Here is a 288,358-nt window from a genome sequence, read left to right as displayed (position 1 = left end):
TTTGCCTCTATAGAGCTAGAAAATATCAATTCTCATCGGCGATGCGTGAGTCACATGAAGCGGAGCAGAAGACACTAAATTCCACGTCCATAAAACAAATTTTAAATCAATACAATGTTTGAGACAAAAGAACAATATGAAAATTCAATGAATTGAAATTTACATACAATATAACATTCGAGACAAAAGAAAAATCTAAAAATTTAGAGAAATGAAATTAAGATATTGTGAAAAATTAACATATTGCAGAGAATAAATACAACTGGGGGCTAAAATTTTTGTATTAGAGGGCAATGGTTCCATCATCACAAAGGAAATAATAGTGTATATAAATTGCACAATACGAATCAATGGTTTCTAGGCTACAAAATACAGCCTAACACACAATGTACACTAAGGTTTCTGGGATTTCAGGAGGCAACACCATGTGTAGAGGTGTGGGACAACACATGTGACTTCTTCGTTCAAGTGAGCCTTGGGCTTTTCCTCATTTCCTTTGAATTAGTACTAGATCATGGAGCCACACATCAAAATTATCAAATAACTATAACTAAACAATCACCATTCATTGTCATTAAGGAAGAAGGAATCATACTTCTTACACTTCTTCTTACCGGCCTCCATAAATGACTTTAGAGGGCAATCCAAATCATCATCTCTAGCATTGCTATCTTCCTCTCTATCATTTTCAAGATGCTAATCTATCAAATATATCAATGAGAAGCAACAAAACCAAGGTTTCATTGTGCAAGAAAGTACACTTAGACATTATTACATCGTGAAATTGTCGTGGCTCCAACAAAGAGGCCTTTCCTCTACTAGGTGACCTTTTAGTACTCAAATGGCTTTATCTCCATTTCCAGCCTTTGAAATGGGAGTTGTATTTATAGGGATCCCTAATGCTTGGTCCTCATATACAAAAGCTGCTTCCTTTTGAATGTCCTTTAAGACCTCATTGATGTGTGACTTCATGGCACAAAGAATAGATGCAGCTTGGGAGAAGTGGGAATCTACCAACAGCAAAGCATTTACATGTGTATATAAGATCATGTCAAAAGTTCAAGGTGAGTGTTTTACTTATGTTACCTTTTGTAAGATAATCTTTTTCCACATGAACCACCTCTTCACTTGTAGACTCCCATGCATCACACTCTAGGAGCAAACAAGTGTCCCCCATGTGGCAAAGTACCCCGAAGCAATACAGATGATAGACATGCTTGCAAGGGAGCATGCATAGACTTATCAAATTGTTGTCTTTAAAAAAATCTATACCAAATGCCAAGAACTCTGAGATCAAAATGTTAAGGTAGGAGGTAGATTGTGTAACATCGAGCATGGAAAATGAGACCTAGAAATTAGGCAAGGAGAGATCTCATATGTGAGCCAAAAATCCAAGTGAATCTAAGCTTTATGGAGCATTAGCTCTCATTGGTTCACCTACACCTACAAGAAAGAAGTATCATTAGTAGATTACAATTCTACAAGACATGGAAATTGAAAGAAAATCGAAGAAATCATGGTTTTAAATAGATGACATTTTGCAGGATAGTAGAAAACTTACCTATGTTTGGTTGACATGTCTCTTAATGTCTTCATCACCAATCTCTTACGTGATTACATTATATGTGTCCCTATTACTATCAATCTATCTTGAAAACGTTCTCCACCTTGCCCACATTTGATATGTTTCTGTGGTTATGAATGTTCACCTTGGGACCATGCAAGAATTCCTCGTCATCGATGGTTGCTCTCGATTGTAGCCATAGTCACTTTTTGCCTTCCAAGTTCGTTTTCTTTTGTGACAAGTTGATTTCATCCTTAGTAAAAATTTCCCATGCAATGTGCTACTTTTCCTAAATAGTCTTTCCTTTTTGCTCTCCAAACTTGACAACAACACCTCTTGCAAATGCTATATCGGGCTCCCAATTAATGGCATTTGCACATGATTGTACAATGTCTTCACTTAGCTCTTCAAGTCATCTTGAATCAAGCAAGCCTTCACCGAATCTTTGTTACTATAACCTTCTTTGAAGACACTCAATCATAGGTCTAAGGGCACATCATGATCAGAAAGATTGTGTGGGTTCAAGCCAGCTCAAGCCATATGCACTGTGACATTTTTCTTTTGTAGTACAAAAGACCACTCAAGAGTTGACATGCCTTGTGCTTGGTGCATCGAGTCTTCATTTATTTCTAATTTTATTGCATGGGCTATGTATGATAACAAGGAGCACTGAGGCTATAAATAGAGTAGAAGAAGATGGAGTAGGGAAGTTGAGTAGAAGTAATATTGCATGCAAGTACTTTCCAATGCATGTGAAGAAGAATGTGCTTGGTTAGGAGCCACATCACTAATAGCCTTTGGAAAAGAAAGCTCACATCTTGTAGGGAGATGATTGAGGACATGCAAGACCTGTCGAGGGAGCCACCATTTCGAAATTGATTAACTTGGGCCACACCACTACTTTGACGTGGCAATGCATGAAGCTTCAATTTTCTTTCTTTTCAAATTTAGAATATTTTTATTATCAAATCATTTTAGTATTTTTCGTGTAATGCCAATTATGTCCAATGACTATAGCACCCTAACTACATAGGTGGCAAAGTGTCCACCTAGCTGTAACATGCCGGTTTTCTAGGCATGTTTTTAGTGGTCCATCGAGAGATGAATCTAAGTGTCGCAACTCAGCACTCCCATGGAATGTTACGAGGTTTGTCGCCTAAGGTTTCTTGAGTCCACCTTGCAATGGAACATTCGTGGTCGGAACCCACTAGGATCAACCTGAAACTTGGGTCCCTAGTGGTCAAGGTCTCATGTCAGCATTCTAGCATCGCCGGCGCCTACACATCCTACTTTACGCAGGGATACCCAAGCCTAAGCAAAACCATGCCACACTTGGTTTAAAGACAATGGGAAACGAGAGGGATGCGTTGCTCAACCTCTCTGCTCGTAGGGCATAGTCCCATTCCAGTCCCCTAAAATGGCATGAATCAGGTTCTAACTTAATAATACCTAAAGGTCAAACAATGGTAAAACCTTGTGAGAAGCCTCCCAATTCTTTGGGACCACCTTGCCGTAGGACAGACCCATCGAGGGTTCCGCCCACCCGCTTCCCTCAATAAGCGTTCCTTAGTTATCTAATTAGGTCCTATCACATTTATGTATGACATTTTAAGTCTGCTTCCTTAATTAAGCCTTTTAGGGAACATGGTTTGTTTACGTAATTTATAGCACTAACACAAATATAGAGCAAGCAATCATTTTTTCAAACAAGTTCCCTAACTTATCTTCCAGTTAATCTTTGTCTTTTTCCCATACAAGAGAAATTATATATCCCTTCTGCCCTATAGAAGTAACTGGTCCAAATCACATGGCACCACAATTTCCATCCTTTATCTAGAATAGGATCTTCCATCGCCACATACGTTGGGGTCACGGCAGTCTTCAACTCCATTCCGGACTAGACAAGGGGTGTTTAGAGCTCCACCTAACCCACAAGCAGCCTAGGAGTGAGACACCATTTCTATGGTTGGCCTTTTCACCACTCGACCCTCGGCACGTGAATCGAGCAGTGCCCTTCTCAGGTTAATCTACGGTGTGATCTTGGAGATGATCCACCCATGCAAAATATCCTTTCCTTAATTAATTCATTTAAGAATCAAGCACAATTAAGGCAATTAGCCTAATATCATCTTCCAAGAAAACATTCATTTATCCTCATGGCAACTGGTCATCACAGACCCCTGCCATGAATTTACCATAAATCACAAGCACTTGGAATCATCATCCAGACAACAATCCAACAATCAGTTGAATGTAAAAGCATTTAGTGTGTTGTTCAATGAATCTTTTCCAAACATTGCAAGAATAGTCGCGATAATCTTTCCATCGCATATTTTCTCTCCCCCTTGGGGTCAAAGAGCAATTCTATGTAAAATTTACTTGACACTTCCTTCCTTTGGCTAGGGCATATGCTACAGATTCAAACATTGTACAAGATGTAATTCCTATCATTTCAATGCGACATAATCAATCTGGCAAGAGCATTTATGCCTCTTTTCTAAATGAGATTTATCTTTTAGCCTTTCCCTAGTGCAATACTATGTGGAACTTTTAACTTGGCCTTATCTTCCTTTCTCCCAAGGCAAGGAATGCGAGACAATTTTGTAGCTCCTGTACGATGCAAGACCATCTTTCAATGTTAAATAATTCCCAACTTTATTGTGAAAGTTGTACTCAATTTATGGTTTGGCAGCACAAGGTAAACTTTTTAACCATTATTTAATTGCAAAACCTTCATAGGAATGGATGCAAGAATTTAATGCAAGATCAATTCGTGTACCATCAATGTATATTTCGTATAATATTTTCCATGCATGTGCTATCTATGTGCATAACCCTCAAGGTAACCTTATATGCTCTTCATGCTACGTATGATTTTGTCACATAGCACTGGGATGCAATGACTATATTTTTGGGTACTAGGGTTTGTGCGAACCTCAATGTGCCATATGCATAAATCTATGCAAGGTCATGTATGGTTGTGGAAAGAATTATCCTATAATCCCCTATGAGTTCATTAACTATTGAAAAATAAATTTAGGCTAAATGAACTCATGTGCATACCAAAGTGATATAGCCTAGGCCTTAATGAATAGAGAAGATGGCAATTAGTACCTAGATATTCATATATGAATTATCCATACCCGATGTTGTATTCTTATTACCAATAATACCTTGGCTAGTGGCTCCATTGTTGAATGCGGGGTTACCATTGGTGCGTGTCTCCCTCCGTTTAGGGGCCATACTTTTGCCTTATAAATCTCTCTCTCTCTCTCTCTCTCTCTCTCTCTCTCTCTCTCTCTCTCTCTCTCTCTCTCTCTCTCTCTCTCTCTCTCTCTCTCTCTCTCTCTCTCTCTCTCTCTCTCTCTCTCTCTCTCTCTCTCTCTCATCAGAGAGATAGTGTGTCGAGGTGACTTTCCTCGATTGCGATGGGGGTTAAACTCACGGGGAAAAAAGGAGAAGAATAATGCGTGTGGTCACCCTCTAAGGAGGGGAAGGGAAGGAGACCTCTTGGATTATTCTTTCTCACACACACACACCCCCTCTCTGTCACCCTCTTTCTCTCTCTCCCTTTCTCTCTCTCCCTCTCTCCCTCTCTCTCTTTCTCTCTCTTTAGCGTGCTTGGGCATCAAGGCCCTCCTCCTCCTTACAATGGGGAGGGGGGGGAGAAAGTGGAGTGGTGATGTCGATGACCACCACCTATTCTACATGATGGTGGGGGGCTTTTTAGCCCTCCAGGAGGCCACGGGCCTCGATACGCCCAAGGGGGGGTGCTTGGCCACGTGGCCTTCCCCCCTCCATCATCGTCATCATCAACTTCATCTTCTACTTCAACTTTGTCAGTGTCATCAATGGCTTCGTCAGTGTCATCAATGACTTCCTCTTCCCTCATTAACTTCACTCCCCCTCCCTCGTCATTGGCCACTTCTTCTTCTTCCTCCTTTGACGTCGCCTACTTCCTCCCTCTGTCACCTATTTGGCAACAACAAGGGGGGAGGGTGATAAATTTTTTTCATTTTTCTTTAATTAAAAGGGGGGTGTTTCTACGTGAGGGGATATTACATTAGCATGCTTTCACCCTAGTACAATAGCAATTAGTAACTAGAAGTTGATGAGTAGGGATGAATGCTGCAACAAAAATGGCCTATACTTTGAAGGTCTTTTCCACTCTATGATAGAGGATGCATCCCAATTTCTATCAAAAAGGAAAAATATAATATTGAAGAAACTTTACTTGAAGTAAATTAGGTTCTATTTCCTTTTGATAAGGAGGAAAGTAAAGACTCTAATTGATGAAGAATAGGATAATAGTAATTTGGGTCAATTTCTTGCTATGGAGAAGGATGTGTAGATCCAAAAAATAAGAGGGAGAAGCTTGAATTCATGGACTAGAGGACAAAAAAATTGCCTTGTAGACAAAAAGGTTTCTTTAATGATGATGAGGGATATCCTTATGAACATGTAGAAGCCATGATTGACAACAAGCGATAGGTCCTCCAATCACAACTTTTGCTACCAATATTGTTAATTGTCCACCATGTACCACAATTTGATAGCCCACTTACACAAAATAGAGAGCTTCATACACAATAAGACAAGATAAAATAGAAGGAAATGCGAAAAGTAGAGCATGACACATATTGGGTATAATCTTTCTCCCATGCATTACATAAATTTATTAATTTTTATTGACCTTGTGCCCAAAATAGCATATTTCATCCATGCTTCATTCTCTTTTTGTGAAAGGCTCCTCTTTTCCTAATATATAAGCAACATCTAAAATCCTATACAATATCTTTGTCCTTAAGAATGATAACAATGCCCACATTAGAAGCATACAATAAATATGTTTAGCACTCCAAGTACACATATAATACATTATTATAAAAACACCAAATTTGATTATTTGAGCTTCATCGTGTGCTTCATAGTTTCCATGACTTTCTCCAATTCTTTCATTTAAATATATGTCGAACAATGATAGAAAATACATGAATCCTCCTAACATGCACCTTGCACAATGCGATCAGTGTTGTATATTCACACATGCAACAAGTCACCATTGTGTGGCAATTGAAAGAAAGTAAAATCCACATAAGATATAAAAAATTAAAGAATCAAGTCACCTTAAATCAATAATCAAATAAGTTAATAATCATAACATAGATTTTCATAAATTTATATATAAGTGTGAGTTATTAGATACCTCTCCCACCTTCGCTCAGAGTCACATGATACCTATAACAGTAACTTAGGTCATACTAGCTAGCTTGATCAATGCCAATGCAAGAAAATAAATAATGAAATAATGAAAATCTTGATAAGTGAAGTCAGCCAAATGGAGGTGTTGTGTGTAGAGCTGCAGCTACCTTGTCATCTCATCTTTTGAGGTAGACTTCATATATAAATCTATGTTATAATTATCAAGACAGGTATGGGGAAACCTCATCATATGGATAATGAATCTAGAACAACAAGAGGGAGAAAACATGAGAGACCATCTTAAAAGTCTACAGTATTTATAAGAGGATCAATGTTGGAGAAAGAACCAATCCCAAAGCCATCACAAAGGCTTTTATCAAGGGTATCTATAGCAACAAGTAGACCTTTCCAAGCACTTAGAGGGACATAAGAGCCATGACCATATTATCAATATATATAGTCCATGCATTGTCGAGGTGACCACTTGCCCTCCAAATGTCTTAAAGCATCCTAGATGTGCACAAAGTATAGATGCTTTAGACATGAGATCACTTATTTTTAGGCTCCAAGACGACTTCCTTACCCAACTCCTTATGCAAATCAAGGCTACTAACAACAAAATTCAATGTTATACTACCAATAGCCACAATAGTTGGCATTGCAAGTACGACTTAAGCACAAGTTAGCTACAAAAAGGGCTAAGACTAACCCATAGGACATCACAAGGCCACCATGCCACCCAATTGTCACATATCGTCCAAGTGATGCAACTTAGATTATATAAAGAAACCCAGCAAATAAGAGAAATATATCAATACCTACATCATGTTTGATGAAGAGGGCACTGCCATTCTAACTTCTCATGGACCATAGCCCAATTCTTGTGATAAGATTAGGACATGGAAAAGGAAGATTCAAGAGCCAACTATGTGAAACAATTGAGTATTGGAATTATGGATAACCTACACATGTGTTAAACAACTACCAAAACAAGCAATTTTTTTCCCAAGAAGATAAAGCTAATTAAAGATACAATGAGTGCAGCAATACTCACATGTATCAAGATTGTTATAAATGAAGGCAAGGCATCTAGTAGTAATGCATTTGGGTCTGCGAGGTCTAACATTTTGGTGAGAAACATCAACACTATAGGAATTGACCCCTACATCAAAGAAGTGGTAGCACCTACCTTTTTTAGGGTCAAACTCATAGATGCTTTCATTGACGAAAGTTTGGATTTCAATATTCCGACTTATGATGCATGCATCGAAATCAAACAATTGAAAATTGTACTCACAAATGCTACTATCAAATCATGTGGAGGATCCCCATACTCCCTTCTAGAGGGAGGTGCAAGATTCTCATGACTATACAAACTCAAAGCATATTGATAATGTTTTACATGCTTTCAAATCATGAAGATGTGGAAAAGGAAGTCCTACCCGAAAGAACTTTCAAGTGTGTGACCAAGCGTGACCAAATGTGATGTTGATTATGAAGCCCAATGTATACACTTGAGCCTACTAAGTGTCAAGATAATCATGACTTTTAGTAAGGGTAATCTTGCTTATCTCCAAGGAAAAGGTAAGAAAATGATTTTGGACTCAACCACAAACCCTAATAATTATGGTAAGTATTCAAATGATTGCTCAAGGCTTAAGAGGAGGAATGAAAACCACTCAATAAGACTCCTCTTTAGTAAGAAAGATAAAATTATCCAAATGGTTAAAAGCAATATAACTTCTCACAAGGATCCCTTAACTAATCATCAAACAAAACCACTAAGATTTTGTAGGAGATGAAAGCCTCACTAACATAAGTATTGAGTGATAGCTATGATGTTTCCCAAATGCCTACGACATACTCTGGGTTAATATGTGGGCAATCAATGAATTTGAAACCATCCACATAAGTACTTCCACTAATCACAACTAAAGCACCATCAAAAGCAATGAATAGAGAATTTAGAATAAAGCACAATTCAATATTGCCAAACGAGTTGAAAGAAGCATCAAAGCCAAACAAACCAAAAGAGGAGCCAAAGGTATATAAGAAACCATCAACTCTGTTATCTAGCTTGAGCTAACATGAAGCCTAGAAGGTGTATTAAAATTGAACAATTTGAGTTTGATTTTTAGTGTTATTTGGTTATCTATTAGAGGATATCTAACACTTTAGAATAATAGTTCAGTTTAATTGGTTAAATTAGTCAAATAGTTAAATAGTAACAAGGTAGGCCTAGCAACCTACTTAGTAAACATAAACAACATATATATAGACATGTGCAAGGTGAGTTCCCAAGTTATAATGGAAGTTCATGCCCCATCCACATGAAGATGTATTTCAATCTTATGATGATGGAGATAGACATATGTTATGCACCTCTATCTCTCCAACCCAATTTCAATAAAATTGTCTCCATCTTTGCTAGTTGCAATAGTTTCGATCTTAGGTTGCATCATTTATGCAAAAACTATGTTTTTATATGTTGTTTTATCTACAATGCAAAAAAATCCATACAAAGAGCATATATAAACACAAATTTAGATCTCTTTTATCATGAGAGGATGAAGGAAAACATGTTAAACTTATTCGCGTTAATACACATTTTTCATAGTATATTTTTCTTTTACACTCTTACAATCAATACAAACATGGAAATGTTGCATTTACATAATTGAAAATGCCATGTATGCACATTCAAGTCTTCAAATTTCCTACTAGATGCCATTCTACAATGTATTCAATAAATCCCTCAACTGGAGCCTACCACCATATCCCTAATGGTTCATAATCGATAAGATAGTTGTATGCATGAAGAATAGCTTTAGCATCTCAAATGTTTCCTTTGGAACTTTAATTGAAGCAAGCAAACATACGGTGCTTCTAATTGGATTTGTACGCAGTGAGCTACAAAATTTGTGTGGATTGTTTATGTTGTATTGTAAATATTTATTCATTAAACTAAATTTGACCTTCTCAAGCTTCACCCCTCTAAAACATCATTTTCATCTAATTTAATGGTAAAATGTAGTTTACCACCACATTCTTCCATAATCATGTTTTAACACATCACAATTACAACTTACACCTTATATAGATCCATACAATTTAGTTGATACTCTCCATGAACTTGACCTTTTAAGAATCCCTATCCTTGATTTCAAAGTTCCTGCACATGTAATATGCAAAAAATCTCCTCTCAACTCCAAAACCTTAGTATTTAGCATCTTTGATGTCTCTCAATTTTGATGGTCTTGGAAGAGGTACAACCCTACATTCTTTACTATATGAGCAAATCTACCTTTTACACCTTTGAACACCTTAGAGTAAGTGATTGTGCCAATGCCATGCCTATCATGTATATTTAGTACATCCCTAGCAAAGAGCTAATTTGAAACATCCTTCAAAATGGACTCCACAACCTTGTTCATTACACCCGAGGAATTCACTATATGTATACCCTCAATATCACGTACGTTCAAGGACTATTTATAAATATCCTTATCTGTAAAATTTCCCTTTAAAAAATATAACCCTTTTATATTCAATCTGTAAGTAAACCCTTTATATGGGACCCTTCTGTTTGTAAAAAATGTGTAAAAATGGTTTTAAAAATCCCTTATGTTGAACCCACTTGATATATTAATATTTATGATGACTGATCTCCCCAGGTCATTACATCTAGGAGGTTAGGATTATTTAAAGTGGATTCCATTAATTTTAGACTTCTCAAATAGTGTTTTCAAAATATGTTCCCAATGTTTGCAACTGGCATGACACAAACCTATGTTTTTAGTGAACATGGCCCCCATCATGAACTTGACTTCTTTGTAGTCTAGATAGCAATCCCTACACTTCGCACTCAATGCCACATTCATATTACTCAATTGCCCTTTTTCCACAAGCTTTGCTCTTCCCAATTCCCAAGCTCAACTAAGCACCCGCATGTTGCAACTTTTCTATGTGATATAATCTATGGATTATTACAAAAGTATTATGGAGATAAACCTCCTTAGCATGTCCTTTGACTTGCAGTTGTCCTTGTGTCGACAATTTGAACTCTCACACTTTAGATCGAGAGATAGTCTCTTTCGATGCACAGCTAACTCCCATTGACATGCAAAAATGGCTATCAATGATGAAGATATTGTGAATGTCTAATAAAATTGCATTTCAAGGTTTGATGCCACAAAACATGTTTTGATATATGCGTTTTTAAAGTTATTTAAAACTTTCGTTTGCTTAGATTGAGTGCTTGGGACATTGAGCATATACACTAGAAGACTACTTGGAATACAATAAAATAATATACCAACAATGTTGCATAGTACATGACATATGCATGAAAAAAACAAGATCATGACATGCATGATCCATGGTCCAAGCTTTTTTATTAAATTGAGATTATATTACAAAGATATACATTGTTCACCTTGTGTTTAATACATTCAAACCATTTTTAGAGTGTCCAAAATGGCTCACATAGTAAGGTTTGTGAACTAGGAAATGGAGGTGGTTGGTTGAGAATTTTGAATTATAATATGAACTCTTTCCTTGTCTACAACTAATAGACATCTCCAATCAAGCAAGCATTGAAGGGATGAGTAAATATCCTAGGTCTCATAATGTATCAGAAGAAAAACTAGGAGAAACAACATGTACATTCAAGGCATATCACTCTCTACAAGTATGTCTCCCTATTCATAGCATCATGAGGTTGGGGAGGTCATCGTGTGACTAGTTGCTACATGGAACTGCGCAGTGTAGTTGGTTGGCCTTGAGTTCTCAAGTCTTTTCATAGCGTTGTCATTAAGGAAAGCCCACGTGCTCTTGGTCCACCTGCAAGAGGTGCAATCACTTGAGATACAAGGGATGAAATTGATTACAAGTGGTTTTACTCAAATCAAGATTTTCTAAAACTTTAAAGGCTTCTTCACTTAGTTTCTCCTCATTTGGATTCTCTTCTCTTGGTTTGGTTTAAAGGAGACATACAAATCTTCATAAAGTGGAGAAAGAACTCACCAATCTTTATAGCTATTGAGCTTTTCAAGTTCGTCTTCCACTGATGGGAGTTCCTTGTAAGAGTCTTGGACATGCACCTATGGAGTGACAATGTAAGCAGCAAACAAGTTAGATTTGGATTTTGGATAAGGAAAGCACCATAAGGGAGGGTGATGCTATAGAATATAACTAGGAACAAGACCCTACACATGACTAAAAATAAGAAAGAAACACCATAAGTTCTCGGTCTTTTTCCACTCCAAGACACTCTTATGTTATTCTCATAGTAGTGGCAAGCCCTACAAGGGATCCACAATCAATATCATACACAGATGGTTACATTAGGGAGGGAGGACTAGAGGTGCCCCCTGGATGCTTTGCAACAAGATGAAGCTTGGTATGCAGTAGCTCCCTTGAAGAAACTCATAATATGTGGGAGTTGAAGACATGGGGGTTCATATGTATCGGGAAAGAGGGGCAGGGACAGATGCTCGACTTAGGAGTTGGGCTTACTGACTGATCTAAGTAGGGGTTCAATCCTGGATCTACATTGAGTTTAGTTACCGAGCTAAGTTGGGTTTAGCGACTGGGTTTATTTGATGTAAATTGAGTTAAGGTGATGAAGTGGGGGTTGATATGTATGGAGAAAGAGGGGGGGACGGAGAGGCGCTGCAGCTTAGAAGCTGGGCTTAGCGACCCCCAGATGTAAGTTGGGCTTACTGACTGATCTAAGTAGGGGTTCAATCCTGGATCTACATTAAGTTTAGTAACTGAGCAAGTTGGGTTTAGCGACTGGGTTTAATTGATGTAAATTGAGTTAAGGTGATGAAGTGGGGGTTGATATGTATATGGAGAAAGAGGGGGGGACGGAGAGGCGCTGCAGCTTAGAAGCTGGGCTTAGCGACCCCCCGATGTAAGTTGGGGTTTAATCCTTAATTCTGAAGTGGGGTTAGTTACTGAGTAATAATGATGGTCCTGCAAGACTGTGAATCGGATAATTAATTCCGATTGGTCTGTAATGATGGTTACCTCGTTGACAGGAGCAGTGTTGGGGATGAGATCTGCAGCTGCTCGGAGATGCTCCTCCTGCAAGAGGCGTCTCGCTTTCCAGAAGTTATCGATCTCTTCTTTGGTGAGGAACCTGGACCTTGAAAGCTCTGTCCACCATCAAACAGAACGAACAGTCAGGAAAGTAAATCAATCTGAGGAGAGAGAGAGAGAGAGAGAGAGCTAGCTAGCGCTTAGGAAGACATAGCCATGATTTATTTACTGTAAGACGTGGGCGTAGTACTGATATGATACAAGCAGCACCTGTACAACCCCCGTAGTAAACAACCGGGGCCTAATCGCAGCATCAATTCACGCACTAAGTAAATGAATTATCATGTGCGAGACAGGTTTTACAGTACCTGGCTTGTTGTTGAGTATCTCAGAATCCCAGCCTGCCATGAGGGAACCCATGTCTCTCTTCTTCTGCAGGGACCTTGTGTTATGCGAACAGAGAGGGAGAAATTAGAATAGGTGTGTCACTGTGGGTGAGAGCGCCTGGGGGAGTGAATGAGTGAGAGCGGCAGTATGCGCGTGAGGGACTTACACCCTGTCAATGCAAATTGGATTCTTTTATAGATGAGCAATAAATTAATCGGTATTAATTTATTTTTTAAGCATCCGTGCAAATTTGTTGCCTTTATATCGCTAACAGGATGATCTATCTACAAATGAATACCAAGGTAAAATTATTGCATTTCCTGTTAACAACCCCGCTAAAACCGCTCTCTTCCGGAAATCCGGTGCCCAGGCCCCTGTAGATCTTGTAGCACACCAGATTGCTGTTTTTCTAATCTAAAGACTCATCGAATAATCAGAACTTTGCCTGAGCTTATCATTATCAAATGATGGCTGTTTTGCCTTTGAACATTTAGATGCCAATAAAATAATGAACAGTACTCGACTGACAGCTCATAGAGCAGCGGCTGAGCCTTGAGGATGGGGGGGGCTGACGTGTCTCCTTGTGTCGTGGGATTATGGATATTAAAGTCAAAGGGAAGAAAAAGAAAGCTGTGGGCTCGTGTAGTTGATAATAGATATGTTGGATGAGATGCGAGATAGGTTTGATGAGCTGCCCCAAAGTTTGGGGTACATGTGTTGAATTGGATTATGGGTCCTACCCTTTGATTTTTTGTTACTTATTCCACATCATCTTAAATTGTGGAGCATGAGAAGGGAACCACCCCACCTCAAAAAGATGGGGAACAAAGCTTTTTATCAGTAAGCTTAATCCTAGGCACAATTCGAAACTACTACGTCAACTAGAAACAATACCTTACAAGCCATTTTCGAGCTTTAGGGTCGGAGGAATTGTCGAGGAGGTCAAGTAGCAACTAGTGGTAGGCATATTCTACTCAAGTCTCCTTAAGAAATTGATTTAGTGGTGTCTTTATGAAAGACCTCTTCCGATGTTGTTGCATGTCTTTTAATTTGAATTCTTTGTTCTTCTTTCATGCAAAGTTGTTTGAATCTTCTTTCATCTCTACATTCGCCTCCAAACTTCTTCTCTAACCATTTAGAGAGGACTAACTTTCACAAACAAGGATGGCCTAGCTCTCAATATTCCCGTGCAGCCTTAGGTATCTTAAATCATTCTCCATCATCAACCCGCAAAAATACTCTAGCTAAGCTTTGCAATGTTTCAAGCCGATGCCTTCTCTACTTTCTAGCAAAATAGGAAGTACATGGTGGATAAGATCAGGATGTGTTTTAGAATCACTATAATGGCAAGAAAACCAATTGAAGTCCTTTCCAAGTCTCCATTTTTTTCTTTACTCGGTTTAGCACCCTCTCCCATCTCTGTTTAACTATGGCATTAAAACCCATGGGTATGCCTAGGAGTCTTAAACATTTTGCCTTCTTCTATGACTTGGCATCCTTTAGCTAGTAACCATTGACAATAGGGTTGTAGTAGTGTCTTAATTCCAATTTTGCTAGGGTTCACTATTGATCTTGATGCTAAGAAAAATGTCTTAAGACAATCCCAAAAGAGGCATTAGGGTGGGATAATTGTGAATCGTATCGTTTCTACATCTACAAACTAGTTTAATATCTTCATTATTTGACAATTTGATTCCTTTTCATGACGTCCTTTAATCTTAGCCTCTAGGATCCAACTTAGTGGGCTAGCTAGCTACCTAAAGGGCATCCTTGTCTTATGGACTTGAGAAAAGGAAAGGGGTTTGATATTTCACCTTGACAGCAACACAAGCATTCACATTCCCAGACAAGAATATTCACTACTTGATGAATCTCTTCCCCAAACCCAAATCATGCAGTGATCAAAAGATAATCCCCCTATCTATCTTGTCATAGCCCTTATCAAACTTATTTTTTAAAAAATAAAGTCTTGGCTAGACTTTTGTGCATACTTCGATCCCTCCACTAATGGATTATGGAATCTAGAATAAACCTTCCCTTAATAAATCCTTCTTGCTCTTTCTAACACATCCACCTAAACGGTAGGACAATCTACAACCCTAGTTTGGCAAAGATTTTGTATGTTCTTGTGAGCCAAGTGATGGACCTTCATTTGGAAAAAATTCATTGGCATCTCTCTTATGGATATGGATTAGAAAGTCTATAACACATTCCTTGTAGAACATTTCCTACATAACTTGGAATAATCTCCATGTGATAAATCACTTTCCTCTCTACCCTTCAAGGGAGGGGATGCCACTATACCCTTTGTTGATATGATGAGCCAAGCAGCTTCACATCCTATCCATGTCCTATAGTATTGGCTACAATCATGCAACAAATGGGGTCATCATTTCACCACATTCAAGTAGGGTTCATAGACTTGCTAAAATCCTCATATGGAGCCAACGCTTAAATCAATTTGCACTTGCTTAACCCTATTGTCTAGCAACTTGTGTTGTCAATTTCTAAAGGTGTTAGATGGGAGCGCAACCCCAACTTTGTCATGTAAGAGCCAATGTGACCTTCTAATAGGATCTCCAAACTCTAGAAGGCATCAATCGTAACTTCTGGTAGAAGTGTCCAAATGAGGTGTGCCACATGTCAAAATGTAGCTCTTAAAGAGTAATTTGACCCTATGTAGGTGGCATAATTCTAAAAATTAGGAAAAATAAAAACTATTCTAAAACAATATGTTGTAAGGTCCCTATCTACACCATAATAATTGGCTCCATAATCAGTAAGCTTCATCCACCACCAATGTCTCCCTTAGGAAAGAAACTCATCTACTATGGAATCAAGTCCCCCAAGAAGCTTTCTCAAGTGGTGAACCTCTCCATTTGATCAAATATTCAATGATGGAACGAGATCGAAGCTTCTTCTCATGCTAACCTATGATAGCCTTTGGGATGTATTGAATAAGCCCTTCTTATCAATAGGTGGTAGCTCATCAATTGTATCAAAAGGATCACCATAGAAAGGCTCGAGCTGACTAACATAAAATATATTATGAATCTTAGTAGAAGAGGGTAGCTCCAATCTATATGCCAAGTCTCCAATGCGCTTCAGTATCCGATAGGGGCCATAAAATCTATGAGCAAGCTTGTTACTAGATCCATTTTTCAAAGTAGAGTACCGAGACTGGGGCACCTTCAACAAAACCAATTCTCCTTCTTGGAACTCTAAAGGTCACCTCTTCTCATTTGTATACATCTTCATTTGGTCTTGAGATTTTCTAATATTCATTTTGCATTGCTAAAGAAGGGTCTGCATTTTTTCTAATTATTCTTTCCCATGAGGATTGATTCTTTCATTAAACATGAATGTAGGTAAGGGCACCTTATAGCCGTACATAGCCTCAAAGGGTGATACTCCAATGCTAGCATGAGTGGAGTTATTGTAGGCAAACTCAGCCAAGTGTAACCAAGAATCCCATGAATTTTGGACATCATAACAGAAATGCCGAAGATAAGCCTCCAACCACTTATTTACCTTTTCTATATGTCCATCAGTCCTACAGATGATAGGCCATAGAAGGAGTCAATTTAGTGCCCATGGATGTGAATATTGTTTGCCAAAATTTACTCATGAACTTTGAATCTTTGTCATGAACAATCAACAGCGGTAATCCATACAATCTAAAATCCTTCTCCATGAATTAACTGGCCACTTAAGAAGCATTAAACTAGGTCTTGGTTGGAATGAAATGGGCTACCTTGGTGAGTCTATCAACCACCACATATATACTATTCCATTCCTTTTTTGTAGTAGGCAAGCCAGTAATGAAGTCCATGGTAGTGTGCGTCCATTTGCTTGTAGGAATGGGTAATGCCTACAACAAACCACCTGGCTTATTGTCCTTATTCTGTTGACAAGGCATACACTTCATGACGAAGTCTTTGACATCTTTCCACAAGCCTTTCTAATACAAGCTTTTGTTGATCCTATCATAGGTTTTGAAAACTCCAAGGTGTCCAGCTAGAGGCGAAGAATGCAAAGTTGAGCTCTTCATCCAAAAGATAAGCCTCCTGTAGTTCTTCAATCCAATCACTATGTAGCTCAGTCATTGCTGAAACTTCGCAAGCCCACATACGAGAAAGAGAATCAACCACTACATTGTCTTTTCCCCCTCATATGAGTGATGCCAAAATCATAATTTTGCAAAGTAGCTACCCACCTACACTGCTTAGGAGTCGAATTGGACTAAGCGAGGAAATACTTAAGGACCCTATGATCACTTTGAACTCTAAAGCGGCTACCATACAAATAATGGTGCCATTTCTTTATTGCATGCAAGATAGCCAACATCTCTTGGTTATAAACATTCATATAGCCATTTCCATATCTGTAAGCTTACAACTTTCAAAGGTAATCACTCCATGACCTTGCAACAAAATAGCCCCAATGCTTAGGCCACTAGCATCACACTGTATGATAAACTCCTTCGAAAAATCCGAGCATACTAGAATATGAGTAGAAGTAAGGAGTTCCTTTAACGAGTTGAAGCTACTATCTGCAAGAGCATCCCAAAATAAATCTTCCTTCTTCAAACTATCAATCAAACAAGTTGAAATAGCCGCATAATGCTTGATGAATCGGTGATAGAATAAAGGTAGACCAATAAATTCTCCAAGTGAAGTAGTGGTAGTAGGTGTTGGCCAATCTTTAATGCAATACACCTTCTTGGGTCAGCCTGTATCCCTTTTTCACTGACAATATGTCCCAAGTATTCCACTCTAGTCTACATGAAAAAGCATTTCTTCTCATTAGCAAATAGTATATGGTGTCTCAATACATCAAAAACCCTCCTCATGTGATGGTCCTGAAGGATCTTACTGTAAATCAGAATGTTATCAAAGAAGACCAAGACAAACCAAAAGAGGAAAGGCTACAAAATCTTGTTCATTAGACTCTGGAAGGTAGCTAGAGCAATTGTAAGCCCAAATGGCATCACTAGGAAATAATAGAGCCCTCGATCAGTCCTAAAGGCAATCTTGATCTCATCACCTCTTGCATGTGGATTTAATGATACCCTGATCTCAAGTCAATCTTCATAAAGAATCTAGCCCCCTTGAGCTCATCAAGCAAATCATCAATCCTAGGTATTGGATATGTGTTCTTCAGTGTGATCTTGTTAAGATCCCTATAGTCAATACACATCCTGAAAGATCTTTCTTTTTGACTAATAGGACCGGAGATGCATAAGGTGAATAACTAGGTTCAATGAATCCCATCTCAAGAAGCTCCTTGATTTGCTTGGCTAATTCTTCCTGCTCACACTTGGACAATCTGTAGGGTGGCTTATTGATTGGCTTTGAGTTGGGCTCCAAATCAATGGGGTGATCCACTGCTCTCTTGGGAGGCAATGAAGTAGGCACCTCAAACAAGTCCCTGTACTCTTTAAGAAGAGCTTTCAAAGATGGGTGACTTGCTGAATTTATGGATTAATCTTTATTTTTTTTATTGAAGTGCAAAACAAATATCTGTGAGTGCCTCTTGTACTCCTTTTTGAGTTGCTGAATGGTGATAAGCTGAAAATCTGATCTACTAGGAAATCCTTGTAAATGGATGAGCTGTCCATCAAAGATAAACTCCATATACAGCTATGAGAAATCCATAGTAATTTTTCCTAATGTCATTAACCAATCACAACTGAGTACAATATCTATGGGTCCCATTTCCAAGGTAATCAAGTTTACTTTTTCTTTAAAATTTTTTGCCAACTGTAAAGAAACCTATGGGCATATTTGTGTGCTAATTTCTTCTTCACCATTGGCCACTTAAACTCTTATGGGCTGCTATAAGTTAGTGGGAAGACAATTTAGCTTTTCCATAATGGAGTTATCACAAAACTGTGTGTACTGCCACTATCTATCAAAATGAACACAGTCTTCCCATGAATGTTACCCTTCATATGGAGTGTCTTAGGGCTCTTAAAACTTGTCCAAGTATCCATGGAAATGGAACAACTAGTAGAAGCAAGTGACGCAGCACCTGGGTCAAAAGGATCACTCCCACCTGGATCAAAGGAAAAGAGTTGATCGGATCATAAAAATACTCTTGCACAACTTCTTCCTCAAGATCATCATTTTCAGCATTAAGTGCAATTGCATTAGCCTCATCAATATCATCTTCAGAATCCTCAAAGACTAACATACTATGAACCTTGGCTTTTGTATTTTTGTATACACACTTTGTGGCATGATCAGGTGTATACTTTTCCCCACACTTGAAGCATAAGCCTTTTTCCTTTCTTTCTTTGTAGAGATCCATAGGAATAAACTTGGGATTCATATTGGCTAAAATAGATTTAGGCTTGCTGTCCCCCTTGTTTGAAGTCAACTCTAGGACTATTTCCTATCTTGAAATTGCTTTGAGGTCTTGAAGCATTGAATGGTGGATAAGTTGGCACTCTTTAAGCCCCCACTTGGCACATGATTGCTACCATAAACATTGCCAACTTGTCCTTGTTTGAAAACGATCCTTGGCTATCCATAACCGGGCTGAAATGAAGACTCTCTTCTATATTTCCTTCCATAGTGCTCTACAGGCTCAATAGCTTTGAAAAGAGTGGTAGGGTTTTGCACCATAACATCAATTGATAAGGATGGCTCTAAACCATACATATACTTGTGGAATTTAGCTTCATCACTGATGCTCTCTACATACATGGTAAGATTGAGGAATTGGTTGGTATACTCCCTTACACTTAGGCCTCTTTGCTCTAAACCATACCATCTTCGTGCCAATTTCTCTTTCTCAAGAGGAGAGATAAAGACCTCAGCCATGCGTGTCTTAAAAGCTTTCCAATTCTCTACAAGTATGTTTTCCTTTTTAATATACCTCCACGAAGTATGCGCAAATCTCTCCAAATGTAAGGAAGAAAAATGAATCTTCATATCATCAGTTCTAGAAAATATATCAAAGTAAGATTCCAATGTGGAAATACAATCCTCTAGATCAGATGGTGAAGATGATTGACCATTGAACTTGGCCAAGATGATCTTATCTTTCAACTCTCTTTCATGGAAGGATTGCTGTCCCAAAATAGACTGGTCATGAGTATTAGACATTGAGCCCCCAAAATGAGATGGAACTCTCCCAATAGGTGGCTGAGAACTAGTATGAAACCTTCTCGTTGGTAGAGGACCTCTAGGAAGCTGGTTATTCAATCCAAAAGCTTGGGAGTTGGCACCATTCAAACTGCCCAAATAGTCATCATGTCTTTGTGAAGTCTCACCTACTTCATATTAGCCATTTGGGATACTTGTTTGTCCAATGATTCCATTACCTTGACCATTTTGGTTAGGTGGTTGAAGTGGGACTGAGGGTTCACTGTTTGAATAAGCTTTCTCCTTTGCTTATTTGGATCCCATTTGCATTTGCATCCATTGGGAGAATTAAGCCATTATTTGAGTATTAGATTCTACTAGCTTGTTAATGGAAGCCTTTGTTTGGGTAGTTGAATCCACTAACTTCTCAATGGAAGACTTTGTTTGACTAGTAGACAAGACCATCTGCTTCACTCTTGATAATAGCTCCATATGACGTTGGGCATGCCTATTTTCATGTTCACACATGGTATTGTTAAGTGCACTGATTTCTCCATGTACTTTAGGCTCTTTAGAATTCTCTTGAGGTATATTATCCAACATAGAATCTTTGATTTGTTGAGCATACTCATCCTTGGCCTTATTTTTGCCTTTATGCCCTGCCATAATAGTGTAGTCCTACAATACCCTCTGTCGAAAAATTGGCTATAACTTGAGCTAGGAAGCTCTAGTTTCCAAACTTTTTGATTCAAATCGAAGCCAATGATTCCTTCTTTAAGATGAGCTAGTAGATCATAACAAGTTTAGGAAATGAAAATTTGTAATTCAATCTTTGAGTCTAAATTGTCCAGCGTTGCACCTTGTTTCAACCTGTAAATGCCCTTTTTCCACATATAAGGTAAAATGATGGTTCCAAATGGCTACCAAACCCTATCGGAGGCTGAATAGGACATATGGGCATCCTGTAGTACTTGTATCTATACTTCAATAATGAAGTTGGTACCTGTAAGGATGTGTAAATACCCTGTAGTGTCTTGTAAAGTCCTTGTTTTACCTTGTTTTGCTCTTGAAGGTACTTGAGTCTTTGAAGGCACTTCAATATTCAATTCTCCACTCATTGTACATGCGTGAGGGATAAAACGGCAAGATAGGCTCCGAATCACCGAGAGGTGGGCAAAGTTTCCCCCGGGTTGGTTGGTTGCACCCCTTCAGGATCTTCGATAGTGAGGGAGAGTCACCTCTCTTTTGTCCCACTATCTCCCTCAGCATCCACCTTTTTCCTCAATGAGCATATCAACATGGCAGTAGCATGTTGCTCTAATCAATCAGCATGAAATGCATTTCTGAAATATTCATTCAACCCCTTTCATGAAGTGCAATAGGATGGATTTTTTAAAAAATTGTATAGGAAGATGGTCTTACCAATGCAATTCAGTGACTCACTGATTGCTAGTGCTTACCCTTTTACAATATTTCAAGCTTGGGTAAAAGAAATCAATCAATCGATGGATTAGAGCGAGCAAACTTATCAATCAATAGGCTTAATTAATCGGATTAAACGTAATGCTAGAAATTTTAGTTTGAAGCCTCTAATTCACTGATGAGAATACATATGCATCAAGCAAGCATTGCATTACATAGATGGATTGATTCAAGCAATGGTTGGCTAAGATCTTATGGAAATTATTCAATTCTTTAATCTCTCAATCAAGTGGATTAAGCTCAACAAATGGATTAATGAGAGAGATTAAGAATTGAAGAAGAGTACATTTGGCATGGTTGATGATGACTTGATTAATCCCCAAATGCTTAATGAAGCCTCCAGTGGTCCAATGTTGCTAAAATAATCTTCAAGGCGTGTGTATTTAATGCTTGGGAGCAATCTTGAAGCTTCAGATGCTTAAGATTGAAGCACTAAACCCGTTTCCCTCAAATTTTAACTCCATGGAAGATCTTGAACTTCAATCTTTGAACATTTGTGCTTAATCCTTGCAATTTCTTCAAGAATCCTTATTGAAATGATCCCACATGCTGAAATGGTGAAGAATCTTCAAGAAATTGATGAGAATTAAAAGCTTGGGTTGAAGCTTTCATGGTTGCCATGGATTGCACTGTTAGGGTTGACAGGAAGGCTAAAGATTCAAAAATGGAATGCAATAATCTTAGGAGTTTGCTCAAGGATCTCACTTGCCAAAGGTCTAAAGTAGTATCAAGAGGTGAGGAATCAACATGTACAGTAGGGGGTAGGATGGAATCATCCCAAAAAATGCATTGCATTTTTCGAGGCTATTCCTAGGTCCATAGTTGAACTGTCCTATGGCAAATTGTTATCATATGGAAGATCTTGAAGGAAGGAAGCTATATCATGTGTTGCTTGGTCAAGAAGAACAGGGATTTGAGAGTTATGAAGAGATCTTGAGGTAGATTCCATGAAATTTATAGGAAGCTCTAAGAAAGGGAAAAGAGAACCCTCTCTTTTCAAAGTAACTATAGTTTCTTTTCTAACTAAGCCTGGTAAACTCCCATTTGACCTAGTTACCTTCAAATTGTTGAGGTATCGAGCTCCACTCGTGATATGCCAGGGTGACCGTTGTGCATTTATGTCACCGATTTGTCAGTTGCAGATGCGGTTGGTACACCACCCATGAATAATAGCTAGATGACAGCTATCCTTATCTACTCTAGTTCGTGGCTCAGTTAGTATGCCACCTTAGTTAGTTGAGTTTGGTTTGAGACCCATATATAGGGTTCTTCTATTTCTATGTACTAGAGTTCTTTTTGGCTTACACAACTAAGAAGAGGAAAACTGTTTTCAGCCTCCACCCTTGTGTGTATTCCCCCATTGTGCAAGCAAGAAAGCTACAAGTGAGACTCCTTCCTTCTCTCCCGCAATCTTGACATGGTATTAGAGCCTTGTTCGTGGTAAGGAGCTCAAGAAAGCAAGCCAAGCTCACGGTGTTCTGGTAAGAGGACTAGTGTTGCTTTCATTTTTCTGTTTTGGGAGCAAGTCTCTGCAGGTAGCACAGCCGGGAAGTGCAAGAGTGCATTGTCTCAGGTTGAGACGCCCTTCGCGGTGAAGCAAGAGGGCAGTATATGCTACGGGTAAGGGCTTTAGCCCTTGGTGACCCTGTTATTTTGATTTGAGGCCATTTCGAGGCCTGTTTTGGAGGCGCAAGTTTTTTGCACGCACTCAGAAAAAGGCTCTATTTTATGCTGTGTGACCACTGTTCTACAGGTCGGTGAAAAGTTACTATAGAAATTGCATCATATGCTTGTGCGCAGAGACATTGGGAGTTACAGAATCATCCTTGCTACCTGTTGATGCAAAATCGTCACTAGGAAGTGACTGTGTGGTCAAATACCACTTTCATCAGTTTTGCAGATTTGCCCTTGTGAGGCTGAAGCTGTGTTCTTTCCAGTGACAGAATTTTTTGCAAAGTTCTGTAATGGCGTATGATTCTCTTTCACAGATTGTCACTGAAAAGCTTGACAAAAACAACTTCCAAGCATGGAAGTTTAGAATGACGAATTTCCTTATGGGAAAAGGATATTGGGAATTTGTTGCAGGAAATGAAGAAGAACTAGTTCTTCCTTATGTTCCCAATCAACAGCAAATGCAGGCATTTAAAGCATGGCATGAGAGAGCCAGGAAAGTTATGTACTGGCTGTCTATCAGCATTTCAGACTCTATGATTGTGCATATTCAAGATGCAAGTACGCCAAAGGAGGCATGGGATACTTTGTCAAAAATGTATAGCACAAATACGCAAGCCAGGAAAATGCAGCTCAAGCGAGAGTTGCATAATGTGCAAAGAGAAAATATGAGCATCAATGACTACCACATGAAGGTGAAGAAGATTGCAGATGCACTTGTTTCCATTGGGTTGCCAGTGGAAGATGATGATTTAGTTTCTGTGACCTTGAATGGTCTAGGAAAGAATTATGCACAGTTTCGGACATCCATTTCACTTCGTGAAAGATTTCCTGATTTTGAGGAGTTGATTGCTCTTCTAATTTCTGAGGAGCAGAGAAATGGTGGTGCATCTTCTTCAGGAGGAACGTCAAAAGAAGTTGTCTTCTACTCAAATGCTGGAAGAGGTAGAGGCAAAGGTAGAGGAGGTTGATCTGGAGGCCATGGTAGAAATCAGAATATGCAGCAGACTCAAGAAAACCAGTCTTATGGAGGAGGACGTGGTAACTCTAGAGGCAGGGGGAGCCAAAGAGGTCGTGGTGGATAGCAAAGTGGCCAAAATGCAAACAGTAATGTTGAATGCTACTACTGTGGTAAAATGGGTCATATGGCTAAAGATCGCTATAAAAAGTAGAATGACATCATGAATGAAAATTTGCAACAAGGGAATTATGCATCTTCTAGTAGACAGGGTGATGACAGAAATGAGCATTTGTTTATGGTGCAGCACATGAACAATTCTGTGACAAGTGCAGAAGAAAGCAATGATGTATGGTATGTTGACTCAGTTGTATCAAACCACATGGCAGGTCATGCAGAATGGATGGAGGATGCAAGGAAAATGGAAAAACCAGGATTTGTGGAGACTGGTGATGATAGTGCACATCCTATTGTGCAGATTGGAAATATTCCTTTGTTTATGCAGGATAGGAAAAAGAAATACCTGTCGGATGTATTTCATGTTCCGAATATCACCAAGAACCTGGTTTCTGTTGGTCAAATGGTTGAGCAGGGCTTGCAGGTCAGATTTAATTCCCATGGATGCTTTGTTGAGGATATGAAAAATAAAGGTCGCTTGATAGCAAAAGGAAAGAAGAAGGGCAGAATGTTTACATTGGATGCAGACATGCCTGAATTGAGTGTAGCAATGTTTGCACATGGGACCGATGTAGTTGCAGATATTGATATCTGGCATAAACGCATTGGTCATGTTAATGTACAGCGACTTATATCAATGCAGGCCCAAAATATTGTTGCAGGATTGCCAAAATTCAAAGTTGCAGAAATGCATAAGGTATGTGAAGCCTGTCAGTTTGGAAAACAGGCAAGGAAACCATTTCCTAGACATATTCAAGAGAGTAAGAAGCCATTGGAATTAATCCACTCTGATGTGTCGACTACTAAAGCTGCATTTCTTGGAGGCTGTCATTATTTTGTCACTTTTATTGATGACTATAGTAGAAAAGTTTGGGTATATTTTATGAAAAAGAAAAGTGAAGTTTTTGGGCATTTCAAAACTCTTAAAGTTATGGTTGAAAAAGAAACAGGCCTGCAAATAAAATGCCTAAGGTCAGATGGAGGGGGAGAGTACCTCTCAAATGAGTTTGCAAGGTTCCTACAGGAGCATGGCATAAAGCAGCAATATTCATGCAGTCATATCCCACAACAAAATGGAATTGCAGAAAGGAAAAACAGGCATATTGGAGAGGTATCTCGTGCCATGCTCAATGAAAAAGACCTGCCAGATTTTTACTGGGCTGAGGCAGTTGCTACAACAGTCTGCATAATGAACATGACTCCCACTGCAGCAATACATGGTATGACTCCAGAGAAGAGGTATACTGGTAGGAAACCAGATATTTCTCATTTGAAAATTTTTGGTTGCATTGCCTATGTTCATGTGCCAAATGAGTTGAGATCCAAGTTGGATCCAAAAGCTGAGAAGTGCATCGTTATTGGTTACTCTTTGCAGGCAGAAAGAGTATAGATTCTATAACCCTTCTACTCGTAAGTTTACAGTGAGCAGAGATGTTGTTTTTGATGAGATGAGTAGCTGGTATAAACCAGTAAATGTGATTGATAATGTAGATGCAAAAAATGGTAATGTTGCACAGAATTCACAGCAGCAGTCACAAGATATTAGTGGACCTGGAGAGTCCTCTAGCAGTGGTTCATATTCTTCGCCATGGACAAGTAGATTGAGATCAAGAGAATCTTCTCAAAGCAATGCAGATAGTGGTATTCAAGTATCACGAAAAGGAAAAGAGAAGGTAGATCATCCCATGTTTGATGTGAATGCAGGTCACTCTTATGTGGATGGTGAATCCAGTGGCTCAGAACAGAGCATTGATGATGAGTTGGGTATTCCTTCTATTGTTACACCTGGAGTAAAGAAGACCATGGATGTTTTGAGAGCACCTGGGAGTGAACCTACTTTGCGCAAGTCTACCAGAGCTAGGTATCCTGTGGATAGGCTGAAATATGATGGATTTACAGCCATTCACTATACATATATAGTCAAAGTGATACAGGAACCAGAACCCACTTCTTTTGAGCAAGCCATGGGGAAAAAAAAATGGGAGAAAGCCATGGATGAAGAAATGGATGCCTTGGAAGCAAATGCTACATGGGAATTGGTACCTTTGCCTAAAGGTAAGAATGCAATTGGCTGTAAGTGGGTTTATAAGGTGAAGCACAATGCAGATGGTTCTGTGAACAGATGCAAGGCAAGATTGGTAGTCAAGGGGTATGCACAAACATATGGCATTGATTATGAAGAAACATTCAGTCCGATTGCAAGGATGGCAACCGTAAGAGCAGTCATTGCTATGACTGCATCAAAGGAATGGTCTTTACGTCAGATGGATGTAAAGAATTCCTTCTTGCATGGTGATTTGCAATAAGAGGTCTATATGGAGCAGCCACCAGGTTATGTGCATGCTGTTCATCCTGAGTTTGTTTGCAGGTTGAAGAAAGCCTTGTATGGCTTGAAGCAAGCACCTAGAGCATGGTCTAACAAGATAGGACAATATCTTGTCACTATTGGCTTTCAGATTTCCAATGAAAATTTTTCACTTTATGTGAGAAAAACAGAGAAAGGTATTATGCTACTTGTCATTTATGTTGATGATTTGATTATGACAGGTCACAGTGATGAAGATATCCTTCATGTGAAAATGCTATTGAAGCAAAAGTTTGAGATGAAGGATTTGGGAGAGCTGCGTTATTTCTTGGGCATTGAGGTGATTAGATCACCAAGTGGGATATGGCTCTTGCAGAGGTAGTATGGATTGGACATGCTGTCCAAATATGGGATGACAGGCTGTAAGCCTATTTCAGTTCCTTTGGAGCAGAATGTGAAGTTGAGCGCAGATGCAGGTGAGCTTCTCGAAGACCCTACTATGTACAGACGCATAGTAGGAAGTTTGATTTATATGACTATTACCAGGCCAGATTTGAGTTATGCTGTTGGATTGGTAAGTCAGTTTATGCAGGCTCCAAGGAAACCACATTTGGATGCGGTTAGACGCATACTCAGATATGTGAAGTCCACATTGCAGTATGGACTATTTTATGAGACTGGGGTTCAGATACAGTTGCATGGATACACTGATACTGATTGGGCTGGTAGTATTTCTAATAGACGATCTACTAGTGGATATGTGTTCTCTTTTGGGAGTCCTGCAGTCACTTAGAGCAGCAAGAAACAGCCTACAGTTGCCTTGTCGAGCATAGAGGCTGAGTACAAGGGTGCAGCAATGGCTGCATGTGAGGTAGCTTGGTTGCATAAGCTACTTTATGATATGCATCAGCCTACAGATGGGCCAGTTGTCATTTATTATGAGAACATGAGCAGTATACACTTGGCAAATAACCGAGTCTATCATGCTAGAACAAAGCACATTGAGGTGCATTATCACTATGTGCGGGAAAGGGTTTTACTAGGTCTTATTGATCTAGTTTATGTCAGCACAGAGGATTAGGTAGCTGGCATATTCACGAAGGCATTGGGTGCAGAGAAGCTGTGCAAGTTCAGAGACTTGCTTAGTGTGCAGGAATTGGGATTGAGCTCGAGGGGGAGTGTTGAGATATCGAGCTCCACTCGTGATATTGCAGATGTGGTTGGTACACCGCCCATGAATAATAGCTAGATGACAGCTATCCTTATCTACTCTAGTTTGTCGCTCAGTTAGTATGCCACCTTAGTTAGTTGAGTTTGGTTTGAGACCCATATATAGGGTTCTTCTATTTCTATGTACTGGAGTTCTTTTTTGCTTACACAACTAAGAAGAGGAAAACTGTTTTCAGCCTCCACCCTTGTGTGTATTCCCCCATTGTGCAAGCAAGAAAGCTACAAGTGAGACTCCTTCCTTCTCTCCCACAATCTTGACACAAATTGCATAAAAATTTGATGACAACTTTCTATTTTAGCCTTCCACCACCATATCTACCCTTGAAGATACTTGTCTAAAATTGGTTTTAATGGTGAAAATTTGGATTGAAATAGAAGGAAAAATGAATCAAAGACCAATGCTTTGATACCACTTGCCAAGAAGTGAACTGGAGAGAGAAAGAGGAGAGAGAAGATTGCATAAAAGAGAGAAGAAGTGCAAAAGAGAGTGACAAGGAGAGAGAAAGACTAGAATAGGTCAAACAAAGACATGAAAGAGAAAGAAGCCATTGAAGCTAAGAGCAAGGTGAAGAGGAGAAGGACAATAATGTATTAATGTGTCAAAAGATGAGAAAAATTACATGTCCCCTCCTTTTATACCAATGTCAATGTGATATGTCATCAATACTATTTACACACTAAATCCTTATTCTTCCCAGCTTCTTACACTCCTTGAGTAGGTAAGGACCAAAATAGTAATAGTAGGGATAAGACATGCTTTTAGAAGATAGGAGAAAGCAACAACAATCCTCTCAAGAAGCAAAATGAATCTTGAAAAAAAAAACTCAAAGCCTAAAAACAATTTCCATGATTAAGTCACTAAAGATGATGACATTCAACTTCAAGGGGTTAACTAACCCCTATAGAGCAAGAACTAAGAATGAATGAAGGCTAATTTGACATCCTCAAAATGTACTATATCTCTAAAAGATCAAAACTGTTGGAAATACTCTAGAAAATAATATTAAAGCAATTGATAGTAGTTATTAATGGTTTTATACTACACATAGTTGAAGAAACAAGGGTGAATCAATAGGCATTCATGGAAAATATAAAAGTCTTATCACCAAATCAATAGTTGGCATTAACAATTGTTGTGTATTTGAAATGGAAGAAAAAATTAGCTATTGTTTCTCACAACGTAATGGCCAAGATTCCTATACTTGGTCTCAGGTAAGTTACTCATGAATATATATATGCATCACGTGGATTCAAAATAAAGTATTTTTAAAATAGTATTGTTATACATTTTTTACATATAAAAAGGGTATAATATAAAGGGGTTACTTACAAATTGAATAGAAAAGGGTTTTGTTTTATTTTAAAAAAAGCATAGATAAAGATATTTATCAATAGGCCTTGAACGCACATGATGTAGAGGATATACATATAGTAACTTCCCCGATTACTTAGTCCTCTTTTCTGAACATGCATTGCCCCCAATGATCCTAGCTTGAGATTTTGACATGATCGAAGATACTAAAAAAAGGTAATAGAATAAGGGACAAGTCATCTTAGGTATAGAAAAAATAGATTGGCTGGACAATAAGACCTTCCAAAATTTATTGGATGTAAGCGAAAAAATTGGATTCCCTTTGATCAATAATAAAAAAGGCCTAGCGATAAGGAAGGCATGACTTGACAAGTTTTATGCATCTTTAGGTATGATCTCATTGTTTGTTAATGTAAGTAACAAGGTGTTTAAAGATAGTGTTTTATCCCAATCCAAATGTATCTTTCTTTGTAATATTTAATGTGAGTTACAAGTTGTTTAAAGATAGTGTCTTTCCCAATTCAAATGTATCCTTGTAGCCTAGATGTGATTCAAGTTGGTTGCTTTTGTATTGATTCTAGTCTTTTTTAAAACAAGTGTCAAGGAAGGATTTGGAAAGAGGCCTTTCATGGACCTAAATTTCCAACCCAATCATGGGTTGTAGTAGTTAACTTGAATGAACTATCTTAAAGGCATTGAAAAGGAATCAATGGACATAAGGAGAGGACTAAGAAACCAAACATACTCCTTGAGTATCAAAAGAGATTGAAAAAGGAAAGATATAATTCAAGAATAATGATGTAAATTAAAGCAAGAGTTGAGACAGATAGAGGAAGAGGAATAAAAAATAATAACCTCTTTGTTAGGGCATGGTGGGTTGGAAAGGTGTACAGACCCATGAAGAAGATGTTCTGCATTCTCAAAAAGAAAGAAGAAATGTATTGAATTCCCATCTTGACTAGGAAAGATGGAACTAAAGCCACTAACCATGTTGACAACTTAGCCATTACCAAAGAATTCAATGCTAACATTTTCTCCCCACCCTCAATCCAACCTCGAGTGGCCAACATGGCTAGAGTTGGGATTTCAAGTGTTAGAAACAAAGTAGTCCCCAAAGCAATGGTATACATTTTGGATGGGGAAATAGCCAAAAGAGAATTAATTGATGCAATTGGTAACCTAGCAATGGACAAAAGCTCGGGATTTAAATGGCCTTCCCAACGAGTTCTCCAAAAGACATGTTACATATAACAAGGAAATGTCAGATGTAATCCTATGGGAGTGCTTTAAGGTGAAGAGAACATGTACATTTTATACAAAAAGTAAAGAAATGCAAGAATGATAGTGGATTAATTCACCATAACATGGAATTTTTGAAACAAGGTGATGTAATTTGAAAGGGCCACCCTAAAGAGAGATTGTTTGGGTAATTGGGTAAGAAGTGAGAATGAAATTTTGGTTTGGTTAAGGAGTAAGACTTAATAAACTGAAACAAAATTTCTTCAAACAAGACACACATCAATATCACCTAATGATTAGATAACCTAGGCTCTAATCAATAATTTTTTTGGAAATAATGGTTGAAGTGTTCCATGTGAACATATTTATACATTTATATTTACACTATTTGCATTTGTTGTGCCCAAACACATCTTCATCTTGTATCAAAGCCTTCTCAACCTCCATACATGTCGGTAATAAATTTTCTTCTATTTGATGTCATCTTTTAATGTCCACTATTGTGTTCTCCTCACAACTCACTCCATAATCATTATCTACATGTTGTCTCATGATCACTTGTTTGCTACCTTCGATTTCTATTCATTCCTTTTCATCGACATTGTTGCTTAGTAAATTAGCATCTTGTTTCAGCTTTCAACTAGTAACTTCTTCTATGTAAGTAGATAAAGACAACAAATGCAAAGGGATCTACTGCCATCTAAACCTCTTCAGTAGTCAAGGTGAGTGTATCTACTCTAACGTGTAAATTCAAGTTTGTGACATAGAAAATGTCACATTTTGGAAAGTGCGTACTTTGTATTAAAGTTTGATATTTCACCAACTATTTTGATTTAGTCCAAAGTGCACATCGAAGTCTATCTTCATCTCTATCTCCAATTCTATCTTGTAAGCATGCTCTCAATGTGTTGTTTGCATTCCCAAATTTGACTCATTCTAAGAGGAAAATCTATTTCAAAGTTCCATTTTCAATATCTATCTTCAATTAAATTATAAGAGGGCATCTCTTTTTTAGAGTTCTATCTTCTTTAATCAACCTATGAATTAGTCTTTCAATAGGACATTTAGATCAACGGGCTCATCAACAAAAGTTATTTTGTAGTCTTAATTTTCTAGGCATTTTGCAAATGTCTTCTTCATGGAAAGGAGGAGTTCCACATCAAGAAAATTCAAGCAAGCTAATTGTTTCTCTTCTCCAACAAAATGACACAAAATTCAAGCATGGTTAGTTTGATTAGTAAAATAATATAAGCATAAGGGACCAACTCATTCCCTTTACAGCTTTATGGTACAAAATCTCATTGACACTAAATGCTTTTGGGGAATCTTCAAAGGCACTCCAGCTATTCCCCAAGGCCCACCACTCAACAATTAGCTAACTTTTACCTAGTGGGAAGCAAGAGACATTCAAGCCTTGGCTAGTTCAGAGGCTTATACTAGCTAGATCACCTTAAGGAGGCAGATGCATTGACTACCATCTCTATATGAGACCTACTAGAGGTAGGACATCTCTGTTTGTGCAATAGAGACAACTATCTATGAGGAAATATTCATAAAGAGAGAACTATTTGTTGCAATGATTTACCGAGTGCTTTACTCACACACACACACACACTCTCTCTCTCTCTCTCTCTCTCTCTCTCTCTCTCTCTCTCTCTCTCTCTCTCTCTCTCTCTCTCTCTCTCTCTCTCTCTCTCTCTCTCTCTCTCTCTCTCTCTCTCTCTCTCTCTCTCTCTCCACATGAACAATTCTCTCTATTGTGCAAATAACTCCTTTCACTCTCTCTCATTGTGGAGCCCCCTCAATGATAACAGTTACGTGAAGGATGTATACTTGAAAACATGCAATCATCAACCATTTGCAAAGGGAAAATATATTAGAGCCCCCAAAAAATAGAGCTCATTCACAATGACCTTTGGGACCCCATGTGAACACACACTCGCTCGCTATTTGTATTTTGTAAATCTTATTGATGATCATACTAGATATTATTGGGCATTTGGCTTGAGAGCCAAGTTTGATGTAACTCAAAGTATTCAATGTCTTTACAGTTATGATGGAAGGGTATTTGGCTTGAATCAAAAGTTGACATAACTTGAACATTCAAAGATTTTATAATCAGGGTGGAAAATGAATCTACAGAAATAATTAAAGTCTGTAAAATGGATAGGGAGAGTGAATATTTGTTAAAAATCTAGAAATTTTCCTTAAATTTAAGGGTATTAAGCATCAATGTAAAAATATAAAATTAGAACATCATGGACACAGCTTGATATATGATAAAACATAAGGGTACATCACATGAAATATGGTTGGAAGCTATTCAAATAGACAATGTTTGAGTAAAGCATAAAAAATGATCACTCCATTTGAACCATGATCTACTCCTAAACCAAACGTCAAATACCTTAGAGTGTTTGGATGTCTTGCTCATGCACATTTAAACTTCTCCTAGGCAACCCTAACATATAACACCTCTAGTGTGGAAGTATTCAAATGTGTGACATGTAATACTCCGAGGGGGAAATATAAGAAGTGTTGATTGAAGTGTTCCGTGTGAACATGTACATGAGCATACTTTAATTTACAAGTGTGTGTAGTGTTACCACACTACATGTTAATAGTGTTACCACCACTTTAATTTACACACGTGTGCAATGTTACCACATTGCATGTGAACACACTTTTCACAAGGTATTATTCTTAAGAAACTTGTTTCTCTAGAAATAGCAACATGTCTCTAGAAAAAGGGATAGTTGTAGGCACATGAAGAATTCTCTAGAAAGTAGTCAATATTTGTACCTTGCTTAAAGTTTATGAAAGGTCCTTTAAAGTGACATGTGTTCATTCATTCCATCTAATCAATTGAAGTGACATTTTATCATTGTCTCAAGACTCTCTCTCTCTCTCTCTCTCTCTCTCTCTCTCTCTCTCTCTCTCTCTCTCTCTCTCTCTCTCTCTCTCTCTCTCTCTCTCTCTCTCTCTCTCTCTCTCTCTCTCTCTCTCTCTCTCTCTGCATTTATTGTGCCTAAACACATATTTATATCATCCAAAACATGCAATTCCCGTTTCCATTGTTTGGTTCGATCTTCCAACATTCAGCATTAGGATTTTTCTTTTCATGTGTACTAAAGGCAAATAGCTAATTGGTCAAAGTACTTCATTTATGTGCTATGTATTCAAAAAAGGGGAAATTTTACTATGTAATGCATTTGTTTATTATGTTGTCCATGCTGCATTTATTGTGCCCAAACACATATTTATATCATCCAAAACATGCAATTCCCGTTTCCATTGTTTGGTTCGATCTTCCAACGTTAAGCATTAGGATTTTTCTTTTCATGTGTACTGAAGGCAAATAGCTAATTAGTCAAAGTACTTCATTTATGTGCTATGTATTCAAAAAAGGGGAAATTTTACTATGTAATGCATTTGTTTATTATGTTGTCCATGCTACATTTACTGTGCCCAAACACATATTTATATCATCCAACACATGCAATTACTGTTTTTTTTGTTTGGTTCTATCATCCAAAGTTGAGCATTAAGTTTTTCATTTTCATGTGTTGAAGGCAAATAGCTAATTGGTCAAAGTACTTTATTTATGTGTTATGTATTAAAAAAAGGGGAAATTTTACTATGTAATGCATTTGTTTATTATGTTGTCCATGCTACATTTACTGTGCCCAAACACATATTTATATCATCCAACACATGCAATTACCGTTTTTTTTGTTTGGTTCTATCATCCAAAGTTGAGCATTAAGTTTTTCCTTTTCATGTGTTGAAGGCAAATAGCTAATTGGTCAAAGTACTTTATTTATGTGTTATTTATTAAAAAAAGGGGCAAATTTACTATGTAATGCATTTGTTTATTATGTTCTCCATGCCAAAAAACTACCATGTAGCTCATTTATCTTCTACAGAACTAGTTTACTACTCATAGATCAAGGTAGTTCATTTATCTGGTATGTCTTTAAAATGGGTCAAACATCATGATAGACTATGCTAGTAAAAGTTCTCAACTTTCGAGCATAAACTAGTCAATCTATAGAATTCAAGACAGAAATTGGATGGTTGATATAAGAATGATGGATAAGTTGTGAGGTAGAGTAGAGGATAGATGGGTTAGAGTATGGAAGGCCATCAGTTTATTAAACCCCTAACCTTATGTACATATCTTTATATGTGAATCAAAAGATCAAAATAAAAATTTGAATGTATTGATTACTTTCATATTATGTAATTTAAACATGAACCAAAATTTTATGTTTGAATACCAAACCCAAGTAGTACCCATTAGAAAATCAATATCATAATCAAAACATTTGTCTTCAAAATGTATACACAATTGTATACATAAATCCTTGGGAAATTTTTAGGTCTATAATGCACCAAAGAACTAGACTATTTTCTTAAGCTTCCAATTTTAATGGAGAGAATGACATCATATATATATGTATGTCTAAGTGTTTATAAACATGTGATACACACATGCATGGATGCACATGCACATGCAACACAATGTGTAAGGAAAATAAGTTCATTACATACTTGAAGATAGTATGAATTCACCATTAGAAGTTGACACTCATAGCCACATCGTATATTGTGCCTATTCACAACAATTAGCCAAAGTAGAAATTCTTGTTGTGGACTCTCCTCATTGTAAGATTTGTTGAGCACCATATTTGTTATTTCATCTTGTTTAGTGGTAGCATTTTTTGCGAGCATTTAAGTCTTTGGCAAAGCCTTATCCAGTGCTGCTTGAAGTGATTGGGTCTTTGCTACATTCAACTTCAAAGCTTGCGAAAGTCATATATAGTTAGTTAAATCTTGTAAATTATTCTATAAATGCATGCATCATGTATATATGCACTCTAATGAGGGTAAGATTGTTCAAATATGTCCATCTAAGCCCTACTTCTAATACCATTAGTCAATTGTTTTAACACCACACATAAATTAGCATAAATTGTTTTAACACCACACATAAATTAGCATAGTTGGCTCACATGCCACATATATGTGAATGTTTTGAAATCATACTACTTATGCCTCTCCACTTTATGACCTCACATTCCAACCCCTCACACATTTTTCCCAATTCTGTACTCCTTGATATATCACTCATATAGATGGTTCATGGATCATCCACCCACAATGCAAAATATCAAAGTTCACACACTCAAGCTTGGCATGCAATTGCAATGTATTATAAAGTGCACAATACCTTTTCTCAAATGTGAGATCAATTGAATTTTGTGCATCAACATTTCTCATTTTAATGTTCAGAGGATCCCAATGAGAATATGTGTTTCTTTGGTTGGAAACTAGACCCCTAAGTAGCATGCTTTGGAAATTGTTAACTAGTTGGCTTATTCAAGGGTGCTGAAATTGAATAGGCATTTGAGCATAAGTTAAAACTCGAGACACCTTGTCAATCCTGTGTGTCACTTCAAACACCTAAATTATGTAGGATTATTACATGGAAAGGTCTAAAATATGTGGAAACTTGTTGGAAGTCACATCACCTTATGTGAAGAATATTGTTCTCAAAGTGAAATATATTGCATTATCTCATATTGTTTGCACTTTTCAAGTGGTCATATATGAAGGTGGTTGTACAACTCTTCTTGATTAATCTAATTAACTACTATAGTTTTGCTAGATAAGGTCATGTACATGCCTTTTATTGGCATTTTCTTTTTGTCTTAGCATTGCTATTGAGCTTGATGTTCAATAATAGGATCAAAATCAATAGCTTATGGTTCTCAAACTAATATGGAATGATGCAAATCATTATCTTACAATGCAAAATATAGTATCCAAATATCTAAAGAATAATTTGGTAAAAGATGTGGTCATTTATTTACTTTACCTTATGCACATACTTCTAACACCATGTCTCCCAATGCTTGCTTCAGGAACTCTTTTAGCCTCTTCAGTCACTTTGCAGACCTTTAAAATGATGTTTTCTCTTGCATCCCCTATTTCTATAATTTTAGAATGGGCTCATTATTTTGATACCTTTTGCACAAGTTTTTCCTTTAGAAGGAATATCCTTCTAGTTTGTGAACCATGCTTAAATCATTAATATCTCAACTTATTATGCATTACCTAGAAGACCATAAGAGTCTCCAACAAGGCAATGAGAACTACTTGGATATCTAAATGGAAACTTAGAGCTTAAAAATTTACCTTCAAATACAACCTACCATCCATGACTCATGTTTCCTGCATTTTTAGTATATCATTAATCAAGAAACTCAATTCAGCTTATTCTTGTCTACTAATGACATATATTTGTGCTTGATGTTGATGTTCATGGTCCTAACACATGTGGCAAAGTAGGATCACAAAAGGAGGATGTGCAATCTAATGTGAATCCTCAATTATATATTCTTTATCAAGTGGCTCTCCCATAGGAAACTCCCTTCATGATTACAAGATCCACTATTCACAACAACAACTAAGGGGTTGCCATCAATTTTTCTTTTTGTGAAGCAATGATAGTCATACAAATAATTTTGTAATTTTCAATGAAAAGCATACCAATGATAACCTTTTTGTATAGCAATGACAACCATAATAAAGTGATTTTATGATTTCCAAAATTATGGAAATTTTTTTTTCCCAATTTGCTTGAGATTTTTCATGACCTCTATCTATGATCTAGAATTCTTGGAGGGCCTAAAGATGACCTAGAACTGAGCCTAGTTCATATGGGATGTTTTGCAAACGAACAAGTTCTCTATAGCTAAACATGTGTAGTAATGTGATCTTGAAATCCAAGTTAATTGCAATTAAATTAACCCAACTACTAATCCCACATTTAAGAAATAAGAGGTTAAAATAGAGGTTTTATTATGATTATAAGATATAAGATATTGAAATTGTCACTTTTCCAATAGCTTTAATGTATGCATGCTTATAGCAAACCACATACAACATTTGACTAGTCTTTACACATAACCTAGGATGGATTTAGAGTTTCTAAAATAGGATTCTATGATATCATTCCCTAACTAGTGAATAAAACAATGTCATGGATTTAGAGTTGCTATTATGAACTTATATGATATACTTTACTAACTTTTCAATTAAACATTGTGTTGTGCATTTCATCCTCTATAGAGTTGCGCCTATCAACATGGTGGATATTAATCATCATGGTGCATTTCATCATCTATAAAGTTGTGCCTATCTACATGGTGGATATAAACCATGGTGGATATAACATGATGCAAGGTTGATGTTGAGTGCTGAAATTATTGTATTTTTAGCTATTTTTAATGGATTTTTGGATGGTTTTTGGTTAATATGAGGGTGTGTTGATTGAATTTGGATGACTTTAGAAGTGTTTTGGGATAGTTTGAGTATGTTTGGGAGAGTCACGATGGTTTTTGGTTGAGATATGATGTTCTAATAGGTTATGTGGTGAGTTTGTTTGGTTCTATTATGGTTTGTTTTGCCTTTGTTTTCTTTCTGTTGGTGAGGTTGGGATTGTAAATAAAAAATTTTAGTATTGATTGAGAATGTGTTGAATGGTTTTTGATGGTTTGAAATGGTTTTGGTTGATGCAGTATGGTTTTTATGCTTTTTGTTTACCCTTTGTTGAGCTTCTATTTTTGTTCTGTTTGCTCTGTGAATGTTCTGTGGGATGGATATTTAGTTTGGGAATTTTTTGTAATCTTGTAAGAGGAAGAATGCAAGCTCAAAATAGCTCGAAGAAGTAGCTGAAGAAGACTTGAAGTGAAGATATAGTGACAATGACAATAGTGAGCTCTCAAAAGACACTATAGTGGCTCTGGTGACTTTTCATATCAGACATATCTCTTGGGAGGCGTATCCATGACCAAGAGAGGTTTATTGAGGATTATTTATTGCAATTCCAATGTACTATTGAGTGAGGATATGTGGGAGAGAGATCAAGTGTGAGAGAGAGTCATTTCTATGCTGAAAACATTGTATCTATATAAGAGATTGAGAGAAGACTATGAGGATATTGAAGATGAATACTATGTGATGAGATTCCATTCAAAGTGGATAAATTTTTTGTGTTTTTGTGGTTCTTTGATGGATTCTAAGAAGAATATGAATAATGTGATCAATTTTGTTAAAGATAAAGCCATAGGAGATTCTTGCTATGATGCTGCGTGAAGATTTATTATGCTTGGTGTTTTTTTCCTATTGTGGTTATATAAAGGACGAAAACAAACTTATTGATGAATACAAGATAGATTTTCTTGGAGATGTAAAATACTCGTTTCCTTGGCATTATCTCGAGAGCTCCATATTTTGGTGCACAGAGCTAGGGAAACTGCCATTAACAAGCACCAACAAAGGTTGAAAATGGAAGAAGTGGCACTATTAAAGAGGGAGTAAAGCAATGGAAGATTGTAGAATCCCTGTTACTGTTGAAGAATTGAAGATCTTCATTTCCAAAGCCACTTTCTACAAGAAATACATTCCTCAATGGCGGAAGCATGTCACTATCTTGATGCAGGCTCTATGTGGCACACTGATCCCATTGTCTTCTGAAGCTACAAAAAGTTGTATCACTATGGCCAATTATTTTCCACAAATCTAAAAAGCGAAGTAGAAACATAGAGAATACCTATCCATGGGAGATTTGGCCTTTGTTGAAGAATTTCTAGACATCATCTAGTGGGAGATTGTGAAGAAGCTTCAAGAGTTGTGGTCAGTAGAAGTTCACAAGAACAAGAAGGAAAAGAGTTGGAATTTGTTCATGAATGCTCAACATCAAGATATGTGGGATGCTTACTACATTGACAACCTTTCATTTGTCCAATTGACAACCCACTAGAAGTTAGTAGACAGAGTGTTCTTCACAACCTATGCTATTGAAACCCTCTAAAGTTGGTATTATCAAGACAATGGCACTATGGTGATCCTCAGAAGAATAAATTTTGATACTTTTAGAACTGAATATCTTTCACTTTACAATGGAATGAAAGACAAATTCAGAGACATTGAAAAGAAGTAAGTAGAAGAAATGTTGGCAAGAGAGTCCTCTAGAGATTGAAGCCCTTTTGATTCTATTTTGTTGAGTATAGACAAACTAGGTGGATCTAACTCCCTAATGAATGACCCAATCAAGAGGCAAGCACCAATCAAGAGGCAAGCACCAGAACAAGTCAAGAGGTACATAAGAAGAGAGAGGCCAAAAATCAAAATCGAGAACAAGCAAGCAACAACAGAAGCCTCCTTTGACGCCCTTGCGACACTCTTTATAGAAGTCCCATGGCGACGCAACATCCCCTTCCTAGTCAGATCTGTCTCCTAGGAATATTGATAATAGGCTAGTGAATGTACTCATGCTGCCCATCTTTAAGGGAGAGTACAATGAAGACCCCGATCTTCATATAGTTGAGCTTATGGTAGCATGTGTAGCCAACAATGCCAAAACCCCTGAGCATTGGTTGGCAACATTCTCGCCACTTTCAAAGGTATGGTGTTTCAATGGTATGATAGACAAGCAACAAGAACTTTTGGCACATGGGATGACCTGAAGTTGGCTTTCCTCACTAAATTTGGGCACGAAGATTTTGAAGAGCGGATACCAGAGGAGTTCATGAACTTAAGTCAGTCCTCTAATGAACAAGTGAAAGCATATGCCTCTAAAATGCAATCCATACTAAAGAGATGCACCAACCATCACTTGGATGAAGGCATCCAGAATTGATTTTTTCTTAGAGGCCTACAACCAAAAGTTTATAAGTTTATGGAATTGAGAAGACAAATCAACCTGCAAGCTACAATGAAAGGTGCAAGACTATATGATGAAGTTGAAGCAAGGCTATCAATGGTCTCAAGAAGAGGAGTCTTACCTCTTCCCATGGCAAGAATGGTACATGTCCATGGGACCGTTCCCTACCCCTATGCTCAGATACACACAATATTGTAGTATAGTGCACCGAATCCACAATGGGGCCACATACAACAGTATCTCAAATGATGGTTCAACCAGAACAACAATGACCTCAAATAGTTCCCCCAATGGCAACTCAACAACAACATTGAAACCCTACAAACTAGGACCAACAACCACCAATCTAAATAGGAGCTTTGAATCAAATTAGAACAGAGGACCCTCTCGATCAACCCAACCGGTCTATGCAATTATTACAGAGACTTTCCAAAATCCTACTGCAAGTACCCCTACGAGAGAAATTTTGAAGGGCTATTTGTCCTATTCAATTGCAAGCATTAAGAAAGAGTTGATGGATGTGATTACAGAATAGTTGTAGACACTAAATGTGAATGCTACCAACATATCTAGTTCTATAGAAGGTGGAAGAGATGTGATGTGATCTAATACATGGAATAGAAAGTGCCATCAGGCGGGACATTTAGCCACCACTGAATGTACCCGAAAACCAACTATCCATGGAGCCTTTTGTTTGTAGTGTTATTAAAGGAAGAACCATACGGAGCATATATGCTCTATGAAGGAGATGCATGAAAGAAGAAAGAAATGTTCCCTCTTCCAAAATAGTGAAATACAATCTTCCAAAAGAGAAACATAACAGTACATGATAGAACAATGCAATATAGAGCACTCTAGTACTACAAAAGGATACAAAGATAGGACTAGAGGTCCAAGAGATAGAGGACATAGAAGTACCCCCAGTGATAGAAGAGGTGCATATGTTGCCATGGCTAGAAGAAAAAGGAAAGATAAACGTGGGTGTTTCCCCATTCCCTAGTCGCTTGGAGAAGCATGTGGATCCTATCAAAGAGTATGATTTGGTCAAAGACCTAAATAACTTCAAACTAAACCTAACATTTAGATAGTTGTCGATGTTGTCTGCCAGTTGTGCTGAAAGAAATTTAAAAGCATACTAACAAGAAGACATGGCCTAAGGATTGTTCCTACAACTACCACTAAGTCCAATAAAGCCCCAGAGCCTATGAGAGAAGTGGATGTGGGTAACCCCTTCCTAAATCCTAGTACCCCCAGAGATTGGTGTTTGGATTGAAGGATTTTTTATTGCAAATGCATTGATTGATAAAATCTCATTCATGAACATAATGATTGATGTGACAATGAAGGATCTAGGCATGCAAGGTATGTAGCCTACACAATGGACTTGTAGATCAAAGTAGAATTAAGCCCTTGGGTATTCTCCCATATGTAAAGATAACTCTCACAAGATAAGACTATTTGGTGGTAAAATCAAATTCCTACGGGACCTCATATCCTTTGCTTTTGGGAAGACCATGGCTTTTTTAAGCAAGAGCACAAATGGATTGGTTCAAGGGAACCCTAACCCTAGGTAGAATACCCAACAAGGTGGCAATCAAGTTGTATGGTTCACAAAAAGATAATGGATACACTTCAATTGAAGTTTTAAGAAACTCCTCCAACAACGTTACGAATGGTACATTAGGAGACAAAGAAGCTATCAAATAGATCTTTTCCAAGAAAATAGAGGCACAATCCCCATGACAGTGGGCATTGTAAGCCAACTTCCAAAAAAAGCAAAGTCCTTGTCGGTGGTGGGTGAATACCTGATACACCTGAAAGATAAATGAATTTTGAAATCACCTCTGACACTGAGATAGAGGCATGGGTGTACTGTTCTCCATGTTACATGGCCATAGTAGAGCTAGAGATAGTAGCAGAGCTAGAGGCAAAAGTAAAAGTAGAGGATACAATAGAGTTTGTTTTTCTCGTACAGAGCCCCTATAGAGGCAGAAATAGAGTTTGTAGAAGATGAGGATGAAAGTCAAGATGAAGAAAATGAAAGCAACATGGAAGAAGCTATACGATCATAGGAGAATACTAATGAGGATGAAGTCCTAGAAGTAGTTGAAGTTGAAGATCCCATGCTATTGGACAGAATGACTATATTACCCTTGGATTAGTAAATGAATCACATCATAAGTAAAATCTCCATAAGAAATAGATTAAGTAGAATAAGCCTTCCTTTAGTAGTGGCTATTGTTTCCCTAATCTCCCCTTCTCAAGAAAGGATGATGATGATGCACCTTGCCAACAAACATTAGCCCAACAACCCAAACAGAACTCAAATGGTTCATGTTATGTGACGTTCCTGGAGGCATCCTCAGAAGATGAGTCCTCGGGTCAAGAGAAAAGTAACCCTCCCATAAGATCTAAAATATCCATGATGCCATTTTAGCATCCCAAAGAGTCAACTGAGTCCCCATGATGGAAGAAAGAAGTTGCTTCTAGTGAAGCATTAGACGAGGAGGCCACTCCCTTAAAGGAGTCGGATCTATATCCAAAAGCAATCCATGAGACCTTCATCCATGAAGTGGAAGAGGTGAAAAGTAATTAACTTTTGTGGATACAAATAGTACTAAACATCACTTGAAGTTGGGTATCAGTCTTCTAGAGAAGGAGTTATTAGTCACCTACAAGATCTACCGAAGGAGAACTTGGATGTATTTACATGGTCGTATAAAGATTTAAAGGGGATTGATCCCATAGTATGTAAACATCACATCGACCTCAAACCAGATGCCAAAACTATGAGACAAAGACTGAGGCATATGAATTCAGATTACTCATCCCTGGTGAAAGCAGAATTGTTGAAGCTCCTTGAAGCTGAGTTTATTTATCTAGTGGCCAATAGTAAATGGGTTTCGTCCATCATGGTAGTATCCAAGAAGAATGGAAAGATATGAATATATGTGTAGACTTTCAAAATTTGAATTCCATGACAAGGAATGATCATTTCCCTATTTCTTTCATAGCTAGACATAGTGGATGGATATGAGCTCTATTATCTCTTGGATGGATTCAGTGGATACAACCAAGTATAGATTGCAGAAGAAGATCAATCCAAAACAACCTTTACAACAGAATGGGAACCTATGCTTATAGAGTGATGCCATTTGGGCTCTATAACACTCCTGCTATCTTTCAAAGAGTGATTATGGCCACATTCCAAAATCTCCTACATGTTTTTATTGAGGTATACATAGATGACTTCTGTGTCTATATTTATATTCGTGAGTATTGGGGACACTTGAAGCAGTACTTTGACAAATGTTGAGAGTATGGGATCTCTCTCAACCTTGATAAATGCGTCTTTGGAGTCTCTTTGGGAATTCTTCTAGGCCACATTGTCACTGCACAAGGAATAGCAACAAACCCCACAAAGATTGAGAAGATTGTAGCTCTAACCAAGCCAACCAACCTCAAATAGTTGAGGGGATTCCTTGGCCATGTGGGCTATTACAAATGGTTTATTGCACATTTTGCAACAAAGGCAACTCCCTTGCATAAGCTCCTGAGGAAAGATGTGGAGTTTATGTGGTCTGCTGATTGTGACGAAGCATTCAACGCTCTAAAGTAGTGTCTGATTGAAGCACCCATCCTACAACCTCTTGATTGGACAAAGAAATTACATGTGCACATTGATGCATCTATAGAAGGGTTAGGTGCAGTCTTATGTCAAAAAGGCTCCTCGAAGTTAGATCAACATATTTACTACGCAAGCTAAAAAGTAACTGATCGAGAAACGTAGTGACGGAGTTAGAATGTCTCACAATTGTGTTTGCCTTGAAAAAAATTTGACACTACCTACTATCAACGTACTTTAACTTTTATGTGGACCATGAGATATTGTCCTTTTCCTAATGAATAAGGAAGATCTGAAAGACCGAATGATAAGGTGGCTCCTTCTATTTCAGGAGTTTGATTTTGAAGTGGTTACCAAATATGGTCGCTTCAATGTCCTGGGTAATCATATGTCACATATCCTTCAAAGTGACAAAGAGGAGCAAGATGACCCAGACCTCCCTGATGATTTCCTCTTTTTGGTCAAAATAGTAACCCGATGGTATACAAATATAGCTAACCTCTTGGCCACTCAACATTATCCTCCTAGTATCTCCAGCCCCATGAGAATAAGAAGCTTCTATGAGAATTAGTCCCCCTACACCTTGTTAGATGGTGCTATTTACAAGAGAGACAAAGATGAAGTGTTGCAAAGATGTGTTGCAGGAGATGAGACTGGGATAGTGCTAAAAGCATGCCATGAAGAGTCATGTGGGGCGGCAGACACTTTGCAAGAGAAGCGACAGCTAGAAATGCCTTGCTCGTAGAATATTGGTGGCCTATATTACACAAAGATGCCTACGACTACCACAAACGTTGTGATGCTTGTCACCGGCGGATGGGAAAGCCTACCAAAACCAATGCTATGCCGCTACAACCCATCCTTCCCCTAATGCCATTTGAGAAATGGGGCACCAAATTCATCAGCCCCATCAATCCACCAACTAGAAGGAAGCAGAACAAATATATTTTGGTCTGTACAGATTAAGTAATCAAGTGGTGTGAGGGCAGAGCTCTCAAACGAGATGATGACAATAGTGTGGCCCTGTTTCTATACTTAAATATCATCACTTGCTTTGGTAGTCCCTTAGAGCTGGTAAGTGATAGAGGCACTCACTTTCTCAACAAGTTTTTTCAACAAGATTATGGAAGAACTAATGGAGCTTTACAAGATATGCCATGACAAGTTCACATCCTACTTTCCTAGAGCCAACAGCCAAGTCGAAGTTACCAATCACATCCTCTGCTCAATCTTGACAAGGACGATTACTCCATATCCTCGTGATTAGGATGATCAACTTACAGAGGCCCTCTGGGTATACAGAACCTCTTATAAGGCTGTTTGATGGACCTAAAAACGGGCCGGCACTGGCTCGTGCACTAGCCGGACCTCGTCACTATGCGCAAGACAACCCCCTCGGCCTCGCGGCCAGGAGCGTCTATCAAAATCTCTGCCTTCCTAAACATTGCGTTTGTAATACGTTGTAGTCCAACTGATCCTAACCCAATATTGCTCCTCAGAGGGAGTCCCTTTCACATAGCCAAAAGGCTCGAATCACATACACATGGGGTTCCTCCTACGGCTGAATGCCGTCAACCCTCTGCGACTCTCCTACACCTTGGGGATTGGCCCCTCGATGCGTCGCTCAACATTTAGACATTTCGCACAAACGTCACTCAAGGTACCAAATAAACGTATCCAGGAATGTACCATTGTCCTTACTTAATTTCCCCTTTAGGATCCCACGACTAGCCTACAGCATAGGAACCTCACACTCTCAACGGTGGGTCACAGGCCTACTGAAAACAATTGCTATGCATATCCAGGAGCTAACTCTGATACTTTTAATTTCCTCTAAATGATCATGCAAAGAGGTGGATGCCTAGTGCTCAAACATTTTAAAAACCAGCAGCGTGCAAGTGCAAAACATCTCTTTCATGCTTTTCTTTCTAACCGCTTTGTGCTTCGCTGCAACACCTAGCACCGAAGTGATCTTCGTGCTACTAGGTTTTAATTCTTATCATTATTATTCCGTCCTAGATGCAATGCATATAAAATCAGCAAATTATTCCTCATGCTCAGCGGCATTTAACCATTTTTTTTTTTCCACAACTCTACCCTTTCCCGTTGATAGTGCATCATTGCATTCATTTCTTTTAGGGTTTCCTTGTCATTTTATGTGGAGAGAGGAAGGAAACACGCACTAAAACATATAAACAAGGCTGAACTAAAGCATAACTTCATGCCCCAGCCTTGCTATACATCAACAAACATAAATCCTATTTTTCTATATTTTTCGTAGCCCCAAATGTATTTTTCCCCTATTTTTCATGGTGTTTTTATCATTTTTCCCCATTTTCTTCATTTTCTTGTATTTTTTAAATTGCTGAAAATTGAAACCAGTTTGTGGGCTGTGGCCCTTAGTTCATTTGCAACAAAATTGAAAGATTAGTTGATGTGTATCGACGGTTTTCCCCATTTATACGCCCAAAACCCTTGTTTTTCCCCATTTTCATTCATTTTCGGGTTTCTTGACATTATTTCGAGCCATGAAATGCATGTTTTTCATAATTTCTGTTTATAAACAGTAAGAACTCAGAAGAATCAGCAACATAATCAAATCTTAGTCCATATGAACGGCATTCCATCAATCAAAAGCATAAAACACTAAATTTTCTTTGTAATTTTTTTTGGTTTACCGCTTAAACGCGTGTTTCGGGTTTTGTGTCCATGGCTGTAGATTTGGAAAACAGCAACCCTTCATGTCCAGCAACATCACAAATCACCATTCTCAGCCCGTGTAGCAATCCGGTCCATGCCGGACAAGTCTCCATCATTCTTTCTTCATTGCTCCTTCCCACACATGAACTGCCTCTTAGAAGAGAGAGAGGGAGGAGAGAGAAAGACTAGAATCAGAAATTTCAAACCAGGCCACCATTCCACGGGCGAAGGGCGGCGATAGAGTCCACAGACAGGAGGGAATGAGGGGCAATCATCACTTGCAGGGGTTGTTTGCAGGCTGGAGATGAGATGATCAACATTGAGGGCGCATTTTTCGGATGTGATGGCGCCATCTCCTCCTCCTTTCTCTCACCACGATTTTGCATCTAACATTTCATGTGACTTTTAATCTTGGGCTCCCAAGAGTCACTTACTCATTTTGGCCAAACTTTGTCCACCTCTTCGCATCTTGACCGGTTTGTGGCCTTTCCCCCGTCTGGACTCAGAATCGAGCTCTGAAAAATCCTGGGCGTCCAGCTTAGCATCCCGCATTGGCCAGTAGCTTGTGTCAACCCGCACGACTGTCTGAAAAATTATGAAAAATCAACAAGTGTCGCTCGGGCGCCTTTAAAGCACTTTGGCGCTTAAAATCGTCCTAGATCGAGCCGCCGCCTTTGACGGTGAATATTTTTCCCTTGATCTTCATAATTTTTAGCTATTTTTAAGCACTTCCCGTCACCTAAATTCCGCTCTCATTGGCGACCACGGGATAGGGCGACTCAGCCCGTCGAATCCACGAACATATCTGCACATAAACAACCAAAGAAGCATCAAACTGATACAAAACAATTATCATCATAAAACTCAGCACAATGCTCCCCCTACCCCTGGACAGAACCAAGGCATGACATCCACAAGGAGTAGGCCTAGCATCATTTAATAGAAGATCCGAAGCGAGTTACTAACCAGCTGCTCCAACACAGCCAAACAAAAAACCTATCAAAGAGGTTGCCCTAAGTGGTAGTCTGAACTACTGACCAACGAAAGACAACACAACTAGGAGCTCCTACAAGGCGAGGACTCCTATAGCTTGAGCAAAGGATATTTTCTTTCAGTATATCTCTTCTTTGAGGGTTTTGATTGGATGAACATACTTGGGCATGTAAAAAGGAGGGAGCTGAGCGTAGTGACCCAAGGAGAACAGGGCATCGGTCTCAGGACTTGTCTCGGCACCCAAGAACCTACCAAGCCCTCGCAAGGCGACACTTAATCCTTTTCTAACGCTCACTTTTATTTTCGCTCCAACCTTCCTTGTTTTGATATTATTTTTCTAGCAAGAAGCCACCCCTAGGAAGACAAGGTATCGGCCCCGGGTCTGATTCGTCCCCAGGAACCTACCAGGCCTTCGCAAGGCAATGAGCAACGGCTTATATAGTTTCATTTTTTTTTCCTCTTCTTTGATAGGGGTTAGAACCCCTTTTTACACACCTTCGTATTCATATTCATCTTTTAGGATATTCAGGATTTCTTGGCATCATCATTATTATCGTCTAGCAGGCTTCTCTAACTGCCTCACTACTAACAAGAACTCCTAGAACGGCTGCCTAGCAGGTTAGCAGAACAGAGCCACTAGGACTTCCTTCTAAAACAGATCTTTCAATGTCTAACAATGTCTTTACAGGAGGCAATGACTACTCCGACCTCCCTCAAACATACGTAGCCTAAACCTGGGACTTCATGCCTTGGTCGCCGGTCCCCAACAAAAAGTATCCCCTCAACAAGTACAAATACACATATAACAGGAAAGAAAGGTACTCGTAAAGGAGAAATATCACCTGGAGTGGCCACAAGAAGCTTCCATCGCAGCAAAGGCTCCTCCAGGCTCCACCAAATTCCACGCACCACGAAACCTGTCCAGCACAACACTAAACAAAAACCCAATTAAACGCACCCGCACTAGACAGGGAAATGGCCCTCTTGGCCTAATGAAATCAGACATGACTTTGCTACAAAACTGAATCGGCCCTCTTGGCCTAATGAAATCAAACAATACTATGCAGAACATCCACCTGGAAACAACCATGATAGACATCAAAGCATACTATTCCCAGGGGAACAGAGGCTCGTAGCCCTAAACTAGGTGCATTAAATTATGACCTATCCCTCCTGCGTACATCGCAAGAGGTGTGCGCATCACATGTCGTCGAATCAGTCTGTGGGTCTGAGATAATAAAGGTAGACGAGTCTCGCTTACCCTCTGCATCACCCAAATCAACCATCGTCTGCCAAAGAGGGCATGTTCAGAGAGCATACCCCACAAACGACCAGGTCCTGTTTCACCATCAATAGATATATCGGGACAAGGGCCACAATTAAAGAAGAGGTCCTCTTCATACGCAAGATTAGCCAATGAATCGGCAAACTGATTCCAATTCCGTGGAATCAGCTGAAAAGACACTCTATCGAATTCGTCTAGCAGGGCTATGGCAGTATGATGGTACATACAAAGGATCGGGTTCCGTACCATGTACGTCCCATTGAGTTGATTTAAAACCAACTGAGAGTCCCCTTTCACCAACAACTGGCGGATACCACCCTTTTTTGCAATATTCAAACCCATAATCAGGGCTTTGTATTCTGCCATATTATTGGTAAAATTCACCCCAAGATAAGCAGCTAACTTCATGACAATGCGTCGTCGGGGGTCTCGGATGACAACTCCTACACTTCCTTTTTTGCATGCACCCCTGGACGCCCCATCAAAGTACAAGGTGTACGTCCATAAAGGGTTTACATATCCTGCCATCCTGAACTCTACTCGTAATTATGGTAATCGAAATTCAGCATATTCAACGGGTGGACTGTAGGCTCCATCCCTCCATCATCATTGAATTCAACAGGGATGCTCGTCAAAAGTTGTAGGCAGTGATGGCAGAAGACCTTGATTTCCCAAATAAATGTCCCGCCTTCTTGCTCCATCACCTTGTATCCTTTGCTCCACCAAATGAGCTTTCCCTGATGATACCTCTGTTCCAAATATGGGTGTTCTAAATAAGGGATCAGACGACCCATCAACCTCTATCACGATTTCCTTGCAGATGTTTGATCAATCTTGCCTAGACCTGCAAGGCAGTTATAGCATTAGTACAATCAGAAGTAATAAGGTTTAATCTTATTAAGATTAACCTTATTTTTAAATTCTATCCCCTCAAGGTCAGCTAACAACACTGTAGATTTATTCTTTCCTATCCTAACGATCTTATAGGGCCCATCCCATTTGGGTTCTAGCTTGCCTGGAAATAATTCACGTCGTGCATCATAATACAGAACAAGCTGTCCTTTCTTGAAGGTGTATTTCTTGGCTTTGAGGTCGTGTAGCTTCTTCATTCGGCGTTTCGCCACTTCTTGGTGCAATAAGCTCTGCAACTTAAGCTCATCTAAATGTGCCAGTGTCGTCAAGCGCTCAAAAAGAGCGTCTTCATCGCTCAAAGAATGATTGATGGCAAACCGAATAGTCGGCAGCTCAATCTCTAAAGGCAAGACACACTCCTCCCCATATACTAACTTGAACGGGGTATGGCCAGTGGCTCGTTTGAAAGTCGTATTATAGGCCCACACTGCCACGTATAACTTTTTATCCCAATCCCGTTTCTTTTCCGACACAATTTTGGACAGGATGCCCACAAGCTGCTTATTGGTACTTTCGACTTGCCCATTGGCTTGCGGATTATATGGGGTTGTCTTGTTATGCTTGATGTTCCACAACTCTGTCAAACCTTTGATCACCTTATTCAGGAAATGAGTTCCACGGTCCGACACTAATTCTTTCGGTGGACCAAACCGGCATATTATCTGCTCTAAAAGGAAACTAGCAGTTTCTTTAGCATCATCTTTCCTTGTTGCACGTGCTTCTGACCACTTTGTGAAGTAGTTAGTTGCTACGATGATGTATCGCTTTTGCGTAGTCGATGACGGAGTAATAGGACCCACAAAGTCTATTCCCCACTTCTCAAATGGAAGTATCGCCATAATAGGGGTGAGTGGTCGTTTCCTATTCTCTCGACTATCATGTCGTTGGCAAATATCGCATCGCTTAACATACGCAAACGCATCCTGGAAGATGGCAGGCCACCAATAACCTGCTCTTAAAGCCTTTTGTGCTGTAAGCCGTCCAGCAAAATGGCCACCGCAAGCAGAATCATGGCACTCTTCCAAAATGAATGGCACCTCGTCAGGCGTCACACATCGGCGATAGATATCATCAACCCCTTGCCGATATAATGTACCTGCGATCAAGGCAAACTTTAACGCTTGCTGCTTAATTTTCCTTTTCTCAGCCTTAGATAATTCGGATCCCGCCTCTCCTGTTGATAAATAATGCGTTATTGCAGCATACCAGGAGGGAATAGATGCCGTATCTATTTTAAATATCATCTCCATGTCACTACCTTCAGCCACAGATTCTTTCGGCTCCCCAAAGTCCACTAGACATTCCACGATGCCTTGCAACCTTGGTGGCTTACTCTTGATTTCATAATCAAATTCCTGCAAAGTGATTAACCACTTCGCTAGACGGTCAGGCGGCTGTAGCTTATTCATCAATAGTCGAAGTCCCTCCGCCTTCGTATAAAGCACGACTTTCTCATAGAGAATGTAGTGCCTGAATTTCTTGGTCCCAAAGACCATCGCTAGACACAATTTCTCCATGTAGGTGTAATTAATTTCGGATACCCCCAGCTTCCGACTAGCAAAAGCAATCGGGTGGTACCACTTCTCTTCCCAAATTTGGGCTAAACAGCAGCTGATACTATACATGGTAGCTGCTGAGAATATATAGAACACCTCACCTCTTTTAGGTGCTTTTAAAACGGGCGCTCTTGCTAGCTCTTGTTTCACGTCCTCGAATGCTACCTGGCAAGGGTCACCCCATACAAACGAACAGCTAAAGGACAATAAATTTGTAAGTGGCAACGTTCTTTCTGCTAAGGCGTTAATGAATCTACGGTAGTAACCAACCGAAGACAGAAAGCTATGAACTTCTTTCGGAGTGCGTGGTGGACCCATGGCAACTATAACTTTGACCTTCTCAGGGTCTGTCGCAATTCCTACCGAACTGACCACATGGCCTAGCAATAGCCCATAAGGTACTCCAAAAGCACACTTCCGTGGGTTTAGGGCGATGCAAAATTGTCTACAGCGCTCAAAGCATTTTCTCAAAATGATCAACTGCCTTTCTCTCACGGTGGCGGCCCCTAAGTCATCAATAAACACCCTCAACTCTTCAGGGGATATGTCACCGAATGTCTTATCAGCTGTTCGTTGCCACGAACCAGGTGCATTGCATAAACCAAAAGCCATCACGTGGTAAGCAAAAGTGCCAAATACAGTGATAAAAGTTGTTTTCAACTTGTCCTCTTCTGCAATTGCCATTTGGTTGTATCCTGCAAAGCAATCCATAAACGAATATATCTCCCTACCCGCTAATTGATCCAAAATCTGGTCAATAAATGGCAACGGGTAGTAGTCCTTAACTGTCTGCTTATTCAGCTCCCTAAAATCTACACATAAACGGATCTGATTATTCTTCTTCTTTCTAATCACAACTGGCGAACACCATTCCGTGTGTTGCACAGGAAAAATCAAACCCGCTTTTCGAAGCTTCTCTAACTCCTCAAACAGCCCGTCCCTCAATTCGAAAGGCATACGCCTTACTTTCTGCCGTACAGGACGACTGCCCTCTTTCAACGGAATTGTATGAACAGCAAGACTAGGAGGAATGCCTCTCAACTCATCATAACTCCAGGCAAAGATATCACGGAATTCTTGGATCAAGGCCACATAGTCCTCCCTTTCTGCTGTGCTGAGCATAGAGCCTAATTTGATGGGCCGCGAATCATCAAGCGTACCAAGGTCTAGCTCGATAACATCTGCATCTCTTATACGATCTTGGGCCTCTATCGGCTCGTTCAAAGTGATCTGATAGATGTCCTCCGTGGTGGATCCCTCTTTGGACTCATCGCTCGATGATGTCTCACTGCCAGATAAATCTTCTAATGTCTCCAATTCTGTAGAAGATAGAGGAGCTCTCTCACTCTGCGGGGACTCAGGATAAGCATCAACCACCACACGCTGGGCACCCCTGCCGAATATTAATCGACCGGCAGGTATATCCACTTGGCAATCCGCTTGCAAGATCCAAGGTCGTCCAAGTAATACTTGGTAACTTGGCCGCCCTGCAAAACGAATCACCCTAAAGTCCAACAGGCATTCTACATTTGCAACAGTGATATGGACCTTAGTAATGCAGCCTTCCGGCTGTCTCAAACTGTCATCTGCCATTCTGAGAATTGTGGAGGTATCTTTTTGGATCGCAAGGCCCAACCTTTCCATCAGTTCAGAACTCATAATGTTAACAGATGATCCTGTGTCGACAATGGCATAATCTACTAATATCCCATCGACATAGGCTGCAACCCTTGGGCAATGCTTCTCAGCATGCTCGAACCAGTCATCACCAACTCGCGCAATACCCAAAGGTTCTACAATATACCCGGTACGTAGGATCTTTCTAAATTCCTTACGTACTCCTGGGGAAAGCTTAATAAGCTGCAAAAGGTTCACATCCGGCTTGACTTCGCAAAGAGAGCCCGCCAAATCGAATTCATGATAGTTCGAAAGAGCTCGCTTTTCACGCCAAATCATCCGCTCTTTAGGTCGCTGAGCTGGCTTTATTGCCTCTTTCTTAACTTTCACCTTCTTCTTTGGTGCTTCCTTATCGGCTTTACTCTCTACGGGCTTCAAAGGTCCCCCTTCTAGGGCAGGATCCAAAACTTGCGTTCCTTTGTCGCCTTGTTTAGGGTTTCCGTCGACAGGCTTATCCATGTCGGCTTCTCTACCCTTTTTACCTCTTGTAAGGACAGCTCGTAGATTAGAGGTTTCAGCATCATTAACGCGTACAGCCTCAATCAAACTAACCCCACTACCACTTGGTAGCTCCTCCACTGTAGTCTTTGGTCGTTGAAGTATTTGTTTAGGCCCATTTTCTGGCTGGGAATCATTTCCTTGGGCACGATGATTAACAGGCCCTGGTTGCCGACTACCACGCTGGAGAGAACTGATCTTACTCCAGCAAGTAGCTGCTAGATGGCCAGATTTTCCACAAATATCGCACTTAACATTTGGGCAATTTCTTGGATAGTGCTGCCCGCCACACCATTTACAACTAAACCTCGACGGTGCACCCTCCTCCGGGTATCTACTTCCTATCAAATTTTGTTGTTTTTTAAGGAAGTTGACATCAACGGCTATTTGTCGATACTGCTCCGTAATCATGTCGGTATAATGCTTCATCATGTCCTTAACCTCGCCAAGAACATTGGAAGAACTCGACTCATAGCCTTGGTCATTACCATGTCGCTCCATCGGCCTAACAATTCGATTAGGCACAGGTTGTTGAGTCACAGGCATGGTATTAGGATTAACCGCCTGGCCTCCACCATTTGGAGCCATTTGACTGCCCGTCGGCATCGACATGCTAGGGGGAGCTGGTAATAAAGGGACATTCTGTATCATGTTCCCTCTCCCATTAGGGTTAGCCATCGCTATCCCTTGGCCACTACTGCCATTGGCTATTGCCATATTGTTTCCCAATACTAAACCCATGTTCGAATTGCCGCGAGAAGCATAGGCTGCTTGTAGTCGAGATTCCACCTCTTGTGCTCGTGTAATGGCAGTATCTATATCCCCCAAGGGGACACTACTCAACTGCAATTGGATGTTAAAGTCCAAACCATGTAGGAAATATTGCAATTGGGCAGCTGCGGGGATAGGAATAGAGGTGTCCAACTTACGGAAGACCTCTTTTATCTTCTTCGCATAAGCACGAATATCCTCGTGTGGATCTTGGCGGGTCACGTTGAGTACACGCAACCAATATTGCCCACCCCTTTCAGGGGCAAACTCCCTTCGAAAAGCTCCATAAAATGCATCAATGTTCAATATGGTTCCGGCTTCTAAACCATGATACCATATAGCAGCTCTTCCTTTGAGAGTCATGTTGAAGAACATCATTAAATGCCCTTCTTCTTGAATGCGACAGTTAAACATCAACTTTTGAAACTCCCTAATGTGGAGTTCCGCATCTTCCTCAACTAGCCCATTAAAAATGGGTAGCGGGTAACCTAGAGCCGGCAAATCTGTTGTTCCTGCTGGAATTGCAATAGGCTGTGCCATGACGAGGATTGGATTTGCACTAGGAATAGGGAACGGTGGGGTTACACCTCCCGCAATTGACGTGGACTGGCTTATGGAAGGAAGGGGAGCACTAGAGCTTCCACCTTCTCCTAACTTACTTCTTGTGGTCCTAAGACCACTAGATCCACTCCCTCGTAAGGGTTCAGCACCGCTACGCTTAGGGGAATATCTCCTAAAAATTTCAGCACGTCGCCTAGCTCTTTCGTCTCTTTCTTGCTTTTGGATTTCTGCTAGACGATGCTTATCAATAAATAACGGGTCAAGCTCAGTATCCTCTGGCATAAACTGCTAGTTGGTCCTTAAACAACCAGGATTCGAGAACCGCCACTTTTAAGCAGCTCCCGGCAGACGCACCACTGATGGACCTAAAAACGGGCCGGCACTGGCTCATGCACTAGCCGGACCTCGTCACTATGCGCAAGACAACCCCCTCGGCCTCGCGGCCAAGAGCGTCTATCAAAATCTCTGCCTTCCTAAACATTGCGTTTGTAATACGTTGTAGTCCAACTGATCCTAACCCAATATTGCTCCTCAGAGGGAGTCCCTTTCACATAGCCAAAAGGCTCGAATCACATACACATGGGGTTCCTCCTACGGCTGAATGCCGTCAACCCTCTGCGACTCTCCTACACCTTGGGGATTGGCCCCTCGATGCGTCGCTCAACATTTAGACATTTCGCACAAACGTCACTCAAGGTACCAAATAAACGTATCCAGGAATGTACCATTGTCCTTACTTAATTTCCCCTTTAGGATCCCACGACTAGCCTACAGCATAGGAACCTCACACTCTCAACGGTGGGTCACAGGCCTACTGAAAACAATTGCTATGCATATCCAGGAGCTAACTCTGATACTTTTAATTTCCTCTAAATGATCATGCAAAGAGGTGGATGCCTAGTGCTCAAACATTTTAAAAACCAGCAGCGTGCAAGTGCAAAACATCTCTTTCATGCTTTTCTTTCTAACCGCTTTGTGCTTCGCTGCAACACCTAGCACCGAAGTGATCTTCGTGCTACTAGGTTTTAATTCTTATCATTATTATTCCGTCCTAGATGCAATGCATATAAAATCAGCAAATTATTCCTCATGCTCAGCGGCATTTAACCATTTTTTTTTTCCACAACTCTACCCTTTCCCGTTGATAGTGCATCATTGCATTCATTTCTTTTAGGGTTTCCTTGTCATTTTATGTGGAGAGAGGAAGGAAACACGCACTAAAACATATAAACAAGGCTGAACTGAAGCATAACTTCATGCCCCAGCCTTGCTATACATCAACAAACATAAATCCTATTTTTCTATATTTTTCGTAGCCCCAAATGTATTTTTCCCCTATTTTTCATGGTGTTTTTATCATTTTTCCCCATTTTCTTCATTTTCTTGTATTTTTTAAATTGCTGAAAATTGAAACCAGTTTGTGGGCTGTGGCCCTTAGTTCATTTGCAACAAAATTGAAAGATTAGTTGATGTGTATCGACGGTTTTCCCCATTTATACGCCCAAAACCCTTGTTTTTCCCCATTTTCATTCATTTTCGGGTTTCTTGACATTATTTCGAGCCATGAAATGCATGTTTTTCATAATTTCTGTTTATAAACAGTAAGAACTCAGAAGAATCAGCAACATAATCAAATCTTAGTCCATATGAACGGCATTCCATCAATCAAAAGCATAAAACACTAAATTTTCTTTGTAATTTTTTTTGGTTTACCGCTTAAACGCGTGTTTCGGGTTTTGTGTCCATGGCTGTAGATTTGGAAAACAGCAACCCTTCATGTCCAGCAACATCACAAATCACCATTCTCAGCCCGTGTAGCAATCCGGTCCATGCCGGACAAGTCTCCATCATTCTTTCTTCATTGCTCCTTCCCACACATGAACTGCCTCTTAGAAGAGAGAGAGGGAGGAGAGAGAAAGACTAGAATCAGAAATTTCAAACCAGGCCACCATTCCACGGGCGAAGGGCGGCGATAGAGTCCACAGACAGGAGGGAATGAGGGGCAATCATCACTTGCAGGGGTTGTTTGCAGGCTGGAGATGAGATGATCAACATTGAGGGCGCATTTTTCGGATGTGATGGCGCCATCTCCTCCTCCTTTCTCTCACCACGATTTTGCATCTAACATTTCATGTGACTTTTAATCTTGGGCTCCCAAGAGTCACTTACTCATTTTGGCCAAACTTTGTCCACCTCTTCGCATCTTGACCGGTTTGTGGCCTTTCCCCCGTCCGGACTCAGAATCGAGCTCTGAAAAATCCTGGGCGTCCAGCTTAGCATCCCGCATTGGCCAGTAGCTTGTGTCAACCCGCACGACTGTCTGAAAAATTATGAAAAATCAACAAGTGTCGCTCGGGCGCCTTTAAAGCACTTTGGCGCTTAAAATCGTCCTAGATCGAGCCGCCGCCTTTGACGGTGAATATTTTTCCCTTGATCTTCATAATTTTTAGCTATTTTTAAGCACTTCCCGTCACCTAAATTCCGCTCTCACTGTTGTAGGACGACAGATGTCTTTCCAGGTGGTGTACATCATAGAAATAGTATTCCCTGTCGAGTTAGAGATATCCTCTTTGTTAGTGGCTATCACCAAACACTTGAAAGATAATGAGTCACTGCAGTGCCAACTTCTACACTTGGAATGTCTCAATGAAATATGATGAATGACCTTATAGTGTATGGAAGCCACCTATGCTCAATGAAAGGCTTACCATGACAACTTCTTCAAGCATAAGGAATTCAAAGAAGGTAACCTAGTCCTCACCTATGATTCATGCTTTGGTAAGTCCCTAGGAAAGCTCCAATACTATTGGATAGGCCCTTACAAGGCACTTACTGTCAACCCTAATGACTCGTTTAGATACAGGTTGTGGATGCCTCTAAAGATCCCTTCCTCATCAATAGCTATTGCCTAAAGAAGTACTTCTCTCCTTGGGGATCCAAACAATCACAACCGACACTTCCTCTCCCTTTTGAGACATCTCTCCTTCCTACTTCTTATGATGCTACTGATAACCATCATTCTTAGCTTGACGAGATGGCACCATTCTATTAGCCCCTCACCTCCACCTCTGCCTTCTATTCGATTACCTTCCTATTCAATTTGATTGAGGTGGCATAGATGGTTCTGATAAGTAATATTCTAGCCTAGTGAATTTTTAAAAAAGAAAAAAACAAAAAACAAAAACAAAATTCGGCTATGGGAGAAAAGGACTTCGGTCCCTATGATGCCGACCTATTTTTCCAGAAAATGTGGAAAGACCCTCAAAAGTAAGGAAAAAGAAAAAGAAAAAAAAAAGTGTTATGGGAGAAAATGAAGAAATTCCCTGCCATAACATGTCTCACTCCAAGAAAAAGTGGCAAACGTCCTTGGGCGGGAAGTTGGCTGCGGAAAAGGTGGTAACACCCTATAGTCCAGATCAGTTGATTCCTCAGTCGAGCTTCCAAGATCCAGTTCTGAAGCCACCTCCCTTGGTGGGCTGTGTCATGTGACTCTATGCAAGGCATCTATCTCAGCACAGATGACATGTTCCTATATTTCACCATTAGTTCTGATATGTCGGCTACCTCCCTCATAGGTATGCCTCTTCATCAATAGGTATAATTCGATATCCTCAACAAGACAACGATCTTCATCAACAACCCCTTGAGTGATGTGAGCTTTCATCCTAACAGGATAGGGATGTGAGTCTAGGATTCCCTATGTACTTATCAACAAAGAGTGAGACAGAGGGTAGAGTGAGTGACTAGTCCTTGCCCTTTAAATCCAAATGAGAGGTGAGGTGTGTGAATGGAGCATTGCATGCATGGGTTGGGCCTCTCAATATACAAAGCACGATCTGCTCTTATGCACGACACTATAAGGCTCCATGGCCTTCCTTCTTATATGTATGCCAGCACAGGGATGCACTGTTGCACCACCAATTGTGCACAAGGCATACAACCTTTACATAAGTGGCAGTTAGGGTTACATCAATGGGTGTTAAGAATCGATTTCCCTCCTATATTCATCAACAAAGTGTGAGATAGAAGGGGTTTGAGTATGACAGATTTTTCCTTCAATCCATTGAGGGGGTGAGATTCGAGGGATGTTATGACACTAGTGATTAGGCAAGTTTCATTTTCCCTATACACACTCAAGATGGGCCTCTGTCATCATCACAGAAGACATCACTCTATTTTGTGCACTGCACTATAAGGCTCCTTGGCCTTCCTTCTTGCACTTATGTTAGATGGGTTGGGACACACAAATGCACCATCAATTGTGCACGCTAGCATACTTCCTCTACATCATTTCCCTTGTCAATTTCTAAAACCAGCGTGAGATATGTGTTCCATTGCACTCCTCGCCGAGCAATGTGAGCCATGGGGGAGCGAACGATTGATCTATCATCCCTCTTCTCCCACTCCCTCCTCCTCCTCCTCCTCCTCCTCCTCCTCCTCCTCCTCCTTCCCTACTCCTCGCCTTCCCTCCTCCTCGCCCATGGGTGCTCCTCCATGCGAGGCTCATCCTCGCCTTCCCTACTCCTTGTCTTCCCTCCTCCTCGCCGTTGATGTTCCTCCACGTGGTGCTCCTCCTTGCCTTTCCTCCTCATCTTCCCTCCTTCCTCTCCTCTACCACCCCTTCCCACCCACTAGCCCTACCCTTCCTGCCACTCTTGCCACCAATGTCCATCCCTCGGCTACCTATTCTTACCCCCTGACCTAGACGCCTCCCTTCCCCACTCGACTATTCTTACCCCCCTACCCAGGTGCCTCCCTTCCCCACCCCACTCATGCCTAACCCCTACCCCTTTTACTCAGCCTCCACCCCCCACGCCTATCCCTTTTCACCCCCCTCCCCCAATTACAGTGTCCCAATCCTACTCTCCCTCCTTTCCCACCTGCCAGCCCCACCCCCAACCAGTTTGCCCCCCCTCCCCCCCCCCCAAAAAAAATCACCCCCACCTGCCCGTCCCTTTGTCCCCCCCTTAATTTGTCACCCTTTTAATTTAGTCTCCCATCCCCAAATTAGCATTTCCCCCTAATTTAGTCCCCCTTCCAAATTTGACCCTTTTCCCACCTCGTTATTTCGACCCTCCACCAAAATAAACAAACTGCAAAAATACAACCACACCCTTTTTAAAAAATCACAAATGAAAAAGAGCACTTTAAAAACATAAACACACTTAAACAAAAAAAAAAACAAAAGGGGAAAAAAACCATTACTCTCAAACTAAACCAGACACTCTTCTTGTTTTGAATTATGGGTATTAGCCATAGGGTTTTTTATGTTTTATCATTGTCCTAGATGGTTGATTCTTTGTGGTCAACTTGTTGCACTCTTGTTGTGGATTTTTTCTGGACGTGGGAGTCATACTGGTTCTTTTCTACCGTGCCATTGGACTTTGCAAGTGCCCCATACACATTATCAGGGTTCATTTTCTTTTCCCTTCTTCGCGTGCACCATAACATACATGTAATTTGTAAAGAAAATTAACTCGATCATTGCACCCACAAAATTAACAGAGTGCATCCCATAAAATTTTAAATTAAAATCAGTCGACCATTAACTTATCAAAGGAACCCCGACCGTTGTATGAGCACATGGCACAATAACCCACTTAATTTTGTAGATTAAAATTTACCTTTGATGTTCCACAATGCATACACATATACACTGTAGACACATTTAAATTGTAACTTCAATGAGCACTCTGCCATCACGCATGCATGTGCTTTGCACCAAACATCATCTAATTTGTAACAAGGAAGTGCATAAGTAGAGATCAAAGTTTAGTCTAATTCTGAGTGGGGTTGGGTTACGTAATTCGATTCACCATGCATTAATGGGTAATTTAATAATAAATTGCAAAGTACAATTTTCACCTATAAAAGGAATCCGTGTAGTTCTCAGCCACCCACATCACTACACTTTAGGATGATGACATAGGCTTACTACAAGGATGGGATTTATTAGTCCAATGGTAGTCTAATTAAGTCATATATATTGTCTATGGTTCTATCACGAGTCTGCTATGGTTTCTTTACTTTAGTCTGAGTCAGGGATACGATGTGACTTAATTATATTTTCTCTAGATTGCTTGATTATGGGGGATTAGGGTGCTTGTTTGTTCACATACCATGAAGTTTTTGGTCACATGTGTGCATAGGTCATGTTGAAATTTTTTTGTACGTTGTGGATTTCTTGGGGTTGTCTAGTTTAGTCTTATTAGGTCTTGTTCTTTTCCTTAAGTTTTCTATCTCAGTTGTGGTTTGTGTATTGGTGTTTTTCAAGAATTCCCTCCTTTATTTTCTTGGTTTTGTGTGTTTTTGCTTAAATAATCTGAATGGCACCCTTTGAACCTCCTACGCTTTTGATTTAGAATCTTTCCCTTCCGGTCCATGATTATTCTCTCTTGCTCGATGCTGATTGCATTGGTAAGACTGGTCTTCATCTTTTTGTGGCCTTGAAATTCCCTCTAGTGGATGCAAAGCTCTGTTACTCTTTTCTGGAGACTTATAGGAAGCTTTGGGGCTTGGTTTAAGCCATTGGTTCTGTTTATCCCTTGCTATTGTCAATGGGGCCATATTCCTACCTTTCGCAGCTTCCCCTGTGCCTAATGGTAACCATTTTATTATACACTGTAGAGATTGTTGCCTTGTTGCACAGGAGACCTCTACTCCTTTAGTAGCGAATAAGATTATCACTAGTTCAGGAGTATTTGTTGCACATATTTCCTCTCCCTTATGGAAGCAGCTATGCCAATTACTCCAGGATAGGCAAGCTTGCATCCAAGTGTTTGTCCATACAACTATTCATTGTGTCTATCAAAATCCTTGAGGGGATTAAGTTTAATCAGATAACCTTTTTGTCGACTAAATTGGATTAGCATTTTCAACGTGTAAAGAAGGGTCAGCTCAATACTATTTCCTATGGGGTTTTTCTATAGAAGATCATTCAATTTGGCACCTCCCCTAGGTGGCATTCCTGTGCCTGATCTTGTTCCACTTTCACAGTAGTCTCCTCCTATGCAACCCAATTCATATTTGGAAAATGTTCCTCTTGTCAGGATCATTCAAAAGAAGTGTTGCCACACAAGGTCCTTTTGATCGTGTCCATGTTCCATTGCCTATGGTATAGATTCCGATACCTGAGGTGTCTGGTGGCTCCCTTCCTTTGTTCCTTGCATGTCGTCCTAATTTGTTTGCAATAAACAAGAAGGTACACTAGATTCACAGATCCCTTCATCCCTCTAGACGTTGATTACTAGCACATTGTTTTCCTAGCTCATGTTGAATGTCCAAACTACAATGGAAATAGCTTGGACTTCATGTCTCCAGTCTGTCTATACAGGAGTTCCGTAACCTATCAATTGAGTAAGCATTAGAAGATTTGGCTTTAGAAAGGTTTTCCCTTAATGGCATCCATAAGAAAATGCAAGGAGCTACTATTGTAATGGATTCTCAAAAATCTACCATTAGAGATGTATTGGATACTCTTGGATTTGATAATGACATCCTCCATGGTGGCAGTTGACTCTATATGATTCTATGTGACAAGACCCGTATTTAATTGGCCTCTCATTCCTAGGTCCTAGGAGACTTCTTTAGCATGTTCAAACTCATAACAATTTGCTCGTGTGCATGCTCAATCTAAAGATACTTCTATACATCTTGTTGCACATTTCTGTCGGCATCTTGTCTTCATGCATCAATAGTCAAATTTGAGCACTCAGAAGATCATTCCAAATTTGACAATAAATCCTAATGAGGATGTGATTCCTGCTCAAATGGATGTGCTCTATTACTTTGCACAAGTGTTTCCTACCAAATTCATTATCTTGTTGGAATGGATATGTTGTCTGCAATTCCTTCAGAATATACCTCTTCATTTTGTGGATGAAAGCAAAACCCTATAATGTCTCAAACTTATCATGAAGTTTAAGAAGAAATATCTTCATCCTACATAGCAGTGGCGTAGTCTTTAGATGTACCATATTATTAATGAAAATTCTCCTTTTTTTAGCTCTCCATTTTTGGGGGTTGGTGCCATTCAAACTATATTTTGTTGTGTATTTGTGGGCGTTGTGTTCTATGTTATGTGATGTGTGTGGTGTATATATTATCCTTGTCATCACAAGTAGACGGTGAAGTTGTTGTTGACAAAGATTGAAGCTAAAGCTTATCAAAGTTGATTGGAGGTTGAAGTTAAAGATTGTCTGGATGATTGTGTGCTACAATGTAGAAAACTCTTATATCCTTTAATACTTTGTTTGGTTCTAGTTTAACTTTCTAAGGATTGATCTATACATGTTTTCCTTTCATCACTTTGTTTGCTAGATCTAGGTTCTTTTGAAGGTTGATGGGGTCTAGATTGGTTCGTGATTGATGATTAATCAATGATGAAGATAAAGTGATAAGCTAGTATTTTGATCTTCTATTCCCCTTTTCTAAGGTCACAAGGATGCGCCTTGATTAAGTGTGGGGATATATTGAGTGTTGGAATGACTATATTTTTAGCTGTTTTTTGTTGTTTTTGTATAGTTTTTAATTGATATGAGGATGTGTTGATTGAATTTGGATGACTCTAGAAGTGTTTTGGGATAATTTGAGTATGTTTTGGAGAGTCACAATGATTTTTTGTTAAGATATGATGTCTTGATAGGTTTTGTGACGAGCCTATTTGGTTCTATTATGGTTTGTTTTGCCTCTATTTTGATTTGTTTTCTTTCTACTGGTGAGGTTGGGATTGTGAATAAGTCTTTTGAGGATTGATTGATAATGTGTTGAATGGTTTTGGATGGTTTGAAATGGTTTTGGTTGACACCGTATGGTTTTTATGCTTTCTATTGACTCTCTGTTGAACTTTTGTTTCTGTTATATTTTTGTTATGTTTGCTCTATGAATGTTATGTGGGGTGGATATTTGGTTTTGAAATTTTTTATAATCTTGTAAGAGGAATAATGCAAGCTTAAAATAGCTCGAAGAAGTGGAAGAAGTAGTTGAAGAATACTTGAAGTGAAAACTATAGTGTGATAATGATAGTAGTGATCTCTCAAGGGACACTGTAGTGGCTCCAATGACTCTTCATATTAGACAAACCTCTTGGGAGGGATATCTACGACCAAGAGAGGGTTATTGATGATTATTGATTATAATTCCAATGTACTATTGAGTGAGAATATGTGTGAGAGAGATCAAGTGTGAGAGAGTCATTTCTATGTTGAAAACATTGTATCTATATGAGAGATTGAGAGAAGACTATGAAAATATTGAAGATGAATAGTATGTGAGGAAATTCCATTCAAAGGGAAGAATTCTTTTGTTTTTTTGTGGTTCTTTGATGGATTCTAAGAAGAATATGAATAATGCGATCAATTTTGTTAAAGGTAAAGCCATGACAGATTCTTGCTATGATGTTGACATATGAAGACTTATTGTGCTTGGTGTTCCTTTTCCTGTTGTGGTTATATAAAGGATGAATACGATCTTGTTGATGATTATAAGATAGATTTTCTTGGACCTATAAAATCCCTGTTTCCTTGGTATTCTCTTGAGAGCTCCATGTTTTGGTGCATAGCCCGTGAAACTATCATTAACAAGCACCAATAGAGGCTGAAAATGGAAGAAGTGGCACTGATAAAGAGGGAGAAAAGCAATGGAAGATTGTAGAATCCCTACTACTATTTTCCCTATCTTCAATTTACTTGTACACATGCTTAGTTTGAAGATACTTCTGTACATCTTACTACACATTTTTGTTGGCATCTTGCCTTCATGCATCAACAGTCAATTTTTGAACACTAGGAAGACCGTTCCAAATTTGACAATAAATCCTAATGAGGATGTGATTCTTACTCAGATGGATGTGCTCTATTACTTTCCACAAGTGTTTCCTACCAGATTCATTATCTTGTTGGAACAGGTGTGTTGTTTGCAATTCCTTTAGAATATACCTCTCCATTTTGTGGATGAAAGCAAAACCCTAGAATGTCTCAAGCGTAGCATGAAGTTTAAGAATAAATATCTTCATCTTGCATAGCAATGGTATAGTCTTTGGATGTACCATCTTTTTAATGAAAATTCTCATTTTTTTAGCTCTTCATTTTTGGGGGGTGGTGCCATTCACACTATATTTTGTTGTGTATTTGTGGGTGTTGTGTTCTATGTTCTGTGATGTGTGTGGTGATATAATATCCTTGTCACAAGGAGATGACGAAGTTGGTGTTGACGAAGATTGAAGTTGACGCTTATCAAAGCTGGTTGGAGATTGAAGTTAAAGATTGTCTAGATGACTCTATGCTACAATGCAAAAAACTTTTATATCCTTTACTAATTTGTTTGATTCTAGCTCGGGATTTCGGTTTAGCTTGGTAAGGATTGATCTATATTTTAAGGTGTTTTCCTTTTGTCACTTTGTTTGCTAGATCCATGTTCTTTTGAAGGTTGATGGGGTCTAGAATGGTTTGTGAATGTTGATTGATCGATAATGAAGATAAAGTGATGAGCTAGTATTTTGAGCTTCTATTATCCTTTTCTAAGGTCGCAAGGATGCTCCCTAATTAACTATGGGGATATGTTGACTATTGAAATAACTATACTTTTAGTAAATTTTTATTGATTTTTGAATGGTTTTTGGTTGATATGAGGCTGTGTTTATTAAATTTGGATGACTTTGGGCGTGTTTTGGGATAGTTCAAGTATGTTGGGGAGAGTCACGATGGTTTTTGGTTGAGATATGATGTTTTGTTAGGTTCTGTTAGATGAGTCTGTTTGGTTCTATTATGATTTGTCGTTTTGCATATGCTTTAATCAATTTTCTTTCTGTTGGTGAGATTGGGATTGTGAACAAGTCTTTTGAGGATTGATTAAGAATGTGTTGAATGGTTTTGGATGGTTTGAAATGGTTTTGGTTGACACCGTATGGTTTTTATGCTTTATGTTTTTCAGCTTATGTTCCTGTTTTGTTTTTGTTTTGTTTGCTCTATGAATGTTCTATGGGATGGATATTTAGTTTGGGAATGTTTTGTAATCTTGAAAGAGGAAGAATGCAAGCTCAAAATAGCTTGAAGAAGCAAACGAAGTAGCTAAATAAGACTTGAAGTGAAGACTACAGTGTGATTGTGACAGTAGTGAGCTCTGAAGGTACACTGTAGTGGCTCTGGTGACTCTTCATATTAGATATACCTCTTGGAAGGGGAATCCACCAAGAGAGGGTTATTGAGGATTATTGATTGTACTTCCAATGTACTATTGAGTGAGGATATATGTGAGAGAGATCAAGTGTGAGAGATAGTCATTTCTATGTTGAAAACATTGTATCTATATGAGAGATTGAGAGAAGACTATGAAAATATTAAATATGAATACTATGTGAGGATATTCCATTCGAAGTGGAGAATTATTTTATGTTTTTGTGGTTCAGTAATGGATTCTAAGAACAATGTGATCAATTTTGTTAAAGATAAAGCCATGGGATAATCTTGCTATGATGCTGCGTGAATATTTTTTGTGCTTGGTGTTCTTTTTCCTCTATTGTAGTTATATAAAGGATGAAAACAAGCTTGTTGATGCATAAAAGATAGATTTTCTTGGAGCTGTAACATCCCTATTTCCTTGGTATTCTCTCAAGAGCTCCAGTTGAGTGTGTATTTGATACTAGTGACAACTTGAAACCTCTCTATTTTCAACATAGACTTGTTGTCTAGGATTGCACACAAGCTGTGTGTAGCATTTTGTGCTATAAACATTGGATTTGATGTTAGTATAGTCTTGATGTGTGCGAGTGCTTTATAGGGAGGTTATCCAAAAATTGAAGCCAATCAAGTCTAAAAAGCTTTGCACTAGACAAGGAATGACTCCTGACTGACATGCTCTATGTTCGACATCCCACCATCGCGCCTCCCTCGTTTATCCCACTGCTACAACGCCTCCCCACCCTCTGCCTAGCAGCGCACCCCCCCTCCCTGGTCGCCACTACGCCGCCCTCCCATCACCTAGTCACCTCACGTTCCCCCTCTCGGCAGCCACCGCATCCCCCTCCTTCTTTGGCCGCCACTAAGCCTCCCTTCCTTTCACTGTCTGCCAACTGGGCCCACTACACCTATTTGCGCCTCTCTCTCCACGCTTGTTTGCCTAGGCCTCCCCCTGCAGAGCACACACCCCATCATTGTGACGGGCTGGCCCCCTCCCTTCTCGCCAACCTCTCTTCACACGCTCCACACTCCACACCTCCCCCCCACCTACTGATAGCCAGAAATCCCCTTGCGGCCACCCTCGAGACGACCAGGACACCAGTGGAGACTAGCACCTTAACCACCGCTGAAATCAGAACCCCGCTCCCCATTCCTCGCCATCACCCCCCCCCCCCCCCCCCCCCCCCGGGTAGTAGGACACTCCCTTGGAGTGAAACCATTCCCAAAATTGGGCCATTGCGCTGCGCATGGGCACAATGCAGATCGTAGAGGCAGTTCTAATGAGCCAAGGGATCTTCATAGTACGGCTCACCTCGGCAAATGCAACCCATGTTTACTGGCAGATGCAACCCATGAGTCATCCACATGGTCCCTTGGTATAGTGGCTTCACAATGGAGGCATTCGCGCTCCACAACATCTTTCTTCGACACCCGGTCACCCTTCTCTTTCCTGGACTAGCGATAGAGTATTGCCAGTTGGTGGAAGATCTTGAAGGACTCTTCAACATTGTCCATTCCCACCTCTTTTGTGGATGCACTGATAGCCGTAGGAGTCTCAAAGGTACGAGTGGCAGTGAAAGAAGCAAAGAACATACCACAGTTTCTAGAGATTGAGGTAGGCGAAGGACACTCCTTCAGGCAACAAGTCATCGTGATTGGGCAGCCAAGGCAGTGCCTATGATGCCATGACTTTGGGCACCAAGCAGCACAATGCATGCACTTCGGAGCTAAGGCAATGTCACCGAAAGGCCCACAAGTGAATGCGGATGGCTTTACACGGGTACAGAGACCTCCTCAAACACTGCCACGGCAGCAGGAAACAGGAGGGCGAGCGTTGCCTCCCTCGACAGAGCACCACACGGCCCCCCTCCTCATCCCACCCAACAGGACGATAGGCCTCCAGATCCACCCCCCCACAGAGGCGTCACCGGCCGCCTCACCTGAGGGCCCATACCACCCACCCCCTCCCCACAGCTCCCCCCCGACCCCCAATTCACACCCCCCTTTTCTAGAGTTACCGGCCCCTCCTCCCTTGACCCCCACCTAGCACATGTGACCTCCGCCTCACACCATCCCTCGATCCTCCCCCTCCCCACCATCACCCCTGTCGATCACCCCCCTTGACCCCCACCTAGCACATGTGACCTCCGCCCCACACATCCCCCTCCCTCCCACAGGAGGTGAGGAGCCTCATACGCCAACATCCTCTGCCCATCGGCAGTCTAGCCCCCCCTCCCCTCGCCCACACAACCACGTTCATCCATCCATGCCGCCCGCCATAGTTTTCCGAGACATGCGCATGTGCTACCACAGGAGTTTTTCCGCAGTGGGCCATGGTTCTACTTGAGAGTTACGGAGTATGGAGAGTTCCCACTACCCTTGGAGATGGGAATCTTTCTAGTACACAAGTGTAGGAGTGGCAAAGTCCATCTACTAGCACCACCGAATGGGCCAAACTACACCTTCTTTCTCCATACCTCTCACACTGGAGACTGGATGACGACTCAAATAGAGGAGGAGGTAAAGAGCCAGGTGGTAGGCCACATCTCCTAGTGGATGGGAGAAGGTGGATTGGTACTTTTCTCCCAGCAGTGGCCAGCTTGGGTGATGGACATTAACTAGTGGGCTGGGGCTAACGTCCCTCATCTGAGCATTATCTTTTGAGCCCCTCCGTAGTGGAGAGTGTCGATGGATGTGACGGAGTGGCCTTTAGCACAAGCAACCCATTTCTACCAATGTACGGAGTCTCGCCTCTTAGCCTGGTTGATTGATGCCCTAGTGGTTCCACCAGGTGCATCCATCACCCACATGGTTCCCCGCTCAAGGGCTACCATGGGGGAATGGAGTTCACCGTCCAGGTCGGTTGCGAAGCATATACGCATGCCTTATAGTTCTTCTTCTTCGTTAGTAGCTTCCACACATAACAAATGCCTATTCGGTCAATCATAGGTCTCCCTATGAGTTTACACCTTGCATCATCCTGGAATGTGAGCAACCTCCACTATAGTGGGGCACGGGATTCCAAGAACTTGATTGTTTAGCACAAGCTGCAACCTACCCTTGCCAGACGAATCGCCATTTTACTCCTACAAGAGCACAAGCTTAATCATGTCCAAGCCCAGCGGGTAGGGAAGGTACTCCCGGGTAGTTCACACACTTATTGGGAGCACGCCATCGATGCCACGGCAAGAGTGGTGTATACACCTCTATTGGCCCGAGTCTCATCACCTGCATATGAGACCATGGGACGATAGTGGAAGGGAGGGTTCTATGGATCAGATTGGATATTGGGGACTTGTGCCTTCGAGTCCTCAATGTTTATACCCCTACTGAGGTTAGGGCGCACACAGCAGGTTATGGGTGGAAATCGCAGCAGGACTCCTAAAGGTGGACTCTTGGATTGTTAGAGGAGACTTCAACAACATGGAGGCTTTAGAAGACTAGTAGCGCAAATGCAGAAACTATCATGGCATGGTTGGGGAGGAACATGAGGCATGGGAGACCTTTTTACTCGTAGTAGGAGCATGCGATGCTTGGAGAGACCTTGTCTTCCATAGGAGGGAGAGGTCATTGGATTTCTATTGGGGATGCAGGCGGCTAGGTGGAGTCCTGCTGGAGCGGTTGGATAGGTTCTATGTGGAAGAGTGGGGATGCTCTTGTGGAGGCCACGTTGGGCACTTGGCAGGCACCATGTTGTCCACTGATCATTGCCCAAATCTTTCCATACTTGATCCGTCAACATCTACCCTAGACACATGATCGTGTCGAATCCCTGATGTGATCTATATGAGGGAGGAGGTGAAGAGACAAATTGAATAGATATGGACGAGGAAGTGGGACAGGAGGGATAGGATCGTAAAGGAGGTTGCGGAGGTCTTAGCTGAGTCGAGTAGTATCTGCCAGGAGGAGGAGAGAGCACTTCGGCGGGACCTTGCAGTCATGTAGAGATTATTACAAGAGGTGCCCGGGAATCCTACACTCCATGAATAGGAGGTGCACGCATAAGCAACCATTGTCAGCTTAGAGGACATGTGCTCGAAGTTCTCATTCCGCACTTCAACAACCTTCTGGGCGCGGAAGGGGGACACGATGTGTAGGGAGTTTTTCCAGGTGCACACTCGGGTAAGCTACTTATGAATATGTGTGCATCACGTGGGTTCAAAATAAGGTATTTTTAAAATACCATTTTTTACATACAGAAGGGTGTAATATAAGGGAGCTATTTATAGATTGAATAGAAAAGGGTTATGTTTTATTCATGAAAAATTCACAGATAAGGATATTTATAAATAGGCATTGAACGCACGTGATGTAGAGGATATACATATAGTAACTTTCTTGAGGTGCACCATCCCTACACCTCAGGAGAGCAGATATGCAGCCTTCGGGATTAGTATGGGAGGACTCGTTCTAGCCTAGACGAGGTGATGGAGATTGCCACCGACTACTACAGACGCCTTTTCCAGCAGGAGAGACAACCTCAGCTAGAGGACAACGATGTAGACAGCAAGTCTGGGGTCACATCTCCTCCCTCGTCACAGAGGAGATGGGACACTCCCTCCTAGCCACCTTCACAAAGAAGGAACTAGAGGAGGCTTTCCATACACAGGACGGGGAGATGGCCTTTCTAAGGCCTTCTTCACTACTTACTGGGAGGTGGTGAAGGACCCCTTTGTTATTGATGGCCTTCCATGACATTTTCACTTCAGGACACACATGCCAGGGAGTCTCTCGATAGGCCTCATGAGTCTTCTCCCAAAAGGGGGAGACCGGTTGAGCTTTCCTAGTGGAGACCGATCACCTTATTGTCAGTAGCCTATAAGGCGCTCGCAAAGTTGATTGGTAGACGACTCTGCCCTGTGCTTCCAAACATCATTCATGACACCCAGACAGGCTTTGTCTAGGATGATAGGAGCATCCTAAACAATGTATTCACCTTCTTTGAGGTGATTGAGTGGGCTTAGCAGAGCCGTACTACTCCTAGACTTTGAGAAAGCCTATGACAGGGTGGATTGGGATTTCCTAGAGGGCACCATGGTGAGGTTGCAGGCATGGATCCGAGGGGTCTCTGCACTTTACAAATCGGCTACTAGTAGGGTTCTCATATGTGGTAGGCGAGGGGAGGAGTTTTGATTAGATAGATCGGTTTGGTAGGGCAGCCCCTTGACCCCATACTTGTTCCTACTCTTTGCAAAGGCGATGTCTCACTTTCTCAAGTCACATGTGAGCGGGTTATATGGCCTGTGAATTCCAGTGAGAGAGGAGATAGAGTTGTTAGACTCAAAGTATGTAGATGACACATCACTCTACATAGAGGATGATGACTTGATGCTGGAGATGGTGAGACTAGCTCTTGCGTTCTTCTGTATTGCAGGGGAGCGAAAATCAACTAGGGAAAGTCAGTTGGATTCCTTACAGACCCGGACTCTAGCATAGAGTGGGCTGTCCACCTGGGATTTAGATGGGTGAGCAGAGGGCACACCGTCCATTACCTAGGGTTCAATGGGACTCAACATCACTCCCACCCACAGTAGTTTCTTCCAGTCCTTGACTCTATCCGGAGGAAGCTGACCTACTAGAGTATGGTTCACCTCTCCCTAGCAGGCCGACCCCTAGTGGTTAACCAGGTCCTCCTAGCAACGGGTTGGTACATTGCCTCATGTTAGGGCTTCTCCTCATCCTGCGTAGTTGAGCTTTGCCACCTAGTACGAAATTTCCTTTGGTCTGGGTTAGACGGTACTAGGGATTCCTGGGCCAAGGTGACGTGGGCGACCATCATCCGACATCGGTCAAAGGGAGGGCTTGGGATCATAGACCCAGAGTATTAGAGTATGGCCCTCCTGGGCAAGCTAGTAGTGCGTGGCCCCACACCAGGAGGGCAAACCTGGAAGGTCCTATTGCAGGAGGGTCTTTAGGATTGTAGACCGAGGCTTGGCGGTGAGTGGAGGTTGTCCTTGACATGGATCTTCATCACATCCTAGATCACCCCCTCCTATATCCCCCTTCCTACACACATCTTGCTCCGTGTGTGGCAAGGCCTCCGTAAGGCCCTAATCCAGATCCCTCCAGGCTGCCAGGAGGAGATAGATAGCCAACCAGTGATCTGGAACCCCTAGGTCAGAGATCAGGATGGGGCAAAGATTGGCAAGTGCCACCACATCCAGTGGGTAGGTTGGGAGGTCGGCCCGACTCGTACTATCAAGATTTGTTGGGAGGTGTACAGGATGGTGGACGAGGAGATACTACAGCGAGCATTAGGATGCCAGAGAGGAGTTGAGTTGAGAGAAGGGAGATAGACGGTGCAAAACCTCAGGAGAGGGTTACTCCCCCAATATACGAGAGCCGCTAGAGCCCCGGGAGGTATGGGCTGCCAGGTTTTCACCAACAGGTATCCCCCTATAAGTAGCAGGTAGAGTGCGGCGCTCCACATGGAACCTTCTTCACCGTGCAGGAGGGGGGGCGTTTGGCCCTTGATAGAGGGCAACGAGATGAGGGGATAGTTGTCCTTTCATAGAGGAGGATTCAGGGGATTGGCCTTCAAGGGAAGACATGGCCGATGGACCCTTATGTCTTCTAGGAGGAGCTCAAGGAGTGGTGCCTTTAGATTTGGGAGGGCAGGCCACTTGATGAGCTGGAGTGGGATCCGAGAGGATGGCTATGGCTGGTCACTACGGTCGCCAAGAAGCCATCGAGGTTCGTGGAGTACATAGCCAAGATTGGTAGACACATATTGATGTAGGACATTGATTGGGCGTCGTCACATAGCAGGCACTAGGCAGAGCACAACATCATGAAGGCACAGCCTATGGGATAGCTGGAGGCCGAGGAGGGTATTGTATTTCTTATGGGTGGTGGCACATGAAGGCTTGGTGGTGGGAAGTTGGCTAGCCCTGATGTAGAAGGAGGGAGGTTGTAAGTGCTACACACAACCACCTCTAGAAACCCCAAAGCGATGCATTTGGTCGTGTGAGGTGGTGCAACTTGTGTTGAGAGGAGCATGTCATATCCTCCGCCGTATAGCACCCAGCCTTGGATGCATCTCATGGGGAGCTTTCTACCTGGCAGGCAATCAGCCAGGGTCATTACCTTTTGTATGAGGTAGGGATGCATGACACGATATTCATCATTCAGGTAGGGTCATGCGCAGTGGTTGGTTTAGAGGTTTTAACCATCTGCTAGGTACTGGAGCCCACATCAGACTGCTCTGAGGTATGGGAGATCATAGGGAGTCTTACGAGATGGCATATCTAGAAGGCACAATGTTAAGAGGCTTTTCGCAGAGAGTCTTTCAGCACAAGCAGCCTTAGTAGAGCTCTGGACCTCCATCATCTACTCGCTCCTCGGCCAATGGGACCAAGTGCAGGGCGAGTCCAGGGCTCGTTAGGAGCTATGTTGTCATTTCATGCACACTTGGGGTAGTCAAGTCCTGTTTTTTGTGATGCAGGTAGGTAGTCCTAGATGGCAATACATCCCCCCTCCATAGCTTCTTGCCCCCATCCCCCCTAGACCGCCCTGAGAGGCTTGTATACTTAATATATCTATGACTCTACATTAGCTCCAGCTAGTCTGTTGAGCATGAGCACTTCCTTGTATTTAGGTCTTTTTTTGAAGTGATTTAATTAGGCACACTTTATTTGCAAAACAAAAAAAAAAATCCAAAAATTGAAGTCTTTGAGGCATGGCTAGTGAGTTCTAGAAACTGGTAACCGTAGTTGTTGAAAACAATTTGCAACTTAGTGATTCACCAAGTACGTTTGGAATTTATGAAGAGCATGTACACAAACATTTTTTTATTAGAGATAGTGACTCAAACTTACAGTTTCAAAGCAAAATCAAGTACCATAGGTGTAGTGATATGAAAGGGTCTCGTGCAAAAAATCAAACACCTATCAATAATGCCAGTAATACCATAGGTTTTGCATCCCAATAGTGCATAAGATCTTGACAGCCATTGGCAAGGTCAAGGACTATAAGTAAGGAGGACATCCTATGAACTCAAAGATTTGTTTCCGAATGTAAGATAAGTTGAAAATTGTTACTTTTCTTCCGCAGTTTGATGTACCTTGTTCCAAAAGAAACTTTATAAAGGCTTATAAGTGAGAAAGGTTGTCACCTTTCTAAAGAGGAATGCTTTACAGTGATGGAAATCTCTTTTGTTCAATACAAATGACTATCTAATTGGTTTGAGTTTAAGCACATGTTCTCATCTCTACTTCATTAGTAGCTTTGAGATGGATGCAAAGGCAACAACCTACATAGGGTTAACCATGGAAGAACAAATTGGGAGCTATCATTATAGGTTTCCAAAATAAGTGTTTGACTATTCCATTAAGACCAAGGCATTCAATATCTCACAATTGATAGAGAATGCAACTATTGCCAATGCATTGCTTTGTCAAACAATTTCTGAGTACTAGTCTAGCAAGATTGGCAATATGAAGAGATTAGGTAAGAATCACAATAGGACTAAAGCTAGTGAAAGAAATAAAGTAGCAAAGTAATACATAGACATATTCTGAACAAAGAAAGGCTTTGCAAACCAAGTGCTTCATCTATCACGAAGAGGTCACATGGCTCATGAATGTTGTGAGAGTATGCAGACAATTGACGATAAAGAAGAGTAGAAAGGCAAGAAGCAAAGTTATTACCTAGACTAGTGCTTGGTGTAGTTGGCATAAGAAGCCTGATGGGGATGCAACAAAACTATGTAGATCATGGCATGAAGTTAGGGAATTATATGGCATTGATTTTCTTTGATCCATGTGCTCGAATTCCAAAGTTAGAAAGCAATTTGGGTGTTCATATAGAAAAGATAGGGCTTGACAGTGCAACGACAAGCATGGCTTGTCCTTGTCTTATTATACCAATTATTCTTATCATTTACAAGTTGTGTTTGCATGTGTAAATCTATCTTAACATTGAGAGCTTGATGGTTGTGATGTGTAAATCACTATGCCACTTGATGGTTGTGATGTTTTGTTGGACATTCTCTAGTGTGATACAGTTTGCATTGTTGTGGATACGTTAAATATGAAAATAATTGTGGCATGGAGAAATGTATCATATAAACTTTGGGGAAAGTTGATTGGTATTGTATCAACTTTAGTTCTTTATTCAACAATGAAAACACATATGTTAGTATACTCTATTTTTGTTGAAGAAACATGCAAGAGTGAGACCTATATAGATGTTTCTAAATTGCATAAAGAGAAGACCAAATTCTACATAAGCACACTAACTATTTTTTGGAGTCTTTGTTGCATGAACTACCACACAAAAGAAGTGAAAATCATCCTGTTGACCTAGTGGCATATAGTAGTCCAATCAACATGCCACCTTATAAGGTTAATGCTTCCTAACAAGAAGAAATCATGAATCAAGTGAATGAGTTATTGGAGAAGGGACTAATTCAACCTAGTTTATCTCCCAATTGCTCACACATACTTTTGATTAGAAGAAGAATGATTCTTGAGACATGCATGAATAATAGCACATTGAGCAAAATAAACATGAATTATTTTCCTATTCCATGGATTATTAATGTGAGAGAGATGCGATTTTTAATCGTATAGGCTTGAAGAGTGGCTATCATTGTATTTATATTAAAAATGAAAATGTGTATAGAATAGCATTCACAAGCACAATTGTCTTGTATGAGTTTCTCATGATGCCATTGCGATTCACAAATGGTCCAATTGTTTTAAACAAGATGATGATAGAATATTCTATCACCATGGATCCTTCTTGGATACAATTTCTTATAAGAATATTCTTTATTTGAAGAATGACACACACAAAAACCATTTGCCAAAAACTATTTCAAGAATTCCACTGGCATAGATTGGTCATAATTAGAAAGGAAAGTGAATTATCACTAGAGCAGATTCACTATCTTCGACACATAGTTCCTTCAAATGGATACATGTGGATCCCACTAAACTTGAAGTAATTTTCATTTCAAAAATTTAAGAATATCACATGATATTTATACTTTTCTTAGACTATGTTATTATTATAAGAGCTTTATATATTATTTATCAAAGGTTGGTGCATTCCTTCATGCTTTACACAATAAGTACAAGCAATTTAAACAAGTTGAAAAGCAAGTTGCAACATTCAATAAACTCAAGGAATATCTTGCTTTAGATTCAATTTTGATCCTTCAAGTTCTCACGAATGTCTTTGTAGTCCAATAAGATGCATATGATAACAACATTTATGCAACCCTCATTTAAGAGGTAAGAGTTGTGGCTTACAAGAGAAAAATTTTTGAAGTATTGAAAAAAAATTATTAAGCTTCCAATAATGATTTGCTAGTAGTTGTAAATGCTCTTTCTATGCAAAAACATTATCCACTCAAGGTTGAGTTTATGTGTAATAGATGAGCAAAGTTTGAATTTTTTAAATAATCAAGTTATATGAAAAACATATACATCAGCCAAGTTTCTTGTCCACATTTTACTTTCAAATAATGCATGTTGCAAATAAGAAAAATATAGTCATAAATGTATCAACAAAATCTTAGGTTTCACTCAATGGGATAAAAGCACAAAATGCTTAGGATGAGAAATTTTCTAGAGTTTGATTAATTATTTGATGACCAATAAAATTAACTATGTACTCTAAAGGATGGGTTTCTTTTAATGCATAATCGACTATATGACAAAGCAGTTGAGATTAAAGGTTATGCTTGAAAGTCATGCATCACCATGTCTTCATCTTTGTTGGAGGTCTTATTTCTTAGATGTCTAAGGAGTAAAAATGTAATGCCTTCTCTACCACATCAATGATGAACACACTTTGCAACCACTAAGGCTTGTAAGGAGGCCCTACTGTTAGGTTGCTTGGTTATTGCAGTCCTTGGTACCGTATGCATGACTTCTACATTGCAACTACCTAGGTGGTCTGACTTAGAATAGCTTCTCGAAAAGTGCTGACCACCACATCACTTATAGTTAAATCTTGATGGACCACTCTCTTCAAGACATCGACTTCCTATCAAGTTTTACTACTTTAAGAAATTAACATCCACTACTATTTGTCTATATTGTTGTGTTATCATATCGATATAATGCTTCATCATGTCCTTGTCTTCGTCAAGGACATTTGGCACATTGGACTCATAATTGTGATCATTTGCTTATTAATCAATTAGGGATCGATCGTTGATTAATTAATATGACATTAGGGTTTATCATTTGTCTTTCATTATTTAGTAGGATCATTTGGCTAGACATTGACATAATAACATTAGGAGTCGTCCACAACATGGACATATTTTGTCTTATACTTCCTCTTCCATTTGAATTGATCATCAATGTACTAGTTTCACAATGACTTCCACCGATCAATGCCAAATTATTTTCAAGACCTAAGCTTAAATTTAAGTTTACCCTATATATATAGACTACTTTTAAGTGTGACTTTACCTCCTCTACTTGTGTAATAATAGTGTCTACATCAACAAGAGCCATACCACTCAATTACACTTGGATATTGAAAAAACATGTGCCAAATCCTATAGCAAACTTACTCCTATTTAATATGCTTAAATATTAAGGCATAACCCAATCTATCATCATGAGTGATAGAGATCCAAGGATTACCACTTAGTTTTAGATAGAAACATTTGAGAATGTGAAATTTTTTTAAGATTCATCATTATTTAATTTTGTAGCCCGATGAACATTCAAAGCAACAAATTCTATTCCTTTGAATTTTCTCAAATATCATGTCTCAATTCAAAGCCAAGTGGAAACTATATTTGCATTTAGTAGAGTTCCCATATAATAATGTTGTTCATGGTTACAATGGTATGAAACAATTTGGATAGTTAAAGGCAAAAAGAAAATTCTAGCTATGTTGCATATAATGACAATATCTATAAGGTAAATATGTATGGCATAATTATTTCAAATGGCATTTCAAACCTCAAAAGCCAAAGCGCCTAACACACATTTTGAAATTCTCAAAATAAGTTTTGAGATTGCCTTCTAATTTAATTTAAGAATGTCGTAAATTTTATCCACATTTTTTTGTTTTTCGTTGAGTAATGCATTTTAGTTTGTTAAGTTTCATTTTTAGCCTTTAAATTCTACTTGAATACATACATTTACATGTGCGCTACTCTTGTTAAGTCATTTATAATGAGAGACTACATAGAACTCAAAGATTAATGTATCCATGAAGATAATAAGCAATACTAAATTTTTAACTCTTACTAACAATCAATAACTACCAAATATGTCTATTTGGCAATATAAGCACCTAAGTACACAGAGATCATAGTACAATTGCATACACTCATCTAAGTTTATATTTAATTTGTTGTTTCGAGTTTCCCTTTTCCCTCTTCAAAATGAGAACCAACTTCCATTTTGTGATCCTAAAATGTGTTTCCAATTCTTGGTTTTCGAAATACCTAGCACTATGATATGTGGCAAGTTTGATAACTCTTGCTAGAAAGTTAACCAATCTCTCTGAAAGTTGGAAGATAAGCTAAAGAAGGCAATGGAAAGCTTGAATTTAAATAGGATGATTAAATTCTTTTAGGATTTGAAAAGACGAGGCTTAAAAGATGAAGAGTAAAGAGAAAAAAGTATGAGATATTATGGACCTTTCAAGGGATAGAAAAGATCAATGATATAGTATGCACACTAAAGTTAGTAAATCATTGACAGATCCATAATGCCTTTCATATGACTCTACTGAGATTTAACCTAAACTTCGAGTTACTAGATGAGATTCTTGGCACATACAAAAGGAAAATAAGAGAGAAGAGTTTCTCATGCTATCCAATAAAATTTCGAAATTATTCATCAATTGTTGAAAGATGGAAAAGAGTAACTCGACAAATTCACCTCAATTGTTACTCTAATGGAGACTCCTTTAAGTTCAACAAAGTCGTAGAAACTAAATGCATTTTCTCATACTCAAATAGGGGAATAGCATCTCCAATCTTCCTATGCGAACGACCTAAGAGATCTAGTCACTGCTTGATGAAACTATATATTTATCCAGTATATTGTGTTGATTGTATATATGCTTTTGGACCTCTATGATGATTGATGTACAAACTCCAATTGGACAATAGTATTTCTATGATGAGTGACATACAAACTCCAATTTGACAAAGTATATGGATGCTTACCTAAGCATTGACTATCATATGCAATACAATGACAACTATCACGCCTGACACTAACTGTGATAATTGTGTAGCAGTAAGTGAATTAGTATATTAATAGGTAGAACAGAAATGCATTCACAAATGAGTTTATGGCAACATTGCACAATGTTACATTTGTCATTTGATTCAATGTACTTTAATATTTGGATGCCCTTTCATTGTACTGTTAATGGAGAAATGCTTGCAATTTCTCAAGAGGGATAGTAGTCAAGACATGTTTTTCCAAGCTCAAGATTATCATGTGATTAACTCCTAGCTCTTATGCGAACAAGGCATTGCGATAAATTGTGCAAGACATGGGAGAGTCCATCAATGGCAAGGGTTCAATACAGCCATAAGAATTGATCAATGAAGTAATGCACAATGCAACAGTACACATCTACATGCTTGGGGATTTTTAAACCTTAATGCAAAAGTTTCGATACAATTATTAAATTTGGACAACAGGCCAAAGCTCAGGCTAAGACACCCATTTACTAATAAACAAATTAACGTACGCGTTTGGGTGGAAAAACTTGCAAAAGGCTGCTGTTAATGAAAACGCTGATTAAGACCATGTAAGGCTAATCATGATATCCTTTTATTTTATCAGCCTTGGGCCTCGGCACTTTGGAAGTGAGCTTTGTGGGCAATCATGGCAGCCAAACCTGCAAACGTAGTTGTTTGATATGCATCGCCAAGTTTCTCTCTTCTCTGGAGTTCTATCAGGAAGACCAAGCTGTGCTCTCTCCCATGGGGGCGTAGATCGGAACTACATGACGCCATGCAACATTGAGTCCAGTGTCTAGTGCTAGCGACAGCTTCAAGCCTCTCTATTCAAAACAGACTTGTTGCCTACACTTGCAAGCAAGCTGCTGCATAGCGCACTCTTCTGTGGTGATAGGATTTGCTATTGGCAGTGGTCTTGATCTACGTGCAAGTGCTTTACAAGGAGTTTATGCCAAATGAAGTTTTCAAGGCAGATTAGTCAGTTCCGGAGTCTGTTAGCCACTGTTGGTAAGCTCCACTTATCTGTGCAGAGCATATACACGGACATTTGCAGGTTAAGACTGCCAGTGGCTGAAAATTAGGGTCTCAAAGCAGCATCAAGTCCTTTGTACTCGGTTTGAACTATTGTCGTATTTAAAGAAATACTGCAAGGAGCGCCCAGTTTTGGAACCAAACTGTCTCTTCTGTCTCTGCACAGAAGCATTCAAGCTCCCACTTGTGTGTGATTATTTGCTGAATTGTGATGGAGGGCCTGCATTTAATATTGCCCTTTGAATTTATAACAGCCGGTTTCGCCTAATGGATCCGAGGGTCTCACAAAGGGCATAATACAATACAATTTTCCTTCCACTGAAAGCCCCTCTCTGTACTACTGAATTCCCCACAATATCATTGTACAAAAGTTGAGGTGTTATAACACAAGCTTCACCTCAAGATGAAGAATTACTTTTGCAAGCACACTTCATCACAGCCAGCTGCATCATTTCAGATGTTCTGTCCAGAACTCTAGACTACTTGTGTGTGTACAACCTCTTTGAGATATTTCATGCACTTACCTCCAGCAAAAAAGTGTACCTGGCAACATCATCATTCAAACAACATTTTCCCTTTATCCAGCTCAACATTTTCAGTCCAGAAATGTACGATGAGCACTTGAATGCTCATTTCGCCCCTTTGGTTGAAAGCCAAAATCTTTAAACAAGTTCTGCAAAAATGCACAAAGACAACTAAGCATCCTTTATATAAAAGCATAAAGCATTTACTTACCTGGATTTCACATACTAAATGTAGTCCCCCTACCATCTGATCATTGATGCCATATGACACACAATAATGTTCCTGTAAGAATCAGAAAGAGAAACAATCTCATGGAGAGAGTAACAAAAATTTACCACCATACAAAAAGTGCTAAGAATGACATGCTTCACAATACTACACCTCTTATGATGTTAGTACCTGCATAATATGCCACTCCTCAAACTCATCAAACAGTTCAAGTCTTTCAATCCTGTTAGAATGAAAGTAAAGACTTTGTCAGGTTCAATATGCTCCAGTGGCCAATTTTTATGTCTTTTGTTTGGAAAATGAGAGCACCTTCTTCTGTCATGGGAATCAATATGTTGATTGTGAATTGCATCCATGTCTAGAGCATCAGACCTCTGTGTAGTCATGGTGAGAAACAGCCAAAACCTCTTCAGAATCTCTTTAAGCTATTTGTGCATTGACAGCTGACTCCAAATGCTAGTAAATGTGAGTAAGCCCATTAGGCCCCTCATCCTGTCGGACCAACAAGTAGGCATAACACAGAACACCCAGAGATCAGATGCAGAGATTATTGCACAAATCTGAGACACTGCCTAGCGCCTAAGTTAGGCCCATATCAGCAACAACATTTCTCCCGATGTCCCTGGCCCAATTGGATAGGCCAGGATTGAGACCCCACTTCATTCACAATCAGCTTCTTGGAATTCACACTCTGTATTTTACAATATATAAAGTAATGAATTGTAGGGTGAACATTCAGGTCCCAACAGGAATCCAAGTGAAACGTTCTTGAAGTCTCCAAGCAAGCTGTCATGTATCAGACCCAGAAGCCATATTACTAACCATTTGATAAGGACACTTAACAAGGCAAACATCTCCATAGCAACTGAAGCTCTGAAGTAGACCTCATCCCACGTCTACAAAAATGGCCTTGTCACCTGCAAACTCCAAGCTTCTCATGGCCTAGTCATCTTCTCCAAGCTCTTCTGCATCCAAAGTGAGGAGTCCAACCCCTTTGATACTAATTGCGCATGTATCTCCAAAAGGAACACAAAAATTCCATCAAAAGAGAAATGGACCTCCAAGCACTCCAGTTTGATGAATTATTTCATGCCAGATTTCTCCTCTGACGCCCCTGCCACACACTAGCACGCCAACAATATAAGGCTGCAACTACTCTCATCCACTGCTTTGGAAAGTCCATCTACCCTACCTCCTAAATCCAGCTATATTTTAGTTCCTAGAAAATATTGTCCAGAATATCAGGCTCCAACCTGAGTAGGATGAGAAATGTCTGGCATCATTGGAGAAAGCTTCAGACTAATCATCTTTGCCAGAACCTTGTAAGTGTTTCCTAGCAACATGATTTGTCTCCACAATGGTACCAATGTTTCTTGGTTGCCTTTGGGAATGAAATTTTAATCTGTAGAGAGTCAATTTGGTAGAGCTGAGAACACCATGATTTTCTAAAAAACTCACAGCAAATCCCTCCTAACGATCTTCCAGTTAGGCTTGGAAAATGGTCTTGTTTAAACCATCACCTCTCAGGCACTTCACTCCTGAGATGAAATTGCAAGGACCCTCCTCATCTCCTCCTCACAATACACCGCCAAGAGTACTATAAAGCTATCTGTAACAACTCTTCAGGTGCCCTTTTCCACTGCTCCCTCACATTTCAAATCTAGGGGGCACTGATCATGGATCCCAAATGAGTGATTAAATAATCTGTGGCCACCTGTCCAGCCTGTTGGGGTGCCTATGCTACACAACAGTTAGTTTTACTCCAACGCAACACATCCCCTTTAGACACTTGGCCTATCATGTGGAGGATGGCTCTATTGACAATCGTGCATTGACAGTGCAGCATATCGAAGGTATAATGTCAGGAGAACTTCACATGCAGATGCCCAGCATGTTATGTGAATTAAGAGATCTAACATGAGGCCCCTTCTCATGAAGAATGCAAAGGGAACAAGACACAAACCACAAAGCTGCTGACACCTCAAGGTGGGGCCATCACATCAGCAGTGTGGTCATCACATAGGCAGTGCAGCCAAGACTCTCTTTTCCCTTTCCACATGAGGAACAATAGCACCGAAACAATGAAATAGACTCCAATAAAGTTCAACCACTGGAATATTGGAATAGCTTAAATTTTCTGAATCTTTTCACACAAGTTTGCTTATCATAAACTATGCCATACCTGCCAACCCAAATCCGTAAAGCGTTTCTTTTTTGCCTCTAAGGTTGGTGTATCATGAAGTCCCAATAATGGGCAACCCCTGCTCTGTGAAAGGATGTGACACAATCCTCTTAATTGGATATTAATGACACGCACTTGCATTTATAATCTATTAATACATGTAGCATGCAAACCTAATGTAGCACTATGGAAAAACAGCAATAGTGATGAAACAACAAACCATTTAAATATTGGCCAGCTTAAACAAAGTTTGTAAGAAAGCAATGAAATCCTGTTAGATATTATGCCCAGCATGTAATTATGTGAAAGTCCGCGTGCATAGGTGTGTGAAATTTCTACACCACCAACTTCCAAGCATTCTCGTCAAGGATTTGGGTGTGCACCTCAGCCTATCCATTTAGCCCTAGCTTTGCACTTTTACATCACTCAATCAATCTAGTATTCAGCTTTACATAATGTACTAACAGAGTCCTCTTTTCTTTTCCGTGAAGAAGTTTGAATGAATGAATTGAAATATTTACAAGGGCCTTGTGGCCAACCAAGCAGACTCAAACACAGGAAGAATACACACATGGAGCCAAAAGGCCTACAAAAAACACAGGGCTACAAGAATAGAAGGGGGATCACGAAGCGGGCACAAACAGGGTGGCAGAAATGATATCCATCCATGGAGCAGCCACCTCTCTAAGTATCACTCTAGCTGAAAACATGCAACTAATGTGCCATAAAACGCTCCATGAACATAGCCCAGATGACCACGGGATACTTGAGGCCGAATCGAAAACAAATGCATTGCATGTCCACCAGATGTGCCAAAGACCAGTCCAACAAAGGAAATGAAAAAGACAACGATGCTCAGGCTGTCAAGAGGCCATGGACAGCATCTTGCCCAAAACCAAGGAACAGATGATTGTATGCTGACATGTCACTGAAGTCCATACTTGGGAAATGAAACCCCAAACTTGTCTAGCACCAGGCAAGAAATAAAAGGATGAACAGGAATCTTATCATATGTAGTACAAAAGGCACATCTATCATTGCAGATCTTGCAACTGTGCAACATATCCCTTGTGGAGAGACCCCTGATATGAAGCCTCCATATTAAAACTTTTCCCTAGTAAGGAAGCTTAGACCTCCACAATTGAAGCAACCGATCAAGTCACTTAGCTTTACTATTTGGAGCACACCGAACTTGATTTTCTTTTTGTGTCACCCATCTCTTATCCTCAACCATCTTATAATAAAGTTGATTGGTTGATCGCAGTGGGCAACCAAACAAGGGATCATCATTACAGGATGAACATTTTAAGTTACACTAGATGTTAGGAGCTATTGCATTAGGATCCTCAGCATCTATGTACCAATTGAGGCCAACGGTTGCACGGCCTTCAAGATCAAATATAGCTACGAGTCTTCTAGATCTTAGTTCAATTGTTGAAGGAAACTTCAACAATCTAGAGATGTATGGGGGACAAACAGGTGGATGCACAACACTAAAGCTATCTAGGAGGCCTTTCTTTCTGGAGTGAGACCTTTCTTTTCACAAGGAGTGCCGAAGTGCTTGAAGTGACCCCACCATTAGTAGGACTTAGGAGGGATGCACAACACTTCAAGCTATCTAGGAGGCCTTTCCTTCTGGAGTGAGACCTTTCTTTTCACAAGGAGTGCCGAAGTGCTTGAAATGACCCCACCATTTGTAGGACTTAGGAGGGATGGAGCTTTGGTACTCTTGGGGCTACAAGCATCTCACAAGAAACCTCCTAGAGCACCTTGACAAGTTCTATGCACAAGACATGACAAATTCACGAAGTAGACTCATTGGAAAGTTGGTAGTTACCACTCTCACAATACGATCTCATCCTTGTACTTCATGCTCATGCATCCAACTTGGACATGTGCAGTTACCAGTCATCGAATCTATGTGTTGTAAGGAGGTGTGCATGCAAATATACGACTTTTGTCTAGAGACAAGGATTGCATGGTAAGGATCATTGGTGAGGTGGTATAAACTCTTGGAGAGTCGAACAAGATTTCTTGAGTGACAACCCTAAGAGCCAAGAAGTACTATTATACTAGAGAAAGCATTACACAATTTTGAATACATTGTCCAAGACGCTTCTAGTAAGATTAGCTCTCATTTTGCTAGATAAAGGATTGGAGGATGGAGTCCTTTCGTGCCTCCGCAACCTTCAGGGTACACAAGGGGAACACCATGTGCAAAGAGTTCATGTAGGCCTAGTATTTCAAAGGATCAAATTTTCATCCTAAAAGACCAAAATGGGAGACCAACATGCCAAGGGCTACCTCTTGGTGCATTGTCACAAAGCAAGAGCTTGTTCGGGCATTCTAGGCTCAAAAGGGGTAAACATGCCCACACAAGGATCACTCATGGAATCTTTCAGCATATCCTTAAATGGTTCCCAATTTACTTCCTCATTATGGATGATTATTCTCCATAGTCTCTATCCATAGGATTGGCAGCTTTTAACTATTCTATACCTCATTAGATCCTTGTCTTCAATACCCTTGCCACATGGCTTGTCCTTTATGGGGGATCCTACCGACAACAAGGGGGGAAAAACAAAAGACCCATTCACTTGGGCTACCACAAGAAGATATCCATTGCCTCTATAATCTTGTAGGCCCTCGGCTGTCCATTGGGACACCTATTGTCCAATGCCTTGGTCTATTTGGGGTGGGCCCTTTTGGATACATAAGAGCAGAGTTTATAGTTGCTAAGAATAGGCAATGGGAACCCAACAAGAATGAGGGAAATGGCAACACACACACGTGCATATACATATATAAAAACAAAAGAAAGACACTTGAAATTTACAAGTATAAATAATTGAAATGCAAGTAAATCAGCTATATGTCAGTTCCTAAGACTTTAGACTTCAGTATTTTAACTCCAAAAGCAGTCATGTAAGTGTAAGTCAGCAATGTATTCAGCCACTTAACTTTACTATTTGATTCCAAAATCAATCATAATGCATGAAAAGTGGAAACATACAGATCAACTATAATTGTAAAGTTGAAGCATACCAATTTGCTATAAGCCACAATGAGCTATAATCCAAAAGATGTGCACTGAAAAAGCCACAAAATCTGCACTAAGATGCAAGTAGCTACTAGCAAATCAACACTCAAGAGCCTAACTACTCTCTCATTCATGGAAGATAGCTCTTCTCGCTGCTCATCATGCCAAACAATATCCACATTGTCATCATAATCAGATTTGTCCCACTACACAAAAGGATCAGCCTTTGTGACTAATGAATAAGCTAGTAAGCGAAGGTTGTAGCTAATATAAACCACATCATTCAACTTCATTCACCAAGATGATTTCTTTTCTTTTAGTGAATATTGTTTAAAGAGGTCCATAGCTACTCTAAACAAGAAAAGAGCCTCAACATACACATGATTGGATCGACCATTTCATTGGTGCAATTCACCTCATTTTAACACTCTTTATAAAAAACACATGATTTGCTTAAGACACCATTAGAAATGGCAGCCCTAGAAAACTCTCATATAGATCAGTCGCAAGCAATTCTTTCATTGCACCTTTGCAATAGTACAATCCAATCATAAGAAAGTTGTATACAAGTCTTGTCTTTGGGTATTTATGAAGTTTTTTGTCAATTCTTTTACGGAACTCAGTATGAAAATTTGATTATTGCATAAAACTATGACAATTTTGTTGCCTTTTGCAACAAGAGATGCAAACCAATGCAACTCCTCAATGTGTTTCACCAACTTGTTCAAACAATGGACCCAGCATGAAATGAATGTGATATGTGAACACACTATCATCAAACATATTTCCTACAGCCCCGTTTGCATATTCACTATCAGCCACAAACTGCACCACAATATCAGTTCCAATTGTCTACACTATTGAGCTTAAAAATGCATTATATATTGATTACGCCTCTATTACAGCCCCAAAACATGCTAATTACCAAAGTTATCACTAAACAACTGCTTTTGTAAAGAGTGTTTATGTCCCATATGCCAAACCCTAATTTAGGATGATCCATTCACCTATAAATAGACAAGCTACCCACCACTCGGCCCCATTTTGTTTGCAGACTGCTAGCACCCTACTCTTTGCTGTCCACACCCCTCCCCGGCAGATATCTGCATTCAAGCTGCTGTCCATCAGCCAAGAGTTTGTATCAAGCACTCTGCCTACTGTTGGCGATCAGTCTACATCAGTGTTTTGCTGTTGGCAGCACTTTCCAGGCCGCTGCCAACTGTTTCCAGCCATCGCCATCAGCCTAGCGCCCCACAAACTGCTGGATTTACTGCTGATCAGACCTCTACAATCTGTATTTTCAGTCCAGCTGCTGTCGCCAGTCATCCGGGAGCTCTTCTACAGCTGTGTTTCCTGTTTGCAACAGTTGTTATCTTCTTCCTGACAGTCCTCTACCTCCTGCCCACTCTTCTGCAGTGCTCCAATCATGTTCAGCTTGATTGAGATTCACCAAATCTGCATTTGTTACTGTTGATCACATCCAAATGCTGTCTGCTACGTTTCCAGCTTCGTACAAAGTAGAGCACACTCTCTAGCTCATACCCTCTGCATCAGCCCTTCAAAGACACAAGAGTTTGAGGTTTCGTATTCACTCTACATATTGTGTTTACTGCATTCAACATTCTACTTAATTAATTCATTATTCTTTCATCTTCAATATTCATTGTCTATGAGCTGCCCTAACCCTACTGAGTTCTTTTATCAGTTGGTGCTTTGTCATATTATAGTGTTTGTATTCTATGTTCGAGTATCTCTCTTAGGCTCTGGATCGACAAAGCTCATCATTAGAAATAAGGACTTTCAAAGGGAAAATGACTTTGAGCACTTTTACACCACTCCTATGTTGAGAGTCAAGCAAGAGTGGGCTTCACAGCTTGCCCAGCAAGGTTTTGACAGTGCAAGAGAGGCATCTAACTATTATCGTGTCTATAGACCGTATGAGATGTCAAAGGCCAAGTTCAACTTGATCCTTATACATCAAGCCCAACAACAACTAGAAGGTAATATTGATCATTCTGCTTAGATTCAGTGCACAAAACTATTGATTTTGCCAGAAGGATGGAACCTCCATTTGGAATTGGCCATCCTATCAGAGAAACCAGCATGTAGTACAAACCTACACTTTCTTCTCCTCCATCTACTTCAGTGCCAAGTACATATGCTTTTACTTATGTTTCAGCACCTAATTGTTCCTACTTCCATGCAAGATATTAATATTGGAGGCTTTTTAGGAATTTTTTGATTGCTCCCGCCCATCGTGCCGCTGACCTGCCATCGCACCCCCCGCGCGCCCCCCCCCCCCCCCCCAGTTCCTCCCACATGTCCCTCCCCGCGGCGCGCTGCACCTCTCCCTCCCACCAGCAGTCTCCTCTGCATCGCGCTGCCTCCCCCATGCCTGGTCACCACCCCCCCGGTGCCCTGGTACCTCCCCCGCGCTGTCCCCCGTCTCCTTCACCGTACGGCCACCTGCATGCAGGTCCCCCCACGCCGTTATCCAAGGTGCCGGTGCCTCCACCGCCGTCAAAAAACAGAATCCCCCCCCGCGGTTGCTCCCTCCATTTGCAACAACACTCCCCCCTCTGGTAGTACAGTGGTGTGATTGGTAGGTTCTCAATAGGGACACACAATGGAAACCTCTGGTCAGACGCCGATGCATTTTGCGAGTGCCCACCAATCAAACACCTTGTGCGTCATCCTCTCTGAGGAACAACTCTTAGTCATCCGTCCCACAGACCTGGAGCTAAAATAGGACATTCCCCATCCAGGGCCCCGCTTCGGGATTGGCTTCACTCCACGCTCCGCATTGGCACAACGCAGATCGTGGAGGCGCTTCTCATGGGGCAAGGGATCTTCATGGTACGACTCACCTCGGCAGATATAGCCCGTGAGCTAGTGGCCAGTTTACTCTATGCCTCCACGAAGGGGGTCATCTACATGGTTGCCTGGTACAGTGGTTTCATAGTGGAGGCATTCGCGCTCCACAACAAGTTCCTTGGACATCCGATCACCCTACTCTTCCCTGGACTAGTGGTAGAGTATCGCCAGTTAAGGGAGGACTTTTTGGATGGCTCTCAGCACTGTTCTTCTCACCTCTGCGGATGCAATGACAACCGCAGGAGTCCCAAAGGTACGGGTGGCAGTGAAAGAGACGAAGAATATACCATAGTTTCTAGAGATTGAGGCATGCGAACACTCCTTCAAGCAACAAATTATTGTGACTGGGTATGACTTTGGGCATCATGCAACAGAATGCACGTGCTTCGGAGCCACGCTATGTAGGTGCCGTGTGGGTGGTCACTATCCGGAAGAAATTGGTCACATGTGACTAATGTCCCCCATCTCTATATAGTGCCACCCTAGAATAGCGGTATGTGGAGCCTCTAAATCTCAACTAGGAATTGGCTTGAGTGGTGTTGGTGTAGGGACTCCATAACTAGTCTGAGTGAGGTGTCTCCTCCAAATAGTGTGGGGTATCTAACTCGGACTATGATATAGGCTCTGCATCTGCAGACATAGTGCTCCTCGCTCTCTACCTCATCTTGGCATAATCTGGACATCCACTCAACTCTAGGGATGTGGACTACTCTCTCGGTCTCGATCTCGAGCAACTGAGAGAATACCCTAAGCTGGCCAATGGCCATCCACCTCTCATGTGGCATGTATATATCTAGGTATCCACGTCTCTCAATGAAGCCATGCATGGTAGTCTTTATGAAGTCGTCTCTATAGTAAGACATCTTCCAGGGGAGGGGCTGCCTAGGTGATAGCCATGTGTGTTGTATGTACAACTGGTAGAGATCCTGTCACATGACCAAGTTCCTCTCTATGCAGGAGATGTATATGAAGGGAGGGTCACGATCATACTGAAAGGGTGAGAGATAGTCCATATCGGTCCCATATCCTGTAAGCCACTACTCGACATATGCATACCATGAAGTCTCCTAACTTGCCTGAGCTAGCTGCCTAGAGGCCTCGAAGACCCTCCTAGGTAGTCTATCTAGGATGCATGTCATGTACTCTATGTATGAAGCTGATAGTCTAAAAAAAGACCTCTATCATCATGGGAGGTGCAACAAATTCAGCTCTAATAATCTCATGTGGTACTAATGGTTCACAGTGGATCATGTGTGAGAACATAATGATCTCTGGTCTCTCCATCTATATCCACAGGTATGTAGCCAAGCCAGGGGTCCAAGTATGTGCACCATACATCATGGCTAGTGTGACCAGTGTGTCAAACAGCCATCTCCATGTGCGAGGCTCTTGGAAGTGTGCTTGGTGGCACTGTTTATCAATCATGGCCAATGCTGCATATCCTCGTGTGACTCCATCTTTGGCTACCTATGTCAAAGTGAATTTCTCAACAGATGTAGTGAGAGTGATCCCTAAGTAGATGTAGGAGTCCACAACCTCCACCTATTTGGCTCCTAGGATAAAGACTAATCTTCTCCTCACTGGGGCTCATGTGTGGAAGATCAAGATCTTTGTTTTTCCAAGATTCACTGTCAATCTACACTGCATACAAAAGCCATGAAGGGCATGGAGATATTGCTATAGACCATCCTGCGATTCAAAGACGAGAATAATATCATCAACATAAAGCATACTCCAAACAAGTATACCCACTATCTCCAGCCCCTTGCCGCCGCCTCGTGTGATGTGATCTTCTATCTCGTCGATGTAGAGACCAAAGAGTGTATGGGAGAGAGGACACCTCTACTTCACTTCAATGGTGCTGGAGACCATGTTTGAAAGTCCTCTTGGGCATCTCACTTGACCTACCACCCTCTCATACAGTGCATAGATGGCCCAAATCATGTCTAATGGGATCCCCAATGTCTATAGCCTCTGTAATAGTTTGTCTCGCAAAATTGTATCAAAGGCTTTCCAGAAATCCCCAAAGCAACAATAAAGTCTCTTCTTTCTCATTTTTGCCTGCTCATTCATACTCCTCAAGGTTAAGATATTTTCAAGTGTAGAGAATCCTCATTGGAAACCAGACTGTCCTACTACTCGCAATCTCTCTCTCTCTACATATGCACTGAGTTCTACCTCTAGCACTCCTCGATGTATCTTTGCCAATGTGTGGCCCACCATGATGGTTCTGTAGTTACTTGGATCTAGGGAGTCTCCAGACTTGTGGATAGGCACAATGGTATGCACATAGTTGTTAGGTACAAAGGTACAATATGGTACAATACTATAAAATATGGTACTAAACGGTACCTTATAATTATAAGATACGGTACGATATTAGTATTAACATGATTTTCTTTAAAATCATAAATCATTAAATGATAGAACATATTTAAAGTGGAAATAGCCATTTCATTACAAAATAAGATGAATACATAAGGATAGCCATCGCGATCGCATGGGCTGCGCACAACATGCGATACAAGTTACAACTGCAATCTAGTACATACATGGTCCATGCATGATGCATCATAGTGGCATGTGGATACAATGATAGTAGATACAAAAAAGAGAGAGACCTATAAATTTATCATGATGCATCAATATCATCACCATCACAACCATCTGAGTGCTCATCAAGAGAGTCTGAAGATGACTCATTGGCATCAGGTGATGAGACACTCATACTTATCCTCATTGATGAGGTTAACATCATCATCAAATGATGGCTCCCTAGGTGCCAACTATGTAGGCAAGGGGAGAATGTTATTATGAGATTCGAGAGGATGTGAGATACTAGAGGCCCGCCTTACATATGTCTGCAAGCCACTTAACCCACCCCTCCTCGATGTCAGAGGGTGCTGAATGACCATGTCCCTACTACCACCTACTCAAACTCCTCGCCCATGAATATGCTGACTACAAGTGTCATGACTATTTGCTGCTATAAGCTCTCTATTGAGCTCCGCAAAAATCATCTCCTTCTACTCGTCCAGCTCCTAATGTACACCTTAAAGAGTGTCACCCATCAAGTTGAATGTATCAACATTCACCTACACAACGCATATAAGATTGTAAAGGCTACAAGTCTCAATTGTGAAGTACAAACTTTAAAGTTTAATCAACAATTTTAAATGTTATGGCTAAGTGTTTATCTACTTTGAACTACCCATGCTTATCGTAGCCCTCATCATGCATAAGTTAGTGCAGCAATAGACTAGTTGCTCTAATTGTCGTGTACTAAGCCAACTGCAGATCTTCGTGTTAATGAGAAAATAAGCACTCCAATTTCTTTCACATGCACTTGAAGAGCAATCCTAAGCAAGGACTCTCATGGCTAAGGATTGAAGGGTCTCCAATGCATATCCAAAGTTTTGCCACCAAAATAAAGGCTTCGCAAGTGACTCTCTCTTCTCAGCAGGTAGGAGAAGCAAAAGCCACATATACTCTCTGATCTGCATAGTATCCTAGCTCCTCCAACACTACATTGTGGTCATCCACAAGAACCACACGAGTCAAATAAGCAAGCTGGTCCGAACAGAGCTCTCTATCATTCATGACTACTGGCGACTTATAGGCCGGATGTATCAATGTGGCAAAACCATAGATAGGCTTATACATCCATATCCATCTTCTCTCTGCTATCTCTAGAACGTGTGCATCTTGTATCTCTATAATCACCGTGTAAGCACGTGCCTCCACCAATGCCGCTCTAAAGAAGTGAACGAGAAGACTCGTATTGGACCCCTCGAAATCACTCATATGTAACACCTTATAAAAGGGAGTCACGACAATGACAATGGTACGGATTTTCTGCCAAAACTGCTCATTAAGGCACAACCACTGCATAACTTAGGCCTCCTCTATCTCATGCTCATCCCACTCATTCCATAGAGTAGACACCATTGTTTGGCACAAGGACTGCACATCATAAAGATGCTCGAGCAACAACCACATATAAGCAAACTGAGTCACAGAAGGCGTCTTCTACTCGAGTATGCTATGCTCATGATACATCGCAAGCACCTTTACTTGTACCATGAAGAAGGTGACAACAGATGTTGCTTTGCATACCACCCCCTTCACCCACTTGAGCTTCCCAATGTCCTCCATGAGCAAGTCCAAACAATGACTTGCACATGGAGTCCACACAATCGTAGAAATTTGAAAACTCAGACTTAAGCAAGCGGCCCATGCACCGATAAAATTGATGCATTATCGGTAACAACTTGGACCACATTCCTACTGGTACAACCACAAATTACAAGTAATAGTGCTTGGAGGTTAGAGAGAGAAATAAAGAGTTGAGCCTTTCAAGTTTCAAGATTCAAGAATCAAGAGAGATAGGGGTTTGGGGAAACAAGAGAATTGAGATAGATATTAGAGAGAATAGGGAGATAGATAGTTATGCATAAATTATAATGAAAGAAAGTGAAACAAATTTAAAAGGTGATGTATACCTCAATGATAGCTTGCCAAATGTGGCGGTAGATAAATGCACCCATCGATTTCCTCCCCCTCTTGATAGTACCTATGGTCCACAAAAAGTAAGTGCCGAGTGGACATGAGACGAGTATGTTGAGGATACCCTGTTTCTTACGATCACTCCATTTGTCAATGAGAATGGAGCAATCATATGTTATCCATACGGCCCTAATAGGATCAAAGACTCTATCAATCGTCTCCTTCTCTTCATCAATCATTTTCGTCCTTATGTCGTTGTATATGTGACACTGGTCCATCCTTTACATGGACCCACATTAGCAATGGCTTTTACCATCTTCTTCCATTACTCTTTCTCCAGAACATTGAATGCAAGATTGCACTCAATCACCGTGCATGTAATTTCAATGTCACAAGTCGTTGCCTTTCTCTAAGAAAGGCAACCAATCCACACACTTGAAAGGGATCTTGAGAGAGAGAGGATTGTCTCTTCGGTGCTGCATGAGCCTCCAATTTGTCTTTTGTCGGAGACAGATGCGGATATAGAGCCCCCACCACCAATGGTAGAGGCCCCTCTTGCATCGGTTAAAGATACGCCCACATTTGATACTTCCTCATTAGTAGGCACAGGAGTTGGTCTTGATATGATACTTCCTCCTCCTCTTGTGGATCCCCCTCTCATCTTGGCGAAAATCTCATCCATGATGTTTTGATTGGACCATGCCACAATACCACATCATAGTACTTGATATTGAGACAAAAGATCTTATAAAGACCTAATCTCCTCGCGAATTACATGCCCTGAAGGAATTGCATGAAGCCATTAAGAGTGTGATCCATCGTGGAAGAAAGAGTAAAGGAGGAAAGTACAAGAATGCTTGGGAGAGAAGTCGTTGAAGAAAGAGAGGGAGAGGGTTGGGGTAAAGTTAAAAGAGCAAGAGTGAGAGAGAGGGGATAGGAGAGGCTTGATCCTTGAGCCTTGATAGAATGCAAGCATAGTTGTCAGGTACGAAAAGTACGATACGGTAGAGTATGATAAAATACGGTACTAAATGGTACCTTAAGATTTTACGAGGTACGGTACGATATTAGTACGAAAAAAATTTAACTTCTTTTTTTTTAAACTATAAATAACAAAAGACATGTTTAAAGTGAAACTAGTAGTACCATTACAAAATATGCTGAATACATGAGGTGAAAAGCCCTCGCAGCCACATGCAAGCAGCAAACATGCAGGCAACGGTACAGTGTACTGGATACATCATACAATCATCAATGAGTGAAACTGGATACAATCATCAGTGATAGTACTGAGTAGATACAAAAAGGTGAGACTCGAGAGAGCTGAGGCCTAGAGGTTAGGATGACTCATGAGGCATCACTATCATCAACATCATCATCTGAGTGCTCATCAAGAGAGTTTGAAGATGACTCCTCGTCATCGAATGATGAGGCACTCTTATACTCATCCTCAACTGATAAGGTTACCGTCATCATCAAATGATCGATCCCTAGGCAATGACAGTCTAACTGTAGGCAAGGGGAAAATGTCATCATCAGGGACTGGACGAGAGCTACTAGAGCCCCGCCAGGGCGCCGAATGACCATGCCCCTGCTGGCGACTCGAACTACTCGCCCACAAGCACACTAACTACGAGTGTCACGGGTATCTGCTGCTATGACCTCTCTATAGAGCTTTGCAAAGTTCTGCTCCTCCTCATCGACCTCCTAATATACACTCACAAGAGTGTCGCCCGTCAACTTGAATGTATCAACATTCACCTACACAATGCACATAAGATAATAGATTATAAATACTACATTGTTGAGTATAATACTACAAAGTAACAAGTTAAAACCAACAAATTTAAAAATTAAACTTGACTTATCATTTTATGGTTAGGTGTTTACCTGCTTTGGACTACCCATACTCATCATGGCCTTCACCATGCGTAAGTTAGTGCGGCAATATACTAGCCGCTCTAACTGTCGTGTGCTAAGACGATTGCGAGCATAGCAAACTTGAGTTGAAGAAGCCTTCTTCAACTCGGTTTGCTTATATGTGGTTATTGTTAGAGTGGCTTTATGAGGTGCGGTCCGCCCTACACCAAACAGTGGTGTCCACTCTATGACAGATGTAACCGAGTTGAAGAAGGCTTCTTCAACTCAAGTTTGGTATGCTCGTGTGAAGAAGGTAACAACAGATGTAACCTTGTGTACCACCCTCTTCACCCATTTTAGCTTCCCGATGTCCTCCATGAGCAAGTCCAAACAATGACTTATACATGGAGTCCACACGATCGAAGGAAACTCAGCCTCAAGCAAATGGCCCATGTGCCAACAATTGGATGCATTGTCGGTCACAACTTGCACCACATTCAATAGGCCCACCTACAAGCACATCATACATGGCACAAATTATAAAAGCTTCAGGGAGAGATGAATCGTGAATCATGACTTGAAAATTCTAATTATGATTCATGAATAATGGAAGCAACTTTAAAAAGACAATGTGTATCTCAATGATAGCTTGCCGAATGTGGCGGTAGATGAATGGGCCGATCGTTTTTCTTCCCCTCTTGCCGATATCTACGGCCCGCAAAAAATATGTGCCAAGTGGACATGAAACGTGTATATTGATGATACCCCATTTCGTACGGTCACTCCATCCATCAGTGAGAATGGAGCAACCGTATTTTGTCCATGCGGCCTGAATAGGATCAAGGGCTTTATCAATCCTCTCCTTCTCTTCATCAATCTTCTTCGTCCTCATATCATTCTATGAGACGCTGCTCCACTGAGGAGAGACTTGCAAGAGTGTGTGTGTCACAAATGATCAATCATGCCCAGTTTGCGCCTTTTTCCCCAGCCCGTTTCGCCCGGAAACTCTCTGGATAGCTCGCCTTGTCCCGCATGATACGTGGCCAAAACACGTCTAAAATCTCGTACAAAACAGTATGGATACGTACGGATACATACCGTACAGTTCGTATGGTACGAACCTGTCCGTTCGATGTACAAGTGCAACCTTGGGTGCAAGAAAGAGGAGAGAGTAAGAGGCTAGAGCTTCACAAATCACAAATCAATACAAGATCCAAGAGAGGAAGATAAGAATGGCAAATGCTTGCTGAATTGGTGTGAAAGCATGGAGGAGAGGAGCACCTTTTGTAGATGAGAGAAGGATCAAACAATCAAAGAGGGGTCAACAGTCAAACAGGTCTACCAGCTCGATAGAATCCAAGGGGGGTTGGGGGAGGAGTGCATAGCAAGAAAAGGGGATGGGCTGAAGTATCCAAGGCTTCCCAACCCCCCCCTAAAGTGCCACTCAAGATGACACATGTAGGTGGAATGCACAGGAACACAAGGAGAGACACCAAACACAATGGCCAAGAAAAGGCCCTTTTTTCGTACGATTTCGTATAGATATGTACCATACCATACAGTATGGATAATATCATATGACATACGACTGCAATTATGGGTATGCATTATCCACTCCTCTAAGAAGCCCTTTGCTAGAATCCTATTGAACATAAAGCTAAGGAAAGGAGCCAAAATGTCCAGTGCATAAATGAAGTGCTTACCATGGATGCTTGTGTGATCCATCGATCGTCCATGCTATAGATGCTCGATTGCTCTCCTCACCATATCATGTGTGAAGAAGGTGGATGTTGTAGGGCAAGGCTCTAGTGGGTGGAGAATCATTGGCTGGTATGGTACATCATATAGTCCCTCTGCATAGGAGTGTCATGCCTCTTTAGAGAGAGAGAGAGAGAGAGAGAGAGAGAGAGAGAGAGAGAATGCTTTTTACTTGGCATCCCTCTGACTCTAGATAGAAGGCTAATTCATTGCAACTCGAGGTTTTGGTCACATCTAGGTTGCTTGACTGGCCTAATAAGCACATGGAATGTGATAAGTTTAATAAGATGGCATGCTTGGATTGCGAACTATATAAGATTTTGTAATCTGTGGTCAACCTTGGGTTTACTCTTTCCGCTACATCCATCAATACTTTCAAGTTCCTTAGGGCTACATGCTGATTTGGATCAGCTTGGAGAAGCAACTTTGGCAACATTCCCCTTTGCCTACATTTCACGTTTCATCCCCATAGATGAATTGGGTTTTTCTATGCTGGGTGATTTTCTAAAGCGATTAGCCAATCAGATATATTATAAGATGGTAGAGGATAAGATATGGGTGCCTAAGAAAGCAAACGTCTGATCTTCTCAAGATAGCAAAGCTAAGTGGGTTTGTTGGTTGCTTAAATTGTGGAGGTTGAAGATTCCCTATTCATGGGAAGTTTTTAATGAAGCCTCTCATCAAGGGTCTCTCCATGGTGGATAAACTACCCCATTGCATGATCTCCAATGGCAAATGTGTCTTTTATACGTATTGAGACTCTTACTCATCTCTTTAGTTCTTTCTATTTACTTTCTAAGTATGCAATTCACTTATATGTCACCATACAATTACGGTTCTCAAGGTTTCAGAAAGATGTTGATGGGAATACAGATGTAAAGGAGTCTTATGTGTGTGGGAACATCCTCCAAATAGTCTAAATATCTAGCATTAAATAAAGTAGTCTCACATGTGAACCACTAGTAATGTAATCTCCTTTGTAAGTGGCAGCAACTCTTATGGGATGCTGTAAAAATGGATGCCCTCAAGTGCAAAATCTTTTAAGACACTTGCATCAATCTTTGTGACATCTGACATGTGTAGTGGCAACACATGCAGACACCTTGTAAAGGAAATCTCACTCCTATTTAAGGACCTGCTTTATATTTGATCTAATATAAGACTTTTCAAGATGTAGTCAAAAACCAGCCTTCCTCCTCAGAGAGGGTGGTAATAACCTAATTAATCAATATTCACAGCATTCAAGTGAAGCACAAAAACTGAAATGCACAATTTACTACTTAGTCTTGGATGATGGACAACCTACTGGCCCCAAAATTGCCACCCCTCGATGTTTTTCTTCATCTTTTATGCAAATGGATGGAGTACACTAAGATTCTTTAATCTCCTCTACTAATCTGCCTCTTGCCATCATGAATGACCAATAAGCCTTCAAACCAATTTGCCTCTTGGTTTGCTCGGGATTGGCCTTCAATTATGCTTGTTGGGTGACAAATTTAGCCCTAAATGTCTATTGCCTAAATGGCCACTTGAATCTCCTAGAATCCCCGAAATCTCTAGGCTCTAATTCATGTGCACAGTTCCCAAGGTCCAAAATGTTGTCGCTTGCATATTGGGAGTCTCTACAAGCTATCACCTGCTGCTTGGGCTGCTCTAACTAGCTATAAACTTCCCATGCTATCTAATGATTGGGAGTGCATCGCCCTCTCCTACTAGCTACACTCAACATGGACTTCCTAAGCTCCAAATTGTTGTCAAAGTAATCCTGAGCACTCATCAAGCTTAGTACTAACAATAATTAATTAATTAATGCCAATTCCCTAGTATCACCACTAATACTTATGGCTAATTAAACATTCTAGGCCAATTTTAACACCATGTACTACCTAGTACTTGCCAAGTATAACTTGTTATAACTTTTGCCTTTGGCACCAACTAGTATCTCAAGGTCCTAGGTCCCACATTGTAAAATAATAATCTTGTTGTGCAAGTCACATTTGCACATTCAATTATCTCTTAAATCAAAAGCTAAAAATTTCATGTCCTTGTGACAAACCACCCCTTTGGACAAGCTCACATGAAAGGCATTGTGTATCCGCCAATGTGAAGGTAATTTCAACCTATAAGCAACATCATTGATCCTCTACAACACCTTGAAGGGCGCATAATATCTCATACTCGGCTTTTGGATACAGCCTCTCTCTACTTTCATCTTTTTCAACCTTGCCTTTTTAAAATGCAGCAATACAATCACTATCTGCAAACTGCAAAGCAGGTCTATGGTGATCAAATGCCTTGTATTGCTTCTCTTTAGACCTATGAAGAGCATATTTTAATCTCTGCACACAATGTATCCATGTTTTCCAAATAACAATCAGGCTCAAAGATCTTGTCCTTTCAGTGCAAAATAGGAGGGAACTTTCTTGCCACCCTCCACAACATCAAATGAAGCGTTGCCAAGAGCTCAGTTACAGAGCATCTCAAGAGATCAATTACTAGAGAATTTGCCTCTTTTAACTGACCACCTATTTGCAAATGGGAGAGCGAAGAAAATTTCCATGTTTTACCCGTATTTTCAAACAGCCCCTTCCAAAACAAACCTATCATCCTAGGGTCTTGATCATTGATGATCGACTCTCACATGCCATGATACTTAACACATGCTGCAAAAATAAGCGTACCAAGAATCAACCTTTATCTTCTTTCTTACTAGAATGACGTGGGCCTACAAACTGAACCTACAAACAATGGTCGATGTACTATTATTTCATGTAGTGTAATAGAAAGCTGAAAGATAACATCCATAGCAGGTCTTTGCCAAGGCCTATCTATAATAGCCAAGGGCTGCAATAACCTCAGCATCTTTTGTCTATATCATATTTCACTTTCTAACATACAATGTATATCATGACAAACTACTCAACATGGTGTCTCAAAGAAGGCCAATAAAAGAAATGCCCCACTGTCTTAACTATGGCATCAATGCCTATATGCCTTGCATAAGGAGCATGACTCTCCATGATCACCTTAGGTATCAACTGCTTTGTGGCCCTTACATCATCAAAAAACCACCTACACATTCACAAAATCCGAATTAATACCATACTACCTTTCATAGCATCAAGATCAGTGTTATATACCATAGTAATGGCAAAAATCTAAGGTTTACATGACAATGCATCAGTACCAGATTCTTTTTCCCACCTATGTGCACAATCTAAAAGTGAAACATAGATAAGAAGTTGGCCCATCTCATGTGCTTCTCAAAAAACTTAGTCTGAATCAAAAAGTAACGCAATGTCTAATGGTTCATCTAGCTATGAGATCAGCCCCTAAGAGATGATGTTTCCATATTGAAAGTACATAAATTACAACAACTTTATTATAAAGTTGTGAATTCCTCTATGCACCATGGAGAATATGACTCTCATATGCCACACCTCAACCATCCTCCATTAAAGCAGCCCGTATGTTTTTACCACATGCATCACATTGAACAACAAATGATTTCCTTAATCTTTAGATCAAGTAACACAAGCACATGATCTAAAGTCATTTTTTTAAAGCTTCTCAAATGCTGAAATTTCCACTATTGTCCACTTAGAAGACACACCCTTCTTCTCCAAAGCATACAATGGAGATGCAATTTCAGCAAAGTGGTACACATGCTTCCTATAATAGGAACATAGATCTACCAAATCGTGGATCTTGTGCACATTCTTCAAAGACAGCCATAAGCGTATTGCCTCAACATTTGCAAGATCCATACAAATGTCATCAACATACACATTGTGCCCAAAAAGTGGATCTCATGCAAGAAAAACTCACTCTTCTTGTCATTTATACCCAACCTATGCTTACGTAACTCATTGAAAATAATGTCCAAATGCTGCCTATGCTTTGCCTCATTCTTCAAATAGACAATCATGTCATTGAAGAAAGTGCCCACAAAAACCCTATATTGCCTAAAGATGTGATCCATCATCTGATTAAATGTGGCAGGAGCATTCGTAAGTCCAAGCGGCATAACAAAAGATTCATGCAACCCGAAAGATGTCTTGAAAGCTATCCTATGAACATCCTATGCTCTACTGCAAATTTGTCCGATGAGATCTTTACCACGATCCTCAAGACTTTCAAACAGTAGCTACCCCAGAAGCGACTAAGAAAAGTAATCAGCATACATTTTTAGAAATGGCATGTGATCCTTTTCTAACTTAGACATGTTTCCAATATTTTATTGTCGACCTTATCCTTAGGGAAAACCAAGCATGCTGAGAGGTAATATTTCATTACTTTAGAAATGCCAACAACCAATACAACATGAACAGATTGCCCTTTCAATTTTACACCCAAAGTATGGGCCTTGCCCTTATGCTAAATAGTGATCACCTTAGCATATGAATCAATCACTACATGTACTCAATGGAACCAAGGCATACCAAGCAAGACATCACAACCTTCAAGTGGTACAATGAATTGTTGTCCACATATCCTTGAATGTGCAAGCAAAGCTTCCCAATGAGCAATGTGGCAGGTTCTGCATGACCCTTGCATGCCGTGCCAGCTTCTACCATGGTCCATCTCATCTTCTCTGATGCCTAGATGGACTGCTGTGTCTAGTGAGATAAAGTTGACTCATGCTATGTTATTAAAGAAGATTAATGCACTCTCATCTCTGAATTTCCTCATGCTTTGCAAAAGACAATAGCATCATCATTGGGCTAATCACTAGAAGCATCAAGCACTAAACCAATGAGCATTTTGAGCTCTTTCCCTTGGAATCTCCTTGATTTTCTAATTTTCCAGCTTGCTACCTATTAGAACAATCAATAGCCATGTGATCCTCCTATTCACAAACAAAGCATTTATTTGCAGCTCTTAATTCCTACATTGTGCAACTGTTATCCAGCCCTTTCCTTGCGGTTTTGGCCGCTTTTCAACGTAATTTTCAGATTTGCCCCTTTTCTCAACCCTTGAAAACTCTTATTTGGTTTTCCATCCATATTTTAGAAACCAAAATCTTTCCCACCCAACAATGCATTAATTATACTATCTATTTTTATAGGCTAAGACATGCTATATAGGCTAAGACTTCTTATTGTACTGATTCAAATTCTTGCATTGTATTACATCAACCTTGTTCCAAGTTATCATAATGTCCATCCCAAATGTACTACTCAACCAATTTGAAGCAAACATACTTAAATTGTACCCATGTTGGCATTGCTCTACCTTACATCAAGAGCGTGAACCACCACTAGAATGCATTCCCCTTCAAGAAAGTGATTACCTTCCAAATCTTAGAGAATTCAATGAAGTTGCCTCCCTGATAGGTTGCAACTGATCCGAGAAAATCACAAAAAAATATTTTTCTAACGCTTTGTTGATTTTTTGTACATTTGGAGGTTTGAAATAAAGAAGAGGGTGGGAACAACCTCTTAGGAAATCCAAGAAATCACTGGATGGAAATATTTCATGGACCGGTTTACCAAGGGGGGGATGAAGAGTAAAGATCAATCAAGGAAGGTGAAGGGAAAATGTGTAATGTGAAAAGAAAATACATAAAATGGATTTGGAGCCATCCAAAGGGCATGTGAGGCTCATAATGTCATGGCTTTGGAGCCTTATGATAATTCAAACAAATGGGACTCTTTTTGGAAGCATTAGTGGAAGAAAAATCAAGCGCATGATTTTGTAAGATTTTTTAAAAATACTTCCACTCCGATCCAAAAAAACTTTTCAACATGAAAGTTGTAGCGCGTGAGCTGAAGTTTTGGCTCGTATTTTTTTATAATTTTTTGAAGCTACGAGTCGGGAGATATGGCCGAAATGGTGGACGCCAACTTTTTCCAACTGCGGTGGAGACCACCTCCCAATTTTATACACACCCACACTTAACACTTCCATAAAACATAATTCATTAGACTCCCAACCCGTTCTCCTCTCTTCTCCTCTCTCTCAAGCTAATTAACCATTAGAATTTCCCTCTTAAATCACCCTCAAATCATCCTTAATTGTAGTAGTAATATATGAATTCTCACTACTCTCTCTCCATTATTGCTAGAAATGATCTTATTTTATGAAGATTCTCTATATTTTTTTATAAGAAAGCTCTTGGACTCAAGCTATGGGGGGGAGAATGGAGACAACTCACCTATGATGGAACTTAATTAAGTACAAAATTGGTCAACAAAACATCTAGATGCAGCTTCCACATTGGTGGAACCGCCTTAATGCAGCTTTAGTGGTGTTAATCCCCATTCTATCTTAACCTCCTCCCTAGACACCCTCAAGGCCTATATAAAGAAACCTTCTCCTTTGTAATTTACAAGAGAGAACCAAGAGGCTTTCTTCAGTCCTATTGAGCATTCCCCATTCTCTCTCATGAGTTTATGCAGTTCATTCCCTTACTATAGCTTATGCATGCTCTACAGTGTAATAAGCCTATGCTATTTGTGTCCATATTGTGTATATTGGTTATATCTTCAAGGTTCTCCATCTCTTGTATCCTCTTAAGTTTTATTGATTTATCTATTTTTTGTAGTTCTCTCTCTCTCTCTCTCTCTCACTTTTCCTCTCTTCTCCCTCACAAGCTCCTCTCCCTCTTGCATAGCGTGCTAGTCCGCTCTTCCATGACTAGGTGGTGCCCTTACCTCATTCACTTTATGGCAAAAGGGAGTTTGGCATTGTATAGAGACTGTCATACCGAATTTCCTTTGTCACAACAAACTCCTAAGTTAAAGCTTTCAGCTTATGCATAACCAACACTCAATACTTAAACCCCATACACACCAAGAGATGCAGATGCATTACCATACATGCCACTTTGTGCCCTAGGCATCATGCCAATGTTACCGTACATGAGATTGTATATACTACTAGCTATACCCAGATACATTAGGCCTTGCATACCATGCATTAGTTGCTACATACGATAAGGACTTGTGCCATATACCCTATTATGTAGTTCCTAACCCACCACAACATGAAAAATGATGCCACTGCTAGGAATAAAAGCCTCGTGGCTTTAAATATGCTCGGGTGTGAACACACCCTTAGCACTTGTACTTACACATATATATCTATCTAAAAACCTAAAGATACTCTCTCGTCATTGTACCTACAAATATACTCACTCTCTACTCTACTCTATATCACTCTCTTTGTCTCTCACTGCGCGTAACGACTGTCTCTCTCAATCTCCATGCCCAAACCCGCCACTACAAACTGGTATCAGAGCCATCAGGTTTTATGCGCTTCCAAAGATCTGACAAGAGCAGCAGAAAACTGGAGTTCTTGACAACCTGTGTGTCGGGCTGGGGCAGAAGGCAACGTGTGGCGTCAGGCAAGCGTAGTTTGCCAAAGATTCATAGGGCTGGTTAGGTGACAACAGGTGTTGAAGAGTCGTCGCAGGCGCCTAACGGACAGCGTCTGCCAGGCAGTTGACTTGTGCAGAAACATGACGGAGCAGTCCACAGGATAACAATCAACGGAACAGCAATTGGTGGGGTGTTGACCAATGGGGTGGGACCAGCGGGCGCTGACGGCGTGACTCAACAATGCACCTTGAACGGGGCTGCATTCAGTCGACAACCCATCCCACGGATCAACGGACCCCCCTGTCACGTTCATCTTTTTTTTTCTTTTCTTTTTTTAAGGAAAAATCAGATTCTACCCCTTCCTTGACGAGATTTCGCACGCCATGCACAAAAGGCCAAATTTGTGCAACTGTGGTCCAAAAATTTGGGGCTTTTCCCAGATTTGGGGAGTGTGATGCAAGACAAGTAATCTTGTCTCAGAAATTGCAAGAATTTGTGAAATCTTGCCTCCAACATTTGGGGCTTTTCATATACAAGCACAAATTGGGCTGAAATTTACCCAATTTCTCGACATTGATGCACATTGGACCCCGTGCAATTTGCGGCTTTTGCAGTTTGGGCAAAATCTGTGCAACATTTGGTCATTTTATGTACATGCAAGTTGAATTCCATGCAATTTGGACATCAACATTTGGGGCTTTTGCTGAAATTGCTCTATTTTAGCAAAACTGGTATGTTCTATGCATGACTGAGAAAATGCAGATGTGCGGTTGATGCTTTGAGCACAAAAATTTTGGGGATTTTGACCGTTTGTGTCAAATGTTATGCCCATGGGTACATGTACAACAGAAATTGCAGCTGAAATTTTGAGATTTCTCATATAATGTGATGCAATATGCCCTTGGAACAACTGTAATCAGTTGTGAAATGTTGTAGCACATGGTTTGGTACTTCTGAAAATTTAATTACAGATCTGAAATCTATGCTTCTACGTGGTCATTTATTGCTGATTGGTACTTGTTTGTACCTTGGTCACTTGGGTGACAGTTTTGGGCCTGCATTTGCTGTTTTTTGGTCACATTTGGGCTGAAAATCATCGCTGGCAGCAGTGACAGCGGTAATCTCATGCACATAAAGAAGCTTGAAGGCACATAACTTTGCAGTTTGGCAAAAGCAATGCTACAATATCCTGTTGCAAAAGAAGCACGCAAAGCCGATCAAAACCAAAGGGGCAAAGCCCGCGGACATGGAACGAGACGATTGGGATGAGTTAAATGAGCTTGCACGCTCAACCATAGAGCTATCGATTTTTTATGCCTTGCTATTCAACATTGAAGGTTTTTATTCTGCATATGCTATATGGACTAGACTGGAAGAACTGTATGCACAAAAGAGTGCTGCAAGCAAAGTGTATTGGCTGAAAAAGTTTATGGATTTGCGTATGAAAGAGGGTACAGCAATGTCTACTCACTTGAGTGAGTTTAACTCCATTTTCAACCAGCTGGTTGCCGTGAAGTTCATGATTGATGAGGAATTTAAGGCTACTTTCTTGCTTTGCACTCTACCAGAGAGTTGGGATACATTTACGATTGCTATGAGCAATTCTAATGTGATCCTTTTGTATGTTAATGTAGAGAGTGCTCTACTTACGGAAGAGATGAATCGGCAGTTATTGCCAGAGGTTGCAAGAGTGATACTTTGTATCCACTTCATGTATCTAGTGTGCATGACCATGTTGTTGTCGTGACTGAGCAGCCAAGTGTTTCTTTGTGGTATGGCCGATTGGGACACATGAGTCAAACAGGAATGAAAGTACTTTTTCGTTTGGGTTACTTACCTTGTCTTCGTTATGCTGATTTTGAGTACTGTGATCATTGTATTTATGGCAAACATGCATAGACATCTCATAAAAAGTCTCTTTCTTTGAAATCTTCTCCTCTAGAATTAGTACATTTGGATGTATGTCAAATGCCAGGATTATCTTTAGAGCGAAAGAAATATTTTATCACCTTTGTCGATGATGCTACACAAAAAGTATGGGTTTACCCTATTCGTAGCAAGGATGAAGTGCTTGACAAGTTTAAAAAATTCTTGGCATTGGCTGAAAATCAAACAGATAAGACACTTAAGTGTCTTCACTCTAATAATGGTGGCGAATATGTGTCCAAGGCCTTTCAAACATTTTGTGACAGCAAAGGGATAAAGAGAGAGCTCACTACCCCTCATAATCCGCCCCAAAATAGAGTTGCAGAGCATATAAATCAAACCATACAAAATAAAGTCCGTACGATGCTGTCTCATGCTGCATTACCCCATGGTTTTTGAACAGAGGTTGTTATGACAGTCGTTCACTTAATTAATAGATCACCAAACAGGTCTTTTGGAGGGGGGGGAGGAGAGAGGAGGGGGGATGAGTCCCCCAAGAAGCGTGGTCAAGCAAGCCACCTTCATATGCTCATCTGAAAGTATTTGGATGCGAGGCTTTTGTACACATTCGTAAAGAAAAACGCAGCAAACTTGAGTCAAAGTCCTATAAATGCATTTTCCTAAGATATGGTAACGAGGGTGAAATGGGTTATAAATTGTGGGATCCCGAGAAAAGGAAAGCAGTATGCAGCAATGACGTTATCTTCCAGGAAGATCGCATGCACAAACAGCCCAAAAAGACTGAGGAGGTCCGTAAGTAATACCTTTTGGACAGCAAAATGTGCCCACTGTACAAGAGCAAATACCTGTTGTAAATGAAGTGTAAATGCAAGAAATAATGTTAGAAATGATCAGCCAGCTATTGCCCATGATAATGAGCCACTACATGTGCAGAAACAACCAGGACAGCAAGCTATTAATACTGATTTGCAGGCTGAAATGCCAGGACAACATGCTGAAAATGGAAATTTGTAGAAACAGCCAACACAAAGTGACCATTGGGTTAGAAGATCATCTAGGGCTACTAGACAACCTGACAAATTTCTTCCTGGTGCAAACAATGTGGCTGATTATGTCATGTTTATAAACTGTGGTGAATTGTCTTGCTTCAAGAAAGCAATGGACAGACAAGACAGCAAGAAATGGTATAAAGCCATGTTGTCAGAGATGGAATCTCTTGAGAAAAATGGCACTTGGGACTTGGTGCAGTTGCCTAAGGGGCAGAAAACACTTCCCTGCAACAAATGGGTTTACAAGATGAAGGTCACTTCTACTTCCTCACCAAAGTACAAAGCAAGATTGGTTGCAAAGGGGTACAAGCAAGAGCATGGAATTAACTTTAATGAGATTTTCTCTCTTGTAGTCAAGATGACTACATTGAGAACCATTTTGGCCTTGGTTGTAGTTGAGGATATGGAGCTTATACAGATGGATGTAAAGACTGCATTTTTACATGGTGATCTGTATGAGGACATATATATGCAGCAACCTAAAGGGTTTGTTGAACAAGGGAAAAAAAGATAGTATGTAAACCAAAAGGAGTTTGTATGGGCTGAAACAACCACCCAGATAATGGTATCATAAGTTCGATACATTCATGCAGTCCTAAGGCATTCATAGAAGTCAAGTGGATCACTGCTTGTACACCAAGAAGGCAGCAGATGGCAGCCTCATTATCTTGGTTTTGTATGTTGATGACATGTCGATTGTTGGCAAGGATACTCATGCCTTGGCTTTATGGCTTTCAACCTAAAGGTACTCTCTTGTCATTGTACCTACAAACGTGCTCACTCTCTACTCTACTCTATCTCACTCTCTCCGTCTCTCACTACACGTAACGACTGTCTCTCTCTCGATCTCCGTGCCCAAACCCGCCACTACAGCCACCACCAAGGTATCCTAACTACCTCATACTTGCATGCATATGCCCATCTGTTGAAAACCCATTTGATTGGCATTACTAAGGTGATCTTGCATTTGCATATCAAATTCCACCGGTACCAATTGCTTTTACTTATCACCAATCTTTGATACACCTTTAGGCTGTCGTGGCTACCCTTTGAAAGCTTCTTGCTGCCCCACTACCTTTGATGACATCTTCCTCCTGCCCTTGTTGACCTTTTTAGGAGAGTTCAAAATATCTCAAGCTATGGATCTTTGGCCAATTGAGCAAAGATGTCCTCTGATGCCTTCATCCAAGCCTTAAACTAGTCATCATATTCTTCACTCCCTTGCTGGTCATTAGCATCTTGTGGCCTAGAAGGACCCGCTTCTTAATCAACCACTACATTTTCTGTTTGTTGTCCATGTTGTAATCCTATTCGAAGATTAAGCATTGCATTTTCCCCTTCCTTATGTGCATTTTCAAAATGAGATGCATCATAACTAGATCATCCCATCTCATTGCTGTCAAAAGGCATTCTTGCTATAAATGCCCAACTGCACACAATTTCAGTACTAGAGCAAAGCTTCTAATGGTCGATCAAGTGCCTAGGACCAACCAAGTCAAGGGAATTGATGGTATCTCAGTAATGGATCCATTAAACAAGCCTTTCTCCTTAAAGAGGGTGGTAATAACCTGATTAATCAATAATCGCAGCAAGCAATTGAAGCACATAAACTAAAATACACAATATACTACATCTTGGACAATGGACAGCCTGTTCACCCCAAAATTGGTGCCCCTCATTGTATTTCTTTTATCTTTTATTGTAAATGGATGGGGTACATTGAGATTCTTTACGTTCCTCTGCTGGTCCAAGTGCCTCTTGCAGTCATTGCTTGGGGATTGACCTTCAATTGTGCTCCTTGGATGACAATTCAGCCCCAAATATCTGTTGGCTGAATGGCCAATTGAATCTCTTGAAATCCCCGATTCCAGTGACTAACGCTGAAGTCCCTAGGCCCTAATTTTTTAGCACACTTCTTGAGGTGGTTGTCAAACCCTATACAACAAAAATTCATCGAACACCACCTCCAAAGGCTGAATCTACTGGAAATTTTTGCCGAAGAATGAGAATAGGATGGGGATGAGAGAGAATGCTGAGAAGAGAAATAATTCTAATTTTCTTCACGTGAAACTTAAGGAATTCAGCTGCTGCCCTATCATGACATCCCTTGAGGCTATCGCCTACTGCCAAAAGAAGGCTTAAAATGTTGTCACCTGTCAAAAGATGACGTACCAGCGAGACAGTAGGGTTTGCGGGGAGGAACACGGAGTGAACTCGGCAAACATGGAGAAGAGAAGAGAAGAGAGGAGAGAAGAAGCTCTGATGAATGAAGTTCCGAATCATGGAGCGAATGTGATACAAGGGACCAAGGGTGCTGTAGCACAACAAAGATGATGAAGACAGCCACGAACCACGAACCGCAATGTCCTCCTGAAGGGGTGTGAGGGTAGTGGAGAGGCTAGAGAGAAGAGATGGCAGACTGAATGAATCAACTGTAAGGAATGAATGAGAGAGTGGCCTATAAATAGGCACAGTAAGTCTAGGATGGCGCCCCTTTTTGGGGCTGCAAACCCTAAACGCAAAACGCAGAAACGCAAAAATGCAAACTGCAAACTGCGAGTGAAGGGTGAAGGGTTTCTCAACACCCCCTCTCAAGCCCAAAAAGGGGAACAAGAGAAGAGTGAGGTGGAGATGCAATGCTACATACTGAAGAATGCTCATGCAACATGTGCCACTTGGACAGTGTCCCTCGTGGGAAAATTATTCACTTGCCCAAGCGCCCTAGTACAAAGATGATGAAAACATGCAATGCATAGGAGGAATGTCGGACTTTGTGTGGTGTCGAGAACCATAAGGATATGCCCGTACTCGATCTCAAGAGGCATGCTGACCAAGGGACGAAGGCAAGAAGAAGAGGAGGAAGAAGATATAGAGGATCCCTAAGATCCAAGAATTCCACCGGAAAGGGAACCTGCAGGAGGAAAGACCAGTAGACAGAGTGAACTGGAGAACCCGAAACGCAACCTTGGGAGAGAAACCACTAGCTCCGTGCATCCATGCTGAAAGGAATACAAAGGCCTCATCACCAAGTCGCGGTTAAACCTCCGAGGTCCCAATCTAGGTACCTGAAGATCCTGGGTATCAGTACAAGAGATGGCTTGTCGAAGACAGCCACTCCAAGAAAGTAGAGGATGGGTGAAGAACTTCATGTGGAGTAGGTTCCCCCTTTGAGGTGGGAGGCGGAGGGGCCCCCCTTGGAGTAGAAGAAGTAGATGCCCCCTCTGAGGGAAAAGAAATAACATCCCCCTCAGAATCCCCCTCTGAAGTAGATAGGGAATCCAAAAACTCATGAATCACGGACTCCGAAATGTCTGATGATGAAGGAAGTGCCGCCGGTCGTGCTGAAGAAGGTGTCTGGGGTGTCAAAGAGCTCCCAAAGGTAGCCTCTCGAACCTAAGTAGTCAAGGGTGGGGAAGGGTGGGGCTCAAAATGAGCAAGAGGTGGACAACAGTCACTGTCTCTCAATGGAGCAGACTGGGTAGCCGAAGAAGAGGAAGGAGTCAAGCCACTATCTCTTTAAGGAGCGGATTGACGAGGGGACGGTATCAAACAATCACTATCTCTCGATGGAGCAGACTGCAAATCCATAGGTCGTGGAAGCCGCTATACCTGAAAATAAGTGGGAGAAGACTACCGCTAGCATTGTGACGATCTCCAGGAGGCCGCAATGCAAATCGATCCTCCATGTGTTGAAAAGGACTTAGTGCGCATCGGATGCGTCTTATTGCCTTGAGCATAGTACTCTGATAGCCGATGCAGAACGATCTCCTTGACCCAGAAAGGAGAGGTAGCACAAGGAGTGCCTGGTGAAAGACGCATATACTCCGGGGGGGATGGAGAGCAAAGGTCCAAGTCGGCAGCATCGGTGGTGAGTTCAATGATGCCACAATAGGAGCACCCAATAGTCTGGACATCTGTTGGTAAAGAAGCCATGGATACTGATGTGCCTTGCTGAAGAAGGAAGAGGTCAGCCACCATGAACCACGAACCGCAATGTCCGCCTCAAGGGGTGTGAGGGCATTGTGAAGCACGAACCACAATGTCCGCCTCAAGGGGTGGGAGGGTAGTGGAAGGGCAGGAAGTGAGCTGCCAGTGGGAGGACAATATGACAAGCAGTAAGAGGTTGCAACTAGTAGAAAAACGCAGGTGAGGAGAGAGAAAGACTAAAAACTTAGGTAGGACAGCCCGCAAGAGAGAGAGACTAAAAATGCAGGCAGCAAAAGTGAGAGAGACTAAAAACGCAAGCAGCAGGTGAGAGAAAGACTAAAAACGCAGGCAGGACAGATTGCAAGAGAAGAGACTAAAAACGCAGGAAAAAAACAACAGCAGCAATGAATATGCTGAAATCAGCTCCGAGCAGTGTATGATAGGCTGGAAACTGGCGCCAGACTGTTCTAGACAGTAATGGCCAGCTTGGACCGCGATGTCCTCCACGTTTGGGGTGTGGGCAGCAAGCTGAAATACCTGAAATCTGCAAAAACGAGATTTCAATGCATCGAAAGAATAAGATAAGTATGCCGAACCCGCCACTAGTCTTTGCCTTCACTGCTAGGTGAGCAGATCCAACTCTGATACCATGTCAAAAGATGACGTACTAGCGAGACAGTAGGGTTTGCGGCGGGGAGGAACACGGAGTGAACTCGGCAAACATGGAGAAGAGAAGAGAAGAGAGGAGAGAAGAAACTCTGATGAATGAAGTTCCGAATCATGAAGTGAATGTGATACAAGGGACCAAGGGTACTGTAGCACAAGGAAGATGATGAAGTCAGCCACGAACCACGAACCGCAATGTCCTCCTGAAGGGGTGTAAGGGTAGTGGAGAGGCTAGAGAGAAGAGATGACAGACTGAATGAATCAGCCGTAAGGAATGAATGAGAGAGTGGCCTATAAATAGGCATAGTCAGTCTAGGATAGCACCCCTTTTTGGGGCTGCAAACCCTAAACGCAAAACGCAGAGACGCAAAAAATGCAAACTGCAAACTGCAGGTGAAGGATGAAGGGTTTCTCAACATCATCTGCCTATTGGGAGTCCCTATAGACCGTCACCTATTGCCTAGGCTGCTCTGACTCACTTGAAACCTCCCGTACAACAGGTACCAATTGTTGGAACAACCTCCTCTCCCGCTAGCTACACTCTAAATGGGACTCTCCCTCTCTCTTCCAACCTCCCAATAGCATGTCCTCACTTACACAAGCAAGTTTTGCCAAGTGGCAGCCTTTCAAATCCAATTTCGAGCATTAACCAACTTTATTAAATTAGTTTTTTGAACATTAATTTAATAATTAGTTATGGCTCAAAAAATTAATCTGACTGTCCAACAAGTAAATTGGCTAGACCAATTTATCTCACTAGTAATCCTAAGCACTCATTAGCCTCACTAGTGGCATTAATTAATTAATTAATGCAAATTTCCTAGTGTCACCACTGACACTTATGGCTGATTAAATGTTCTAGGCCGAATTTTGACACCAAGTACCACCTAGTGCCTATCAAGTATTAACTTGTTATAACTTTTGCCTTTGGCACCAACGAATATCTCGAGATCTAAGGTCCCACATTGTGAAGTAATTGTCCTGCATATCACATGTGCAAGTCACATTTGCACATTTGATTCTCTCTTAATCAAAAGCGAAGCAAAGCATCAAATTTTCACACCCTCATGGCATAGTCCATTGTGCTTCTAGCTCTCATTACATTAAGTGTACTATATTTATTTCATAAAATATTTTCTTATCAAGCAATCACTTCTTTACCACATCCCAATTATGCCAACAATTGCTATTAGAGCTTCATGCTCTTGATCCTAATCTTGCCTCGCTCCCAATCGATTTGTGTCACTTATTGCTTCTAACTTCAATTTGAAGATTAATCATGCCCAATTTGGACTTCACATACCTAAGTATGCGTCTAGCCGCATCCAAATGCAGTTTCCTTGGACCTGTATAAACTGACTTACCAATCCAAGAGCATAGCTCAAATCTGGCCTGGTAATAGTCATATAAATCAAACTTCCTACTATACATCTATACATAGTAGGGTCTTCGAGAAGCTCACCTGCATCTGCGCTCAACTTCACATTCTGCTCCAAAGGAACTGAAATAGGCATACAGCCTGTCATCCCATATTTGGACAGCATGTCCAATCCATACTGCCTCTGCAAGAGCCGTATCCCACTTGGTGATCTAATCACCTCAATGCCCAAGAAATAACGCAGCTCTCCCAAATCCTTCATCTCAAACTTCTGCTTCAATAGCATTTTCACATGAAGGATATCTTCATCACTATCACCTGTGATAATCAAATCATCAACATAAATGACAAGCAGCATAATACCTTTTTCTGTTTTTCTCACATAAAGTGAGAAATCTGCCTTGGAAATCTGAAAGCCAATAGTGACAAGATATTGTCCTATCTAGTCAGACCATGCTCTAGGTCCTTGCTTTAAGCCATACAAGGCTTTCTTCAAGCTGCAAACAAACTCAAGATGAACAGCATGCACATAACCTGGTGGCTGCTCCGTATAGACCTCTTCTTGCAAATCACCATGCTCTAGGTCCTTGCTTCAAGCCATACGAGGCTTTCTTCAACCTGCAAACAAACTCAGGATGAACAGCATGCATATAACCTGGTGGCTGCTCCATATAGAACTCTTCTTGCAAATCACCATGCAAGAAAGCATTCTTTACATCCATCCGATGTAAAGGCCATCCCTTTGATGCAGCCATAGCAATGACTGCTCTTACGGTTGCCATCCTTGCAACCGGACTGAATGTTTCTTCATAATCAATGCCATATGTTTGTACATACCCCTTGACTACTAATCTTGCCTTGTATCTGTTCACAGAACCATCTACATTGTGCTTCACCTTATAAACCCACTTACAACCAATTGCATTCTTATCTTTAGGCAAAGGTACCAATTCCCATATAGCATTTGCTTCCAAGGCATCCATTTCTTCATCCATGGCTTTCTCCCATTTTTATTTTTCCGTGGCTTGCTCAAAAGAGGTGGGTTCTGGTTCCTGTATCACTTTGACTATATAGGCATAGTGAATGTTGTAAATCCATCATATTTCAGTCTATCCACAGGATACCTAGCTCTGGTAGACCTGCGCAAAGTAGGCTCACTTCCAGGTGCTCTCAAAACATCCCTGGTCTTCCTTACTCCAGGTGTAACAACAGAAGGAATACCCAACTCATCATCAATGCTCTGTTCTGAGCCACTAGATTCACCATCCACATAAAAGTGACCTGCATTCATATCAAACATGGGCTGATCTACCTTTTCTTTTCCTTTTCGTGATACCTGCATACCACTATCTGCGTTGCTTTGAGGAGATTCTCATGATCTCAATCTGTCTATCCATGGCGAAGACTGTGAACCACTGCTAGAGGACACTCCAGGTCCACTAATATCTTGTGACTGCTACTGTGAATTCTGTGCAGCATTACCATTTTGTGCATCTACATTATCAATCACATTTACTGGTTTATACCAGCTACTCATCTCATCAAAAACAATATCTCTGCTCATTGTAAACTTACGAGTAGAAGGGTTATAGCATCTATACCCTTTCTGCTGCTGCAGAGAGTAACCAATAAAGATGCACTTCTCAGCTTTTGGATCCAACTTGGATCTCAACTCATCTGGCACATGAACATAGACAATGCAACCAAAAAATTTTCAAATGATAAATATCTGATTTCCTACCAATATATCTCTCCTCTGGAGTCATGTCATCTATTGTTGCAGTGGAAGTCATGTTCAATATGTAGACTGTTGTAGCAACTGCCTCAGCCCAGTAAAAATCTGACAGGTCTTTTTCATTAAGCATGGCACAAGATACCTCTCCAATATGCCTGTTTTTTCTTTCTGCAATTCCATTTTGCTGTGGGGTATGACTACATGAATATTGCTGCTTTATGCCTTACTCCTGCAAGAACCTTGCAAACTCATTCGAGAGATATTCTCCCCCTCCATCTGACCTTAGGCATTTTATTTACAGGCCTGTTTATTTTTCAACCATAGCTTTAAGAGTTTTAAAATGTCCAAAAACTTCACTTTTCTTTTTCATAAAATACACCCAAACTTTTCTGCTATAGTCATTAATAAAAGTGACAAAATAATGACAACCTCCAATAGATGCAGCTTTAGTAGTCCACACATCAGAGAGGATTAATTCCAATGGCTTCTTACTCTCTTGAACATGTCTAGAAAATGGTTTCCTTGCCTGTTTTCCAAATTGACAGGCTTCATATACCTTATGCATTTCTGCAACCTTGAATTTAGGCAATCCTGCAACAATATTTTGGGCTTGCATTGATTTAAGTGGTACATTAATATGACCAATGCGTTTATGCCAGATATCAATATCTGCAACTACATCGGTCCCATGTGCAAACATTGCTGCACTCAATTCAGGCATGTCTGCATTCAACGTAAACATTCTGCCCTTGTTCTTTCCTATTGCTATCAAGCGACCTTTATTTTTCATATCCTCAACAAAGCATCCATGAGGATTAAATCTGACCTACAAGCCTTGCTCAACCATTTGACCAGCAGAAACCAGGTTTTTGGTGATATTCGGGACATGAAATACATCTGACAGGTATTTCTTTTTCCCATCCTGCATAGACAAAGGAATTTTTCAAATCTGCACAATAGGATGTGCAGTATCATCACCAGTCTCCACAAATCTTGATTTTTCCATTTTCCTTGCATCCTGCATCCATTCTGCATGACCTGTCATGTGGTTTGATGCACCTGAGTCAACATACCACACATCGTTGCTTTCTTCTGCACTTGTCACAGAATTGATCATGTGCTGCACCATAAATAAATGCTCATTTCTGTCATTACCCTGTCTACTAGAAGATGCATAATTTCCTTGTTACAATTTTCCATTCATGATATCATTCTGCTTTTTATAGCAGTCTTTAGCCATATGACCCATTTTACCACAGTAATAACATTCAACATTACTGTTTGCATTTTGGCCTCTTTGTCATCCATCGCGACCTCTTTGGCTCCCCCTACCTCTAGAGTTACCACTTCCTCCTCCATAGAACTGGTTTTCTTGAGTTTGCTGCATATTTTGATTTCTACCATGGCTTCCAAATCGGCCTCCTCTACCTCTGCCTCTACCTCTTCTAGCATTTGAGTAGAAGACAGCTTCTTTTGAAGTTCCTCCTGAAAAAGATACACCACCATTTCTCTGCTCCTCAGAAATTAGAAGAGCAATCAACTCCTCAAAATCAGGAAATCTTTCACGGATGGAAATGGATGTTCGGAATTGTGCATAATCCTTTCCTAGACTATTCAAGGTCACAGAAACTAAATCATCATCTTCCACTCGCGACCCAATGGAATCAAGTGCATCTGCAATCTTCTTCACCTTCGTGTGGTACTCATTGATGCTCATACTTTCTCTTTGCACATTGTGCAACTCTTGCTTGAGCTGCATTTTCCTGGCTTGCGTATTTGTGCTATACATTTTTGACAAAGTATCCCATGCCTCCTTTGGCGTACTTGCATCCTGAATATGCACAATCATAGAGTCTAAAATATTGATAGACAGCCAGTACATAACTTTTCTAGCTCTCTCATGCCATCCTTTAAATGCCTGCATTTGCTGTTGATTGGGAACATCAGAAAGAACTGGTTATCCTTCATTTCTTGCAACGAATTTCCAATATCATTTTCCCATAAGAAAATTTTTCATTCTAAACTTCCATACTTGGAAGTTGTTGTTCTTGTCAAGCTTTTCAATGACAATCTGTGAAAGAGAATCAGACGCCATTACAGAACACTGCAAAAAATTCTGTCACTGCAAAAAACATAGCTTCAACCTCACAATGGCAAATCTGCAAAACTGACGAAAGTGGTATTTGACCATACAATCACTTCCTAGTGACGATTTTGCATCAACAGGCAACAAGGATGATTCTATAACTCCCAATGTCTCTGCGCACAAGCATACGATGCGATTTCTACGGTAACTTTTCACCGACATGTAGAACAGTGGTCGCACAGCAAAAAACAGAGCCTTTTCCTGAGTGCGTGCAGAAAACTTCCGCCTCCAAAACAGGCTCCGAAATGGCCTCGAATCAAAAAAACAGGGCAACCAAGGGCTAAAGCCCTTACCCGTAGCATATACTACCCTCTTGCTACACTGCGAAGGGCGTCTCAATCTGAGACAATGCACTCTTGCACTTTTCAGCTGTGCTACCTGCAAAGACTTGCTCCCAAACTCGAAAATGAAAGCAACACTGGTCCTCTTACCAAAACACCGCGAACTTGGTTTGCTTTCTTGAGCTCCTTACCACGAACCAGGCTCTGATACCATGTCAAGATTGTGGGAGAGAATAAAGGAGTCTCACTTGTAGCTTTCTCACTTGCACAATGGGAAAATACACACAAAGGTGGAGGCTGAAAACAGTTTTTCTCTTCTTAGTTGTGTAAGCCAAAAAGAACACACGTACAGAGAAATAGAAGAACCCTATATATGAGTCTCAAACCAAACTCAACTAACTAAGGTAGCATACTAACTGAGCCACGAACTAGAGTAGATAAGGATAGCTGTCATCTAGCTATTATTCATGGGCGGTGTACCAACCTCATCTCCAATTAACAAGTCGGTGACATAAATGCACAACGGTCACCCTGGCATATCACGAGTGGAGCTCGATATCTCAACATTTATGTCTATGAATAGGGCTCCAACATGCCTTCCTATAGCGTCAGCTTCCGCATCACTAGCAACAACCTTATTACCTTAGCATTCTTTTTCCTCTTAATAATCGCATATGACAACTCCCCGAATGTCTCTTCTACAATCAAATAGAGAATACAACATATAACAAAGCAAAGAACGTAACATATCTATCACTAGAATGTAGCAAACTTTCCAACATTTTCAGCTACTTTTATAATTGGCCATGCCCAAATTACCATGAATCTATCTACAACTTGGACATGCTTGATTCACCTTTGCACACAACTTTTAACTATGCGAGCTTAGTTATTCAAATATTAATGGCTAGTTTGCATACTTATTCATGTGGGATCTTTCGGTTTTACGATATTCATTGGTGTGCGTGTCTACAATACACAAATCCCACAAAAGTAGCTTCTTCTTTATTTGGTTGCAGTTGTTCATATGGTATGTTTTGGAAGTACTTCCTAGCTTTTAATGCAAATTCTACATGTGAGCCCTACTTTTTTGTGGAAGGCAAACATAGCAAGTGTCGTTCTTGGAAAGTGGCAATGGTTATGACATTGCAAGGTCATTTGCTAGTGTCCCTTTTGTGTTGGCAATACTTAGTGGGCCACTATCATTAATCCTTCATTAGCAACGTATTTTTTTATGGCAGCAAAACTACTCCAGTCTTGTTTCTACCATGTAATTGCACATAATTGCATATCGCATCTCTATTATCAAATGAATCAAATTACGATCATCTAATGGTATAATACATTACTCTAGTCTCTTGCTACATTAACTTTTTCATCCAAATTGTGAGCTACTACTAGTACATTGCTCATGTTGCATGCCAATCTTGTTCAATTGGTCGTGTACCCTAGTTGGAGATATTGTATCGCTTCTTGTTTTATCAGTTTTCACCAACTTCCTGTCTTACTACTATTGATCTTGATTCTTGGTGACAATCGTTGTATCTTTTTTTGTATCTAGTTAATGGGATCTTATAGGGGTATAGCTCATAGGGGCTTAGGCACTCTCTATTTTATACAAGGCTTAGCTCCTCACAATTTGTTACTACCTCCTCCTTGCAAATTCCCAACTAAGTCACTCAATCTTGTCAATCTTGTTAAGAAACACGGATCCTTGAGCAAGGTCTAGCTATGGAGGATGAAAGTTGTTGAGAAATGACAAATGATGTATGCTCTAGGAAGAGATGTCCTAAATCCCATAAGCACAGTGGTGCAGAATGCTACCTACCCAGCTACTATAAAGCATTGTACTTGACTATCACTTTCATATGGAATGAATACAACATCATGATGCTTTGTACTTTCACTTAGTGTCTTTGTCATTGTCAATCCATTACACAAGATTGTCTTTATGAGTCCAAGCTTCCATCTTGGAGCCTAATTCACTTGTGTAACAATTGGTCTTTGTCTATATCAACATGAGTCTTGTCTTCATCTTTCATCGTCCATAGCTCTTGCCATGCTCTAGATCCGCACTTTTCACATGGTATCAGAGCCCAGTCGAGTATAGCACTACTCCTCCGGCTCCATTTCACTCTCATCTAGCTCAGCTTGAGCTCAGCTTAGGACAAGTCTAGAAACCCATCTCGTACTCCTTCTCACTGCCCTGCTTGGCAGCCATAGCCACCCTGCACCTCCCCTGCTTTAAGCTCTTAGATCTCTTCAACCAAACAAGATGTTGACAAGCTTCCCTTTGAAGATCTCTACTCCGCTCCTGGAGCTCCTCTCTGTCACCTTAGAGCTCAACATTAGGTCATCTATAGCTTAGCATTGTCAACTTTGTCGACTCTCTTCTATGTGTCCTCCATAGCCAAACACGACCTGCAGCCATTTGAGCTCCTGGATCTCACAGTAGAGGCTATATCTCATTACGATTTCTTCTGAGGAGTTGTTCAGCAACTCAGGACAACTTTGTACCACTTTACAGATCAACATTGGCCATTCTATGCACCAGCATTTACAAAATTCGTGATCGCTGTAATTAATGCACCTGTCTGAATTTGTACAGCCTGATCTCTGCCTACGCGCTGCGATTCCTCCTCTAAGTATAGGGCATTTGAAGGGTGGCTTCTAAGCTTCCTCTCCATCAAATACTCAACTTGATCATCCGCTGTAGCAGCTGTACCATCCAAAAATTCAGTCGCCTGTGCTTCAAAACCCTAATAAACAGCATAGTCATTAACATTCAAACTTCTTTCCTCACTCCATTCTCAAATCCATTTGACAAAGCCAAGTACCATTACTCAAATCTACTACTAAACTCAAGTCATTTACCAACAAAGAGGGGACTCAAGTTGAAGGACAAGACAAGGACAATACAAGCCTCAAGAATCATCATCAAGCAGAAAGAAGATTCAAGCTCAAGACCAAACATAGTATCTCTTGATATTACAGAGTGTGTCTTCACACTATCTTGCACTTATGTCTCTTGACACATTGAAATACAACTCTTTTGCTAGTTAATTGAAGCTTATCAACATGATTGAGCTTGAGCAAATAGCAAAGTTCAATGGAGAAGGTTTCCATGCCTGGAAGGAAAAGACCTTGTACCACCTCATGAGGAAAGACCTCTGGGATCTCTTTGAAGATGATGAAGGTGATGCAAATGACAAGAAAGAAGATTCAGAAAGCGGGATCCCTACAATAGCTGCGCCAAAAACCAAAGAATCGAAGAAGATGAATAGCAAGGCACTAGGCATCATTGTCTGGGGACTAAGTAATGATGTGCTACATCATATCTCTAGCATTAGAGATGCTAGAATTGCTTGGGAGCAACTTGATAGGATGCTTGGTACCCAAGCAAAAAATTCAAAGGTAAAATTACTCATGCAATTTTATAAACTGGATATAAAAAACAGTGCTTCCATGATTATACACATTAACAAGTTCAAGAGCCTAAAAACCCAGCTTGCAACTCTTAAGAAGAATATTGATGAAGATGAAGCAATAGTTGTACTGCTTGCAAGTGTAATTAAGGATCCATATGAGAATCTTATGTCCACCCTAAGTAATGTTCCAAGTCTCTCACTTAAGGATATTGAGCACTCTCTTCTTGATGAAGAGAACAAATAGAAGAACAAGAATGCAAAACATGGTATCCCATCATCTAGGGAAAATCTCTTATACACCAAAGGAGCTGTTGGACCCAAAGGAAGAGGTCGAGGATTCAACACTGACAACAAAGATCAAATGACATGTCATTATTGTGGTAAGACTGGCAATATAGCCAATAAATGTTTCCACTGTAAAAGAGCACAACAGATGCACAATGGTAACCACCTGAACCAATTCATGACGAATGAAAGAGAAGAAGAAAATGATGATGATGATAATGATGCTTCCACTACCATCAACAAATCTGACAGATTTTTCTATAAAAAAATTCATTATATCTTTCATATATTTTTCCCATAGTGGATCTCTATGTTTCCCTTAGTGGATTTACTTTGTAAAAACCCCTGCCAAGGATGTAAAGTTTCAAGCTTTAACTTGACTTGTATAGAATAATTGGTGTGACAAGGAGTGCAAGGAAACCCATCTTTATCTCTAGCAACGCAAAGCACAAGGGACCTACACACAGCCAAACATGCTCGATCTTCGCCACCTAGTGCGGCGGAAGAAGGGGGCATTTCTATCGAGATCAGAGCACAAGTTTTACTAGCTATTGTTGGGGCAGGATAGCAAGAAGGCATGAAAGGCATTCCATGAGCCCCAAGCCCATAATATGCTACCTCAATATATCAGGTACATGGGTAGCCCCCATTGCCCTGACCACCAAAGGATAGATTCACGTCATCTACCTTCTTCAACACATCGAGGATTCGTGTCGCCATTGATAGACTCCAAAATGGTCAGGCCCAAGACCATGAAGGACTAGCAGCAGATCACCTATCACATGCTAGAGATATCCTCACACCCTTCCAGCCCACCTATTCAACAGAGCCATGTGTGAAGGCTTCCCTACTAGTTTTTGAGCTAATACTATAGTACCAATCTTGAAAGCTAGAGACCCCATGGTTCCTACGAACTATAGGATAGTCATGGTTGGCCACGTGCTAGCCAAGATTTATGGATCAATACTAGAGCATGAGCTGAGCAGATGGGCAAAGAAGCACTAGCATCGGGCATGTGGACAAGCAAGATGTAGGAGGGGCTACTCCACTCTTGATCATATCCTCACACTTTGAGCCATCATCGAGGAGAGCAGGGCACGGAGGAGGTGGGTTGTGGATTTCTATAAGGCCTTTGATACAATACCACGTGCTAGGCTCATGCAAAGACTACAAGAGCTAGGGGTCCCAATGGAGATGAGATGGGGGATACTAGCACTGTACGCATCTATTACAAGACAGATATGAGCACCAAGAGGGCTTTCAAAGGAGATCACCAGCACCATTGAAGTGAAACAGAGATGCCCACTCTCACCTACTCTATTCGGCCTCTATATTGATGAGATATCAGACTACATTGATGAGATATCGACACCCCTACCCAAAGGACATTTTGCTCCTCTCACAGTGCAGATCACTTCTAAGTGAGACTGGACGTGATCAGCCAGCACAATGCAGTTGTTTCCAAGCTCATCTCCCTTGTATCCTTTGTGTTTCTGGGTTCTTTATCACAATGCCCGTTGTACACTATGTGTTTCTCCCCACATACCCTACTGTTTCTCAACATGGTATAAGAGTAGAGGTGCTCCAAGGGCTAAAGATCCTCATTCTCCACTAAGGCGAAGAAAGGTTGTGGGATCAGCAACACACTCAGATTCCAGATTCTGTGATTGTGTGCACGTGTGCCCATGCCCCCTCCAGGCTCCATGAACAAATATTTTATAAACTATCAATATACAAAGTGGAGCTGAAAATTCTGAGTGCATCCAAGAAAGCTCAAAAAACTCATGAAAATATCAATTAACATCCGTCAAATCCTTATTGACAAAGTTGCCAAACAGAGATTAGCATATCCCACACACATACTCACCCAACATACATCAACACAATGAAACAAAGGGCATTTGTGCCCCTCTCTCTTGTCTACTCAACACTGGCCATATATACAATTCACTTTAAATGTTCAGCAAATAATCAAACCATCTCTATCGAGGTTTTCACTCATCAACTCGATGAAACTTAATCACAGGCTTGCGGTGACAATGCAGTTAGCTTGAACTTTTAAAAAAAATCTGGCAGTAATTGCACCTCCAAATTCTTTAGCATTTGCTGGCCGAATCCATCATCAGGGTGAATCTGTGAACAGTGCTCAGCTCATTAGACATGCATAATGTTCTGCAGGTAAGTTCGTCTAAGAAACTTTACTGTGTGTTAGTACCAAGTAATCTGCCTATTAAATAACAAATATTATAACTCATGACACCTGCTCATATACTGCAAAAATGCAGGTTGAAAACATTTGTCCTGCCCATTGAATTAGAGCACGACTTATGCCTGGATCAAGATAGATTAAGACACATTCTGCAAGTATCAAAGTTGGCACACTGAAAAGCAAAATCTCAGTCATTCACATTTCAAGTTCCAAAATACAACCAAGTTTAAGCTATGATTCTCATCGAATTGAAACTTCTGTGTATTGAAATCCCTGAAGATACTTGCCTGGGATCCACTTTAGCAAGTTCCAGAATCATACTGAGAGAATCTATATCACGTAAATCACAAGGAAGGAGCCTATATCTTTCACCAAAAACATGCCCTTCTTCTGCATCAATATGTACCATATCTCTCAGATTATTGCAATTTATCATAAAAACTTATGCTTAGGAGCTGATTCATTTCTTCCATCAAGTGGTTTACTAAATTTAAGAAAATCTTGTGAAAATCACCTCCACTCTGTAGAACTTTTGTTTTAACCATTATGTCAACTAAAGGAGTTGGACATCAGAAAGACATACACATGCAGTGTTTTTAGAGAACTTTTCTGCATATGGTGCAGCTAATTTTGAGTGAACTTCATGTAAGAGAAAAACAGCAGTTCCTGAGTGTACTTGTCATTGTGATGTCCATGAGTGCTAATGGATAGAAGCATGGTTGAACTACAAGCTCTGTGGATCTGCAGCATGACATTATTGGCAGCACATGAAAGCAATAATGGATAGAAGCATGGTTGGATTACAAGCTCCGTGGATGTGCAGCATGACATTACTGGAAGCACATGAAAGAGATACTAATGTTGTTGTCTGCAAGCAATGGTTAAATGTGGCTACCTGCCACTGAGTGCGTTTTAGACTACAGGCCTGACTATTCTGACAGGAACAAAAACTCCTCACACAGAGCACTTCTTTTCTCACCCCAAGATCCTTCTATTAGTTAAAAAGGCCCATCAGCGTACAGGACCTGTCTTATACATGTTCTACATGCTCGCTGTACAGTGGATTCAAGAGAGGAAGGAAGACATCTGCGAGCATGCATGTCCACACCCTTTTTTGTGAAACTAATGTTCTGATTAATAATTTTCAAGGGGCTGATGCTACCCCGAAAGAGTATCAGAAATACAAAGTATGCAACTATCACCATCACCAAAAAAAGCACAGTTGTATAATGTTTTGTGCAAAGAGCAAGAAAAAACAGAGAGAAGCCAAAAAGATCAAAACCCAGAAGTGGCATGGTTGTGTACTCATATTGCCCACCAGACCCAGATATCATCGAATATGATCCATGCAAAGAAGTTTTGAGTTACAAGGAGGGAATCTGTCAGACAGAAAAAAACACAAGTCAAAATTGGTGCAAGAATTCTGCATTTGCATCGTGCAGTGCAATGATTAACTAGTGACCGTCAACACTTCCTAACAAAATAACAGATGTCTCACGTTGCTCCACATCTTACACTTGGAGGTAGCACTTCCACTCCACCAATTTTGGACAGCTCTCATATGTAGTGGATCTCAGATGTATTCAACATGCATTCAAGGTACTGTGCTGACAATATGTCTACCATGAGGTTACTACTACTCAGTGTGTTAGTCACTATGAGATGTATGCATATGAGTATGATTTTCACCCAAGCACTGAAACTATACTTCTGCATCAATTTATGATCAGTTTGGCATGAGTTTTTGCCTCGATTCTGAGAAAAATTTCTGATCAATTTCAGCTCAATTTTTTATCAATTTGACAATTGTTTATTGTCACTTTTGGGATCAGTTTTGCACCAGTTTCTAATCAGATTTTGCAATTAGCTTGTGATCAGTTCACAGATTAGCAGGTGATCAGTTTATGATCAGATTATGGTGAGTTTTCAATGGTTTACAGCTGGTTCCATGGATAGTAGCATGTCAATAAATGCTATTGACAGTTTCAGCCATGGTTTATGCTGAGAATATGCTTTACTATAAATTTGAAGTCAAAACGGTTAAGAAACATGAGTTATGGATGCATCCAATGGGTTTCTAGCAACAATTCCAAACTAATTTCCAGTTTTATGTTATGTATATGCTAGCTGGAAATTTTCACCAAGTTTGGGGCATATGGCATGGTTGGACAACACTAGCCAACGTTGTGACTATAATGCCTTACGTAAATTATAGTGCGGTATGCTTTTCCTTTGACACAATGCAGTGCAATCGAGGACAATTGCAAAGATTTCGAGAGGGTGGTCTATCACAAGGACATGACATTTTATTGCTTTGCTTAGCATTTGATTAATCAAATATGCTAATGTGACTTGCACATGTGAGGTGCAAGTTAATTATTTCACAATGTGGGACCCAAGACCCCGAGATATTAGTTGGTGCCAAAGGCAAAAGTTGTAATAAGTTATGCTTGCTAACAAGTACCGGGTGGCACCCAGTGTCAAATTTGGACCTATACCAATTTACTGGCCACTAATGTCAATGGTGACAATCGAGACTAGGCATTAATTAATTAATTAATGCCAACCTAAGGATCAATAATTGCTCAAGGATATTTGAAAGACAAATTGGCCTAGCCAATTTAATTATTGGCTCGTGGAATAATGTTTCTAGACACTAGAATAATTATTAAATTAATTTTCAAAATACTAATTCTAAGAATTTATTTAATAAGCTAGATAATGTTGGAAAATGGGATTAAAAGGCTGCCACTTGGAACAACTTGCCCATGCAAGTGGAGAAAAGGTTTTTTTTTAGGGGATGGTGGAAACATATTCCAACCATTGTGAGAGAGAAGAAGGCTCTTAGAGAGCAAGGAGATGCTATTAATGTGGTTTGCAACCACAAAGGATCAGTCCTACATTATGTGACAACAGTTTGGAGCCCTCCAAGAGCGCATGACAACAGCCCAAGGTCCTTCGAATGTAGATGATAGCATATAGAAGGGAGCAACTGTCTACCGCCGCATTCGGCAAGCTATCATTGAGGTGCACATTGTCTTTTTAAATTTTAAAGTCCTTAATTTTATTATTATAATTTTGAATTCATGTCTCCCCAAAGCTTTCATTATCATAATTTTGAATTTGTGCCATATATGATGTGGTTGTAGATGTGCAAGTTATTGTTTGGACTTGCTCATGGAGGACATCAGGAAGCTCAGATGGGTGAAGAGGGTGGTGCATAAGGCTACATCTGTTGTCACCTTCTTCACAGTGAAGGTGAAGGTACTTGCGATGTATCGTGAGTATAGCATGCTTGAGTTGAAAAAGCCTTCTTCAACTCACTTTGCTTGTATGTGGTTGTTGTTGGAGCACCTTTATAAGGTGCAGTCCGCCGCACTACGCTAAATGGTGGTGTCCACTCTATGGATTGAGTGGGATGAGCATGAGACAGATGAGATAAAAACCATGCAACACTTGTGCCTCGATGAGCAGTTCTAGCAAAGAGTCCATGGGATCACGATTGCCATGACTCCCTTTCATAGGGTGTTATGTATGAGTGATTGCAAGGAGTCCACCATGGGCCTTCTCGTTTACTTTTTTAGAGCAACATTGGTGGAGGCATGCACTTGCACGATGATCACGAAGTCATAGCATACACACATCACTGACATAGCAAAGAAGAGATGGGCATCGATGCGTAAGCCCATCCATGATTTACAGCACTATTACATCCGTCCTACAAGTCTCCAACAGTCATGGATGATAGAGAGCTGCATTTTGACCAACTTGCGTATCTCACTCATGTGGTCCCCATGGATGACCACAACACAATACTAGAGGAGCTTGGATACTATACGGATCAGAGAGGACATGTGGCTTTTGCTTCTCCCACTTGTTGAAGAAGAGAGTCACTTGTGAAGCCTCTCTTTTACTAGCAAAATCTTGGATATGCGCTGCAAACACTTCAACCCTTGGCCATGAGAGTCCTTGCTCAGGATTGCTCTTCGGGTGCATGTGAGAGAAATTGAAGTGCCTATTCTCTCATTCACATAAAGATTTGCAATCGGTAGCGCCTAGTCTATTGCAACGCTAACTTGCGCATGTTGAAGGGCATGATGACCATGGGTAGTCCAAAGCAGATAAACACTTAACGTTTTGATTAAGTTTGGTTAAAATTTGTTATTTTTAATTTTATACTAAATAATTTAGTATTTATAATCTTATGTGCATTGTGTAGATGAATGTTGATACATTTAAGTTGATGGGTGACACTTCCGAGTGTATACCAAGAGGTTAATGAGGAAGAGCAGATCGTTGCGAAGCTCTATAGAAAGCTCATAGCAACAAACAATTGCAATTAGCATGGTCATGGGTGAGGAGTGCGACCAGTTTGAGGAGTTTGAGTTGCAGCAGTTGCTAGCAAGGACATGGTCATTCGGTGCCCTTCAAGATCGATGAGGGATTGTTCGAGTGGTTTGCAGACATATATGAGGCAAGGCTCTAGTAACTCTCATCCCGTGCTTGATGATAACATCCACCCCTTGCCTATAGTTACATAGTCATTGCCTAGGGGGCCATCATTTAATGATGATGGTAACCTCATCAGTAAGGATGAATATGAGTGTCTCATCATCCAATACCTTAGACTTTCTTGATAAACACTCAAATGATGCTGATGATGATGATGATGATTATGGTTATGATTACGATGTATGATGTATCACTGATGATTGATGATTGTATCCAGATTGGCAAATTCCACTCTTGACTCTTGAGTCCGTCGTGATCTATCCGACTCCGGACTCCTATGACAGTTGTATGATGTATCATGTATGATCATTGATCTTATTTTGTAATGGCATTGCTATAATCTATTTTCACTTTGAACATGTGTCTTATCATTTATAGTTTTTAAGAAAATTAAGTTTTCTTTTTTGGTACTAATATCGTACTGTACCTTACAAAATCATAGGGTACCATTTAGTATTGTATTTTATCATACAATACCGTATCGTACCTTTCGTACCTGACAAGCATGCTGCATGCATGCATTCACACATGGAAAACCTCTCCAAATAAACAACCCACATAACACAGCACCTCAGAATATAGTTCATGTAATGATGAATACCATCAAACCAGGGATAGATTATGGAAAGATATCTCATTGAGCAAACAACCAGGCCAAGATAGTTTTTCAGTGTTTAATACGAAAGAGAAAATGCAGCTACCTTGCTAATCTGGACAACATATACCAACAATTCTTAGGACAGGATAACAAGAGGATCTACGGGATGTTTCAGGAGAATGGACCAGCCATTCCAACTGCAACACCAAAAGCATGGTAAGGATATGCAAGGACTCTTTATGATGTGCCAGCACAGCCAAACATGCCACAACCAATTGCACCTAGACAAAATCAAAGCTGTTTCTTTTCACAAACAACAGTCATAGATACTACTAACAGATTCTCAACCAAGCCACGTGCACGGGTTTCCCAACCAGTTGAGCAAACCATACTATTGTGCCTCTCTTTAATAGTAGAGACCCCATGTCTCCCAACAATTACCAGACCATTGTGATCTGACACCGCTCGGCCAAAAACTAAGCCATTGCCAGAGCCCATCCACCACCAGCTGAGGGGTGGATCCTTACCAAAGTGGGTGAATGGCAAGTCCTCATCATCATGCTTTTTCTAGGAATAGGGCAATCTGTGTCTTGATCATCTTCCTATACAGCTTCTTTTGTCCAGACCTGAGAATATCCACATTGACCTAGTGCCCTTCAACTGCATACAGATAAAGCTTGACAATCTTGCACCATAGATGAAGGAGCTATTGGCCATGGAATGATTCTGGTCAGCCCTTCTTCCTTGTGTGCACCAACACTTCTTGTGAAGGAAAATGGCAACATGTACCTGTGCATACATTATGAGCCCTCACCAAACTAACAATCAAGATTTGGTGTTCCTACTTCAAAAAGTGAAGTTGCTTGACCAGTTAGTAGCGCAACCACTTCCAATAAGATTCACTTAAGCTACAACCAAAGGATCACTAAGAAAAAAAAGTGTTTATCATCTCAAGCCAGAACAGTTACAGCAGTAACACCATGATTTTGCACTCCCACCATTCTTAATGTGTAAAGTACAGACATTTCACCTGCCAGAGCCCTTGTCAATCTATGATAAATTTGCCAGATTAAGACAATGTCAATACCCATATGATCCAATTTAGTAACTACTGCAAACAAAAATTACCTACTAAAACAAAATGGCTCATTTGGAGGCAAAGAGGACCCGAAGATTGGCAAGAAGGAACAGACTCAGCCATCATAGTTCAAAATTTTGGTAAGCAAAGATTATCGATTATAAGAAGGAAAGTTGTAATTGACTTCAATTTTCACAATGCCACTTTGTCACCTTTACGACACCCCCCGCGCCCCCAAAAACAAGTAATGCAAGTGGCCATGAGCAAACTTTTCCATTGAAAGCACTTTAACAAGATATAGTAGACAATAAAGCACAACTTGTAAAACATAGCATCTGCATATTTTTGGAAATACTTTCAAATAGTATGTTGAAAAAGTTGGTTTGAGGAACTAGGAGGACTTAAGATAACCTTTAGATATGACAGGTGTTGGTCCCAGCTTACATTTCATTTGCTCATAAGCATCAATAATCATAGCTTTTTTGCTTGTTACCTATAAAGGATCAGAAGAAAACTCATTATATCACTTGTTTACACAAGTCAGTACTAGAAAAGAACATCTTCTAAAACAGGATAAAACAGTTACAACTTACTTGATTTTGACCAGCAAAAACAGAAAAGCCATAGCAATCATTCAAAAACAATTTGGGGATAAACTCATAATTTGCGAGTCTCTCTACCCCTGGCCTTAGTAACTTGAAGGCTTTCGGTCTTACAAAGAAAACCCCATTCATGAGCATTTCATGTTAGTGCAGTAAACTGTGATGAACAAAAAATATTTTCAGGATCTCTGAAGTACAGGTTTTTTTAACTGGTCATGTAAACTTCAACATTTAGCCGACAGCCTTAGACCAAATTGCAGGTTTTATTTAAGCCATGGAAAAGAGTTTGTAGCTGAGTTTGTTTTATTTAAGCCATGGATAGCTTTTACAACGTTTTCAGTTTAAGCCAGTTTCAACACCTTTGGATCTGGGTTCCATTTCTCCTTAGAAGATGGCAGTGATCCCGTCAATGCCACATGCAATAGGATGCTTGATTTCCTTGTCCCGCAATCATCTCGACATTCAATATGCTATTAGTCAATTGAGCAAAGTCATGCATAAACCCAATACACAACATTGAAAGGCACTGAAATGTCTCTTTGCTAATCCAAAAGGCACTTTTTGTATTAGGCTGATCCTTCACCTATTTTGCATGTTCTCACGAGCAATGACTAGGCAAGATGTTATGACAATAGGGTCTCTCAAAGTGGCAACTGTTTTATGCACCCTCTTGGGACTGAATGCTGGGGTCTCTTGAGGGAAGCTGTAAATTGGCTGAGAGAATAGAGAGGAAGCTGGAGAGAGACAAATTTCAGAGTTTTATGCCCAAAATTGGCTGAAATTTGATGCTGCCCTGTTATGAATGACAGATTGACTACAGCCCACCATCAACAAGAGTCCCACATGCAGTCACCTGCCAGTCCTAAATTCATTGTTACCTACCTATAGACAGCCTACAAGGGCTGTTGCCTACCTCCAGTGACCTCCCAACCAGCTAGGGGCAACTCTTTGACAGTCTCCAATGGCCTCCTAACCAGCTAGAGGCAACTCTTTCACAGCCTCCAATGGTTGGCTGATCACCAATGGCTCGAAAATTGTAGCAGCAGTTCTCTCTCTTCCTCTCCCAATCTCCACCATGCTAAAATGAGGCTCCAATAGCCTCATATAGCCATTCCCTCACTTGCATAGGAAAGTTTTGCCAAGTGATAGCCTTCCAATTGCATTTTTCAACCCAATTGAATTGCTTTTCAGAATATAAATACGAAAAATTAATTCAATTATTAATTCTTGCTCTAAAAATTAACTTTACCAACCAACAATTAAATTGGCTCGGCCAATTTGTCACCCAAGTATTCCTCAATATTTATTAAGCACTAAATTGGCATTAATTAATTAACTAATGCCTAGTCCCTAATCTCACCATTGACATTCATGGCTAAAAAAATGATCTAGGCTAAAACCTATGACCAAGTACCACCTAGTATCTGACAAGTACAACTTATTATAACCTTTTCCTTTGATACCCAATAACATCTGGGGGTCCTTGGCGCATCATTGTGAAATAACTTGCATATAACATGTGCATCTCACATTTGCACATTTGATTATCATTTGATCAAATGCTAAGCAAAGCATCAAATTTTCACATCCTCAAAATAGACGTCTCCCTCGAAATCCTTGCAATCGCCCTCAATTGCACTACAATTTGTCAAAAGCATCCATTGCCACTACTAGAAACACATGTTGATATCATAGTCAAATAACATCTACATCTATTGCTTAACCATGCTCATGTCGTCTGCGTGTCTAAAATTCTAGTTAACTAGTTACGATTCACACACATGAATCATAACCACAGTTAGAACCATAAGGGATGCATCCACATGCCCAAACCCAACACTATTATGACCACCAAGACAAAGTGATGCATAAACTAAGCATAACTAATGCCTCACCGCAATAATGTGAAGCATACATCAATTGCAAACCACATGTAACTTATGCAATTGTACTTCTTTTGAAAATGTACATCACATCCAAAATTGCATTCCATGTATTCCATACATGCTAGTAACTCTGCAAATGTATAGTTTCAAAGCCTAGGTGCAAATCATACACATTTGCATATCAACTCACAATGACTAGTACTCTAAATAGTAATCCCAATGGTAAAAATATTATCTCTGCATACAATATCCTAGATACAAACCAAGTACTTCGAAATCCACTAAACAACTAAGCTGTCCATCACTAGGCGAGTGGAGGTGCGACCTCCCCCTTCAACATCAAGCAATACTCTGGACCTTTTATGCTCTCCTAAGCTTGAAAGAGCCCAATCCAAAGTTGGCTTTAACTAAAATACATTAAGATAAAGTGCACTACTGAGGATGATATAACAAGCCACCCTCATCCATCCATTGTATCCATCATAGATTAAATGATACTAAAACTTCACCAAGAAGCACATGGAAACTATATGCCTTTCACTTGCCTTGACACCTCCACTAGGTTCTATGCCTTTCTCTCTCTCAATCATGGAGATTTTTTCTACTTTCACATTGTTGCGATTCTATCTTAATTGGCACGAAACCTCGCATCCACTTGACTAGTCCCCTCATGTATACATTACATACGAGGGGCTCCAGATGCATTAGGAAACATTCCTCTTTACATACTTAGGACCATTGCAATATGACTATGCATGGAAATTTGCATACTAACAGCCACTGAAACCAGCCTTCCTTCTAGATAGGGTGGTAATTCCTAATCAAGCACTCGATTATAGCAATCAATAAATAAACATAAACTGAAATGCACACGGTACCTTCATAATCTTAGACAATGGACACACTATTGGTCCCAAAACTGGCACCCCTTTTGGTATTTCTTTAATTTTAATTGCTAATGGATTGATTACAAGCCAAGATTCCACAATCTCCTTGGCTTATCCAAAAGTCCCTTCTTGCTCAAACATTCAACAACAAATTGGGAAATTTACCCCTTGATTTTCACCAAGGACTGTTCTAATTGGACACCAATTGGCCAAAGGCTACCCAAATTCACAATCGATCGGCTAGCATCTGAATTCCCTGATAATTCCACAAATTTCAGGTATTAAATTCAATGTACAATGCCTTCTACTAATGTCACGGGTCCAGAGATGGATACTAAACCCTATTTTAAGCAGAAATTTAGGGTTTACAGCTAAATTCCCTTTGTTGTCACCCAATTTGGTTGAGATATGTTCCAAATGGCTAAGATAAGTTCAGATTCTCTAAGAATTGACTGAAGGAGAAAAGAGAAAGCCACAAAGAGAGAAAATTCAGAGTCTTTTTGCAAAAAACCCTCCAATATGCCTGCTTCCTACTATAGCAAGAAATGCAGCCGCCTACACCCTAGGAGCACCAACAACATTAAATGTGCCCATCCATAATTACCGGTCCCCAACCTCTGTTATCCTTAGACTTACATTAATTAATAAATGCCTAGTCTTTAGTGTCACCATTGACACTTGGTGTCCAAAGAACTGTCTTAGGACTAGAACTAGTACCAACTGACCACTAAAGCCCAGCCAGCATAACTTGTCACAACTTTTGCCTTTGACACCCACAGTATCCTCGGGGTCCTTGACCTGTTACCATGTGCATCACAAGTGCTAAACAACCTTGCACATTTCATTAGTAACTTAATCAAATATTATCAACAAGATTAAAGCATCTCAAAATTTTTTGTCCTTGAGACAGACCTCCACCTTGCAAGAGAATGTGTAAGTCCAAAAGGCATAACAAGAAACTCATACAGCCCAAAAGATGTCCTGAAAGTTGTCTTAGGCATAATGCATATCTGATGATACCCACTTTTCAAATCTATACGACTGAATATGGCTACTCCCTGCAATCTATCCATAGCATCATCAATCTGGAATTGGAAACCGATTCTTTATCTTGATCTTATTTACAACACGATAGTCAATGCACATACACCATGAATCGTCATTTTTCTATATCAAAAGCACTAAAGAACAAAAAGGAGTTGAGTTGGGCTAAATCAACCCTTTTTCTAATAGCTCATTCTCCTAACTCATAATCTCCTCTTGTTGGGTTGCACTGACTCTGTAGGATGACAGGGATAAGATCTATGTTATGATCTTCAGGCCTTTCAGGCAATAACTTCCCTATAAGTGACTGAGAGAAACAACCAACATACATTTTCAGAAATAACACGCGATCCCTCTCTAAATTAGAAATATTCCCAACATTCTCATTATTATCCTTATTCTTAGTAAAAACCAAGTACATTGAAAGATGATTTTTCATTACTTTAGAAATGGTAGCTGCAAATACAATAGGGTGCAAAGAAAATACCCTAACACAAAAACACAAATAATACTGTATGACAAAGCACAGACTGATAGAAGAACACAACTAGGGTTAGGGTAACACAGAGAATGAATAAAATGATATAATTATTGAATATACAATGCTCCCGCAGCAAACACACTATGCAGTGTTGAATGAATATTGTACCTCGAACTCCTGTATCTCAAGGATCAAGGCAGGGTTAATGAGCTAGAGAGTGTGTAGTACTCCAAATGGATCCCGAATCACAACAAGGCAGCGACATCTACTCCAAATGGATCCCGAATCACAACAAGGCAGTGTCCAGATGTCGAACACCAGTAAACGCAGCCAAGGAAGGCTAGATCTAATGACGGCAGTGCAAGAGGAGAAAGACTAAAAACGCAGATAAGGACAGGAAAATACTAAAAACGTTGGCTGCAGGAGAGAGAAAACAGCAAACACATGCTGCAGGAGAGACAATGACTAAAAAAGCACGAAAAATCAAAAGCAACAGTCAACATGCTGAAATCAGCTCTGAACAATGTGTGGTAAGCTGTAAACAGGTGCCAAACTATTGTAGACAGCAATGGCCAACTTGGACCACAATGTCTTTTGTGTTTGAGGTGTGGGCAGCAAGCAGAAATGTCTAAAATCTGCAAAAACGAGATTAAGATTGATTGAAGGGCATCATACCTATTTATAGAAAGTTTGGGCCCTCCCAAGTGGGTTTGTGCTTATGGGATACAAACACTCTGTAGGAACGCATTTCTTTTTAAATAAACAAGGCTTCTTACTTAATAAAGCATATTTTTGGATTGTTTAAGTGAAGCTAATGCATTTTTCGCTCAACACTCCCTCTCAAGCCCAACAACAGTGCCACAAGGAGTGGGCCAGCCAAGCTTTTTTTTTTTATCTTTTATCCCAAGGCATCCCATCCCAAAGCAACCGGAGCATCTAACAAAAGGTGCACGTCAACTGCCCAGTGGTCTACTAAGACTACAAAGGCAATGGTTATCTTACCAATGGAATCCAAGTAATTACCCCAAAGAGGCCAGGGCATGGAACAAATGGTACACATTGACTGCCCAGTGGCCTACCAAGTCTTGCAAAGGCGGATGGGATTAGCCATGGACTTTTCTTTCCTTTTCTTTTCTTCTTTTTTTTTTGAGAGAGCTTTGTAATTTTGACAGATTTAATATTAAGTTAGGGTTTCAAATCAATTTTCGTCCTATTGAGTATCTATGTCCCAAACAGGGGAGTAATAAGGGATGGTCAGGACCCAAGACCTTCACAAAACAAGCATATTATCTCTTCCATTTACTAGGTGTCGGTGAAAAAGGAAAATGGCTAAGGTGTGGGTGACACAAATATAGCAAAGATGTGAAGCAAGCAAGACAAGCAAAGCAAGCAAGCTGGGTAGAATTGCCTTGGAGATTGTCATATGCAATGCCACGAATGTGGTGGATCCAAAGTCGACCACTACAAAAGACCGAAAAGGAATAAATGCGCATAGATCCATGTTTACATAAACAGAATGCCAATGCATGGGGTAATGCAAAGCAAGTTGCAAGTTATCATGCTTACAAAAAATGCAATGCAACGGTGCCACTTGGACAATGCTCTCGCAAGGGAATTGTTCACTTGCCGAAGTGTCCTTTTACAATCATGTCATCTTGACAGTGCGAATGAAGTTACAAATGTCCAAAAGTACAATATAAAAGAATAAATGAATGAATGAATGAATGTGTAAAAAATTATAAGCATCATCACTATCACTATCAAGAGAAGTCACCGCCACCTCTCAAACTGGAAGGGAAAGCAAGCGGGAAGCACTCTCTCCCTGTCAATCTAAAGAAGTAGGGGAGGATGTACCCAAGCCGATCCTAGGTAAAAGATACTAAAGAACCGGCAGGTTGACCGCTTTGATCAAAATGTCTCCAAAATTGTCTGATGAAGACACAAACTCTAGGCGGATAGTGTCTAGCTCAACTTGCTCTCTAGAAAAGTGGAAGTGGACTCCCATATGCTGCGTCCATAGTGTGATGATCGAATTGTCCGCAAGGGCAATGGCACTCTAGTTGTCACAGTAGACAACGGTGGGAGAGTCACAAGGGAAGTGAAGCCCCTCCAGTAAGCTCCTCAAGTAGATAACCTTGATGGGGCCATCGAAGAGAGCCCTATACTCAACCTTGGCCGTAAAATCCGCCACCGTCTTTTGCTTATGGTTGGACCAAGAAATGGGAGTTGTACCCAATGTGAAGAGGTAGCCGCCAGCAGAATGCCAAGTATCAAGATCTCCTGCCCAATTAGAATTAGTGTACTCTTGCAAATATAAACCAAAACCATAAGTGAGGCCATCAAAATAAGTACACCACAAATAACACAACACGCGAAAACATACAGTCCAACATGACATCCTAGATACTATGAAATACTAACTGAGAATGCTAACTGAGTAAGCTAAGTCTGGCCTAGTATGAATTAACCAAAGAAGTTTCCCTATTTTATCATCAGCCGTGTGAGTGTATGTACAACACCTGAAGACTCTAAAGTGGGATATGACAAGCCGAGAGCCAAAGAATACCTTGTACGAGGTCCTCTTAGGAAAAGTCGTAATCGCGTACCAGTTAAGGATGTACACCACAATGTTAGCAGCCTTAACCCAAAGGCGCTAAGGGAGCTCTGCTGTGAATAGGATATAGCGTGTCATTTCCATGATTGTCCGCTTCTGACGCTCTACAATTCCATTCGAAGAGGGGGAGTTGGTAGAGGTGAGCTTGCAAGAAACGCTATGCTGCTATAGAAACTCGGAAAACTCGTTGAAGATGAACTCACCACCGCTATCACTCCTTATACAACAAACATGACAATCCGTCTGGTTAGGAACTAGTAGCAACCAAGCAGAGAGATACGTGAAAGCATCGGACTTATGCTTAAGGAATTACACCCACATGTGTCTTGCATGATCATCCACTATCAAAAAGAAGAACAATGCGCCATTCAAGGCAGTAGTGGACATGGTCCACAAAGATCAATGTGAATTAATTTAAGAGGTGTCTCGAATCTCTGTAGACTGTTGAGAAAATGGAGTATGGTGCTACTTCCCGAGCTAACATACTCTACAAACATCTCGAGCAAGCTTCAAGTAAGAAAGGCCCTCAACCATCTCACAATGAGACAACTCATAAAGAGAATCATAGCCAAGATGCCCTAGGCAGAAATGCCAAAGACACTTATTATTCATACGCTCCCGAGATGTGGTTAATGTCTGGAAGCTATGCAACACAGAGCCCTTGGCTGTAAGCTCGGTAAGAAAACGGGTGATGTGGTTTAGGCCATTAGCATGTGCCTTACCGCAAGCAATCACTAAACCAGTCTAAGAGTGAAGGACTTCGACTATGGTCATTGTAAAGAAAACTGCTCACTCCAACCGGCAAAGCTGTTGAACAAATAACAAGTTCACCCCAAGTTGAGGGACATAGTATACATTGTCCAACGAAGCCTAATCCAAATCCTTGTTAGTGGCAAAACCAACGCAACCTTGAGCTTGGATCTTGACCGAGGAGTTGTTTCGTACGCAGACCCGCCCAGCTGCAAGGGCTCGGGTACGGAATATATCTTCTATAGGAGTCATGTGATGTGTAACTCCACAGTCTAGAATCCAAACAGATACTGATGTGCTCGCTTGTAATGAGTGGGTCTCTACAGTAACCTCGGTGCGAGGTAACTCATAGATGTGGACAAGACTTGCATCAAATGTCTCTATGGGACGATGTGGACCTCTGCAAACCAGTCACACAAGCCCTCTAGATTAAAAAACGTCATCGACTCAAATGGCTGACCAATGGCAATGTAAATCTAACCTTTCCACTGCCCCTTGCCATCACCCTGCCTCCCCTGAGGGGGTTTGCTCGACTGAAGAGCAGAAGTTTGTGACTTATCTTTTAGTATTGTGCCTCTTGCCTTTGATCGACACTCGTCGTTAAAATGGCCAACCTTTTGACAATCTTGACAATACCTATTCTTCTTAGGTACAGTCAAGTGTGCCCATCGCTCTAATGCTAAGTCAAAATACTTAAGCCAAGAATGAAACTCAAGCAATAGGCCTTGTATTAGCTTAACAATAGCGGAGGCATTCCTACACTTCCATGAGCAGACGACCTCGTATTATGGAACAAGTACGGGATCAAGTTGGGTTTCCAATCCCTGCACAAGATCCCATAGGTTCTGTGAGTCAAGGACATGTCTCATCAAGTTTGACCAAGTTGTAAAGTTTGACCCATTAAAACGAGTCTTGTCATTCAAAGCATGCTTGGTGGAAGATAAGGTAGAACAATGAGGTGTCAAGAATGTGGGGTAGGATGGGTGTGGAGGATAAGATGGTGGTGGTGGTGGTGGTGGTGGCGGAGGTGTCTGATAAGAAGAAGGGGAAAGAGATGGATAGGCAAAAATAGGCTGAGTGTCCAATGAGTCCCAATTGATGCAGAGACACTGGAACATGAATGTTTCCATAAGGTGCCTGTCAAGGTGGAGACAAATAAGTCATGTCCAAATGTCAGCTAGGACACAGCATAATGATAAGAGGGTCCACTAGGTAATGCCATGGAAGAAAACTGTGCCACCAACTGATCCACACTCAACTGAGATTGGGAAGAATACTCACGCTACAATGATCCCGAAAGTGTGTGACGAAAAGGTGGAAAACCACCCACAACTGAGGAAAAGATAAGGTTCTAACGGCTATGCCTAAGTTTGAAAAACTCCCCAGTGTGGTAAATGAAAATACATATGATCCTACATGAGATGCAACATGCGGTGCACTTAATGGGGGCTGAAAGGATGTGGGAGCGGAAAAAGAGGGTGGGATGGAAGGGGGATTAAATGGATTTGTGATAGGTGGAGATATGGAAAATAATGTGGGTTCCTTTTGTCCATTAAATGCATTAAATTGAAATAATGATGATGATGATGTACCTACTTCATTTTGACCTTTGAAAATAAAATTGTTTGAAGGAAAAGAAGAGAAAGGAGTACTCACAATTTCTTGTTTCAACTACTTATCTTGTCTTGAGTTCATAAAGAAATATATATATTCCTCATTACTCATAAACCAAAAATTGTTTTACATACATCCTTCATTATGAAAATCGTCCATATCAGTAGGAGAAGGGGAATCATCATTAACAAAATCTAAAATGATAGACATACCTGGCACCAAAGAGAACAAGTATAAAGGCAATGAAGTGTACTCTATGCCAGTTTTCACTTGCGGATGGCCAATCCTAAGTGGAGATTCCGCCCTTCCTACATGGTCAATAGATCAATGCACCAAATCTGAAGGGTGAAATTCAAACTTACCTTCCATCTACTGTTGGGCTCTATGCATCAAAATGAGATCGTACTCAGCTGCAATGATCTTATAAGGTCATGGAACTCCATGTTAGTCCAATGTATATCCGGCCATATCGGGAGCTTGTGAAGCAAGCTGTGAGGCCCACTCCGACTCATTCTTCGATGGATTTAGCTCAGATGTGAGAAGTGGTGCAAAAGTAGTATTCGAAGTCATCTTCCCTTCTGTTGTTCTTGCTTCTTGTGTAGAGCTTTCATATCAAGGTCTAGGTTTCTCTTAGAGAACTCGCCTCTCATACCATGTGTAGAAAATACGCTAACATAGAAACACAAATAACACCGTACGAGAAACCACTGATTGATAGAAAAACACAATTAGGTTTAGGGTAACTCAGAGACAATGAACACAGAGAATGAATGAAATGATATGATTATTGAATATACAATACTCATACAGCAAACCGCTATGTAGTGAATGAATTCTCCACCTCGAACTCCTGTATCTCAAGGATCAGGGCAGGGGTAATGAGCTAGAGAGTGTGTCGTACTCCAAACGGATCCCGAATGAATTCTACACCTCGTATGTAACAAAGTAGTGCAAGAGAGAGACAAACTAAAAACGCACGTGAGAAGAGAGAAAGACTAAAAACGCTAGCTGCAGAAGAGAGAAAACAACAAACACACGCTCCAGGAGAAAGAAAGACTAAAAACGCAAGAAAAACCAGCAACAATCAACATGTTGAAATCACCTCCGAACAGCGTGTGGTGGGCTGGAAACAAGCGCCAGACTATTGTAAACAGCGGTGGCCAGCTTGGACTACAATGTCTGCGCCCGCATTGTGGGCAGCAAGCTGAAATACCCGAAATCTGCAAAAACTAGATCGAGGCTGAATGGAGGGTAGTATACCTATTTATAGAAAGTTTGGGCCCTTCCAAGTGGATTTGTACTTATGAGATACGATTACTCTCTAAAAATGCATTTCTTTTTAAATAAACAAGGTTTCTTCCTTAATTAAGCATATTTTGGGGTTGTTTAAGTAAAGCTAATGCATTTTTAGCTCAACACATTACAGATTCCCCTTTAAATTTTACATCAAGTGTGAGAGTCTTTCCCTTATATTGAATAGTGATCTCTTTTGCATGTGAATCAATCACTATATGCATACGGTGGCAGCATGGCATACCAAGCAACACATCACTATCCTCAAGTGGAACAATGAAGAACTCTTCATTGTCCACATATCTCTATGTATGCAACCGAAGTTTTCCAATGAGTGGTGTGGCGAGCTTTGCATGGTCTTTATATGCGATTCCAACTTTTCCCATAAATCCCATCTCATTCTCTGTGATGCCTAGATGGGCTGCCATGTCTACAGAGACAAAATCGGCTCGTTCACCATTATCAAAGAATATCAATGTATGCTAATTCCTAATTTTGCCCCATGCTTTGCACAACTCAACAACACTATCGTTGGACTAATCACTAACAACGTTGGTTACTAATCCCACACATGTTTTGAACTTCTTTCCCTTGGGATCTCCTTGATTTTTTGATTTTCCAACTTGCTACCTATTGGAACAATCCCCTGCAATGTGGCCATCCTATTCACAAATAAAGCATTTATTTACAACCATCAATTCCCTACCCTATACCAATGTTTTCGAACCCTTTCTTTGCTATTTTAGCCTCTTTTCAAAACTAATTTCTAAATCTACCCCTTTTCTCAACCTTGAACAATGTTTTATTTGGCTTTTCCCTACTCTCTAGGAAGCCCGAATCCTTCACACGCAGCAAAGCATCCTTTGTAGCTACAATCTCTATGAGCTAAGACATGCAAGCCAAGGTGGATTTCATGCAAAAATCAGTAACTGCTTTAGGCGGTCCACAAACATATTTTTTCACTTACTGACGAAGGGGTACGAGGCGATAAGAAGTGATAGGCAACAATGCATCCCAAAACTTTTTATTATATTACTCCAAATTCTTGCATTCCTTAGCATCCATCTTGTTCCAAGTTGTCATGATGTCCACCTCAAAGATACTTGTTAACCAATTCAATGCAAACATTTGCTTGAATTGTGCCCATGTTGACGTTGCTCTACCTTATATCAAAAGCATAGATTACCACTAGAATGCATTTCCCTTCAAGAAAGTGGTTACCTTTCAAATCTGAGAGGATTCGGTGAAGTTTCCCCCTGAATAGGCCTCATCAAACTGCTAAATGAAAGTTGAAGCTTTTAGTCTATCTTATGAACCATTGAAGGACTCAAACTTCACTGTTTTTCCACCCTCATCATAGTCTTTTGCTGCCCCTCTATGTGTCAAGTTGTCATACACTAGCTACTGCAAAAGGGATACATTTGTTGTATTTACATCATGACCAAGCCCAAACAAAGTATTTGCATGACCAATACTCATTCCTTGAGCCCCGTAAACATTCGGGGGTATATATGCATTACCAAACATGCCACTTTGTATCCCAAGCATGAAACCAATGCTACCATACAAAGGGCTTTGCACATTTCTACCTATACCAAAATACATTGGACCTTGCACACCATGCATTGGCTATTGTATGCCACAGGGATTTGTGCCTTACATTCCCATACGCAGTCCCTGTCCAACCATTGCATGAATTACCATGCTACCACCAAAGTACCCTAGCAGCCCTATCATAGCATGCATGCTCAACTATCCAAAATCCATTTGATGAGTACTTCCATGATGGCCTAGCATTTGCATTCCTTGCCCCATAGATACCAATTGTTTTGCTTCATTAACCTCCTTGGGAGCTTCAAGTGAAGCCTTGGCATTACCTTCAATGCACCTTGCTATCCCGAAGGTGTAAAAGATGACTCCTCCTTCTTGCCCTTGTCCCTCTTCCGAACAATCAAAAATCAAGTAAACTGGGAATCCTTTGACAATTGCAAATAGGTTTGTGGCTGTCCTCATGTGATTCTTGAACTACTCATCAAATTCCTCTTCACTTTACTAGTCATCAACCTTATTATGCCTTGAAAGCTATACATCTTGCGCAACAACAACATTTCCAGCTTGCTGTCCATGGTCTAAGCCTTGTCCAAGATCATGCATTGAATTTCCTTCTTCGCATGTGAATGTCCATACAGAGAGGCATCATCACTACTTAATTCCATCTCGCTATATGAAGACATCTTGCTGTAATTTCCTGGCTGGCACAAAAGCCAACACTAGCACAAAAATTTCGCTTGCAATCAGGTGCCTCAAACCCACCAAATCAAGGGATTGAGTGGTACCCCGGCAATGGAACCTTGAAACCAATCTTCCTCCTTGGATAGGGTGGCAATTCCTGATCAAGCACTTAATTACATCAATCAATAATAAACATAAACTGAAATCCACACTTTACCTTCATAATCTCAGATAGTGAACACCCATGAGGCCCCGAAACTAGCACCCTTTTCGGTATTTCTTTAATTTCAATTGCTAATGGTTGATTACAAGCAAAGATTCCACAATCTCCTTGGCTAATCCAAAAGCCCCTTACTACTCCAACAATTAGCAAAAAAATTGGGCAATTTGCCCCTTAACTTTCATTTAAAACTTGCTTTGATTGGACCACAACTAGCCAAATGTCGCCCCAAATTCACAATCAATGGGCTAACATCTGAATTCCTTAATAATTCTACAAATTTCAATAGCGGAATTCAGTATTGATACCTTCTACGAATAGCACAGATCCTAAATTCACTACTACACCCTACTTTTTGTAGAAATTTAGGGTTTACAGCAGAGTTCTCTCTGTTGTCCACCAAATCTAATTGAGAATTGCTCCAAATGGTTGAGATAAGCTCAATTCTTTTGAATTTGATTGAAGGAGATGAGAGAATGCTAGAGAGAGAAAATTCTGAGTTTCTTCGCACAAAAACCCTCCAATCTGCCTACTCCCAGCTGCAACAAGAAATGTGGCGAGCTACAACCTAGGAGTACCAAAATGCTATCGCCAACTAGCTGATGATATCGCCAACTCCTGATGGGCCTTCTTCTGTTATCACATTTCCACTAATGGCTGTAACCCATAATAATCTCTTGTTCCCTGCTTAGAAAATGAACCAGCAACCTTCGCCCTCTTCTCCTCCAGCTAAAAACTTATCTAAATGACTGAGACCAAGCCTAAAAACGTTTTCTCAGTTTGCATGGGTACTTTTTCCAAACCTTGTAAACCCAATTTTCAGCATTATCTAACCATTAAATTAATTTTCAAAATAAATAATTTTAAAAATTAATTTTAATTCTTTTGACCCTGCCCAAAATTAAATAAGCCCATCCATAATTAAATTGGCTGGGCTATTTGCAACTTGGAGTGGTTCTCAACCTCTATTGACCCTTAGACTAGCATGAATTAATTAATTAATGCCTAGTCCCTAGTGTCACCCCACTGGCACTTCGTGCCAAAACAACTATCCTAGGGTTAAAACTAGCACCAACTAACCACCAAAGCCCAACTGGCATAACTTGTCACTTTTACCTTTGTATTACTAGTTGCATTTTTCCTCGTGACTAGCACTCTATGGAGCATTTACATAACCAACATCAATACCATGAGTGCCAAACACAATCGGCTACATATATGCGTTGCCAAGCTTGCCACTTTGTACCCTAGTATCATGCCAATAATACTATATATAGGGTTTTGCACTCCACTTGCCATACCCAGGTACATTGGGCCTTGCATGCCATACATAGGCGGCTGCATACCAAACACATTTAACCCTTGCATCCCCATGGCTGAAGCATTGTCAACCATTGCTTGGAAAACCAAACCACTACCAACGTATCTAAGGTGACCTACATTAGCATGCATGTCTTGTTGTCCAAAAAGCATTAGATTTGCACTTTCAAGTTGGCCTGAGATATGCAATAATTACCCCACTAGCATCATTTTCTTATACTCATTTTCCACATTTGGAACATCATGCTACTACGCTGGCTCTTCCTTTAGGCCTATCCCAAAGCTCTTGAAGACAATATCCTCTTCTTGCCTTTGCTGCCCTCTTTAATGGGTTCAAAAAGCGCATAAACTTGAGATATTTTGCCAATTGCACAAATATTTCAGCTACTATCCTCAACTGATCTTTAAATTGGTCATCAAATTCCTCTCTCTCTCTCTCTCTTGCTAATCATCAACTTCAAGTGGCCTAAAAGAACCCATCTCGTCCAATTCCCTCATTCTTAGCTTGCTGCCCATACTACATGCCTTGTCCAAGATCAAGCAATTGCATTTCCCCTTCATAAAGTGAATTTTCAAACTGTCATCACTGCTTAATCCCATCTCACCATCTGAAGACATTCTTGTTGTCATGCTTAGCCGATTGCAATTTCAACACTAGAGCAATGCTTCTCACTTCCAATCTGGTGCCATGGGCCCATAAATTCAAGGGAGTTTATGGTGTCCCAACAACAAAACCATAAAACGAGCCTTCCTTCTCTGATAGGTTGGTAAATAACATGACTTAACACTAATTATAGCAAGCATAAAATTCAAATAAATTGAAAATGCAAATGTTACCAATTCATCTTGGACATTGGACACCTGATTGCCTCCAAAACCAGCACCCTTTGCAGTATTTCTTTTACTTATAGTGCTAAAGGTTAAAGTACACTGAGATCCAATCTAATCTCCTTCAATCTTCAAGTACACTGAGATCCAATCTAATCTCCTTCAATCTTCAATACATGTTGCTGTCCATAGCAACGAGCAAGTCTTTAAACCAATTTACCCCTTGGTTTGCTTGCAGATTGACCTTCTATCTACTCCTTGGATGACAAATTCTGCCCAAAACTTAATGTTGGCTGGCTAGCCACTTGAAATTCTCTGAAATCCCCATATTTCAGCTACTAAATTTCAAGTACTACCACCCCATTTCTGAGCACTCTTCCCAAGGTCACTAGTAAACCCTAATTTCTGTTGTAAATTAGGGTTTAGCAACAAAAATTCTTCAATTGCACCCTCTTCGGACTGAATTTGGGGGAAGCTGTGAATTGGCTAAGAGAATAGAGAGGAAGCTAGAGAGAGAGAATTTCAAAGTTTCATGGCCAAAATTGGCTGAAATTTGACACTTCCTTGCTGTGAATGAGTAATTTACTACAGCCCACCATCAACATGAGTCTCACATGCAATCATCTACCCTTGTGGGCCCCAAACTTGTTATCACCTACCTGTAGACAGCCTACAAGGGCTGTCACCTACCTCCAATGGCCTCCTAACTAGCTAGGAGCAGTTCTTTGATAGTCTCCAATGGCTGAGCTAATCACCATTGGCTTGAAAATTGCAACAACAGCTCTCTCTCTTCCCCTCCCAATCTCCACCATGCTAGAATGTGGTTCTAACAACCTCCTATAGCCTTTCCCTCACTTGCATAGGAAGGTTTTGCCAAGTGGCAACCTGCTAATTACATTTTTCAGCAATTCCAGCCCAATTATATTAATTTTCAAAATATTAATTTGAAAAATTAATTTAATTATCAATTCTTGCTCTAAAAATTCAACTTTACCAATCAACAATTAAATTGGCTATTCCAATTTGTCACCAAGTATTCATCAGCATTTATTAGCCCTTGAACTAGTATTAGTTAATTAATTAATTCATTAATACCTAGTTCTTAATCTCACCATTGATATTAATGGCTAATTACATGATCTAGGCCAACACCTATAGCCAAGTAACAACTAGTACCTATCAAGTACAACTTATTACAACTTTTGCCTTTGACACCCATTGACATCTCGGGGTCCTTGGCCTATCATTGTGAAACAATTTACACGTCACATGTGCATCTCACATTTCAACACTTGATTAACACTTAATCAAATGCTAAGCAAAGCATCAAAAGTTCACATTCTCATGACAATTTAGACCTGAAATGGTTCATCATATAGAACTTATCCATTCATCATTCATGTAGTGACTTCGAAATTGTGACCCAAGCCTTTCAAGTTTGATTAACAATGGACATTAACACTTAGTGATCTAGAACAATGGATGTGTGTTAAATTAAACACAAAGGTTTGTGCTAATGTGAAGGTCTATGAATCACAAATAGTTGTTGTTTGCTCATTATCGATATTGCAACTCGCTACTTGCAAGGGACTACTTAGAAAGTCAAAGATATGCATACATACATATGTATATGTGTACAAATGTACACATACATGCATATAACTACGTCCATACATACATGCACATTGTGGGTACATATGTACTTAAACATAAATTCGTATATACATACATAAATGCACATTATTTGTACAAATGTGCTTTAAAAGACATTCATACATACATGCATGCATGCATAAACACGCACACACATGCTATGATCAAAATTTGGCAGATCTAACATCGCCATTGCGTCTGCAGCAACATGCCAAAACCCCAAGTTAGACTCTTACCTTGCCTAAATTGGGTTCTGGATGCCCGAGATATGAGAAAATATGGGATTTTTTAGCCAGATTTTGAAACAGGCGCAAAAAAACGTGAGCTGCTACTGTCAGGCCTGCTGGTTATGGTGATGATAAGGGGGCAAATGGGGGGATACTGAAAGGTGAGAAGGATCGAAGCTTGCACATGAGCTATGGCGGGAGAGCAAGAGCAAGAAAGAGAGAGACAAGAAATGGGAACTCCAACAGTCACAATGTGTGACCGGGCCTTCCTTTATTTACTAGTCACTAAAAAATGAATGTAAAGAATAAAGTGACGTGACGGGCGCCCGCCACCTGCAGTGTGTAGTGGCGGGTACTGTCAGTGTAGTAATACACAGGGCGGCACGGAGGAGGCGCCTTTACCCCAACAACCTCCCACTTAAAGGCGAATCTGCCCCAGTGAGAGAGAAAGAAAAGAAAAAGACAGTACAACTGTACATAGGTACAAGGGATGAGAAAAGGCAACATCTCATCCAACGCCCATCAATCTCCTAAGGAAGGCAAAGCGCTCAGTAGTGAGGCTTTTCATGAGCAAATCTGCAGGATTCTCGTCAGTGGAGATCTTGACAAGGTCAACAGACTTGTCCTCCACGACACCACGTATGAAGTGATACCTCACCTCAATGTGTTTTGTCTTCGCATGGAAGACCGGATTCTTAGCCAACTGAATGGCACTCATAGAATCCGAATGCAGTGTAGGTATAGCATCAATCCCAAGGTCAACAACTAGACGGCCTAGCCATATGGCCTCCTTGCAAGCCTCAGTGGCTGCAACATACTCAGCCTCAATGGTAGACAAAGCCGTACACTTCTGAACCCTGGACATCCAAGAGACAGCACCTCCAACATAGGTGAATACATAGCCAGCAGTAGACTTCCTACTATCTGCATGTCTTGCATAATTGGAGTAAGTGTACCCCACGACCCCTGTATCCTAGCTGCCATAGCAAATACACATATCTGTTGTGCCCTTCAGGTACCTCATGATACCCTTCACGGCATCCCAATGTTTCCTACCAGGTGTAGCCATATAGCGTGCCACAACACCAACTGCAAAGGCAATATCTAGACGAGTGGCTATCATGGCATACATCAAACTGCCCACGGCTGAAGCATAAGGGATCTGGGCCATCTCGGCCCTCTGCTCATCTGTCTGCGGACAATCGGCCTGCGATACCTTCACATAAGAAGGCAATGGACAGCCAATAGGCTTTACGTCCTGCATGCGGAAGCGCTCAAGGACTTTATGAATATACTCCCTTTGTGACAAGTAGAGGAGTCCCTGATGCCTGTCACGTCTAATGCACATACCAAGTATGTGAGAGGCCTGTCCCAAATCCTTCATCTCAAAGCTCTTCTTCAGCTGAGATTTAAGAGCATCTAGCTCATCATGAGCTTTCCCTGCTATCAGCATATCATCCACATAGAGTACCAAAATAAGCAATGAACCATCACGGGCTTTCTTCGTGTAAAGACACGGATCCATAGCACTCCTGTTGTAGCCCTGTGACTGCATAAAGGCATCAAACTTATGATACCATTCCCTAGGTGCCTACTTCAAGCCATAAAGACTTTTCTTCAACTTGCACACTAGGTGCTCCCTGCCAGGTTCTGCAAAGCCCTTAGGCTGCTCCATATAGATCTCATTATGCAAGTCTCCATATAAGAAAGCCGTCTTGACATCCATCTGATATACATCTAAGTCAAGCTGAGCAACCAAAGCCAAGACCAAGCGCAGGGTGGTCATCTTAACCACAGGAGAAAAGACCTCATCAAAGTCTACACCATGCTCCTGCTTAAAACCCTTTGCTACCAATCTAGCCTTGTATGCCGGCTTGGGGCGTCCAGGGGTACTTTTCAGCTTGTACACCCACTTGCATGGCAAAGCCTTCTTGCCCTTAGGCAAGGCAACCAAATCCCAAGTCTCATTCTTATGCAAGGAGTCAATCTCAGACTGCATAGCCCTCTACCAGGAGTGACTGTCACCCCTGCGCATAGCCTCATTATAAGTGAAAGGCTCTCCTGCATCTATAACCAAAATATAATGCATAGAGGGCTGAAATCTATCAGATGGAGGTCTGTCTCTAGCAAACCGTCTCACTGCAGGCTCTGCTGCCTGCCCAGCTGCCTGTCCAACACCCTGACCATGAGCATCTGCTGCAGCTGTAGGCTATCCAACTGGCTGTGCAGGAGCTCTAGGCTCCTCTTGAAAGATCACTCTGCGGATCTCAATCACTTTCTCAGGCTTCCTGTGCATCTTGTCCTCATGGAAGACTACATCATGGCTGCGTACTATTTTCCGCGCCTGCGGATCCCATAGGCGATAGCCCATCTCTCCTGAATCACCATAACCAAGAAATATGCATTTAATGCTCTTTGGATCCAACTTACTCCTCTTGTCCTTGGGCACATGGCAGAATGCCTCACATCCAAAGACACGGAGATGCGCATAAGAGGGTGGCTTACCAGCCGAAACTTCCTCTGCAACCTGGAAATCCAATCCACTAGAAGGCGATCGGTTTATGACATGCACTGCCGTACTAACTGCCTCAGCCCAAAAGCTCTGTGGTAGGCAAGCATAGCTAAGCATAGAGCGGACACGCTCCTGAATAGTCCTGTTCATGCGCTCAGCCAAACCATTCTGGGCGGGGGTGTAAGGGGCGGTCAACTGACGCTTAATACCCCTGTCATCACAAAACTGCTCAGAAGCACGTGAGACATATTCTCCCCCATTGTCAGTCCTAAGGCATTTCAGCCTATACCCAGTCTGGTTCTCAACAAGAGCAAGCCAACGCTGAAAGACTGCCAAGACATCGGACTTTCACTTTATGGGATAAGCCCACACTTTCCTAGAAAAATCATCAATGAAGGTAACAAAGTACTTCGCGCCACCCATAGACATACACGGCATGGGCCCACAAACATCTGAATGCACCAAAGCCAAGGGCTCACTCATGCATGGCCTACCCGATTTCTTATGCGTAGACCTATTCTGCTTACCATAAAGACAATGATCACACGAGTCAAAACGTGCATAGTCCAAAGGCGGAAGATACTGCAAACCAGATAACATTTTCATTCCCTTCAAAGACATATGCCCCAAACGGGCATGCCAAAGTGATACATGTGGGATAGAGCCCACTGCCAAAACATGGTCTACAGAAGACCCATATACAACAAGAGGATAGAGGCTGCCAGCCTTGGCGTCTCTAGCAAGCACAAGTCTGCCTTTGGTAATCTTCCAAGCAGAATCCCCAAAACAGACATGAAACCCTGCATCATCTAACTATCCTGCAGACATAAGACTGCGCGTAAGCGCAGGTACATGACGTACATCCCTGAGCAAAAAGGAACTGCCAGTGGAAAACTGCAACTGAATATCTCCACAGCCCACAATATCAAGAGACCTGTCATCTCCAAGTCTGACTGATCCAGATATAGTACGGTAAGAGTAAAACCACTCACGGTAAGGCGTCACATGGAAGGACACACCTGAATCCAATAACCAGCACTGTGCATACATACTAGGTGTCTCAGTCAAGTGTGAAGCATCAGAAGAACTAGCTGCAAGTATGAACTCATCACTACCATCGGAATCCTCGGTCTGCATGACATTAATTTCTTCAATCTTGACACTGGACTTCGCAGGTACTATGCTACGATCAGAGGACTTCTCCTGCACTTTCTCTTTGCCCTTATCCTTGCGCTTCTCATTGCGCAACTCATGACACTGTGGTCTGATATGGCCCTTTTTCCCACAATGATGACAAGTGACATAAGCGTTGCGCCCACGCGACTTTTCACGAGATTTAGACCGACCCTTCTGCGAGTCACAGCCACGGTTATTACCACGATCATTCATGTCATTCCTGCCTCTAACTGTCAAAGCATGTGAAACACGAGAGGCATCCAAGTTTTTGCGATTAACCTCTTCTTGCAAAAGAGCACTCTCAACATCGTTCAGTTTCAGAGTAGCACTAGAGACACATAGGGCAGTGCGGAATACATCCCATGACTCATTCAGAGTCCCAAGCAAGAAAAGAGGAGTTACTTACTCTCCAAAGGTGATATCTTGCGAAGTCAGGTTCTTCAGTATAGCATGGAACTAGCTCAAGTGAGCAGACATAGTCGCACTATCCTTCATGCGCAGATCCATAAGCTGCTTCAACCAGTACATCTGACTCGCCGGACTTTTCTTATCATAAAGATTCTTGATCTTATTCCATAGATCCCATGCACTCTGTGCTTCCTCAAATACATTATAATGTACCTGTTCAGTGAGAGACAATACAATCGTGGACTTGCATAGCTCATCAAGTTCAAGCCAGTCGTCATTGTCCATAGTTTCAGGCTGCTCCCCACTCAACCGAAGTGGCTTAATCCGAGATTTCTGCACCAAGACCTGCCAAATTTGACTCTTTCAATAAGAGTAGTTGATACCATCCAACTTTGTGATGTTAAATATGGCATTATCAGTCGAAGAGGATGCCATAATGCAGGCTGGAAATGCACACACAATGTAAAACTGCTGGCTGTTTTACTACAGAAAATGCCCAAAATCCACTAAAATGAGCTCCAAATGGCGAGAAAAGTGTGCCAAAAGATGCTGCCCAATTAGTACTAGGTGCAATACACCAAATCAGGATATTTCAGCATTAAAAATGCTGCTCAGTCCACCAATAAATGCTTGTTGTAATAAATTTCAGAATTGCAATAATGAGAGCAAACTGTCCCAAAACTAGATCTAATGTCAACTAAACAATGCTAGGTCCAAAGCCGGCATAAAGAGGACAAAGCAAAACCAAATGACAATGAAAATACATGAGCATAACACCGAGAGATGTCAAATAGCATCTGCTAGTAAGAGGCACACCCCAGACAATCTAGACAAAATATAGAACCAATTGCCAAAACCTGACACAAATAGGTGTTTGCTCAAAAGAAAGCGGATCCAAAATTCAGACTCAACTCATAAGCATCCTGTGAACCAGGACATATACTCAATGCAACATCCAATTGTCGGAGTATAATCCCAAAGTCTTAATACATCCATAACTGCTCAATGACATAGACTGCTCCAATAGCATGTAATTCCTGCTCAAGGTCAAGTAAGCATGCAAGATGCTTCCACTGGCACAAAAGACGTACAATCAAGTTAAGGGCTTAAGCAACCCAAGACAAAGTACCAGTGACAAGTGACCAAGTCAATGCGTCATACACCTCCCAAGAGCATGACATACATGAAGCAATTGATGTAGCAACCACTAAGCAAGACATAATCCCAATGGCAAGATCTCTGTCAAGTCAATACATCTAGTAGCAAGCCAAAGTCAATATCCCTGTGAGTCGGAAGTGCTCAAAACATCCAAATCAGAGCTCCAAAATATCTGTCAAGCATGGACGAACTAAGAGGCATCAACCACGAACCAAAGCATGTAATGCATAGAGCTTATCCGTCAAGTACAGACAATAGGCATAAACGGCCCAAATGCCAGTAAAGTCGACCAAACTGCCAATGACAAACCAATAACAACGGAGCAAATGCGATGCTCAAAAGCATTCCGGAATCACGATCATGAGTTTGAAGTCGATCCCCAAAGTGTAATACATCATGACATAACCCATAGCATATATCCGATATCGATAGAGAAGCATTACATGTGACAAATGAGCTTCAGCCCGCTCATGTACAGCAGCTCTAAACAGTCCAAAACTGTCAATTTCCAGCCCAAAAACAATGCCAAATCATAGGCAAATCGAATGCATACATTCCCAAGACATTAGACATCATGTAGACCGCATACGGGCATCAAACAAGGTAACCGGAGTAGAGTATAAGCATCAAATGCCAATGCCAAGTGTGGCTGCCCTGTTTCCAGCACTGTATAACAGTAAATAACAGTCCCAAATCAGCCAATATTTCAAGCCAAAATCATGGCATAATCATGTGCATACATTCCGAAGGCACTAGGCATCATGTAGACCGCATACGGGCATCAAATAGCACAACCGGAATGGAGTATAAGCAACAAATGCTAATGCCAATGGTGCTGCCCTGTTTTCAGCCTGTTATGACAGTTTATGACAGTCCCAAATCTGAAGAAATCAGCCCCGAATGATCAAGACCAATGCCCAAAGCTTGAATGACATCAAACATGAAATCTATAGCCCTCTTGATCAAGGTAGAGAGCAAGAAGCAATGGCCAAGTGTGGAGCTGAAGTAGACGAGTGCTAACAACCTAGAAAAAAATGGTGCAATCTGCCCTGTTGGTGCTGAACTTGCTGCTGCTCCACATGGGCTGAAAAGGGGGTAATAAGGGGCTCAAGAAGGGCCTATCAAAGGCCTATGACAAGCCTCTTTGAGCCTTGATAGGTGTAAGGCACAATATGAGGAGAATAAGCTTCCAGGGTTTGAAGCCATGACTGCCCTTGCTGTTTGCAACCTGTAGACTGAAATAAAACCTTGAAAGAATGATCAAATACCTCAGTATCAATGCCTTGAAGGTGCCTCAAAAGGCCGGGAAGGTGCCCGGGAAGCCGGGGAGTAAGGGGAGCTCGGGGAGATCGGATATGGCTGCTGGGATGGAGATCCAATGCGTGAAGGGAGTCGATGCGAAGGTAGAGAAGCACCGAGTCGAGATCGAGCAAGAGGAAGCCAAACTCTGATACCAGTTGAAAGGTGAGAAGGATCGAAGCTTATATACGAGCTATGGCGGGAGAGCAAGAGCAAGAAAGAGAGAGACAAGAAATGGGAACTCCAACAGTCACAATGTGTGACCAGGCCTTCCTTTATTTACTAGTCACTAAAAAATGAATGTAAAGAATAAAGTGACGTGACGGGCGCCCGCCACCTGCAGTGTGCAGCAGTGGCCGGTACTGTCAGTGTAGTAATACACAGGGCGGCACGGCGGAGGCGCTTTTACCCCAACAGATACAAGGTGCCCAATGAAGCTAAGGAACACCTGCAAAGAGCCTATGAGGGCCGGGGAGAGGCGAGAGATGAAATCTTACCTCGGGGGAAAGAAGCCATGGCTGGCATTGAAGCTCTAGGTCTTCAATCCGGTCTAAAGTAATGCGTACACACATACATATATACCAACCCGCTGGGGGTGGAGAGAGAGAGAGAGACAGATTTTTTAATTCCTAGCAAAGGCTTCTACCTCTAAAGTGTTGGGTTTGACTCATGCCTACACTCACAGAGGAGTGACAATGATCCATGATAGGACACTAGGGCACTTTTTACTCTCCTTATGAGAGGTTTTTTCCCCCCAATTATATTATCTTCTATTTTATGTGCTTATGTTACACAATTCGGGCACTTATTGTGTTTTACACCTTTCGGGTGTGAATGCACATTAACAACCCTAAGGTCTAAGGGTTGTACTTTGTACTTTCATTACACTCTGTGGTAATTGTATTGGGGGTCGTGCTATGTCTCCACTCTATCACTCTTCACTATCAACTATATACTCTCAGCTAAGCTTCGATCCTCCATATCTCAGATTTGGTATCAAAGCTCAAGCTCGGCACAGTCCAACTCTCCACTCAAGGCTCGTCAGCCTCTATCTCCAGCTCGTCTGGCTGCTGCTAGCAACCTTGTATCAGAGTTGCAATAGTCCAAGCCTGCCGCCTTACAAGCTCGCCCACCTACAGCACCTGGCCCAGTCGCAGCCCCGCCACCAGTTATCGTAGCCCCCGCAGTCTGTAGTACCCCCACCACCAGTGCCACCTCCGCCTGGTCAAAGCACCACCCCAAGTCCACTAGCACCGCCAGCCCAGCTAGCGGCTAAAACATAGTCACCCATCTGGAGTGTCGCCGCCGTCACCTACTTTCTGGCCAGCATCTTCCTGCTACTCCAGGCCGTCAACTTCCTCCTGCCCCACCAAACTGCCAATATTGAAGTTAGAAGGAGACATTTATTTATTTTTTATTCAAAAATCTGAACTACACATTGGGGCTTTTGCTTGAGGAGTACATTTCTGCTCAAGCACGTGCTTTCAGGCAGACAAACTTCAAATTCTTGGAATTTGGGTCAGATAATTTGGGGCTTTTGACTGTTTAGAGGACATTGGCACATGTACTACAGGTTCAGTCTCAAATAGACTGAAATTGTGCATTTTGGACAACCAAATTTTGGGGCTTTTGCATTCGTTGTGTTGTTGAGCATTGTTTGTGCATTGGAGAGCATGTACATTGGACAATTTTGACAAAGTCTGTCACAAATTTGTCAATTACAGCGTGATGCATGCTGTAATTTCTGGAAATTTCCAGATTTCCAGGTTGTTCCAGCTTTAGCTCTTGCTATTGTGCTCTTTGAAACAATGATTTTACTATGGCCAATCAGGGACAGAGTGATGTATTCACATATGTATTCAAGGAGGATAGATTGGACGGCAATAATTATTATCTATGGTCTTTCATGATGAAGAATGTGCTGATTGTAAAAAATCTTCGGGATTATGTTAGTGGTGAAAAAGTTCGTCCTGGAGTTGTGGCTCCTATAACACCTCCTCCAGGAGAACGAGATCAAAGGCCCGCTCCAACTCAACCACTTTCCCAAAGATCAGCAACACAAAAGGCTTGGAACACATGGGATGCTCAAGCATTGTCACTGATTGCATTGGCAGTTCAATAGTCTATAATCCCACATATATGGTCCATAGCTTCTTCACGAGAAACATGGCTCACACTTGAACAAATGTTTGCTGTAAAAAATGGGACATGCATCTCTTTCTTAAAGAACGAGCTTGAGAATATGAAGATGGATGAGGATGATTCCATGCAAGATCATCTTAATAAAATGCAAGACTTGCCTGAGCAATTAAGGAATGTAGATGAGTATTATTTAGAAGCACAGTTGATCTCTACTACTCTGAATTCTTTGCCACCCTCTTATGTGGCCTTTCATACGGCCCTAAATCCCACCATGAGAACTTCTCAGCAGCCACTTACCTTTCTTCACTTGGTTAGTTTGCTCCTAGAAGAATAGCAAACAAGAAAGAACTATGAGGTGGATGTAATAGCCCCCAAACACGCTTCTATAGTGAGGCAAAAGGGCAAGGGCAGCCAATCTGAAAATGCTCCGCAGAGTTCTGGAAGTTCAGGTACTTCATAGAGCAACAAGAAACAAGGGGATACGCAAGCCAAGAAGGGCAAGTGCCACTATTGTAAGAAGCCAAGTCATTACATCACGGAATGTAAGAAGTGCATGGCCAAGGAGAAGAAAAACTCTTAGCTTAGCAAGAAACAATCCATTGTAACCACATCATCTTGTGAAGCTGAATACAATGCAGTTTTCACTACCACAATTGAATATGTATGGGTGAGATGTTTGTTGGCTGATTTTGATGTATCTATCACAGAGCCTACTTCTTTGTTTACTAACAGTCAAAGCGCCATTGTAGTGGCACGGTACCCAGTATTTCATGCATGCACGAAACACACAGAGATCCACTATCACTTTGTCAAAGAGAGGCTACATACAAGAGATATCAGCCTTGTCTATAGTCCTACCACCAGTAATGTGGCACACATCTTCGCCAAAGCTCTTCCTCGCGACAAATTTGAAGCATTTCGCAATGCTTTAAATTTGACCTCCTTTGGTGGATGATCCTTATATGCTGATCACTTTTCCTTCTAGGGGGATTTGTTTGGTTTGACTCCCGCCTATACTCATACAGGAGTGTCAGTGATCTGCGGTAGGACACTAGGGCACTTTTTACTCTCCTAATGAGAGGTTTTTTTTCCCAATTATATTATCTTCTATTTTATGTGCTTATGTTACACAGTTCGAGCACTTATTGTGTTTTACACCTTTCAGGTGTGAACGCACATTAACAACCCTAAGGTTGAAGGTTTGTACTTTGTACTTTCATTACTCTCTTTGGCAATTGTATTAGGGGTCTTGCTCTATCTTCACTCTCTCTTTCTTCATTGTCAACTCTATACTCTCAATTGAGCTTCGATCCTCTATATCTCACATGAAGCAATAGAAACATGTTTCTTGTTTCTTGCAACAAAAACCCATTTTCTCTGCCAACAGATAAGAGTTTCACATAACTATGTTTGTGATCTTTCATTTATGCAAATCCCTCCCACTATCATTTACATTGATAGTCAAAGCACCACAAGAGTTTCAAGAAATCCAGCACTCCATGCTTGCAAAAAGCACACTGAGCTACATTGAAATTATGTCAAAGAGTGGCTCCATGCAACAGAGATTGACATGGCATGCATGCCTATACATGACCATGTCACAAATATGCCTACAAAAGCTCTTCCAAGAGCATTGTTTGATATCTTTTGTACATTCACATCCTTCATCCATGGGCTTTGTTACACTCATCATGTTCCTCTTGGTTGTTCGAGGATGAACGGTTTCTTACACATGGGCACTTTTACCTTCATGTTAGAAAGGTCATTTTCCCTTGTGATCGCCCCCCTAAGCAAGGATACTTTAGTACCTTAAGAGTTTTAGTGTACTTTCACTTCTACTCACTGTTCTAAATGTTAACTTTTTACTACACACATGCACTGTTTTTTTCCCTTAAGGGTAATGATATTAATTATTGAGCAAGGATACTTTAGTACCTTAAGAGTTTAAGTGTACTTTCACTTCTACTCACTGTTCTAAATGTTAACTTTTTACTACACACACACACTGTTTTTTCTCCTAAGGGTAATGATATTAATTATTAAAGAAGTACAAAAGTCACAAATAGACTAGTCACTAAAAATATGACGTAGTAATAGAAGAAACTACCATATGCCATGAGACTAAATCAGCTCCAGGAGAGTGCATGCATGCCACACAATATTAAGTTGCCAATGAAGGAGACCTCTTAGTCAAGCAATACGACTTTGCATACAAGAATGGGAATCAAAAATAAATGCATTACAGGTGGTTCAGTTATGCCAACAACCCCGAAAGCACAAGAAGTGAAACAAAATCTTTATGTGTGACTACACAAGATTTAAAATTTTAGGCTTGCCAAAAACCCAATCATCGGGACGCATAACAAGTCCCGCCACACGACACCAAATCTCAAATAGAAGGAGCCCACCATGAACACTTGTCTTTTCGAAGCCATCTCAAAACTTATCCCACTATCTCTTCAAGATGTGAACATAGGCATCACACCCAAACATCCTAAAATAAGGCACGAACACCTATCTTTTGGAAGCCGGCTCAAACTGATCCCTCTATCTCTTCGGGATGTGAACATAGGCATCACACCCGAACATCCTAAAATAAGGCACATACATCTTTTGATCAAAGTAAGCCTCAAAAGATGTCATTTCAACCATAGCGATGTAGGTAATAGAGTAAGAATATGGACAGCAGTGGCCACTTCCTCAGCCCATAGACATTTGTCTTTTGGAAGCCAGTTCAAACTTATCTCACTCTCTCTTCGAGATGTGAACATAGGCATTACACCCGAACATCCTAAAATAAGGCACAAACACCCATCTTTTGGAAGACGGCTCAAAATGATCCCTCTATCTCTTTGGGATGTGAACATAGGCATCACACCCAAACATCCTAAAATAAGGAGCATTCATCTTTCGATCAAAGTAAGCCTCAAAAGATGTCATTTCAACCAGAGCAATGTAAGTAACAAAGTAAGAATATGGACAGCAATGGCCCCTCCCTTGGCCCACAAACACTAGGGTGACTATTGATGCTCCATCATAGATCACACCATCTTAATCACACTACAATTCTTCCACTTCAATATGCCATTCTCCTGAGGTGTGTTCATATCGGCAAACTCTTGGTGAATGCTACAATCAGTACAAACTTGGCTAGCTCGTTGGAGACAACTCCCCTCCTTCAAATGGTAGGGTCCTAAGTTTCCTACCAAACCTATTTCCCTCGAAGATTAACCGATCCTTAAGTGTGAGAGTACTTTAGATTTCGACTCTCAAAAATACGCCCATGTCATCCTACTAAAATCATCAACAATTAGCATCAAGTATAAACTCCCCTTGAGAGACTCCATCTGCATCAATCCACATAAGTCCGTCGAAACAAGCTTGGCTCTTTTGCTCTACGTGAACCCTTAATGGAAATCACATCTCTATGCTACTTACCATGAATGCAAGATACACATGGCAAGTGGCTCATCCCAATCTCTGACAATCCACGAGCAAGTTGACATATGGCAGGTGGCTAAACCAAGCATGCCATAACTTGGTTTGCATCTAAGAAGAAAGAAGAAGAGAGGTAAAGACCAAAGAAGTCCGTATCTTGAAGAGACCATTCTCCTCCACCTACACAAAGAACCAATCCTGAAGTTTCATCAAGAACTCGAAAGGAGTCCTTATCGAATTCAAGCATAACGCCAAGAGCACGAATCTTGCTCTCACTCAAAGAATATGATAACCTGAGCCCGGTACATAGAGAACTTCTAATGTGTGAGCATCATCTTGCCCATTCTGAATTAGCTATATATCGCATTTTCCTTCGATGGGGATTGAAAAACTGTCACCAATGAGAATTCACCCATGCAATTCAGACGCATATGGGCAATACTATCTATATGAGTTAGGCTCTAAGACAGTATATGGCCTTAGTCACAAGCTCCACTAAATAATAGGACTCCAAGATAGCAAACATCATTACCCGCCAAATGCCGTAATTCTCCCCATCGTCTATGAATATTTGGACATTGTGTTCAATGAGTTACGTAAGCACAGGTTGGTTATAAATGACAAGAAGAGTGAGTTTTTCTTACATGAAACCCACTTTTTCAGGCACATTGTGTCAGCTGATGGCATCCATATGGATCTTGCAAAGCTCAAGGCAATACACTCATGCCCACCTTTCAAGAATGTACACAGGATCCACAATTTTTGGGTCTATGTTCCTATTACAAGAAGTATATGCACAATTTTGCTGAAATTGCATCTCCACTGTATGCTTTGCAAAGGAAGGGTGTGCCTTTTAAGTAGACAACAGTGGAAATTTCAGCATTTGAGAAGCTAAACAAAAAGAGAACTTCAGATTTTATGCTTGTATTCCATAATCTGTGTCATTTCTTGTTCAAAGTAGTATATGTGGGAACAGCACCTATAGGGGTTGTTTTGATGGAAAGAGAAATTTTTAGGTTTATGAGAAAGAGTTGCTTGCTATAATTCATGCACTTTCAACATGGAGAGACTACCTCTTAGGGGCTGATTTCACAATGCAAACAGACTATTAGATATTGCGCTACTTTTTGGGGCAGACTAAGTTGTCTAAGAAGCATATGAGATGTGCCAACTTCTTATCTATATTTCACTTTTAGAATGTGCGCGTAGATGGAAAAAAAATGTGGTAGCTAATGCATTGTCACGTAAGCCTAAAATTTTGGCTATTACTATGGTACATCACACTAAATTAGATACTATGAAAGATCACTATGCTGCATATTCAAATTTGTTAATGTATATGATTAATTTTGCAATGGCCAGAGGCATGACCACTTTGTGCTTAGAGATAGCTTTTTTATGATACATGGATAGCTATGTGTCATAAAACAATTAAGGCCTAAGGTGATCACTGAGAGTCATGGTACTCCTTACGCAGAGCATAGAGATATTGATGCTATAATTAAAGCTGGGGAGATTTTCTTTTATTGATCTTCTTTTAGACATAATTTTGAGCACTTTGTCAAGGCATGCATCGTATGTCAAAAAAGTAAAGTATGATAAAGATGTCGGGTTCATTGCAACCCTTGTCTATTCCACATAGGCCTTGGTGGAGCATTACTATGGGCTTTATCTTTGAGCTTTCCAAGACACCTATAGGGAATAATGGTATCTACACCATTCTTTGCAGGTTCAGTAAAGCAACCCATTTCATTCCAGTGAGGAAAAAGATAAAGACTAATCATATGGCACGCTTATTTCTGCAACACGTGTTTGAGTATCATAGCATGTATCATGACAACATGTACTTTTGAAACCTCACTTAACATGTGGATTAATTTTTTATCACATAGTTAAGTAAATGTTGCACATATGAGTGATAACTGGGGTTAGAGTAAATTTACAAGCCCAGAACCCCAGAAAATTTGGTCTCTCCATATTAATTTAACTGAATGCACTAAAATGCCTCTCTCCACTATCTAAAGACGTTTTTCAATCTTGCATGGTCATTTTTTACGAGTGGCAGCTTTTCTAAATGGCTTTTTCAGCATTATCCATAATTAAATATTAATTTTCAATCTTTAAATATTAAAATTAATCTAATAATTATTTCAGTGCATAGAAAAATAATCTAGTTGGCTAATAATTAAATTAGTTAGGCAACTTCCATTGCTGCATGTCTCTACACCATCTTTAACCATCAAATTGGTATTAGCTACCATTAAACAGCACTTCTCTAGTGTTAACAATTGACACTTATGGCCAAATGACCTAGGCTAACAACTGGCACTATATACCACCAAGGAATTTGGGGCATTTTCCATCTCCATCAAAGCGGGTAAAGGCCAATTGATTGCCCGAATCAAGGGGAAAATCAGATTGAAGACTTGTTGATCATTTTGGACAACAAGGGGACTTGGAATACCGAAAGGGATTGGGAGAATCCCATTATACATCAACTTTTTCTTTAATTAAGTTAAAGAAATACCAAAAGGGGCATCAACTTTGGGGCCAACAAGGTGTCCATTGTCCAAGATTGTAAGTTATTTTGCATTTCTCGATTTTGTAATAAATGTTACTCTTGTAACTAAGTTGTAATCAGGCAATTACTACCCATCCAAAGAAAAAAGACTACTTTCAACATGCCAAAGTCGATCATTTGTGATCAAGACCCTCAGATGACTAGTTTGATTTGGAAGGGGTTGTTTGAAATTATAGGTACCACATTGTAATTTTGTTCATCTTTCCATCTGCAAATAGAAGGTCAATCAAAAGAGGCAAATTCTACAATGCTTGATCTCCTAAGATCCTACGTTTCTAAGCATAAGTCACAATGGGAACAATATTTGCCTTTGGTAGAGTTTGCATACAATAACACTGCACGGTTCCATTGGCAAAGGCTCCATATGAGGTTGTGGAAGGTGACAAGGAATTGTCCTCTATTTTGCACACAAAGGACAAGATCTTTTAAGCTAATCAATATATGAAAAACAAGGATGCAACCTATGCAAAAAGTTAAGTACGGTCTTTAGAGGCCTCAAAAGAAGCAAAAGAAGGCAGTTGATTGCCATAGACGTGCTTTGCAATCTGCAAAGGGCAATTATGTGTTGCCATTTTTTAAAAAGGCAAGGCTGAAAAAGATGGAGAGTGGAGAGAAGTCATATCCAAAGCTGAGTACGAGATATTATGGGCCCTTCCAAGTGTTCGAGAGGATCAATAATGTTGCTCATAGGCTAAGACTACCTCCATGCTAGCAAATACATAATGCCTTTCATGTGAGCTTGTTGAGGCCTTTTCATGGCAATGTGCCTAAAGATTATATCTACTAAAATTTAGCCAGAGATTGAGGAGTTGGATGAGATATTGGTACCCAAGTAGATCTTGGCACACAAAGAGAGAAAGATCAAAGGTAAAGTTTCCAAAAGATACTTGGTGAAGTTTCAGAATTATTCACCAATGGATGATGAGTGAATAAGAGAGGATGACTTACCAAACTGTCCTCAGTTATTATAGCTTTACCTCTAGGTTTTTCAATTAGAGTCAAGGGTTCAATTCAGTTCAACAAAGCAAGGGTCCAAAGCATCACCTAATGCTCAAGAGAAAGGTAGCACTTTCACTCCTCCAATGATGATGAACTCTCATGTATAGTGGATCTCGGATGTATTCATCCAAGGTATTGTACTAGCAGTATGTTTGCCATGAGCTAACTATTCATTGTACTAGTCACTACAACTTGGTACGCATATGGTGCGGTTTTCCACCTGCAACTGTAAAACTATACATTTGCATGATTATATATCAGTGCATCATCATCAAAGATTGATTATCAATAGCTGGTTTTCAATGGATGATCATCAGTTAATTATCAATGGTATTCAACAAGTTTTGTGAACAACAATGTGTTTTATTTATGCCATTGAAAGTTCAGCCATGGCTTATGCTCACTTTCAACTTTGCTATGGTTGTCTAGCCAGAATAGTTGAGATATGCTAATGAGAAATGAATTCTATGGGTTTTTGGCAGCCGTCTAGGATTTTCTGTGAGTCTATACTATGGTACAATGGCTGGAAATTTTCAGCAAGTGTTTGGCATTGGCGTGGTTAAGCAACAATGGCTAATATTGTTTGACTATGATGCCTTTCGGGAAATTCTAGTGCAGTATGGTTTGCTTTGGCACATTGCACTGCAGTCAAGGACGATTGCAAGGATTTCAAGGGGGAGGTCTATCACAAGGATGTGAAATTTTGATGCATTGCTTAGAATTTGATTAAAAGTTAATCAAATGTGCAAATGTAACTTGCACATGTGAAGTGTAGGTCAATTATTTTACAATGTGAAACCTAGGACTCTGAGATATTAGTTAGTGACAAAAGCAAAAGTTGTAACAAGTTATATTGGACAGGTACTAAGTGATACATGGCATCAAATTCTAACCTAGACCATTTAATTAACCATCAGTATTAGTGGTGACGTTAGAGAATTGACATCAATTACTTTTCGATCTAAAGAGTGCTCTGGATCACTTGGTGGACAAATTGGCCTAGCCAATTCAATTGTTTATAAGTTGGATTTTTTTTTGTGTCATAAATAATTTTTAAATTAATTTTAAAATTAATATTCTGACGATTAATTTAATGAACATGGATAATGCTCAAGATTTCTTTTCGAAGGCTACCACTCAATAAAACTTGCATAGGCAAGTGGAAAAAACGTTTTTGGAGATAGGGAGAGGAAGAGAGGATCATTTTGCAATGCGCTGGAACCATTTGCACCATCAAGGGAGGCTTCTCAACATAGTTACCAGGAATGGGGAACAGAAACGAAGGAAACAACATACAATCAATACTTGGAATCTAGAGATATGAAGAATTAGAAATGCATAGAAATGACTTTAGTAATATTATCATAAAATAACTGATCAACCATACGGCATGTACACATAATTTATAAATTGGCCTATTAGCATCCTTTTTCGATATCCACCATAATCCATGAAATTAGAGATATAATAATCAATGATAATAAAGATTCAAAACATTGTAATCAACGATGGATTATGGCGCATTGTAATCAATAATGTGGTATAGGTCCAACACACATGTATTACAAAGCCACAAAATATGCAATAAAGTCTAAAGATGCAAGTTACAAGATCTCCTAGTTGATGCCAAGTCAATACTCGAAAGTTCCAAGAGGCTAAGTGCTCTATTCATGAAAGATAACTCCCCTGCGCCTGAATGCTCATCCTGCTAAACAACATCCTCACCATCGCCATCACTATCACCATCACCATCATCATTATCATCATCATCATCATCATCATCCTTTTCCCACTATACAAAAAAATTAACCTTTGCCAACTCATGTACGAGCTAGTAAGTAGAGATTGGAGCTCACATAAACTAGATCATTCATATTCATTGCCCCAATATGATTTCTCTTCTTTGAGCAAATATGATTAAATGAGCTCCATAGTTGCTCTAAACAAGAAGAGCTAACTGTTTGGCTAAGAATATGAATAGCCAAACTCCGCAACTCTAGAGCTTCTGCCCCATAGTCCTCCCACCATAAAGCAGCCCCAATATTTGTCATGTCCTCTAATGCTTTCTCTATACCAAACACCTCTTATATCTATTGATACACAAAAATTTGATTTTTTATTTTGCGTTCCATTTCACACCTACGATAGAGCCTTGCAAGCAATGTATTCCAAGCCTTGACCACCTCAAGGTCCCTTTCTTACATCTTCCCTTGAAACTCAAGATCAAGCATATACGTTGCACCATGCATAGGAGAGTCATAATCTTTCCATCTCTTGATGCATAACTCCCTAATCTGCACATGTCTGTCAACATTTGGCTCCAAACTCTACAACTTCTCAATCATATGATCCATACCTTCATAGATCTTTCCAATGCATAGATCCATATCATCTACAAGCATCAACATACGCATGATAGGATCAACCATTTGATTGGAGCGATTCACCTCATCCCAAAAAAAATATGAGAGACATATGCATTACATAACACAGTAGTATCACTAGCAGCCCCAGTTCAATTTTCACACTCGTCACTGGCAAATAACTCTCAAATTGTACCTTTGTGACGAAGCATAAGAAAGTTATATGCAAATCATGTTTATAAGTATTTAAGTAATTCTTTGTCACTTCTCGTGCATGCAAGTACTCATGATTGCATATAGAAGTGACAATCCTGTTACCTTTCACAATAAGAGATGCAATCCATGGCAGGTCCCCAATATTCTTCAACAAGTTATTCAAGCAATGTGCCATGCATGGACAAAAGGTGACACATGGATACATTGCCATTAAAATATTTCCTACTGGCCTATTTGTAGGTTCACCATCTGCCACAAATTGCACTACAGTTTCTGCCCCAATAGTTTACATTGCCTCACGCCACTCGAATGCCAATACATCTGCACTCTTTCCAATCTCTAAAGCATCATGACTACCAATAAAGTATACATCCCCATGAGAATATGTGGCAATGCCATGTATGGACCTATGGCATGTGCCACTCCATCCATATCCTATTAATGTCACTCCATTTCTTACCCATTGATTGTGAATATTTGTTGTTGCAATCTCTATGACTGCTTTCTTCTTTTGAAGCAATATACCCTTGATAGTTTCTGATGAGCGGGGCCTATATGTGGGTCCATGCTCTACAATCTTTGTCACGATAATTAAAAAATACAGTGATCTGGCTGATTTGAATCCAATATGGCCATGATAGAAAAAGTGTGTCACTATTGCATCTATTTCCTCTTTTTCCTTTGGTTCCCATGAACTATGCAATGGGGTTTGTCTAATACCACAACCTACTTTCACTGATGCCCCATGAGAAGGCTTTGTAGCCACTAGTCCTAGTGGTATTCTGCATGAAGCACCACACCTTACTAGCCTTGGAGTCCATATTGTTGGATCCATGTTTGGTGTTCTCCTGGTATGTGAATTTCCGGTAGAAGTGGCTATGCAATCGAGCAACTCCTATCTTTTCTCAATTGACACATTAGTGCAAAAACGCACCTCTTTTCCCTCCTCATGCAGAAGATAATCCCTCACTTTATCAGCCCCACTAGTGCAAGCATAAGAGCAAAGCGTGCATTTCCAAGGGCAAGCCCCTCCACCTCTCAATGGCACCCCTACAACTACCTCATCCCACCATGGCCAAGTAGTGCTTCGACTTTGTCCAGTTGTTGATGAAGTACTTGCTGAGAACGATGAAGATTCCATAGATGTTGATGCTTCCATCTATATAAAAATTGACAACGAATCAGTAAAATTCAATGAAATTGTAGAAAATTGCAGCCCACATTGCAACATGCATGTGTTTGCTAAAGATGCCCAAATTTTGGTGCTATTTCAGCCTGCATTCCCTAGCTGAAAATAACTCGTATTTTATTTTAGCCCCCAAATTTGGAGCATTTAAGCCTCCATTCCTTTCTTGGAAATGGCCAAAATTTGGGGCAATTTCAGCCTCCAAAATTGGGACATTTCAACCTGCATTCCTTTGCTTAAAATCCCCAGATTTGGGGCATTTTGGGGGAAATGACTGATCCAAAATGCCCCAAATTTGGGGGGCAATTTTAGATCCTGAATGCCCCAAATACCCCTACATTGTAGCCAATTTTGGGCCCCAATCCTTGCTTAAAAAGCCCCAAACTTGGGGCAACAATTGATCCAAAATGCCTCAAATTTGGAGGAGATTGCAGCCGGAATTGTAGATGCTTTAAATGCCCTGAATTGCCACACGTTGCCCAAAATTTGGGGACATTGCAGCCAGATTTGAGCTGCAAATCCTTGCTAATATCACCCCCAAATTTGGGGCAATGACTAATTTGAAATGCCCCAAATTTGGGGCCAATTTCAAATCCCAAATGCCCCGAATTTGGGTATATTGCAGCCAAATTTGGGCCCCAAATACTTGCTGGAAAATCCCCAAATTTTGGGGAAATGACTGATCCAAAATGCCCCAAATTTGGGGGTGATTCAGGTCTCAATTGTGGACACTTTAGAATCGGGGCAATCAAGCAATTTGGGGTAATAGGGGCAATTTAGGGCAAACGGCCAATTTGGAAATTTGGGGCAGTTTGGGTCCCAAATTGCTCCGTATGCGCAAAATGTGCCACAAATGCCCCGATATTGCTCCAATTAACAAAATTTCTTAAAATTTAAATGAAATTAAAAACAATGTGCATGGTTAGTAGACACCACGGAATTTAGAATCGAAGGCTGAAGACTGATTGTTGATGATGCACAAACTATAAACCTCCCGCTCCGCACGAGCTCACGATGGCCCACAAGGCTTGGTAGCTTGTGAATTGACTCATGCACCGACAACAATTTTTGTAGCTCCTTAAGGTAAGCCCTTCTTCACATCTCTTCATTCTTCTTCCGTTGCATCACCACACTCCAACGTTCAAGGACTCTCATCCGTCCTTCCAAGTGCTTCCTTCCATCATCAGCCTAATCCGATGCCCTCACTCATACCTTCAGCTGCATATACAAGGACTGATCAATCCATTTTGTATTCAGCTTTCATTCAAAGTTTAGTGCAAACTTATGACTTCCATTCTCCCTCTTCCCTTCTCTCTCCATGTTCGTTTTCCCCTTCTATTGGCACTCTCACAAGGTCAACTTTAAGGCATGCAATTGCATTCTTGATCAACCTAAAGACAAAGATTGTGTTTCCCCTCAAGTATCCTGCTAGCTGCCATAGTAGTTGTCTTTTCTCATAGCCTCTCCATCTTCTTCATATTCTTCTACATGTTCTACATTAGATTCTAAATACCTAAGCCAACTTCAGCAGTTGGCCACTCTATTAGATGGATGTCAAAAGTGCCTGCCTGAACAGTTTCCTGGAGGAGGAAGTCTTTTTGGAGCAGACTTCTGAATTCCTTTTTGCAATCCATAAAGACAAGGTCTTTCGCTTGCAGAAAGCTCTTTATAGGCTGAAGCATGCACCACATTCCTTGTTTCGTAGGATGGATGAGTTCCTTAGAACTCATGGTTATCATTCTACGCCTTATGACACAAACTTATATGTAAAAACCACTTCAAAGGAGGCCAGGTGCATTCTTGTATATGTTGATAATTTATTTATCACAACCTCAAATTCTGCTAGCATAGTGGATATGAAGGCCCGGCTTTGTTCCACATTCGAGATGACTGACCTTGTCTACTTATTCTATTTTTCGGGGATGGCAAGGCAAAAGTTCGATCTAGGAATAGTACTTTTGTCTCACAACAGAAGTACACCCTTCAATTAGTAAAGCAATATTGCACTGATTAGACATGGCCTGTGGGCCACACCTCTTGATCTCATTGCCAAGCTTTCTAAGGATTCCCTAGGTGATGAGCATACTTATAGGCAAGTTGTAGGAAAATTATTCTGGTTTATTCATACTAGATTAGACCTTGAAGACTCTGTTTCTTTACTCAGTCAATATTTCAATGCACCTAAGATGCCACATTAGATTGCTTATACGCATGCATTGAGATATGTTCGACGTACTTATTCTTATGGTGCTTTTGTGGGGATACACTGATTCAAATTGAGCTAGAGATCTCAGCACCTAGTGTTCTCACAGCGGCTACATCTTTTCTATGGACCCAACTCCCATTTCTTGGTCAAGCCGTAAGCAAGAGACCATAGCTACTTCCACGGTCAAGATAGAGTATCAAGACCTCTTTGATGGTACCACAAAGGTTGCCTACTTAAGAGGCTTACTGACGATGCTACGCTTTCCATGTGCTTCATGAAATCTCCTCTATAGCAACGATCAGAGTACTATTGCACTTGCTAGTAACCCTATCATCAATCCATGGACGCAACATGTTCATGTTCATTGTTGAGCTAAAAATGCTGCCTAACTTAAACATCCCTAGAACATGGTTAATTAATGAATAAACCATCTTCTTTTAAAAAGAAACACAATCCTAGAGAGTTACTATCTCCCACATGCAAAACCCTAATTTGGGTGCTCCAAACTTTCTATAAATAGACATGTAGCCCACCACTCTCCCTCAATCTTGTTTTTGCAAGTTTCAAGAGCCGTATCTCTCCTGCCCACATCTTGTTCGTGGAGGACATCTCGGTCATAACTTCCCCTAACAATCTGCTACCATCTTGCGCCTGATTCCAACCTTCGCCACCTATCTACAGCTATCATCTGGGACCCTAGAGTTGTTGCCTACAGTTTTTCTACTGCATTTGATGCTAATGTCAGCACCTAGTGCTGTCGCCAATAGTCTAGAGTTATTGCCCTGATCTTCTCTCTCCTCCACACGCTGTGTTTACAATTTCTGGTTGCTGCCCTAATCTTCTCTCTCCTCCACCGACTGCGTTTGCACCTAATAGCTGTCACCCAATTTCTCTCTCCTCAAGTACCTACGTTTTTATTCTCTCTCCTGCACTACTATCTGCATCGGATCTGCCTTCCTTGGCTATGTTTGCCGGTGTTCAACACATGGAGGTTGCCTTTGCTATGATTCAAGATCCGTTCGATGTACGGCACACTCTACAACTCATAACCTCTGCCTTGATCTGCATAGTGTGTTTGTTGCATGAGCATTGTATATTCATTATTCATTCACTTTATTATTCATTGTGTTCACTGTCTTTGAGTTATCCTAACTATGTTCTAAGTTTATCACATGTACTTTGTCATACGATTGGTTTTGTATTTTCTACATCTAGAGTATTTCTTCACATGGTATCAAAGCTAGGTACTCTCTGAGAAACCCTGGTCTTTGATCGGAAAGCTCATTTGGAAAAGCAAGAACAACAGAAGGATCAAATGACTTCAAACACATTCACAACACTGCTCCAATCTCCACAGCCAAACATGGATAAAAATCAAGAGTGGGCCTCTCAGCTTGCTATTGCGCGATCTGACATGGGCAGAGAACCATCGGACTACCATGGAGTCTACAGACCATGACAAATTTCTCCCACTTAGTATGATCTCATCCTTATGCATAGGTCTCAACAAGAGGTTGAAGGTAAGTCACAGTTTTCTCCTTTAGATTCGATGCATAGAACTAATGATCTTGCAAGACCATCAAAATCTCCACTATGGACCGCGGGCCATCCGCAAGTGGAACCTGGCTCAAATTACACATCACTTTCACAGTACTTATTTATTCCAATGCTGGGCATGAACCCTATTATTCAGATTCTATGCCAACTAATTCTGTATTTTCTATTATCGAGAGATACTTGTTGAGAAGGGGCTCTTCAAAACAAACTTTGGTTTGTGAGTAATGAGGAAGACAAGTATTTCTTTATGAATTCAAAACTACGTAAGAAGCTAAAAGAATAACTTGTAAATGATTGTATTTCTCATGGTCAATATGAAATAGGTGCATCTTCATCTAATGCATTTAATGGACAAAAGGAACCCACCATGTTTCCCACAACAACATCCATCACAGATCCATTTGGGCTCCTATCCATCCCTCCCTCATCTTCTACTGCACCTTCCTTTCCGCCTCCATTAAGTGAACCACATTATCCACCATACACCACACCATGGGGTTTTGCACATTTAGGCACAATCTTTAGGACCTCTACATACCCATTTTTGGGTGGTCTGCCAATGATGGAGGGTCAACCTCCCACATACACTTTCGAGTTCTCTCTCTAGGAGTGCATCCCAGACATACTCAAGTGTGGATCGTTTGGTATCGCAATTTGCCTCTATGGCATTACCTAGTGGACTATCCAATCATTATATCATGCCCCAACTGACATTTGGACAAGGCTATCGTGTCCCAGTGCCTCCACCTATACCTAGAATATCATATTAACCTATGTCCGTTTCGGTACCTCCACAGCAATCGACACTCATTGGACATCAACATCTTATTTTTGCCTATCCATCTTTACCTCCTCCTCCTCCTTATTCACCACTACCACCACCATCTTATCCCATTTATCCATCTTCACAGACACCTCATGGTTCTAGCTCCTCATCTACCAACCATGCATTAAATGACAAAAGACTCGTTTCAACGGATTAAACTATACCACTTTGTTAAATTCAATAAGGCATGTCCTAGACTCTCAAAACCTATGGGATTTAGTGCAGGGGTTGGAACCCCAACCTAATCCCACCCTTGTTCCCTATGAGGTCGTCCACCCATCAAAGGCTCATAATGCCTCTGCTATTGTCGAGCTTAAGCAAAGCTTATTGCCTAAGTTTCACTCTCAACTTCAACATTTTGGCTTAGCACCCAAGCATTGGGCACACTTGACTAACCGCCACACAGCTTAGGATAGGTTCCATCACATCAATTAGAATCATGAGCTCCAAAACTTCAAAATCACAGACAAGGATGACTTGAAAGTTAAGTTGGTTGAGTATAGGTGTCTCCTCGCCAGGTTCTCAACCACTCGGCTCCTAAGTTCTCTGACAATCAAGTTACTTTGTTTCTTAACAAGCTGCCAAGAAAATATTTCCATTTTGTGCAGCAGGTGATTTCACAACCTCAGATGCCCATATTTTATGAGTTCGAGTGTCAGTTGTTGCAGCACATATAGTTGTTCAATCAATTTCATATGGCAAGAGCCACACAACCAAAATCTAAAAATCAAAACCCCGCACCCAAGTCACGTAACCCCCAACAAGAGAAGCAAGTTGTGACAACCCCCAACAAGGACAATGGCAAGGCCAGACCAAACAGACACCGATCAATCATCACAATCGGTAAACTACTTAACTCTAGAGGATTTGTTTGACTAGTCTGCAGAGGCCCACATCGTCTCCTCATCAGATGCGAGTCCCATTCACATCTACGAGTTGCCTCCTGATGAGGTGCCTGCAGAGGCCACTCATCACAGCCGAGCACACCAATACCTGTTTAGCTTGTGGACAATGGAGCTACCCATCACATGACTCCTAGAGCGGACATTTTCATTTCTCGAGCCCTTGCTACCGGGAGTGTTCGCGTAGGAAACAACTCCTCGGGTTCAGGCCCAAGGGTGCATCAGTTTTTCCACTAACCTATGTCCAGATCTCACTTCACTAGATGATGTCTATCATGTCCCCCAGCTTGGGGTGAACTTGTTATCCGTTCAGTAGCTTTGCCAGTTGGGGCGAGCAATTTTCTTCATCGCGACCACAATCAAGGTCCTAGACTCTCAAATTGGTTTAGTGATTACCGAGCCCACTATTGATGATTCAGAGTTCCATCACTTCCAGACTTTGGCCACTACTTACATGTGGGTGTCCTTCCTCAAGCACAAGTCTAATACTTTCACTTATTTCAGTGCTTGGGTGTTGTTGGTCCATAACCAATAGACTGGTTTTCATGCGGGTACTATGAGGAGTGATCTGGTGGCGAGTTTACCTCCCACGAGTTTTCTCAGTATCTAGAGGAGCAAGGCATTGCCTGCCACCTCATCTCTATCAACTTCCTCGCACAAAATGGAGTCGTAGAGAGCGTAGAAACTGAACAATCCTAAATATGGCACACTCTATGTTGTTCGCAACAGAGCTCCCTAAGTGCCTTTGGGTCAAGGCTGTTAACACTTCAATGTACATCCTCATCCTGATTGCGGCAGTTCCTAACAAGACTCCATATGAGGCATTTATTGACTCTTGGCTTGCTATTTCTCACTTCAAAGTTTTTCAGTAGTTGTGTTTATACACACACCCTTGATGACAAGATAGGAAAGCTCAGCCCTCCAGCAAATCTCTTGATTTTTTGTGGACTATTCTTCTGAAGCGAAAGCCTACCATTTGTTTGATCCTCGAACGAACAAGGTAATCGTTAGAAGGAATGTTGTCTTTAATGAGAGGGACATGGTGCAATCTTTTGCACTTGACTCTTTGTCCTCACCTCCGCTCACATCATTTGAGATCGTGCCTCTACTGAACTGGGTCTACTGCCCGCAACTAACCTTTCAACAGATGCTTCCGCTCCTAGGCCTCCTCCACGAGACCCGTTACCTCGTTGGTACCAGCAGACTGTGTGAGATTTGGAGATCCTTTCATCGAATTTCACTCCGAAGGGCCCTAGAAGGTTTGCTCAGCTTGCCCCTCAAGCTTCATATGCATTGTTGTTTACAGCTGATTACATTGCACATTCTAAGTTAAACAATTGGCAGGAGGCACTCCAAGATCCTCTGTGGTGGCGTGAGGCTATGGAGAAGGAACTAGATAGTATTGATCGAAATGGGGACTTAGATATTGATGGATCATCCTTGTCACAAGCCGGTTATCGAGACGAAGTGGATTTTTGGGACCAAGCTAAAATTTGATGGTACTTTAGACAAAGACAAGACTCACCTTTTAGTGCAAGGTTTCTTGTAAAAGCACGGCAATAACTATGAAGAAACCTTCGCACTGACCCCTCGGTTGACATCATTTCGTTTGTTAATTGTGCTTGCCCCTCACTACCGTTGGCTGATCTATCAAATGGACATCAAAAGCACCTTTCTGAACGGTTATTTGGAGGAGGAAGTCTATGTGAAGGAATCTCTTAGCTTTTCTTCCACTAACAGGACTGACAAGGTATTTCACTTGTGGAAAGCTCTTTATGGGTTATGGGTTGAAGCAAGCGCCAAGATCTTGGTACCACAGGATGGACAAGTTTTTACAAACTCATGGATACCATTCTATCCTCTATGATCCAAATCTATATGTGCACACCACTAGCGCGGGAGTCAGCTATATCCTCTTGTATATTGATGATATCTTACTCACCGGCTTAAATTATGCCGCTATAGCAGAAATTAAGGCACAACCTTGCTCTACATTTGAGATGATCTTAGGCTTGTTGTCTTATTTCTTGGGGATAGAGATTGTTAGCTCCAAGGGAAGTATATTTCTGTCACAGCAAAAGTACGCCCTACAACTAGTGGAACAATGTATTGGCCACACCTCTAGATCCCAATGTCCATTTGCATAAGGATACATTGGGTCAACCTTTTGATGCTCATACCTATCGTTCTGTTGTAGAAAAATTACTCTAGTTGAATCATACTAGGCCAGATCTTGCAAACTCAGTTAGTTTGCTTAGTCAGTATTTTAATGCACCTAGAATATCTCATTGAATTGCTTATCTTCGTATTTTAAGATATTTAGGATGTATCTATAATTATGGATTGACTTATGGTCATAGTTTATGCTTGCAAGGATATACTGATTCTGACCCTGGCCGCGAGATCTTGACACCCAGCGTTCCCATGGAGGTTACCTCTACACCTTTGGCATAGCACCCATCTCTTGGGCTAGTGGTAAGCAAGAGATGGTGGCAGCTTTCATGGCGGACAAGCCAGAGTATAGGGCTCTATTCGATGGTACTACGGAGGCCATCTATTTGAAGAACTTGCTAGCCACACTGCAATTTCCTTACAAGTCGCCTATAATTATCTACTACACCAATCAAAGTGTCATTGTTCTTGCAGACAATCCTATCATCACCCCTCGAGCACGGCACATGGTGGTTCACCACCACTTCACCAAAGAGCAGGTTGAGCTAAGCACCATACACCTAAAGTTTGTGCCATCTATTGACAATTTTACAAATATTTTGACCAAGGTGATCAACATGCCGGTTCTACAGTATCTTCTACCGCGGATCAACTTGGGTACATCCTCCTCTACTTCTTTAGATTAACAGGGAGATGGCACTTTCCTCTTGCTTCTCCTTCCAATTTGAGAGGGGACGGTTTTCTTCTCTTCATAGTGACAGCGATGATGTTTACAGCTTTTACTTTCAAACATTTATTTATTACATACTGCATATTATGGATATTTGTAACTTCATCCACACTGTCAAGAGGATATGATTGTAAAAAGGTGCTTGAGCAAGTGAACAATTCCCCTATGAGGATACTGTCCAAGTGGTACCGTTGCATCACATTCTACACAAGCATGAAATCTTACATCTTTCTTTGCATTATCCCATGCATCAGCATTCTATATATGTAAATATGCATTTGTGCGCATTTATCTCTTTTCAATCACCCTTGGAGTGGTCGACTTTGAATCCACCATACTTGTAGCATTGCACATGGTAGTCTCCAAAGACAAATTTTCCCTATGCTTGCATGCTAGCTTTGCTTGTTTTGCTTGCTTCTATCGTTTTGTGTCTCTCTCCACATATTTTTCATATGATTGGAACACCCCCCCCCCCCCCCCCCCCACAAACACACTTGGAAATCCCTAGCCACTTGTTCTAGTAGTGTGTGAGATTGTTTTGCTTGTCTTATGAAGGTCGTGGGGCTATCCATCCTTCTTTTCCTATACCTCATGGCATAGTGACTCAATGGGACACAAAAAAATTTGAAGCCATCACTTAATGCTAAATCTTTTGACCAAATTATACCAAAAGCCCTCCAGAAACACATACACACACACATACACAAAGTCCACTATTGATTCCATCCACCTTTGCAAGACTTGAGAGCCCCTGGACAGTCAACGTGCACCCTCGGTTTGATACCCTAGCTTCTCTAGGGTGATCATTTGGACTCCCTTGATAAGATAACCATTGCCTCTGTAGTCTCGATAGATCACTAGGCAGTTGATGTGTACCCTTTGCTCGATACCCTCGCTGCTTTGGGATGAAACGCCTTAGAATAACAGAAAAATCCATATCAAGGGTTTATTTCTCAAGGCTCAATTTTGGGCCTGAGAGGGAATATTGAGCTAAAAATGCATTAGCACACCAACTTAAACAGCCCCAAAACATGCTTAATTAATGAATAAACTATCTTATTTTAAAAAGAAATGCAATCCTAAAAAGTTACTATGTCCCACATGCAAAACCTTAATTTGGGTACTCCGAACTTTCTATAAATAGCATGCAACCCACCACTCTCCCTCAATCAACCCACCACTCTCCCTCTCTAATTTTTGTAGGTTTCAAGAGCCATATCTCTGCTGCCCACACCCCGTTTGCAGTGGACATCGCAATCACAACTTCCCCCAGCCATTTGCTACCATCTGGCGCCTGATTCCAACCTTTGCCGCCTATCTGCAACTATCACCTAGAACCCTAGAGTTGTCGCCTATAGTTTGTTTGCTACATTTCATGTTCACGTCAGCATTATCTGGTGCTATTGCCAGTAGTCTAGAGTTGCACCCTGATCTTCTCTCTTCTCCACAGGCTACATTTATAGTTTCTAGTTGCCGCCATGATCTTCTCTCTCCTCCACCGATTGCGTTTTCACCTAACAGCTATCACCCAACTTTTCTCTCTCCTCAAATACTTGCGTTTTTTATTCTTTCTCTCTCCTGCATTACTGTTTGCATCAGATCCTACGTTCCTTGGCTGCATTTACTAGTGTTCAACACACAGAGACTGCCTTTGCTATGATTCAGGATCCGTTTGGAGTACGGCACACTCTACAACTCATAACCTTTGCCTTGATCCTAGAGATACAAGAGTTCCAGGTTCAATATTCACAGCATAGTGTGTTTGCTGCATGAACATTGTATATTCATTACTCATTCACTTTATTATTCATTGTATTCACTATCGCTGAGTTACCCTAACCCTAACCCTAACTATGTTCTAAGTTTATCAGTCTATACTTTGTTATACAATTGGTTTTGTGTTTTCTACGTTTAGAGCATTTTTTCACATTCACTACCACTTCACCAAAGAGCAAGTTGAGCTTAGCAACATCTACCTCAAATTTGTGCCTTCATCAGACAATCTCACTAATATGTTGACCAAGGCAATCACTCATTCAATTCTCCAGTACTTACTAACCAGGCTCAACATGGATGCACTCTCCCCTACTACTTCAGATTGATGGGAAGAGGGTCATTCCCTCTCGCTTTCCCTTCCACTTAAAAGGGGTAACCTTCTACTCTTGAAGGTGATAGGATTTTGGTTCATTATTGCTTCACGGGCATTTATTTTTGTACATTGTATCATTACCAACATCCTCTGGATGACTATGATCATAAAAGGGTACTTGGGCAAGTGACCAATTCATGTACGAACGCAATATCCAACTAGCCCCATTGCACAACATTTTACATGAGAAGGATGATTTGCATTACCTCTTGCATAACCCCATGCATTGGCATTCTGTTGTTGTAAACATGCATCTATGCACATTTATCTCTTTTTTATCAAAGAATGGTCGACTCTAGATCCAACATATTCATAGCAATTCACACAATAGTCTTCGAGGCATAGTGACAGGAAATGGCCGGAAAGGCCCCCCGGCACGCGGAATCGTCATCCCCGGCATGAAGCCGTTATGAGACGCATTCCGAATTGGTGGAACGTTCCCTGTCCTGTTTCAAGCAAGGAACGCGGCAGGGAATGCGTTCCCTACTGTGTTCCCTATTTGAAACGGGACAGAGAACACCACGTGGCACCACTTACCTTCGGCCGGCCGTTACTCCCGCCCGGATCGTCTGCGACTGGTCACTGTGTGTTTCGTCCGGCTCCTGCGTGCTGCTCCCGCTCGAGATCGTCCGACATCTGTCCATTGTTCCTGCCCCCGTGACCAATCCACAGCTGCTAGCGCCCCCCGTTCCCTTTTGCACTACGCCAGTCCCAGCCGCCAATCCCCCGTCTCCTCCCGCCTCCAACATCTCTTCTTTCTCTTTCTTCTCTTCCTTCTCCCTTCTCTTCTTCCTTCTTCCTTCTCTTCACGTCTCCCTTCTCTTCTTTCTTCTTCCTTGGACCTTCTCCCTTCTCTTCCTTCTTCTCCTCTTCTCTTGAGCACTCTTCCTTCTTCTCCAAGTTTCAAGTTCTCCATTCTTCTCCTCTTCTCTTCTTCCATGTTCCCTGCTGTGTTCCTTGTCTCAAACAGGACAGGGAGCGCCATGTGGCACCACTTACCTTCGGCCGGCGGCTGCTCCCGCCTGGATCGTCTGCGGACTGGTCACTGCGCGTTTCGCCCGACTCCTATGTGCTACTCCCGCTCGAGATCGTCCGACATCTGCCTGTTGTTCCTACCCCCGTGACCAATCCGCAGCTGCTAGCGCACCCTGTTCCCTGTTTTACGCTGCACCAGTCCCAGCCACCAATCCCCCGTCTCCTCCCGCCTCCAACCTCTCTTCTTTCTTCTTCTTTCTCTTCCTTCTCCCTTCTCTTCTTCCTTCTTGCTTCTCTTCACTTCTCCCTTCTCTTCTTCCTTCTTCCTTGGGCCTTCTCCCTTCTCTTCCTTCTTCTCCTCTTCTCTTGAGGACTCTTCCTTCTTCTCCAAGTTCCAACTTCTCCATTTTTCTCCTCTTCTCTTCTTCTTCTCCCTTCTCTCCTTTTCCCTTCTCTCTGGACTCTTGAGTGAGTCTTGACTCTTGAGCCTTCTCCCTTCTCTCGAGACTCGAGTTCTCACTTCTCTCAAGTCATTTTTATTTCAATTTTCAGCCTCAAATGGCTTCATCTTCCCACCCCGCTCGTCGGGTTGGTGGTCGAGGAAGAAGGTCCGATGATTGGTCGTGGTGGAAAGAAGTAAATGTTGACCGCCCATTGAGTGGTGGAGGATCTCAACCATGGACTTGCAAGCTTTGCCCACAAGCGAACTAGTGGAGCAAACAAGGTAATCCATTGAGCCGAGCATTTGTATTTCGAATTTTTATTGATTTTAATTTTTCAAAGTTACTTAAATATTAGAACATGGAATACCAATGGTCACTTGTTCCGTTTTAATATTTATGCATAATCAGGTCCGAGCTCATCTCCTACATGAGCCAAATTCAGAGGTACAGTTTTGCCCGAATGTGACCTTGGAGAAGCAAAGAAAGCTTCTGACCGTGTAGCAGGTCAACAAGCTTATCTTGTATCTAGACCACGACGTGTTGCAGTTGGCGCTGCAACTTTTGTGATACCATCCCCATCAGATGTATCTAGAGCAGGGTCAGTATCAGGAAGTGCTACCTCCACACCTATTGCTAGCATTGCATCAACCATGGCATCAACAGCACCACATGTTGCACGTAGACAGAGCAATTTTGATGCTAGTTGGGATCTCAAGAAGAAGAAAGAGATGGATACATCAATGGTATGCTATTTTTATCATGACCACATTCAATTTCGTGCAACCATGTCAGAGTATTTTAAATTGATGTGCAAGAAGATTGGTAAGTATGGCTCTTCGTATATACCTCCATCATTAGAGACCTTACGCACTACTTTGCTCGACAAGAAAAAGCACCTTGTTGAGCAAGCAGCAGTGACTAGAAAGAGCATATGGGCTAAAAAGGGAGTTTCGTTGATTGTGATGCTTGGAGTGATACACGCAAGCAATCCATTCATGATATGGTTGCTTATTCTCGTGGGAAAAATGTATTTTATATGTTTACATGATGCATCGGGGACGAGAAAGTCAGCAAATGTACTTGCAACAGAGTGGGTTGCAGGTATTGAGCTTATTGGCCCAGAGCATGTTGTGGGATTTGTTGCAAATGGAGAGCCCGCAAATAGGGCAACAGGTGCTATTATCCAGGGATATTATCCGAATATCATAGTTTCATATTGTATGGCTCATTGCTTGAACAACCTACTAAAGGATATTGGTAACTTGTCATGGATTGCACCTGTCATAGAGCAAGGAGTTCAAATGGTTAGCTTTGTTTTGAATCACCAGTTTCTTCGCCATCACTTCTCTTTGTGGTCGAAGAAGACACTTTTAAAATACTCTAATACCAGATTTTCCTTTAACTTCTTGATGCTAGGCAGGTTAAGAGAATGGAGTGATGCCTTGAGACAGTTATTTCTTAGTGATGACTTTACCTCATCAACATTGGCAGATACTCCTACAGGTATCTTATGCTTGGAAAAAGTAAATAACTCCACTTTTTGGGATGATATAAAGCGGATAGATGCTATGGTATCACCTATTGTACATTTATTGAGGGTTATGGATCCTATGCAACCTTGCATTGGCAAGGTATATGAGGCTATGGATAGGCTGAATGAAAAGTTGCAGGAGTTGGCACCAAATGATGAGGCGTATGAGGAGATACGCCATTTAGTTGTGACAAGGTGGAACTCCTATAGCTCACCCATGCATGTAGTTGCATTTGTTGTGGATCTTGAGTTTCAGGGCAAGGATCAAAAGAATGACACTGAGGTTATGGATGCATGGAGACTTATATTGTCTTGTCTAGTGCCTGATCATGGCACTAGACAAAAGATCAGAGATCAGCTTTCATGTTATAGGACCTTTCAAGGTTCTTTTGGTTGTGGAGATGAACAAGAGGATCGCTGTAAGATTGGGACAGCTTTGTGGTGGGAGGACTATGGTTCGGATGATTCTGAGTTGCAGCAACTAGTCATCCACATTTTGAGTCAATCAGTTAGCTCCTCTTGTTTGGAGCAATTGTGGAGTACATACGCTCACATTGCTTCAAAGAAGAGGAACCGTCTTGGTGTGGAGAGGGCAAACGATCTAGTATTCGTTAGTGCTAATTTGAGGATGTTATGTAACAGTATGACAACAAAGCCCGATCCATTCACAGAGTGGGAGATACAGCAAGAAGAGGAGACACATGCTGATATTGAGGGAGATGCAGCAATTCATGGTACACATGATGATGAGGCTAGCACTTCAGGAGTAGCTAGAGCAGCCTCAAATCATGATCATGATCTTTGATTTAGTTTACTTATCATGAGTCTCATGATACATGACACATGTACATTGTATATGATATTATAATCATTGATAACAATGTGACACTTGGGGCTTGGGCTGTTGACAGTTGTGCCATGCCGATATTATATTTGTACTTGAGTCTTGCAGTTGCCCTTTGGGCTATTTTGGCATGCCGCATTTTGCTTCGATCTAGAGATTAGACTTTATATTTGTAGTCTTTTTTGGGGCAATGAGCATGTTCTTTCAAAGATTAGACTTCATATTTGTAATCTTGTAAGTTTTTTGGCAATGGGACCATAGGCATGTTCTTTCAACTTAGACTTTAAAAATTAGTTCATTGTTCATTGTTTTATCATTTATGACATATGTATTATGCATTTTATTATTTATAATTGAATTATGAATAGCTTACCTCTTGAGCCTTGTAAGTTGCAATTCAATTTCTAATGAGTAGTTTTAGAATGATGCATAATATCTTAAAGTTAAAACTTAAAATGATTTGTCCTTATGGATTATATATCTTGGTTTTAAGTTTTAATACTCCAGAGTCCACATGGATTATGAGTGAAATATTAATTTTTTTTCATGAATTTTAATTTTTTAAATGCCGTTCCCGTTCTCGTTCCCTAGGTTTGGCGTCCCCATCCCCGTTCCCCGTTTCATGTTTCTATGCTTCGAGGACAAACTCCATTTGCTTCCATCTATCTTTTTTGCTTCTCTACATACTCTCCCCATAGATTTCTTCATCATTGAGGTTCGACACCTAGTGGTGGTCAAGATGACTTGTCCATTTTGTAATGTGTTGGGTTTGACCACCCCTTTTATTCTCTCACCTAGAGACACGAATAACTCAGTAGGACGTACGGTAACTAAAAACCTACACTTGATGCTAAATCAAATCAAAGGTTATAAGCCATTCCAAAAAAGAAAATCGATCCAATGTGGTTCCATTTACCTTCATAGATTCTGGTAGGCCATTGGGCATCTAACAAACACCCTTTGTAAAATGCCTAGGTGATCACTTGGGCTAACTTGGTAAGATAACCATCACCTTTGTAGTCTTGGTAGGCCACTAGGCAACCGACATGCACCCTTTCTCCAATACCCTAGTTGCCTTCAAGTAGAATGCCTTGGAAAAACAAAAAAGATATGGCCTTGGGCTAATACAATACCTTTTTGGTTCTAGTTTTAAGCCTGAGAAGGGTATTGAGCTAACAATGCATTATACGCTAAAAGAATTTTTTGTATCATTAGTTAGTGTCTAGGCACCACCCGAGAAAGTCAAGGTACCACTTGAGAGACTTTAGTGAGGGCGCCACACAAGAGAGTTGGGGCACCACTCGAGATAGTCTACGCCTATAAATACGGTATTGACTCCACCCATTGTACACCTTCTACATTCATTCATTCTAACAATCTCGATAATTATCTCCCACATTCTTTCCCTCTCCATCCTCTACATTGTTACTTACATCACAAAGAGGACATTGCAGTTCATGGCCCATGTTCCCCTGCAATCAAGCACCATGTTCTTCCCTTGCGAGTTGTGTTTTGGTTGTAGTCCTCTTCGTCTGGCTGCCCATCACTCCTTGGCTGCTTGAAAACCTCTCTCCTTTGTTGACATCAACTTTTCATCACTTGGCAACAACCCTCTAGGCTGCATTTTGCAATTTGGATGCATCCTCACCGCCTAGCATCTGTCTTAGGGGGGCTGCATTTTGTAGTCTCCACACTTCTTGGCTTTAACATCGACTAAACTCCACAATTTGCATTTTGCAGTGCTTCTCAACTGCATTTGATCATCTGGCAAGTTGCCTTGCTAAATTTCACCTTCTGGAGTGCGCATCTACAGCTGATTGTCACAAGGACATGAAATTTAATTGCTTTGCTTCACATTTGATTAAAAGTTAATCAAATGTCCTGATGTAACTTGCACATGTAAGATGCAAGTTAATTATTTCATAGTGTGGGGCCCAAGTTCCCAAAATATAAGTTAATGCCAAAGACAAAGGTTGTTATAAGTTATGCCTAACAAATACTAGGTTCAATTTTAAATTTGGGACTGAATTTGTCATTCAATGTGCAGGGTGAAGGCCAATCCCCAAGCAAACCAACAGGCAAATTGGTTAGAAGGTTTGTTTGTCAATTTTAATAGCAAGAGGCACTTGGACTAGCAAAGAAGATAAAAGAATCTTAGTGTTACTCCATCCATTTGCAATAAAAGCTAAAGAAATACCACAAGAGGCATCAGTTTTGGGGTCTCCAAGATTAAAGTGGTAAAGTGTACATTTCAATTTATGTGAATTTTATGCTTGCTATAAATGTTGATTAATCAGGTCATTACCACCATCCCCGAGGAGGAAGGCTGGTTTCACCAATGATCTCCTTCCTCATTTTTGAAGGCCCCATCTAGAGTGTTTGCCATACACAAACTATGTTTCTCTCCGCAAAACCTACTCTCCCTCTGATATGGCATGAGTGCAATGTGCTTACTTCCTAGGAGACTACCTACTGCATTTCGGGATTCATCAGAGTACGACACACTCTTCTGGTCATACTCTCTGCCTTGGTCCTAGAGATGTAAGAGTTCGCGGGCCAATATTTCAGCTAACATAGTGTGTTTGCTGCATTGAGCATTGTATTCATTCATTATTCGTATTTCTTTCATCTTCTATGTTCATTGTCTTTGCGATAACCCTAATTCTAACAGTGTTTCTTTATTAATCTATGCATTTGTCATGAGATTATGTTTGTATTAGTAGTCAAGCATTTCTTTACAAACATCCCTTCCTTGTTGTATCTACATATGTATTCTTACATTGTACAAGGGTATTTGGGAATGCGAACAAGGCAATGTCCAAGTAAAACCCAATTCCATAAGCATACCCCTTACTCCATTTCCTTTGAATAGTGTTGGGCTTTGTAATTTGGGCACTTGGAACCAAAAAAAGCCTGCTATTGTGGGCATCCCTACAAACAAAACCCCATACAATTATGTAGCGTGTTCCCTTTCGCCTTATCAGGTAAAGCATCATGAGCTTTCATTGCTCACTCCAAAATCCAAAGCACATACCTCATTTCTTATGGCATTTTCCTATTTTACCTCTTCATACCCTTGGATCGGCACCATTTATGGTAGTTTTGTACTTTGATGTTACTTTTGTATGAACCAACGAACCAAGTCACTTTTTTTTTAATAAACCAAAATGAGAAAAAAAAAATCAGAATCCCGTAGAAATGTTCATCCCCTTTGCGATCATCGGAGGCCCCTAGGCAGTCCTTCGTGGCACCCTTGGTCCAATTGTTCCATTGGGATGGACCTTTTAGGCGACTGGTCACACTGAACAGAAAATATCCATCACCTTTATGCCTTTGCAATCATTGAAAGCCCCTAGACAATCCATGGCACCCTTGGTCTCATGTCTTGATTCTCTAGGGTGGACCTCTTGGGCAACTCAAAAGAAGATATCCATTGCCTTTGTAATACATGGCACCCTTGGTCTGATGTCTTGATTCACTAGGGTAGACCTCTTGGGCAACTCAAAATAAGATATCCATTGCCTTTGTAATCCTAGTGGACCCCTGGGCAGTCCCATGTGACACCTTTGGTCTCTCTTTGGGGTAGACTTTTTGGGTCAGAACTTAAAGCCTGCTTTGCACTCTCTTTCTTGGTTGGTAAGCCACCTAGAAATCACCAATTATTAATTTGGCTCAAAAAGTCCTATAGTCGTTTTCATGCCTTGCATGTCTCACTTTACCTCATCATCACCACTGTTGCCATCGCCATACCCTGGAGTGGCATTGCCATCATCATCTAGAGGATTGCTGGTGCTGTTGCCATCTCCCACAGGCTGATATCATCATTTTTGCCCTTGGCATCACCATCCAGCTATTGATATCATCAGGCACAGCTACAGTTTCACATCAATTCTGCTGCCCATCGCTAGTAACTTTTTTTTTAGTGCCATCATCATCACCATTATTATCATCAGTGTTACTGCTGTGTTTTGGTGCCCCTTCAGCCATCGTAGCTGCTCAGTATCATTCTTCTACATCCACTGTCGGTTTGCTGCACTTGGGTACCATTCCAGAGCATAACACTCTCCGACACCCTCCCTCAGCTGGCTCTCAGGATGAAGTGCCTGTTGAGCAGCCTTCTGCTCCTTGAGCATCTGTTGTATCAAACTTCACAGACTCACTTTGTTCATTCAGTTTTCAGCATTCATTCGCTTTCATCTGAATCCTAGTGTATCCTCACACCATGTGTCTAGCTTGCTCTGCACATGCTAGTCTAAAAAGTTCAATTTAACACAGAACTATGGTCATCTAACAGAATAGTAACTGATCTGAAAAACATCAGGACCAAATCACATATACGGCAAAAAAGGAAAAACACTTTACCCTACTACAAATAGTGAACTCAATGAGTGTAAATAGTTGCAATCAAACATACCTCCTTAAAATCAAGCTCCACAAACAGAGAAGGTGTGATCCCTTCATCCTATCAATAAGAAACAGCTCTACATGTTACCAAGCTACATGGGAAGTAACATAACCCAGATGATTCTCAAAGAAATCTTCAAGCAATACTTCCCACAAGCAGCCAGACATACCAAAGAACATTAACATACTCAAGTAATGGAAAACTTGTAAAGCCACAGCATGTATATCCTTTCTCCAATTTACCTCCAATAGAAAATATGTAGTATCGAATCCCGCTCCCAAGGACAGCACTTGCTTTTTACAACCAACTATGGATTCTTGACATGTATTTCCAGCTTTCAAAAATTGCAACAATAGCTTCCGTATAGCAGCCCACCGAGCATAGTAACCTTATGTGATAAACATTGACCATAGGCATAATCAGTTGAGTGACTTCAAATCCTGTACTATAGTGCATTAATGTCTGCTGTTTGCTTCAATAAAGCACCATAACATTCTCAAGCCTTGGGTTTAACAATGACAGGGTTGTAGTATTTCAGCCAAAACAGAAGTTAACAGTGCCTTTCTGAGAATAGTCAAAATCTGCCACATGTAACTCAGCCAAAAACAAAGTTAACAGTGCCTTTTTGAGAACAATCAAAATCTGCCACATGCCCTCAAATTTCTTCCAACTATGGTAATGCAAAAGTTGAGCATGAACTCGAGAAAGGTTCAAATTGACTCCTGGGCATTTACCAATGTTTAGGAGAGTGAAACAAAACCAGGTATCAATTTCATTTCAAATTGACTCTCAAGTTGGCTTTCAGTTTGAGAATTCACATCAAGTTTTAAAAGTTGCCTTTTGCTGACACTACCAAATAGATGATAAATTATACACTTAACAGGCATAATATGCAAAATATTATTGATATCTGGAACACCCTTTATCTTCCAAAACCCACTCAGTTTGATACCATAAGCCAGGCAAATTTGGGTCTGCAACATTTCCAGACATTAGCATTCATTGAGCCATGATTAGCACGTTAAAAGGAATGCAAAATTATCAAGAGTGCAGTAGCATGAGGCTGAGAACTGGGGGGCAAACATCCTCAAGTTTCATAGGAAAAGGCACCACATGATTTTCAAAAAGCAGCAGCTTCATCAAGCATATTCTTTGTTTTGGAACAGAAATGCATGAGCAATCCTGCCTTTCCAAGTCTCTCTCAATGCCCATCTGCTGGTTGTGAGCTTTCTCCGGAGTTCATGAGGACATTTAGTTGTTTGACTCCTTCCTCTTATTCGGCTATGCAGTCCGCTCTCCACTGAGAGACGGTGAACCATGACTGTTGCCCACCCCTAGCTCGCCAAGAGCTATCCATTTCCTCACCTCCCTTGTCTTGCTCTACAAACACCGCTTCCAACATGGACATCAAGGAGATTCTATGTGATACCCCTCCCTCCACTCCCTCTTCTACTTAGGTTCAAGAGGCCCCCTCTGGGAGCTACCTAGCCTCTACTCTAGGGGAGCCCCATATACCTTCTTCAGCACCACCGATGCTATTTCCTTTGGCTTTCTATGTTTCAGAGGCCGTGATCCATGAGTTTCATGATTCCCTCTCTCTAAGGGGGATTCAGCAAGGGATTCAGAGGCAGCTCATCTTTCTTCTTCCGAGGGGGGTCCCAATCCTTCAGCTTCAAAGGGCGTCCTTTGTGACTCTGTGGTTCTTCACACCCCTTGTTGACAACCCTTAACCTTCTTGGGGTGATTGACATCTCTATGTTTCATCACCCATTTCCTCATCTATTTGCATTAATTGTTTACTTCTATAATTAAGTTGTAATCAGGGATTTACCACCCATCCACGGAAGGAAGACTGGTTTCATGGTTCTATTGCTGGGACACCCTCAAATCCTTTGAATTGGTGGGCCCGTGGTATTTGATTGCAACTTGGGACTATTGCATTATTGCTGAAATCGTTCTCAGCAGTGAATTAGAGCAAGCATGTCTTCACATGGTGATTTGGGATGGAGTGGAGAGGATGTCACGTGGTGAAGGGGGAAATGCAATGATTGATGTTGGGCATGATTCTCAACATGGACAGCATGCTGAAAATGTGGAAAATGACCCAAATGTTGGCACTTCAATGCATAAAGAGGCTGATGACCAGCAAGGGTCTGAAGAATTTGATGATAGCTTCAAGGATCAAATGCGTACAGCAGCAAATCTTTTTGCTGAATTGGCCAAGGATCCCCAATTTACTCAATTTTTAAATGTCCCAAAGAAAGACAGCAAAAGCCAAAGAAAAGAAGACACCTTCTACAACTTTCGGACAGCCACAAGAACCAAACGAAATGCCTAAGCATTCTTTAGAAGAGCCCACAATGCCTGATGAGCACAAACAGTTGGTATTCGTGGGGCAGCAAGTGCAAATGCACGGCCAAGTTGGTAGTGCCAATCCATGGGAACATGGACAGCAAGGCAATTATACACATGCAAGCATGGGACAGCAAGGATACTTTGGTGGTGGTACCATTTTTCATGCTATGATTGGACAAGCACCGCATACGTGAATGTATGGCACAAATCCCTATGACATGCAGCAGCCAATGCATGGCTCACAACACCCAATGTATCCGGGTAATGCAAGTGGAATGCCTAATCCCATATATGGCAGCATAAGCATGATGCTTGGGGCACAAAGCGGGCCATATGGATATGTATCGGCACTCCCAGGGACAGTTGGAGCACAAGGGTTTGGTGTTGGTCATGTAGGTGCTTCAAATAGTGCTGGTTTTTATGCAAATACAAACAATGCACCCTTTTTGCAGCAGCCCATTTAAGATAACTTAACTCCCATAGGTCTGTTAAAGGACTATGATGAAGGTGGCAAAAGCGTGAAGTTTGAGACTTTCAGTAGTGCACAAGATAGGCTGAAAGCACTTGTTTTTATTCAACTGTTTGATGCAGCCTATTCTGGAGGCAACTTCACAGAGGCATCTAAGATATGCAAGGCAGCCACATTTTTGAAGGGAAATGCATTGCAGTGGTGGTCTACACTTCTTATTCAAGGGAAGTCACCTACCACTTGGGTCCAGTTCAAGCAAATGTTTGCTTCAAATTGGTTGACAAGTACCTTTGAAGTAGACATTATGACAGCTTGGAATCAGTTGAATTCCAAAGACTGCAAGAACTTGGATCGGTATGATAAGAAGTTTTGGGATGCATTGCTGCCAGTTACTTCTTATCGCACATTACCCTTCTATGAGTAGGTGGAGAAGTTTATTTTGATTTGCCAAAAGGGTATTCATGATTTTTGCATTAAATCCACTGTTTCCAGCATGTCTCACCTTATAGAAAATACTACTCCAACCGATGCGTCGTTACGCAGAAAGGATGCAAAATTCCATGATGATCATGCCAAGACACATGTCAAAGAGTCAAAGGCTGAGAAAAAGGGTAAATCTGAAAATAAAGCTGAAAATCAAGGCAAAATCTGAAAAATAGGGCTGGAAAGAGGAACAGATTGCAGAGAAAGAGTGAGAAAAGTGATGCACTCTCACATAAACTTCGGTTTTCGGCTGTCGATATGGTTTATCACACTGGGCTGGATGCCATGAAAGAGCAATATGTTGCTGATTCAAGCTTTGCTAATGTTTATGATCAGCTTTGCAATGGCCAAAGGCATGGACACTTTGTGTAAGAGATGGATTTCTAATGATGCATGGACGACTGTGTGTCACAAAGCAATTAAGGCCTAGAGTTATCACTGAAAGTCATGCTCCTCCGTATGCAGGACATAGAGGTATTGATGCCACGGTCAAGGTGTTACATAGGTTGTGCACGAGCTGAGAGCTGAAAGTGAAGAGAGTTGAGAGAGCTGTAGAGTGAGAAGAGTGAGCATGACACTTGATGTTTGGTATAAAGACTTATGTACCACATTTTAGGTTTTGAATATATATAAAGTACAAAGTGTAAGGGTACGTTCACACCTGAACACGGTAAAAAAGGCACGGAAAGCCTTTATTCCCAACAACCTCCCACTTGAAGGCAACGTGCCTGAAGGTAGAGGAATAAATCAGCTAAGTGTATGTATGTACAAAGCTAAAAGACGCATATACTATCCAACCCCTATCATTTGGCGGCAATGAGCAAACCGCTTAGCTAGAAGGCCTTTTCTGAGAAGGTCTGCAAGATTATCATCTATATGTATCTTGACAAGCTCAATGTCTTTGCTGTCAAGTACATCCCTGATAAAGTGATACTTCACCTGTACTGTCACAATGGAGGATAGGAACCTCTATAATCCCAAGCTCTCTCACCAGGCGTGAAAGCCATAAAGCCTCTTTGCATGCCTCTGTGGCAGCCATATATTATGCCTCTGTAGTAGATAATACAACACACTTTTGTAGCCTAGATATTCAAGAGATTGCTCCTCTTGTGAACATAAACACATATCCCGAAGTAGACTTCCTGCAATCAGAATGGCCAACATAGTCTGCATCCGTGAAACCAACAACAGATGACTTTTACTTACCAAAGCAAATACACAAATCCTTTGTGCCCTTAAGGTATCTCATGATACCCTTCACTACGTCCCAATGCTTTTTGCCAGGATATGCCATGTATCTGCTAACCATTTCCACCACAAATGCAATGTCAGGATGTGTAGCAACCATAGCATACATCAAGCTACCACCAACTGAAGCATAAAGTATATTGGCCATTTCAGCCTTACCATCATCTGATATAGGACTGTCGTCTGCACTAAGTTTCACATATGGAGACAATGGTACACTAATAGCTTTCCCCCCCTCCATATTGAAGGGTTGCAAAACTTTTGTAATATACCCCTGCTATGACAAATAAAGAAGACCCTTTGAATAGTCTCTGAGTATACACATGCCAAGAATGTGATTTGCCTCACCAAGATTTTTCATATCAAAGCTATTGTGTAGACTCTGCTTCAAGAAGTCCAAGGCATGAACATCCTTGCCTACAATTAGCATGTCATCCACATACAATACCAAGAGAATAAGGCTACCATTTACTGCCTTCTTGGTATGTAAGCAATGATCAACTTGAGAACGATGAAATCCCTGAGATTGCATGAATATATCAAATTTGTGATACTATTCGCGTGGTGCCTGCTTCAACCCATACGGACTTTTGTTGAGTTTACATACCATGTGTTCTTTTCCCTTTGCAACAAAACCATTAGGCTGCTACATATAGATTTCCTCGTGCAGATCACCATCTAAGAAGGCGGTTTTTATATCCATCTGTATGAGTTCCATGTCCTCAAATGCAACCAAGCCCAAGATGGTTCGTAAAGTAGTCATTTTGACTATAGGAGAAAAGATTTCATCAAAATCAATTCCATGTTCTTGCTTGTACCCTTTAGCAACCAAGTGTGCCTTGTACTTGGGCAAAGAACTAGAAGTGACTTTCATTTTGTAAACCCATTTGCAGGGTAGCACTTTTTGTCCTTTTGGCAAATATACCAAACCCCAAGTGCCACTGCTTCATGAGAGATTCCATTTTTGATAGCATTGCTTTTTGCCATTTCTTACTATCCTGTCTGTCCATTGCTTCCTGGAAGCATGACGGTTCACCACAATATGTCAACATGACATAATAAGCCACATAGTTTACTCCAGGAACAAATCTACTTGGCTATTTTTGCACTCTGGTCGACCTACGGACCTAGTGGTCAATATTTGTTGGCTGTTTAGCTTGTAAATCTGCATTAACAGCTTGCTGTTCTACAGGTACAGCTTGCTGTATAACTGGTTTAGGTTGTTCCAGGTGCACATGTTCTTGCTGAATTTGTGGGACATCATGGTAAGATTTTGCTGATCATTTACAGCATCATTCCCTGCATTTTCAAGGACATTTTCAGCAGTTATTTGCTATTGTCTAACCGGCATTCTTTGCTGTCCCATTGGTACATCCTCCCAGAATACAACCCTTCGGACCTCCTCTGTTCTTTCGGGCTATTTGTGCACGCGATCTTCCCGGAAAATGACATCATTGTTGCGTACTACTTTTCTTTTCTCGGGATCTCATAATCTATACCCCATTTCACCTTCATCACCATATCCTAAGAAAATACATTTACAAGACTTTGACTCAAGTTTGTTGCGTTCTTTCTTGCATATGTGCGCAAATGCCTCGTAGCCAAACACTTTCAAGTGTGCATACGAAGGTGGCTTGCCCGACCACACTTCTTGGGAAACTCCCCCCCCCCCCCTTCTCCCCAAAGAGATGTTTAGTGGCTGATTAATCAAGTGTACGGCTGTCATAATAGCCTTTTCCCAAAAACCATGCAACATGTGACAGCATTGTACTAACCTTGTCTTGAATGGTCCGATTCATAAGCTCTGCAACACCAATTAGGGGTGGATTATGAGGAGCAGTAAGCTCCCTCTTAATCCCTTTGCTGTCACAAAAGTCTTGACATATTTTGCACCATTGTCAGAGCGAAGACATTTTAACGTCTTGCTGGTCTAATTTTCAGCAAGTGCCATGTATTTTTTAAATTTATCCAAGGTCTCATCTTTGTGATGGATTGGATAAACCCAATTTTTTCATGTGGCATCATCAACAAAGTTAATAAAATACTTCTTCCCCCCTAGAGATATTCCTAGCATTTGACATTTGAGCATGTTTATCATAAATACAATAATCACACTATTCAAAATTAGCATACCTCAAAGACGGTAAATAACCCAAACGAGAGAGCACTTTCATTCCAGATTGACTCATGTATCCCAACAAGCTATGCCACAAAGAAACACTTGGCTGCTCATTTATAGCAACAACATGGTCACGCATACTAGATAAATGCAAAGGATACAGAGAATCACTTTTGGACCCCTTAGCAACAATGCGGGAGCCCTTACATATTTTCCATTTGCTATCCCCAAAGGTGGTGTGATAGCTTCATCATCTAGTTGCCCTGTGCTTATCAAACTCTTCTTGATCTAAGATACATGTCTCACATTATGCAAAACAAACATGGAGCCATGCTGAAATTCCAGTTTCACACTGCCAATGCCTGCAATTTTACATGCATAGTTGTCCCCCAAGTGGGCAACACCACGTACAACACCATTGTAGTCAAAAAACCACTCATGATGTGGTGTGACATGAAAGCACGCACCTGAATTAAGTATCCGAGTGTGAATATCATTCTCAAATCTGCAATCAATGCATGTGCATCCAAAGAAAAAGCTAGAAGTACATCACCATCACTGTCATTATCATGAGTGACTACATTAACCTCTTCTATTTTCACATTGCTCTTTTTGACAGGCTAGTTGTCCTTGTTTTCAACCTTGTTGGCTTCATTGTTTTTGTTTTTGCCCTTCTCTTTCTTCCATTGAAAGCGATCCCTTTTGTAGTGCCCCTTTTTGCCACAATGATAGCACTCCACATTCTTTCCACAAGATTTGTTGCGTGCTCTATTTTCAAAACTACTCTTATGCTGAAATCTGCCTCTAGTATGTAATGCATTTGAAGACTTGTTTGCTCAGTTATTCTGCCTATTGAGTTCTTCCATCAGCAAAGAACTCTCCACATCAGAGTATAACAGCTAAGAATTCGAATTACTCAAAGCTGTACTAAAAGTATCCCAACTTTCAGGTAGAGTGCATAGTTAGAAGGTAGCTTTGAACTCTTCATCAATATGAAAATCCAAAGCAATCAACTGACTGAAAATTGAGTTAAACTCATTTAAATGTACAGACATGGCTGTACCCTCTTTCATGCGAAGGTCCATCAATTTTTCAGTCAATAAACCTTGCTAGCTGCACTTTTCTAAGCATACAATTCTTCAAGCCTTTGCCACATTGCTTATGCTGAATTCAACTTCTCAATGTTGAAGAGCAAGTTGTCTGATACTGAGAGCTCAATGGTAGAGCAAGCAAGCTCATCCAAGTCATCCCACTCATCTTGTTCCATGTCTGCTGGTTTGATTCCATTTGTTTTAATGGGCTTTACAAGTTTCTTCTGCACCAAGACATTGTAGCATTATTTCTGCCAGATTGCAAAATGATGGGCACCCTCAAGCTTCTTAATATGCAAAAGATTACTATTATCACTGTTTCCAGCCATAATTTGCAGTCCCAAATTGACTAACCAGTCACCAAAGGCAAGCCCAAACATGACACAAGTGAAAAATCTCAAGAATGCAGAAATTTTCAGATCTGCAAATGAATTTTGAGAATTAAAAATGTCATTTGCTACACTCCTCAAACAATTTCTAACACAATTAGAGACCAAGTCAACAGTTACATGTAAAATCCCCAAAATTTCACTGCAATTTCTGCTCCAAAGGCATTCCCGAGCACAAATTCGACAATTTGGATCAAAAGCCCCAAATTTTCTTTTAAAAGGTTAACCTATTCAAATTTGCATCAATTCAAGTGCTCAAGTGCATATACCAAGCACTTCTTGCACAAATTGATGAAATTCTGCAAAAACCCCAAATTTTTTGAGTCCGGTGTGCACAAATTTCATTGAAATTAAAGAAATTTCACTAAAATGTCAGAAGCCCCAAAATTTTACAGATAATTGTGTACTAATTTCGCAATTTCTAAGTCAAATTATCCACTTCTGCATTAAAATCCCCAAATCCGAGAAAAACCCCAAATTTTTGGATCAAAATTGCACATTGTCCTCGTGCATATGAATGCCCAGCAAAGGGGAGAAGGAAAAATTTCAAAACTTTCACAAAACATTGACGAAAACGAAGACATTCGTCAAATCTCGAACTCGACATGTTGACCTATCCGAGTATCATCAACTCCGCCTACCCACGTGTGCCATCAATGCCTGCCCGCGTGTGCCCTCAGCTCGCCTGTCCACGAGTGCCTTCAGCTCGTCAAGTCAGTGTTGTTCATCTCGTTTGCCCATTTCGTCAGGTTGCAGCACGTCCATCCCGTCTGGCGCCTATCTACACGCGAGCCTAGTTACGTTTGCACAGGTCGAGTGCAGATCGTGCTGAGGCCGGTCATTCCAACCTATCGCTTGGGCGACTACCTATCCTGCACCTGCCGAACACTGACGACTAGTTCCTGAATCTCTTGCTCGCCTGTCACATGGCTTGACGACCGTCACTGGCTTCGAGAAATGTGCACAGCCTGTACACTCTAATACCGGTTTGTTGCGCAGATGGTGCATGAGCCGAGCTAAGAGTGAAGGGAGTTGAGAAAGCAGTAGAGTGAGAAGAGTGAGCACAACACTTGATGTTTGGTACAAAGACTTGTATACCGCATTTTAGATTTTGAATATATATAAAGTACAAAGTGTAAGGTTGCGTTCACACCCGAACACTGTAAAAAAAGGCATGGAACGCCTTTATTCCCGACACAAGGCAGTGGAGCATTTCTTTTATTGGCCAGCTTTGAGGTATGATATAGAACAATTTGTTAAGACATGCATCGTATGCCAGAAGGTAAAGCATGATAGGCAAAAGATGTCGGGTTTGTTGCAGCCCTTGCATATTCCAAATAGGCCTTGGCAAAGCATTGCAATGGACTTTATTTTTTAGCTTCCTAAGACACCTACAGGGAATGATGGGATATGGACTATCATTTGCATGTTTAGCAAACAAGCCCATTTCATTCCGGTGAGGAAGAAAATAAAGACTGATCATATGGCACGATTGTTTTTGCACCACATCTTTAAGTATCATGGTATACCAGAGTCGATCATTAGTGATCGAGACCCCCGGATGACCAGTTTATTTTTAAAGGGCTTGTTTGAGAATATGGGTACCATGCTAAAATTCTCATCATCCTTCCATCCACAGGCAGATGGTCAGCCTGAGGAAGCAAATTCCACAATGTTAGATCTTTTGACGTGCTATGTTTCAAACCACAAGACACAGGGGAGCAGTATTTGCCCTTGGTTGAGTTTGCTTACAACAACACAGTGCATAGTTCTATGGGCAAAGCTCCATTTGAGGTGGTAGATGGTGGTAAGAAAGTACCCCCTATTTTGCACACAAAAGATAAGATCTTTGAGTTTGATCGCTATGTGGAAAGCGTGGATGCAGCTTATCAGAAGGTTAAGTATGTGCTTCAAAGATCACATGATAAGCAAAAGGGAGTAGCTGATCGTCATAGGCATGCTTTGCACTTTACAGAGGGCGATTATGTATTGCTGCGATTTGAAAAGGCACAGCTACAAAAGATGAAGGGCAAAGAGTGATTGTATCCAAAGCTATCTATGAGATACTATGGGCCATTTCAAGTGTTGGAGAGAACCAATGATGCATGCTATAGGCTGAAATTGCCTCCACACTAGCGAATACACAATGCCTTTCATGTGAGCTTGCTTAGACCTTTTCATGGAGATGTGCCAAAGGATGACTCTGTTAAAATTCAATCAGAGGTTGAAGAGCTCGATGAAATATTGGTAACAAAGCAGATTTTGACACACAACGAGAGGAAGATCAAGGATTCTAGAAGGTACTTGGTGAAGTTTTAGAATTATTCGCCAATGGATGCCAAATGGATGGAGAAGGATGCCTTGGCATACCATCCTCAATTGTTGTAGCTTTACCTTGATGCTTTCCAGTTAGAGCGGACTTTAGTTTAGGCTCAATCAGGTTCAGCAAAGCAGAGGTCCAGAGTATTACCTGATCCTTGTGAGGAAGCTAGCACCTCCGCTCCTCAATAATGGACAGCTCTAGAAATAGTGGATCTCGAATGTATTCAGCATACATTCAAGGTACTGTAGCTGAACAGTATGTTTGCCAAGAGATCACTATTCAATATATTAGTCACTATATTTGGTATGCAAATCGGTATGGTTTTCCCTGCAGCTCTAAAACAGTACATTTGCATCCATTATGCTTGGTGTGTAATCAGTTATGCTTGGTATGGCATTGGTTATGCTTGGTGTAGCATCAGTTAATGATCATCAGGGCTGATTATTGAATGTTGGTTTTCAGCATATGATCATTAATATTCAGTGGTATTTAGCTCAATTTTTTATCAGCTTGAGAATCATTTATGGTCACTTTTTGAATCAGTTTTGCATAAGTTTTTGCATTGATTCCTAGTCAGTTTTTGCAATGAGTTTGTGATCAATTTGGGGTCACATTTGCAGCAGTTTGCGATCAGTTCTCAATCAGCAAGTGATCAATTTATAATCAGATTATGCTTAGTTTTCAATGGTTTACATCTAGTTCCATGGACAATAACATATGTTATGATACCATTGATGTTTTAGCCATGATTTATGCCTGGTTATGCTACGCTATGGTTTGGTTTTGCAAGATGAGTTGAGCTCATGACAAATGGACATGTCACCTGATAATAAAGTAATGTTTTTTAGATTCTTTGTGAGTTTTATGTTATGTTATGTTGGTTGGTACTTTTCATCATATGTTCGGCATATGGAATGGTTGAACAGTAATGCGTAATGTTGTGCCAACTATGATGCTCTATAGAAATTCCAATGTAGTACTTTGCTTTTGATGCGTTTGGCAATGCAATTGAGGATGATTGCAAGGATTTCAAGGGAGAGGGCTGTCATGAGGACATGTATTTTTTAAACCTCACTTAACATGTGGATTAATTTTTAATCACATAATTAAGTAAATGTTGCACATGTGAGATGCAACTAGGATTAAAGTAAATTTACAAGCCCGAGACCCGAAGAAATCACGGGATGTCAAAGGCAAAAATTGCTATAAGTTATGCCGCACAAGTACTTGGTAGTATCTGGTGCCAATTGTTGGCCTAGGTCATCCATTTGGCCATAAGTGTCAGTTGGTGACACTAGAGAAGTGGCGTTTAATGGTACCTAACGCCAATCTTATGGTCAAAGATGGTGCAAAGACACTCGGGAATGGAAGTTGCCTAGGCATTTAAATTATTGGCCAGCCATATTATTTTTCATGGCACCGAAATAATTATTAGATTAATTTTCAGTATTTAAAGGCTCGAAATTAATATTAAATTATGGAAAATATTGAAAAAACCATTTGAAAAGGCTATCACTTGTCAAAAATGCCCCTGCAAGACTGAGAAACGTCTTTAGAGGCTAGAGAGATGCATTTTTATAAATACAGCCTGCAAGAGAGAGCGAAGGGAGGCTGTTGTCTGATTTACAGCCATTGGAGGACCTTCTGAGGCTGCCAAGGGCAGCAGAAGACCAATTAACAGCAGGAGATAACATCTACAGGTTGTTGAGACAGGGCAGCAGCAGTAAATGATTGATTTTCTTCAGTTCTTTGCATCCACAAGCTGTTGTGGCAAGGCAGCTGCTGCATTTGACTGATTTTTAGTCATTCTTCGCGACAAAACTCAGAATTTTCTCTCTCTACAGCTTTCACTCTCATCTCCTAGTCATTTCACAATCTTGCTCCAAAGATTGCAGCATTGAGATCACCAGAGACTGAGAAATGTCAGATTTCTCTGCTATAAATCCTAATTTGCAGCAGAAATTAGGATTTCGCAGCAACCTTGAGAAGCGTGCCAAAAATTGGAAGCTCCAAGACTTGGATTCAACAGGGCTGAAGCTGTTTTTAGCCTATTCAAGTGCAAGGACCAGTGAATTTGGGGCATTTCCATCGTTTATGAAGTGGGTGAAGACCAATTAAGTACCCGAATCAAGAGGCAAATCAGATTGAAGACTTGCTGGTCACTTTGGACAGCAAGGGGAGTTTGGATTGCAAAGGGGATCGGAAGAATCCCATTGTAAATCAACTTTTTCTTCAATAAAGCTAAAGAAATACCAAAAGGGGCGCCAATTTGGGGCCAATCGGGTGTGCATTGTCCAAGATCAGTAGGCAAATTTGTATTTTCAGATTTGCATTAATTGTTTGCTGCTGTAATTAAGTTGTAATCAAGGATTTACCACCCATCCACGGAAGGAAGGTTGGTTACATCAGATACCTATGTTTTTGTATTTGCTTCACTCCTAAAGGGCCACGAGCAATCGCCTATTGTCTACAGCCAGTTAAGCCAAGTGATCTTCATAAGATATTCTTGTGTTTTCTTCTCCACCTGGCTGCCCAGCAGTCGCCTTGATAGCAACCATCATCTCGGAGAGATTTCAGTATATCCTTCACCTCTAACAGCTCCTAAAGACTCAGCCTCGCTCCCTCTACAATTGGCCGTCCTTTTCTTCAATCTTTAACATTTACCTTCGATATCCTACTTCCAAAGGACCCCATTTTGCTCCCTTCACTGTGAGGATTTCCTACAAGTGCCGCCACCACCTATTTCAAACAGGACAGTGCAATTATCTTCAAAGCTTTGGCTCATATCAGCTTGATTTACTAAGCATAATTCAATGATTCATTATTCATCCTCTTCTTCTTCTTCTATATTTTCTCACTTTCTTGCCACTCACTATTTACCATGCACACTCTATGTTTCCTCCACAAACCCTATTGTTAGCAATCATGTTTTGACAACATCTAGGTATCCAAGTCTCTTAATGAAACAATCTATTGTAGTCCTCATAAAGTGGTCCCTATAGTACGACATCTTCAAGGGAAGAGGATGTCTGGGTAAGATTCATGTATGTTGTATGTGCAACTCGTAAAGGTCTTATCACATGACCAAGTTCCTCTCAGTGTGAGAAAGGTGTATGAAGGAAGAGTCATAGTCATAGTGAAAGAGGGTGATGTGTGTTATAGATTAGTCATCCCTTGACTAGCATTCTCAAGATACAATTGGTGCAATCAGTTCTCTCGGAAGGACTTATGCATTTCCTGTCAGTTATCTGGGCATTCCTTTTCTGCAGCACTAGTCTCTAGGCAGTTTTGCCAAGGCAATCCAGTGCTATGACAGCAAGCTGATCAGATCGCATAATTGCAGCATTTATGGTGGTGAGATTAGTCACATTTTGGCCAGATTTGGCAAGTCATCCAAATCTAGCAATAGTCGGCCAGATTTGCTTGGCCAACCTACCTATTTTGTTGCATTCTTTTTGTGCTATATATAGAACTTGTGCAGCATGCCCTCTTCACTTGTGTTTTTAAGTGTTGGTGAGAGAGATCCGGCTCGAGGAGATACATCAACAGCCCTTTTACATCAGCCCTCTTCATTTCATCATTCATTGACTGCAAATTTATGTGTTCTTCTCTCTCTTTTCTCTCTCCCTCTTCTCTTATGCCCATTGTCTTTCAGTCTTGTTCATACACTTCCGCATTCACTGCACTCTGACATGGTATCAAAGCAGCATAGAAGGGCTGATTGATCGTGAGCAAACCTCATCAAGAGGATTCTTCACGACAAAGTTTGCATTTACCGCCTACAAATGCTGAGGTGAATAAGTACATTGTAGAGCAGGTGCAAAGTTGTTTTTTGCAGGTCATTGCTGTTGTTGGAGGAGGAAAGGCTGTGTTTTCAGCCTTTTGAAGTAGATTTTGAGTTTTCATCACCTCTGGCAAGTGAAACTCTTCGAGGATGAGAGGAGAAAGCCCTACCACGAACCGGCACCATGCATGAACTCAGAGGGGGCTACCCTTGTTTTTGTGCAAGTCATTCCATTTACAATGTCAACTGAAATTGATGCAAAGTTTCACGCTATTATGGACCATAAGGTCCCCATGTTGCCGGCTCTTCCTTCAAATTAGAAGATCAACGGGGAGAATTACCACATTTGGCACGTAATGATGCTTGGCATTCTAAGGTCTTATGATCTAGCGGAGCTTGTGACCGAGGCTATAGGCCATCCTACAACCCCCGTCTCCAAGCTTTCTGCAAATGAGAAAGTCGAGTTGATGAAGGTACAAGCTCGTTGGGACAAATTAAATGCCTACATCCATTCTTTCCTCTTTCTCTCTTGCACTCGAGCCATCATTGCTTACATCAAGCACTTGATCATGGCTCAAGAGATATGGCTGGAGCTAGAACAAATCTACAATCCAATGACTGTGATGAAGCAAGTTTCTCTAGAGATTTAGATGAGGACTTTTGAGTCGTAACAAGCCTTCTTCTATAGGAGAGCATGTCGATAAGCTTTGGCAATTGCAACTGCAGGTCCAAAACGGAAGGAAGGCGATTGTGTCAAAGGACATGGTGATAACTCTTCTTTCTCAGTTACCGCCCTATTCAATGCATTCTACTCTACCTTGATTGCTTCAAGACGGACAGAGACCCTTAAGTGGGAGAAGTTGGTTCCTATGGTCTTGGACCAAGAGGAACAACTCAAAGGTTAGAACACTCCCAAGTCCAAGGCTTTGACCAACCAAACTTCCCAATAGACAAGAAAGAACAACAATAAGAAGAAGAAGGACGAGAAGTCCAAACCAAACACAGCCAAAGGAGTCTACTTACCGTGTTTATGGCAAGAAAGGTCATTGCAAAAAAAATCCTCTGACAAGGACAAGAAGAACACCTAGAAGGAGAAGACTACAAAGGACTTCGGAGTGGTGACTGCTCCATCGTCGGCCCCCTTCCTCCATCTAGAGGTGATAGAGGATGTTCCTCCGACTACCATTGATGTAGCAAAGATGCCCCACTGTCTCGTGAGTGGATTGTGGGATTGCATGTATGCATCTGATGCATTGGCAAATTTTTATAGGTGACAGTTTTTCGGTCCCCATCAAAGAGAAGGGTGATATATAGCTAATTCCAAATGGGCAAGGTGGTGTCCATACATCCAAGTTGCTCTATGTGTTGGGTCTAGGATATCATCTCCTTTCAGTGAGTAAGACCTATGCTCTTGGTTTGACGGTCAAGTTTAATAAGGACTCCTTCCGAGTTCTTGATGGAGTGACTCAACATGTTCTTTGTGCAGGACATAAGGAGAATGAAGTCTACAAGATGTGGTCTTCTACTACCTTTTCTTCTCTTCTTTTTTCCTCACAAACTCAGACCGAGCTTTGGCATGCTCAATTCGGCTACCTCAACTACAAATACCTTCGGCAAGCAGCTCATGGTCAATTGATGCATAGGTTGCCAGAGATTTGAGGCGAGTCACCTCCCATATGTATCTTGTATTCATGGCAAGCAGCATAGAGGTGCTATTCCCAACAAGGCTTCACAATGGGCTAAGGAGCCCTTAGAGCTTGTTTCAATGGACTTATATGGACCTATGAGGACAAAGTCCCTTGAGGAGGGGAGTTTGTATTTTATGCTATTATTGATTATTTTAGCAAGATGATGTGGGCATATTTTTAGCCTCAAAGTTCGAAGCATTCTCACATTTTAAGAATTGGTTGATCTTTGAAGAGAACAGGTCTGGCAAGAAACTCAAGACCCAGCATTCCAACAAGGGAGAGGGGTTTCTCGCCCTAGAGCTAAATCATTTTTGTGCAAATAGTGGCATTTACCAAGAGTTTGCCAACACAAATACCCCTTAAGCGAGTGGCATACTAGAGTAGAAGAATCGCAGTGTGATCGAGATGATGTAAACTATGATGGAGCATCTCCAAACACCTTAATGTCTTTGGGCCAGAAGCAATAGCCATCATTGTCGTCCATATACTTAATCAATCCCCTACCTCGGCCATAGTTGATATTGTGAAGAAACACCCTAACACAAAACATGAATGAAAGCATACAATAAATCATAAACTCAATAGAACACAATAAGAGTTAGGGTAACTCAGAGAAAATGAGTACACTGGAAATATGAATGAATGACCAAATATTGATATACAATGCGCATATAGTAAACAAACCGTGCAGGGAATAAAAACAATACCCCGAATTCTCATGTCTCGAGGACAGAGGCAGAGATGATGAGCGGGAGAGTGTCCTATTTCTAATGGGTCCTCAAACATAGAAAGGCAACCTCCAAGGTATCGGATAGCAACAAACGCAACAATGTCGAGCAAGTAAAAGAGAGAGAAAACAACAAAACACAACCTCCAAAGATGTCGGATAGTAGCAAACGTAGCAAACAATGGTGCTAGTGTCAAACCAACGGACAAGCAAAAGAGAGAGAAAACAATTAACCCAACAAACAATGGTGCCACTGGCAAAGAGAGAAAACAGCAAAATGCAGCCTCCAAAGAGTGATAACAGCCTAGGCGGCAATAGGGATGATACAACGCAACAATATAATATCAGCAGAGTGTAGGGAGGCAGCTGGAAGGGCGAAATGCGGTAGTGTGGGAAGTCGCCAAGCTAAATGCAGCAGTAAACGCACGGTAGCGGATCGCTAAGCTCATGCGCGGCCACGTGAGGGGTAGAGAACAATAGCCGACAGCTCCAAGGAGTGTAGACTACGAAGAAAAGGTTGGAAACAAGCACCTAATGGATATAGACAGCAATGGGCACCTTTAACTAAGATGTCATGGGCAAAAGGGGTATGGGTAGCGAAGCTAGAGGACCTGAAACCTGCAAAAATGAGATTGTGCTGAATGGAAGACAACCTCCTTATTTATGGAAACTTTCAGGACCTCCTACCATGCACCATTTTAAAACTCTCCCGAACCATGCACCATTTTAGGGCTTTCATAAGTTAAGCATTTTTGGGGCTGTTTAAGAGGCTAATTCAGCATGTAATACTTATTTTAGCTCAACATCCCCTCTCAGCCCCAAAAACTAAGCTAGAAAGTAAGGCCAACCCGATGCTTTGTATCTTTTTATTTGTTGTTTTTACTCTAAGGCATCCCAACACAAAGCACCCAGGGCATCGAACAAAGAGTGCACGAAGGCTACCCAATGGCCCACCAAGACTACAGAGGCGATGGTTATTTTTACCAAGGGAGCCCAAGTGGTTATCCCAAAGAGACCAAGGCATTGAAGAAAGTCAACTATCAAGTGGCCTACCAAGTCCTGCAAAGATAGATGGAACCAAAGCGAACTGCCTTTTTTTTTATATAGTGTTTCTTTCAAAAAGTATGGATAGCAACGCAAGACTAGTAGATAGACCCAAAAGCTTTCACAAAATAAGCAAGCTATCTCTACCACTACTGGGAGTCAATGATAAGGAAATATGCTAAGGGTATGCAAAGCAAATATGGTGAGTATATGGAGGGGCAAAAAAGTGGACAGAAAGCAAGCTAGAGAAACTAAGGAAGCAAGGAGACTACCTTGGAGACTGCCATATGCAATGCCACGAATATGGTGAATCTAGAGTTCTCCACTCTAAAATACCAAAAAGTGATAAATATACACAGATCCATGTTTACAAAAACAAAATACTAATGCACTAGAGTTATACAAGAGGCAATGGAAGTATCATCATGCTCATGCAAAATGTGATGCAACCGTGCCACTTGGAGAGTACCCTCACAAGGAAATTTCTCATTTGCCCAAGTGCCCTTTTACAATCATGTCATCCTGATGATACGGATGAAGATACAAAGTACAATATACATAATGTCTAGAAAAGAAATTGTAAACAACATCCTCTCACCACAAAGAGAAAAACTCCACCCCCTCTCAAACTCCAAGGAAAAGATGGAGGGAAACACCCACTTCCCATCAATCTGAAGAAGTATGGGAGGGTCTACCCAAATCAATCCTGAGTAGAATATACTGCAATACCAGTCAATTGACCACCTTGGTCAATATATCTGTAAAATTGTCAAATAAAGGCACAAACTCTAGGCGTATAGTACCTAGCTCAACTTGCTCTCTGGTGAAGTGGAAGTGGACTTCCACATGCTGCGTCCATGGCATAATGATTGGATTGCCCGCAAGGGCAATCGCACTCTAGTTATCGCAATAGACAATGGTGGAAGAGTCACATGGAAATTGAAGTGTCGCCAGTAAGCTCCTCAAGTAGATAGCCTCCACGGTGTCAGCAAAGAGAGCCCTATACTTACATCTAGCACGAGAGATGGATATCGTGGTCAAAGTAAAGAGGTAGCCACCATGGGAACATTGGGTGTCAAGATATCTTGCCCAGTTAGAATCGAGTATAGCCCTACAAACATAAATCAAAACCATAAGTTAGACCATAAGAAGAGATACACCGCAAATATCTCAAAACACAAAGACATCCAATCCAATGTGACGTCCTAGGTGTAGTGAAATACTAACTGAGTAAGCTAAATCTGGCTTGGTGTGAATCAACCAAAGGAGTTTCCCTACCACGAATCTATAGGTATGCTCGTCAAAGGGCTACCTAGGGTATTCTTCAAATGATGGATAGTGGAATCAAGAACTGTGGCCACAGGCTGTGTCTCATCCATGCAACATTGGTCCAGTAATTGAAGAGCCTACTTCTGCTATGACACAAAAATACTATCCCTAGATCGAACTATCTCCATCTCCAAAATTAAGATAATAAACCAATGTCTGTCATCTCAAAAGTAGAACAAAGCTAGGCCTTAATTTCTACTATGGCATCAAAATCTAAGCCAGTGATAAGTAAATCATTTACGTATAGCAGGCCTGATATAGCTAACCCCCTTTAAAGTAGTACGAACATATAAGTCTAGGTCATAAAGGGTAGAATGGTATCCGTGAGTTCTAAGGAGCTCATCCATCCTCTGGAACCAAGATTGTGGTGCTTATTTTAGCCCGTAAAGAGCTTTCCGCAAACAAAAGACCTTATCTTTCCAATTTGCAAAAGAAAACTTGGGAGACTACTCCACATAGGCTTCCTCCTCCATATAACTGGAGAGAAAGGCACTTTTTGACATCCATCTAATAGATCGACCAACCATAGAAAGCGGTGAGTGCAACCAACAAACAAAATGATATCAACCCCGTAGTAGGAGCAAAGGTCTCTTCATAGTCAATACCTTGCTTTTGTCGAAACCCTTACACCAAAAGACGAACCTTGTATTTGTCTGAAGTCCCATCAACCTTTAGCTAAGTCCTAAAAATCCACTTCGTCCCAATGATTGTCTTGTGGCTTCGACAATCAACCAAGGTCCAAGTCTCATTTCGGTCAATAATCTCTACCTCTTTTTCCATAGCCTCTTACCATTAGGGGTACTGAAGCGCCTCCTACCAACTATCCAACTCAGAATGCCCTAAGTAATCAGCTGTAAACAACGACACAAATGATGTCTGAGATGCAAGTCGAGAAGATCTTCTAGGGCCCTCCGAAGTGGAATCCAATGGAAGTATCCCCAAATCCCGTATGGTCTATTAGTACAAACAAGGTAACAGGTCTCATGGAGGAAGCATGGAAACTATAGAATCTGCATGTGGATTAAAAACAAGTAGTGGACCTAGCTCAGAAGGCATGATCTCCAAGGAAATAATGTGAGAAAAGGGCTCACAGTCGGATGCAGAAAACTACACAATATTCCTCTCATCAAACACTACATTTCTCCCAATAATAAATTTATTTGTTCAAGGATCGAATAGACAACAGGCTTTCGCTTTGGAGAAGTATCCCACAAAAATCAAGAGATCATCTCAAGTAGGAGGCTTGCCTATCTTATTAGCAGGGGTATGCATGTAAACACAACTCCCAAAGACTCTAAAGTGGAAAACTACACACCGAGAGCCAAATAATGCATCATATAAAGTTCTCTGAGAAACAGCCTCACAGTGAGGCACCGATTGAGGATGTACACCAAAATGTTAACTGTTGGGATAAATGCCCGTTTAACCTTCTATGTATAGTATACACACATTATTTAGTTGTATATGTGAATGCACCCTTACATGCCCTATGTATAAATACATTTTATTCTTTGTGTACCAATATATCGTTGGTACACTCATATCAGGTAGGACTTTCACTCTTCTCTGCTGACACGACGGAGTAGGCAGGCAAACTAGGTACGCGTGGCGACAAGGACTCCAAGCACCCGATCCATGCATGACAGCGGTCACGCGACGAGGTAGTGTCAACGGAAACCCCATCCCTTTCCCCTCCGTCAATTTTTTTTAAAGGGAATCGAAAATTCCTCTAATTTCAAATCACCCCCTTCTTCTTAACAAAAATTCAAGCATGAAAGCACATTTGTCAATTCTGTGCAAATTCGAGCCCAAAAATTTAGGGCTTTTCTTGGTTTTGTTCTCCTTCATGCCTGGCAATGATATTCAAGTCAGAAATTGCAAACATTACGTATGGTTCCCTCAATTAAATTGGGGATTTTGCCAAATTTTTCAGGATTTTGCTCCTTTGCGTAAAATTACTTGACATTGGATCTCAGAGATTTGGGCTTTTCGTGTATTGATAAAATTTTGCTCAACTAGGTCAGATTGACTCACGTTTATGCAATTTTGGACCTGAAATTTTGGGGATTTGTGCAAAATTTGGTAAATTTCCGCATTTTTTGCCCGTGTGGTGGCTGGTTCATGTACAAACAGCAGAGACTTATTTCTGGTTGAGGAAGAACAATAGTGTGTTTACTGGTTCAGCTTGTGCTTTTGTAGTTCAAGGGCATTTACTCTTGTGTTCGCGATAAAATGACTGCAACTTCTTCTAGTTCAGATATCAAGAGTTTGATGGAAATCAAACGTTTTGATGGTCATGGCTTTGACCTTTGGAAAGACCGTATGCACGGCAAATTGTTTCTAAAGGATTGTGAGGATGCTTTGTAGGAGATTAACCCACACTAATGTCTGATGCAAATTAGGCCAGAGTCAATAAAAAGGTTGTGGCTTACATTAAGATGGGTGTCACTGATGACATCTTGACAGACGTTAAGGGTTTAGATACAGGTTATGCAATATGGGAGAAGCTAAAAACTACCTATGAGATCACTACACCTATTAATCAGATGCATTTAATGCGCAGGTTGGTGAATATGCAACTGGATAAGTCAAAGCCTGCAACTGAGCACTTGAGTGTATTTATAGGCATTTTAAATCAGCTCAAGGATGCAAATCTAGACTTTGATGATAAGTTGAGGACGATTTTTTTTGTCATGACACTGCCTGACTCTTAGGAGACCTTGGTGGTTTCACTCAACAATAACCCCAATCTCTCATATGATGGGGTGAGGGGTTCAATCTTGAATGAAAAAATTAGACATATGTCTAGTGGAGAAGCCAGCAGCTCAACTTATAACGTAAGAGGCAAGGCTAAAAAGAAAAACGCAAATGCAGGACAGAGAAACAGGAGCAAGAGCAAAGGAAAGGAAATGAGTGAAATTACTTGCTATCACTATGGTCGGAAGGGTCACAAGAAACCTGATTGCATGTATTACAAGAAGGAACAAGAGAGAAAGAAGAATGCAGGAGATAAGAAGAAGAAGAAGGATAAGCAGATGCATCTGAGGCAACCAAAGGCAAGGAAAAGGCCAATGTGGCCTCTAGTGTGGTTATAGAGGAGCTTTCGGATACAGAAGCTGATGCATTATGTGCAGTTGATTACAATGCCCTTGTAAAGAAAATACCCTAACACAGAAGCATAAACAAAAGCTGTACAACAAAGCACAGACTGATAAAAAAACACAGTTAGGGTTAGGGTAACTCAGAGACAATGAACATAGTTAAGAAATGAAATGATATGACTACTAATAATATGATGCTCATGCAGCAAACACACTATGCAATGAATGAATACTGTACCTCAAACTCCTATATCTCAAGGATTAGGACAGGGGTAATAGGCTAGAGACTGTGTCGTACTCCAAACAAATCCCGAATCGCAGCAAGGCAACCTCCGGATGTCGAACACCAGCAAACGCAGCAGTGAGAAGCTAGATTTGATGCGGACAACAGTGAGAAGAGAGAAAGACTAAAAACGTAAACAACAAGTAAGAGAGACTAAAAACGCAAGCGGGACAGCCTGCGGGAGAGAGAAAGACTAAAAACGCAGACAGCAGGTGAGAGAAAGGCTAAAAACGCAGGCAGGACAGCCTGCAGGAGAGAGAAAGACTGCACCAACTGCAGCAAGAGAGAGAAAACTGTCAAGGCAGCAGCTGGAGCCTGCAAACGCAACAGTTTGCTGATGTGGCAGGCTATACAATAGCAGTGCAGATGATCAGCAGTCAGTCACCAGGCAGAAACAGCAGCAATCAGCATGTGGAGGGCTCGAAACATGAGCCAGACTGTAGGGAACAATGATGGACAGCAAGGGCTGAGATGTCCTGCGTGACCGGGGTGTGGGTTGCAAGTTGGTAACACCTGAAACCTGCAAAAACGAGGTTCAAAGTATAGTGGAGGGTTGGCTGCCAATTTATAGAAAATTAGGGTTCTAGATCCTCTCCCACTTAACTCTCTCGATCCACTCCCCGTTTTCGGGTTTTGGCTAAAATAAGCCTAAAATAAGCATATTTTGGGGCTGTTTAAGTGGCTAAGAGCAATTCTTAGCACAACAGCCCTTGTATGCCACATGCAAGATATGCAAATTACCAAGGCTGATGTGATTGATGCACTTTTGTAAGTTGATGATGGTGTCACTCAAACTTGGATTGTAGACTCTGGTGCCTCTTTCCATGTAACTCCTTGCTTGGAGTGTTTTGCTATGTTCAATGTAGGCAGTTATGGAAAGGTGTATCTTGGAAATAACCATGCTTGCAGCATTGATGGAATTGGCACTGTACACTTGTCTTTAGACAATGGTCAAGAGCTTGTGTTGAAAGATGTCAGATATGTGTTTGGCATTAAAAAGAGTTTACTATCTGTTGGTCACCTTGACTTGCATGGCTACACCAAACTGTTTGGTGGTGGTCTGTGGAAAGTGAAAAAGGGTTCCATGCTGATTGCAAAAGGAACCAAAGGGCACTTTGTATTATTTGCATTGTAAAGCCTTGAATAGCAAGTTTCTTGCAGTTGTTGAAATTTGCAGTCACTTGGAGTTATGGCATAAGAGATTAGGCCATATGAGCCAGAAAGGACTTAATGTCCTTACCTCTCTGAAGAGGGTTGATGGAAACGGCTCTAAACTTGACTTTTGTAATGAGTGTCCGTTTGGAAAGTAAATTAAAAAATTCATTTTACTTGGTGTCTCTCGTAAGTCCAATGTCTTGGACTTAAAGCCTTCAAATGTATGTAGTATGCTTATGAAGTCATTGGGTGGTGCTGTATATGTTGTCTCCTTTATAAATGATTGTTCCAAAAAGATTTAGGTATACGTGTTGAAAAAGAAAAGTGAAGTGTTTGTTATTTTTAAAACTTTTCATGCATTTGTAACCACTCAGAGAGGTAAAAAGCTGAAATGCTTGAGAACCGATAATGGGGGTGAGTTCACATCAACTGAATTCAAGTCCTTTTGTGACTTGCATGATATTAAGAGAGAGCTTATAGCCCCTTCAACCCTTCTTCAAATGGGGTGGCTAAGATATATAATAGGAATTTATGTGAAAGAGTGTGGTACATGCTGTCCACTACTAATCTCCCTCATGAATTTTGGGGAGAGGCGCTCAAAACCGTGGTTCACATTTGCAACTGCTCTCCAAACAAGTCCTTAAATAATGGCATCCCTAAGGAGGTTTGGTCTGGCAAATGGCCTCATATGACTGTTTACGCATATTTGGTGGTGATGCTTTTGTGCATGTTAGAGATGAGCTGAGGAACAAACTTGACCCAAAATCCACTAAAGGCATTTTCATGAGCTATGATGATGAGGGTGCATTTGGCTACAGAGTGTGGTTACCTCAGTCCAAGAAAATTATTCGCAACCGTAATGTTGTGTTTAATGAAGTAAAATTACTGAAAGGTACTTTAGCCTCAAATGAAGATATGAAAAATGTGAAATTTCAAAGTTTGCAACCCCGTATTACTTCAGGAAATGAGCCTCATGGTGATGTACCGCAGGCTGAAACTGATGATCAGCCGGTTATTTTTGAGCCACATGATAATGGACAGCAAATAGAAGCACAAGGAGGTCATGGACAGCAAGATAGACTTGCTGATTATGAAATTGCAGGTGCTAGTAATGAAAATGAAGGTGCTGTATAGCATGAACAGCATGCTGAAAATGGCTTACAGCAGCCAATAAATGCTGAAAATAACATACCTCCAGACGTAGACTCAATTCCTAAAAATATTGATCATTGGGTACGCAGGTCTACACATGTAAGAAGGCAACCACATAGGTTTGACCCCTCCTTGCATTATGTGATGCTTACAGATAAGGGTGAGCCTCTTACATACAAAAAGGCCAAGCCATGCAAATTCAGCAGTAAGTGGAAGCTAGCTATGCAAGAAGACTCAAGACATTAAATCTATATGTGCAAATGATACTTGGGATCTTGTGTCGTTGCCCAAAGGAAGGAAACCTCTTCCAAACAAATGGCTGTACAAAGTAAAGACAATTGATGGGAAACCCAAGTACAAGGCAAGACTTGTTGCCAAGGGTATGCTCAGAAGGAAGGGATTGACTTCCAAGAGGTCTTCTCACCTGTTGTGAAGATGACCACTCTACGTGTGCTTTTTACTCTCGCTGTTGTATTGGACTTAGAACTGTACCAAATGGATGTAAAAACAGCTTTCTTGCATGGTGACATTGATGAGGAAATTTACACGAAACAGCCTGAGGACTTTGTAGTTCCTGGAAAAGAGCAGATGGTGTGTAAACTAAAACACAGCCTGAATGGGCTGAAGCAAGCACCACGGCAGTGGTATAAAAAGTTTGATACTTTTATGTTATCTCATGGGTTTACACGCAGCCATGCAGATCATTGTTTGTACATGAAAACGGATACAGATGGCAGCCCCATCATACTTGTTTTGTATGTGGATGATATGTTGCTAGCTAGGAAAAGAAAGATTAGCTTAGATACTCTCAAAAATCAGTTGAAATCAGCCTTCTCCATGAAAGATTTGGGGAATGCAAAGCATATTTTGCGCATGAGGATTCGTAGAGATAGAATGCAGAAATTGATGTTTTTATCTCAAGAAAAGTACATTGAAAAGGTACTGGACAGATTTAACATGGCTGGAGATAAGCCTTTTGGGGTACCCTTACCTCCTTCTCTTAAGCTTAGTAAAGCTAACAGCCCAAAAGATGACGTGGAAGCAAATGCTATGAAGGGAGTCCCCTATGCATCAACTTGTGGCTCTCTTATGTATGCTATGGTTACTACTCATCCAGACATTGCTCATGCAATGGGAGTTGTTAGCAAGTTTATGTGAAATCCTGGCAAAACACATTGGGAGACTATCAAGTATATTCTTAGATACCTCAAGGGTACACAAATAAAGTGCATTTGCTATGGGCAGGGTGCACTTAGTTTGCAGGGTTATTGTGAAACAGACATGGCAAGTGACTTGGACACTCACAAGTCCACCAGCGGGTATATCTTTACATTTGCTGATGGGGTTATCTCTTGGTGTTCCAGGTTGCAGAACATTGTCGCACTGAGTACCACTGAAGCTAAAATACATATCAGCTACTAAAGCTTCTAAGGAAGCTATATGGTTGAGCACACTTGCAAAGGATCTCAACATGTCTATAAGTACTATAGTTTTGGGATGTGATAGCCAGAGTGCTATCTATCTAGCTAAGAATGCCATATATCATTCACGCACAAAGTATATAGATGTGTGATATCACTTCATCAAATAGATTTTGGAAGATGGTCAAATCACATTGACCAAGATCAAAACACAGGACAACCCTGCAAATGTTCTCACTAAAAGTCTAAGCAAAGCTCAACACGAGCATTGCATACGACTAGTGGGAGTTGGTTAGAGGTTCACTTCAAACCTTTTAAGTGGGAGGTTGTTGGGATAAAGGTCCGTTTAACCTTTCATGTATAGTACACGCACATTATTTAGTTGTACATGTGAATGCACCCTTACGTGCCCTAAGTATAAATACATTTTATTCTTTATGTACCAACATATTGTTGGTACACTCATATCAGATAGGACTTTCACTCCTCTCGCTCTAACTCTCTCACCAACCATCACACACACTCACGCTCATTCCTCCTTGAACTTCTGCACATCCACAACTGCTTTCAATATTAACAACCTCAATCCAAAGGCTCTTAAGGAGCTCTCCTGTGAACAGCATAGAGCATGCCATGTTCATGTTGGGTCCGTTACCTATGCTCTACAACTCCATTCTGAGAAGGAGAGTTAGTAGAGATAAGCTAGTGTGAAATGCCATGCTCCTATAGAAACTAAAAAAAAACTTGTGGAAGGTGAACTCATACTTGATGATGGAACTCTCCCTTTCCACGAACAAGAACTCCACAATAGAAATACGCCCAAAAAGTTAGGACTTTCAAATGCCTTTGTTGATGAGCCCGTTGATGTACATGCCCTATTAAATGACCAAATTAGGGATTGATTGAAGATGAAACTCTGCCCAAGAGATGCCCTCTTTAACTGAGTCAAAGATAGATATTGAAAACAAAACTCCAATATAGATTTTGCTCTTAGACTGAGTTGGAGTTGAGACTGAAAACAACACATCAAGACTGTGCACACAAGATAGGATTGGAGATAGAGATGAAGACAAACTCTGATGTGCACTTTGAACTGGATGGAAGATAGCTATTGAAAGACAAAATTCCAATGTAAGGTGTGCACTTACCAATAATGTGAGATTCTCGTGCCACAAACTTCAATCTGTGCCTTGTGGGCCTGTAGTTTCACCTTGACTGCTGAAGAGATGTAGATGGAAGCAAATCCCTTTGCATTCGCTGTCTTTGTCTGCTTCGGTAGAAGAAGTCAGCAGTCAAAAGTTGAAGCAAGTTCTATTTACTGATCACCAATGTTCAGAAAAGTGGAATAAAGAGAAACCAAAGGCAGCAAACAGGCGATTATGAGACAGCAGGTAGATGCTGAATACTGAGTGAGCTGTGAGGAGAATACAGCAGTAGACAGCAAAAGAGAACAGCACATTGGTACGCAGATAGGGGGCAAACAGGTGCACAAAGGCAGCCAACAGCTGAGAACAGCAGATTGAGGTGGAGCTTTTATCAACAAGTTGAAGGCTGAGAAGGCTCTTATGCCCAATGAAGGTGTGTTTGGGCACAGCAAAAAGGTAGAGGTAGAGAGAGAGTGTGTGTGTGTGTATGTCTAGAGGCACAATGATAGAATGTCACTTCAATTGATTAGATGGAATGATTGATATAACAGTAAAGGTCCTTTTATAGACGTTTAGCAAGGTACAGATCTACCACTTTCTAGAGAATTCTTGATGTGTCTACAAGTCTCACTTTTTCTAGAGGCTTCTTGCTACTTGTAGAAAAATCTACCTTTCTCTAAAAGTGTGTTCATATGCACTATGCTAACATTGCACACACATGTTGATTTAAGTGTGTTCACATGTATACAGAATAATTATTTAATGGACGTGCAAATACAAACGTGTAAGTAAGTGTTCGCATGGAACACTTCAACCAACATTTCCAACAGCCTGGCAACTTGTTTCTCTCATTTCCAAGAAGGGATTTATTGCCACAGGCATGATGGATTTTATTGGGCAAACAGGCAGTATTTAGTGCATTCCATCTGGCATTTATTGAATTATTTGCTGGTTGCATTAAATGTTGGTCAGCTAGTTTCAGCATTTGTGCCTATTTACAGCTGCCCTGTCTCACTCTTCCACATTAATTCAGGCATTCCCTCACTTTCGCATGCCAGCCCTCGCCATCATCTCCTGCCTCTGTCTGGCATCCTCACTGACACTCAAACCTGCATGTAGGGGCTGACTGAGACCAGCCTTGTATCATTCAGATTTCTGTCAATCTTGTTCCTTGTGTCTCCTTCTCTTCACTCCATGTACAATTGGGGCTAGCCTAAGCTTTTTCAATAGCAATAAGGAAGTGTATTATAATCTGAGCCCTCGTTAATAAGTGTATCAGCCAAGAATAGCTTACTTATTGTAAGTGGATACGAAAGTAAGTATCTGGAATTAGGGGCTCCTCTTCCATTTCTAAATTATTAATAGTAATGGCTTGAATGTCTATGATGGGACCATTTGAATTTGATCGGGAGTGTGGTGCACAAAGGTGTTGCTAATGTTGCTCAAATTGTTCATAGAAGATATGCTCTATTTGTAGGCTTTTATTATTCACCATGGGTGGTTCATGGAAAGGATGTCCAGCTAGATAATACTTCTTTATTCTCTTGCTACTAAAATGGCCGATGGGTTTGCCATCTAGTATTTCTAGCTCAACATTCCGAGTCCTACTATTTATATGGATGTTACATACAGCTTGCTGGGTGACATCTACAGGGTGCTGGTCAGCTGTGTTTTACACCTGAAAGGGACCTTCCTTGCTGCATTGATCTGGCCCAGCCTTCAAAAAGGCTGTGTTTTCTGTCCCAGAGTGTCCACACTGTGGAAGGCATTAAGGTCTCAATATGGAGGGTCACGACAATGCTCCATCATCTTTGCAAATACAATCACACCAACCTTTGTTTGTTAAAAAAGAAAAGAGATGATCATGAAGCACCAAACTTTACAAGAGAGTTCCCTAGGTAACATCTCTTCATTCCCTTACAATGGTGTTCATGTCATGTCATATAGTTGACATGTTTGATTGTATATTGCACTTATAATTGACTAGTTCCAAAATTATCACTTTGCCTATAATATCAAGTATATCACTCACAATCAGTTGACATGTTTGATTGTATTTTGCACTTATAATTGACTCGTTCCAAAATTTTCACTTTTGCCTATAAAATCAAGTCTATCACAATCAGCTGAAAACTTCCAACATCCACCACAGCTAAAAACGAACTGCAGACTTAGACGCTCAATCACATGGTTACTAATGACTCAAAATAAGCTTTATATATCATGACATTTATAAGTGCCTGAGGCAGCTGCACATAGTAATATAAATATAAAGATGTGCATAAGAAAGCAACTCAATGCCCAACAAATACAACCAAGTAAAAATCGGTGGAGATTTTCTTTCCAATGATCAATCATGCATCTAAGAATTCTGAGGTGACCAGAAGTCTCACCACGGTTGATGATGGGTGATCGCTTTACTGGTCGACGTACAAAATACTGCACATAATTATCTACAATATAACCCTTTCGCACACAGGATCTGTTTACAAAATCAGTATGTTACAAGGTTTTATTAAGCCATACATTACGTAAACACAAAATGTATTGATTCACTGGAATCTCTCTAAACCTTTCCCTATCTTTCTATCAATTTTGTCTCCAGCACAGAGATCATAAGTAAGTCAACATCATCAACCATCCAATTCAACTTCTTAAGTTCTCACGAAACGTTTCGCCTAAGAGGAATCTTGTTAAACATGCTAGAAATCGTTTCTCGATTCTAAGTTCTACCAAAGTTACACTTTGGGGATACTCATAAACTCCATCTGTTATGTTTTCAACGATCTTCAGACGTCTGATAACTAAAATAATCTGAATCGTTTCCCTATCATGTTAAAGCTGCAGAATTAGTATCGTGTTACGACTGCAGAGCTTCGGTTATATACGCTATTATTGATTAAGATTGCAGGCATGAATAAGATTGTACATAGCTGATAGGATCGTCACAATGAAAGCAAAGCCCCTCAGCATCTCGATGAGGTCAACTGTAAATTATAGTAAAACTGGATGCTTGACTAAAACTGTGTAGATTACAGAGCAAGAACGGCAAAAACTTACAATTTGCTAGCCGAAGCATCATCATTTGTGGCTTGGACTGCTGCGTCTACCGCAGTATTCTTCCCGGACGTCGCCATAGCCACACTCGCTGGTACTCTTCCTAAGAGGAGCAGTTCTCACGAGTTCGGAACTATATGACCTTCGAAGTTGGTAGCAGATACAAAAACCTTTAACTCGAATTTTTAGAACTATTTTCGAATCAAATTCCATATATTTGTTGATAGTATAAATAAAACCATAAACCCTCCATGCCTAGTTTTTCCCGGCACCTTGAGTCAATGTTTTCCTAGGTTCGAAGCACCAATGTTAGTAACACAATGAGGCCACTTTGCGTCCTAATGCATGTTTCATGTACTTATACCCATTGCGTGTGTGTGTGTGTGTGTGTGTGTGTGTGTGTGTGTGAGAACCTTTGTGTATGATTGGACCGCCTGTATGAGTGAGAAGTATGTAGCCTTATGCTGCCTTAGTCATGTGAGACGAGATCAAGGGGAGGGGGGCGGTAGGCTCTCATCCTCCCTATTCATTCCTACCACATCTTGAGAGAGAGAGGGAGAGAGATTCTTGCACCGATATGTCAATGAAGGAAAGTAGAAGAAGAAAAGAAATAGACATTTCTAATCCACAACCCAAGAGAAGAAGAAGAAGAAGAGATGAGGTTGCAACATGGCATTATAGGAGATGCATGTATAGTTGTCGCATGGCAACCTTCTCAAAGCACCTAGATTCTACCAATACTTTGCACCAGTGTCAATACCAATTAGGGTACTTTGTGTTCTAGTTGTCATTGATAGCCCCAATGCAAGTGAGGAGGTACTTTTTTAATTACCAAGTGGCATATATTGAAGGATCCCCACCTTCTCTATTTTTCTCTATCATCATTGTCTCTCACTCATTGTCTCTCTCTTATTGATTTATGAGCTCTCTCTCTCTCTCTCTCTCTCTCGTGGATTCATAAGACTTCATGGTGAAAAACTATTGCCACCTTGCTCAAATAGTCATGAAAGTTATCATCTACAGCTTAGAACCACCAAAAAGGTTGTTGCCCCCTCCTATATGTTGTCACCTGCACTAGAAGGACCTTGGGTTGCTATCACCTGCTCCCGAAGGGCTCCAAACTATTGTCACATGTTGTAGGATTGATCCTTGGTGACTGCAAATCATATTAGCAGTCTCTCCTTGCACTCTAATAGCCTCCTTTTCTCTCACAATGGTTGGAATAAACTTCCACTAGCCCTTAAAAACGTTTTTTTCACTTGCATGGGTAAGTTTTGCCAAGTTGTAGCCTTTTAATCCCATTTTTCACCATGATTCAACTTATTAATTTATTTTATAAAATATTACTATAGGTATTTACGACTCGATTGGCATTCACTTTCCATGTCACTACAAGATATAGACCTTATACCAACGTTTAAAGCGATGAAAATACAAACAATAAAATTTGCCCCCGTCGTCGCAAAAAGCGTCGTTATTGACGACGCCATAGAAACGTCGCTATTGGCGTCGCTATATGCGTCGCATTTGCGACGCTAATAGCGATGCATATAGCGACGCCAATAGCGATGCAACCAGTAAATTTGCGACGCACATAGTGACACCAATAGCGACGCAACCAGTAAATTTGCACCAATAGCGACGCAACCAGTAAATTTGCGACGCACATAGTGAGCCAATAGCGACGCGAGCAGTAAATTTGCAACACAAATAGCAACGGTAACAAGAAAAAAAAATTTGTGGCAGGGCAGCAAGCTGCCCTGCCACATATAGCACTGTGTGCTGTATGAGAGCCATACAAAATAGTTTCTACACTACTGTATACAAAGCGCTTGCAAACAAAAAGAATGTATATTGAAATCATAAAACTGATACATGAAATAAATACATGATCGCATAAAAAGCGATTGGTACAATCATGACAGGATATCACTAATACATAGAAAATGTCTACATAGATCAAGCGACTAAAAAATAAAGGTGTGTGAGCTCCAAGGATCCAAGGGCGAGCTAGAAATCCTCGTCCCTCGAAAGCTCATCCCGCCGCCGTAAAGGAGCATCGAATGGATTCTGCAGAAAAAGAAACAACACATCAATCCACCATACAATAGTGCATTCAAATATCTCATGGTAACTATGGACAAGAAAGATGAGTGACTTACAGGGCCGCTGCGTCTATACAATCGGTCGATCAATGCATTGAGACCGTGCCTCTCTGCATATCGAGTCTCAAGGCCTTGCGGCTCACGATTTATAATGGAGTGCTGCAAAGAGAACAAAATGCTAACTGTTAGAAACATGATTGTCAGTATAAAGAATATTTCAAAAAAACAAACAAGTAAAACAAAAGAGAAACTTACAAAGTCCTCCAAATATGTCATGTGGCTGCCACTCCCAAGATGGTGGACCACTCCGGCCTCGAGTCGTGCCCTCGCCGCCTCGCGCTCTGTCGTCTCTGTCCACGCTTATGGGCATATCCAGGAGACCCCTCTACATCCGGTGTACCAACGGGGGTAACCTCTCTCGGAGTGGCACCCAAAGGGGTGCCACCTATTGACGGTTGCGCAAAAGCCGGAGTAACTGGAGTAGACGTCCCCACAGGTGTGACAAATCCTAGAGGTGATGCAGCTCTAGCTGAACGACAAGACGGAGACACCACATCCGTGTCTCCACAGCAGCATCCCCCTAATCCCGATGCAGTCCCTCCCTCTGGCCCCAAGTCGTGAGCATCGAGATCGTATGCTCAAAGGTGAAGCAGATCTAGTAGAGCGCCCTGACGAAGAACGAGACAGCTCCCTGCCTACCATCTTTCTGAATCTCGTGAGATGGTCTAGAGACATGCGTGCGAAGATGTCCTGCAACTCCTCATCGCTCATCCCTCGACCCATCCTGAAAATGTCACCTGCACAGATAAAAAATGGTGTTAGAATAATCAATTTAAAAAATGGGACAAGCAAGCTAAGAATGAGATGTCCTTTCTTCGTAGAAAGCCATGGAGGGATGTTGTAGTTGACAAGCACTATAGGCCACACACTGTAAGAAATTGAGCGCAGATCGAATGGGTTCACACCATCCATTACGAGACCGAGGCGAAGATTCCTTGGCTCTCGTGCAAAGCCTGGGAAGGTAAAGTCAATGTGGCTCCATGCGCGCGAATCCGCTGATATTCGTTGAACTCCATCCGTGGACCTATTCTGCACATGCCACGTTGTCAAGCTTGCCATGCTGGACGTGCGAAACATGTGGTTTATGCGGGGGATGAGCAGAAAGTATCTGAGAACTTTTTGAGGGATGGTTTGCCCTTGCAAGTCCTGTCGATACCTGTGAGCACCACACTTTGGACCTGTCTCCATAGTCTCGTATTCGTCTCGAAATAGTATGCGATCGTTGATACATGCATGGATGTTATTGTAGTCCATGCCAAGCTTTCGTAAAACATGTCGTGCATCATCACGAGACTCAGGCATGGTATTTGCAGGTGGTAATATATGATATTTCAATAACCTGAAAAAAATCATAAAACACCTTGAAAAAGCACAAATGTTTGTAATAATAGTATCAAAAAAAAAATCAATGAAGCCTATGTGCAAGGTACCTGAATAACTCGGTCACACTCGTATCGCTCCACCCGTATTTTGCTTGCACACTTAAGAGTGCAAGCAATGTCTTCAACCGAGATACTCGGCACCCATCATATAATGGTATGGATGCTTCCTCTCTAAGCGGATCAAATGTCTCGACATCCATGGGAATCAATCCATCGATCATTGCCTCCATCTTAGGCTCCAAGATTGTAGGTAGGTCGGGAATGTTGTCTGTCTCCTCTGGCATTGATGGTATGGATTGGCCTTGCGAGTGGTGGATTGGCTCTTGCAATCCATCCATCGCACATCCATGAACTCTTCTAATTGGCCGCAAAGGGTGCACTCCCCCTTGGGACGAGACATCACCCCCCTGGATAGAAAATTTGCCAACAAGACCCAATCTTATTGTGTATGGTTTTCAATTAGCTTGCGAGTACAATGCATGATTAATATTAACTTCAAATTACCGTTTGCTGAAAATCCACAATCGCCTGATCAACGATCTCAGATTGAAACTCGCCAAATCGTCGTACGTATTCTATAGACAATCAGCGTTTTCGTCTAATTGCCAACTTGCATTGAGAGCAAGGACATGGGACACGCTGATTAAGATACGCCTTGCGATCTTGAACAATAAGACCTTCTTCGTTTTCCATCTTATCTACATTACAGCAAACGAGGCTCAAATGGATAGCTTTATGGAGATGTATGTCAAGTTGCAAGTTGACCATAAGCTCTTGCATTGTACATAGTAGTTGAGAGATTTATTGATGTTATATCTCGGCCCTATATCATGCTCAAGGATTTGTTTGTCCCCGTAGATAATTATTCGTTATTGTAAAAAAAAAAAAGCATTAGTTCATAAGGTTCATGAGTCGAAGACTAAATGTTTGGACTTGACTAAAAGATTGGATAATGGCTTAGATGCTAGAAGGAAAAGTGATGAATATGTTACTTCATCATTGCAACAAAAAGATTGGTGACAAGGATGCTATGATTAATGAAGTTCTTCACGAGGTGAATATAAAGTTGAAGGGGATGGAACACGATTCTTCTTTGGGATTTAATGGTGATAAGTCAATTATTGAGGTGTCTTCTTATACAACCATTATACCTTATATACCTAGCTATGGTCTCTAGGTTATGTACTTTGAGTATCTTAGAGGGGCTCTATCTACTAGGATTACTTATACAACTGCACTAGAGGGCTTTGAGTATAAGTAATCCATTTATGAGCATCATTGAGGATCTTTTAGTCTAATAATAAATCAGTCTTAGCAAAAAGCATCTTAGAAATGTGGTTTTTTTTTCCTAGGATCGCGTATTAAAATTAATGCCATCTATGAAATTTATCAACTATAGTAATAAAATTTGTTTCAATCAATTCTACTCATAGTCATAAGACCTGAGAGAAAATATCCTATGCTCAATTTAAGGGATTCTTCTTCTATAACAATACTTTTGGGTTCATTTTGATGAAGTATCGTAATGACCATTAGCTAGGGTATCATTTTCTTTTAGTCCTTCCGTTGACTAGTTGGCATGATTTCTAATTTGTTATGCCTATAAAGTTAATACAAAAACAATGAATTATGCATATCACAATTAGCTCCCCTACTTGGACATTATGAAGGACATGACCAATTTTAAGCCATCTTAAAGAGTCACCAATGTACGTGGCCCATGGCAAAGCACATTGCATACCATTATTGATAAGTCTATTATCGTGCATCTTAAATCTCCTAATTAGACTTTATAAAGTATATGACTAATTTTTAGCTCTCTTAAGGAGTCGATGTAATGGTACCCATAAAAAAAGCAAAGTGGATACCATTACCATAATCATGGATATGCTATCGTTCCAATATATGTTATCTTTCTCTTTCTCTTTCTCTCCCTCCCTCTCCCTCTCTTTCTCTCGCATTTCCTCTCCCTCTCACAATATATCTTAACACTCTCCAAAAGCAAAAGGGAGAGGGAGAGAGAGAATGCACTCTCCCTCCCTCTCCCTCTCCCTCTCCCTCTCTTTCTTTCCTTCTCTCTCATTTCCTCTCCCAAACAAGCAAAAAAGAAAGTGATTTAAACCTTTAATAAGCAAAAGGGAGAGGGAGAGAGAGAATGCACTCTCCCTCCCTCTCCCTCTCCCTCTCCCTCTCTTTCTCTCCCTCTCTCATTTCCTCCCCCTCCCTCTCTTTCTCTTTATCTCCCTCTCCCTCTCTTTCTCTCACATTTCCTCTTCTAAACAAGCAAAAAAGAAAGTGATTTAAACCTTAAACAAGCAAAAGGGAGAGGGAGAGAGAGAATGCGCGCGCACACACACACACACACACACACACACACACACTCTCTCTCTCTCTCTCTCTCTCTCTCTCTCTCTCTCTCTCTCTCTCTCCTAAACAAGCAAAAGAGAAAGTGATTTAAACCTTAAACAAGCAAAAGAAAGAGAGAGGGAGGCTCACCGATGAGATATGGCAAGTATGGGGCGGCTCCTCTTTGCGATGAAGGCTCCTCCTCTCCTTCGCGAACAACGGCAGCGGCAAGTCTTCTTCCTCTCCTTCTCTCACGACGATCGCTCTCTCCCTCACTCTCGCTTTCAAAACACAAAACGTGCAAACACGAAATGAAACTGCGCTTGGTTTCGGCCCGCCTTTTTCCCTGTGGAGCGTTTTTGCGACGCAAATAGCGATGCCAATAGCGATGTCAATAGCGACGCCGCTACTAGCTCAAATCCTTGTAGTGTGTCTTCTTCTTTTTACACACACACACGTATACCCACACAATTAGCACACGCACGCATACACACTCACAGAGAAAAATATATTATACATATAATATAATTTATTATAACATATAATATATTAAATTTTATAATTATATAAATATATAATGATTTTATTTAATGTAAACATGTGTGTGTTTGTGTGTACATGTTTATATGACTGGTTAGATATGTAGTATTGTTATGTAATATATATTATTATATAGTAATATTGCATATCTAATATTACATTAATTATGTTATATGATATCCTATAGTGTGTTATCTATTAAAGCTACATTAATTCCACTATATAATATTAGCATTAATGTTATATTGCATTATATGTATTACACACACACACACACACACAATTAAGATATTTCATATACATTATATTACATATCATAGGTATCATATATTATATAATTACATAGTGGCTCAAGGAGTGGGCAAGTTGGGGGGCAAGGGGGTGCACCTAAAGTTCTTTATCAAAACCAACATGGTTTTTGTCATAGTAAAAGAATCTAAGATCCAACTCAGAACAACATGTTTACTATGCAAATCTTGTTTTAGCTAATGTAGGAATTTCCATTTCATTAATAGAGAACTTAATAAGGCTTACAAAAAGGCTACCTAGATTTTTATTCTTAGTGGCTTTAAGTGGCTTGATTTTGTTCTAGTCTTCATCAAAATGATTCAACCTCTTCTTAGGAAAATATGGTTGGGATTCATCTTCTCATTTAAGATGAAGAGAGGAAATGCAAATCAAGGAAGGCAATGCAAGCATTCAAGTCTAATATTAGATTCAGAAAAAAGGTTCCCAAAATCTTGGATGGAAGATTTCAAGTCATTAGTGTCTCTTGCTATTATAAGTTCATGTCTAAAACACTAGTACTATGGATTAAATTTATTTTGCCTAAAGTTCCTCATTAGAACAAATATGATTTTTGTCATGGTAAGAGGATCCAAGATCCTATTTTTTAACATCATATGTGCTAAGGAACGTGTTTTGGCTAATGAGAAATATTTTGTTTTGATTAACAAGGGACTTGATCGTGCTTATGATATGATTACCATGAACTTTATTCCAGATGTCCTTAAGTGAATTGACTTTGATCATCTTCATCAAAATGCTTTGAGATTGTTTTAGTGAGATAGTTTAGGTTTCGAGCTCCTTTCAATAATGCAACTACAAGAGTGTTTATCGATGATAGAATCTTGTTCCTTAATGTTAAGGAGATCTATTAGGAAAGAAAGAAAGGTGCCCCTTGTCCCACTTTCTCTTTATCTAATGGAAATACAACCATTCATTAAAGTAATAGATTGGATGTTACAATCAAGTTCTATCAATGGCCTAGCTTTCCTTGATGGAACTTAGTTCTTGTCACATTTTTTTGAGATGATTGTTCTAATTGGATTGATGCCAATAAGAAATCAATCGATGCCTTTGTTGCATATTTATGATCTATTTGCAAATACACTTAGGCCAAGTGATAAATATAGAAAAAATTGTGATCATCATTAATTAGCAAGATGGAATTGGATGGCTCATATTTTATTTGTTTAATGTTATTCAAGATGGAAGGATATTTTATTATTACTAGACAAATATTTGAAATGTTTTTTGATGAAGTGAAGTAATAAGGTTCTTCATTAGCAAAACCTTGTTAGGGTTTGTTGGGAGACTAATTGCTTAAGGGTTCACTATATGTATATCCTCTATATTACATGTGTTTAAGGCCTATTTATAAATACACCTATTTGTGAATTTTACTTGAATAAAATACAACATTTTCTTATTCAATTTGTAATTAACCCCTTTATATGACACCCTTTTGTATCTTAAAAAGTACAAAAATGATATTTAAAAATTTCCTTATTTTAAACCCATGTGATACCAACATATATTTAAGAGTGATCCCCAGAGACTAATTGTGCTTAAGCCATGCTAACCATAACAAGTATCTTTATTTGTTTGAATGTTTACTTCCTCTAAGATGTCTTAGGAAAGGATTAAAAAGTTCTATAGGAACTTTCTTTGGTTCTATAGTGACAAGATTGTTTCTCGGGTTAAGGTCTCTACTTATAGTTATTTGGTTCTATGTTGACAAGACTCCATGGAAGGCTATAGACATTTCTTCCTTGTATCCAAAAGGATGGATTGTAATATGTCTTGGGGTGCTATGTTGAGGTGTTAGGTCTTAGAGGTTTTCGAGAGGAAAATGGGAAGACTTGGAATGTTTGGTAGGTTATTTTGCATTTAATATGAGGCCTAGGATCTCCCTAGGATTAAGGAATCTAAGTCATCTAGGAAGCAAATTTGGATAGAGATCATTATATGAGGAGAAACACGTCTCTATCAATGGTCATACGGCTTTCTAGTTTTCCTTTCAAACATAGCATTATACCTAATAATGAGAAATTAGACTTGTTTAAGAGCATTTTTGAGAATGGATTAAGTGCTAGATTGGCACATGGATTAAGTATTGGATTGACATTTGATAGAAATAAGGTCTAGAAGATAATAAGAATAGTTATGACATTCAGATGTTTGGAAATTCTTTGGCTTATAATAGGACATCAAGAAATGTCTCTATCTTAGATAAGGACTTTTAAGTTTTTCCCTTTTTTCATGTGGAACACTATCATTTTTTCTACAAATACATGCTTGTGGTTCACCCATTAGGCTTAGACATCCTCAAGGGATGAGGTATCCTGGAGCAACTCTGAATGTAGTTCCTACAATAAATTTTTAGATATGATTTTCCAAGATAGAGCTCATTTTTCAAAGTCAAACTCCAATCAGAGATCTCTTCCATACCCATCAATCATCTCCCCATTTAGTTCTAACCAAAGACTTTACAGAAAGTTATACTATAAAAGGATATCCCAATATCAAATTTTAAACACTAAACCTTGCAAGGGCAAGCCAAAATGTTCATATAAGGCGGAACTTTTATAAGGATAGACATGATGATGTAATCACTAGGGCTTGCCTACACTAAGTGATGGAGAAAAGGTGCAATCCAAGTGATTCTAGTTGTTGATAATGAAACAATAAATTAGGGTTTACTAGATCAAATGATGGTTTACTAGGACCTTAGTACTAAAGCATGGTAGCATGCTAAGCTAATTATGAAAATAGTGATGTGGTTCATTAAGATTTTTAGCTAGAATAAGACACTATATGCCATCAAGAGGTGGAGAGATTAAGGGGTGCATCCTCTACTTTTAGGGAGACTACCCTTTAGAGCACCAACAAATGTACATATTTCCCATTTAAAGGCACCCTCAACAATTGAGTATAAATGAATTTGCATTTCTCAATTTCTCTTTCATGGCTTGGCATCCTCTCACTTTAATGATCTTGAATTGGCCCTAGCATCTTTAACATGGTATCAAAGCCTAACACGTTCTCTATCTCAAACCTCTGTATAATAGCATTTGGTCTACATTCATCTAACGTCATTTTAGCCATTGCCTTCTAGACATCACCATACAAATCAATATGTAGCTTAGATCACAAGAGGTCACTATTTAGGATATAATGCTCATTCCAAAGTAGAACCATAGGGTCATAAGAGCCACTACAATCCCCTTTAACATAAATGCATAAAAAGTGACATTGAAGCTCTCAAAATTTTAGATGTTAGATGGAAACCATAGCCAAAAGTCTCTATTACCTTGTTTTTTACCCTCAAAGTAATACACATAACCATTCACTAACGCACTTAGATAGTTGGATTGAGCACACAAAGGTGCCCCCCCCCCCCCCCAAAAAAAAATTAATAACTTTATTAACAAACATAGCAATATCAATACCTTAAAGGTAGAAATGCGACTATTTAAGTAGATTATTAGTAATATATGGTCATTTTAACTATTGTTTTAATTGTTTCTCATTGTTATGTTGGAACTGCCAAAGCATAATAGTGCAAATGCAAAGTCTAGCCAAATTGTTGATGAAGAGCAACAAGACCAACATGAAGTTCACAAGTAATGAAGGCTTACAAATGAAAACTACAGCATTACAAATGAAAAGTGGAGCACAAGACCCAAAGAAAGCCAAAGAAAAAGGTCATATCTACGAGTAAAAGCCAAAATCAAAGACGGAGCCAACAAGGACTAGAAGAGAATATATAAGGGTCCAGCATTAAGAAGACCAATGAAACTAAAAGGCTAGAGAACAAGAGTCCCAAAGTTCTGAGAAAAGCATTAAATGCTAATGAATTAAGTGGCCTTTTCCAAAAAGCCTTGTGATCAATCAAAACCACCTAGTGGGGGGGGGGGGGGGGGGGGGGGGGGGTTGAGAATGCAAGGGTATTGGATCAATGAATGGTTTAGTAGAAGCTTGGTGCCAAAAACACGATTGTGCTAAGCAAATTATACAAGCAGTGATGTAATACATTAAGAGTTCCCATTAAAATAGAACTCTATGAATCACCAAGGGGCGGAGTGTGAAAAAGATTGATTTTTGGGTTAAATATTTTATTTTGGAAACGTTCCATTCTTAGGTTCTTCTTAGAAACCTCAATCACTTTGGATGGTGCGCTTAGAATTAATCCTTGATTGTATTGCATAAGCAATGTGGCAGTTGATATTACTTGTGTTGAAGGTACTACTTACTCTTTACTTCTATTAATAGTATATAATTTAATATGTGAGTATGTCATGATTAGCATTACCTAGAGTGGTGTAAAATACTAATTCATAGTTATCTTTGCTTTTCTATATGTTTCAATTAGAGTGATTCTTTATATTCAACAATTCATCTATTTACACTTTTATTGATAAGTTATTTGGTCGATAGATTTGGTGTTTCAATCATTTTTAGTGCATATGGTAATCCCTAGTGATAGCAAATTTTGATATTGGAGCATCATCATCATATTTATTATTTTGATGATTGGGCAACTATTTTTTGGAGAACTTATTAATGAAGATATGAGGCACTAGTGCATATATATAACATGAGATTCAATAGATATATGAGAAGACCTTGGTATAACATAAGAACACTCATTAGATTATTTCTATTACTACACACACACACACACACACACACACACACACACACACACACACACACACACACACACACACACACACACACACACACACACACACACACACACACACACACACACACACACACACACACACACACACACACACACACACACACAATGAATTTAAATAATTTCTAGAGTTGGTGGTACAAATATTAATTACTGGGTGATCTATTTAAAATTTGGGGTGGTATCATCCTTGGGTTCTTCTTAGAAAGCCTAATTGCTTTGGTCAGTTCCCCTAAAGTAAAATTTCAAGTGAATTGCGTAAGCAATGTGGTGGTTAGCGTTATTTGAGTGTTGTGGGTAGTTGTTACTCTTTATTTAAATTGGTGGCTAGATAATTTACTCTACGTTGTAGTTTGTGTTTACTTGTACTAGTGTATAAGAGTTTATTATTTTGATGATCGGGTGACTATTATTTATATGCTTTATTTATGAAGATATGAGTTACAACTACTCATCAATTAAATGTGGCATCATGGATATTGAGAAATAACACTCATTCGATTCTTTATATTTTTATATGTTGACAAATAGTAAATAGATCTCAAGAACGTTGAGAGCATGTGCAAATCAAATCTCTTGATGTGTAGAAAAACCTTTTCGGGCAAAAGGCAGACTAATCTATTCAAATGTATACATAGAGAAGTACCCCCTCTATGCATGGAGGAGAATTGCACTCAACCTTATGTCATGCTCCCTTTCCTTTTTGCATTAATTTCATTTTAGTTTTTTCTTTTGGTAGAAGAGAGAGAGAGAGTTTTGCTTCTACATGCCATGGTTTCATTGAGATGTTTGTATATTATATTTTCTATTGTGTATAATCTAGAATTCATGTATCCATGATCAATTCCATCCATCTAATATTAAGGGAACAATAATTGATTTGCACATTGATTTGCTATGATCTTATTTGCATGTTCATTTTGATGAACTTGATACCCATTTGCATAGTTATTTGGTTGGGCATCTCTTTAGTTATAATTCTTTTCATGGTTTGTGCAACAGGAGCTTGTCTACCACATTCAAAGTTGAGATTAGCTATTGCTACATTATATAGAAAAGTGTCTTGTCAAATCCTAGCATGGATTTCTTGGCAAATGATAGTTTCCTCTCGTTGTCTTTGAAGGAGATAAGATAAGAAACATAGACACCCCACATGGTGGTTGGGGCATTTGTTGGCTAGGCCATATAGGGGTGCAATTTTCCACTAGTACAATGGAGGCATGCATATTAGGGGATTACAACAAGTGATCAAAGTGTGAGGGCATGCCCATTATGCCTTCATGATGTTAGTGGAGTTCGTTTTGTAGGGTGGTACTAGCGAGTCAAACTAGGAGTACTAAGGTATGAGCCTAGTCAAACTGGCCTGATTTAAGAAAGGGCTTTTACTACTCATGCATGAGTTGCTGAGAAGTTGTTATAGATTAACAATAGGTATTAAACCAAAGTAGTGAGGAAGATAAGGGGATGCAATATGAAAAGTCGATAAAGAAAGCTAAGTTTATGTGTTGCTAGGAGGCACTAGTTTTATTACTAGAGGAATGATGTTGTTTACTAGTTCTCTCTTATGTGGCAAGGCGTGTTCTCAAGGGATCATAGCCTTAGATGGTTCTCCCTTAAGTAGAACTTGATGGAGATGTCAGTCCTCTTTGAGTGTAACATTTGCTCATGTACATGGGTGATCCAACTTGCGGGTCATTTCATAATATACACATCAACCAATACTAGAGTTCCCTTGCAAACCACCCTTGTTCTCTATGCAAACAAACTAGGTATTTAGCAAGAGAGTATGCAATAAAATTGCAAAAGAATGTATGAAAGGATCACAAGATGAAAGAAGCACAAAGAACCTAAAAAGAAGACAAAGACTAGAGGTTAACTAGCATCATCCAAGATTCAAGGTTTGATGTAGTCACATAAAGGTAAGGGACAAAACAAGTAAATCTAAATTGAGAAAGTAATCTCCTTAGCCTAAAGAAGGCAATACCCTAAACACTTGTAACAAGGTAAATGCCACCCAAGTTTGTGCAACCAATGAAAGATGACACAAAAACTGAGAGAGTCAAGGGGAAGCATATACACCATTTAAGTTCTTAAAATAATATTTTAACATTGATTCAAAAAGTATGTGTTTTATCTACTTAATTTTGAAACTTACATCAAATTTGAAGGTATTGTTCCAACACTTAAATTCCCAATTATACTGAAGTATAGGATTCATTCCACTTCCTAAATGACCCTACTAGTGTTCAAATTGCTAGTGTTAAATTATGTTTACTAAAGTGAGAGTACCGTGAGAGAGATTCATAAGTGCACACTTAGTCCGATTCAATTGATATGGATTCCTTTAAATAGGCAAGAAATGCATATGTTGGTCTTTTCAAAGGGTAGGCCTACAATCACCTTTCGACCACCCTACCATTGGACAACCATCATATAAGTTAGGAATCAAGAGCAAAAATAAAGAAGGAATAGAAAAAAATACAAGCAATAAAAGGGAGCATAAGCTCCTTTTATGGATAGGTATATTGCAACTCTTCTTGCAAGTTGAAAGAAGAGTACTACATTAGTGGAATGTGACAATTAGTGGTACTTTTGGATATTAATGTAGATTTACTATCCTAACCATTATGAACTCGCAAGTTTGCATTAGCTATATATAATTATCTATCTTGTTAGACTTCAAGAAACTTGGCAAGAACAAGATGTTTTGCAAACACCCCCCAATAACATATATGAGGAAAGAATGGAAGGATAACCTAAAGGCCTAAAAAAGAAAGCTTTAATGCTTGATGAACATCCAATACCATAAACAAGAAAAGCATGGTAGGATAACTAATTGGTCATAAAAAGACAAGGTTTAGTTCAATCATGTGGTAATCAAGTAGCCAATTATGCAATCATCAACCATTGTACACAATATGCAAGAAAAGCATGAAAGAAAAGTAAGGTTTAGTTCAATGGTGTGGTAATGAAGGTTTACTTCAATCATGTGGTGATCAACCACGTGTACAATGTGATTATACGTATGTGGTGGTAACGAAGGTTTACTTCAATCATGTGGTGATCAACCATGTGTACAATGTGATTATATGTATGTGGTGGTAAGACATCATCTTCATATGGATGCAAGAAGAGAATTGTACAGATGCACTGGTGTTGAATTGAAGGTTTACTTCAATCATGTGGTGATCAACCATGTGTACAATGCGATTATATTTATGTGGTGGTAAGACATAGTCTTCACATGGATGCAAGAGGAATGGTGACATTGATTGTACATAGACTCTACAACATTTGGAATAACATGGATCTATGTATGGTGAGGCATAGTTTTGAAATATGTCAAAAAAATGTATGCTTCGAACATCTTTCCCATACATTGGAGTTGCTTTAGAAGGTCAAGTACGAAAGGTACTCCTTTAGTACATGGCCAAAGACCAAGATGCTCAATACAACCTCTTAAAGGACATCCCACAACCTCCCTAAAGAAGGGAATCAAGTGCAACTAAATGAAAACCTTAATCCACTCAAGCATGTACTTTCAAATATTCATATTTGAAGCCATATGCACGTTCAAAATCCCAAACCCACATTTACAAAGATGTAAAATCTACACGAAAGTCCCACCCAGAGCATGAGCCTTGCCCATCTTAATTTTTCAAGATCCCAAGGATGTTGGTTAGCAAACAGTTCCAAAGTGGAGACCTTTCCGAACCGCGGGTGACTGCAGGGTCCAAAAAGGATCGCAACCAGCTCACATGTGCAAGGTTTTTACATTTATCTATCATTTTTCTCTTCAACCGCACAGTTCTGGTGGTGGGAACAAGCTATTAAGCATTTGCTTTTAAGGCAATGCAAAATAAGATTAGATTGCCTCTTCCTTACAATGAAACTTGCTTGCTGTATTGCTTTCTCACTCGAGGGTAGGGTGCCATACACAGGATATGCCCTTATACCCTAGAGAGTTTCAAAATCTGCATCCATGGAGAGACGCGCCCTTGCTGAATGAACAGAAGAGAGAAGCTCTTCAATCTGCATGCACATAATACATTAACAGCCCTTGCATGGTAACGATGCTATCTGCACGACGCTAGCCATTGCTCAGGCATTCCAGTGCAGTTCTCAAACAAGCCATACGATCACCAGTTCTTCTGAAGCTTACATTATGCCGCCAAAAACAGTAACTGTAGGCGAGCCTCACGGTCTAAAGCTTATTGTGTGGCTGTTGGGCAGTTGCAAGACCATTCCTCTCTTTTGAAACGGCATGATTCTGCAGCAACATACGACTGACTTGTCAAATTGTTACACCATGAACAGAGGATGTACAATGGGTAATAGAAAGGACCAATGGATACCTCATCGCCCATCAGGCTAACTGCAGTTTCGCCGTACCTTTCTTCATCAGCAAATGCTTCATATCAGCTTCAATCCTGACCCTCATCCTTTTGTAATCATGATGGGCCCTCTCAAGTAGCTGTAGCTCCTCAAAGTACTTCCTGCGCCTCAATTCTGCTTGGTCAAGGCTCAATTTAGCACACTTGGAAGAGAAATCTGCCTCAATCTTGTCACGTTTGAGAGATACAATATGCTGAAGACTAGCCGCATCTTCTCGAGCTTCCATTGCACGTGCTTCAAACATTGTTGCTTCTGCTTTCTTTAGCTTCACAATTCTCTCTATGTCCTCTAATTGAGCTGCCTTGTGTGCTCTGCCAAGCTGCAATTCTGCTGCCTCTATGCCCTTTTTCTGCAGCTCGGTATAACACAGCTGAAGTGCCTCCTGAACGTCTGGAAGCTTGACCTTAGAGACATCAAGCTTAAAGCTCTCTTCTGCAGGGTTGAGACCTTTATCGGGGATAAATGTCTGCACTCCATCGTTTGCCATATTACCATCTGCCGTTAAATTCGATGACCGTGAGATAATCATTGTTATGACTACAAATTTATCTGAGAAACAAGCCATAGGGCAAAATCTTTGTATTGTAACTTTGAAGCACGACCTAGATGTGTTTAGAGAGATCAAAGGAAAAAGAAGTGATGACAGCAACCATGTGATCTTTTGTTTGAACAGATGATTTTGCTTGAGCACTTACAAACAGAAAAAAGAAGCGCAACCTAGCGTGCACTGGAGCATTGCCTTTCCGTATCCCAGAAGAGCTCACAGCACTGCATTGTTCACAAAAGCAAGGGCTACTTTTTCTCTTTCTAGGACTAAATTTTCACTCTTGATTCCCATGTCACTATAACCTTGGAGAAGCATATGCCCTAATGCCCAATGCTGAAAATTCTTATTGGTGTGCTTGAGGAACCAAAATGAAATTCACTGGAGGATTTCAATCCACTCTTTGCTTACATTGACTAATCTAGCAACTTTTAAACCAAAAGCATAATTTTTGATAGAAGACAAACAGAAGGGAAAAAGAGTTACCATTGAAAAATAGCAGCATGCTCCTGCAAAGGTCTGCTGTGCCAGCTTTCTTTTCGAGCTTCTGCAACATTCTTTCAGCCATCCAACAAAGCTGCTTTTCTTTTGTGTCTTTGCTCCCATAAAAAATCTTCCTCACACAGTCCAGTTCTTTTGCAAAAGCTTCAGAGTCCCAAAGTCCTGCAAATTTCTCAAAGACAGCTTTGACAAATCCAAACAACTCCATGTAGTGGCCACATGCAATACATTGAAATTGCATCTCAGAGGGACCTTCTTGAGTTTGTGAAGTTTGCGCTGGCATGATGTAAGACATCCTTAGGCCACAATCAGTGTGACACCAATGCATACATACATCACAGCCAACCCAATAACACGTGTTATTAACAGAGTCAAACTTGGAGCATACCATACACATGCATTCATGGCAGAAACCACCCTTCTCTGTGCAAATTTTGCATTCACAACCATCCACAGGCAAAGACTGTTGACATTCAAGGTTAGGACACCTCATCTGCAATAATATCTCTCTCAGTACTTTACAGCTAGTCTGATTGGCACCTTCCTTCACAAAACCCTGCATCCCTGTCTTCAAAGCAACTAGAATCTCTAACTGTGTGCGGTGTGCATCCAAAAGTGTTTCTTCTCTTAGATCTGTCCGGCTATGAACTATGTTCTGAAGAGTTAGAAATTCTCCACGCTTCTCAATATTCCCCAACAAATTCTTCGCTGTGTATCTTAGACCATCCAAGAAAGCCACAGGCAAATTTTGCAGTTTGCATGCCATATCTGCAATAGGTTCTATGGAGATATCATGCAGCACTATTGTTTCAATCACAGGCACACTCTTTCCCCCTAGTGCCTCTCTGTTCCCAACAGTAGTATAAGCAGCAAGTAAAGATGAGTCAGCCACCTGAAATGGTGTTTCTGACTGGGTCCCTTTAAAACCTATATTGTGCTGATGCTCTTTACTCAGAGCAGTACACCCTTGTCTTCCCTCAGATTGGCTGTTAACTTCACGTTTCGTATGCAGAACTGGACTGGTTTTGCTGGTCCTTGAAGCACAAAGGTGACCTTCACAACTTTCCCTTTTGGCACTTTGCACTACTGGTGGACATGAAGGAAGCCAACTTATCTGCTTTGACTGAACCTGTAACAGATTTTTGTTTCCACATAAACCATTAGGCATCTGCTCTACTTGACTTGGACCTGGTTTACAAGCATGAGACATATGTCCATGTCCATCAACTGTTTGCCTGCTTCCACCACATGAATGTTCCTGATCATCATAAGATGCCCAATTCAAAGAGCAGCTGGCATTATGGATAAAGGATTGAGAGCAAGTAAGGGAGAATGATGTCGTGAATCCATCTGAATTCGAGATAGAGTCTGTCTGCGACGCATTCTGCCTTGGGTTGTGTGATGCTGACTGAAGTCTTTCTTCCCCTGCAGGACCTGGTAGAGTCAGAGGCCGATGTACATTTGGCAAGGTGCTCCCACGAGGAAGTGCTAGTGTCAAATGCAAAGACTCTACTTTCAGCATTTTCTGCTTGTGACCATTGATTGAGGATCCACACAAATTGAAACTGGTTGGACTTTTCTCAGGCAAACTTGACGTCAGAATTACAGTGTCCTTCAAATTATCCCCACTTTCATTTTTTTTAGATAGCTGACAGTGTCTTTCCCCTGAAAGCATTTTGCACGTTTTAAACTTTGTGCCATCTGGTTGAGTGGAAAAGGATAAATGCACTTCTCTACATGACTCGCCATCTTCCTTTCTTTCATGGACATTTAACTGCCTAGCTTCAGTCCCCGGAGTTAAAACTTCATCCCATTGCAGCTCTTTAAAGCTCTCACCATTGACACAAATTTTTGAGGTGGATTCTTGTTCAATGAACATTTCATGAGACTCCACCTTCAGGGAGGTACTTTTCTGAATGGATTGTTGTCGTTCTGTACATTTGATGATCTCCTTTCGATCAATATCCTCACCATTAAACTGTGGTAGCTCAGATTCATTACCCATATGTTTACACGGAGCACTTCCAGCAGACATGCACTTAATCGTTTTATCTTGGCAGGTATCATCTCTGTTTTGTTGTGATTCAACCTGCTTAGACTGCTTTTCATCTACCATCTCAGGATTTTTTCCAGTTGTAGATAAGTGAGGTAATTTTGCAGTTCCTAACGTAACTTTTCTATTATCGCCATACCTCGTAACTTTAGCATTTGACAGCCCTGTAACTTGAGGAACAAGATCACAACTCCCCATTGAAGAGACAATGAAACCATCTCCACCAGCTTCACCCTGTCTCTCAGAATCTGCAGGACATGACAAGGCTAGTGCTTCAGAATTTTCTCCCGCCATGCTTTCTCCATAACACAAGCGTGACTTCTGTTCTTGCAGAGCATCATTGGCAAGAGCTATGAAAGCTAGCTTCTTCTTCCAATTCCCTGGAATAATTTCATCGGAATCACCTCTAAGCCTCTTCTCCCTGCAGGACATGTCGAGAGGTGTATGGACATTGAAGCCGTTCACCTTAAAACCTGCATCTTGGGGCAAAATTCCGTGTGCCTGAAACCCATTCTGTTCTGATTTTGCTTTTTGATCGAGCAAAATAACTGATGGTGTGTTACGAGAACCGTTTCTTGCTGATGTCAATATTCTCCCATCAAAGTTCTTTGACACTCCTGTGGAGCACCCAATTTCCGTGTCGTAAACACTCGTGGCTGGTACCAAACTGCCATATATCGCCTCCCTTCTCATTGAAGAGCCCCAGCTTTGGGGAAGATCAAGGGTTTCAATCTCAAAGTGCTTCGCATGTTTTGTTCCTGACCCTGACCCTTCCAAAACCTTGTCAGAACCAATCTGCTCATCCATCTGATCCTGAGAAATAATCTTGTACAGGCAACGAGCCGTCTTTCTAATGTCTCTCCCTTCGGTAGTATCTTTCTCTCCCTTAACTCCTTTTATCAGGCTGCTTGGGTTTGCCTCCCGATAGTGAGTAGGTGACGTTCGTCTAGAGGTCGACCATTTCGACGGACTGTGTGTTGCTTAAGATCGTCTAACAGCTTGTCTGATCCTTCGTTCTCGTCGCCGGAAGGGCAACAGGTTAGGTATACTTCACCCTGACCATCTCCGTCTTAGCCTCCCGTCCAGCTCAGATCGCATGTAGTAGGTAGAGCCAAAAGGCATGCAAAAGCCACAGGGCGGGTCTGGTTAGCGATAGGAGCTTGGCTCACTGACGGGCCATGGCGAGGGTAGGTACATCTGAGCGCATGATTTGGGGGAGAAGATGAACCATTTGGGCTTTCAGCTACACACTACATAGTTTGCTCTCTCTCCCTCTCTGTCTCTGTCTCTCTTTGTGGGATGGAATGTTGCTAGTCGTCAAGGCTCGCTCTCTCTCTCTCTCTCTGTGGAATGTTGCTACTAGCTAGTCGTCAAGGCTGGATCCTTTAATGTTTTCTTATATATATTCCGTGTCTTTTCTTCCAAAGTCAAACAGTCGGCTGCGTTCACATCACGAGTGATTCGCGACGCGTCACGCAACTAGTTTGATTTCTTCTTTAATGTAGCCCTGGCCCCACCCAACACAATGCTTGGAAGTTGGTAGGTAGTAGGGTAAAGAGGCCAATAAAGTAGCGCCTTCCCAAACGAAAACACACCCCACCCCCATTGAGTGATAATTTTACAAGAAAGATGTGGCTCTTTTAGTCACTTAACAATAAAATATGATTTTTTAACATTTTTATAATGCGCAATTCATTTATTGAAAGTGAAAAAAATCTAGAGATGGACAGCACTCCCACATGCTTATCTACACTTAGTGAGCCTATGAATAATGAAAGGCTACCTTATACACATGTCCCTTTTTTCTAAGTCCATCTAATAAAGCAAGCATATCCTCTTTACACATATTGACTAGAACTTCTTTGCTAAGAGGCCCTTCCTTCTTCATCACCACTCTCTTTCTATTCTTCTAAAGTGTGGATAGAACAACAGTCCTTATGATATTCCACACTTTGATAGTCTCTTCATCAATTTTCCTAGGATCGCCTAGGATTGTAGCTCTCATTCCTATGCCCTCATTGAATTGTGCTAGCTTCATCCATTCTTTCATGCTTTTCCAGGCCCCTTTGGCAGCTCTGCAGAACCAGGAGAGATGGTTGCCTGTCTTGGTATGAGTGTAGCATAGAGCACACATTGAGCTGCAATCCTTGAATTTTGCCACTTTATCTCTTGTAGGGAGTTTCTTTGCAACAATCCTCCACAATAGCAGGAACACAAAACTCAAAACTCAAACTTTTCTAGCTTAAACAAACCATGTGACATTTTTGTGGATTAAAGATACATCATACTTATCATGCTTGTTGGGTTGTGCGTGTATTGAAGTGCAAAACACACAAAACGAAAAATGCAAAATGCAAAACTCAAAACTCAATTATTTTTACTTGATCAATCCATATATCAATGTTGTAGATGTAACTTTCCTATTATAGATGACTAGGCGCTCCGCGCCTAGACTCAGCTCGGCGCTTCGCGCCGGGGCTGACGCTACGCGCCAGCTTTCACCCAGCACTTTGTGCCAAAATATGAATTAGTGATGTTATAGTTAGTTCATGCATTTCACATCGTGATGCACGTCCTATGTAGTTACATTCTAAACTTGCTCCTAAAAAACATTAACTTGCTCCTAACAAACATTTACTTCCTCCTAAAAAACAACATTTCACTTAATAATGAACCAATTAGACTTACAATTTTTAGACTTCAATAAAAAACACTACCAATTCAATACAAAAACATTAATAACATTAATTATCTCAACCATAAAATTTGGAAAAGATAATTGAAGGAAAAGTGATTTTTTAATATAATTGAAAGTATTCCAATCATAACAGGGGAAAAGCATACATTGGTGGTACAAAAAAAGTACCCATTTTGATTATACCAAACAAAAAGTGGCAACCGGTAAATTTTTTGTAGATTACATTAGATGTTGTCGGACCTTATGTTTTTAGGTTCTTCTTTCAGAGATCTATCCATTGATATATAATATGATAGGTATTTTTTAAGTTGACATGTATAAACTGTACCTCAAAGATTTGTCAAAGGTACTGTCAAGGACAGTGCTTTTTTTCACCCAACAGTAGGCAAATGAAAAAGAAAGTGGATAATGTTTTCAAAATGATAGTTGTATTGTCGAAAATGAACTACTGGAAAGAAAGCACTAATGAACACTATGTTCTCATGCATTGACATAAACACAACTCAAACTCTACATTAAACCATGAATAACCATGCATATTTGAGAGAGACAAAGTACATATTGATCAAGGAAAAAATCTTACTTTTAAAGAACAAAATAAAAATTCATAACTTAGAGAGAGAGAGAGAGAGAGAGAGAGAGAGAGAGAGAGAGAGGCACCTGGAGAAGTAGTGTTCACGACAAAAAAGTAGAGTTGATGATGAAAGCGAAAGTGCGGTACCTGCATGGAAGAATGAAAGTAATGTTAGAGAAATAATTGAAAGTGATAAATGTATCACAATAGACAGAGAGAAAGAGAGATGAAAATACAATTAAACAATTTTTAAAATATTATTCGATTATATTGAAAAAGCAATAATGAGAGAGATAAAACACTATATAGTTTTAAAATATAAAAAATAGACATTAAATAAATGCATCTAATGATGAGAGAGAGTGAAGAATATATATACCTTGAAAAATAGAGTTGATGAAGATACCGAAAGTGGCAAAATGCATGCAAGACACATTGTAACAAAAATAATATTAGAGAGACTAATGACAAAAAAAATTTGTAAGTGCATCATAGACATTAACAATGTAATAACACACATTATATAATAACACATATAACACACATTCATATAAAAATACATAACACACATTAATTAATAACATGCATACACATATTAAGATATAACACATTCATATTAAAATACATGATATGTGTACATTAATAACTCATATTATTTAACAACACACATTCATATTAAAATACATAACATATACACATTATTAACACACATAACACACATTAATTTATAACACACATACACACATTAATACATAATATTAACACACGCTCATATTAAAACACATGATATACAAACATTGGGGCCCCTTGACGGGCGTGAAATACAGCTCACGGGCGGCCTCCTACCGTGGTGCCTCACGCTTGGCCTCCTCACGCGACTGGGGTGGCCTAGTGGATTTTAACATTTTGATTTTTCTTAAAAAATGGGGCAGGTGGGTGCTGACATGTGGCACCCGCCCTATTTTTTCAAAAAAAGGGAAAAGAGGAGGTCGGGGGGCCGCGAGGGGCTTCCATGTGGCACCCGCCCCCCACCTCCTCTTAACTAATAGTAAAGATTGATAATGTGAGCTTTGAAGCAATAAGAGTGAGCTTAACTCAAAAAACGCAAAACACAAAAACCAAGGCAAAAAAAAATCAAAACTCAAACTTCTCTTACATGAACAATTGGTATCATACTAAGGATATCGATCCTTCCACTCCTTCGCAACCTTGGAGGCAATGGTCATGTTGGCTTTGACAAAATCCCTCGTCTTCCTCATCTTCCATGTTGGGCCATCATAATTTTTTAAATTTACAAATGAGCTTAACTTAAGTCAAACAATTGAGCCATGTAAAATTTTTTATATTTTAGATTTTGTAAAACCCTAAAGCAATGCATCCTCAAGTGTCACTCTATTGGCCCCTCACTGTCCCTCTTTTATGAACCTTTCATTTGTAACTAAGGCTACTTGATAAAAATATCAAAATATCCTAATATTTTCTCTTTGAGCGCTATATAATATAAATAGTTCAACCATTAAATGTTTTTTATGCAACTCACTTGGAAAAAAAGAGAGCTTAAAAGTGCATTCATGGACCAATAAGAAAGCTTGAGGAGCATTAACCCCTCTAGCTTATTGTTAATACCCCCTTTTTCAAGGGTTCTAGTGGGGAGAAGCGACAATTAGGATAACCCTACTCACCCCAAACCCCGAGGTGTCACCCTAGAGTTAGTAGGGAGAGTGGCGTTTCACTCTCCCCACTAACCCTGGATGTGACTAGGCCTTAATCTCATTTCACATTGTTTCGTGCTCTATTTGCAAGCTTCAATCCTAGTGATACCTTGCCACCTAGTTACTCCATGGGTCTCATTTTTCGGCCTTCACTCAATTTTAATAATGCTTTGGGGATAGATAGACTTGCATTCTATAGAATAGTAAATTTGTAGGTGCTTGAACATTTTCATACCTCTCAAGAATAATTTATCACAATGTGTTAACAAAGTCCTCTACTTGAGAGGTAACTTACCACATAGTTTTATACATTTCTACATGGGTTTCTATAGATATCCATACATATTCTACTATTCTTATTGGAAGCTTTTGGGGGAGGGGCCACACATCACATTTTTGCCCCTCCTCAAAAAGCTTCTAGAGGGTGCCTTGTGGCACCCCTAGCTTACCCATCTTCCCCTCCCTCTCCCCCTCTCTTCTCTGAGCGGTTTCCCCCCCCTTTCTCCTATGGCTCAAGAAGGCATTGACTCACCCCTAGCTTACCCATCTTCCCCTCCCTCTCCCCCTCTCTCTTCTTTGAGCGGTCTCCTCCCCTCCTCTCTCTCTCTCTCTCTCTCTCTCTCTCTCTCTCTCTCTCTCTCTCTCTCTCTCTCTCTCTCTCTCTCTCTCTCTCTCTCTCATTCAATATTTTAGTGGACACACACACACACACACACACACACACACTCTCTCTCTCTCTCTCTCTCTCATTCAATATTTTAGTGGACACACACACACACACACACACACACTCTCTCTCTCTCTCTCTCTCATTCAATATTTTAGTGGACACACACACACACACACACATCTCTCTCTCTCTCTCTCTCTCTCTCTCTCTCTCTCTCTCTCTCTCACATTCAATATTTTAGTGGACACACACACACACACTCTCTCTCTCCCACTCTCTCTCTCTCTCTACTCGAGGAGGCCCAGATCTATGCTCTCTCTCTCTCTCTCTCTCTCTCTCTCTCTCTCTCTCTCTCTCTCTCTCTCTCTCTCTCTCTCTACATCTCGACATCTCTATGAAAGTGCTCGGGCAACAACTAACGTCATTTACATATCCAAAAGAATATAGAACTTCAATTACAAATCTTATTTAGGCAATAACGGAAGCATGTGGAAAAATGGATATTCCTTTATATTTGTTAAGATAGAGAGAGAATTTAATCCCTGTATTTTTGAAATAAAACATCAAATGATGTAAACTAACTCTTGCTTTTTATATGATGCAACATATTCTTCTTATTCATGGGCCTTTAGCAACTTACAATAGCCAAGGAATGGAAAAATCCAACTATCAAGTGTACTTCTTACTTCTATAGCACAAGTCATAATGGAGAAGTAACAAAAGGCAATGCTCTTAAGGAGTTATTCGACTAGTTTTTTCAAAGACAGGTTCAAAGAATGAAGAATAAAATTTTTATGAAATTCGAATAGTCAAAGATACATAGAGCTAGCTAGCTTAAAATACCCTTTACATCCTCTTCCTCCTTGGCCATTTTTCCTCTAAAACACTAAAATTTTCTCATCTTATAGCCAGCTATGGATTTGATATTTGTTTATTGTGTTGCCAAAGCATAAGAGGAGAATGCTAGAAAGTATCTAGCTTTAGAGGTAGAGTAGCGAGGAGCATAAGCAAAGATTCGAATGGCTAATGTCTTTTCCAGAAACATTACTTTGTGGGCATTATGCTGTAATCTTGGGTAGTCAAGAAGCTTTGTAAGTGCTTTTATATAGAGAATGGCCATTAGGTCTCCTCTTAGAAAGTGCTTTGTAAAATCAAAAGAATATGAGGATCAATTCTCTAGTAAGGTAATGCCCAAGTGCAACATCCTTGAGGAAGCCACCACCACTTCTTGACCCTTGGACTTTTCCTAAGAAATTATCATCATTTGCAATATCCAACTAGAGAAAATGAATATAAGATCAAAAGAAGATGTGAAAAGAAAATATAAAATATCTATAGATACTCATGAAAAATAAATAAAGTATTATGATTTGACTTTTTTTCATTCTCCACTTTACTTGGATTACATAAGTTAATTGATGATGTTTCCTTAATGTTTTTGGGTTCCTTTACATACATTGACTCTTTTCTCCCAAAATTGAAAACTCCAAGTCTTTTTTGAAGCTCATCAAACTCCTTAACAATAGTCTGTGATTCCTTCTAAGCATCTTTTGCTTTGGTCAAATACATAGATAAGACATTGGGTGCATCGATAAGCTTGTTATCTAGCATTTGTGTATCTAGCAAAATAAATTCATATTTGGACTCATGTTTAACATCAATAATGTCATCTACATCTACAAGAGGCTCTATAATAACTACCAAACAATAGGCCTCTCTTAAATTAAAGAGCCTTTGGATATTAGATAATCGTAAGTACTCCTTGTCTTTGATTGGAAAAGTTGGCAAAGAGGGTATAGTAAAGGTCGAAGATAGCTTAGATACTTCAAGGACCTCAACAATGCTTTCTTCAATAATTTAAAATGATGATAGATGTCTCCATTTGAGGGTCAACCTGCTTCTCCACATCCTTGTCATCTACCAATTCCTTGAGCAGACAATAGCTAGAGGATTTCACTATCTCCAAGTACTCCTCATCAGATCTAATTGGATACTTCATAAGGGCATGCACAATGAAGGCAATAGACTTCAATATAAGCTCGCATTTCCTTGGGTGAAGGGAGCATACAACATCTAACGCATAAAATTTATCCAAATAATGATTTTCACACATTCTTTGATGTTTGAGAAGCAGGCAAGGTAATAGTTTTTGCATGAGAGAAATGCTAGTAAGAATATACTTGTGTGTGGTGCATACAAATGTTTGGAGGCCTATCCAAAATGTATCCCTTGGTGGTAGTAAGTATTTTGTTACTTTCATTATTGATTACTTTAGGAAAGTCTACATATATTTTATGAAGGAAAAGAGTGAAGTGTTTGAGTACTTTAAAACTTTCAAGGCTATTGTTGAAATAGAAATATGCTTAAAAGTTAAGTGCTTGAGGTCAAATGGAGGGGGAGGATACCTCTCTAATGAGTTTAATGATTTTTTGAGGTCTCATGGGATGAAATGATAGTTTACATGTAGGTATAACCCACAACAAAATGGGGTTTCAAAAAGGAAAAACCCATATATTGCAAAAGTTGCATGGGTATTGATGGGGATGAAAAGAATATAACCAAGCATTTTTTGTCTAAGGCTGTTCATATTATTGTCTCTACTATGGATATATCTCCAACAACTACAGTTCATGGTATGACTATTAAAGAATGTTTTATACATAAGAAACTTGATGTATCGTACTTGAAAGTACTTGGTTATATTGCATATGTTCATATGCTTAATGAGCTGAAAAAATTAGACCCAAAGGTTAAAAAATGTATTTTCATTTGATATTCTACTAAGTTGAAAGGGTATCATTGTTATAACCCTATTAGTGGTGAGTTTTGATTGAGCACGAATGTTATTTTTATGAGATGAGCAATTGGTATGCATTTGCTAGAGATACATTGGATAATGTTGACGATCATGATAGTTATGTGGTGCAGATAGAAAAATAAGGATCATGAACTCTTAGTGGACCAAAGACATCATCTAGTAGTAGATCTACTATTAGGGAGACTAAGGAGGAGCCCCATATCTTTAGATGCATCTACTAGTGTGGCAAGTAATGAAAAATGAAAGAAGAAAGTGTTAGATTGTAATAATGCATCTACTAGTCATGGTTCTTGATGGAGACTTTAGTGGTTCAGAAGTTTGGATAATGAGATTAGTATTCCTTCAGTTAGGACACTAGGTATCCAGAGAGCACATGGTAATGTAAAGGTTCCATTGAGTGATCATGTGGTACGCAGGTCTAGTAGGGTGAGATACCCTATTAAAAGATTTGATTTTGAGGGTTATGCAACTCACTATTATGCTTCTATAGTAAAGATAATTGAAGATATTGAGCCTACTTGTCTTGAGGATCTTGTTGGTCATGCTCATTGGGATGCATTAATGGATGATGAGATGACTACATAAGAGACCAACATGACTTGGGATCTAGTACCATTTCCCAAAGGCAAGAAAGCTATTGGTTGTAAGGGGGTCTATTAAATAAAGTATAATGAAAATGACTTTATTAGTAGGCATAAGGCTAGGCTCATTGCAAAAGGCTATGCATAGACATATCATGAGGGGGTCTATAAAATAAAGCATAATGCAAATGACTCTATGTTAACCCCAATACGAAGAAAGCAAAAGGAAATAAAAAAGACGCAGGGCAAAGGCGGAAAAAAGGTAGTCCGACTGAAGAAAGAATAGGAGAAAAGGCCAAAAGCGCAAGGGCAACCTTAAAAGTCCAAGGCAAATACAAAAGGGGAAAGGCGCATTTTTAAATAAAAAGGCGCACCCTGAAATCTTGTAGAAGAGCGCCGGGCTCTCACCTGTGCAATTTGTAAATGTAGATGGGCGGTGGAAAGGAAGCTAGGAAGATAGAAGGACAATGGGGAAAAGGGCTATGGCCGGCCATGTAAAAAAGAGGAAAGGGGATGACCGCCCAAAAGGGATTTAGGGTTTTGTATATAAAGTTGAAAAGTGAATGAGAAGCCCATTCTTTGGTGTGTGACAAAGGAGTCTTCTTCTTCCTCTCTTCTTCTCTCCTTCTTGCTTGTGTGTGCTTTTGAGAGAGGGAGTGTGAGAGTGTGAGGGAGTGAGTGTGTGTGGGAGTGAGGGATCAAGAGGGTGAAGCTCTTCACCATCTCCTCCCCTCTTCTTCTCTTCTCTTCTCTTCTCTTCTCTTGCACGCGCGGCTATGGAGGATGGAGCTTGGAGATGGAGGAGGCTTGAGGATGCTTGAGCTAGCATCTAGGATCGTGGAGCTACCGGAGTGCAAGAGAGAGGAGGGTACTCGATCGAGTATCAAGGTAAGCTCACTACACTCGTAGGATCGAAGGCGCGTCGGCTAGGTGAGAGATAGCCATTAGAGCTTGCTTGAAATGCTTGAAAGAATAAGCGGTCCGAGGGTCTTGGCGGTTGAGCGAAAGCTCCCACATTTTGGTTCCGTTGCCGGGACCAACGGATTCAAGCTTGAGCACTTGCGCGCCTCATATCGAGCATTGAAGTAGGGTATTCATCCCCGAAATGGAGCTTGAGATAGGTAGGAGGTTGGGTGTTTTCGATCTTCAGAACAGGTAAGTATTTTGGGATATTCTGGTTGTTTGATGATTGGAAAACATGGAGAAACTAGTTCAGTGTTTTGCTTTCGATTTATGTTGTGTTTAGGGTAGATTAACAGTAGGAAATCACACACGAAGAGGCAGAGGATTGCTGCTGTGAAACAGGGAGAAAATCACAGAAAACAGGGGGGAAATAGAGTAAATGTGAAGGTAACTGCGTAGGAAACTCCAGGAGAGGGATCTGTAGTGTTTAGGGAAGGACAAGCATGGTATAAATTCTGGAAGGGCAAGAGAACCCCCATTTCCAACCAACGGAGAGAGAGAGAGAGAGAGAGAGAGAGAGAGAGAGAGAGAGAGAGAGAGAGAGAGAGAGAGAGAGAGAGAGAGAGCGAGAGTGAGCTTGGCGACTGTCCGATCGACCAGGGCACGGAAGACATTGCATTCGGCGATCCCCAAATACACCGATCTCCCCCTCACCACTCCAACTCCATCGCTGGTGAATTTTGTGGTCAACAGTAATAGGCATCTGGAGATATTTGGGCGAATCAGTGTGCGCAAGCTCATCGGACCAGCGGACTCGGACGTCCGACCCAGTGTCTGATTCCCAGAATCGGACACTCGGACAACTGTCCGATCGGACGCTTTGACTTGGACCCACGCTGTCCGATCGGATGAATTAAGACACGTCACCAATCGGACCACCTGCCCGGTCCGATTCCCAGAATCGGACCACTAGGATCGGACACTCGGACCAGTCTGCTCGATTCTAGAAATCGGACCACCCAAAATCAGACTAGCCTAGAATCAGACCCCCTTGTCCGATTCATTGAACACTTGCCTGTCCGATTTTTGAGAATCGGACACTCGGACGTTGAGACTACCACTCAGCCCTGATACACATGGTCCAATTCCCAAAATCAGACCACTGGTAAATCGGACCACTGGTAAATCGGACGTCCGATTCTCAGAGTCAAACCAAAACAAAAACCTGACCCATCCAAGGACACACTGGGGCACTCGCCAGCGACCCACCCCCGCATGAACAACAGGAAGCAGCACAAGACCCTAGAACTCGTTAGAACGGCCAGGACTGGAGTAGCAAAGCCTATCAGGCCCGAAACGAGTGAGAGTGAGTGAGACGCCGGGGAATTGCTCGCAGCACTCATGTTGAATTTTCGCACTTGAAGTGCACTTAGGAAAGCTGAAAGCCTGATTGAGCACAAGTGCACGAGGAACAACACACTCACGAGTGACCATAAGTTGAGCACTGCATTAAAAAATTAAAGGAACTCACTCAGATAAATCGCTCAAAAAATCCACCCATAGGAGAAGACCCAAGGTATAGGCAAACGCGCAAAGCGCAGGGTAGAATCAAGCAAGGAGCGTCAATGACAAGGGTCTGTCTCACGACTGGTTAACCTGATCGAGGGCGCAGCGAGGCGCAAGAATTCAACCATGACAGAGGGAGGCTCAGACCATCGGTTTACCGAGGAGCTCGATGTGAGCGCATTCCCAGACGCTATACAGCAGATGGTGAGCAGTTACGATGCGCATGCCCGGTACGAGCACCGTGGCAGGACGACAGATGCAATCATTGCGGACCTAGAGGAGGAGAGAAGGCTAACCCGCAAGGCATTGCAGGGCATAGCCGAGTATAATAGGGGTCAACAAGCCAGGAGCCTAAGGCAAAGCATGGAGCTGCATGAGGTGCAGCGAGTGCTGAACTTGGCTGGCCGGAACTGGATAGACCAGGAAAGAGCACTAGAGGGAGACCTGACGCTGAGCGAGCTCCTCATGAAACGGCTGCTCGATAACACCGCGGTAGAGCAGAGTGCCACTGCGCTAGCAATGTCGCTGCTTGCAGGGTTGGGTGCAAACCAGGGCTCAAAGAGCCAAGCCAAAATACCTATTGTTGCCAAGCAACTCGACAAGTACCAGCCACCTGACGACGCGTACAGCTTCGTCAAGCAGTTTGAACAGGTCTGCGAAGCCAATGGCCTCAATGACCAGGCTCAACGTTTGCAAGCATTCGGACTTTGCTTAAGCGATAAGGGTAGGACGTGGTATACAAGCCTGGACACCATAGAACGAGCCAACTTCAATAGCCTCAAGGACCTTTTTGTCAAGAGGTTTGCCGAACCCGGATACTCTGACAACCTGCTAGTACGCGTGATGAACGTCAAGCAGAAGGAGAAGGAGGGCATCCGCGACTATGTGACCCATGTGAGAAGCCTCCTTAAAAGAATCCCCTTAGGCGAGAGACCGACTGACAGGGTAGTATCGACTGTATTCATCAGCAAAATTCGAGATGAAGAATTGTACAAGGCACTGGCAGGCAACTCAAGCTTGCAGCGAGACGTGGTGGCTAGGGTTTTTGAGGAAGCCATCAGGGTCGATGACCAGCTGAAAGAGCGGAGCTCTAGGAGCTCAAACCTAGAGAAAACCAACCCACGGAGTTTAGAGTGAATGTCAACCTCTAGCGAGCGATCAAACCCATCATCCCAAGATAAGGGAAAGACCACCGAGACGCGGACCAAGGCTTGGCCGAGGTCAAGATGGGATTGGCCAAAATACAAGACATGTTGAGGCGACCGACGCGTCCGCTGTCTAGTGCGTGTACTGTGGAGGAAACCACCTGCCAGCAGAGTGTCAAGACCCTAGGTCAAGACCCTGCGCTAACTGCGGTAGGCTCGGCCACGATGCCGCACACTGCAGACTACCATACGCGCAACCCTATGGCCAGCCTTATCCGGCTAATAGGCCGTAGCCATTCTTCGGACGGGGAGCCCCGCTAGCCCTACCTGCGCCTAACGATATGAAACCAGCTGTCCCTAGGCTGGACATAAATCCTATCGGCATTCCTAGACCGCCTGGTCCCTATGTGACCCACCCACCGAGTGACACTCCCATACACTACGTGGAGGAGCCCAGTGACGAAGAGACCTACATATGCCCTTACGTCTCGCATGACGACGAGAGCAATGCGGTCCTCATGGATTATCGGCCCGTGCCGGTGATGGCATTAGGACGAGGACGGGGTAGAGGCCTAGGAGGGCAGCCACAGGATCCGGTCACTTGTTGGACTTGTGGACATCCCGGTCATGTCTCATCGCACTGCCCCGAAAGAGAACAACAAAACAGGGACAAAGCTGACCAAAGGTGTGCAGAGTGCGGAATCACCCATCTTTTCATAGACTGCCCAAAACGGAAGTCGCCCTCCGGTTCAGCTAATTTGCCATCCATCCCGTTGGGGCTGTTTGGTGTTGAAAACCCCGATGGGAAGGCCACACCTATTCCCTTGCGAGTTATGACTCGAGCATAAATGAAACAGGCCGGCATCTCTCTGCCAGGACCTAGCAATCTTGACGCGAACTCAGTAGGAAAGAAAAGTTGTAGGCGGAAAAAGAAGAGATCGGAGGCTAAGGTCGCACTAAAAACCGACAGTATTACGACCTTACCTCATGGGAAGAAAGTCTCAGATGCAGAGGCAGAGACTTCAACCCCTAAAATAGCCCAAAAGGGAAGCGCTAAGATAGGGGAATACCCACACCCCAAGCGGCAATTAGAGGCCATAGAAAAGGTGAAGGAATGGGTAAGAGAGGCTCAACAGCACCTCAAAGATGTTGAACCCATCACGGAGGACGAGATTGATGAACTCTCCAGCGTAAGCACGCCAATGTCATCGCCTCAACCTAAGTCGGCCGAGGCTACTATGCCACAAGCACACCAATGTCACCGCCTCAACCTAAGTTGGCCGAGGCTACTATGCCACAAGCAATGCCATTGAGGCCAAGCCTAGACGCAACAGAGCCGCAGATCAGCCGCGGCCATTGGCCCGGACAGTCTAGGCTAAAGGAAGGACGAGGGTTTAGCAATCTCCTGACCACACTAGTGACCACCCCTGTAACGTTTGGCCTAGGAGATCTGCTTAAGCAGCACCCTGCCCTATGGCAAGACCTCAAGCAGTGGGTCGAGGGATTGCAAGAGCAGGCCACGGCAGATCCTCAAGACCAGGATGCGAAAACACAATTGCCAAGTTTGACGCTACACTCCGGGCCTAAATCCTTGCACGTCAACGCCTTCTGGGAGGGCTCGGAGATGCACGCAGTCCTGCTGGTCCTAGCCCTGGGGGACGCAACGAGGAAGGGAATTGTAGACACAGGAGCTGGGGCTAGTGTGCTTAGCTATGCAGTGCTGCAGACGTGGGGAAACCGGTCTGTCGAAGCTACTCGGTTTAATGTCACACTAGCAAACGGTATGCGAGTGAAGCCATTCGGGGTCTTGAAGAATTGGCCAGTAAAGATTGCAGGAGTCCAGTTCTCTGTCGACTTTATAGTCATGAAGGGAGTGGACTATGATATCCTATTGGGTCGACCCTGGATGCGCAATGCTAGAGTTATCGAAGATTGGGGTAACAACCTGATCTTCCTTGGCAACTGAACTGAAGCTGTGAGAATAGAGATGGACACTTGGAAGACCTCGCCAGTCGACCTAGACGCTATCTCTACTCTGCTCAAAGGGAACACTCAGGTCAAGGAACCCTATGGGTCCTTAACTAAGTATATCCCATGCCCAGAGGACGAGCGGGATTGGATGCACGTTCTCGCTACGCTTGACCTGCCGTTCTCAGACCATGAGGCGTACGAGCAGGCTATCAAAACATTTGGCAAGCCAAACGAAACACTCTCTACACCTGTCTACATGATGGCAGCAAGCCTCTATGAAGGGCCTAAGCCTGTCATCTTCCAAGTACCTTCCAACAAGAGGGAACTTCGGAGAATACTGGAGCACTTAACGGAGCTACTGGCAGGCAACGCAGCCGCCAACCTCAAGCCACTCCAGGACCTCTGGGAAGAGTCCGAGTGGAGGTGGACCAGGGTACACGAACTGAACCTCAAGTATAACTGGGCTTTGGTTCCCGACCAACAAGACGAGGCCGAGCAAGCCTTGGGAGACGATGAGCAGTCGAGCAATAAAGATTCCTGTGATGAATACGAAGATTGCCAATCCTTCGAGGATGAAAGTGAGGGTGAGGTGGATACCATAGAATACAACACCGAAGGGCGAGAAATTGAGCAAATACAGGCAGATGCTAAGCTGCAGAAGAGACAGGCCCTTAGAGTGGACCAAGGAGTTATGTGTACGAAATGTGATCGTGCTTGGTTGGAACGGATAGGAGTAGTAGACCTTGAGCAAGCCGGCCTAGCCCAACCAGGAACGGCAGCACTGCTTAGAATCGAATCGCCATCTGAACTGCGGCCACCAGGGGAGACCACCTCCTCTAGTGAAAATTGGGAGTTTAACTCTGAATCGGAAGTTACTTCGGATAGTGACCCAGAAATCCCTAGGCCACCCATGACCAGGCGCACCAAGGGGGACTTACCTGTCCACCTGAGGCGCAGACGGTTGTGGCAGGATGAGGCAAAGCGTCCCAAGGATGAGACAAAGGAAGCCGCAAGACCTCCCTAAACGCTTCTCTAAATTCAAAAAAGGGGACAGGGTAGTGGTTCTGCTAAGTGCCAAGCGCCAAGGGCAAACCAACGAACCAATCGAAGGGCCAGCCAAGGTCAAGGAGGTAAACCTAGCCCTGGAAGGGGAAGTACCCCGACCAGTGCTCATTGCCGAGGACTTGACGACTGAAGAGGAGTCCAGTCTTGTCACTCTTTTGCAGGAGTACATAGACATATTTGCTTAGTCCTTAGATGAGCTACGAGGGGTAGATCCGAGTGTTGTGACTCACAACATACCCATGACGTCGGATGCAACGCCCGTCAAGCAGCGACCGTACCCCATGAATCCAAAGCACACTCATGCTGTCAAGGAGGAAATCGACAAGCTGATGAGAGCTGGATTCATTTACGAAATTGAGCACACAGACTGGGTGTCACCCATAGTCATTGTGATGAAGAAAAACGGCAAGATTCGAGTGTGCGTCAATTACAAGAAGGTGAACGTTGCTACAAAGAGAGACAACTACCCCTTGCCGTACACCGAGCACATGCTTGAGAGAGTGGTAGGTAAGGAAGCCTATAGTTTCTTGGATGGCTTCTCGGGGTACAATCAGGTGCAAGTGCATCCTGCAGACAGGCACAAGATCTCGCCTTCACCACTGAGTGGGGCATCTTTGCGTACGTAGTCATGCCCTTCGGGTTAACCAATGCCCCCGCTACCTTTCAATGCCTCATGTGCACCATATTCAAGGACATGCTTCGCAAGGAGTTAGAGGTCTTTGTCGATGACCTGTGTGTCCATTCGACCTGGATTGAACATCTAGACAAACTCCGCGCGGTCTTTGAATGGTGTCGCTTATACCGTCTCTCCCTGAACCCCTTGAAATGTCAGTTTTGGGTGAAGCATGGATGCATCTTATGACACGTGGTGTCAAAGAACGGCATTGCCACAGACTTCTCAAAGGTCAAAGTTATTGTTGACCTTCCACCCCCAGGTAATTACAGGGGAGTTCAATGCTTCTCAGGTCACACAGGATACTATCAACGGTTTGTACTGTACTATGCGCTGATCGCTAGGCCATTGTACAAGCTGCTAATTGTCTTCAAGTGGACCGAAGCATGGCAACGGGCGTACGAAGAATTGAAAAAGGCTCTAACAACGGCACCTATTCTACGAGCCCCAAACTGGACCATTACTTTCCACGTACACATTGACGCCTCTAAGTTTGCCGTGGGGGCAGTGTTGTGCCAACTTGGTGAGCATAACCTAGATTACCCAGTAAGTTTTGCTAGCAGGCAACTCACTGAGACGGAGATGAATTATTCGACAATGGAAAGGGAGGGATTAGCCATGGTGTTCGACGTGAAGAAGTTCCGGCATTACATGCTGGCCACCCCCTTCACCTTCTTCGTAGACCATCAAGCCCTGCTCTATTTAGTGAACAAACCTTGTGCTACAGGACGTATAGCTCGATGGCTTCTCTTGCTCCTAGAGTTCGATTTCTCCATGGTGGTGCGGAAGGAAAAACAACATTACATGGCTGATCATCTGTCCCGTATACCCACAGGAGAAGCCACTGGACAAGGCATCATGGACGAGTTACCGGACAGCCAGTTATTCCATCTGTCCAACGAAGGAGACCTATTCAGGGCCGATCTGATACCATACTGGGCAGACGACATAGTCCAAGTGCTCGAGCATGGGCTGCCCGAACGACCAATAGAACGGGCACGGCTTAAGCGCTTGATCCTGAAAATCCAGCCCTACCAGCTGATTGCAGGCCAACTCTATAGGCTGGGGCAAGACGGATTGCTATGTAGGTGCGTATGTGAGCATGAGATGCACGATGTGCTCTCAGAGGCGCACAACGGTATTGCAGGAGGACACTTTAGCGGAGACACGACAGCACGGAAGGTGCTGCAATCCCAGCTATGGTGGCCCACACTTTTCCGCGATGATACACAATTCGTCAAGCATTGTGACGAGTGCCAACGGACAAAAGTCCTGATTCGAAAAGATCAGATGGAGTTAACCCCTGTTATTGCTCGCCAACCCTTCGAAAAATGGGGGATTGACTTCATAGGACCCATCAGCCCCACAGCGCAATACTCACAAGCCAAGTACATCGTGGTGGCCATGGATTACCTCACCAAATGAGCGGAGGCAAGAGCCACGCGGAGAAATGATGCTAGGACAACTGCCAAGTTCTTATGGGAGCAAGTAATCTCGCGCTTTGGTTGCCCCATCGAACTGGTTAGCGACCAGGGAACGCACTTCATCAATGAAGTGATAGCCCATCTCCTATCCGCCTTTCTCATCAACCATCGCAAATCCTCACCATACTACCCTCAGGCTAATGGCTAGGCGGAATCAACCAACAAAATTCTCATCAATGTCCTGACCAAAGTGGTCTCAGCCTCACGAAGCGAGTGGGATAACAAGTTGATGGCAGCCTTGTGGGCCTACCGAACAGCTTATAAAATGGCCGTCGGTCAAACACCTTTTAGGCTGACCTATGGGACTGAAGCCATTCTCCCATTAGAGTTCTTCGTCCCTAGCTTGAGGATAGTGCTCCAAGAATGGTGGGAAGGGAAGGAAGCATGGACGCAACACTTGGTTGAGCTGGAACGCCTGTCAGAGATTCGTCTTCTAGCCACCCATGCACTTATCTGCGAGAAAGCCCGACGCAAAAGCTGGTTTGACAAACATGTCAATCAACGGGAGTTTGAGCAGGGTGACCTAGTGCTCCTCTACTCAGTTAAAGGACACAAGAAAAAGATGAAATTCAGAGGTCTCGGACCCTTCAAGGTCCGGGCAATCAACCGAACTGGTAATGTCAAGCTGGAGACACTGGATGGTGAAGAAATGGGCTTCTTCAATGGCAGCCGGGTCAAGAAGTACTACCCACCCACTCATCCTTTGCATGAACCACCAATGGTAGAACCACACGTCAAAATACGAGTAGCCACAATTACGAAAATCTACGAGAATGAGGAGGAGCTTGTAGAACCCGCCTACCTTCGTGTCACGGGCACTGCCAAGCAAACGTGCTCCTTCGAAGGATAATTGATGAGGGGGCAGATTTTAACGTTTTAACGCACAAGCATTGGATCCATCTCGGCAAGCCAATACTTCATCCCACAATAGCCAAATTAAGACCATACGGGGCTCAATTCTACCCGCTTCTTGGTCGCCGTTTCTATCGAGTCTGAAACTATCCCCATGATGTTTTACATGTTGCCAAGTACCATGGATGCAAGCATAGAGTCATTGCTCGGGCGAACCTTTAAAAAGCAGACCCATTACAATGTTGATTATGAGTCGCAACGCATCCACTTAACGATCGACAACGTGCGTATTGTCACGACTTTCAGCAAGGGCCTCGTAACCCCATCACCGCTCATAGGGCCACCGATAGAAACAGCCGTAGGTAGGACTAAGGAGGGGGATCATGCATATCTGCCGCACCCAGATCCCCATAAACCGCAGGCCATAGCACCCAAAGCAAAACCCCAACAACCTCACTTGCAATGGGTACCTAAACAGCCTCGAGAACCGCCTAGAACTAGACGCGCATGTCTGCATAAGACCTACAAATCTAAATCTAGGAAACCAAGACGCCATCACCGCAAGTGCCGCGTGATGAAACAAATATGGGTCCCTAAAATCCTCCTGCGTGCACAAGGCTACTATGAGGGGAATGCCTCGTTGTGGATCCCTAAAATCCCAACTGCCAAAAGCACTAGTTCTACGTCGACCTCAAGTCTAATCAGTCCTTGTCCCCCGACACCTCAAGACCATGAATCGCAGGGCTCACCCCACTCATCCGACCCCTCTACGCATCAACACAAGAGAATCGCACACGCCTATCAGCCCCAACAACGGCCATTACCACAAGTGGCATCATCCAACCAAGTCAACCTGCCGCTCCGCAACCTAGCTGACTGCAGCAGCATAACTATTGAGATCAAACCCGACCCATCCATCTTGCCAACAGCCAGGTTGCCGACTCAAACGGACCCCCAGCCCGCAACTCTGTACTGTCAGAGCCTCCAGTTCCAGTAAACCTCAACCACCCGTCGGCCTTAAGCCCTCCTATGAACGAAAGTCATTTCTAACGCTGGCCGCTGACCTTGCAGAGGACACTGGAGATGATGTGGTGGACTGCATCAAACAGCTCGATGCCACCTTTGTTGCACTGGCCCTCAGCTATGACCGCCTGGACTTGGGTCTATTAGCAGAACCCTTTGCAACGGATGTGCGCAATATGCCTTGCTCTTGGGAGACTTTTGAATTCGCCTTTGCACAGGCTTCTCGCTCTGCCGCTGAGTTGCTCGCTAGCGAGGTCTCCAAAGAGCAAGCCATTAAGCAATGCCTCATCACATCATTTGACCCATGGACAACGTCTGCCATCACTGACCAAGAGAGCGAAAGGTTATCCCACCTGGCGGATACGGGATCACCCTTCTTGAAGTAGTGGTACGCTCTTAGGTTGCAATGGGAAGTCGACGGATGTCGCATAATGACCAACACCGAACAACGCCGAGCCATCAAAACGGCCGAGTATGATCCCACCTATGTCGTGCCTACCTCGTATAGAGTGTTAACCACTCTTCGGGGTCGGCCCATGGACGATCATATCTCAGGGCACCCCTATCTCGACCGCCTCTTAACAGAGGAAGAGCTCCACATCGCAAGTCGGGTCGACTCTGGTGATTTGCTCACAGATGTCCTCACGTACATCACACATGTAGGCATTCAACCCTGTGACCTGGACTGCGCTGCACAACTGGAATATGACCCCAACTTCTATGATTGGCTCCTACAGAAATAAACATTAACGCCTTGGCCCCACAACCTCCATCCTGGGACGGATTCTTCTTTTCCAAAAGGGGGAAAGGACAGTAAGGGGATAAACGAAGTAAAATCAAAAAAGTAAACCAAGTGTGAAATGCTCAAAATTGAAATGCCATATAAAAGGAGGTGATAGAAGTCTGAAAGGAAAAGTTAGGGCTATGGGCAATAAAATCTGCTATGCTTTTGGTCGTCCAGCAAATTAGTTGCCAAAAAATACTAAAAAGGAAAATGGCTAAATGTGCAGGTGGCGACCATGGCAAGCCAGGACAAAGCAGGCAAGCTTCTCTTCTCGGAGGAAGAACAAGTAAAGTACGGCCTCACGGTGGAAACAAGAGCATTCAACCAGCTAAAGTTCCGCCACGTATTCAACCTGGAAGACGTAGTCATCGAAGAACTGACAGTACGTCAAATTATAGAGCAATGCCACCTACAGAAGTACTTGGACGCAGTGGGCTGGAGGATAAACTACACCCTGTGCGTTGATTTCTTGTGCACCTTCAACAGAAACAGGGGCACCGTCATGATGCGGGACAGGGAAGCTACCAGACAGGTGTAGATCGAGCTAACCCTCGAGGTGGTGGAAAGGGCACTAGGGCTGCCAAATAAGGTGGAAAAGAAGCCAAAAAGAGACATCTATGCCATGTTGGGGATGGATAAAGTTAAGGTTCACACCAATGACGGAATCAGCCTGGCGGACATCCCCAACCAAGAAATTCAACTACAGGCAAAGATGGTGCATGCCCTGTTTTCAAGCCAGCGGTACAACAGCATTATGACACGAATCAATGTACCTCTGCTCGAAAGCATCGCGGCGCAATCGCTAGACGAGATGAACCTCAATGGGTTTGTAAGAAAGACAATTGAGGCTTCGGCAAAGGCCCTCGCGACAGGAGGAAGAGCCGTGGCAGGAGAATCCCCTTCATCCCGATCGACCCGCAAAGCCTCATCCTCCAAGGCCTCCACCATAGGGTTTGGAGGTGTCCTTACCGCAATCATTCAAGAAGCGATAGGGCAGGGACAAGCAGGAGAAGACAAACAGGGAGGTGACGAGAAAAGTGGCGAATCACTGTCACAGTCCTAGCCTCACGCGGAAGAGCAGTCTGATGAAACGGAAACGGACACCGATGAGAAGGGAGAACCCTAGGCTACACCACAAAGAAAGGTGGAACAATGAACTAAGGCCCTACATGGACAAAGAGAGGAGGAGCGACAGAGAAAAGAGAAGGAAGATCTCGAATGGGCCCAAAGGGAGTCAGTAAGGGATGAGGAGGAAAGAAAAAAGAAGGCCGAGGAGGAGCTGAGAAGGATGGAAGAGGAAGATTTGGAGCTGGCAACCCATCGCTCTATTGAGGAACAACAAAGAAGAGACGAGGAAGGAGCAGAGGGTCCGCACCAACCTGAGGCACCCGGTCCCAGTACTGGTGTATCGGAAATTGTGCCCCTGCCCCCTGCAGAAGGAAAAGGAAAGGACCTAATCAGGCCAGCTTCCCCTCTCCTCATGCCACCCATGCAAGCCACCCCTATCATGATGACACCCCTTGCCACCACCACCCGGGGGCACACCCCAAAAGTCGACGAGAGCAATGTGGTCACCTGGCTGCAGTTTCTGGTGGAAAGGGAGCTGACAAGGGAAGCGACCATGGCCATCCCAGCTTCAGGAGCCAAAAGGGCAGCCACGGTCGAACTGGAGCCAAGGTCGGAATTGAAAAGGCAAAAATTAGAAGAGGTTTCCACCACTACACCCATGCCCCACCCCCGCCTCCAACACACCAATACGATGAGTACGTGAAAGAGCTGCTCACACAGTTGCAAAGAGCCAGACAGGAAAGGAGGATAGCCGTGGAGGAGCTCGTAGCGGAACGAGAATCACAAGCCGCCCTCCAGCTGGAAAGAATGAAGCAGATAACAGAATATCAAAGGGAAATCGTTGTGCTCAGGGAGGAAGCCAGCACTAAGGAGGCGGAAGAACTAAAAGCCCTGAAGGAACGTGACACTGCCTGGGAGGGAAGAATAAAAATCTTGATGGAGCATCTCAACGGGGAGAGGGAAACGAATGCCCACCTGCGGCGCAAAAATGATTAGTTATCTGCAGTCAAACTGGAAGTGCAAAGCCAGCTTGACAAAATCAGACAGGAGGCTACAGAGCTGGACCAATTAAGGGCAGAACAGGTGCGAAGGATGCAGGTGAAGCTGGACCAGCTCAATGCACAAATCGCAGAGGAACGCCAGGAGCAGTCCCGCCTGCACCGTGAGCTCGAGGCCCAGTAGCAACAACTTATGGCAATGACCCTCCATCAGGGGGAGAGCCTGGAAGATATGGAAAGAAGGGCAAAAGAATGGTCCGATCATAATGAGCATAGAGTACGGGACTTAGCACGCCGGCTAGCCAAGGCCGAAGGAGATAGGGTGCTGGGTGAGAATCAGGCAGAAGTGGCCCAGCTCTCCATGATAGCCCAGCAGCACACCTTTCTCAATACGCTGCTCCACGCCACCAGACCAGAAGGAGATGAAGCCAATGATCAGCTGCAAAGGAAACTAACCATTGCATGCAGAGCTCTCACAGCAGGCCTGCACGTGCCGCTGCAGCTAGGAGGCCCGCCAGAGCCTAGAAGAGCAGAGAAGATATCTTGCACAGGTAGGCCTGACGACGCAGGAGATAGATGACCTCGGTTTCACAGAGGAAAAAACACAAGAAGATGAGCAAGCAGAAGGGGGTGAACCGGAGCTTGATCTGGGACCCTAGGAGGAGGAATACGTCCCACCACCCCCTCAACCACAACAAGCCGAAGTGCAGCCCCCTGATACATTTGCCGAGAGAAGAGCAGCCCAAACCAACCGTAGGAAAGAGATGGTGGAGAAGGCAAGAAGAAAGCTGAATGCCAGACCTGCCCAAGACATCCTGCCCCTCTCCTACTGCACACCCAAGATTCCCGTGTTGAATTTCGTGCCAAATTGATTATCTGGGAACAACAGGAGTATAACCGCGACCCCTTCGACTTGCGCTTTGAGTTTTCCACTGCCTTGAATAGGGTACTGCCCATTCAACTGGTGGAGGATGTCATTGCCATGGGGGCAAGTCTCAAAGCCAAATGGTTAGCGGAGCGTGCGGCTCACCCAACTGCTTGGGGAGCCGAGGACCACGAGTTTTGGCAAGATAAAGTCCTCCAGGTGCCTAGATCAGTGGAAGGCTATAATTGCCAACCCATCTAGAGGAGAAGCATTTTTGACGTCAATCTGGAAGCGTGGATGGCATTTTGCAGCACCCTCCCTTCAGAGAGAAACGACCCCACTTTTATGCCGTATCCTCGAAGGGTAGGAGTGGACTTCAATCCGTCCATCCACGGCAGGTTCGATTTCCCCATCATCTATAATACCAATAGCACCTCCCATAGAAACGCCCTTCTTTTCACCCTCCCGGATTTGTATAGCTCTATAGATAAATTTCTTAGCGAGTTCACCTCTTGCCCCGACCCCGCATTCATCACCACTTGTAATTATCTTAGGTTAATTAGGATCCTAGTCCACCAAGAGCCCGCACCCCAAGAACGCCACCTCCCACCCCTCTATTTTGATCCTAACGCCATCGACAGCAACACCATGACTTGCCTCATGATGCGTGCTTCTCTTTTGCCATCTTTCTGTGGTGCACTACTCGAAGACATGAACGACAGCAAATTCACCTAGTGCAACCACCCCTTCCTTTCTACCACCACCCTCAAAACCCGCCTCCACATCAAAGGCTACTTGTTGAGTCGAAAATTCCTTAGCAAGGCCCCCTGCCCTCCACTAACCCTTACCCACTATTCAAATGACGAGGCGTAAACTCCTGTCATGCCCTTGTACCGCTTGCCTCCATGTATACGCCTCCTCATGCTATTATATTAAAAAAAAAGGAAAAACACACACACGATCACAGCATCGCACCTAGGGGTCCTCAAATTAGGTATGTCTAGCGACCTTGGTCGGCTGGCTCCGTCCCTAATCCCCTAGCCCTTTCATACATCCCCTACAATTGTTCAGGGCACATTAAGGGCAGGACATACCTAGGGAGCTCGCCTTGCCTATGATTAAACCTGTCACCCTGAACCACTTGCATAATCCTTTTGTACTAATCTCAATCCCGTTACAACCCACAGTGGTAAGCAAGGCTTGAAAGACAATGGAAAGACCATAATGACGTCTCAAGCACTCTTCAAGTGTACTCCCAGTCTTCATTGACAACTTTTTCCATCAACTTAGCCCCTTGCTTCACTGACCCCTTGCTATACAAGGAACCAGGCCGACAGTCTTCTAACTAAGTAATATCTAAGTATGCACAAGCACTCACATAATACCTGCACTGAAATATATACACAGTTTGGGTCCTCAAGTGCAGGACAATACTCTCAGCTCGCTTAGAGTTCGACCTGTCTCCCAAACTAATCAAATATGTCTTGTGCACAATAGAGAAGACTAGCACTACCCTTAGGGAGAGACCACCTGAGAGGTTTTCAATTGCAGGTGTTGAAGACCACAACGGAAGTGTCATTCATTCTTTATCAAACACCCAACTCTGACTGCTTATCCCTCACCATCCGACAAGCCCGAAAAGAATAGTCCTGTGCAGAATCCCTAACAAACCAATACGTGTGCCGGCCACCAATGCAAACCCCACACAGAATAGCCCTACCACCAACACTCCTTTTTCACGAAACCCACAGGCGTCCTTGTCACCCACGTCTTCGGTGCATGCTACCACCTGCTACCTACGACAAGGAGTGCCATGGGGCTGGCACTCATCTAGGAGGGGGGTAATGTTAACCCCAATACGAAGAAAGCAAAATGAAATAAAAAAAACGCAGGGCAAAGGTGGAAAAAAGGTAGCTCGACTGAAGAAAGAATAGGAGAAAAGGCCAAAAGCGCAAGGGCAACCTTAAAAGTCCAAGGCAAATACAAAAGGGGAAAGGCGCATTTTTAAATAAAAAGGCACACCCTGAAATCTTGTAAAAGAGCGCCGCGGGCTCTCACCCGTGCAATTTGTAAATGTAGATGGGCGGTGGAAAGGAAGCTAGGAAGATAGAAGGACAATGGGGAAAAGGGCCTAGGCTATGGCCGGCCATGTAAAAAAGAGAAAAGGGGATGACCGCCCAAAAGGAATTTAGGGTTTTGTATATAAAGTTGAAAAGTGAATGAGAAGCCCATTCTTTGGTGTGTGGCAAAAGGAGTCTTCTTCTTCCTCTCTTCTTCTCTCCTTCTTGCTTGTGTGTACTTTTGAGAGAGGGAGTGTGAGAGTGTGAGGGAGTGAGTGTGTGTGGGATTGAGGGATCAAGAGGGTGAAGCTCTTCACCATCTCCTCTCCTCTTCTTCTCTTCTCTTGCACGCGCGGCTATGGAGGATGGAGCTTGGAGATGGGGGAGGCTTGAGGATGCTTGAGCTAGCATCTAGGATCGTGGAGCTACTGGAGTGCAAGAGAGAGGAGGGTACTCGATTGAGCATCAAGGTAAGCTCACTACACTCGTAGGATCGAAGGCGTGTCGGCTAGGTGAGAGATAGCCATTAGAGCTCGCTTGAAACGCTTGAAAGAATAAGCGGTCCGAGGGTCTTGGCGGTTGAGCGAAAGCTTCCACACTCTATTAGTAAGTATAAGGCTTGGCTGGTTGCAAAATCAATTAGTTATAAGGGGATCTATAAAATAAATAATAATACAAATGACTCTATTAGCAGGTATAAGGCTAGGCTAGCTGCAAAAGGCTATGCATAGATATATTATGAAGAGACCATAGTCAAGTTGCTAGGATGTCAACTCTTAGATGTACGATTGGTTTGATAGTAGCTAAAGATTGGATTTCACAGCAAATGGATGTGAAGGATACCTTCTTGCATGGTGATTTTCAAGATGAGGTGTATATGGGGTAGCCAATTGGTTATGAGGATTTAGAGCATCCCACATATATATGTAGGTTAAAAAAGGTGGGTTGAAACAAGGATTTAGAGTATGGTTTGACAAGATCGAAGAGTCTCTTGTCAACATTGGCTTTTTATATTTTAAATATAGATCACTCACTCTATGTGAGAAAGTGTGATGCAGGTTCGGTTGTCATAGTCATGTATGTGGATGACTTGGTTAGTATAGGTGATAGTGATAGTGGAATTGGTAGTGTCAAGGGCCGTTTGAAATAAAAGTGTGCAATGAAGGATCTGGGTGAGTTGAGATACTTCCTTGGTATTGAGATAATCAAATGTGTTGATGGTATACAGTTGTATCACAAAGATAGTATGCCTTAGATATGTTATCCATGTATGGTATGGTGGCATGTAAGCCTCTTTTAGTGCCATTGGAGCAAAATGTAAAGTTAAGTGCTGATGTTGGGGATGAGATAGAAGACCCTACTATCTTACACAAGATTAGGCTTAAGCACATGGCTAAGCTCCATCTCAAAAGATCTCAAAGAAAACCTTGTTTAGATGTAGCTAAATACACATTGAAGTATATAAAGTCCATCATACATTATGGACTTTTTTATGAGGTAGGTAAGGATGCACAATTGTTAGGATACATAGATGCAATTTGGGCTAGTACTAGGTTTGATAGAAGATCTATTATTGGATTCATGTTTTCCTTTGTTAGTGTAGTAGTTATTTGGAGCAGCAAAAAGCAACCAATTGTTACTTTATCTAGTATAGAGGCTAAGTATAGAGGTGTTGTTATAGCAACATGTGAAGTGGTATGGCTCAAAAGTTATTGGGTGATTTGGATGTGCAAGGAGATGGCCCAATTATCATTCATTATGTTAACATGAGTAGTATATAGTTGGCTAGGAACTTAGTGTTCCATGCTAGGACAAAAGACATTGAGGTACATTACATTTTGTGAGACACACGGTACTTGCAGAAGAGGTTGATTTGGTATATGTTAGCACAAAATATAACTGATATTTTCACAAAGGCATTGGGTACAAAGAAGCTTTGAAATTTTCAAAGGTTACTTGGAGTTATAGATATACAGTTGAACTTGAGGGGAGAGTCTTGAGATGGCAAGCCTAATGCGTGTGGACATTGATGATGGACCACCTAGTTAGATAGGTCTGCATGTCTATACTTAGCACATTGGTGGTAATTATGATCTTGACATGGCCACTAAATTGTCACTTATTATGTTTGGTTATAATGATCCTTATATGGCTACTAACTTTATCATTTATTATGTATTATTAGTTACAACTACCTATAATTGGCATAGTTATAGTACCAATCAATTACTAGAGTCAGTTATGTAGTGTTTGACTTAGTAGGTCACTTTTCTTTATGTTGTATCTTATCTATACTTTAGGCATATTGTATTTTGAGAGGAAGAAGGAAGAAAACCAACAAGAAAACATTTTAGGTTCAATCTCTTCTTGTGCTCTTGAGTGTACTTCCTCTTGTGTGTATTGTCTGTGTTTGGTATAGTAGCTCAAGCAAGTTTCTCCACCATGCGATTTGTGACACATTTTATATTATAGATTACTTTAGTAAGTTGTGTTGTTGTATATTAGTGACTCATGAATATTTAGGCCCAACAATGTAGGCGAGGGAATCTATACTATTAGTTAAGGGGAGGTTGGGGGTGGGTGCCATGTGGCAGCCCCCAACCTCCCCACAAAGAAACGTGGGGGCGGGTGCCACGCATCTAGCACCCGCCCTCATCGGGAAAATCGCACCTGCCCCAGCGCGAAGCGTCGAGGCGAGTCTAGGTGCGGAGCGCCTAGTACTATCTTATTACGAAGTTATCAAGGCATATAGGAATGGTAAACATTGCCATATACTTAGTGCTTCTCTTTTCAAACGATGCTCTCATAATTTCTTCAATCTTTTGACTCCAATTCATCAAGCTAGTATTATATCATAGGATTGCATCTCCCCTTAAAATCTATCATATATGTAAGTGTGTTTTGCATATTTACCTTAAAATCCATCATACTCTTTTTCAACCATTTCACCAAAAGTATGTTGTAATGTTGAGTTTTATGCATAGTCGAGTTTTTTAATTATGAGTATATACATGGATGATTAGTTATGGGTAATATTTAATAGATTCAATGTGGTATATAGAACAAAAGAGAAAGACTATGGGTCATTTGGTTCATAGGAGGGAGGATGTTTCTAACTTGTGGCCGACTAAAGGAGATTATTAGTCTTTGTGAGGGTTTAACTTAATCTTTGTTGCCATTATCAATGTGTCTTAAGGTGCATAATTTCCTCAAGGATACTTTCAATGTTTGGATTGAAAGTTTAAAAAATAACAACATTTTGTTGCCATTTTCCAATAATGTATCCTATGAGATATGATTGAGATGAGGTAATGTATTACTCTAGTTTGGATGTGTCCCCCCAGCCCCTCCGCCCCATATCTACATAATAAGTATTGATTGACGTGCATAAGGAAGCATGAGAAGAGTGCACTTGTTGGTATATTTGAAATGATTTTGCAATATGTGATAATCAATTCAATGAGTCATAATGTGTGATGCTATATGCTTAGATATGGATTAACATATTTTCTTTTGGACTGAAGCTCGAATATATCTTCTTTTGTTATCATCAAGAGCATTTGGGGGAGGGGCCATGTGTCACATTTTTACCCCTCCCCCAAAAACTCCTAGGGGGTGCCATGTGGCACCCTTAGCTTGCCCCTGTTCCCCTCCTCTCCTCTCCCTCTTCTTTGAGTAGTGTCTCCCTTCTTATATATATATATATATATATATATATATATATATATATATATATATATATATATATATATATATATATATATATAAGAGAGAGAGAGAGAGAGAGAGAGAGAGAGAGAGAGAGAGAGAGAGAGAGAGAGAGAGAGAGAGAGAGAGAGAGAGCACTATTTTCAGATAGAGAGTGAAATATTAATAATATCAAACTTAAGTGTCTTTTACACACACACACACACAATATTATATAATGAAGGATATGTGATATGTATGATCATGTGTGAGTGAGTGAGTGAGTGAGTGAGTGTGCGTGTGCGTGTGCGCGTGCGTGTGCGTGCGTGCGCGCATGTATAGAGTTCATTTTTGAAACTCCTTGCTAAATTGGGAATCCAACAACACAAGTAAATTGTGTTGATGGGTCATGCTAGTAGTGGTTCTTCACTAGAAACTCTTGAGCAACTAATATTAAGGTTTGCACTTTGACATTATTATGGTGCTCACTTTAGTCTCCTTAAAACATGCCCAAAAAGCAATTAATGCAAAACTACAAATAATAAATTGCATTATTTTTTTGTCTCCCATTCTTGGATGGTAGAATGAGAGAACTAGGTCTTCATAAAGGTGAAAGTCCTTCTTTCTTGAAGATAGGGTAATAGCATGTTCGTATGCTAACTACGAGAATGGCATCCAAAGGCATAAAGCTATAACACACACACACACACACACACACACACACACACACACACACACACACACACACACACACACACACACACACACACACACACACACACACACACACACACACACACACACACACACACACACACACACAGAGTAGTGAAAGACATGAACTTGAAGATAAGAGGATAATGTGCACAATAAGAGATAGAGATAGAGACAATATAGAAAAGGTAGTGAACTGTAGTTAAGGATTTCATTGCTAGTGGTTGTATATATACAAGGTACATTAAATGAGGTAGGTGAGCTTTATCTCTAAATATCTGAGATATTTACAAAGTGGATATCTATGAGATCCTTTTGTCCACATATTGACTTGTCCTTATCTTATCCAAACTTTTATCCTTATTCACAACTTTATCTTAACATCCCCCCTCAAAAGGATTCCATAGGTATCTGAAGAGAAATAAAACATTACATTCAATTCATCAATTCAGCTAGAATGTTTTCCCCTCCCTATCATATCATGCAAAGGATTTGCATGGCAATTTTGTGCTTCAATATATTCCAAGAGTTTCTTTAGATAAATTATTTCCTGGGTGGCCATGCTGCGTGCCACATATTCGGCTTCAGTAGTAGAGAGTGCAACGGAGTGTTGTTGTTCGATACTCCAAGAGATGGGACCTCCTGCTAGAGTAATGATAAAACCAATGAGAGATATTTGGGTAGCAAGATCATCACCCCAATCTGCATCGGAATATGCTCGTAAGAGAAAATCATTGCTGTCTTTTCTAAAACAAATTCCCACATTTGATGTTGCTTTTAGATATCGAAAGACCCGTTTGAGATGCTTCCAATGTTCATAAGTGGGTTGGTGCATGGCCTTGGAGAGAACGTGTCTTGCATAAGATAAATCTGGACAGGTGCAAGTAATTAGATATCGAAGATATCCAAGTGCTTCCATATAAGGAATAGTCTCCATTTTACGGGCCTGATTAGTTGAAAGAGAATAGGAGGAGGATGGATTCATTTGGAGATTTTGGGCAAGTGGAGTGACCATGGGATTACATTTTAGCATGGAATAACGGGAGAGAATAGACATAATGTAGGTACGTTGATGCATTTTGATGGATGTGGGTGATTGTTCAATTTCAATGCCAAGACAGTAATGCATAGGACCATAGTCTATTATAGCAAATTGTGAAGATATGATAGATTTGGCTTTGGACATTGCATGAGGAGTGTTGGCAAGAATAGGAATTTCATCAACATAGAGACCTAAGATAATGACAATGTTGCCTTGAAGAAGAGTATAAATGTTGTGATCCATTTCTAGCCTTTGAAAATCATGGTGTAGTAAGTGAGAATGAATACGAGCGTACCACTACCTTGGTGCCTGTTTTAGTCCATAAAGAGCTTCATGCAGCATGCAAACGTGTGTAGGAAATTTGGGATCAACAAAGTTTGGTGGTTGAGACATATAGATTTTTTCTTCTAAGTGACTGTGCAAGAAAGCAGTCTTGACATCAATGTGGTGAAGAATTAATATAAAATGAGCTGCCATGGAGAGTAATACCCGTAAAGAAGACAAGGAAAGTACAGGAGAGAATGTACTTTCATAATGAAGGCCTTCAATTTCTTCAAAACCACGAGCCACAAGTCGAGCTTTGTACTTGTCAATGGAGCCATCTGGTTTGAGCTTTTTGCGAAGTACCCATTTGCAACTTATTGCAGATTCTCCAGGAGGAAGGGGTACCAATTTCCAAGTGTTATTGTGAAGTAGAGCTTTGTATTCATCAAGCATAGCAGCTTGCCATTGAGAGGCTTTAGTACCTTGAAGTGCTTGAGTAACAGTAGGGCAAAAGAATAGTGATTGGAGGTGAATTTCAAGCTTGGCCAAGAGTAATGTTGGCTTGAATATGAAGATCATGTAAGTTTATGAAGCACGGAGTTGATTGTGATTTTACCTCTTCAGTGTCGGAGTCAGATGTATTGAATAGAGTAATCGGCATTGATGGAGAAGCTGGAGATGGAGGCCGTAGAGTTGTAACAATGAGAGTCGTAGGTGAAGTATTGCTTGATGTTGAAGACATTGTGGCTATGCAAGCAGACCTTCGAGGTATTTGTTCTTCAGTGGAGGAATAGAGGCATGGAGAGGAGTCGAGTTTTCATGAGGAAATGAAGCTTGTGGAATTGAAGGATAGGAAACTTGATCTTTATATAGACTTTATGTAGTATGTTGGGAACTTTCAAACTATGGACGACTGAGAGAATGGGTTTTAAGTGGAGCATGAGATTTTATTTTGGCAATGATGGCAACTTTTTGGCTTGCAGAGGGATTTATTGAGTTGTCATATTGCGTTAAATGCTGTCGTTTGGGATGTACTGTAGTCACCTGTTGTTGCTGATGGATTGGGGCAGTTGGCGAGTTTGGACTGAGTGAAGAGTCCAGGAGCTACTGCATGGTGTGCAACGAGCAAGTTGTTGACTTACGGCAGTCAACACTGTTTGAAGGGGCAGTAGGTGTCATTTTTACGCCGTCTTGATGGATTGCAGCCATAATTTGCATTGGTCGACGGGCTGGAGGTATAATAGCTGCTGAAATTTTTGATAAGGTTTTATATTTAAGGTTTGAAGCCTTTTGAAATAACGATTGTTCACATGATTTAAGGGAGTTCGAACTTCTATAAGAAGATAGGATGATGAAAAAGGTGAAGAGCTAGAGTGGCTAGAATTGGACGGAGAGGATTCTATCATTGGATTTGTATGATGCATGCCTAATGTCGGAGATTCTTTGACGGGAAAAAGTGTGAGAGATGGACATGTTGTGGTGTTGGACGGAAGAAGATTACCTTCATAAAAGATGGCACTTCGACCATAAATAAAAACTTTATCAGTTGGATCATAGAAGCGATATGCCTTATGACCATGTGGCTCTCCATATCTAGTGAAAACTAGTTGTGTGGCTCTAGGAGAAAACTTGGATTTGTGATCTTGATTGACAAGAAATGCAATGCATCCAAAGACTTTAAGATGTGATAAGTCAGGAGAGTGACTAAACCATAATCCGTAAGGAGTATTATTTTGTAGGGAGTTGGAGTACAACCTGTTTTGAAGATATGTTGCTGTAGCAATTGCTTCCTCCCAATAGTCTTTTCCCAGACGAGCTAGTGATAGCATAGCTCTTGCAGCATTGAGTAGTGTACGATCTTTCTTTCGGAAATTCCATTTTGCTATGGATGATGTGGTATGGTAAGCTCATGTTGAATGCCAAAGGCCTTGCAATAATTCATTTGAAGTATATTCTCCTCCATTGTCTGTACGAAGAGCTTTGAGTCGTAACTCGTGCTTATTTTCAACTACTTCCTTATATTCTTGGAACTTGGAGAAGACTTGTGACTTCCTCGTGAGAAAATATACAACAGTATATCTTGAATAATCATCAATAAGCACCATAAAGTATTTTGCTCTAGTGAAAGAAACAGGATTTATTGGACGACAAATTTCTGAGTGTACTAATTGAAGTGGTTGAGTCGTAATGGAGTAAGATTTGGGATAAGGAAGATTTGTGGCTTTACTGAGAGCACAAGCTTGACAAAATGGAAGTTGAGAGAGAGAAGATGGAATGTCGCAGACAAGTTTCTTGTTAATAAGTTGTTGGAGAACATTTTGAGAGGCATGACCAAGCCTAGAGTGCCATAGTAGTGCGTTCTGTGGTAGACTTGTGAGTGAAGTGGAGTTAGCTGAAGCATTTGAAGGAGATTGTAGTAGTGAATACCCAAGTGTATAAAGTCGACCTACTTTGGGGCAGGTAAGTTTGAGAAAAGGTGAGAGTAGCTGTAAGATGCAGTGGTCTTTATAGAAGTGAGCATTGAGAGAGGATTGAGAAGTGAGCTCACTGATACTTAATATATTTTTCTTGAGATTGGGAACATAATAGACTATGTGTACCTTGATTATGTGATTGGAGGGAAGCTCCACTTGAATTGTGCCATATCATTGAGCTTGTTGAATGCTATTGTCCCCCATGGCAACATAGAGTGGAGTAGAGATCTCTTTGAAGTCGACTAACCATTCCTTGTGAAAAGTCATATGTGTAAGGTTGAATGCATATTCATGAAATAGGCTACTAAGGAAGGGTGTTTGCCACTTTTCTTGGAGCGAGACCTATTATGATAGAAAATTTCTTCATTTTTTTCCATAATAGTTTTCATTTCACCACATCTGTTGAATCAAACAGGAATGTAATACAACAAGGATGGGAGGTGGAGGTAAGGGGTAAAAGAATGATGTTATGTCATCAAAATGAGAATAACATGTATAATCTCTATCAGCATGAGAAGTAGTAACAAGCAATGCCCAAGAGAGAGAGGGGCTATCAATTGTGATTGTTAGGATCCCTAGGGAGGGAAATACTTCTTTAGGCGGTAACCATTAATCAAGAAGGGATCATTAGAGGCATCGATAGCTTACACTTAGACAAAGCCATTAGGGTTGATATCGAGTACCTTGTAGGGGCCATCTAGTGTTATTGGAGCTTTCTTGGAAACTTACCAAAGTGTGAATCATAGGTGTCACCTTCCTTGAATTCTTGTGTTTGATGAAGCTATCATCGTAAGTCTTTTGCTGAGCATGTGTCGCTTTCATACACTCTAAGGCCATCTTACAAGTCTATTCTAATCATTCCAAGTACATGAGGCAGCATTATAAGGACTCGTATCTCTGAGCCACTCCTTGATGGCCACTCACACAAAGAGGGTAGTTCTAGCTCGATAGGGAAGATGGATTTTATGCCGTACACTAGCTAGGTGTCTATCCTATAGCAACCTCATGGGAGATCCTATACGCCCAAAGGGCCTCTTATAAGGTGATCGTCCCAATCTCGATGATGTGCAACAATCATCCTTGTGAGGATCAAAGAGAGAATGCAATTAGTGACTTCAACTTGATTGTTGGCTTTAGGGTAGCAAGGTTTGGATTGCCAAAAATGGGTGATGATATTCTCATATAGAAACAAGGCGACACTATTGCCATCGTCTTGTTGGAGAGCTTTAGCTTCACACCACTTTGTCACATAGTCCGTACATACCAAGTGTTAGAATATTAGAATGTACTTATATGAACATGTATTTAGAGAATATCTAGGAAGACAATATCTAGATATTTAGGGGAACTAGATAAGATTGATCTAGAACATGTGGACGATACTTCACTAAGAGAACCTACCATATCCCCACCTTTATTGTATATATATGTGTACACTTACCTATTCCAAGCAAGTGTGCAGTATAAGTGTGTGGTTCATTCTCCATCTCATTGTCTCATTGTCTCTCTCTCTTTCTCTCAACATCACTTTCACTACATGGTATCAGAGCACACCAAGCTCCTAAGGGCCTAGATTATTAGCTTTTGGCTTTTGTCTACTCAATTAATCCTTAGATTATTTCTTATATGCAATCAAAATAAATTGCCTTGTATGAAGATTAGTAGGATTTGAATCCATGTCAAGGTAAACTAACCTTATCCACATGCACCTTATCCTCATTATCTTGAACTTATTTTATCCTATCCACCTACTTCTTATCTATTCTTATCATCTTCACCTACTCTTATCTTCTTCATTATCACCTCTCCTTTTAAGAGAGAGAGATACTTAATGATGAAGGATTTACACCCACCTCCCCCCACCCTCTCAACTCTTAATAATAAGAGATAAAAACCCTTTTTCTCACACTAGTGACCATGGAATGAGTTTCTTCACAACCCTCTATGCTCCTATTACTGAAACATGCTTATGCCATTGAAGTGTAGATGCCCAACAACAACATGCTTGAAGGTGATGCAACTTGAGAAGCAAATGTTGTGCACTTCACATATTCGATGTTCCCATAGGGTGTATGAATGCCAATAAGATTTTGTGCCAAACATATCTAGTGCCAATGTTGAAGGCTCATGCACACATTAAATTTTGTTGATTAATTAGAGTCCAGTAGTACTCAGTGCCTTTCCCCTCATTCGATAGAAGAAACTGCTCTCTATCTCCCACTCTCTCATGCACTCAAGATGGAATATATGAACCCCTCTTATAGTTGTTGGAGATCTGCAGGACCCTCAAATGTCTCTTCCACCTTAGTCTCTACCCCAGGGTTCCTATTTAGTGTATTGATATCCTGATGTGCAATGACAAAAAGTGGGTGCATAATGATGGTGCTCTCTCATGTGCTTGTGCATCTAGAGTTTATTGAGTATAGCTCCAACATGCCTCATGCTATACAATGCATAAAGTGATGCAATTCAATGCTTGATCCCCCATGGCATGGATGTATTTTAGAGTATGGGGCATAATGAAGCCCCATTGTAGTGTAAGAACAAGTGTTGTGTAGTGCATGGTGGTGACCCCTAATGGGTGCAAGGTTCAAGGTTATGGAAACATACCTTAAGATTGGGTTCATTGTATTGATTCTCCTCTAATTTATCTTCTCTAATCCTACAAAAAACTCATAAAGAAACCAACATTAAATATAAACCACATCTCTCCTTGCCATTAAGTGCTACTAGGGTTTTTTCTTTTTAAAATTTGAATACTTTCCAAGATGTCTAATCCTTTCTATACTAGGTTTTCTTGGTCTAAATTGATCTAAGCTAAAAAAAGGGTCAATGGCATGGGAATCGAGTATGGTACTCATGAGATGATCCTATTGTAATGCCCCTGAGAAGTGCCCTCCATGACATGGTGCTCCACACGTTCAGTAGTCCGTGTCTGAGTGTCTCAATCAGCTCCTCAATGTGGGTATGCACTTGTGGAGGTATTTGGGATTGCAAGACTTATTGAAGCTCTATTTCCCTTTGGGCTGCCTTATTCTTCATCCTGCATGTAGGTCCATTATTGCTCCTTGTAGTGCCAACTACAAATAATCTCTTGTGATAGTCATACTTTGTGCCCATATATCCTTAGTGAAATGGTGGGTCTCCTTTGATGACAAGTCCATGAACTCTAGCTATCATGAAGTGCATGTATAACATCTTCTCTACTTATAAGGGGGAGTCAACATTGTGAAGACGTTGGCCGAAAACCTTAAGAGCTATGTGCTCAATGTTCTCCCTATCATCATGGAGGCGTTTGCTCACTTTCCATCACCCCTTATTTTCTCAATGTTTGAGCATGACCACATTGTCATAACCATATCAATAGTAGTCATTGCCTTTTTAAGCTCCTTCCATTCCATATGAGCTAGATTAACCCATTGTGAGAGTTGCTAGGCTGTATGTTGGGCCCCCCTTCCATCCATTGTGTCGGCCAAAATTTTCAGAGTACTCATATGCTTCTGAGTGTGCTCATTGTAAGATCTCTCTTTATTGTCTTGTTCCTCACTCATGGCCAATCTTTGCCCTTATCCATGTTGTGCTGTTAAGAGATAGAGATATTTTGTCACTATTTGCCAATGAGATAGGAAGATGTTTGGTGACTACAAGCAACTACATAATCAGAGACAAGTTAGCACAATGAGAGATAGAAAATACATTAATACAATGAGAGATAAGCCAACACTATGGCTTGAATTTAGATCAATCAAACCATCACACAATATGCACAAGTTAAGTTAGTAAACTTGCTAGTTTAGATAAACAAGGTTCCATAGAGATACAAACTACATGATAAAGTTTTTATATACACAAAATCTTAGAGATAAAATTGCAAGCTATGACTATTTAACAAATGAAAAATTACCATTTATGTTTTATAAAGTATAGAGTTTTATAAAAAAATTAAAACTTTGTTCAAGGTATCTTTGGATTCATGAGTCATAGAGACTCTAAAATTTGATAAATTGTTTTACAAAATACAGAGAGAGATTGCAAGAGGTGGGCTATTAAAAAAGGTGAGCTAGGATAGGTCCAAGATCTACGAGTGGTCTTTGTGCCTTTATAGGATCAATGCTACCCTCCATCCTCAAAAAGTCATCAAGATCCACAAATTACTTTCATGAGGCCCTATCCTCTACCAACCTACAATCCCTTGCCTTAAATTGTGTAAGTTTCATGATCACTTTATCAATAGGGCATCCCTTGGCTCCCTACAAAATCAAAGGTATGGCCTAAGTGCCAAAACTCAACGAGGCAAATGATGAGACAACCAATTCTGTACACATCTAACTCCTTATAGGAAAACTAGCATAGTGCATCATAGATCTTGAGTGAATACATGGCCTTCTTTACTTTCCAACTCCCCTTTCCATCAGTGCTCATCTATGATGTGGATGGGCGCATTTGACATCCCATATTGCCAATTGAGAGTTGGCCTTGTCATTCCTAAAATAAGCATTAGATCCTAGTTTATGATGCCTACCTTGGGGATGCTATCTTTGGTAAAGTCTAGTACCATATTGTTGGCATGCAAGTCTTCATGGATAACACAATACACTATGCGTATGGCCGTCACATCCACCACCGCATGAATAATATTTTGGATGCCCACTATCCTAGCTCTCTCCTCTGTGCACTGGGCTCCATGTTAGGATCAAGTTTGAAATTTAATGGAGGCTTATGTAGGCACTCAAGTTCTCTTCTATATTTACATTGATGAAAAGGGTCCCACATCAATATATCATTTAGCATATAACCATTCAAAAGAGGCAAGATCATAATCGAGGGGATCTCATAAGTAAAGGTAATGCATCACACAATCAATGCATTGACCAGAGATGTTGTAGCTTGGCATTGTTGAAGACCTTGTACATTTTGGCATAATATTTTAAATCTAAAGGAGAATAACTAATGTTTTCTATGGTGGCTTTGACACACTATTTGAAGGCACATTGTCCTATAACCCTAACTGGCTTAATGACATCAAATGGAATGCCAATTTTTGGCATGCATTGGTGATTCTACAATGTGTGCATAATAGTTCCCTCCCTCCAAATATCATCTCACTACCTTGTGGGATGATTGGAGCTAGGACTTGCACCTATGGTGGTCTTCAACCACTTTTGGAAGAGAGGTTGCACATGACAATTCCTTTGCCCACTTTGAGCATGTTGCCTTTTCTCTAGTGCAGCAAAGATGCAAGTTTTTCTCAGGATCATAGAGTGCATAAATGAGACGTCCAATTGCAAAAGTTGTGCTACATGATGTAGCTTCTATCAAGCAAATGTGGAGTTCTTTGGTAAGAATGAGCTCCATCTTCACAAATCGCAAACTCTCTATAATTAAGGAAAAGAAGCATATAAGCATGGTGACAAATCCTAAATTTATGAACTTCAAGTTAAGTTAGATCACTTGAATATAGATTTGTGATGAAAAAGACTTGAACCCTAAATTGCATATAAACTTCTGGCAAAGAGTTGATATAACTCAAGATCATCATTCACAATCAAGAAACTCACATATAGGAAAACAAATTGCTATAATCTTTCATGAAAACATATGATTGCACAATAATACAACATAAATTACATTATGTCATTGCACATTGAGTTAAAAATATGAGAGAGAGAGAGAGAGAGAGAGAGAGAGAGAGAGAGAGAGAGAGAGAGAGAGAGAGAGAGAGAGAGAGAGAGAGAGAGAGAGAGAGAGAGAGAGAGAGAGAGAGAGAGAGAGAGAGAGAGAGAGAGAGAGAGAGAGAGAGAGAGAGAGAGAGAGAGAGAGAGAGAGAGAGAGAGAGAGAGAGAGAGAGAGAGAGCCCTGTTTCTATTTTGAATTTAAGAATGTACTTATGCAATATCAAGTTTAAGTGAAATAAGTGTTTTGTATAATCTTTGATCAATAACATCATTGGCAATTCCATGACACCAGTTGCAAGTTTAGTTGGTGTTGCATCTTCAATTGAATTACACAATTGTATGATTGTAAGGAAGCTAATTCCCATAGGTAACCATTAAACTAAAAATACAAGAAATAGAGTAAAATGCCAAGAAACCATAGCCAAGGTGGCTAGGCATGAAATGATATTACCAATGTTGGATGGGAATCAAATGACGGGTGGCTGCATCATGGTATGCACCCCAAGCTATGGTGTTCAAGAGTATTCACGCTTGTAGATGGTGGGAGGTTGAGACCTCAAACATGTAATTTTGTAAAATGGAAAAAAGATCCTTCACATGTTACATTTCTACCTTTTATACTTCACCCTAGCCTACCCTAGAATAAGGCATTTATGCTTTATTACAAGCCATCCCGATCTAAAAGAGCTTTGTTCTCAAAGCTAGAATTGGGACAATTTACAAGGAAAGATTACAAGGATAGCTTTGTAAGTAATGGATTCATGCTGAAATGAAACTCCAAGTTGAAGAAGATCTCATATGATAATGAAGTACAAGTATAATATTTGAGTATACTGCAGGAAATTGTCCAAAACAGGCTGCTGCACAAGAATGGCCATAACTTGAAGAAGAAATGTCCAATCACTATGTATGAGCTATACAAATGTGAAGGACAATCCCTAGTATCCAAGCATTCCATAAAAATATAATTTTGATGATTGTAGAGAAATTATTTTTATGATAGAATTTTAATACAGTAAGCTGTCTTGTTCAGATTTTACTCTGTTTCCTACAAAAGCCATGGAAAAGAGTCAAGGTATGATGATGGTTTCCAAGTAGACTCCTCCATGGGCAAACTTTGCCATTTCATAAGGTATTCCAGTAGTGAACAACTCCTTAAAACCTTTTCTCTTTTGCCAATAATCTTTTCAGGCTTATAAATGATGAGACCATCTTCATCTATGGGAGGTAACTCCTCTAAAACCTTTATGGCTGGACCCACATATTTCTTAAGGTGGGAGATATGGAAGGTAAAATGAATCCTTGTTGAAGAAGGAAAATCAAGCTTGTATGCAAGCTCACCAACTCGTTTGAGGATTTGATAAGGCCCATAGTAACGATGAGCCAACTTATTATGATCGCCTTTGAGAGAAGCATACCTTGATTTAGGCACTTTGAGAAATACCCAATCTCCTTCTTCAAACTCCAAAGGCCTCTTTTTTTTATCAGCATAAGCCTTCATAATGTCTTGTGCCTTTCTAATGTTTTCTTTGCATTGATGTAAAAGAGCTTCCATTTTCTCAACTTCAGCCTTGGCTTGTAGATTCACATCTTCATGAAAGAGAGTTGAAGGTATTTGCACTTTATATCCATAAAACGCTTCAAATGGTGACATGCTAATGCTCATATGATGAGTGTTATTATAACAAAATTCAGCAAGATGTAGCCAATGATCCCACGAAGCTTGAGTGTCATGGCAAAAATATCGAAGACAGACTTCCAACCATTTATTGACATGCTCTGTTTGGCCATCGGTTTGGGGATGATGTGCTATGCTAGGAGTCAAAATTGTTCCCATAGAAGTGAAAAAACTCCACCAAAAACTTTCCATGAGCTTAGTATCATGATTAGATATGATCTTCAATGGCATACCATGAAGCTTAAAAATCAATTCCATAAATTGTTCAGCCACTTGCTTTGCTGTAAATTGAGCCTTGGTAGGGATGAAATGAGCTGATTTAGTCAACTAGTGTACCATCACATAAATGCTATTCCACCCATGATTTGTTCCAGGTAATACCATAATAAAATCCATTGTAATATCAGTCCACTTGCTTTGAGGAATAGGGAGTGGCTAAAGTAAGCTGCCGAGTAGAAGAGAGGAGTCCTTATTTTGTTGACACGGAAGACATTGCATAACATAATCCTTGATATCCCTCCATATGCCCTTCCCAATAGAAACTCTTATGGATATTTTAAAATGTTTTGAACAACCCATGGTGTCCTGCTAAAGGCAAAGAGTGCATCTCATGCAAGCTATGGTCTTTGAAAGAAGATTGTGGTGTCAAGTAGACTCTACCATGATACCATAAAAGACCGTTGTGCCATTTGAAATTAGGATACTCTTCTTCTTTGCCTTTGCTAAAATTCCTTCATCATCTTTAATGCTTGTTCATCAAGCAAATACTCTTCTTGAATGTCATGGATCCAATCCTTATGCATGGTTGAAATGGTAGAGATAGAACATGCCCACATTCTTGATATGGCATCTACCACCACATTGTCTTTTCCAGCCATATAAGATATCTCAAAGTCATATCCTTGAAGAGTAGCTAACCATCTTCATTGCTTGGGAGATAAATTTGGTTGTGAAAGGAAGTATTTCAGCACACGATGATCGCTTTTGAACTTGAATTGGTTGCCATAGATGTAATGATGCCACTTTTTGATAACATACAATATTGCTAATATCTCTTGCTCATAAACATGTAATTGATGCTCCTTGTCATCAAGATTTCAGCTCTCATAGGCTATGACTCCATGGTCTTGACATAAAACAACCCCAATTCCCCTTCCACTAGCATCTGCACATATGATAAACTCCTTAGAGAAATCCGGGCATACAAGGATAGGTACTAAAATTAAGAGAGATTTCAGCTTAGATTGATGATGGAGTCTCAAAAGAAAGTCTCCGTTTTTAGTCTATCCATCAATGGAGCCACCACATGAGCATAATTCTTGATGAACCTCCTATAGAAGGATGATAATCCAATGAATCCTCTCAAGGAGATTGCATTCGTAGGAGTAGGCCATTCTTTAACATATTTTACCTTATTGGTGCTGTGCTCTCCCAAAACATGACCTAAGTATTCAACTTCATCTTCCATGAAAGAACACTTTGTCATCTTGGCAAAGAGTGTGTGTCTTTGTAATGTGTCAAAGACCTCTCGTATATGCTTCAAATGCTCATCCTTGGATTTGCTAAAGATTAGGATATCATCAAAGAAAACAAGGATTGTTTTAAATAAGAAGAGTTGCAATATTTTATTTATGAGGGCTTGAAAAGTAGCAGGTGCATTGGAAAGTCTAAATGGCATAACCAAGAAGTGGTATAATTGTCTTTTAGTCCTAAAAGATGTTTTGAACTCATCTCCTTTCTTCATTTAGATTTGATGATAACCCGATCGAAGATAAATTTTGGTGAAGACATTTGCATCTTTAAGCTCATTCAAAAGATCATCAATGTCGGGAATAGGATACCTATTCTTGACTGTTGACTTATTCAAATCCCGATAATCAATACGCATGAGAAATGATCCATCCTTCTTCTTAACTAAGAGCACGGGAGAGGAAAATGGTGATTGAATTTCTTGAATTAAACCCATTTGCAACAATTCTTTGACTTGTCTCTTCAATTCTTCCCTTTCAAACTTGAAGAAGCGATAGGGAGGTTTGTTGATGGGCTTTGTGTTAGGCAACAAATTAATAGGATGGTCAACCTCTCACTTTGGAGGTAAAGATGATGGTGGCTGAAATAAATCCTTGTATTTCTCCAATAGCTCTTCCAATCTTGGATCCCTTTTCTTTGAAGAAGAAGATGGCTGATTTGATAATTGCCCTTCATCTACTTTTGCAAGCAAAAGAGTGAATATGCATGACTTGGCATTGATTTCTTTTTGTAATTTTTCATGGAGATGAGTTCTATTTGTTTGTGGTCTCTATGCCTTTTAATTTTATGTGATGTCATTGCCAATTAAATCCCATTTGCATTTGCTCCAAGTCTAAAGTGAAATTGCCAAGTGTATTCAACCAATTACATCCATTAACAATGTCAATAGGCTCCATATCCAAAGTGATCAAGTCTACTTGTATTGTGCAAGAGAGCGATAGCTCAATTGAAATACATGGACACACTTCTTTACTAGACTCATATGCACCATTGGCAACTTGTATCCTTAAGGAAGTATCCATATCAATGGGTAGTAACTTCAGCCCGTTCAAAGATTTGGTGTTGATGAAGCTATGAGTGCTATCCGTATCCACTAAAATATGTGCAACCTTGCCATTAATGAAACCTTTGAGTCTAAGTGTATTTTCTCATTTGCAATTGGTCCATGCATCATGTGAGATGGTACACAAGGAATCATTAGAATCATGAGTGCCACCTAGATCAAATGGAAATCCATCCATGGGATCATAGAATCCTTCGTCGGTGGGATGCTCTTCTTCATGAATCTCTTCAACCATTGGGTATACATCAATATGCACTAAATTTCCCTCTTGATCTTCTTCTTCTTCAACTTCCGCATCTTGAGTGATCACCATGTTTATTTTTGAGTTCTTAGATTTACACTTTAGCTTATGATCTTAAGACCACTTCTCCCCACATTTGAAGCAGCTTCACTAACACCTTGTTGGGTCCTCTGCCTAGAGTTAGGGTTCCCTTGAACCAATCCATCCATGCTCTTGCTTCAAAAAGCCATGGTATTCTTAGTAGTAGAGGATATGAGGTTTTGTAGGAATTTGGTTTCACCACTAGATAGGTCAACCAATAGTCTCTTTCCACCAAATTTGTCTTCACATATAGGAGAATGTCCAAAGTCAAATTTTTCTCTGGTTTTCCAGTATAATAAGCTGCTATATAGGCTACATGCCTTGCGGGCCTAGATCCTTCATTGTCACATCCATCATTATGTTCATTGATGAGCCACCATCAATCAATGCATCTATAATAAAACATCATTCAATCCAAATGCAAATCTCTGGGTTGCCAAGATCTAGAAAGGTAGCTGACAACACCTAGAAATGTGCTAAATGTTGCAATTATTTTCAAGACTTTGTATACATTTGACACATTATTATCATATTTTTACATTAATTAAATGCAAATGTGGTGTTTGTAATTGGTGTCTTTGGAGAATGGTTTCCCTAGTCTAGCAAGAGGAAAAAGAAGTATGTTTGAGCATACTATTATAGGATTTGTAGTAGGGAAAAAAGGGTCATTGCCAATCTTTGTGGAAATGATAAGTTGTAAGGAAAGTTAAAGGAAGAGGGAAGGATCAAAGTTTTTCTAGGAATGATAAGGTCATAAGACATTTAGATGTTTTTGCACAGATTGCTATGGGCATAGCACACTTTGCAAAGTGTGAATCTTGTGGAGCAGCACAAAGACAAAGAAAAGGGAGATTCCTGCTATAGATGATGATCCATTAGCATGGGTGGTTTCAAATGCCAGTAGTGAGGCATTGTCAATTCAATGGCATATAGAGCTTGCTCTTTGACATCTTGTTTAGCATGAAATAAATGCTAAAAATTTGATTGTTGTGGGTGCACATCTTTAAATGGTTATTATGAGAAGGGAAATAAAATGAAATGGAAAAGAGAAAAAAAAAACCGTGATGAGGGGATGTCATTGGGAGACAAGATGATGTAGAGGGTTTGCCATCCTCTTTGGGGAAGGGTGGAGCTTTAAATGAGAAAAAAATGAAGGGCAATAAAAGAAAAGAAGGGAAAAAACAAATTGGAGAAAAAGAACAAGAGGCCATTGCAATCCGTGGATAGAGAGAGAGGGTGTGAGATTCCTTGGGAGGGCACTATGTATCCATGGAGGGCGAGAGAGGGAGATCTTGGCCTAGAGAATCATCTCTTTCACCCCCATGATGATCCCCATTAATCAATTCACCTTTTAAATCAATTATCATTGCCTTCTCCCATTATCATTTTTTACGCAGGCATTCAATCCATTATTTAGCATCGATCCTCATCTTTCCATCATTCTTTGATAAAGGCATCAATAATGCCGACTCATTATGATACACCATGATTCTTGAATACACGCCATTAATTTCCCTATTATAAGCCTTCTTTTGAACCTTAATGGTTTACAAAAATAACTTGGGATTCTATTAAGCTCCAATCACATGTGCAAGGATGAGAATGTTTTAAATTCGAAGTTTCAAGGGCGGAAAGTCATTGGAAGTGAGATAATGCTTGGCGGAGAGAACGTAGTAGACCAAATTCTATTGTTGGACTACAGAGACACAACCTTTCAAAGACATGACTCACAAATTAATGTCAAGTAAGTATGCTATTAATTTATCAATCAATAGTATGGAAAATTATTAATTTATCATGTTTAATATTTTTAAACTATGAATTTAAACCTAGTTGTGTATTTCCTATATTTAATATGACTTCTAAATCATGTTAAATAATTTTCAAACATGAAAAATGATTTTAAAAACATTAAATTAGTAAAAAAATAAGCATTAAAAAAAAACTCCAAAAATTTATATTAGTACAAAATGATATTTTTTCATAAATTTTTATACTATGAGAAGTCTATTTAAAATTTTTGAGATTTTTTCAATAAGTTTTGCTACATTTCAAAATAAAAAATTGATCACTTTGGATAAAATTAGGGGTTTTACTAGTGGAAAATGATGTGTACTCATAAAAATTTATGGTAATTGGAAAAAAAGTTAAAAAAATATTTCCAAAATTTCTTTAAATTTTTGAGATTTTAGAGAAAGATGCACTACTCTAAATGTATTTTTAAAAGAATTACTTATATAAAAACTTTTTGTTTACAGTTATACGCTAAATGAAAGTATATGTGTATTTTGATTTGTGACATGTAAGGGTATTAGGGCTAAGTGAAAATTTTGAATGATAATTTAATTCAATATGTGTTTATGTTTTTTATGCAAAAGAAACAATCAATAAATAAGTTGCAAATTTGATGCTATATTTATTTATATCAATACGTTAGTGGTATGGAGGTTGAGCCTCAATGTTGAATTTAAAATTTAAAACTATATATCAGTTTATTTCATCAATGAGCATAGCTTTATTAATTTTTCGGTAAGCTAAGGTAAAAGAGGAGGGTCACTAGCATAATTTATTAATTAAAAAGGAGAGAAAAAGTCTATGTTTTGAAATGAACTTATAGTTTGCAAAGAGAGAGTTTCATTTGAGAAAGAGAAATTAAAATTTATGGGTTTTTCAAATGTTATTTGATTTCATTGAATGTTTGCTATTAAAATAAAATGAAAAAATTATATAAAAGGTGGAGAAAGGAAGCAATTAAAAAGGAACTTAGTCGGAAGTGCATTGATAGATCTACTAGATCTATATCTTGAAACAATTCCTTAAAGTCAAACAAATTAATCATTGGATAAACTACCACAAGTATGATAAGGAGCAAATTATGAGGAGTTTGGGGGGAAGGCATAGCTAGCTTAGGATGGAATCCTAGTGCCTAGAGACCTAGATGTGAGTTATTATAAAAAGGAAATAAATAGAAATGAGTAAGCTTACTTAGTTTTAGACATTGTGTGATATTAGTTGGACTATTGTAGGGAAAGGGTATCATAAACATTGAGAAGGCTAGCTAGAGTTATAGAAATTAGTTATAAATCATCCCAATAGAGTGCAACAACTCTCATGAGTTGGTTTGGAACCAAGCTAAAAGTGACTTGGTCTTTGGGCAATCATTTTTTGGTGCAGTTTTACTGAGAGTTAAGTGCACTCGAATGGGTGGTAAATTTCATGGAAATAATGGGGCTGCAAGAAATTTGTGGAGTATGTCATTCGTGGGGACTAAATTCAAGGTGGATGAGTTTTGAGGAGAGACAAAAATAACAAACTGAAGCCCGAGACCAACACGCAAGGGAATGAGCAGCTCGATAAGAGGCTTAGTTGTTGGAGAGGCTAGAAAGGGTAAATGCTTTACTGAAATTGGGAATAGATGTTGCGTCAAGCTCAAGCATGGAGCTGCTTGATCCTAACAGACCATTTGATAGAACCATCATAAGAAGGCAAAGAAGATTCATATCAATGGAACCGAGCAATCTATCTCAAGTACTAATAGTCTCACTAGGGAGGGGAGTAGACAAAGTAGTGAAAGTATAGAAAGTGAAGCTAATGCTATAGTAGGAAGTAATGAATCATACATTGATTGGGACTTAGAGTCGAATTTTGGATTTCGCCAATTATTTAGAGAGCCGGTGGAGGCTGCATGGATAGAGGGAGTAGTAAACCTAGGATTACAATTCTTATTTATAATTCCCCACCAAGGAGAGTTATTGCAAGGCATAGCTGATCTAGGGTTGAGATCCCTATTCAAGGAGCCAAAGGAAGCCATGTGGATTGATTCTACTCAAGATTTTGGGCTAGGGGCATTATTTAGAGAAACAATGGCTCGTAGTCCTGTAAGTCTAGCCAATTTTACCCAATTTGGGGGATTGCGGTTTGAAGATCCCAATGCCCATATGTAAAGGTTCAAGGTGACTTGTGTAACAAATGAGATAGTGGATGATGACCAAAAGTTGCATATTTTTCGAACAACACTAAAGGATGAAGTAGCTAGGTGGTACAATAACATGAATGCTCAAAATAAGTGGACTTATCCTACCTTATCACAAGAGTATTTTTAGAAAAGTTTCAGTAGTTAGGTTTCCACTATATTGGTTAGCTCTTAAATTGGACTATTTATCCCAAGGGACAGCCAAAAGTGTTGAGCATTACATCAAGCGGATGGAAACGATTATTTGAAAGATGAACCTAGTCCTTGATGAGCCTACATAGAAGCATAAATTCGTCGATCAGCATGTTAGTCTATAAAGACCTACTATACTGATAGATACTAAAATACATGCTAAGTGCAACTCAGTCAACAATCACAGAAGGATCTATTCAAGGAACCTTGAGTGGAATATCCCACTAGTACTTCAAGTGGTTACCTAAGAATGTGTCATATGTGACCATTCCCCTAAAACCATCTTCACCACAAGTTCTAATGTATCAAGTGTACCTTTAAATCCATACACTTCAATTCGAGCTTACATGATATAGGCGGCATGCCATCTATGCCTAAAACTTAGTCTACTCTAGATGAAGCTAAAGTAGTGGACATTATTTCAAAGTCCTAAGCAAATTGAAAGACAAAATAATGGGTGCAGTCCAAGCACCCTTAAAAGAAATTTATTCGAAAACAACACAAGCTACTAATGCACAATTGCCTTTGAGCAGTTTGACTTCAAACCCACCTAAATCAAATATCTGGTGTGGTAAGTGTCATGGGTATGGTCATGTGGCTACTACTAAATGCCTAACACCTTTGAGATTAATGCCTAACCATCCTCCATTTTGTACCTTTTGTCTTAAAACAGGGCATGTGGACACAAATTGTTGGCATAAAATAGGCCAAGAACAGCAACAGGCTTGTGCAATGCAAACCAATTATGATTACATGGATCACAATAATACTACCTATGAGATTGGGCCACCCAATCAACCTTTTAGGCCCTGTGGATTGCCTACCAAGGCATACCTCCAGTGCCACGAAACAATTACAATAGTGATGGAAACCAAGGAAGAAATTCTCCTTTTAGGAGAAACAATGGTAATTTTTGTAATCCAATGGGGCAAAGTGAACAACAAAGGCCTAGAGGACCAGTAATTTGTTGTCGATGCCAACAAGAAGGTCATATAACTATATAATTTCCAAATGTTCATAAAAATCAAGACTATACCCCTCTTTGTAGGAGGTGTAGTGGCGAAGGGCATTACGAAAAAAATTATCCTCAATAGGAGGATAACAAAACTAATGACAAAGGTAAACAAGTCTCCGATGAACCTTCAACATCCACTACAAATTTGGTCAAAGTAGAAATGACAAGGCAAGATATTGGGTTTGATTTCAAATTCATACCACACAGAGTAACCTTTAAGGCTAAACCCATGATTGGTGTCATTACTAAAGTGCAAAGGTAGCAACAAGAGGAGCAAGTTCCGAGTCAGACTCTCCTCAACACTCTTTTGATCAGGAAAGGAGAAAAGAGCAAGTGGAAGCAGTGAATAAGGCCTATGATCTTTGGGCAGCACTCAAAGAAATAAAATTAACAATTCACTTGAGGTAGGCTCGAAATAGCACGTGCATGCCAAAGGTAGCTTTATCATAAGCTAGTTCGGTGTAGAAGGAAAATAATCAAGACTGATGCTTCAAAGATAAGTGTAAATGCATCCAAACAAAGAACAACTAAGGAAGTAAAAATTGTAGATTTATTTGTAGATCCAAGAGCACCAATTTATAGACACTACCATTTGGACACTTATTAAATGAAGTACAATTGGATGGTTGTTCAACGGTTAATTTGATAATAGAACAAATGATGTAAGAATTAGGGTTCAAATATCTGGAACCCACCCATATAGTTCTACGTGTGGCTAATAAAAGAAAAGTGATTCCTTTGGGTCACTTTGCAATGTGAAATTTGTCATAACTGGATTAGAATTTCATGTGAATTATTTAGCAATCCATTCATCGGCAAACATTTCTTCATATTTTGTGTTGTTGGGTCGACCTTGGTTATACCAAGCGAGATACACACAAGACTGGTATAAAGGTTCAATTGTGATTGGTCCTCCAAATGATAGGGTTAAAATACAAGTTGCCTCAAAGGGATTTTTGAGAGAGTTAGGAGATGAAGTGGTAAATGAAATGGATGAGAAGTATAATAGTGAGTTTTATGATTTTGAATTAGAGAGGACTGATAACTAAGGGCCTTATGCCTAGTTATTTAAGACACAACAACTAGCAAGAACAAAAAAAGTAGAGGTGAATACAATACATCAACCTCATAAAGCAAAACAAGTGGGTGTTGATGAATATGTTTTAAATTTCTCATCAGATAATGATTATGATAGCGATATTACCCATTGGTTATCCACATCAAGGATACAACCCTAGACTAAATGATTTTAGTTGGGGAAAGATAAAACATCCTAATGATGCAATCTATGAATTTAATGATTTGAGTTATTCATTCTTTCAAGCATGTTCTAGATTTTGTAAAGATGAGAAAGAAGGTTGACCTTGGGGATGCATTTTGTTCATATAACATATCAGAAATCTTTTCCAATGATGACTCAGAAGATGAGGAGGAGGATTAGACCTAGCTGAAATTTTAGTAAGCTCCTCAATAACTAGAGAGAAAATGGATACTATTGAGAATGATCATGATGAACCTCAGGAGAGTTTAGTTATAACATTTCCTATTGAAGTAGATATTCTACATTTTGGGTTCGAACAACTTCTAGTAGCTAAAAGGTGTTATTATCATTAGCTAGAAAAAAAGGAAAGAGAGAGAAGAAACATGGATAGTTGTGAATCTTTACAAAACACCCGATATTACATAACGATAGGGATGACCCATTGTCGGTCTTAAATAGATGTGCGCAGATTGTTAATGAATGTCATGGTAATTATGATGGATATTACAGCCGATATTACATAACGATAGGGATGGCCCATTGTCGGTCTTAAATAGATGTGCGCAGATTGTTAATGAATGTCATGGTAATTATGATGGAATGATTTGAGAATTAAAGGAGACTTTGGAAATAGAACGCGAGGCAACAGTGACTACTGTGAATGAAGCGATGAAGAAAATTGTTGAACTACAAAAAGAGAAGTCATAATTTCAATTTAGGGAGAGGCGATATCTAGAAGAAATTTCACTTCTAGAGATGTATTTAGAAGAGCAAGACTCTAAACTAAGTAGCGATGTTCAACAAATGGAACAAATATTGCCTATTCCTAGAAAATGCTAAATTGGATGTGAGTAACCAAATGAATTGTGGAAAAAAGAAAAATCTCTGGCTACTTTTGGAACTTGATTGCAAGAGCAAAATTCTACTACCGCTCCTTGGTTATATCATTCTTTTAAGCACTATATAAAGACTAAGCAAAAGATGTATCATTATTCTAAGGGGCGATTGGTGGGATATCATAGAAGCCAATTGCAATCAATCAAGGCTCGTCTGCGAAATATGTGTGAGGTAGTGTTAACCCATTCGAAAGAAAGAGTAATGGATTTTACTGTCGATGGGGATGGGGTGTGGTTTGAACCTTTGGAACCTAAGAAATTTCTAGAACTAAAAAAGATCATACACTATCTAGAGTGTTGGATCCATGGTGAAGAAGATGAGGATTTGCACTTATTAATCCTTAAGCTTAGCAGAAATCAATGGTCTTGGAATTCAAATGACCAAGAATGTCTAGAAGAGCATAATAGAATTTTGTGTTGTTATCATTGAACATTACATGCTCAATTTTCATGTGATCAGGAGCAGATTTTCCAGATAATTCGTTTTATAGGAACTACATTCATAGTAAAGTAAAATAGAAATTTGGAGCCTACCTTGCATTCTTTGAGTAAAAAGAAAGGGAGATATACTAGGAAGGTATTACTTGATATATTGAGTGTTTACAAGATAGAAATGGTTGATGATACTTAGGATAATCTAGCTAGTGTACCTTATAGAGCCTTACTTTTGGTACATTTTGTGAATTCGAGGGAAGAAGAATCAAAATTGAGTGCTAGGCATAGTCTACTAGAAAAAATTTCAATGGAAACATCAAAAGATGTGCCTATGGTCAAGCCTAAAAAGATAGCCTCTTTGCTCATCGAAGAACCTGAAGTGGAAGTGGTTAAAATAGAAATGATAGAAGGGAAATACTTAAACTTAGGAGCTCAAATTGATCTAGAACCAGGCACAAAACCCGTATGCCAATGTCAATGAAGAACAAATCATGTGTATGTAGAATTGGTGAAAGATGAGATTACTAAGCTTCTCAATGCAAGATTTATATATCGTCTTGCATATAGTCAATGGATATCTCCTATTATGGTAGTGCCAAAGGAAAATAGCAAAAAAATTCACATCTATGTTGATTATAGAAAGTGCAATAGCAAAACACACAACGATCATTTTCCTTTGCCATTTACAGATCAAGGATTGGACAAGGTTACAAGCCATGAGCTATATTCTTTTATGGATAGGTTTAGTGGCTACAATCAAGTGTTGATTCATCCTAAATATCAATCTAAAACTAATTTTACTATTGCATGGGGCACATTTTCTTATAAGGTAATGCCTTTTGGTTTGCGCAACACACCTATAACATTTCAAAGGGTTATGATTGCAACCTACAAAGATTTTCTTTGGCAGTGGATGGAAGTGTTTCTAGATGACATTTGTATCTATGGAATAACAAAAGAAATGCCTAAACTATTGTCTCCAGTATTTGAACGCAGTAATGAAGTGGGTATTTCATTGAACCTTGATAAATGTGTATTTGGGATATAAAAAGGAACATTGTTGGGGCATATTGTTTCTAAGGAAGGTATTGCCACGAATCCTACTAGAATTATCAAGATATCTACACTTCCATCACCAACAAATCTTAAAAAAATTTGGGGATTTTTAGGGCATTTAAATTATTATTGATGGTTTGTTTCCAATTTTGCAAATGTGGCATCACCCCTTAACAAATTTGTTATGAAAGGTTACTCCTTTTAATTGGGATGCTACCTGTCAGAAAGCATTCGAATTTCTTAAGAAGAAGTTAGTTGAAGGACTAGTATTGGCATCCCTAGATTGGACAAAAGACTTCCATATCTATGCAAGTGCATTTATGTATGCTATCGGAGTTGTTTTATGTCAAGCAGATGATAATAAGGTGGATTATCTGATTTATTACGTAAGCCATAACTTAAGTGATGTGGAAAGGAATTACACCACCATTGAGAAAGAATGCTTATCAATGGTTTTTTAAATGGAGAAATTTCATTATTATTTATTGAGAAATAAATTTATTATTTATGTTGATCATGAAGCATTAAAGTGTTTGCTTAATAAAATAGAAGTTTCAAGATGAGTGATTTGTAGGATGCTATTTTTTCAAGA

General features: G+C 40.9%; 3 protein-coding genes and 1 pseudogene across 5 annotated transcripts; all 4 read right to left on the bottom strand.

The window, feature by feature from the left end:
- Positions 1 to 11,108: 11,108 nt before the first annotated feature.
- LOC148025064 (uncharacterized) lies at positions 11,109 to 13,626 on the bottom strand. Its single transcript, XM_087694771.1, has 4 exons — positions 13,180 to 13,626; positions 12,800 to 12,927; positions 11,792 to 11,868; positions 11,109 to 11,608 (listed from the first exon to the last, which is right to left on the bottom strand). The coding sequence occupies exons 1-4, from the start codon at positions 13,229 to 13,231 to the stop codon at positions 11,479 to 11,481; spliced, it is 387 nt and encodes a 128-aa protein (XP_087550897.1). The 5' UTR covers positions 13,232 to 13,626; the 3' UTR covers positions 11,109 to 11,478.
- A 66,494-nt stretch (positions 13,627 to 80,120) lies between these two features.
- On the bottom strand, positions 80,121 to 216,246 carry SBI1 (Leucine carboxyl methyltransferase). 2 transcript variants are annotated; one of them, XM_087694769.1, is made up of 13 exons: positions 216,067 to 216,242; positions 215,400 to 215,488; positions 185,943 to 186,088; positions 185,710 to 185,757; positions 130,243 to 130,324; positions 123,931 to 124,033; positions 123,695 to 123,815; positions 123,520 to 123,567; positions 83,293 to 83,376; positions 81,420 to 81,484; positions 81,282 to 81,333; positions 81,126 to 81,164; positions 80,121 to 81,030 (listed from the first exon to the last, which is right to left on the bottom strand). In XM_087694769.1, the coding sequence occupies exons 1-13, from the start codon at positions 216,141 to 216,143 to the stop codon at positions 80,953 to 80,955; spliced, it is 1,032 nt and encodes a 343-aa protein (XP_087550895.1). In that variant the 5' UTR covers positions 216,144 to 216,242; the 3' UTR covers positions 80,121 to 80,952. The 2 variants fall into 2 exon arrangements, with proteins under 2 accessions (XP_087550895.1, XP_087550896.1); XM_087694770.1 differs by lacking the exons at positions 80,121 to 81,030; positions 81,126 to 81,164; positions 81,282 to 81,333 and having other exon boundaries at positions 81,429 to 81,602; positions 216,067 to 216,246.
- Positions 88,888 to 95,742, bottom strand: LOC148025063 (uncharacterized; annotated as a pseudogene).
- A 14,451-nt stretch (positions 216,247 to 230,697) lies between the features above and the next one.
- Positions 230,698 to 236,329, bottom strand: LOC148025061 (protein OBERON 4-like). Of its 2 annotated transcripts, none has more exons than XM_087694766.1 (3): positions 232,912 to 236,329; positions 231,879 to 232,376; positions 230,698 to 231,756 (listed from the first exon to the last, which is right to left on the bottom strand). In XM_087694766.1, exons 1-3 carry the CDS (start codon positions 235,784 to 235,786, stop codon positions 231,698 to 231,700), a joined length of 3,432 nt encoding a protein of 1,143 aa, XP_087550892.1. In that variant the 5' UTR covers positions 235,787 to 236,329; the 3' UTR covers positions 230,698 to 231,697. The 2 variants fall into 2 exon arrangements, with proteins under 2 accessions (XP_087550892.1, XP_087550893.1); XM_087694767.1 differs by having other exon boundaries at positions 230,699 to 231,756; positions 231,842 to 232,376.
- Between the last annotated feature and the right edge of the window lie 52,029 nt (positions 236,330 to 288,358).

This window comes from Lygodium microphyllum, chromosome 15 (genome assembly GCF_053477565.2).
Source record: "Lygodium microphyllum isolate KBCC chromosome 15, Lygodium_microphyllum_v1.1.10, whole genome shotgun sequence".
Taxonomy (NCBI): domain Eukaryota; kingdom Viridiplantae; phylum Streptophyta; class Polypodiopsida; order Schizaeales; family Lygodiaceae; genus Lygodium; species Lygodium microphyllum.
The sequence above is the reverse complement of the archived record's forward strand: the minus strand, read 5'-3'. Positions and strand labels throughout refer to the sequence as shown.

What these genes read in the sequence shown, in the direction of transcription:
- LOC148025064 (XM_087694771.1), bottom strand. Translation starts at nt 13,231, where the DNA reads ATGGGTTCCCTCATGGCAGGCTGGGATTCTGAGATACTCAACAACAAG. An exon ending in GATACTCAACAACAAGCCAG is followed by an intron (nt 12,928 to 13,179) that starts GTACTGTAAAAC and finishes GATGGTGGACAG; the next exon opens with AGCTTTCAAGGTCCAGGTTC. An exon ending in CTCAATAGCTATAAAGATTG is followed by an intron (nt 11,609 to 11,791) that starts GTGAGTTCTTTC and finishes CACCTCTTGCAG; the next exon opens with GTGGACCAAGAGCACGTGGG.
- SBI1 (XM_087694769.1), bottom strand. Translation starts at nt 216,143, where the DNA reads ATGGCGACGTCCGGGAAGAATACTGCGGTAGACGCAGCAGTCCAAGCC. An exon ending in TGGAGCTTGATTTTAAGGAG is followed by an intron (nt 130,325 to 185,709) that starts GTATGTTTGATT and finishes GATCCTTTATAG; the next exon opens with GTAACAAGCAAAAAAGCTAT. An exon ending in AGGAGTGGCATATTATGCAG is followed by an intron (nt 81,165 to 81,281) that starts GTACTAACATCA and finishes TGATTCTTACAG; the next exon opens with GAACATTATTGTGTGTCATA.
- LOC148025061 (XM_087694766.1), bottom strand. Translation starts at nt 235,786, where the DNA reads ATGGATGAGCAGATTGGTTCTGACAAGGTTTTGGAAGGGTCAGGGTCA. An exon ending in CATGCTGCTATTTTTCAATG is followed by an intron (nt 232,377 to 232,911) that starts GTAACTCTTTTT and finishes ATTTAACGGCAG; the next exon opens with ATGGTAATATGGCAAACGAT. An exon ending in GCATTTGCTGATGAAGAAAG is followed by an intron (nt 231,757 to 231,878) that starts GTACGGCGAAAC and finishes ATGTTGCTGCAG; the next exon opens with AATCATGCCGTTTCAAAAGA.